This window comes from Balearica regulorum, chromosome W, assembly GCF_011004875.1.
Source record: "Balearica regulorum gibbericeps isolate bBalReg1 chromosome W, bBalReg1.pri, whole genome shotgun sequence".
NCBI classification, from domain to species: domain Eukaryota; kingdom Metazoa; phylum Chordata; class Aves; order Gruiformes; family Gruidae; genus Balearica; species Balearica regulorum.
Genome location: NC_046219.1, coordinates 8808338 through 9048578, shown reverse-complemented (window position 1 = coordinate 9048578; position 240241 = coordinate 8808338). Strand labels below are relative to the sequence as shown.

General features: G+C 44.0%; 2 protein-coding genes, 1 non-coding gene and 1 pseudogene across 8 annotated transcripts; 2 read left to right on the top strand and 2 right to left on the bottom strand.

Moving 5' to 3' along the window:
- Positions 1-20314: 20314 nt before the first annotated feature.
- Positions 20315-36326, top strand: LOC142599127 (kinesin-like protein KIF2A). The gene is made up of 8 exons (XM_075738796.1): positions 20315-20455; positions 20891-20945; positions 24377-24499; positions 25084-25184; positions 28147-28242; positions 31208-31262; positions 32201-32353; positions 36022-36326. Exons 1-7 carry the CDS (start codon positions 20450-20452, stop codon positions 32284-32286), a joined length of 522 nt encoding a protein of 173 aa, XP_075594911.1. The 5' UTR covers positions 20315-20449; the 3' UTR covers positions 32287-32353; positions 36022-36326.
- Positions 36327-79990: 43664 nt separating this feature from the next.
- Positions 79991-176871, top strand: LOC142599167 (kinesin-like protein KIF2A). 6 transcript variants are annotated; one of them, XM_075738937.1, is made up of 21 exons: positions 79991-80285; positions 109005-109099; positions 113182-113301; positions 113737-113791; positions 117223-117288; positions 117930-118030; positions 120993-121088; positions 124054-124108; positions 128867-129029; positions 136378-136468; positions 136627-136690; positions 137111-137202; positions 137436-137578; positions 138203-138407; positions 141609-141719; positions 160887-160954; positions 162494-162607; positions 163738-163888; positions 165500-165601; positions 167582-167717; positions 174144-175880. In XM_075738937.1, the coding sequence occupies exons 1-21, from the start codon at positions 80222-80224 to the stop codon at positions 174227-174229; spliced, it is 2178 nt and encodes a 725-aa protein (XP_075595052.1). In that variant the 5' UTR covers positions 79991-80221; the 3' UTR covers positions 174230-175880. The 6 variants fall into 6 exon arrangements, with proteins under 6 accessions (XP_075595052.1, XP_075595056.1, XP_075595054.1 ...); XM_075738936.1 differs by having other exon boundaries at positions 80031-80285; positions 117223-117345; XM_075738941.1 differs by lacking the exon at positions 162494-162607.
- Positions 176872-179277: 2406 nt separating this feature from the next.
- On the bottom strand, positions 179278-194163 carry LOC142599347 (dimethyladenosine transferase-like; annotated as a pseudogene).
- Positions 194164-217242: 23079 nt separating this feature from the next.
- LOC142599361 (U1 spliceosomal RNA) lies at positions 217243-217406 on the bottom strand. Its single transcript, XR_012832911.1, has one exon. It is a non-coding gene; the product is annotated as a U1 spliceosomal RNA (small nuclear RNA).
- Between the last annotated feature and the right edge of the window lie 22835 nt (positions 217407-240241).

The window sequence follows — 240241 nt, the reverse complement described above, 5'->3', positions numbered from 1 at the left end:
GTAGCAGTGGATAGTAGTCTGTGCTCTTGACAAGCTGTGGCACCCTCTCCGCAACATCTCGGATCTTGGCTCCCGGAAGGCAGCATACCTCTCAGACCTCCCTGTCAGGTCAGCAGATGAGTGCCTCGGTGCCCCTTAACAGAGGGTCACCCACTATGAGCACTCATCGTTTCTTTTTACGGTGTGTTGGTTTTGCATGGCAAGGTTTTGGTAGCGGGGGGGGCTACAGGGGTGGCTTCTGTCAGAAGCTGCTAGAAGCTACCCCTGTGTCTGATAGAGCCAATGCCAGCCGGCTCCAAGACGGACCCGCCGCTGGCCAAGGCCAAGCCAATCAGCGCCTCTGTGATAACATATTTAGGAAAGAGAAAAAACAGTTAGAGAGCGCTTTTGCAGCCAGAGAGAGGAGTGAGAAGATGTAAGAACATCTGCAGCCACCAAGGTCAGTGAAGAAGGAGGGGGAGGAGGTGCTCCAGGCGCCGGAGCAAGATCCCCCTGCAGCCCCTGGAGAAGACCATGGTGAAGCAGGCTGTCCCCCTGCAGCCCATGGAGGGAGGATGAGGGGGTGTAGAGATTCCACCTGCAGCCCGTGGAGGACCCCATGCTGGAGCAGGTGGAGGCACCCAAAGGAGGCTGTGACCCTGTGGGATGCCCCTGCTGGAGCAAGCTCCTGGCAGGACCTGTGGAGAGAGGACCCCATGTTGGAGCAGGTTTGCTGGCAGGACTTGTGACCCCGTGGGGGACCCACGCTGGAGCAGTTTGCTCCTGAAGGTCTGCACCCCGTGGAGGAGACTCACGTTGGAGAAGGTCGTGAAGGACTGTCTCCCGTGAGAGGGACCCCACGCTGGAGCAGGGGAACGATGAGAGGAGTCCTCCCCCTGAGGATGAAGAAGCGGCAGAAACACCGCGTGATGAACTGACCGTAACCCCCACTCCCCGTCCCCCTGTGCCGCTGAAGGGGGGCGGAGGTTGAAGCCAGGAGTGAAGTTGAGCCCGGGAAGATGGGAGGGGTGGGGGGAGGTGTTTTTAAGATTTGGTTTTATTTCTCATTCCTCTACTCTGTTTTGCTTAGTAATAAATAAGATGAATTCCCTCTCTAAGTTTGGTCTGTTTTGCTCGTGATGATAATTAGAGAATGATCTCTCCCTGTCCTTATCTCGACCCGTAAGTTTTTTTTCCATCATACCTTTTCTCCCCTGTCTAATGAAAGAGGGGAGTGATAGAGCGGCTCTGGTGGGCACCTGGCCCTCAGCCAGGGTCAACGCACTACATACGGTATCTACTGTGTGCTGCTGGTACAATTTCTCCTTGCACATCTTGCTCATGGGTGTCTACAGCTGTTAAGGCTTCATATCTGGTTTTGGTTGTGAAGCTGGAGGGTGAAGACTGAAGCAGAGCCCTACATTTGTGGGTCACCAGGGTCCAAGGTGCCTCATTCTCTGTGGTGCCCACTACAGGTACTTGGTTATGAAACCACCTGTCTGTGTCTCGGCCCCCCTAATATTACACAGCCTTTTGACTGTTTCCTGCAACTCAGCCACCTGATGTAGCAGATCATCAACCTGTGCACACCTTTTCACCAGAAAAAGGTTCTGGGCACTCGCTGCAGCCTACCACCTGTACTGAAGTCTCCTTTCTTACCACTTCCATCTGGATGAATGCATCAGACATTTCAGGGGAGATGTTCTCTGTAGGAACACTGGCTTTAGCTCTGAGGCAAATGCCCACCATTTTGGTGGAGACCTAGAGCACTTCCCTGGGCTGTGGGCCTACAAGCAGATTACAGGGTGCAAACTGCCGCACAAACTGCCACGCAAACTGCTGCACCCTGACTGACGTGCCCCGCCCTGTTCACAGTGCTCCGAGTCGCTAGTGCTCCCTAGGGCCAATTAAATCTCCCACAGTTGCTCTTGGTAAGGCCCAAGCCACATCAGCCTCACGCAGGCCACGTCAGCCTTCCTCGCAAGAGCTACCAGTCCCTGGCGGGTCTCTCCACTCTTCCTCAGGTTTCCCTGGCTCCAGGAATCCCCTATCTGCCTTAATCTAGCGCTCGGCCACAGGACTTACCGTTGCCACCGCTGCGTTCCTCACCGACTGAGGAACTTACTTCCTCACTTCTTTATATTTTCCACTTGCTTGCATTGCTTCCACAAATAAAATCTTTTCACCTGAAGCAGTCTTCCTTCTCCCATATTTTGATAAGGAGGTGCTCTCCCATCCATGTAACATTATCTGTCATCAGTTCCACAGGTCTGATTCAGTCCCTCTGAATCCCCGCAGTGAAAGCATCAGGCACTGTTCAGCCAAATCTTCTTGCAACTCCTTTGGTTCTAAATTAGGTTTCCTCTCATTCTTTCTATCTCTTGTCTATTATCCTTTCTGCAATCCTTAATGGCAGTTAAGAGAAGCTGTAACTGTAACTGAGATTCAGCACAAAAAAAAATCTTCCTGTTTTTCTCCTGTTCTTGTGACCTCTGCTTGGAGAGGTCAGGTGACATCTGCAGGTTTTATGGTGTGACTCTGGAGTAGCTCAGTCAATGCCAGTGAATTTACAGTGTTGTGTTGTAATATTATAGTAAAGTGAGAGACTGATCTGTGTCAAGTATCCTCTGTTAGATTTTATTCTACTTCCAGTTCTGCTGATATTCTGTCTTCAATATCTTTATAGATTTTATCCAGCTGCGAGTCATGCAAGAAAACATGAGGGAAAGCCTGCTCTCTCCTAAAGCAACGTAAGCTTGGTAAAATCTGGGGAGTTTTCAAAGGTTAACTGAGAACAGAGTTTTGACCATTACTTGAAATGACAGAAGATAGACTTAGTCATTACAAATTAGCTATAGTGATTAAACCTGAGTGTCAGTACTTCTTAAAGAAAATATGACTACTTTTTCCCATGTGAGTTTTTGAAATTCATAATCAAGAAAAAGCAGTGGCAGCCAAGCGTCCATTAGTGACAAGTGCGTACCTGCATGTTTGTACCCTCAGGAATAATTAGATTAAGCTGGAACTGTAAACATCAAGAGTGGGGAGAGATGTACAGAATTCAAGTTGGAAATCCTAAGAAAAAAAATCTGCTTGTTACCGTGAAATAGATTTTTAATGCCCCGAAGGCTTCATAATCACAATGCCCATTTGAAGTGCCTAAAATACAAAAGAAACAAAAACTTACATTTTAAAGTGCAAGAAAATAAGGTGAGGGATAAGATATATAATTCTCAAGAAGCACTGAGTCTCAAGGTCGAAAAATTACATTAAGAAGTAGCAACTGATACGAAACTAGGAGGAGTGGCCGACACACCAGAAGGCTGTGCTGCCATTCAGCGAGACCTGGACAGACTAGAGAGTTGGGTGGAGAGGAACCATATGAAATTCAATAAGGGCAAGCGTAGGGTCCTGCACCTAGGGAGGAATAACCCCAAGCACCAGTACAGGTTAGGGGTTGACCTGCTGGGAAGCAGCACTGAGGAGAAGGACCTGGGAGTCCTGGTGGACAAGAAGTTAAGCATAAGCCAGCAGTGTGCCCTTGTGGCCAAGAAGGCCAATGGTATCCTGGGGCGCATTCAGAAGAGTGTGGCCAGCAGGTCGAGGGAGGTTATCCTCCCCCTCTACTCTGCCCTGGTGAGGCCACATCTGGAGTACTGTGTCCATTTCTGGGCTCCCCAGCTCAAGAAAGACAGGGAACTACTGGAGAGAGTCCAGCAGAGGGCTATGAGGATGATTAGGGGACTTGAACATCTCTCGTATGAGGAAAGGCTGAGAGAGCTGGGTCTGTTTACCCTGGAGAAGAGAAGACTGAGAGGGGATCTTATCAATACTTATAAATGTTAGAAAGATCAATACTTAGATGTTAGAAAGAAATTCTTTACTGTTAGAGTGGTGAGGTACTGGAACAGGTTGCCCAAAGAGGTTGTGGAGGCCCCATCCCTGGAAGTGTTTAAGACCAGGTTGGATGAGGCTTTGGGCAACGTGGTCTAGTGGAGGGTGTTCCTGCCCGCAGCAGGGTGGGTTGGAACTAGATGATCTTGAAGGTCCCTTCCAGCCCAAACCATTCTATGATTCTATGATTCTATGAAATATCTAAAGGGTGGATGTCTAGAGGAAGGGGCCAGACTCTTCTCAATGGTGCCCAGTGACAGGACAAGGGGCAACGGGCACAAACTGGAACACCAGAATTTCCATCTGCATATGTGAAAAAAACTTCTTTACTCTGAGGGTGACCAAGCACTGGAACAGGTTGCCCAGAGAGGCTGTGGAGTCTCCTTTTCTGGAGATATTCAAAACCCACCCGGACATGATTCTGTGCAACATGCTCTAGGTGATCCTGCTCTAGCAGGGGGGTTGGACTAGATGATCTCTAGAGGTCCCCTCCAGCTCCTGTGAATCTGTGAATCTGTGAATCTCTGAACTCTGCTCTGGGTTTCCTTCCCACAGGCTGGAGCAGTGGTCCCACAGAGGAGCTGTCCTAGAGACACCCAGAACAAGGGAGCATGGCTCACCCCATGCAATGCTCTGTGCTGGAGGCACTCACAACAGCTCACAGCTGGCAGGTAAGTGATTTTTTTATTCATTATGTATTATTTTTAAGAATAAAAGTGAGGACTTCTTTTCTAGCCATCGGGAGGATATTTGAGCAAAAGTTTTTGAAAGGCAGTGTTAAAAAAGAGAGGAGGAAGCAGTAAGCAAAATGTTGGCTTCTCCCATGCTGAATGCCCTTTCACAGCATCTTTCTTTTATTTCTCTACCAATGGAGAAGTAGTTACAGCACTAATGCAAACAGTAATTGGAGTAGTAAGGGGAGCACAAACCTGACCTAATTAGATATTATCCCCAAAATGTTAAACCCTAGAAAATCAGACATCCCACAGGTATAAAAGGGCTAAATCTCCACATCAAATCACTACCAAATATGGTGTGTGCACATGGGATTAGCAAGTGGCAAAGGAAGGGAAGACTCCCAACGCTCCCAGTTGCAGAACTCAAGAGCAAAATCAGGAAGAGGAAAAAGAAGGCTAGAAAGGCACCAGCCACCATGTATCTGAGCGTGCACTAAAAGACCCTCCTGGCCAATCTCAGTTATTTGACTCAACACTTAGTGTCCAGAGACACCAAAAGGCTATTTAGTTTTTGATATAAGTGATAGTCTGTTCACCTCCAAAGACATGGCTGGTGTGATGTTCGGGATGAAATACTGACAACTCACCAAGCATGGCAGTAACGCTGTGGTGTGTGGGAGGAATTGTCTAATAACAATAACATAGCATGTTCCATCAGCTTATACACCCTATAGACACAGTTCAGCTTTTGACTGGTGATGTTTGTGTGCATTGCCTGACAGTCAGCTGCAGTTCTCTGCCCTTCAAAAAGGAGCCTTCAACTCTTATTCAGCAATGATGAACCAGAAATCCTAGAAATTAAGAGAAAGGAGGGGGGATAAAAATCAGAGGAATTCAGGTAGTCACCCAAGTGGTAAGACGAAGCAAACGAGAGTCCTTTGTGAATATATAAATGCAACATTTTTTTCTTGTGCACTTAGTGAACATCTAATATGATGATCTAGGTTTGAAACGATCTCTATTTAAAGGTACATGTATTAATTTGGACTAATGAGTGGAAAACCTACCGGGAATTATAGAATTTGTAAATAACGTGGCAGCAAAAGAAACAAATAGGGTTTTGGGGCTTTTTTATCATAGAATCATAGAATGGTTTGGGCTGGAAGGGACCTTCAAGATCATCTAGTTCCAACCCCCTCTGCTGCGGGCAGGGACACCCTCCACTAGACCAGGTTGCCCAAAGCCTCATCCAACCTGGCCTTAAACACTTCCAGGGAGGGGGCCTCCACAACCTCTCTGGGCAACCTGTTCCAGTGCCTCACCACCCTCACAGTAAAGAATTTCTTTCTAACATCTAATCTAAATCGACCCTCCTTCAGCTTGAACCCATTACCCCTTGTCCTGTCACTACATTCCCTGATAAACAGTCCCTCCCCAGCTTTCCTGTAGGCCCCCTTCAGGTACTGGAAGGCTGCAATTAGATCTCCCCAGAGCCGCCTTTTCTCCAGGCTGAACCATCCCAACTCTCTCAGCCTGTCCTCATAGGAGAGGTGCTCCAGCCCTCTGATCAGCTTCGTGGCCCTCCTCTGGACTCTCTCCAACAGCTCCATGTCTCTCCTGTACTGGGGTCCCCAGAGCTGGATGCAGTACTCCAGGTGGGGGTCTCACCAGATCGGAGTAGAGGAGCAGGATCACCTCCCTCGACCTGCTGGTCACACTTCTTTTGATGCAGCCCAGGATGTGGTTGGCTTTCTGGGCTGCAAGTGCACATTGCCGGCTCATGTTGAGCTTTTCATCAATCAATCAATACCCCCAAGTCCTTCTCCTCAGGGCATTTTTTCATAGAATCTTTAAAGTTAGAAAAAGTTAATACCTGTTTGCAGTAATCTTTCTCACTAACAGTGAAGGTGGGATTGTTTGTTACTGAGGCACCAAAGGGTGTCAATAACAGACTGGTTTACATTGGATTTCCAGTATATCCTGACAGAGACTACTTAATAATACTGCATGTTCATGAGGGTAGGGGTCTTTTTAATATTAGCCCAACTTCTGGTTCTGATTGCTATCCATCACTCCCTATTTATATGCATGCAACATGCAAAACTATTCTCAGTATTCCCAGTGACTGTATTTTTCATGTTTTTTCATTTGTAATGGCCCCCTAAGCAAACCATACATAGCTCTATTCATCTTGCCTGAAAATCTCTACCACCCTTGCCTTTATTTCTTTGCTTCTCAGGTTAGCTCTAATGATTTAAACTATTTGAAAGCATACAGTAATATTCTACAACACATTTCTGGCTGTGGGAGTCCTAGTAATATAAAACCTCTTTACAGTCTGTTTCTACTCTGCTTTCTGCAGATTGAGAGATATTTCTCTCGATATATTTCTTTACATGTACCATGCAAAAGTGGATGCTATAGTCCAGCTGAGGCCTTGCCAGTGCTCAACAGAAGGGAAGGATTGCTTTACACACTTTACATAGCCCTGGTTTTATACATCCCACCTTTTACAGCATTATGACACTTTTAATTTCTGTTCAGTTTGTGACCTGCTAAAAGCTGCAGATCCTTATCTGTGGTACTGTTGCCTGTCTAATTGCCTCCTCCCCTCACAGCACTGCAGTTTATTTCTTCAGTCAATGAGTAGAGACTTCCACTTATCCTCATTGAATGGCGGCCTATATATTTCAGACCATTTATCTCGATTCATTGAGATCCTTTTGAATTCTAGCCCTGCCATCTAAAATATTTGCAATCCTTCCCAGCTTAGACTTAAATGAAAATACAGCAGGCATCCTCTCTCATTTTTTAACCAAGTCTTTATTCAATAATATCCAACACAAGACTGATCCCAGTGCAATCCCACTTGATACATGCAGACAAACTTATGGTGAACCGTTGATCACTGTTCTTTAAGGATGTTTTTTTTTTTTCAAGACCTGTGTCCTGGCTTTCAGTAGTTTCCCATGGACAATGTTGACTAGCCTGCTTATGAGCATGCCATGGGAGAAAGTGCAAAAAGACACACTAAATTCAAGATATATCACATCTCTGTTTTCTCCCTTTACCACAAAGCCACTGTCCTGGTTTCAGCTAAGAGAGAGTTAATTTTCTTCATAGTAGCTAGTATGGGGATATGTTTTGGATTTGTGCTGGAAACAGTGTTGATAATATAGAAATGCTTTTGTTATATAGAGATGTTTTTATTGTTGTTGAGCAGTGTTTACACAGAGCCAAGGCCTTTTCTGCTTCTCACATCACCCTGCCAGCGGGATGGCTGGGGGTGCACAAGAAGTTGGGAGGGGACACAGGACAGCTGACCCAAACTGACCAAAGGGACATTCCATACCATATGACGTCATGCTCGGTTTGTAAGAGGCTTGGGGAAGAGGAAGGCGGGGGGGCAGTGGTGTTCGGAGTGATGGCGTTTGTCTTTCCAAGTAACCATTATGCGTGATGGAGCCCTGCTTTCCTGGAGATGGCTGAACACCTGCCTGCCCATGGGAAATGATGAATGAATTCCTTGTTTGGCTTTGCTTGTGTGTGTGTCTTTTGCTTTACTTATTAAACTGTCTTTATCTCAATCCATGAGTTTTCTCACTTTCACTCTTCTGATTCTCTCCTCCATCCTGATGGGGGGAGGAGTGAGCAAACAGCTACATGGTGCTCAGCTGCCCGTTGGGGTAAAACCATGACAGCCACTTATATTGTCATTGAAAGAAATTAGACTGGTTTGACATGATCTGTTCTTGACAAATCCACATTGGCATTTACTTACCACCTTGTGGACTTCTAGGCACTTTCCTAGAGTGCATACATTAGCAAAATGCAGATTTGACTGTATCTCAATGGTAGTGAGTTGAGGAAGGACTTCCGGGATCCTTCTGTTTTCCTGCATTTATCTTCTCCACTAATATCACCACTCAAAAAGGCCCTTTGCTGCATCCCTCTTCTCTGTTTGAAGAGGACCAAAGTGATGTGGCTGAAATTCATAGTGCAACTCCCTGCTTCTCTTAGCTGAATGTGCTTATCCACACCAGGGGCGCTTTTGCTGCTAAGTGCATCACTATTCTGTATGGAGAGACCTTTGTGTGTCACTGCTTCAGAAAAATTGCAGATCACACTCTGATCCTTTACAACATTAATAGTTTGACTGACAACTTGTGGTGGGTTGACCCTGGTTGAGGGCCAGGTGCCCACCAGAGCCGCTCTATCACTCCCCTCTTTCATTAGACAGGGGAGAAAAGGTACAATGAAAGAAAACTTACGGGTCGAGATAAGGACAGGGAGAGATCATTCTCTAATTATCATCACGAGCAAAACAGACCGAACTTAGAGAGGGAATTCATCTTATTTATTACTAAGCAAAACAGAGTAGAGGAATGAGAAATAAAACCAAATCTTAAAAACACCTCCCCCCACCCCTCCCATCTTCCCAGGCTCAACTTCACTCCTGGCTTCAACCTCCGCCCCCCTCAGTGGCACAGGGGGACGGGGAGTGGGGGTTATGGTCAGTTCATCACGCGGTGTTTCTGCCACTTCTTCATCCTCAGGGGGAGGACTCCTCTCATCGTTCCCCCGCTCCAGCGTGGGGTCCCTCTCACGGGAGACAGTCCTTCACGACCTTCTCCAACGTGAGTCTCCTCCACGGGGTGCAGACCTTCAGGAGCAAACTGCTCCAGCGTGGGTCCCCCATGGGGTCACAAGTCCTGCCAGCAAACCTGCTCTGGCGTGGGCTCCTCTCTCCACGGATCCACAGGTCCTGCCAGGAGCTTGCTCCAGCGCGGGCTTCCCACGGGGCCACAGCCTCCTTCAGGTGCCTCCACCTGCTCCGGCGTGGGGTCCTCCACAGGCTGCAGGTGGAATCTCTACACCCCCTCATCCTCCCTCCATGGGCTGCAGGGGGACAGCCTGCTTCACCATGGTCTTCACCACGGGCTGCAGGGAGATCTCTGCTCCGGCGCCTGGAGCACCTCCTCCCCCTCCTTCTTCACTGACCTTGGTGGCTGCAGATGTTCTTACATCTTCTCACTCCTCTCTCTGGCTGCAAAAGCGCTCTCTAACTGTTTTTCTCTTTCTTAAATATGTTATCACAGAGGCGCTGATTGGCTTGGCCTTGGCCAGCGGCGGGTCCGTCTTGGAGCCGGCTGGCATTGGCTCTATCAGACACAGGGGAAGCTTCTAGCAGCTTCTGACAGAAGCCACCCCGTAGCCCCCCTGCTACCAAAACCTTGCCATGCAAAACCAACACACAACTTTATTTCACTTTATGTATGTTGTGATTGAACCAGTTGTGCAAACCTTTTTCTGATGGCCTAGCGATACAGATGGGAATGAGGGAACATGAGGAGAAAGGACAGAGTAATAAAATGCTTAGGCACATGAATGTAACAGCAAAACACGTGGGTAATGTTGTGCATCATTAACAGAGATATCACAAATATCTATGGAGGGCATATGAGAAGATAAAATGGCCAGATCTGTATGAAATGAAGAAGTACAGTGACTGCACACAGCCATAACTCACACTCTTATACTTATGTTCATTTCTTTGTCTATTCGAAAAGAGTTGGCCCCAAATATCTGGCCTTTATCCTTCTGAAGAAAAGAGAAACGATTCCATCTGAACCCTTGTGGTCTTGTGATTTAACTGTAATGGCAGACAAACCTAAGCGTGTCTGTTGTTGCTTGATCTGCCTTCTTCATTAAACAGAGTTCTGATCCCAATAGCATAAATGCCAACATGTCAATGGTTTTACATCAGATTGTATTTACGCTGCAACTAGTCAGCCAAAGGCTGTGGGCATAATTTGCAGGGTTGTGAGCTTCTCAGGCATGCCTGGTGTCTTCTGGCACCAGAGTGACTGTGGGTACCAGCATATCAACAAGAATAAAACAGTATTGCCTCATCCCCACTGTCATTCCCCTCTATAAAACTTGAAAGACCTTGAAAGAGGTCATTTAAATGTGATCCGACTCCCTTAAATGACTGTTCAGTCTCTTTTTGTTTTCATACTACAGTGCTTTCAACTTCTTCCCATCATTAAGCCATTTGAGTGAAATAATGAACTGATTAATGTGGTGTTTTCCACTAAACTGTTTCAGGAAATGCTGCACCTTACCAGTGGGATGCTTTTGAATAATGTCATCTCCTTAGTATAATTAAAACTAAGTCCTGAAGTTAGTATCCTTTTTCCCTGGAAACACTCATCAAAATGTCAAGTGGTCCTTCTAGTGGAACTGCAATCACATAGTACAAATAAATATATTTATCCACTGTTCCTTGCAACCAGAAGACCTTTGCCTCTATTCTTTGTCACTTCATTTTTTAACATGAGTAAATAGTGCATAAAATAATAAACAGTGTCTATGCACAGAATGACAGAGTATTTAAAAAAGCTTGAAGAAAAGAAATTAGGTACCATAGTGTCCTGGTTTCATCTGGGACAGAATTAATTTTTCTTTCTAGTAGCTGGTATAGTGCTGTGTTTTGGATTTAGTATGAGAATAATGTTGATAAGACACTGATGGTTTTAGTTGTTGCTAGGTAGTTGTTGTGGCTACACTAAGTCAAGGACTTTTCAATTTCTCACGCCCTGCCAGGTGCACAAGAGGCTGGGAGAGCATAGCCAGGACAGCTGACCCAGACTGGCCAAAGGGATATTCCCTACCATATAATGTCATGCTCCATATATAAATGGGGAAGCTAGCCGGGAGGCAGAATCGCTGCTCAGAAACAGACATGGCAGCAAATTGTTTTATTTTCCTTTCACATGTGATGAGCAATTGCATTCGTTCATCACTTGTTTTATATCATTACTATTACTATTATTCTCTTCCTTTGTTATCCTATTAAACTGTCTTTATCTCAACCCACAAGTTTTTTTTTTCCATTCTCTTCCCCATTCCCTTAGGTGGGGAGGGGTGAGCAGCTGCATGGTGCTTTGTTACCAGCTGGGGTTAAACCATGACACATAGGTAATAATAGTAAGAAATCCTTGTTTTGTTTTACTAATGGTTCCTTTCAAGTGTGACTCTTCAAATACAGTTTAAATGCTTATTTACAAATGGAACAAATGATATGAAATAAAAACATTTGCTTCCCCTAGACTTAGGACACTTTTTTGCCTTAGAGAAAAACAAGGCTGGGGTGCCACCACCTGGAGAGCTGCAGCAATATTATTCACAGATTTCAAGTTTCTGAGAGTTACTGGGACTCCACAGATTTACAGCTGAATCTTGGGCAAAACTCCAGTTAAAAGGGTGGAAAATCAGTTCAAATTCTGTTTGAGAAACTCCACACATAGGGACATACATTCTTAAAATTGATCACATGTACTGTTACATTCACCCCAAAAAATCCTTACTATGTGCATCATATGCATAGTAGGTCAATGTATTTGATTGTATTGGGTTTGCATGGCAAGATTTTGGTAGCAGGGGGGCTACAGGGGCGGCTTCTGCAAGAAGCTGCTAGAAGCTTCCCCTATGTTAGATAGAGACAATGCCAGTCGACTCCAAGATGGACTTGCCGCTGGCCAAGCCTAAGCCAATCAGCGATGGTGGTAGCATCTCTGTGATAACATATTTAAGAAGGAAAAAAAAAAAACAAAAACCAACTAGTGGCAGCTTTTGCAGCCATAGAGAGGAGTGAGAAAGCAAGGACTGGCCTGTTGCTGTAACCCACAGTTCTGAGCTACATGATTATAATAACCTGTCCCAAAATCAGAAAGTACCAGGTACACTGTAAGTTCACAACCACATTACTTTGCACCGTCTACCAGATTTTACAGAACCTATTTGAGATTTTTTGTACTTTTTTTATTTGCTTGTCTTAATTTAAATGAAATCCCAGCTAGAACTTTCGGTATGCATTGAGGAAACTGAATAAATTCCAGCTAAAACCCACACTGCAGATGTAGGATTGGCTTCTTTCTAGCATTTTATTATTATTTATAATTACTCTTCTTATTGAAGTTGGATGTATTCTGTACACTGTTAACTAGAGATAGAGATAGGACGGTTAAATATATGTTGTTAATTAGCTTCCTCCTCCTAAACTGCCATATATGTCATTGAAGTTATTATAGGAAACTATGCTTGTGCAATAAGCACAAGAAGATCAAAGCTTAATATTCTCCTATCTAATTTAGGCCATCTGGGAAGTAGACATCTAGTTTAAGATAGTTGGGTAAGATCCCTCCATGATTACTGGGAGCAGAGAGACCGTCCTGGGGTCCTTCCCCTCTGCAACAATTTCCTAAATCTGGTACAACAGACTACCTTTTGGAAAAGCCCATCTGTCCCCACCAACTCTAAAGACAGCCTGGACATCCAGCTCACAGTAGATACCTCAACTTGTAGGTGGCCAAATGCCTGGGAGTTGCACCTCGCCCTGTTTCTGACATCATAAAAGGACTCATACAAGCATACTGAAAGTAATATCTGGCTTATATGCTGCTTAACAGAAACTAAATGAATGAGACATATCAGTTAAATCTCTGGAGGAAAACAGTTCTCCAACCAAATCCGTAAACATGTTGCCTTTATCCCCAGTGGTGGCATTTACATACACATGTATTAGCCGCAACTGCTCTGTACTTCCTACAGCTAATCCTACTGTTTGCCACTTTATTTGCAACGCTCCTATGGTATAAGATCACCGGATACTGGGGGAATGAATGTCTGACAACAATGATTAGCTTAAAGCATAACATAAATTCATTAGTGTCTTGTAAGGACACTTGATGTTGAAACAGTCCCATTTCTTAGTTTACAAACATTTCAAACCTAGCACATCAATGCCATAGAAGGTTAATTGCTCTTACTAATCCACTAATGGAAACCCATTGCTTTTGTATATGATAAAAAACCACCATAAACTTATTTCTTTCATTTATTGGACCATTATCCCAAGTGTGCATAGTCTTAAATCTGTTAAGAAAATTTTAAGCTGAGTCTCCTTAAACCCTAATTGCTCTTAGTTTGTATATGTCCATTATCTATTAAGACTAAAAGCCATAGCATTCAGCAGTTGCATATGCACAGGCAGACAGCAATGCTGCCACCCAGTCATCCCAAGGCTACCTTTGGGAGACTGGGCCACCAACATGCACAAGCTTTCTGTTTTCTGGTAAAGCCAAAATTGTCAAGGATCAGTTTGTTGGGGCTTTTTTCCCCTTTCCCTGTCTAGAAAATAAATTTCTATTTTTTAAATTGTTTAGATAATCTCAAGGGTGTCAGTCACCATGTCATGGACCATCATGATGTCTAAGTGCCTATAGATGGGACAGTTCTGTGAGATATGTGTTTATGTCTGAATTCAGAAGTACCACAAAACATCCCCAAAAGTGGAACATGATCATTTGCAGTGATGAACTGTTACAAGAACCCCCAGTGCGCTTCTGGCCTGGACCAGCCTGCACCTTCCTAGAGGGCTCCTGGGCAGGTTCAGGAGCCAGGGCCGTGCCCTCGCAGCCACCCCACTGAGCCCTTCAATTGCTCCTGCCCACCAGCACCTGAGCCAGTCCAGGGAGTCAGCATTGGCTTGGGCATCACTGCCCCACACCTCTTCCCACACAGAGTGGGTGTTTGGGATGGCATGGTCCTTCAGGACCAGCCAAGCCAACCTGCCACCATGGGCAGGTCATGAGAGAACAGTAAAAGTGGGGTAGTCCACTGAAATGCAGACAAATGCAGAAGAAGAGGCTCTTAATAGTGATTCATTTCATTACCCAGCTTCATCAGATGACTAATTTAATCACTTGATAGCATTTTCTTCAGCTGTAAAATGAGGATTACAATATGTCATACTTAGACAGCTCGTGTGGAGAGCTGAGATGATTAAATAGTGGACATTTGTAAAGGTATGGCGCTTGCTCACTCCTTCCCCCCCCCCAATGGGGTGTGGAGGAGAATCGGAAGAAAAAGGTAAAACTCGTGACTCGGGATAAGGACAGTTTACTAGGACAGCAAAGGAAGAGGAAAATAATAACAACAACAGTACTAATAAAAGAATATACAAAGCAGGTGATACACAATGCAATTTGCTCACCCCCTGAGCTCTCCTCCCTGGCCAGTCCCCTTTATATACTGAGCATGATGTCATATGGTATGGAATACCCCATTTGGCTAGTTTGAGTCACCTGTCCTGGCTGTGTCGCCTCCCAGCTTCTTGTGAAAATTAACTCTATCCCAGCCAAACACCAGGACATTATCCACCTCTTATTCTGTACCATCTACCTCATGCCCGGATCCTACACTGTCCAATTAATCACCACCACTCTTCCTGACACGCAGATATAATTTCTTTAGTCTATGGGCCATCCCTCTAAAATGTCCATTGAGTTCATTTAGTCCATGACTTTGGGCTCCATCTGTCATCAGTCTTTCAGGGCCGGAGAGATGGTGTGTGGTGCTGGATTGTTGCATGCTGCATCCGGAGCTCGTGGCTGGTATATCTGGCGCAGCCCATGCCCACGGTCTGCAGGTTGAAGAGGTCGATTTCAAGGAAGTTGCTGGGTGCCAATTGCTGAACTCAGTTCTAGTTCCATCGTTGCTGCACTTTGCTCGGTTTCATCAAAGTTCATCTGTCCTAGTTTCAGCTGAGATGATAATTTTCTTCATAGTAGCCAGTATGAGGCTATGTTTTGGATTTGTGCTGGAAACAGTGTTGATGATATAGGGATGGTTTTGTTATTGTTGAGCAGTGCTTACACAGAGTCAAGGCCTTTTCTGCTTCTCACATCACCCTGCCAGCGGGATGGCTGGGGTTGCACAACAAGTTGGGAGGGGACACAGGACAGCTGACCCAAACTGACCAAAGGGACATTCCATACCATATGACGTCATGCTCAGTTTGTAAGGGACTGGAGGAAGAGAAAGGGGGGAGACATGTTCAGAGTGATGGCGTTTGTCTTTCCAAGTAACCATTATGCGTGACGGAGCCCTGCTTTCCCGGAGATGGCTGAACACCTGCCTGCCCATGGGAAGTGGTGAAGGAATTCCTTGTCTTGCTTTGCTTATGCACGCGGCTTTTGCTTTACTTATTAAACTGTCTTTATCTCAACCCATGAATTTTCTCACTTTCACTCTTCCAATTCTCTCCCCCATCCTGACAGGGGGGAGTGAACGAGCAGCTACGTGGTGCTTACCGGCTGGGGTAAAACCATGACAGTCCTTTTTGGCGCCCAACGTGGGGTTCAAAGGGTTTGAGATAACGACAGATTTGATTGGAATATGCTCGACTGAATTTATAGCTGTTATTACTGTTTAGCTAGTAATTGGCAGGCTCCTGTGCTTGCCATGGGGCTGGCTTGCCTTACTGTATAGTAAAGTCCAGTGCTCGTTAGTCACTGCTTTCTGCTTTCGCTGCTTGCTGTACTGCTGTACTGCTTATCATCTTACTGTGCTGTGCCTGGGAACATTTTGATAACAACAATGGCGATGTGCCTGGGCTGGCAGATGGCCAGGGCATCTCTGCTGTTTCTGTGCTGCTGTACTGAACAGGCTGGAGCTCCTGTGTGCACTGGAGTCGAAGGGACTGTGACCTGTGTATGAGTCCACGTGGGAGCAGGACACCCCGAAGCATCTGTGGCTGAGAATAAGTCCACACCAGACCAGGTATATCTTGAAGTGTCTGTGGCCATGGTTATGTCTGTGCTGCAGCAGGTATACCCCTGGAGAGATAGATAAGGCTCCACTTGGAGCAGGTACACCCCTAAGGGACTGCAGTCAGTGGATAAGTCCAAGCTGGAGTAGTAGCAAGGGGAGGAGTTCATTGCAATGTTAAACCTGATGGTCTGACTTGAAGGGACCACGGCTGGAGATTGTAATGGAAATACCTTTAAATTGTTGTAACCCATGATTTGAGTTGCATGTTATAGGAATTACTGTAGCAGGAACCACCTAAACTGCTAGGGTTAAACCATGACACCGACAAAGATGTTAAACGATGTTGGACCCAATATCGACCCCTGAGGAACGCCACTTGTCACTGTCAATCCTGTCAAGGTCCTCTGGATGACATCCCTTCCCTCCAGCATGTCGACCGTAACACAGCTTGGTGTCATCAGCAAACTTGCTGAGGGTGCAATCGATCTCTGTGCATGGTCTCTTACACAGAATCAGAGAATTACATAATGGTAGGGGTTGGAAGGGACACCATTCCTAGAATTACTCCTATGTATGTTTAGGAATGCATACTGTATGAATAGTATTTATATGCAAGTTTAAGCAATATAGCATTAGGAAAGTTAAGCTGAATGAACTGAAGGTGCAAAAATTTGAAATTAATTAATTATGCTACATTAAATCATGTGGACACACAGAATCTGTACAGTAGCGAGATCTTTGAAAGGTCCAGCCAGAGGAAATGGCAGTTTATAGAGACCAAAGCCATTTTAATATTTTAGGAAACTAAGTTGCAATAGATCTGAAGACAGCTATTTTTAAGATCCTCCCCCCCTTACATTTTACAGCATTTTGAATGAGGAACACTTACAAGGAAAAAAAATAACATGATAAATTTAACATGGTTTCAACTGCGCTTTTATTTTTTGGGTGGTTGTAATTTGTCTGTTTCTTTTGCACTGTCTGGGAAATTTCAAATAATTGAGATCTCTTTCTTTTTATGTTACAGAATGTCTTTCGTATTCTGCAGTAATTGTCAAATTACCACAGTATAACTAGCTACTTCTGTTTTAATTTAATCACTTTATAAAATTATGAATATCTATTGATAATTTTTAATTAATTCCTTTTCTGAAGGGCATGTTTTCAACTAATATGAAGACCAAAGCATACACTGTTTTTAGTGAACATAAAATAAGATCCTTCAGGTTATAGAATTAACAAATTGTGGGGTAAAAACACTAAATATATTTCTTGTTTATTCTCAAACATAACAGGAGAAATGGAGAGGGTGAATATTACTGAGGAGCTGGAGACGTGTGTGCGCCTGCAAGGCTATGACCTTATTGGCATTACAGAGACGTGGTGGGACAGCTCCTATGACTGGAGTGTTGGGATGGAAGGGTACAGGCTCTTTAGGAAGGACAGGCAGGGCAGGCGAGGAGGGGGTGTCGCCCTCTATGTCAATGACCAGCTGGAGTGCATGGAGCTCCACCTGGGGATGGATGAGGAGCTGACTGAGAGCCTATGGGTCAGGATTAAAGGGAGGGCTGGGTGGGGACATCATAGTGGGGGTCTGCTACAGGCCACCTGACCAGGGAGACCGAGAAGATGAAGCCCTCTATAGGCAGATAAGAGCAGCCTCACGCTCACAAGCCCTGGTCCTCATGGGGGACTTCAACCACCCTGACATCTGCTGGAGGGACAACGCAGCTGAGTGCAAGCAGTCCAGGAAGTTCCTGCAATGTGTCGATGACAACTTTCTCCTCCAACTGATAGAGGAGCCCACGAGGAGAGGTGCCATGCTGGACCTTATTCTCACCAATAAGGAGGGCCTAGTAGGGGATGTCAAGCTCAAGGGTAGCCTTGGCTGCAGTGACCATGAAATGGTGGAATTCAAGATCCTCAGGGCAGCGAGGAGGGCACGCAGCAAGCTCACTGCCCTGGACTTGAGGAGAGCAGACTTTGGCCTCTTCAGGGACCTGCTTGGTAGAATACCATGGGACAAAGCCCTGGAAGGAAGAGAGGCCCAAAGACAGCTGGCTAATGTTCAAGGGTCACCTCCTCCAAGCTCAGGAGCGATGCATCCCAACCAAGAGGAAGTCAAGCAAAAACACCAAGAGGCCCCTGTGGATGAACAAGGAGCTCCTGGGCAAAGTTAAACAAAAAAAGGAAGCCTACAGAGGCTGGAGGCAAGGGCAGGTAGCCTGGGAGGAATACAAAGAAACTGTCCGAGTAGCCAGGGATCAGGTTAGGAAAGCCAAAGCCCTGATAGAATTAAATCTGGCCAGGGATGTCAAGGACAACAAGAAAAGTTTCTATAGGTATGTTAATGATAAGAGGAGGACAAGGGAAAATGTGGGTCCCCTCCAGAATGAAACAGGTGACCTGGTTACCCAGGATATGGAGAAGGCTGAGGTACTCAACGACTTCTTTGCCTCAGTCTTCACTGGCAAGTGCTTGAGCCACACTGCCCAGGTCGCAGAAGGCAGGGACTGGGAGAATGCAGAACCGCCCACTGTAGGAGAAGATCAGGTTCAAGAATATCTAAGGAACCTGAAGATGCACAACTCCATGGGACCTGATGAGTTGCATCTACAGGTCTTGAGGGAACTGGCGGATGAAGTTGCTAATCCACTCTCCATCATCTTTGAGAAGTCCGGGCAGTCCAGCGAAGTTCCCACTGACTGGAAAAGGGGAAACATAACCCCCATTTTTAAGAAGGGAAAAAAGGAAGACCCAGGGAACTACAGGCCAGTCAGTCTCACCTCCGTGCCTGGCAAGATTATGGAGCAGACCCTCCTGGAGACTATGCTCAGGCACATGGAAGATAAGGAGGTGATTGGTGACAGCCAACATGGCTTCACTAAGGGCAAATCGTGCCTGACAAACTTGGTGGCCTTCTAGGATGGGGTGACAGTGTTGGTGGACAAGGGAAGGGCAACTGACGTCATCTACCTGGACTTGTGCAAGGCATCTGACACTGTCCTGCATGACATCCTTGTCTCTAAATTGGAGAGACATGGACTTGATGGATGGACCACTCGGTGGATAAGGAATTGGCTGGATGGTCGCACTCAGAGAGTTGTGGTCAACTGTTCAATGTCCAAGTGGAGAATGGTGACGAGTGGTGTCCCTCAGGGGTCGGTACTGGGACCGGCACTGTTCAACATCTTTGTCGGCAACATGGACAGTGGGATCGAGTGCACCCTCAGCAAGTTTGCCAACGACACCAAGCTGTGTGGTGTGGTCGACACCCTGGAGGGAAGGGATGCCATCCAGAGGGACCTTGACAGGCTGGAGAGGTGGGCCCGTGCGAACCGCATGAAGTTCAACAAGGCCAAGTGCAAGGTCCTGCACATGGGTCGGCGCAATCCCAAGCACAACTACAGGCTGGGCGTGGAATGGATTGAGAGCAGCCCTGAGGAGAAGGACTTGGGGGTATTGATTGATGAGAAGCTCAACATGAGCCAGCAGTGTGCACTTGCAGCCCAGAAAGCCAACCGTGTCCTGGGCTGCATCAAAAGAAGTGTGACCAGCATGTCAAGGGAGGTGATCCTGCCCCTCTAGTCCACTCTTGTGAGACCCCACCTGGAGTACTGTGTCCAGCTCTGGGGGCCCCAGTACAAGAGGGGACATGGAGCTGTTGGAGTGAGTCCAGAGGAGGGCCACGAAGCTGATCAGAGGGCTGGAGCACCTCTCCTATGAGGACAGGCTGAGAGAGTTGGGGTTGTTCAGCCTGGAGAGGAGAAGGCTCTGGGGAGATCTAATTGCAGCTTACCAGTACCTGAAGGGGGCCTACAGGAAAGCTGGAGAGGGACTGTTTATCAGGGAATGTAGTGACAGGACAAGGGGTAATGGGTTCAAGCTGAAGGAGGGTCGATTTAGATTAGATGTTAGGAAGAAATTCTTTACTGTGAGGGTGGTGAGGCACTGGAACAGGTTTCCCAGAGAGGTTGTGGAGGCCCCCTCCCTGGGAGTGTTAAAGACCAGGTTGGATGAGGCTTTGGGCAACCTGGTCTAGTGGAGGGTGTTCCTGCCCGCAGCAGGGGTATTGGAACAAAATGATCTTTGAGGTCCCTTCCAATCCAAACCATTCTATGATTCTATGTTCTATGATTCATAAATGTGCTTTATATTCTTTTACACAGATTGACTTGGAGAGCATATTTTCACTTAACCCAGATCTTGCACCTGATGAAGATATTGAACCTAGTCCAGAGACACAACCACCACCTACTCCAGCAGCCAAATTAAACAAAATCATGAAGGTTGGTAATACCTATGCAACATGTTCATATTAAGTTTACAGTACTCCTATAGCATGCTGTTATGCTTGAATTTTATATCTAACTTTTGTGTCTGTTGAGCTACTTGATAACTGTGTTCCTTTCTTTTTCCTATGGTGAATGGGGATTCTAAAAATTTTCTAAGAACAGATTTGGCAGAGAGGGAGTTAGGGACTAAGATTTGTATAACTAAATATATCTCAGGGATAGAAAAGATTTTGGAGGTTGTTTTGAAACAGTACGTACAGTTCAAGCAGCCTTCACCCTAGGCTCTTCAGGGAAGGATTTGGCAGCAATCACCTCTCTGTATTGCTGACATCGTGTTATTTTTATTCACTGGAAAGAAGCAGAGGTGGGGCTGCAGTTTATGTTTTCAGTAATAAGGTGATCAAATAACAGAGATTTCTTTCTTTATAGAGTCGACGAACTGTAGCATCTATTAAGAATGACACTCCTGCCAAAGAAAACAGAGGTAAATGTTTTCTCTTTCCATTTCAAGGAAGTAAAAAATATGGGAACATTTTAATCTCCTGGTCAATCATTCCTTAATAGTTCTGCATTTCTAATTTGGTATGTGAGCATGTGACGCCCATCTACAAGAAGGGCCCAAAAGAGGATCTGGGAAACTACAGGCCTGTCAGCCTGACTTCGGTGCCGGGGAAGGTTATGGAACAGTTCATCTTGGGTGCACTCACCAAGCGTGTGCAAGACAACCAGGGGATCAGGCCCAGTCAGCATAGGTTCATGAAAGGCAGGTCCTGCCTGACCAACCTGATCTCCTTCTATGACCTGGTGACCCGCCTAGTGGATGAAGGAAAGGCTGTGGATGTTGTCTACCTGGACTTCAGTAAAGCCTTCAACACGGTCTCCCACAGCATTCTCCTAGAGAAGCTGGTGGCTTATGGCTTAGACAGGTGCACTCTTTGCTGGGTAAAAAACTGGCTGGAAGGCCAAGCCCAGAGAGTAGTGGTGAACCGAGTTAAATGCAGTTGGCGGCCGGTCACAAGCGGTGTTCCCCAGGGCTCAGTCTTGGGGCCGGTCTTGTTTAATATCTTTATCAATGATCTGGATGAGGGGATCGAGTGCACCCTCAGTAAGTTTGCAGATGACACCAAGTTGGGTGGGAGTGTCGATCTGCTCGAGGGTAGGAAGGCTCTGCAGAGGGATCTGGACAGGCTGGCTGGATGGGACGAGGCCAATTGTATGAGGTTTAACAAGGCCAAGTGCTGGGTCCTACACTTGGGTCACAACAACCCTAGGCAATGCTGCAGTCTTGAGGAAGAGTGGCTGGAAAGCTGCCTGGAGGAAAAGGACCTGGGGGTGCTGGTTGACAGCCAGCTGAACATGAGCCAGCAGTGTGCCCAGGTGGCCAAGGCGGCCAACAGCATCCTGGCTTGTATCAGAAATAGTGTGGCCAGCAGGACTAGGGAAGTGATTGTGCCCCTGTACTCGTCACTGGTGAGGCTGCACCTCAGATACTGTGTTCCCTTTTGGGCCCCTTGCTACAAGAAGGACACTGAGGTGCTGGAGCGTGTCCAAAGAAGGGCAACAGAGCTGGTGAAGGGTCTGGAGCACAAGTCTTATGAGGAGCAGCTGAGGGAACTGGGGTTGTTTAGCCTGGAGAAAAGGAGGCTGAGGGGAGACCTTATTGCTCTCTGCAACTACCTGAAAGGAGGTTGTGGTGAGGTGGATGTTGGTCTCTTCTCCCAAGCAACAAGCGATAGGACAAGAGGAAACGGCCCCAAATTGCTCCAGGGGATGTTTAGGTTGGATATTAGGAAAAATTTCTTCACTGAAAGGGTGGTCGGACATTGGAACAGGCTCCCCAGAGAGGTGGTGGAGTCACCATCCCTGGAGGTATTCAAAAAGTGTGTAGACATGGCACTTCGGGACATGGTTTAGTAGACATGGTGGTGTTGGGTTGATGGTTGGACTTGATGATCCTAGAGGTCTTTTCCAACCTTAAAGATTCTATGATTCTATGATAAAAGACATGGTACATCATTCCTAGAATTTCTCCTATGTATGTTTAGGAATACATACTGTATGAATAGTATTTATATGCAAGTTTAAGCAATATAGCATTAGGAAAGTTAAGCTGAATGAACTGAAGGTGCAAAAATTTGAAATTAATTAATTATGCTACATTAAATCATGTGTGGACTTTTCCAAGTTAAAGCATCCTCAATTTGCTTCAACTGAATTGAGTGTTTCCATATATATTAAGTAAGTAGTGCACTTAAAATTCTTACGCTTTCAATTGTTTAGCTTAGTTTTCTAACAGTCTGTATGTAAACATTCATTCAAAGAGTACTTAAACCCTATGGGTTATTTCTCACTCTATGGTTAATAGCGAAAAATCTACAAAAATGCTGAAATAGCACAGGAGGATCGATGAAAAGTGTGTATTGGATGAATATAGATGTAATGCTTCTAATAACATGAGAAAGAATAGTTATTGCTTATTGTTTTCATTTTCTCTCTTGCATTAAAGTTAACTTGTACTGATGGTGGTGATGATTCTTCTTTGAAACATTAATCTACTGTCATTAATTCAGACTAGATTCCATTCCATCTGTTTAAACTTGAAAAACAAGTAGGCTTGCATATCTTTGCAAGTGTTCAGACTCTTCCGGTGGATGATTGGGATCACTTTCTCCCTTCTGCCATTTGCCTCTGGGGGTGTTAAATCAGAAATCTCATGAGGAGGGGATAATTTTTTTCAAACTAATATGGTTTAAATTTGAGACATCTTATTGATGGGCTCTCCTCACATCCATACACGTTGTCATTTGTAGCAAATGGTCTGTTTGGTATGGAATAATTCTGTAGCTTGTATTTTAATAGGTCCTGCGCATCTTACTATTCACAGTCGGCCTAAGTATTTGTTCTTTGTTGGCCTTGTAATTAAACTTTTCTCAGCACGCTCTCTTGTTTAGTGTAGTTAATTCATGCTGTAAACTAGATTTCCTATCGTATTTGGAATGATCTGGGGGTTTGTATTGTCTATCCCATTTGATACCTGTTTCCATAGTTGTCTCCATGTTGCACAGTGTGCTGGCCTTCATTTGGACTGTCATCTCTAGGCTACTAATCAAAGTTGTTACCTTTACTTTCATAGTCTTCTGGCAGACCTCGTTAGGAATGCATACAGGAAAGTGGCCAGCTGAAGCAGAGCTGCTTGAAGTGACTCTGAAAAACAACTTAAAACATTCAGCTCTACCAAAGAGGCTTGCATGCACACCACTCCCACTGCATTCACTGGGAACAGACATCACTCTGCATCTTCAGAAATTGGTGTCCTTATCACATATCAAATCAATAAGTTTAGGTAAACATATTGATTGTATCCATATCCCTTTCAGTATAGTGTCAAAAAGGTTTGTTCCTTCCACTCATAGATTGAGCCGCACTTTGCTGCCTTTCATGTGTATCCCTCTACTTGCCCACAGATTGTAGGTTCAATGGAGTGGGACTATTTTGTAACATCTAGAGAATGTGAAACAGTGGGTCCTTTTTTCTTACTGGGTTTTTTGGGTATAATTACAATATAAATACATTTTCAACACTTTAAACTTCAAAACTGCATATCTCCAAGTACATACTTCATTCTATGCACGTAAGAAGTTCTACTAATTCTGTAGTGGAATATTTAAAAATATGCACGTACAGCATTGGTACTTAATAATTATGCTGTGTTGGTGTATAACACGAGGATAAAAAAAGCTGCATACCAAATGTCTTATTAATAGACTTTCTACGTGTATGGCTCCCCCCCGACCCCCAAAAATTGTTGTGTCTTGAAAAGGGCCTCATTTTATCTTGTCATAATAAAGTATTTCAGAATCGGATAGAAACATTACTCTTCCATATCTAGATGAGCTTTGTGCTTTTCTTTTGCAGTGGTTGGTTCTGCACGCGCACGACCTACTCAGCTTCCTGAACAGTCTTCCTCCTCACAGCAGAATGGTAGTGTTTCAGATATATCTCCAGTTCAAGCTGCAAAAAAGGAATTTGGACCCCCTTGTATGTAAACCATGTATCAAGGATTCATTCATTTTGGACATTGCACATACATTCTCTTGAATTATGTTGTTGTCCATAAATGACAAATGGTCTATATATGCAGTTGCCTGTAGGCTTCCTCAAGAAGCTTTTTCAGAGTGCTGCGGCTAAACAAATGTTCACTTTTGTCATAGTTGTTCTAGTATTTGGAATTTGGTTTTCCTTTTTCTTTTTTTAACCATGATGGTGTTTGGTTTTTTTTAATTTGCCTGGGCTTTCTTTTAATTCAAACCAAGAGATCACATGTATCCAAATATCATCACATGTCCAAATATTTTTCGAGGGTCATTGTCCTTATATTTTCAGTTATGTAATTATTGTCCCATTCCCATGATTTTTTCTAATTCATTTATTCTATAAATTTTAGAAATTAAATTGTCGTAATTATTCTGTACTAATACTGATTTGCCTGAAAAGATAAAAGATAGTTGATATAAATAAATGCATTCTAATTATTCATAAATTAGTAGAATTGAAATGTTATAGTGTAAATTCTAAATTCATGCAACACTAAAATATTTTAAAATTATATCATTTTCTTTAAGCACGTAGAAAATCTAATTGTGTAAAAGAGGTTGAAAAATTGCAAGAGAAACGTGAAAAAAGAAGGTTACAGCAGCAGGAACTTAGAGAAAAAAGAGCTCAGGTTAGTATTTTTAGCTCAGATGGAAAATGTATGTCAGGAAGAGAAGATGTTTGCAAAATTATTGTGTTTTTTTCAGTCTTCAATAATTTTTATGAACTGTAATAATCTTGAAACTAAATGTTTTCATCCTGTATACAATTTTGATAAATTTTTTGGTGCATGGTTGCATTGCTCTGATAACTATTTCTTTAGACAGTTTTCCCCCCTCTTTTTATTCCTTCAGAAATAATTGCTTACAATTGCTTATCTTTCTGTGTGTTATTTAAAAATCTGATGTACTGATGACAGCTATTTCTTAGGGATAATATATTGATGAAAATAATCAAATCTTTGGCTTTTAGTTAGGACTGTTATTCTACAGGAAGTATTACAACATTATGATAAATTGTTCTTTATGATCTTTGATGTTTCGTAGAAGATCTAATTGAGGCTCAAGTTTGAACAGTGATATGTTGGGGGTTTTTCCTGTACACCTGTCTATGCATTTATAATTTAGCTTTGCATCATGCAAACAGCTTGGCAGCAAGTTCTTAGAAACTTGTGTGAAAGAAATGAAGTTGTTAATCCTTTAAGAAAATCTCTTAATATTAAATGACTTTCTGTCACAGTAGTGTAAAAACTTTAGCAAAACTAGTAGCGTAATCTTGTTGGCACGCCTGTGTGTATGTGTTAATCTCTCTAAAGAGATACTACCAATCTGTGACTGACATGAGAAGTACCACCACCAAGTAAATAATTCAGGCAATTTACTTCATGGTTTAATGATGTTTCTAAGTTGACCTAAAATCACTTATGTTGAATTCACGTTCTCTAATTTCTATCCACTTAAACAAAGGCAAAACACTACTATGGCTTTGTGTGCGAGGAGCAAATAATTTTTGTTTTATATATTAAAATTCTTTGATGTGGTACTACACCTAAAAATCTCTCCCTTTACATCCGAGTCTTAAACTTCTGTATGAGAAAGTTCTGTCTTTCTTGGTGACTTGTATGTATCCATGCTTCGTGTTGCTTTGTGTATTCTGTTGTTTTTGTGAAATGCAGCAATGATTAGCCAAGCACCGGCTTCTGGTGGCAAGATCTTTAAACCTGGTTTGAAGGATATTAGGCAAATATCTTTTCCATAATAAGCAATACCCCTTTCTGAATGTTAGAATGGCTCCATTTCAGCTTATTAACCCCAATGCAGTGCTTTCTGAAAGTGCCTACGCTATTTCCACAGTCAGCTGTGAGCCAGAAGGAGTTTTAGCTCACTTGTGGGAAGCCATGCAAAGCTTAATAAGTTCTGAGCACCAGAGCTGGCTATGCATGGTAACAGCAGCATGTCCTGAAATGGGGTAAAAACTGACAGTCACAGGGAGAAATGACAGGAAGGACATTTGAGCGATTCTGCAGAGAACCAGCTCAGCTCACAGTAGGTTCAATAGCTGAGGCTTTGAAAGGTTTAGAGGGGCTCTGTGCATGACCTCTTACACAGAATCACAGAATCGCAGAATGGTAGGGGTTGGAAGGGACCTCTGGAGATCATCAAGTCCAATCCCCCTGCTAGAGCAGGATCACCTAGAGCAGGTTGCACAGGACCACATCCAGGAGGGTTTTGAATATCTCCAGAGAAGGATGCTCCACAGCCTCTCTGGGCAACCTGGTCCAGTGCTTGGTCACCCTCAAAGTGAAGTAGTTTTTCCTCATGTTCAGATGGAACTTCCTGTGTTCCAGTTTGTGCCCATTGCCCCTTGTCCTGTCGCTGGGCACCACTGAAAAGAGTCTGGCCCCTTCCTCTTGACATCCACCCTTTAGATATTTATGAGCGTTGATAAGACCCCCTCTCAGTCTTCTCTTCTCCAGGGTAAACAGACCCAGCTCTCTCAGCCTTTCCTCATACGAGAGATGTTCAAGTCCCCTAATCATCTTTGTAGCCCTCCACTGGACTCTCTCCTGTAGTTCCCTGTCTTTCTTGAGCTGGGGAGCCCAGAAATGGACACAGTACTCCAGATGTGGCCTCACCAGGGCAGAGTAGAGGGGGAGGATAACCTCCCTCGACCTGCTGGCCACACTCTTCTGAACGCACCCCAGGATACCATTGGCCTTCTTGGCCACGAGGGCACATTGCTGGCTCGTGGAGAGCTTGTTGTCCACCAGGACTCCCAGGTCCTTCTCCGCAGAGCTGCTTCCCAGCAGGTCAACCCCTAACCTGTGCTGGCGCCTGGGGTTATTCCTCCCTAGGTGCAGAACCCTACACTTGCATGTCAGTTCGCTCTGATACTGATGGTTCCAGGTTTAGGGACAGGAGGTCTTGTGAGCCTGGATGTAGCCTATTGTGTATCATTGAGATGGCTTCAGCTTTTTGGGGGGTCTAGGAGTGTTAGAAGAGTTTCCAATGCATCCAAGTAACTGTAGGAGTTAACTCAGGACTGGCAAGTAGGATCAACCTCCTTTAACCAACTTGGATCCAGCAGGGTTGTGTTTAGAGTAGCTGGGGCATCTGCACTATGCTCTGCAGTGTGTTTTGTACTGGTATAATAGAGTGTCTCCATTTGTCTGTCATTGGACCGCCTTATCTCAGATTAAGAAGCGTTGACTGTATATGCTCTCTATTGTGCAGTTGTTCAGCTGTGTTTCTTTAATGTGAAGATTCTGGCAAAAGGCAGGATTCATTTCTTTCTTGAGTAGACTTTTAATGAGTCCTCAATTAAAAAGTATTTTCTATTAACATGCCAACCAAAAATATGAAATAGAAGGCATATAATTGTTTTGCTTTACGACCAGTAAATTAGCTACATCACAATGGAAAAAGGCATTAAACATGCAGTCGAGGCATTAAACTTGCAGTCGAGGCATTTTGGAGAAAAAATAACATTTCAGTTAATGTGTATTTTTTTACAAGTAATTTTAGAAGATATTGTAATTAGTTCCTTCCAGGAAAAAAAAAGTATATTAGAAATTCTGTTGCTTACTTCCCTAGGATGTTGATGCTACAAACCCAAATTATGAAATTATGTGTATGATAAGAGATTTCAGGGGAAGTTTGGATTATAGACCACTGACAACTGCAGATCCTGTAAGTACCCTACTGATGTGGAAATTTTTTATCCTTCTGAATTTTGCTCTGTGTTTCCAGTTTTTTCAATGTATGAATATACTTCTATCTGTAAACATCAAAAATAAGTAATTTAATATATATTAGTATTCTTTATAACATGGGTTTATTTCAGTCATTTTATGTCATTTAAATATCTTTTGACCATAAAACAACACCAACATGTTCTAAGTAGTCAGTCAGCCTCTATATTGTAGATTTTCCTGGGATGCTAAGGGATGTGCACACAAAACCATTAAGCTTCTCTGAAAAACCCCACTGAGTATAAACATTAATACTTGATCTTTGAAGGTGATGATGGCCTTTGATTTGCAGAGAAGTCAGAGGAGCAGAATCCTTAAACGATGAAGATTATCAGATCTCTGTGGATATCATAAAATCATAGAATGGATTGGACTGGAAAAGAGCTTTAAGATCATCTAGTTCCAACCCCCCTGTCATGGGCAGGGATACCTTCCACTAGATTAGGTTGCTCAAAGCCACGTCCAACCTGGCCTTGAACACTTCCAGGGATGGGGCATCTAAAACCTCTCTGCGCAATCTGTTCCAGTGTCTCACCATCCTCACAGTAAAGAATTTCTCCCTAATATGTAATGTAAATCTACCCTCTTTTAGTTTAAAACCATTACCCCTTGTCCTGTCACTACATGCCCTTGTAAAAAGTCCCTCTCCAGCTTTCTTGTAGACCCCCTTTAGGTACTGGAAGGCTGCCATAAGGTCTCCCCAGAGCCTTCTCTTCTCCAGGCTGAACAATCCCAACTCTCTCTGCCTGTCCTCATGGGAGAGGTGCTCCAGCCCTCTGATCAGCTCTGTGGCCTTCCTCTGGACTCGCTCCAACAGCTCCATGTCCTTCTTATGTTGGGGCCTCCAGAGCTGGATGCAGTACTCCAGGTGGGGTCTCACAAGAGTGGAGTAGAGGGGCAGAATCACCTCCCTCGACCTGCTGGTCACGCCTCTTTTGATGCAGCCCAGGACATGGTTGGCTTTCTGGGCTGCAAGTGCACACTGCCGGCTCATGTTGAGCTTCTCATCAATCAATACCCCCAAGTCCTTCTCCTCAGGGCTGCTCTCAATCCATTCCTCGCCCAGCCTGTAGCTGTGCTTGGGATTGCCCCGACCCACGTGCAGGACCTTGCACTTGGCCTTGTTGAACTTCATGAGGTTCACACGGGCCCACCTCTCCAGCCTGTCAAGGTCCCTCTGGATGGCATCCCTTCCCTCCAGCGTGTCGACCACACCACACAGCTTGGTGTCGTCAGCAAACTTGCTGAGGGTGCACTCGATCCCACTGTCCATGTCGCCGACAAAGATGTTGAACAGTGCCGGTCCCAGTACTGATCCCTGAGGAACACCCCTTGTCACTGGTCTCCACTTGGACATTGAGCCATTGACCACAACTCTTTGAGGGCGACCATCCAGCCAATTCCTTATCCACCGAGTGGTCCATCCGTCGAATCCGTGTCTCTCCAATTTAGAGACAAGGATGTCGTGCGGGACAGTGTCAAATGCCTTGCACAAGTCCAGGTAGATGATGTCAGTTGCCCTTCCCTTATCCACCAACGCTGTAACCCCATCACAGAAGGCCAGGAAGTTTGTCAGGCACGATTTGCCCTTAGTGAAGCCGTGTTGGCTGTCACCAATCACCTCCTTATCTTCCATGTGCCTGAGCATAGTCTCCAGGAGGGTCTGCTCCATGATCTTGCCAGGCACGGAGGTGAGACTGACTGGCCTGTAGTTCCCTGGGTCTTCCTTTTTTCCCTTCTTAAAAATGGGGGTTATATTTCCCCTTTTCCAATTGGTGGGAACTTCGCTGGACTGCCCGGACTTCTCAAAGATGATGGCGAGTGGCCTGGCCACTTCATCCGCCAGTTCCCTAAGGAACTCCGGATGCATCTCATCAGGTCCCATGGAGTTGTGCACCTTCAGGTTCCTTAGATGGTCTCAAACCTGATCTTCTCCTACAGTGGGCAGTTCTTCATTCTCCCAGTCCCTGACTTTGGATTATGTGAGTTGGGTGACGTGGCTAGAACACTTGCCGGTGAAGATCGAGGCAAAAAAAGTTGTTGAGTACCCCAGCGTTCTCCATGTCAGTTATAGCCAGGTCTCCCCTTCTGCTCATTGGGGGAGTATAGTTTCTTTCATCTTCCTTTGTTGTCCTGTTTTCCTGAAAAAAACCCTTCTTGTTATTTTTCATGTCCCTAGCCATGTTCAGCTCCAGCTGTGCCTTGGCTTTCCTGATCCCCTCCCTGCACTCCCGGGCCATATCCCTATAATCTCCCCAGGATGTATATCCCTGCCTCCACTGCCTATGCATTTTGGTTTTGTGTTTTAGTTTGGCTAAGAGGTGTTGACTTAGCCAAGTTGGCCTCCTGCATCCCCTGCCCGTCGTCTTGTACGTCGGGATTGAGAGCTTTTGTACCCTAAGAAAAATGTGTTTTAAATATCTCCCAGCTCTTGTTTGCTCCTTTACCTCTGAGGGCAGTTTCCCAAAGGATCCCACGCACTAGTGCCCTAAACAGCCAAAAGTTTGCCTTTCTGAGGTTTAGGGTCCTGACTCTACTTTTTACCCATCCTGTACCCCTCAAGATTGAGAATTCTACCAGGGCATGATCAAAGAGATTGTGATGATTTCTGTCAATAGCATATCTACCCTGTTACAGCTGGATTTGCTTGCAATGTTCCAAGATGTACCTGGTACTCTGCAGGATCAGATCACTGTCTGCAGGGAGTTTTATTAATGTATGGTTCTCCCTTTTGGGTTCTTTGTTATTGTGCAAACACAAGGGGCTTTTACATGTTCAGATGACTCACTGTCTTGGAAATTTCTCTTTGTTTAAATGATTGGTTAATTAATTCAGGAATAGAAGTAAAATATCGTATAACTGGAGTTGGGATATAGTTCACTGAAATATTGTTTCCTTTGTAGATTGATGAGCACAGGATATGTGTTTGTGTACGAAAACGACCACTCAATAAAAAAGGTATGGCCATTTAAGATTTTGCAGAATTTTTTCTCTGAAAAGCTGCTTCTGATAGTAATATTATTTGTATTAATGAGATCTAGAAATACTGATCAAAGGTGAAACTCTGTTATACTAGACAACATGTGTGAGGGACCCAGAAAATTCATAGACGTATCATAACCCGGATAAAGACAGGGAGAAAAGTAGTTTAACTGTCACCATTTTATGGACTGGGAGCTGAGGCACAGAGAGACTGTAATTTTTTCCCAAGGTCATCTAGGATGTATTTAGTTGATCTGGGAATTAATTCTACTGTAATTTCTTCAGTATTCTTGCACTGTGTTAGGATCACCATTCTTTTAAACTATCCTTTAAGTGATCTCCTGATCAGTGAGCTGCCCAATGAAAACTTTTCTGCACTTTTTTTTTTTTTATACATGTATATTTATACTTTCAAGTGGTCTTGAATCGGACATCAAGGGAGCAATTCAGGTGCCTGAATGTTGGTGTCTTCTGACACATAAGGTGCCCAAGGGTGTCCAAGACATCCTCGCAGGGCTAGCGGGTTACAGACAAACTGGAGACTTGTATCTCCTGGAGTTGCTGCTCAGGGCTGGGCAGGATACCCTAGGGCATATGAAATAGCACTAAAGAACTATTTTTAGGTACTGGAATCACTCCCTAGTGACTTCTTTTTATGTACGATTAGTATTACAACTTTTTTTCTTACTGCCTGCTGATCAGACTGGAGTCCATAATCCAAAAAAACCCCAAAACATTTAGGTTTTCAACTCCAGCTAAATCCCAGTCTTTCTATGAAGTTCTTTGCTTTCAGCAGGAATTTAAGAACCGCAAATGCTTCTGGATTGCAGCCTGTCTGAATCCAGCACTAAAGTAAGCTGACTTTCATATTGAAAGATGTTTCTTTCCTTCTCTTTTTGTTATATTTTGTTTAGCTAAAGGACTCAAAGAACATCACTCTGACTCTGAAACAACATGGGATGCATTTATTATTTTTTGTACTGTCAGAACTACACACTGAGGATTATCTGGAGCATATCCAGAGGAAAATGGGAGAATTGTATGAGAAAGGGAAAACATATGCTAATGTCAGTATATAGTTAGTTTCCTTTTGTCTTAATATTTCCCTCCGTGTTGCTGCTTCACTTTTACCTTTTTTTATCTTTATTTTTACTTTTACTGTTTTCTTATTCCCTGTATTATTTCTTTTATTGATCTGAAAGGAATGCATAATCTCAAAAATTGGTTAATTGAAACTATTTTGCACAACCTAAGTAATAAGGGCATTCAATATACAAGTCTGGTAGCAGTTCAATTTCTGTTTTAGCATTGGAGGTTATCTTTAATAAAATATGACTTAGAAATGTGATACATTTGGGGGGAATGTTACCTCCTACCTGCACTGAAGGTGGACAAAGTGAAATTACAGTAAATGACAGCAAGTTGTCATGAGGCATGAGTTGGTATTCAGAAGTAGGATTTGATTCTGTGCAAGTTGCATATCTTCAGTATTAGTGGTTTGGAGCTATTAAGAAAAATAGTTCTGAGGTAGAATCATAGAATTGTTTTGGTTGGAAAAGACCTTTAAGATCAAGTCCAACCGTTAACCTAGCACTGTCAAGTCCACCACTAAACCATGTCCCTAAGCACTACATCTACGCGTGTTTTAAATACCTCCAGGGATGGTGACTCAGCCACTTCCCTAGGCAGCCTGTTCCAATGATTGACAACCCTTTTGGTAAGGAAACTTTTTCCTAATATCCAATCTAAACCTCCCTTGGCGCAACTTGACGCCGTTTCCTCTTGTCCTATCGCTTGTTGCTTGGGAGAAGAGACCGACATCCACCTCGCTACAACCTCCTTTCAGGTAGTTGTAGAGAGCAATAAGGTCTCCCCTCAGCCTCCTTTTCTCCAGGCTAAACAACCCCAGTTCCCTCAGCCGCTCCTCATAAGACCTGTTCTCTAGACCCTTCATCAGCTCTGTTGCCCTTCTTTGGACACGCTCCAGCACCTCAGTGTCCTTCTTGTAGTGAGGGGCCCAAAAGGGAACACAGTATCTGAGGTGCGGCCTCACCAGAGCCGAGTACAGGGGCACAATCACTTCCCTAGTCCTGCTGGCCACACTATTCCTGATACAAGCCAGGATGCTGTTGGCCGCCTTGGCCACCTGGGCACACTGTTGGCTTATATTCAGCTGACTATCGACCAATACCCCCAGGTCCTTTTCTGCCAGGCAGCTTTCCAGCCACTCTTCCCCAAGACTGCAGCATTGCATGGGGTTGTTGTGACCCAAGTGCAGGACCCGGCACTTAGCCTTGTTGAACCTCATACAGTTGGCCTCAGCCCATCGATCCAGCCTGTCCAGATCCCTCTGCAGAGCCTTCCTACCCTCAAGCAGATCAACACTTCTACCCAACTTGGTGTCATCTGCAAACTTACTGAGGGTGCACTCGATCCCCTCGTCCAGATCATTGATAAAGATATTAAAGAGAACTGGCCCCAATACTGAGCCCTTGGGAACACCACTTGTGACTGGCTACCAACTGGATTTAACTCCATTCATCACAGCTCTTTTGGGCCTGGCCATCCAGCCAGTTTTTTACCCAGCAATGCATATGCCCGTCCAAGCCATGACCTTGGAGAATGCTATGGGAAATGGTGTCAAAGGCTTTACTGAAGTCCAGGTAGACAACATCCACAGCCTTTCCCTCATCCACTAAGCGGGTCACCTTGTCATAGAAGGAGATCGGGTTAGTCAAGCAGGACCTGCCTTTCATGAACCCATGCTGACTGGGTCTGATCACCTGGCTGTCCTGTACGTGCTGTGTGATGGCATTCAAGATGAACTGCTCCATAACCTTCCCTGGCACCGAGGTCAGACTGACAGGCCTGTAGTTCCCCGGATCCTCCTTCCAGCCCTTCTTGTGGATGGGCATCACATTGGCTAACCTCCAGTCAGCTGGGACCTCCCAAGTTAGCCAGCTCCCTCAGTACCCTTGGGTGGATCCCATCCTGCCTCATAGACTTCTGTGTGTCTAAGTGGTGTAGCAGGTGTTGGTAGGAAGATGAGTGTCTAAGTAAAAATGAAGTTGGCACTAAAGTTATTTTGCATTTTTAAGACTAAGCTGTAATAATGAAGTAATCTATGCTGGGGAGAAACCATAGAGATAATCTAGTACCCACATAATACAGTCTTCTGAGAACGTGCACTTTCATTTTGAAAGTTCATAAGAAACAATATTTAAATTCAATTTTAAAATTGGAGAGTAGAAAGGAATGGAAGATATTAGTGTGTAATCCCCTGAAGAGAAAAAATAGTTTTTCCTTTATTATTGCAATAACAACACATCAAAAATATTATCTTTCCCCTTTCGTGTTCTGTATTTTGAAATTTTGTAAGATGTTCAAATAATTTAATAGAAATCAAGTGTACAAATCAATTTCTGTCAGTCTCACAAACACAGAATTATCACCAAAGTTTTCAGGTGTCCTCAGCACCAATCATTCTGTGGATTGACTTTGCAGGAAGTAGGTCTTCAGATTGACATTTTAAGATTTTATTTCAGTGGCATATATTTATAATTGCGAAATTATATAATTGTGCAGTGGGTTTCAGAGACACTATTTCAAAATTTCATCAGCAAGGAATACAGGTTGTCATAACAAATAGCTGGGAGCAGGTAAATGTCTTACTCCAAACAATCGCTTAAGAAAAAACAGCTTTTGACTGCTTTAACTAAAAAGCTTTTGCTGCAAATAATTGACCTTTATATATATCTTTTCACCACTATTCCTTATTTCTTCTCTGTGATTACTGCAGAATAATTGCATTGCATTTTATTGCGGTGCAGTTGAAAAAACTGATTATATAGTGACTTGAATGTATATTTCTGTTGGTGTGTAATGTCATGCAATGGTAACCATTGTACTGTTTGATCAGTATGTTAACTGATGAAAAGATTTCTATCTGATTGTATAAAGCCACATCAAATTCTTGAACTGCATGCCTTAAGAAATTTTATATAGAAATGCAAGTAGGACATATTAGTGATCCCAACTGTACACAGAAAGGATCTTTATTTTTGTGCATATCATGGATCATTGGGTTCTCTGCTTTGCTGAGTCATATCTGATACAACAATTAGCAATAAACTGTAGTGCTGTGTAGTAATTATAACCTGGGAACTCACTGCTGAAATTGCATCTAGATGGCTTTTGTTCATTCCCAGTGATAGGAAGCATCATTAGCATTTTCAGCTTTATCTGCTTACAAGATAATTTTTAGAAAGGATTTTACTTTAGAGTAATTATTTATATATATTAAAGATGTATACTTTAGATTCCAGGAGGAATACACAAATGAAAATGTCTGTGTAGAATGAAAACATTTTTTCTTCTTTTTGAAAACTGTGAATGTATGACTATAACTTTAAGGATTTAGGGAAAAGAAAAAGACAAAATTTTAAAATGAAGCTATAATGGTAGTGTTATAATTAATGATCTGAGTCTTTCTAATCAACTTTGTACAACCTCTCTTTACTTTCTAGCACTTGGTAGGGTAGGATGACTAGACTTCCAAAATGAAATCTCTTACTTAGCAGATTACTATCTCAGTATCAGAAGCCCAAATCCATTGCAGTATTGTTACTTGGAGGAGCTGTGTAATCTGAGATGTTATAAGAATGTAAACAATGAAAAAATGTAAAAAATAGTGATGTGTTGCTACTTAAATATATATATTTCATTTATTTTTTAGAAACTTTAATGAAAGACCTTGATGTAATAACAATTCCTAGTAAAGATGTTGTGATGGTACATGAACCAAAACAAAAGGTGGATTTAACAAGGTACCTAGAAAACCAAACTTTTCGTTTTGATTATGCCTTTGATGACACGGCTCCTAATGAAATGGTTTACAGGTATGTGTATATGCTTTTTTTTTTGGTGAATCTTTTTTCTCATGTATCTCCCATGTTAATAAGTATAGGCTTACCTTGGTCATGGACTTTACTTCTATTCTCTGTGTTATCAGATATGTATATTGTTACCTCCATTCTTTTGCCTGTTTACTTTTAGTTTAGCTCTGTTTATCCCAAATTTTTCATATCATCTCCACTTCTGTTGACCTCAGTCCTGCTCTCAGTCCTCCTCCAAGCCCTGCCTTTCCAGGCTCTAGCGTTTATTGCCTCCTCAGGAGGCAAACAAATCAGGAGAGGATGGGGAAAGAATACAAAGAGACAGAGAGAGAGAAAGAGAGAGGTTATATTTGCTTTGTTGCTGAGATACCTGAGCTAGTTTGGCTGTTGGAAGCAATCTAGCTGATGTAACATGGAGGTACATAGAGATAATTTATCTTGCTCTAAATGCTGAATTTTTCTGATTTAATAAAAAACAGCAACAAAGACACACACACAGGTATTTGGATCTCCATTGTCTCCTTTATTCTTCTGTTTCACTTCCAGAGTTGGAAGAGAATAATGCACGCAGCGCTTTTAAAAACTTGTTTAGAAGTATCTGTGTACCTTGTACAAGTGGCTAAATGGATTAGATACAGTAGCAGGCAAGGTTAGACACTGTGACAGGTGTTGTGGTTTAATCCCAGCTGGTAACTAAGCACCATGCAGCCACTCGCTCACCCCTCCCCAACAAAGGGGATGGGGAGGAGAATGGAAAAGAAAAACTTATGGGTTGAGATAAAGACAGTTTAATAGGATAACGAAGGAAGAGAATAGGAATAGGAATAGCAATAGGAATAATAATTATTAAACACAAGCGATGCACAAATGCAACTGCTCGCCACATGCGGAAAAAACCCAAACCCAATGCCCAGTCTGTTTCCGAGCAGCGATTCCGCTCCCGGCTAGCCTCCCCATTTATATATGGAGCATGATATTATATGGTAGGGAATATCCCTTTGGCCAGTCTGGGTCAGCCGTCCTGGCTATGCTCTCCCAGCCTCTTGTGCACCTGGCAGGGGGTGAGAAATTGAAAAGTCCTTGACTTAGTGTAGACACTACAACTACCTAGCTGTGGTGGGTTGACCCTGGCTGGAGGCCAGGTGCCCACCAGAGCCGCTCTATCACTCCCCCTCATTCACTAGACAGGGGAGAAAAAGTATAACAAAAAGCTTGTGGGTCGAGATAAGGACAGGGAGAGATCACTCACTAATTATCGTCACGAGCAAAACAGACTGAACTTAGAGAGAAAATTCATCTAATTCATTACCAAGCAACACAGAGTAGAGGAATGAGAAATAAAATCAAATCTTAAAACACCTCCCCCCACCCCTCCCTTCTTCCCAGGCTTAACTTCACTCCCGGCTTCAACCTCCTCCTCCCTCAGCGGCACAGGGGGACGGGGAATGGGGGTTATGGTCAGTTCATCACACGTTGTTTCTGCCACTCCTTCCTCCTCAGGGGGAGGACTCCTCTCATTCTTCCCCTGCTCCAGTGTGGGGTCCCTCTCACGGGAGACAGTCCTTCACGAACTTCTCCAACGTGGGGTCCTCCACGGGCTGCAGGTGGAATCTCTACACCCCCTCATCCTTCCTCCATGGGCTGCAGGGGGACAGCCTGCCTCACCATGGTCTTCTCCATGGGCTGCAGGGGAATCTCTGCTCCGGCGCCTGGAGCACCTCCTCCCCCTCCTTCTTCACTGACCTTGGTGTCTGCAGATGTTCTTACATCTTCTCACTTCTCTCTCTGGCTGCAAAAGCTCCCTCTAAGTTGTTTTTTTCCCTTCTTAAATATGTTATCACAGAGGCACTGATTGGCTCGGCCTTGGCCAGCGACGTCTTGAAGCCGGCTGGCATTGGCTCTATCAGACACAGGGGAAGCTTCTAGCAGCTTCTCACAGAAGCCACCCCTGTAGCCCCCCCGCTACCAAAAAGCTTGCCACACAAACCCAATACACTAGCAATAACTAAAAACATCAGTGTGGTATCAGCATTATTCTCATCCTAAATCCAAAACACAGCACTATACCAGCTACTAGAAAGAAAATTAACTCTATCTCAGCCGAAACCAGGAAAACAGATGATAATCTTGGAATGCAGTTGTTATTTACCCTGGCAGGCAGCTAAAACAACCACACAGCTGTTTGCTCACTCCCCCCACCACCAGTGGGATGGGGGAGAGTATCGAAAAGAAAAAGGGAAAGCTTGTGGACTGAGACTGGCAGATGCTCTAGCATTGACTAACCAGAGAGCCTTTGCTAAATGTCTATCCCAATGTTAGAAGGTCCCACCACCCATTGCTCTCAGTGTAGTCTTTAGCAGTCCATTGTATCTTTCAATTTTCCCAGAGGCTGGTGCGTGACAGGGGATGTGATACACACACTGAATGCCATGCTCCTTGGCCCACGTGTCTATGAGGTTTTTTTGGAAATGATTCCCATTGTCTGACTCAATTCTTTCTGGGGTGCTATGTCACCACAAGACTTGCTTTTCAAGGCCCAGGATAGTGTTCTGGGTGGTGGCATGGGGCACGGGATATACTTCCAGCCAACTGGTGGTTGTTTCCACGATTGTAAGTACATAGAGCTTGCCTTGGCGGGTTTGTGGGAGTGTGATATAATCAATCTATATTTCAGCCATTGTCCTGCATACCAGAGAGGCTTTAACCTCTTGGCTTGTTTAAATGCAGCGAATATTTCACACGCATGGATGAGCTGTGAGATGGCATCCATGGTCAAGTCCACCCCTCGATCATGAGCCCATCTATATGTTCCATCTCTTCCTTGATGGCCTGAACCGTCATGGTCCCACTGAGCTATAAATAATTCACCCTTATGTTGCCAGTCCAAATCCACCTGAGCCACTTCAATCTTGGCAGCCTGATCCACCTGCTGGTTGTTTTGATGTTCCTCAGTGGCCCGACTCTTGGGTACGTGGGCGTCTACGTGACATACCTTTACAATTAGGTTCTCTAGCCGAGCAGCAGTATCTTGCCACAATGGGGCAGCCCGGATGGGTTTGCCTCTGAGCTGCCAGTTGCTCTGCTTCCATTGCTGCAACCACCCCCACAGGGCATTGGCCACCATCCATGAGTCAGTATAGAGGTAGAGCATCGGCCACTTTTCTCCTTCAGCAATGTCTACAGCTAGCTGGATGACTTTCACCTCTGCAAACTGGCTCGATTCACCTTCTCCTTCAGCAGCTTCTGTGACTCGCCGTGTAGGACTCCATACAGCAGCCTTCCACCTCCGATGCTTTCCCACAATGCGACAGGACCCATCAGTGAACAGGGCATATGGCTTCTCATTTTCTGGCAGTTTATTATACGGTGGGGCCTCTTCAGCACACCTCACCTCCTCCTCTGGCAGTATTCCAAAATCTTCTGGCCAGTCTGTGATCACTTCCAAGATCCCTGGGCGACTGGGGTTTCCTATGTGAGCCCGCTGTGTGATCAGTGCAACCCACTTACTCCACGTAGCATCAGTTGCATGATGTGTAGAGGAGGCCCTCTCTCTGAACATCCAGCCCAGCACTGGCAGTTGTGGTGCCAGGAGGAGCTGTGCTTCAGTGCCAATCACCTCTGAAGCAGCTCGAACCCCTTCGTAGGCTGCCAATATCTCCTTTTCAGTTGGAGTGTAGCAGGCCTGGATCCTCTGTATTCCCGACTCCAAAACCCCAGGGGTCGACCTCGAGTCTCCCCTGGTGCTTTCTGCCAGAGACTCCAGGTAGGGCCATTCTCCTCGGCTGCAGTGTAGAGCACATTTTTCACATCTGGTTGTGCCCGGACTGGCCCAAGGGCTACTGCATGGACAATTTCCTGTTTAATTTGTTCAAAGGCTTGTCGTTGCTCAGGGCCCCGTTCTCCATAAACCCACAACACCTAAGAAAGCTTGTGTTTCATTTTTGCTAGTTGGTGGAGACATGGCTGCGATTTTGTTGATTACATCCATTGAGATCTGACGGTGTCCATCTTGCCATCTTATTCCTAAAAACTGCATCTCCTGTGCAGGCCCCTTGACCTTACTTTGTTTTATGGTGAAATGATCTTTCAGCAGGATTTCGACTATTTTCTTCCCTTTCACAGAAGCAACTTCTCCTGAGTTGCCCCATACGATGATGTCATCAATGTATTGCAGGTACTCTGGGGCTTCACCCTTTTCCAGTGCAGCCTGGATCAGTCCATGGCAAATGGTGGGGCTGTGTTTCCACCCCTGGGGCAGTCGATTCCAGGTGTACTGGATACCCCTCCAAGTGAAAGGAAACTGTGGCCTGCACTCTGCCGCCAAAGGGATTGAGAAAAATGCATTAGCCATATCAATTGTGGCATACCACTTGGCTGCCTTTGACTCCAGTTCATAGTGAAGTTCCAGGATGTCTGGCATGGCAGCACTCATGGGCGGTGTGACTTCATTCAGGCAACGACAGTCTACTGTCAGCCTCCACTCTCCATTGGACTGGCCATATGGTGAGCGAGTTCTGCTGATCACTCCCTGACCCTCCAGTTGATGAATTAGCTTGTGGATGGGAACCAGGGAGTCTCTGTTGGCGCGATATTGCCGCCGGTGCACAGTTGTGGTAGCGATTGGCACCTGTTGCTCTTCAACCCTCAGCAACCCCACAACAGAAGGGTCCTCCGAGAGACCGGGCAGACTAGACAACGGTTCAATTTCCTCCGCTTCCAAGGCAGCTATTCCAAAAGCCCACCGGTAGCCTTTTGGGTCTTTGAAATACCCTCTCCGGAGGTAGTCTATGCCCAGGATGCGCGGAGCCTCTGGGCCAGTCACAATGGGGTGCTTTTCCCACTCATCTCCAGTTAGACTTACTTCAGCCTCCAACAGAGTCAACTGTTGGGATCCCCCTGTCACTCCAGAAATACAGATGGGTTCCACCCCTTCATAGCTCGATGGCATTAGGGTACACTGTGCATCGGTGTCCACTAGGGCCTTGTACTCCTGTGGATTTGATGTGCCAGGCCATCGGATCCACACAGTCCAATACACCCTATTGTCCCTCTCCTCCGCCTGGCTGGAGGCAGGCCCCCTCTACTCCTAGTTATAGTATTTGTTACTCCTTGTGAATACAAGTCCCTTTATTATGATTGGAAGTTAGACCAGCCCTTCTGCTCTCTCTGGGGAACTGCTCACTGGAAACTGGAGCAGCCATTTTCCTATAAGAACCTCATTTTGTGGTTGTTTCTCTTTGCAGCTCACGTATTTGTACCTGTATGGTTGAGGTATGTTTTCCATCCCACTTCCTCATGTCCTCTCCATGGTCACGCAGGTAAAACCACAGGGTGGCCCGAGTTGTGTAGCCCCTATATACTCTCTTTTGAGTAGACATGCACCTTCTCCTAATAGCTGAGATACTGTTCCATACAAGTGTGGAGTAGAACATATCCTCTTTGAGTTGCTGGAAATCCCGGGACAGTTTCTTAAACAGTTTTTTTTGACTTTTCAGACAGTTTTTCCACAGCTGCAGGCCCATAGGGAGGAAGAGAGATTTTGTTCATATTGCCAGATTTGGCCAGTCATTTCATCCACTGTTGGTCCCTCTTCATCTTTCCAGGTCAGTACTGCCAATGATTTGGCATATGGTGATGGTGCACTCCGTATAAACGTCCACTACATGGGTCACGTGTATTGAACTTCATCTGGATCTGTGGATAACTGCTTGTTGTTCGAGTCATTATAAATCAGCTCCAGCATGGCTAATTCCCTCAGGTACTGGATACCTTTCTCCATGGTGGTCCACTTGCCTGGATGACATACATCTTCACTGAAGGGATACCTTTCCCTCATGCTTGACAAGAGTCACCTCCAGAGGCTGAGGGCTTGTGTCCCTTTTCCAATTGCCTTGTCAATGTCCCCTTCCCTAGACAGGGATCCCAGCTTCTTGGCTTCCCTACCCTCTAATTCCCAGCTACTGACCCTGTTATCCCAGCATCAAAGCAGACAGGTGAAATGTTGCTTGTGTAATCGATGACTGAAATCTTTTCGCATATCTCACAGCTCACTCAGGGATAGGGATTATGTGGTTACCTCTAGTTCTGCCTCTTCCTCCTCCTGTTCTCATGATGGCCCTGCTTCATCATCCTTTATTAAATGAGCTGAGTTTCGTGTCCATTTCTTCTTGTGTATAGGGATGACTGATACTAGCACATTTCTTCTCCCTGAGGTCACTGCCTAATATTGAGCAGTGTTTGGTAGATACTGGCCAGGGCCCAGCACAAGGCAGTAAGTTGTGCCTCCTTGGAATAGCCACAGCATTTTTTTTTTCAGATGTTCTTTCACTTCATTAGCGTCCTGTAGCAGTTCGGGAGTGAAGTTCCAGATCATTGGAAGTAAGTATTTCTCTAGGTACCTGATTCTCCCACATGCCATGCCACCCCTGACTATCCAGCCTCAGAGCAGATGTCTGGATGGTATTCTTAAACAGTTGTTTAACCCTAAACAAGACTTGAAACACAGTCAGGAGTCATAGCAATAGTAAAATGCTAGTTTGAACATCCCAAGGATATTCAAAATTCTCAAATGCTATTGTAACTGGCCTGGAGGAGAAGGGGAAGGTGAAGGAGTGGGGGAAAGTGTCCTCCCTTGTCTCCCCCCATAGATTGGCTCTCCAAGGAGAAAAGGTAAAGAGTATAATTATTAACAGTTTCCGTGAGATGGCTCCCAAGGTACAGAGATGACAGCAATGTCGAGTACAAATACCAGATTAGTCTCACAAACAGTAATTTTGTCATATCATAACCTAGTGTTACACAATACAACAAAACAGTAACCTTGATCCAGGTGTTGATAAACAGCACTGTAGGGAATATATACAGCAAGCTAGGCATTACATAACACAACCCTGAGAACAAATAATGCAACACTGTGACCAGCAACTATTAAACTAATATAATGGATGCTGTCGTGGTTTAACCCATCCAGCAGCTAAAACAACCACGCAGTTGTTCTCTCACGCTCCCCTCCCCCAGTAGGATGGGGGAGAGAATTGAAAATGAAAAAAAAATAAAAATTGTGGGTTGAGATAAAGACAGTTTAATAGGACAGAAAAGGAAGGTGATAATAATAATAATATACAAAACAAGTGATGAACAGCACAATTTCTCACCACCCGAAGCTGATGCTCCCCAAGACCCTGAGCTGCCCCTCCTCCCAACAAACCCCCCCAGTTATATACAGAGCATGACGTCATACGGTATGGAATATCCCTTTGGTCAGTTTGGGTCAGCTGTCCTGGCTGTGTCCCCTCCCAGCTTCTTGGGCGCCCCCCGCCTTCTCATTGGCAGGTTAGTATGAGAAGCTGAAAAGTCCTTGACTGCTAACTGACTAAAAACATTAGTGTGTTATCAACATTATTCTCATTCTAAATCCAAAAAACAGCACTATAAAAGCAAATAGCAAGAAAATTAACTCTATCCCTGCCGAAAGCAGGACAGATGCTTATAACAAATTTGTTTTAACACACTCTGGTCAGATCTGTCGTTATGTCAAACCCTTTGTGTCCCACATTGGGCGCCAAAAGGACTGTTGTGGTTTAACCTGGCAGGCAGCAAAACAACCACACAGCTGTCCGCTCACTTGCCCTCCCACCAGTGGGATGGAGGAGAGAACTGAAAAATATAAAACTTGTGAGTTGAGATAAAAACAGTTTAATAAGACAGAAAAGGAAGATAATAGTAATAATAATGATAAAAGAATATGCAAAACAAGTGATGCACAGCATAATTGCTCACCACCCACTGACCAATGCCCAGATAGTTCCCAAGCCACAGCGCTCCCTGGCCAACTCCCCCAGCTTATATACTGAGCATGACATCATATGGTATGGAATATCCCTTTGGTCACTTTGGGTCAGCTGTCCTGGCTGTGCCCCCTCCCATTCCCAAATGATTTTGGAATAATTTCCAAAAAAACCTCATAGACACGTGGGCCAAGTTCCCACTGTGTTGTTTTTTTGAGATGTAGCTAAAGAAATGCTTTAAACTGTCTATAAATCTAGCCTTCCAAATGTTGAATTTAGGTGTTAAAAATTACTTTTCCTAAAAGGATAATGGAAGAGTTTCTGAAAGCTGAAATGGGTACCTCTTGGCTCCAAGCATAGAGCACATGCTTGCTTGAGTGAGTGCTTAAAGACAGCAATCTCATTCCAAATATAAAACTGAAGTGAGAGAGATCTGACACTTGCTTTGACAATGGGTTCTATACAAAGCGACTCAAACAGCTCTGCAATACACCAGTTTCGACTCACGGGAATTTTCACTGATTAGCCATGGCTGTACATCACTGTAACCAAAAATAGATCTTAGCCTAATAAAGTCTATTTTGATTGCAAGTATCGTCCTATAAGAGGAAACAACTTGAAGTGACTTTTGAACCAAATCTTTTGCTCTACTTATGAAAAGATTGTCAGATCTTGAGTTTAATTGGTATCATGTAATCTTTCTACAGCCCTATAACTCATTGGCTTAGAATACATTAACTGAGGAAAAAAAAAGACCAAAAGGGCTTATACAACTAGTTCCTGGAAAAATTAATGTATTGGGTTTGTGTGGCAAGTTTTAGTAGCGGGGGGGGCTACAGGGGTGACTTCTGTGAGAAGCTGCTAGAAGCTTCCCCTGTGTCTGATAGAGCCAATGCCAGCAGGCTCCAAGATGGACCCGCCACTGGCCAAGGCCGAGCCAATCAGCGCCTCTTTGATAACATCTTTAAGAAGGGAAAAAAACAACTTAGAGGGAGCTTTTGCAGCCAGAGAGAGAAGTGAGAAGATGTAAGAACATCTGCAGACACCAAGGTCAGTGAAGAAGGAGGGGGAGGAGGTGCTCCAGGCGCCGGAGCAGAGATTCCCCTGCAGCCCATGGTGAAGACCATGGTGAGGCAGGCTGTCCCCCTGCAGCCCATGGAGGAAGGATGAGGGGGTGTAGAGATTCCACCTGCAGCCCGTGGAGGACCCCACGTCAGAGCAGATGGATGCGCCCGACGGAGGCTGTGACCCCGTGGGAAGCCCACGCTGGAGCAAGCTCCTGGCAGGACCTGTGGACCTGTGGAGAGAGGAGCCCATGCGGGAGCAGGTTTGCTGGCAGGACTTGTGACCCCATGGGGGACCCATGCTGGAGCAGTCTGCTCCTGAAGGCCTGCACCCCGTGGGAGAGACCCATGATGGAGCAGTTTGTGAAGAACTGTAGCTCGTGGGAAGGACTCACGTTGGAGAAGTTCGTGAAGGACTGTCTCCCGTGAGAGGGACCCCACACTGGAGCAGGGGAGTCCTCCCCCTGAGGAGGAAGGAGTGGCAGAAACAATGTGTGATGAACTGACCATAACCCCCATTCCCCGTCCCCCTGTGCCGCTGAGGGAGGAGGAGGTTGAAGCCGGGAGTGAAGTTAAGCCTGGGAAGAAGGGAGGGGTGGGGGGAGGTGTTTTAAGATTTGGTTTTATTTCTCATTCCTCTACTCTGTGTTGCTTGGTAATAAATTAGATGAATTTTCTCTCTAAGTTCAGTCTGTTTTGCTCGTGACGATAATTAGTGAGTGATCTCTCCCTGTCCTTATCTTGACCCACAAGCTTTTTGTTATACTTTTTCTCCCCTGTCTAGTGAATGAGGGGGAGTGATAGAGCGGCTCTGGTGGGCACCTGGCCTCCAGCCAGGGTCACCCCTCCACAATTATTTCAAGAAACACAAGAGGAAAACTGCTTAACATATCAATCCTGGGCTTCGTTTATATCAGAAAGTAACAGATGATTACAGAAATAAAAAAGGTTTGTCTTAGTATATTGTCTTTTTAACCACAAATAGGAGTTACAGAAGTTATACTAATAAAGACTAATGAATGTCAGAATAAAAAACTATTAATAATGTTGAAAACAAGACATATAGGTGAATTCTGATATAGGGGCCGCCTTTTTAGCCTGGTCCAGATCAATGCCATCTTCCTTCTCACAAAGAGGAACCTACACAGTTGGTGACATTACAAACCAGGTACCAGTTTGGCCATGTGCTTCTGCTCACCCACTGCCAGCCCTCATTTGTTACCCATCTAGCTCCTGCAGGGTGGGTGTGGAGCACTTAGACACACACACAGATCTAGAGACTGCCTGCCTGTCAGCATCCCTAGCGCTGTGTGCATCATCACAACCTGTCACAGGCTGTACAATTTCTTTGATGCTGGTGAGAAATCATGTCACTAGGACAGAGTGCTCAGGACCTCATGAATCCATCTTGAAACCATCACTACAGATGTCAGGGTTTCTGTGAGGGAAGACCATGCTTGGGACTAGCTGTATTTCCACTGTCCAGTGGCAAAGTGCATGATTTCTGAACATACACGGCACAAACATCATTCCTCTGGATGGGTCTGCTCCAGCCCTCATGCACTTCCCTCTCCCACAGCCCATCCTTTTCCCTAGCCTACTTTCAAAAGCCTCTTCAAAGGATCCTTCTCCTTTTTACTCCTCCCTGATAAGATTTGGCCTAACATGATGCTGGACTGTGCAATCTCACAAATCCACAAGCAGTTTCTCTTCTTCCCCATACCTCATGCCACCTATGTGCTTTTCTACTGTACCTCCTGCCTCTGGGGTTCTTCTTCTATAGAATGGCAAGACTGATGGTGGGGGAAATGGCAAAGTTAAGGCCCCAGTAAGGTCTTGAGGGGCAAGAGGTAACAGATGATTCTGACAGGACAAATTTATTAATTCCTTCAGGAACATTACAAAACTGACCAGTTTTGGCCTACAAGAGACAAGCAATAAAGAAACCTTAAGGCAACACGCACATTACAAGCCGTCACGGCAAAGTAACAGTAACAAGATAAGAGGCAAACATGCCAGTCTCCCATAACTAAAGGAGCTCCCCCCATATACCAGGCAAGGTGACAGAATTTCCCTCCTATGAGAAGACTGTACTACAAAATAGTAAGATTTTGAGCCCTGAAGGGTGGTTAGTATAGGGGCATATGGGGAAGAGAGGGAGGCTAGGATGCTTTTGAATGACTCCAGATGAGTTAGCTGCCTGGAAATTCAGATGCCAACGGTAGTCCTACTGCCTGTAACAGCAGAGAGAAAGCCAGTCCCCTGCTACATCCAAGTTTCCTCACTGAAGGAGTCAGTTGGCTCATGCCAGATGAGCTAAAATTGCAGGCATGTAAAACAATCAGCGATTATGGACTAAAGCAGGACTTCGATGCAAGCAAAGATGTGTTAATTGAAGATGTGATCTCCTCCAAGCGCAGCTCTGCATGCCAGACGTAGCAACAGGAGCATTTCCCAAGAACCAAGAGGGCTATTTCACAGTTGAACGTTCAAGCAGGTCTTGTCACAGCCTCTGAGTGCCCAGCCATGGATCCCTGGGTCAGGGATAGAAAAGTGTTTATTCTCCTTCTCAGAAGGAAATAAATAGCTTCATTTCTTTTAAGATCTGCTGCTGTAAATGGGGTCTCATCATGTTACTCCTAAACCGTAGATGTGACACAGAAGAAAGGAGTGATCTTCTTGGTCATTCTCAGAAGACACATGTCACTATGTCAAGGATGGGTTCTCCAAGCAGGAGCAATTCATAAATGGTAGAGTTGCTTTAGAGTATCCATCAGTGATCCACCTTCCTTCTCACTTAATTGTACTATTCACTGTAATTCACAGATTGTTTTTTCCCAGCAGCATTAGAGAGTGGATTTAAAGCACTAGAGCTTCTCTTCAAAGCAAAGGAATACATTTGGATGATGTGGTACATGTTATTAAAAAGTTTAAATTAAAATAGAATGGTACATTTGATTTCAAAGTGTATGACTTGGAGAAAACTTATTCTAGGAGGTGATTTTATTTGACATTTGTCTCTGTATTGGATTTGCATGGCAAGGTTTTGGTAGCGGGGGGGCTACAGGGGTGGCTTCTGTGAGAAGCTGCTAGAAGCTTCCCCGATGTCTGATAGAGCCAATGCCAGCAGGCTCCAAGGCGGACCCACTGCTTGCCAAGGCCAAGTTAATCAGCGATGGTGGTAACATATTTAAGAAGGGAAAAGAAAGCAAAACACAAAGAGCAATTGCAATTAGAGAGAGGAGTGAGAAGATTTGAGAGAAACAACTTTGCAGACACCAAGGCCAGTGAAGAAGGAAGGGGAGGAGATGCTCCAGGCACCAGAGCAGACATTCCCCTGCAGCCTGTGGAGAAGACCATGGTGAGGCAGGCTGTCCTCCTGCAGCCCGTGGAGGACCACATGCCGGAGCAAGTGGAGACACCTGAAGGAGGCTGTGACCCTGTGGGAAGCCCATGCTGGAGCAGACTCCTGCCAGGACCTGTAGACCTGTGGAGAGAGGAGCCCACGCTGAAGCAGGTTTGCTGGCAGGACTTGTGACCCCATGGGGGACCCACGCTGGAGCAGTCTCGTCCTGAATGTCTGCACGCCGTGGAAGGGACCCACGCTGGAGCAGTTCATGAAGAACTGTAGCCTGTGGGAAGGACTCACGTTGGAGAAGTTCATGGAGGACTGTCTCCCGTGAGAGCCACCTCACGCAGGAGCAGAAGAGTGTGAGGAGTCCTCCCCCTGAGGAGGAAGGAGCGGCAGAGACAATGTGTGATGAACTGACCACAATCCCCATTCCCTGTCCCCCTGCGCCACGCAGGGGGAGGAGGTAGAGAAAATCGGGAGTGAAGTTAAGCCCAGGAAGAAGGGAGGGGTGGGGGGAGGTGTTTTAAGATTTGGTTTTATTTCTCATTACTCGACTCTGATTTGATTGGTAATAAATTAATTTTCCTGAGTTAAGTCTGTTTTGCCTGTGATGGTAATTGCTGAGTGATCTCCCTGTCCTTATCTCGACTCATAACTCTTTTGTTATATTTTCTCTCCCCTGTCCAGCTGAGGAGGGGGAGTGATAGAGCAGCTTTGGTGGGCACCTGGCGTTCAGCCAGGGTCAACCCACCACAGTCTCATACAGAATGAAAATATTTTGAAAACGTCTGCAGTTCCCACAAAATACAGACATTCCAGGGTCAGACTTTCTGATCCCAGAGCTGCTGCGGTCTCTGCTCACCATGAGATGGGAGTGGAGAGTCCCTGAAACAGCATCAGTCTGGGAGGCTTATGTACTGAATGCTTAAATGTAAACAATACTTTTTCTGAATCCCTTTCTAACATCTCTCTGATGAATATGTGCAATAAAATTTCTAGCTTGCCCTATCCAGAATTACAGATGTTTTCTTGATGCTGAACAAAGAACATCCCCTAGGAATGAACCTGATCCTGTGTACTTTATTTAAGCAAATTCCCACTAACCCAGTTCAGTTAATAAGCTGATGTCTATTATTAAGTGACACTTGAATAAAATCTTTTTGTTGTAATCACCAGCTCTTTTGAATTAATACTTTGTAAGTGTTTCTCTTCTGGAAAGATCTTTCCTTGTTTATTTAAAAATATTTGTTTAAATCAAAAGACAAATTAATCCAGGATTTTTAGACAGCAGCAGCCACCACTACAGGTCCCATGAAAACACCTTAAAAAGCAACAGAGAACAACAGGGATGATAGCTGTATTAACAGCTCAGTGAAATTATTAATGTTTCCTTGTGGAAGGAATACAAATCTAGTAATAGAGTCAGTTATTTCTTGGAAGTAGGCTTGTCCAAAAAACGCTAGCCTGAATGTATCACTGAAAACAGAAAGTGCTGCTTTCTGAAGGGCTCCGTCACCAAGCTAATTTTACAGAAGTGACTATCAGTTTGAACTAAGCAAGCTACCTATACCTGGATCCAAGAAGAGAAAAGTCTTAGGTTCTAGGTTTTGCTGGTTTTAAATCCTTCAGACCAGTGATTTCCAGTCTCTCTCAAGCTATGGAGCACTGCCAAAACTCAACATTTCTCAGAGAGCTTCAAGACAGTCACAGGAGTCTGCTGAATTTGAAAAATGAACTCATAACGATTTAAATAGATGAGTTGTAGACCATTTTGTATGACCTTGTCGTGGTTTTACCCCAGCCGGCAGCTGAGTACCACGCAGCCGCTCGTTCACTCCCCCCCATCAGGATGGGGAAGAGAATTGGAAGAGTTAAAGTGAGAAAACTCATGGGTTGAGATAAAAACAGTTTAATAGGTAAAGCAAAAGCCGCGCGCACAAGCAAAGCAAAGCAAGGAATTCATTCACCACTTCCCATGGGCAGGCAGGTGTTCAGCCATCCCCAGGAAAGCAGGGCTCCGTCACGCATAATGGTTACTTGGGAAGACAAACGCCATTGCTCCGAACGCCGCCGCCCCCCCTCTCTCTTCCCCCAAGCTCCTTATAAACTGAGCATGACATCATATAGTATGGAATATCCCTTTGGTCAGTTTGGGTCACCTGTCCTGTCTGTGTCTCCTCCCAACTTCTTGTCCACCCCCAGCCATCCCGCTGGCAGGGCAGTGCAAGAAGCAGAAAAGGCCTTGGCCCCGTGTAAACACTGCTCAACAATAAGTCCATAGAACAAAAACATCTCTATATTATCAATGCTGTCTCCAGCACAAATCCAAAATGTATCCCCACACTAGCTACTATGAAGAAAATCAATCCTCTCAGCTGAAACCAGGACATTATCCACCCCTTATTCCATACTATTTACGTCATGCTCAGGTCCCACACAATTCAATACATCCTCATTAAGCACCACCACCCTTCTCATCCCTTGATATAATATGCTGATATCATTCCCTTAGTCTGTGGACCACCCTTTTAAAATGTCCATAAATGTCTGCAAAATGTCCATTGGGTTCACTTGGTCCACAACCTTGGGCTCCATCCACCATGGTGGTCACTCAGGACAGGAGAGGTGGTTGACGTGGAGTTACTGGGCACCAAAAGCAGCTCAGGTCAGGTCCACTGCTGCACTTGCGCTGCTTCCTGTAAGGCTTGTTCTCCATTGGTTCAGGTGATTTCTGCTACAGTAATTCCTGTAACATGCAACTCAAATCATGGGTTACAACAATTTAAAGGTATTTCCATTACAATCTCCACCCCGGTCCCTTCGAGTCAGACCATCAAGTTTACCATTGCAATGAACACCTCCCCTTGCCCCTGCTCCGGCTTGAACTTATCCTCAGACTGCAGTCCCTTAGGGGTGTACCTGCTCCAAGTGGAGCCTTATCCATGAGCCACAGTTCCTCCAGGGGTACACCTGCTGTGGCATAGACTTATCCACAGCCACAGTCACTTCGAGGTGTACCTGTTCCAGCATGGCCTTCTCCATGGGCCACAATGCCTTCATAGATACACTTGCTCCAGCGTGGCCTTGCCCACAGTCACAGTCGCTTCAGTCCTCTCAGAAATAAACCTGCCCTATCATGGGCTCGTCCATGGCCACACACTTTGAAATGTTCCAGCATGACCCATGCACAGCCACTGATGCTCCAAGGTGTACCTGCTGTAGCATGGACTTATCCTTGCCACAGATGGAGGTGTACCCTCTCCAGCATGGACTCATCCTTGGCTCACAGTCCTTCCAGAGGTATACCTGCTGCGGCACTGACGCAACCACGGCCCCAGACACTTCGAGATATACCTGCTGCGGCACAGACGCAACCACGGCCCCAGACACTTCGAGATATACCTGCTGCGGCACAGACGCAACCACGGCCCCAGACACTTCGAGATATACCTGCTGCGGCACTGACGCAACCACGGCCCCAGACACTTCGAGATATACCTGCTGCGGTACAGACGCAACCACGGCCCCAGACACTTCGAGATATACCTGCTGCGGTACAGACGCAACCACGGCCCCAGACACTTCGAGATATACCTGCTGCGGCACAGACGCAACCACGGCCCCAGACACTTCGAGATATACCTGCTGCGGCACAGACGCAACCATGGCCCCAGACACTTCGAGATATACCTGCTGCGGCACAGATGCAACCACAGCCACAGACGCTTTGGGGTGTCCTGCTCCGACGTGGAATCATCCACAGGTCACAGTCCCTTCGACTCGAGTGCACATAGGAGTTCCAGCCTGTCCAGGACAGCAGCACAAAAACAGCAGCAATGCCCTGGCCACCTGCCAGCCCAGGCGCATCACCATTGCTGTTATCAACATGTTCCCAGGCACAGCACAGTAAAATGATAAGCAGTACAGGAGTACAGCGAGCAGCGAAAGCACAAAGCAGCCACTAACGAGCACTAGACTCTAATAGATAGTAAGGCAAGCAAGCCCCATGGCAAGCACAGGAGCCTGCCAATTAATAGCTAAACAAACAGCTAATACTAAATAGCTAATAGCAGCTATAAATTCAGTGTAGCACATTCCGATCAAATCTGTCATTATCTCGAACCCTTCGAGCCCCACGTTGGGCGCCAAAAAGACTGTCGTGGTTTTACCTCAGCCGGCAGCTGAGTACCACGCAGCCGCTCGTTCACTCCCCCCCATCAGGATGGGGAAGAGAATTGGAAGAGTTAAAGTGAGAAAACTCATGGGTTGAGATAAAAACAGTTTAATAGGTAAAGCAAAAGCCGCGCGCACAAGCAAAGCAAAGCAAGGAATTCATTCACCACTTCCCATGGACAGGCAGGTGTTCAGCCATCTCCAGGAAAGCAGGGCTCCGTCACGCGTAACGGTTACTTGGGAAGACGAACGCCATTGCTCCGAATGCCGCCGCCCCCCCTCTCTCTTCCCCCAAGCTCCTTATAAACTGAGCATGACGTCATATGGCATGGAATACCCCTTTGGTCAGTTTGGGTCACCTGTCCTGTCTGTGTCTCCTCCCAACTTCTTGTCCACCCCCAGCCATCCCGCTGGCAGGGCAGTGCAAGAAGCAGAAAAGGCCTTGGCCCCGTGTAAACACTGCTCAACAATAAGTCCATAGAACAAAAACATCTCTATATTATCAATGCTGTCTCCAGCACAAATCCAAAACGTATCCCCACACTAGCTACTATGAAGAAAAATCAATCCTCTCAGCTGAAACCAGGACAGACCTCCTGCCTGTCACGCTGTAGCCACCACTCTGAACTCTTGATATCTGTTATAAAAGTGCAGAGAGAAGTGTTGGCTTTCTGTCAAGCTAGCCAAGATGACATCTATGTCTATAAGGGTTCACAAATGAATAAAGGATGAAGTTAAACAACAAAAAGGCATTCTCACAGATGTATGAAAGGATAACGTATGCTGGCTGAGAGTAAAGTCCTGAGGTAACATTTTCTGAAAAACCTCTTGCTCTTCTTAATTCACAAAAATCTTGGACTCATCTCAGCAAGATGTAGCAGAAAATTTCATTTATTTTAAAAAATGAGTTTAATTGCAAAAAAAATTTATATGGATCTATATTTGCCCCAGTGAGTGTGCGAGGAAAACAATGGGCATGTTTAAAAGCAATGAAGAGGAAACTGAGCTTGCAGGATTTTCCTGTTAGTCATGCATCTGTTTTCACCAATCACATGATGTTTCCAGGTCTTTGGCTGAGTTGTTTGCTTGGCCATATGGATTTCAAGAAACTTGATTATGCTTCTTTTAGGAATCCTGCCTGCAGAGCCATGCGCAGCTCGTCATGCCCTGCTGCTGCTACATGAGATTACAAACAGCTCTTTATTATCATAGATCATAGAATCATGCAATGGTTTGGGTTGGAAGGGACCTTAAAGATCATCTAGTTCCAACCCCCCTGCTGTGGGCAGGGACACCTTCCACTAGACCACGTTGCCCAAAGACTCATCCAACCTGGTCTTCAACACTTCCAGGGAGGGGGCCTCCACAACCTCTCTGGGCAACCTGTTCCAGTACCTCACCACCCTCACAGTAAAGAATTTCTTCCTAATATCTAATCTAAATCAACCCTCCTTCAGCTTAGACCCATTACCCCTTGTCCTGTCACTACACTCCCTGATAAACAGTCCCTCTCCAGCTTTCCTGTCGGCCCCCTTCAGGTACTGGGAGGCCACAATTAGATCTCCCCAGAGCCTTCTCTTCTCCAGGCTGAACAACCCCAACTCTCTCAGCCTGTCCTCATAGGAGAGGTGCTCCAGCCATCTGATCAGCTTCGTGGCCCTCCCCTGGACTCGCTCCAACAGCTCCATGTCTCTCCTGTACTGGGGCCCCCAGAGCTGGATGCAGTACTCCAGGTGGGGGGGGTCTCACAAGAGCGGAGCAGAGGGGCAGGATCACCTCCCTCGACCTGTTGGTCACACTTCTTGTGATGCAGCCCAGGACACGGTTGGCTTTCCGGGCTGCAAGTGCACACTGCTGGCTCACGTTGAGCTTCTCATCAATCAATACCCCCAAGTCCTTCTCCTCGGGGCTGCTCTCAATCCATTCCTCGCCCAGCCTGTAGCTGTGCTTGGGATTGCGCCGACCCATGTGCAGGACCTTGCCCTTGGCCTTGTTGAACTTCATGCGGTTCGCACGGGCCCACCTCTCCAGCCTCTCAAGGTCCCTCTGGATGGCATCCCTTCCCTCCAGCGTGTTGACCACACCACACAGCTTGGTGTCGTTGGCAAACTTGCTGAGGGTGCACTCGATCCCACTGTCCATGTCGCCGACAAAGATGTTAAACAGTGACGGTCCCTGTACCGACCCCTGAGGGATGCCACTCATCACTGGTCTCCACTTGGACATTGAACAGTTGACCACAACTCTTTGAGTGCGACCATCAGGAAAAGAAAATAAAAGAAATAAGCAAATAATCAGTTTCATTAAAAATAAAAAAAAGAACTGAGGCAAGCTGGAAATAAAACTGTGTGCTTGACTATATTATTTTAAAAGTCCTAATAATGCAAAAATTGTTAAATTGGCAGCAAATCTCAGTGAATCTGAACAGTAAATAAGCTTTAGATAACACTAATTACAAAGATGCTTCAAATGATACTGCTGCAGCTGCCAAAACATTCTATAGCTCTATTGTGTGACATTTTTATCAAGCATTTGAAATGAATAGCATCATTTCAGCAGGCTGACTTCAATGTTCATGTGGCTATATTTAAACAGATTTTGTCAAGCTTCGTTTCTATACAAAGTCAAGAATACTACAGATGTCTGAGTAAAAAAAAAGGGAACACAACAAAAATCATAATCATGGTGGAAAATAAAGACCTTTTTATTAAAAGATACTTGGTCAACAAAGATACACTGACATATGAGCACACAGGCATATTTTTGTAATTCTTGGCCTAAAGAATATATATGCCAGGTTAAAATATTCTAACTGAATGTACATGAAACAGAAAGGTCATTAAAAAAATCTGTCTGGGCAATTGGAGGCAATTCTATACTCCATCCATCCATCGGTTAAATCACCTCTTTATGCAGGTGCTTAACAGCAAAGCATGCATGCAAATCTGTACTTAGAATTTAATGTCCACTCTTTATATAGAATACTAACATCTGTGGTTTCTTCCAGTACTCTTTTTCTTGCCATGTACCAGGTAATTCAGAAATCATATGTATTGAGAACAATAAAAGTGAATTCCAAGTTCTTCCTGTCTCATCAGTATTTCAGCAGCTGCAGGGAGGTCCTACTTCCTTTGTGCAGAAGTTTTGAAGGTTTTAGATTTGATATTTTTAAATAATAAAATAGTAATTCCAAAGTTGAAAGTGTTACAGTAGTATTTTTCAAAAAATGAATGAATTTTCAAAAGTTATGTGTTACTGACACTAATCTGTCACTGTAATTTCTTTCACTAAGCAGTTACTTGCATCAAAACACATTGGGATAACTCAGTGGCCTCTGCCATTTACTACATGGACTCCTGTCATGGTCTAAAGAGAACACTCTCACTCCAAAAGGCTCCTGAGTAATGGCATCACATCCACAGGAGTCTCTCTTTTTCCAACCACTCATCCCTGGATATTTCAAAATCTATGGACTGACATTGTGTAACTGCTAATTAGCTCTGACAAGAGTAAACATTATGTATTTTTTTTCATATCCTACCAAAAAAATGGGTTTTGACTAATATTAAACTTCTTATAACATAGGAAAAACAACTCAACCACAATGACGTTTTTATTAGACTGATAGTTGCTTTCGGTATTTTTTTTAACTTACTGTGAAATTGCTGTGCCCACTGAGTTGTTATCTATGAGGCTTTAGAAAAAGGATTGGGAAGTTTTCAAAGTGTTCTTCCTCTTCTTTTAAAGGCTCCTTGATAATTTTTCCTTGTTTACTCTAAGCAAAGACAGTAATCATAGAATCAGAATCATAAAATCATACAATATTTTGAGTTGGAAGGGACACAAAAGGATCATCGAGTCCAACTCCCTGGTCCTTGCAGGACTACCTAAAAATAAACCATATGATGAAGAGCATTGTCCAGATGCTCCTTGAACTCTGGCAGGCTTGGTGCCTGTATTGGATTTTTGTAGCAAGATTTTGGTAGTGGGAGGGGCTACAGGGGTGGCTTCTGCAAGAAGCTGCTAGAAGCTTCCCCTGTGTCTGATTGATAGAGCCAATGTCAGTCAGCTCCAAGACAGACCCACTGATGGCCAAGGCCAAACCAATCAGTGACAGTGGTAGCGTCTCTGTGATAACATATTTAAGAAGGGAAAAAAACAACTTAGAGTGAGCTTTTGCAGCCAGAGAGAGAAATGAGAAGATGTGAGAAACTTTGCAGACACCAAGGTCAGTGCAGAAGGAGGGGGAGGAGGTGCTCCAGGCGCCGGAGCAGAGATTCCCCTGCAGCCCATGGTGAAGAACACGGTGAAGCAGGCTGTCCCCCTGCAGCCCATGGAGGAAGGATGAGGGGGTGTAGAGATTCCACCTGCAGCCTGTGGAGGACCCCACGCCGGAGCAGGTGGAGGCACCTGAAGGAGGCTGTGGCCCCATGGGGGACCCACACTAGAGCAGTCTGCTCCTGAAGGTCTACACCCTGTGGGAGAGACCCACACTGGAGCAGTTCATGAAGAACTGTGACTCTGTGGGAAGGACTCACGTTGGAGAAGTTCATGGAAGACTGTCTCCCGTGAGAGGGACCCCACGCTGGAGCAGGGGTCTCCTGCTGGAGATCCCTGCTCCTCACTGGAGTGTGAGGAGTCCTCCCCCTGAGGAGGAAGGAGCGGCAGAAATAACGTGTGATGAACTGACCATAACCCCCATTCCCCATCCCCCTGTGCCGCTGCAGGGGGAGGAGGTAGAAACCAGGAATGAAGTTAAGCCCAGGAAGATGGGAGGGTTTGGGGAATGTGTTTTAAGATTTGGTTTTATTTCTCATTCCTCTACTCTGTGTTGCTTGATAATAAATTAGATGAATTTTCTCTCTAAGTTCAGTCTGTTTTGCACGTGACGATAATTGGTGAGTGATCTCTCCCTGTTCTTATCTTGACACACGAGCCTTTTGTTATACTTTTTCTCCCCTGTCTAGTGAATGAGGGGGAGTGATAGAGTGGCTCTGGTGGGCACGTGGCCTCCAGCCAGGGTCAACCCACCACAGGTTGCTATATCCAAGAGTCTATTTCTGTTTCTGGTTGTTAGAATGAAGCTAATTTATTTTGTAGAATATTAGGAGAAAAATCTCCAAAGTGAAGTCTGGAAAGTTCCATTTCCTGCTTTCCGCCCTTGGTTAGCTGTCTCATAATAATTAATAAAACTTGTTGTTAAATAACTAGCTCCCCAATATACCATGAATTTACATTCCAGAAATTATGTTTTATTTAAGTATAATAAAGATCTTTTTGATAAGTTTGGTTGCTTCTCTTGAGGTGCTGATCTCCTGTCTCTGGTGACCAGCGATAGGACATGTGGAAATGGTATGAAGCTCTATCGGGGAAGTTCAGATTGGACATTAGGAAAAGGTTCTTCACTGAGAGGGCGGTCAGTCACTGGAACAGTCTCCTCAGGGAAGTGGTCATGGTACTGTGGTGGGTTGACCCTGGCTGAAGGCCAGGTGCCCACCAGAGGCGCTCTATCACTCCCCCTCATTCACTAGACAGGGGAGAAAAAGTATAACAAAAAGCTTGTGGGTCGAGATAAGGACAGGGAGAGATCACTCACTAATTATCGTCACAGGCAAAAAAGACTGAACTTAAAGAAAAAAAATCATCTAATTTATTACCAAGCAAAGCAGAGTAGAGGAATGAGAAATAAAATCAAATCTTAAAACACCTCCCCCCACCCCTCCCTTCTTCCCAGGCTTAACTTCACTCTCGGCTTCAACCTCCTCCCCCTGCAGCGGCACAGGGGGACGGGGAATGGGGGTTATGGTCAGTTGATCACACATTGTTTCTGCCACTCCTTCCTCCTCAAGGGGAGGATTCCTCTCATTCTTCCCCTGCCCCAACATGGAGTCCCTCTCATGGGAGACAGTCCTTCATGAACTTCTCCAACGTGAGTCCTTCCCACAGGGTCACAGTTCTTCATGAGCTGCTCCAGTGTGGGTCTCTTCCATGGGGTGCAGACCTTCAGGAGCAGACTGGTCCAGGGTGGGTCCCCCATGGGGTCACAAGTCCTGTCAGCAAACCTGCTCCCGCATGGGCTCCTCTCTCCACAGATCCACAGGTCCTGCCAGGAGCTTGCTCCAGCGCGGGCTTCCCACGGGGCCACAGCCTCCTTCAGGTGCCTCCACCTGCTCCGGCGTGGGGTCCTCCACAGGCTGCAGGTGGAATCTCTACACCCCCTCATCCTTCCTCCATGGGCTGCAGGGGGACAGCCTGCTTCACCATGATCTTCACCATGGGCTGCAGGGGAATCTTGCTCCGGCGCCTGGAGCACCTCCTCCCCCTCCTTCTGCACTGACCTTGGTGTCTGCAGATGTTCTTACATCTTCTCACTCCTCTCTCTGGCTGCAAAAGCGCTCTCTAACTGTTTTTCTCTTTCTTATATATGTTATCACAGAGGCGCTGATTGGCTTGGCCTTGGCCAGCGGCGGGTCCGTCTTGGAGCCGGCTGGCATTGGCTCTATCAGACACAGGGGAAGCTTCTAGCAGCTTCTCGCAGAAGCCACCCCTGTAGCCCCCCCCTCCCCCCGCTACCAAACCTTGCCATGCAAACCCAATACACAACCTCATTGTGCTGTGCTTTCAGGGAAGCTTGCCAGCAGCTGTCTGATCAACTCTGATCTTGCTTCCCCCTGTAAACATCAAAGATGTTTTTTGTGGCTTGCCACAAAAATAAGCGTCAGACTCCAGCATGGACTCTTTTTGATTCTTTTCTTCTGAGGACAACAAACTGCAGAAATGCTGTCTGTGGAAGTGCTAGAAGAGATCCAAACAGTTTCTGCAGTTTCTGTTTACCCTGTTCCAACAACTCTTCTTTGCCCCTCATGTTACTTTTACTAATGTTGTACCATTTAGTCTTTTACACAGGCAAATTTATCTCAAAATTTGTATAGTGTCTTGAGTGCCAAACTTGAAAAGTTTAATATTAGACATGTCAGCATCAGTCCACCTTTGTTTTTACATACACTAGATCAGATCTTCAACAGACTCCAACAGTGCAATCACTCTACTGATTTTGTGTCAAATTCTGTACTCAGTTACACTGGTAATGTTCACGATGTTAATCCATCAACATTAGAGTAAGGTTTGCAGTGATGAGAACAGAATACTTTCCACATCAAACCACCATTTTTAGAATTTCTGAAAGCCTCACAGCTTCCTTGAGTTTCTCTTTAGCAAAGAATAATTTTACTCCTATGCTTGATTTAAGCAATAGTCCCAATCCCTGCTGTTGGCATTCAGTTCAGCTCCCAGAGAAGTCAATTAGAAACCTACTTTAGCTACAGTAGAATCATATCTCTGTTGAAAGGTCTATCTGCAAATAATTGACTAGGATGTGACTCTCCCTCTCTGCAGGCACCATGAGGACATCAAGGCCAATTATCTATGTGCAGAACCTTTAGAACAATACATAATTAAATATCATTAGGTTGTTCTCAAAGTAATAGAAAAGCTGTCAGTGTTGTAGAACATCAAAAGCTTTTTAAAAAGATTAATGCTATGTATACTCCAAAGACCTGCTCCAAACATATTAAAGGCCAGTAAAAAGGAATTTAAGAAGGGATTATCCTTTTTTATGTGAACTTATGTGTAATTGATCTATTGTTGCAATATAATTGTCACATGGATTAAAGAATCACATTCTGTGCTAAACAAATGAAATATTATATATTATATATTTTTGTGCTAAATTGCTGAAAAAGTAGTGACTGGCACTTGGCTGGCATTTGGTGAGTTGTGACAGTGACATATGAATATGAGTGCCTTTTACACACACAGTGAGTTTGCCAAGTTCATTTGTATACTTATAAAACATTTATAATTAAGATCCATAAATAAAAGGCATATATATTAGGTACTAGTGAACATAAAGACCTTTAAAATAGACAGAATTCACATGTCAAGTGGAAAGATTATTCAGTGCTGGTTTCAGTTGATTAAAAGTCAATACATCTTTTTGGTACTGTGATAATTTTAGATAAAGTGATCCAGATACTCATGATGTCCCAAAAATGTAGATCCTCTGAGGGATTCTATGAATAAGTGTCTCTCTAAAAAAACTTGCATTAAGATCAGTCTTGCACTGCAGTGAGGGAGCATTTTAAACATACTCCCTCTGTCCTGAACAGGATGGCTGTGAATTTGGCTCACTGCTAAACCCCAGAATAACGGGGTGCTCTCTGGCGTGTCTGCCAGAAGCACTGCTAGCATAATCACCTAGCCCAGGAGGTGGTGAGTATATATGCTGTCCTGAGCTGGAAACCTTGTGATGACTTTCTGAGGTAGGCAGGAAAAATGAGTGCCTAGCATAGGAGTCTAGGTGTCACTGTTGGGCCAAGTTCCTCAAAGACTGATATGGCGACAACTAATTTCCAGGTACCAAAAATTAGCCTCGTATATGCATGCCACACTTGTAGGGAAGTAAACAAAACAAACCCTGTGCAGTCCATCATCAGGAAAAATAATAAGGCAAAATGCAAAGGGAAGAAAAGAATCTTCTTTACCCTTCATTTTTTTGGGTTTTTTTTTTCCCTATGCTTTTTAATAGTTTTTTTGTTGTTTGGAGATCCAAAGTACTGCCGAAACTAGTACAATTACATTGTATGAAGCTACTGCAGTTACATTCATTATTTTTGATTATTAAAGAGAACAATTTTAATCTCAAAACATGTACTGAGTGTTCAGGAAAAATCTAGGGCTCAAGAATATTCAGAATAAGTTTTATCTATGAGACAATGACAGTTTCTTCTTCATCTATTTTCATGTATCCAAGATGATACCATACTGTTAAGCTTTAAAATTCAACAACTTTTTCTTCTCAAAAAAGAATAAAACCTTCAAATCCTTCTCTAAAATATTTACTAGTAAGTGGACTGTCTTAAGGTTCTCTTAATCATCTCTTGGGAGATGCCAAGCCTCACTGCAGCAGCTCCGCTGCTTCCAAATATATTTGCCAAGTGAAAGGGGAACTGGTACCCACACTCAGTAGTGGCATTTCATCAAAATTTATCACAGCAGCAGTAAATATTATCACTTTGGTCAAGTTTAAATATTTCAAACTTTTAAAATATTAAAAATAAGTAATTTTTGAACATGTTGAATTTTTATTTAATTCCTTAAACTACTGTCTTAGAAATACATTCTATTAACTTTTCTTGTACATCTCTCACCTATTTAGGTCTCTTATATTAAAGTCATCCCAATACCACCTCTCTACTAAACAAAATTACCCTTGCCATAAATTGTATGAACAAGGACCCTAATCTGCTGTACTTCCTATGAATTTTCTTCTTCTTCCAGCTGTTGCCATCTTCCTTTCATGATTCTTGCTTGTTAATGACACAAAAATGGTATGCAACACAGAGATAAATTGTCCTCAGTGACAGATTCTATAGTATTCAGAAGTCAAATCTAAATGCTTCATTGTAAAAAGATGATGCTTAAGGAATGATGATTACGAATATGTTACTGTTTTAAATTGGGCATGTGGAGAACTGCACCAATTTATCCTTCATTTCTCCTTATGCATGGAAATCACTGTTGATTTTAAACATGAAACTATTGGTATGGTTTGAGTTTAACTCCATACTGGAGTAAAAAGATGCTATTCAGCTTGCCAAAATTACTGTTATATTAAAGGATATGTTTTCCTTTTTAAATTCAGATAGGTTTTTTGCTTTAATAGTGCTTAAACTTTGCTTTGCAAGTACTATAAAATTCTTTAAAAGACAGAAATAGTACACTTCAAGGATTAAGTTTGAACTTAAATATTTAGCAATTCTCATAAAGACAACCCAGTTTCAAAAATATTATCAGCATATTTGAGGATTTGGCAAATCACCGTGTTTCCTTAATTAATGCAAAATTGCCTGGAGAAGACAATAATTTGGTGATATGGTATGTTATTGAAAGGACAGGTTGCAGGATCTTTTTCAGGAAGGGAGTCACATGAAATAGTGACAGACTATAAGGAGGGTAAAATGAATACATAGAGTTGCTCCTGGTGGGTGTCACAGAAAAGGATTGGGATGTGTTCTTGACAGGGCACCTTCAGGACATTAGGGCAAGGGTGAGTCTGCCACACTTCACACTGCAGAGGCACTTGTAAACTGAAAGAAGTGGAGCTAAGAGCTGAGAAGTCATATGTACTGAATCTCTGATTGCTTACTTTCATCTGTTAGAAACATATGGTTAATCTCTATATTTTCCAGTTTTATTACTGGTATTTGATAGATCGTTTGTTCTACTATCCAATATCAGTGGTTTTCTAAGGGTCAATAAATGTTTGCACTGTACTTTGGATACTTATCTTCCTATAAAAATACTAAATACTAGTATAAATATAAAACCAGGGAAGAAACATGTTATTTTAAAGTTATTTTTCCTTTAACTATGTAAGCCCAGGAAATGAGTTGATAAGGAAAATCCTATATATGATAGGAGTCACTAAAATACCCCCAAAACCACAAACCAACAAAGAGTTGGCAGCCCTGAAGTTACTGATTTACCTTTGAGATTGTTTCAATGGAAAACATAAAGAAAGATGTGAGGACAAAGATAGAGTTCCTTTAAGACTGTTTCAGAACATTTCCTAGAAAAGGATACAGTCCATTTTAGGAATAAACCAGGTACATATAAAGACTGAGTAGTGTCAAAGATAATACCATTTTGATAAGTCCCTTCTTTTTCCTTGGGAAAAAATCAAGTTTGTGATTCTTCACATGACAATAGCTCCTTTTGTTATCTTCCCTGCAGTGCTCTTATGTACTTCTGTGCAATTTTCTCAGTGATTTTTACAAATCTGTTTCTGAGTCAGTTGTTCAGGTAAGTTCCAGTCCTTTTCATGCTTCCTGTTAGTTAGGAACTGAGCTATGGGATAAAGGAGAGGCTTGTAGAGCAAGACCAGAGAGCTTTCAATGGAGGATTTACATTTTTTTTCTGGCTGGTTGAAATCTACATTTTCTACAGAAAAGTGCAATCATTTGGAAATGCATTTCTGCTGATGCACTTCTAGTAGCAGTGAAAAAAATGAAATCCACACAGGAAAAGCTCAAATGAGGATCAAGCTAAAGGTTTATATGCACAGAGACTAAGAAAGAATGTCAGAAAATGCAATTGGTCTGACAGAAATTCATTTTTCAGTGAAATCTTTGAAATGTTGACAGAATTTCAATTAAAAGGAAGAATCCTGTCCTAAATGATATAATATGGCAATGCTCAGTACAAACTGCTGAGCTTTGAAAGTGGAATCTCTTGATAAGGAAAAGATGGAAAATGTGAAAAACCTCTCAGGTAATAAATCTCAGCCTTGAACCAACAGAGGTGCTACATTTATCAACTGGGACTAGTGAGATTCCTTAGTAAAACACAAGACTATGATATGTGATTATTTATCTTGGCAAACAGTGCTGCACTGTACTATTTCTATTACTGACTGTGCAGCAATAGCAGGTTATATCATCACTGGGATGACCACAGTCTTGAACATAAAATTTTATATGTAACAACAATTCCACACCAAAGGACATATCAACTGGTAGATGAAATTCTATGGATGCTCAACCCTTGGGACAAACCCACATACCATAAGGAATATGTGAAATACTGGCCTTCTGCAAGTGCTTGTGCTTTCTTCTTATTTGGTATATTTAGATTGGAAGACTCCTCATGCCTCAATTTTCCTGGGATACTGTAAGGCCCTGATAACAAGTGAATGTTGCAAACACCCATCTTGACATGGACAGGGATGGGCTGATGATGACCAGGGAGTGTTGACCAAGAATGGAGCCTGCGGAGGCAGGATAACGTCTTGTGAGATCACTCCTCTATTCCCGAAACACGTAAACAATGACCATCTGTGCCCTGTGTGCCATGTGCCTGTGAAAGATCACCACTCCCTCGGTCAGCCCTGAAAGGGGGGGGCAGTGAGACTCCCAGGACCCCCACAACCCACCGACTCATTTCTAGAACATTTCTGAACATTTCTGAGCACATACTGCGCCTGCTCAGTGATGACAGACCCCCGCCTATGGGGAGGGCACATCAGGTTATAAAAAGGGAAAACATAAGTTTTCGGCGCGCGCCCACCACCTGAAGACTACAGCTACGAGCAGAGAACATCGCTGGATCCAAGGGTGGTGATATCTTTTCTCTCTCTCTCTCTCTCTTCTTTCTCTCTTTCTTGTCCTCTCTATCACTCTCTTTGTCTCTAACTTCATTTTCGGCACATTAGGGTAATATCGCCACATGTTTTGCTAAACCCTTACCTTTCATAGTTCTGCTAAGTTTTGAGCATTGTTATGACTTTTGCCAAGCCTCTATCTTTTGTAGTTCCACTGAGTTTTAAGTAAATTTATGATTGGTTTGAACCTCTAAAGTAATTGTCGTTACTCCTGATTATCACACAGAGAATTTAAAAGTTAACCTCACCCTAACCCCCTGAGTGGGACAGGACAGATACAAGAAACAAATTTGGATCATAGAAACAAATTTAATAATTAGCTTAATTTTTCCAAGTGCCAGTTTAGGTTAGAAAGGCAAGTTTCTCCCAGCAGATATAGGACAGGAGAGACAACAGTAGCATTAATGGTCTTGTGTTGTCTGGCTCCATGGAGGTCTGTTGAATGCTGATCTTATAGTTGGGGCCATAACTCTGCAGAGTCTTGCCTGCCGTTTCTCATTTCCTTAGTGTCCTGGTTTCGATAGGATAGAGTTAATTTTCACCAGAAGCTGAGACAGGACACAGCCAGGACAGGTAGACCCAAACTAGCCAAAGGGGTATTCCATACCATATGATGTCATGCTCAGCATAAAAGGGGGCTAGCCAGGGAGGGAGGGTGTGGCTTTGGACCAGCTCCAGGGTGGTCTGAGTGTGAGCTGAGTGTCCGGTCAGTTGTCAGGTGAGAAACTGCATTGTGTTATCACCCATTTTGTATATTCTGTTATAAGTATTGTTGTTGTTGTTTTCCTTTTCCTTTTGCTGTCCCAGTAAACTGTCCTTATCCCAACCCACGAGTTTTACCTTTGTCTTCTGATTCTCCTCCCCATCCTGCTGGGGTGGGGAGGAGTGAGCAAGTGGCCATGAGGTGCTCAGCTGCCGGCTGGGGCTAAACCACTTAGTTGAGGTTATAACCTCAGAATTAGAAATGAAAAATTATAGTAACTGTAACAACCTCAGTAATTACTAAGTAACTTCATTTCAATGCCCCCGAAGAGCCCTTCAGTGGTTTTGTATATAATTATTCACAAAAAAAGCCACCTCTTCTGCCAACATACTGAAAGGCAGGGATTCTTTCTTCAGATGCCTTAGTATAGGCATGCCCAAATTATCAGGTAAATCATATGGGTGGTGGTTGAACACACAGTATTAAACTCATCACTAAAATTAGAACAGCCATGAAGTTCAAATGAAATCCGTTAATCCAGGTGGGGGAGAGGGTTTAGACTGGAGGAAAAGGATTTGTCATAAATACAACAGAAATGCAAAGCTGCGAGGATCTGAAAGAGGTCATCTAGTCCATCCACCTGCTCAGAGACAGGGTATATAACATCTCTAAGAGATATTTAATGTCTTCTTGAATCATCTTCACCAGACAATTATAACAAATTCCCTGTATAATCTGATCCAGTGCTTAACTATGCTGAAACTGTGCTTAAACAGAAAGTTTTTTTCCTATAATGTACCCTGAACTGATTACTGGTCCAGATCTTCACAGACACAGACAGCAATCTCAACTGCTACGTCAACCCTTTCACATACAGGAAGATCATTAGGCTATCCAGTCTTTCTGGACTGAACAAACCCAGTTTTTCCAACCTCTTCTCAGAAATCATTATCTTTCAAATGACTGATCATTTTATGTCTCTCTCTTATGAACTCTCTTTCATTTGCCTCTGCCTTTTCTTAATGCCTGCTATATACAACTGGAAGCAGTATTCCAGCTGAGGCCTCGATACTCCTGTGAAAAGCAAAGCAGCTACCTTCAGTTCTCCCCACAGTACTCTTCATGAACACATCCAGCTTTCACCAGCTGCTTCTTTTGCAAGGCCATGACACTGGATTGTATTCAGCATGGTTACAGTATAAACCAGGGGAATTTTCAAAGCACTGTTATCATGTCCTAGAGTAGTACATTTGAATATTTGACTTCTCATTTGTGAGTTTAATATTGTCATTATCACATTTAATCTTGTTGATGTATTAATTCTTGGGAATTGTAACTTCCTTCCACATGCCCACTATAGCAACAGGCTGCTTGTGCTAGACCAGCCGATGTCTTCCAAGTATTCTCTTTTCAGCTCCTGTAAGAAGCAGTATAGGACAAAGTTTGGACAGAGCTGCTCTTTGAGGTTACATTTTTGAGGTAATCACAATACTATTTACACTTCTGTGTCTCTTTGGACTGCTCCCTCTTTTGTAACATCATGTTAAGAAGAAGAAAGAATGTAACTTTTAAGAAGAATCAGGCTTAGAAACAAAATATGTCTTGTGGATAGGCTCTTCAAGGCACTCTACAGAGTATTGTTATGAGCAAGTCCAAAGGGGATAAAATGAAACTTGCTTATATTTCACAAGACTTTCTACCATTTACCATCAATGCTGCATTAAAAATGAGAAATTTAGTTATACCTTTGCCAGAGGAAATAAGAAAAAGAAATTATCTTCCTTAGGGAAGGCTCTGGGACTCAGATGATACTCTACAGCACTCCACAAGTATAGATCCAGAAGTTTAGTAACCAGAAATTAATATGAATGCATTTCTTTAAACTGAAAGAAGAGAATAACCTCAAAACATTGTCTACCCACTTTCAGAACTAAACATAAAAAGCAGTTTTCTCCCCAATATACTTTCACTATGTGTGTACTACTTTGTACAAGTGTAAAAAGTTTAAATATATTCCAGTATTTGGATCCAAAATATTCTAGTCTCATTTCTTCCTTCATGCACTTGATCTAGTGAACTTGGAAACATTTGAATTCAATTATGAACATTTAGGTGTAAGAACTTTACACTGGATTCACAGTGTATTGAGGCATGCTGATATTTCCAAAGAATTCCTCCCCTTTGACACCAGCAGCTGTCTCTGACCATAGCCATGCCATGTCTTTCAGCCAGGTACTGCATCTTCTTCAAAGGCACCTCTATCCACAACTCAATATGACAGCTTTTGTGCCTCCAGCTTCAGAGAGACTCAGAACTCCTGCCACCTCCTCTGAGCAAAAAAGGACTTGCCCAAGCACTGATGCCTGCTGGATCCCTTCTACACTGAAGGGAAATCTTATTCCATTTATACTTTTGCCCTGACTGATGTCTGTGCCATGGAATCCATTCCAATGCAGCTTATTTCATAGAAATGAGTAGGATTTCAGTGTTTATCCATGTCACTTGCCATAAAGAGCCCAGGTTCTTTCAGTGAGTTGCCTTGATACTCATCAAATGTAAAGGAATCCTTCATTTCAAATAAAGTAACAGTTCCGCTGTAACTGTACTGAGGCTAACATCTACTTTGACAGGGAAGTTACTGCAGCAATTTCTTCCAATCATCTCATTGCACTACCAAAGTATGAAGCAGTAAGACATTTGCCTAGGAACTGGAAGACAGTAGGGTTATTCAATTTTATAAGTTTCACTGTTTCTGAAACCCGGGAAAAAGGAACACAGTTTGACTATATCCTTTTATTTATTATATAGCAAAATAACATATGGGCTGGCTTACAGTAGAAGATAGGGAATTAATAACTTAGCTTTTTTGGTTATTACAAGAAGTATAATTTTTTTTTTTTTACTTTAAGGACAAAACTTTAGGTTTGCTGTGGTCATAAATCATAAGAGTTCCCTGAACATAAATAGTCTTTGTTATGATATTTTAAAAATTCTTTATTATGATAAATGCAAGCAACTTAATTTGTCAAATGCACAACTGATCAGAACAGTCTGCTTATATAATTTCTGTCTAGTTTCCAAGGTGAATGGATAGGATATGCAGTCAGATTTGCAAGGGTATAAAAACTGATGAATCTTTTCAATTTTTTTCTTTTATGTTAATGAAGATAAAAACATGCATGCATCCATTTGCAAGCAAACTTCTTAATTTTTCCAAGGAATCTGTTAAGCAAAAGAACATCTATTTTAATTAAATTGCATTTTAATCAAATTGATCATAAATATAACAGTTACACAGAGACCAAGCAATGGCTATCCAAGTCTGACATAGGTACTTCTCCAAAACAAAGCTGAATTATAAAAGGTATGTCTACGAGGTAGAATTTGTGTAAAAAGAACATTATAAAATGTTCGGTCCCAATCATTGAAATGCTGTGGAATTATAGTGGGTAAAAAAACCTTTTTTTTTTAAATTCAAAGTTAGTCCCTGCCTAATTTTTATGTAAGTCTAAAACATTTGTTGCATGTTAGTTTTATTTCAAAAACACCTATAGGTTAAAAAGAGCATATCTTTAACTCTGTTATAATTAGAAGATGCCTTCTTAAAGGCACTGGACTCTTTGTGGTATTACTTGTATCAGATCTTTTTCAAAGAGATATTTCTTCCCAGTGTTTTTTAATAGTCTATATTAAATGTATAGTGACTAAACTAGAAAGCCAAACTAGTTTTGCTGGACATATCTTGCTACCTTTAATATCATAATTCCACCATAACCATAGTAAGGAACGTCTTCATGAATAATGTGATTCAGACCAAAATTTCTGATGTAAAAAATGAAGCTGGGCAAGGATAAGAGAGTAAGACCCAGTTTTTGGAATTAAACAAGCGTTAACTTTTCATTCTTCTTTTAATTTTTCCTTAGCAATTCATCAAAAGGGTGATTTACACCAGTTAGAGCCAATATAAGTAGCAACCAAGTTGTGTAAAAAACTTGGTACTGTTTAACTTTTTGTCAGTTCCTCTTCTGGCTCTTTTGTGTGTGTGTGTATATAGAATCATAGAACGGTTTGGGTTGGAAGGGACCTTAAAGATCATCTAGTTCCAACCCCCCCTGCTGTGGGCAGGGATGCCTTCCACTAGATCAGATAGCTCAAAGCTCCATCCAACCTGGCCTCCTCTTCCAGGGAGGAGGCATCCACAACCTCTCTGGGCAACCTGTTCCAGTGCCTCACCACCCTCACAGTAAATATTTTTTTCCTTATATTTGATCTAAATCTACCCTCTTTTAGTTTAAAGCCATTACCCCTCTTCCTATTACTACATGCCTTTGTAAAAAGTCCCTCTCCAGATTTCTTGTAGGCTCCCTTTAGGTACTGGAAGGCTGCAATAAGGTCCCCCCAGAACCTTCTCTTCTCCAGGCTGAACAACCCCAACTCTCTCAGCCTGTCCTCATAGGAGAGGTGCTCCAGCCCTCTGATCAACTTCGTGGTCTTCCTCTGGACTCTCTCCAACAGGTCCATGTCTGTCTTGTACTGGAGACGCCAGAGCTGAACACAGTACTCCAGGTGGTATCTCACAAGAGCAGAGTAGAGGGGCAGAATCACCTCCCTCGACTTGCTAGCCACAGTTCTTTTGATGTAGCCCAGGATGCAATTGGCTTTCTGGGCTGTGAGCACACATTGCTAGATCATATCCAAATTTTTAATCCACCAGTATCCCGAAGTCCTTCTCTGCAGGGCTGCTTTCTCTATATGTACATATATATAGATATAGAAAGCCTGTAGGAATTGGGACCCATAATTTCTTGACTCTGACTTGCTGGGTATCATACTGATTTCAGTATGAAAATGAAAGTGGAGGCAAGATGTGAGGCAAGGAGAGTGACAGGCTGGGTGAGAGCATGCAGCTCTTAGGGGGGGCGGCGCAGTGTCAGTTGTCATTATATATTACCAGTTGAAGCATGGATTGGGGGATTATTTTTAATAAGACTGGCTTTGCTGGGCAATAAGAGGTTGTGTGTTTAGGTGTATTTATTGCGATGCTGCTCAAGGTCACATGGAAACTGTACAGGAAGGTCAATTTTAAATCCATGGTGGCTTCATCATGTTAGGAACTGTCCTCAGAGGAGAAACCCAAGGGACAATGTTTAAGGAAGTGGCTTGCCTGAGGTACAGGAATCATTATAGGGAAACGAGGAACATGAAGTGTATTTTGTTGTTTAAGTTGTATAAAGGCAGTCATGAGGTAATGATGTGCGGAAAATCAGACTCCACAACTGGGAAAGTTGTAAAGTAGGTATGTTTATTCAGCGCTGGGCAGCACGGGGGGTCATCCCACCAAAATCGTGCGCACCTTGCGGCAATTCCCTTTGAATTTTATACAACAAAATGTTACATATTCAAAAAGCACCTATACATATTCATGATCTGTCCGTGGAAAGGCGGTCTTATTACAATGAGTTCATTTCCATTGTCTCCGCCTTTAACTCCTCTCAGCTGCGCACACGCAGTGCCTCTTGGTGGTCGTGGGCCGGGGTCTTGGGGATGAAGGCCGTATGTCTTCCTCACTGTGCACTTTTCACCTTCACCATAAAACTTACTCAGACCGGTTCCTAATTAGCAGAGAATCCTCCGTGTTCATTCCATTCTGATTTACTACCTCCTTATCTTGTGATTGGTTGCAAAAATGCAAGCAGAATGAAGGGTCATCTTGACCCTTCCTTACGCTAGTTCTTGTTAAAACATCTTACGTAAGGGTTAAGATTACTAGATATGTGGCTTAAGCTAGTTAATGGTCCTGCTATTTCCCTTAAGTGTTAGTTCCCTCTATCAATCCCCCCTTTTCAAAAAGGTTAGTAAATTCGTTTACTATAGCTAATACAATGACTCTTTATCTAATATTTTCTCAAAATACTTATTTGATTCTAACCTTTGCCTTAGCTGATATTTCTTCCATTCGCTGTAAGAATTCCCCGTGTTTTGACAACACCCTAAAGCACATCGAACCACTACACACAGAGCTATAAACAGGATTATAACCATAATTGTCATAACAAACAATTGTTTCAACCATGTCAAATTTGGTAACCAGGATGTTAATCTTTCCACTAAGTCACTAAACCCCCAAGATGTGTTATCTTGGGCCACTTCATGCAAGATTTTGGTTTTTTCCCAAATTTGAGATAAATCCTTTTCAATCCTTTTGTCTTGGTTGACATAGGTACAGCAATGTTCACCAATAACCGTACATAAACCTCCTTCTTTAGCAAAAAGCAAATCCAGCCCCAGCCTGTTTTGGAGTGTCACCTGTTCTAGAGAAGAGATTTCTTTTTGTAGAGCTGTGAGCGCATCAGCTGTAGCATTATTAATAATTTCCATTGTAGCCGAAATGTTGACTAAGGCCTTTTCTAATTCACTAACCCCCAACCATGGGATAAACCACCTCGCAAAGCTATGAAAGCTGGTTGGTCTTTCTACTAAAGGGTTCCGTTTTCCCCGGGTTTGATGGGCCACGGGTTTCATATAAGTTCGTAATAAACCGAGCGTGCCTGAACTAGTTAAGTTTTGTACAATAGTAATGTTAGGAACTATAGTCCCTATAGCGCATTGACCTTTCCACCCTAAGGGCAATACTTTGTACCCCCACTTCCCACAGATCCAGTACCATCCCTGACCCACAGGGGTGGGCCAGCCTTTGGGGGTACTGCTGACGTGTCTTCGAGTCTGGTTGCTATTCCACATATTTGCACCTCCATACTTGATATAACTTGTGCAATTAGGGTAAGCCCCAACAAAACTTGTACTTCCACATTTTTTATCTGTGCTATTCCCTCCCGTACTCTTTGTGGTGTTTTCCAGGTAGCACCTCTGGACACAAGGTACTTCCGTGGTCTCGTTCCAGAGTGTGCTTAAATCTATCTGCCACTCGAGATTCCTTTTTGGTATCTCCATGTATTCTGTGAGGGATATATTACTAAAGGCCTTGGCTATCTCCGAAGAGTTGGGAAAACTGGTGGCGACCACCGGGTGGCCCTGTCCTACGTTTGTGGGCAATCGTGAGCAAATCCAGCAATCAGACCAGTTCATGGCATTAGCAATTTTGTCATGTAGCTGCAAAAAGGCATTATTCTCCCATGCCTCAAGTCCCCCTATTAGGCTTACAGTCAGTGTCGTGACAAGGTAAGCTTTCCTTGCTGTACTTGCGTGACTCTCCATGGAGATTTAGGTTCCTTCTTCACACGGGAGTGGTGAATCCAGGCATTCTGTTCCTTAATCTTTATTGCTGTGAAGGATGTGAGGAGTACCTGGAACGGTCCTTCCCATTGTGGTTCCAGGGTCTTTTCTGTAAGAGACTTCACATATACATAATCTCCAGGTTTTATGTTATGTACAGGTCCATCCAAACCCCTGCTTCGAGTCCCAACCACATGTTTTTCAATTCTGCTGAGTTGTTTGCCTAATGCCACCATGTATGAAGACATAATTTCCTCCCCTGCTTGTGCGGACATCCCTTTCTGTATTCCATAGGGTCGTCCATACAAAATTTCAAAAGGGCTCAGCCCCTCCTTTGCTCTTGGCCTGGTTCATATGCGCAAAAGAGCCAAAGGAAGAGACTGAGGCCAGGCCAAGTTAGTTTCCTGTCCCAATTTCACAATCTGCTGTTTGATTAAGTGGTTCATTTTTTCTACTTGGCCACTCGACTGAGGGCGATATGGGGTATGAAGCTGCCAATCTATACCCAAATGGCAGCTAATTTGTTGTACTACTTTTGAGATGAAATGTGGTCCTCTGTCAGAGGATATGGTTGCCGGAACCCCAAAGCGTGGTATTATTTCTTGTATTAATGTTCTGGTTACCTCCCGAGCCTTGGCTGTCCTGGTAGGAAATGCCTCTGGCCAACCTGAAAAGGTATCAGTTAATACCAATAAATATCGATACCCCCCTTTTCTTGGGAGTTCTGAGAAATCAATCTGCCATTGTTGTCCAGGCCCGTTGCCTTTCCCAATTTGGCCCATTTCTGGTTTGGGGGTATTCTTAGGATTAGTCTGGAGGCAAATATCGCACTGTTGAGTTACTTGCCTCACGGTGGTGTATAGATTCCTAGCTACAATCTCTCTAATCAGGTGTTTATATAGAGCTTCTGCCCCCCAATGCCTCTTCCTGTGTTCTTCCCTTATCAGAGACCATGTTAGATAAGAGGGAATGATTAGTTTCCCTTGTGGGGTGAGAGCCCACCCCTCGTTATTATACGACCCTTCTAGGTCGATGATAAGCTTCTGATCTTCCTTAGTATATTTTGGCTTACCTTCTAGGGAGATTTGCCCGTCAGGGACCAAAGCCCCTTCTGTTTTTACCTTTGTTTTGGCTACCTGTTTTGCCTCTCTGTCCGCCAGCTCATTTCCTCTTTCCAACTCCGAGTTCACTTTCTGGTGCGCCTTAATGTGCATGATTGCCACTTTCTCAGGGAGTTGGACTGCCTCCAACAGCTTCAGGATCTCCTCCGCATGCTTGATGTTTTTGCCTTGTGAGTTCAATAATCCTCTCTCCTTCCAGATTGCTCCATGCGCATGCACGACTCCAAAGGCATATTTTGAGTCTGTATAGATATTTACAGCTTTGCCTCGGGCCAATTCCAAGGCGCGGGTCAGAGCAATTATTTCTGCCTTCTGCGCAGAGGTATTCATGGGCAAGGGCCCTGACTCTATTACTTCCTGGCTGGTGGTAATGGCATATCCAGCATGTCTTTTACCGCTTAGGACATAGCTGCTTCCATCCGTGAACCAGTTTTCCGTGTTTTCCATAGGACTGTCTCTCAGGTCCGAGCGGCTCGAATACGTTGCCTTGATGGTCTCCAGACAGTCATGATGCACTGGTTCTCCTGTGTTTCCACTGAGGAAAGAGGCTGGATTGACAATGTTAGTGACTACAATCTCCACATCATCTTGTTCTACCATTATAGCCTGATATTTCAAGAATCTTTGTGGGGAAAGCCAGTGTCCACCTTTTGCTTCCAGTACTGCAGACACTGTATGGGACACTAACACAGTCATTTTCTGGCCCAGGGTGAATTTTCGGGCTTCCTGGATGTTTAGTACTACAGCCGCGACCGCTCACAAGCATCCAGGCCAGCCCTTTGCAGTTGCATCCAATTGTTTGGAAAAGTAGGCAACTGCTCGTCGGTACGGGCCCAAATCTTGCGCTAATATTTCTAGGGCAATCCCCTGCTTCTCGTGGGAAAAAAGGAAAAATGGTTTACTCGCATCTGGGAGTCCTAAGGCTGGGGCCGACATCAGGGCCTTCTTTAGCAGCTCAAAGGCCTGTATGGTCTCTTTGCTCCATTTAAGGGGTTTCTGCTCAGTGGTGGTTAGTGCATACAGGGGTTTAACAAGCAGTCCATAATTATAGATCCATAGTCGGCACCACCCAGTCATCCCCAGGAAAGTTCATAACTCTTTCACTGTTTGTGGTCTCGTGGTTTGGCATATTGTCTCTTTTCGGGCCTGTCCCAAAGTCCTTTGTCCAGCACTAATTTCATAGCCCAGATAAATGACTTTGCGCTGCATTACTTGGGCCTTTTTCTTGGATACCCGGTATCCCTGGAGCCCCAAAAAATTTAGCAGACTCACCGTCCAGGCCATACAAGCGTCCTTTGTCTTGGTGGCAATCAGGATGTCATCCACATATTGCAACAGCTTCCCTTCCTCAGGCGGGGCTTCCCAAGACTCAAGATCTTTTGCAAGTTGATTACCAAATATAGTAGGGCTGTTTTTGAACCCTTGTGGTAACACCGTCCAAGTAAGCTGAGTTTTACGACCGCTTTTAGGATTTTCCCATTCAAATGCAAATATTTTCTGGCTGGCTTTATGGAGAGGGAGGCAAAAGAAGGCATCCTTCAGGTCTAAAACAGTAAACCAGGTTAGCTCAGGGGTCAGCACAGTTAACAAGGTGTATGGATTCACCACTACTGGGTAGAGGTCTTCAGTTATCTTATTTACAGCCCATAAGTCCTGGACTACCCGGTATGATCCGTCGGGCTTATGGACAGGTAATATGGGAGTGTTAAAGTCGGACTCACATTCCTTTAGTAATCCTAGTTGTAGAAAATTTTCCATCACTGGCCGGATTCCTTCCTTGTCCTCCTTCCTCAGGGGATATTGTTTAATTCTTACCGGCTGCCTTCCTTCTTTGAGCCTGACCTCAACAGGTGGGGCATTCTTTGCTCTTCCGGGTATATCAGTGGCCCATACCCCAGGGTATACCTGGTTCGTGATTTCCTCCCCGATTTTTCCTTCTGTGGGAACACTAGCTAGTGATAAACTCATTATTTGGATATACTGCTGATCATTTACCTCCAGAGTAATCTCTCCCTTTTCGAATTTAATTATTGCACCCAATTGCTCCAATAAATCTCTTCCCAAAAGTGCCTTCGGGGAGTTGGGCATATACAGAAATCTGTGAACGCCCCATTGTTTTCCCAGTTTATATCTCAGAGGCTCACAAAAATATGCCTTTTCACTTTGGCCAGTTGCCCCTTTTACCATGATATAGTCATTTCCCAGGGGCATCAAAGCTTGGTTTAAAACCGAATACGTTGCCCCTGTGTCGATCAGAAATTCTATCTTCTTTTGTTCTTTCCCTAGCTTCATTATAACCAGTGGATCCGCTAGGGTAGATTCCCCAGGTCCCCGTCAGTCCTCCTTCACATGGGCCACTATCCCTCTTTTCTGATTGCTTCGTCCCTTCCCCTTATTTCCTTGCCTTTCTGGACACTCATTCTTCCAGTGACCAAATCTTTTGCATAACGCACATTGATCCCTGTCTAATCGAGGCAGTCCTCGTCTGGGTTTTCTCTCTTCCCTGATGACCGCTACCACCCTTCTCTGTCCCCATTTGTAATCTTCCTCTCTATTGCTGAACACTCTCCATGCCTCTTCCAACAATACTTCCAGGTTCCTGCCCTCTGTGGGACGCAGCTTTTGAAGCTTTCGCCTAATATCCCCTGTAGACTGGCCCAAAAATAAAGAAACTAGTTGTTGTATTCCTACCTCTGACCCAGGGTCCAGCGGTGTATTACGGCGCATTACGTCCCTCAGTCGATCCAGGAATTCGGATGGTGACTCGGAAGGCCCTTGCTTAATTGCATATAGTGCTGACCAATTTATGGTCTGGGGAATGGCTCTTTCCATTCCTTTTGCAATCCATCCCTGATACGCCCGCAATTTCTCCATATGGGCGGACCTATTCGCATCCCACTTTGGGTCCTGAAGGAGGAGGTATTCTTTAATGTCTCCTCCCGAGACTTTATAATGGTCCTCAGCCAGATCCCCTGCAGTTTTAAAAATCAATTGTTTTTCCGTCTCGGTCATACATTCTAACAATAATTGTATGTCATTCCAATCGGGGTTGTGTTGCTTTACGATAAACTGAAAATGTTTGGTCACACTCACCGGATCGTTCCTGTAATCCTTAGCAACTCTTTTCCATGCCTCTAAATCAATTGTGGAAAAAGGTACCTTGATCAGCATTGTCCCACCATCAGGTCCTACTGCTTCCCGGAGAGGTGCCTGCAGGACCGTCAGGCCGGGCTTCCGCCTAGTACGGGAGGATACAGGGCTAGTCGGGGGAGTGGAGGTTCCGTCCGAGTCCACATCCTGCTCCTGCGATCGAGGGGGAGGCTTAAACAAATCAGTTAGATCTTGTTCTAGTGCCTGGCGGTTTTTGTTTGCGTTTGTACATCTTTGTCCAATACTACATGCCGAGCAGCACCGCTTCAGCTTGCCTTTAAGTTCCTTGTTACTCTCTCTTTCAAGGGCAAGTACCATAGGGTCCTGTGGTGGCACCATCCCACAGTCCCTTTGCCACTCCGGATGATTTCGGAGGGTGAAAAACATATCTGCATATGATACTTCATCCCATTTTCCTTCCCTTCTTAAAAACAGCATTAATTGCAAGATAGTGTTATAATCAATTGACCCATTCAATGGCCATTTGGCTCCATCTTCTAGTTTGTACAGCGGCCACCACTGATTACAGTACTTAATAAGGGTCTTCCTGCTCTCTGTGCCTCCAGTCCCAGCAATTTCCTTCCAGTGAGCAAGTACACAGCCTAGGGGACTCTTTTTTAGAATGCCTCCCTGGGTATTGCCCATCCTAATAATTTCTTTTTCCTTTTTCACAAACTCTTTCCTGCTACCTTCTCTATCCCGTTTTAATTTCCACGCAAACCTCCTCTTACAAATCCCCACGGTTCTCTTTCAATCCTTTTTCCCAAACGTCCCCAAATTTCTGGGATTAGGTCTTTTGGGTTTTTGGGTGGGTTTGTTTTTGTTTTTGTTTTTTTTTACACGCAAACTTTCCTATTTTGGATTCTTGGTAAGTCCTTTCCCAATCACAAAGCTGGGGATTTTGGGAAAGCACTTAGGACGTTCAGCTTTCTGCCTTCCAGATAAACAATACCACCTTTCCTTGCAAAATGAACACTCTAACAAGACCCAGGCCGAATGCCAATTTTCGCATAATTTGTTAGTAATCCCACACACAAAACAAGGAATCACCCTCCATCAATATGAGGGTTTAAAAAAGGTATCTGGGACAGGTTGTTCCCAATTTAGGGCTACTATCTGTCCAATTGGTGTTAAATACGCTCTTCTTAATAAAATCCGCTCCGCTCCCCTCCTTATCCAGTTCCCTCCTTCATTTAAATACTCCCAAGGTTCGAGCCCAAACCACTGAAGGAGTGACTCTCTCCGTCCTGCCACTTTGATGATCAGCCAGGCCTCCGATACTTAGGAGATTGACTAAACACCGCAGCAGCCCAACTTACATATATCAAAAACATTTACAGATCTTACAAACGTTTCAGACACTTTGTCCGTCTCTGGCCATGTTCCTCGCGGAATCACGGAACCGCAAATCAGGACTCCCACTCGCTTCACAGCGGCGCTGTCTCTCAAACACACACACACAGACACTCGTGCTTTTAACATAAAATACCCGGGCGTTTCATAGATAAATCATACAGTTCACGCTCTAGTTGTTATCCCTTCAGCAGCTGCACACTTTGAGGCTCGCTTACCCTTCTCCTGCTTCTTATACAGTCATTAGCAGGTCCGTCCTGGCTCCCGATGCCAGGATGCAGCAATAACCTCGGATTCACTCGATCTACTCCCAAGATCGCTAGCGGCCGCTCTATCGGTCAGCGAATCCCCCCTTTCCTTAGGGTACCCTCCTCCCATACGGGGACTATGCTGTACGCCAGACGTCTCTGCGCGATTTACCAGCGGCCCCGGCCAAGCGTGGGCGTCCCCTACGACTTACTGGCCCCCTTGTTAAACATACCATTTATCCACAGCTTCAGGAGGTTGTTGTCTACTCCTGCCGTGAGCGGCTGGAAGTGGAGGCTCCTCCGAGAGAAGTGCTCGGGGCGCGCCTAGGAGCGTCCGCTCCGCAGTCGATCCCGCAGCCGAGCAGAGTGTCTCCTGGCTGGCTCGCCAAAATGATGTGCGGAAAATCAGACTCCACAACTGGGAAAGTTGTAAAGTAGGTATGTTTATTCAGCGCTGGGCAGCACGGGGGGTCATCCCACCAAAATCGTGCGCACCTTGCAGCAATTCCCTTTGAATTTTATACAACAAAATGTTACATATTCAAAAAGCGCCTATACATATTCATGATCTGTCCGTGGAAAGGCGGTCTTATTACAATGAGTTCATTTCCATTGTCTCCGCCTTTAACTCCTCTCAGCTGCGCACACGCAGTGCCTCTTGGTGGTCGTGGGCCGGGGTCTTGGGGATGAAGGCCGTATGTCTTCCTCACTGTGCACTTTTCACCTTCACCATAAAACTTACTCAGACCGGTTCCTAATTAGCAGAGAATCCTCCGTGTTCATTCCATTCTGATTTACTACCTCCTTATCTTGTGATTGGTTGCAAAAATGCAAGCAGAATGAAGGGTCATCTTGACCCTTCCTTACGCTAGTTCTTGTTAAAACATCTTACGTAAGGGTTAAGATTACTAGATATGTGGCTTAAGCTAGTTAATGGTCCTGCTATTTCCCTTAAGTGTTAGTTCCCTCTATCAGTAAGGATAGATGGATGCTGTTGACAGTGTGGCCTTACTTGGACTGAAGAGCTGCTGGCAGGTTGGGGAGCAAGTACGAAGCATGCTTCTAAGCTGGTCTACTTGGCACACAGGAGTCTTATGAGCAAATATTAGGTAGATAAAGCTATTACATTAAAACTTCAAGGCAGCTCAGTCAAATAGGCGCATGCGTTTCTAAGTCAGGGACAGGGCCAAGAAGAGAGGTTCGCACAGGCGGCCCGCAGCTGGGAGGAGCCTCTCCCGGCCCAGGCCCGAGCGAGCGGGGAGGTGGCCCCAGGGTAGCGCCCATCTTGTGCCAGACACGCCGAGGTGTCGCGAAGGGCGGAGGACGAGGACGACCGCGGCAGCGCTTCTGCCCCCGCCTCCCCCGTGAGCCAGGCCTGCCGTGACGCCACGGCAAGCCGCACAGGCGCAGCAGCTTCCAGCGTCTGTTGTATCCGGCCGGCGCCTGCTCTCTCTCGGCGCCTTCTCTCTCTCTCTCTCTCTCTCTCTCTCTCTCTCTCTTCCTTCCTCCCTCCCTCCCTCCCAGAGCCGCCGTGGTCGGGGCTGCCACCTCCGCCGCTGCTGCTGTGCGCGTCTTCCCTGCTCCTGTGCGGCCCGGCCGGCAGCGCCTCCGATCTCCCCGGCTGCCCCATGAAGCGATGGCAGCGGCCAACTTCGGCAAGATCCAGATAGGGATCTATGTGGAGATCAAGCGCAGCGATGGTCAGTGGGGCAGGGGCGGCGGGAGGGGTCGGCCCGGCTGAGCGGCCGCAGCCCCTAGCCAGGCGCTGCCATCGCCCCGGTGCGCGGCGCGGGGGGGTGGGGAGGGGACTGCGCGCGGGGCCTTTTGTGTGCGCGGAGCTCATTGTGTGCGCGGGGCCGGGGAGTGGCCGGGCCTGGCGCGCGCTGCGGTTGTCAGTGGAGCGTTCGCGCTTGGAAGCGGAGGGCGGTTGCGCGGAGCGCTAGCGGCGGCGGCGGCCGCTGCTGGGGCCGGGGAGGCTGCAGCAGGGCGGGGAGGCGGTGGGGAAGGGCAGAGGCCGGGTGGAGGAATGAAATGGGGGGAGAGAAGGGTGAGGTGTGTTCGAGGAGGATGAAGTAGGGATGGGATGGGATCATGGAGGAGGGGAAAACGGGACAAGTGTGGGGTGAGCAATGAGACGTGAGAGGAGGCTGTGGATGGGGGTGATTAGGTGATTTGCGGGGGGAGAGCGGTATGGGTGGGGAGGAAAGCCTGGGGAGGTTTTGGTGGGGAGGTGGGAGGGCCTTAGGAGAGCGGATGAGGTGATGGAGGGAGGAAAGACCTTCAATAACTTCTTGTTTGCTTTGGCATATGAGCCGTGTTCTGAAAAAAATGACACAACAGTATGCTCTGACAAAAATGCCTTTGGACACTTCTATCATTTGACAAAAAAGCTTCAGATGTTCCTTACAATTAAAATATAAGAAGAATGCTTGCCCATGAGTTGTTATTTCTCCATTGGGGCTCCAGTGTTTCTCATCTTGCCCAGCATCTCTTGGTGGGAGGATGTATGGTGCTGTCTAGAAATACACGTGAATAAAGGAAGCATGTATGTTAGGTTTAGGGTACTAACTCTTCATATTTGTCTGGAAGGAGAGAACTGAAATGAGAAGTTCACTGACCGAATCAATGGCAAGTCACTCGTGACTTCAGCTCTTCAGTTTGAGTGGGATTATGTCATCTGTTCTCAGCCTCTGAGATATCTATGAAGCCTACTAAACAGGGTGGGGTTCTGCTGGGATTTTCTGGAAAGTTTTATTTTTGTTTTTCTCCAGAGTTCAGGAGCCTGCTAAAGAATAAGCAGATGTTTTTAAGGGAAGAAAGACCTGGAGGTCAAAGGCACTGAAGTTAGTGTGGTTTTGTCATGAGGCAGGAAACAAGTGGCCAACAGACTTTATGCAGCTTGTCTTCTCATGTCCCATACTGCAGTTCAACCCTACAATAAAATAATGGTCAGTGTTGGTTGGACACTATATTAAACCTAACCCCTCAATTTGTGCTTAATGGCTTGTGTGTCACGTGAAGAATCTGATAGGTCTGGCAGTTATATGCATAACTCCTGCAGATCTCTGTCTGAGGTTTCAGAAAACCTCACCATAGCAACTTGTAAAACTTTTTTCTGAGGCCTGTGTGAACTTCTAATAAATGTTACTGTTTGTTTTGTATGCCTTTGGAAAATAAGGCATGAGAGTGCTTTGCATCTTCCCCCCCCCCCCCCCCCCCCGGGTTCTGCTCACTTCTAATGTCAGAAGTGAGGGCAGTAACTCTTGAACATAATACTTATTTTCATTACTGTTAATGTTTTACATATTTTGCTGTATCACTTACATATGTGATGCAGCATATTAAATATATTGCACATCAGTAATATACTAGGGGGATGGCTTCACAGCAGTTGCTCGAACTATAGGGTTTTGAGCATTTGTCTTAACTTGGTCCTTGTGTGAGCAACTACACTGCAGTGTCATACCAGAATTAGTGGGTCCTGGTTATTGTGAGGTTTGCTTGTTTTTCATTGAGACTGGAGGAGGAGATGCCCCATTATGGCTCAAGCTACTGCAGTGTTCTGTCATTCTCTTCCCAGTAAACTGTAGGAGGCACTGTCCTAGGTATGTGGAAGGGAGCATTTTGAGAATATCGAAGGACAGCCAGCACTAGATTGCATTTAGATTGCATTGCCTTTCAGAAGGTAGGTTTCCAACCTGAGCTGTGGTTGCACAGGCAATTGAGATTGATCTAGCTGCTTCTAACAAAGGGAGGTCTTGCTGCCTGTGCTTATTAGCTGTGTTGTTCCTCCAAACTCTCTCTCCCATCCAGTGTGGCCAATGATTTTTTTTTTCTCTGTTGATTTAATACATTAATTGATGATTTGATTCACTAAACAGTAGAAAACTTTTGGATGTACTAGTTTTCTGCAGGATTAGTGAGTTCAGATGACTCAGAGGGATCTGTGACCCTAACAGTATCAGTGTATAGGAAATGCATGGCCAGGATGAAGTGGAGGTGAGAAGTATGATCTTCTGGTTCAGTAATAGTGAGCTACCTGGATATGCTCTACCCAGAACTATATCTTAGGTAGAATTAGGGCTGTGTATCATACCAGTTACCCTAGGCTGAAAGCATTATTAAAACCATTTAAGAAACTTTTGGAGAAAGTGGTGTGTTGTTCTGGGCTTTTTTCATATGTTGTTTTGTCTGTAGTAAGTCCTTTTTTAAAACTAAATATTGTTTTGAGAAGTAAGTATAATAATTCTTTAAAATTTCCTTATTTACCTGTTTATTTGATGAATCCAGAGAAGAATAAAGTTTTAGCTTGTTAATTGGGTCATTTGAAAAAGTATGCATTTTTTCCCATCTGTCCACCAGTTATGTGAAACACTTTTCTGAACACAGAGCTTTATTAATTCCAGATAACTCTATTTTTCTTTAAATAAAAAGAAAAACTAACAGAATAGCATTTTTGGTGAAACATCACTGTTAAACGTCATACTGTTACAGTAAAACCAAATGTAAAATGAATCAAGTTGTCATGCTGCTGCAAAAGTCCATTGTGTAGCCCTACCCCTGCTGGTCTAAGGCCAGACAAGAAATATCTAAATAATGTACCTTTGATAAGTAGGTTGTGATTGTTAAAAGCTGAAGTTTAACTGATATATTACTAGTTCAGTCAGTAAACCATGAAGAACCATTTGGACTTGCCAAAAGTACCGGGAAACTAGGGGAAAGGTAATTCCGGCAAGGGGAATTGCGACCACTGACCCCAATTATACCACCTACTCAAAAGATAAAGGCGGAGAAAAGAACTGAGCATGCTAGTTTGCATGCTAGATGAAGAAATCTAAACCAATCATTTCATAGAATAGCAATGCATATGTATTAGAAAGATGAATATGTTAATGTTTAATGTATAAATTGGGGACAGACACCCATATCTGCACAAATATACAATAAAATACCTCTGCTCTGTGTGTATATTGGCATGTTGCACACCAGGTAAATGAACCCCAAGTTTTGGGACAACAATACTTGTTCATTACAACAAAATTGCAAAGACATGTAGAACACAATAAATGTGAGAATGTGACTAGAACATTCTGGAAAAAAATTACATATTTTGTCATTTTGACAAATTCTAATTAGGTTTAAGTGTTTCATGAGAGATTTCTTATAAGACTGAATAGAAAATAGATGTTGTACAAATGAAAGGCATTATTAGAACTTGTGGCCAAAACCAAAAAAAAACAGTGTTTGGATAAACCCCAACATTTTCAAGGACTGATGCTGCAGAGCTGCTTGCTGTGTATCTGTTTTTTCTCAGTGGGTAAACATTGGTATAAATGTTGTCAAGAGTTGCAGATAATATTTCCAGTTATAATTGGAATAAGTAGTTATGTTCAAGTAATGTAAGAGCATCTTAAGTCAGCTAGTTTGGCTTTTTATAATCATTTCTGATACTGAAATTTGCTACTTATTTCAGTATAATTTATGTATGTTGCTTGAAATATGCCTTGGTAATCTATCTTGGAAATGGGAAAGAACTCGTTCATTTTAGGTTGTGAATTGTTAAGAATGAACTGCATTTCCAGTCTTGAAAAATGTGGCTTATCACACGGAAGCTTAGGGAAGTAAAGAGGTGGCCAGAAGGTACCTGCGAGACCTGCTGTAATGGTGTTTCCTCCTGTCCAGAAGATGCTCCTTGTTGAGGTCTAAATATGGGCATTTGTCTGTTGAAGAATTCCCTTTACTCAAATAATAATAGCTCACTGCTTTACGTGTGAACTTACACCTGTATCTCCACTTATTGTGCATTATCCAGTTAATGATGACAAAGACCTATATAACTACTTGGAGAAAGAATATCTCACAATTTTTTTCCATAAATTTAGTCTTTTTCTGAAATAGGGTAAATCTCATATGCCCTGCAACTCTTTAGTAGGCTGATTAGTGTTTTTCCTTTCCTTTTTCAGTCCAATTGTGTTCCATCCAGGAACTGTTCCTATTCCCTCTGTCTTTGCAGATCTGAAATACTACCTAGAAGGACAGAGAAATTAATTATATTTTGCTCATTTGGAAAGCGAGGGGGGATACAGTTGTCCTGGTTCTGGGTAGGATAGAGTTAATTTTCACAAGGACCCAGAACAGGTGAGCCAAGCTGGCCAGGGGGCTATTCTATACCATGTGACTCTGCTCACCATAAAAGGGGGCTAGTTGGGGAGGGGTGGGGTCAGTGCAGATCTGGGACTGTCTGAGTGTGGGCTGAGCTTTCAGTTGGTCAGTAGTCAGATCGGTAAATTGCTTTCTGTTATCACCCATTGTGAATATTCCGTTATCAGTACTGTTGTTGTTGTTTCCCTCTCCCTTGCTGTCCCAGTAAAGTGTCCTTATCCCAACCCAGGAGGTTTTGCCTTTGTCTTTCCCATTCTCCTCCCCATTCCATCGGGGGAGAGGTGACCCAGTGGCTGAACCACATCAGTCCTTTTTGGTGCCCAACGTAAGAAGGGCTGTGATAATGACAGATCTGAACCAAGCGTGTTAAAACAAAGTTGTTATAAGCATTTATAATGTTATTTAAACAGTCACTGGTCACAGTGATGTTTTGTTTGGTCACATGGCTCTGGTTTGTAAACCTGTGTTTAATCTATGTAATCCCTGGGTGTGGTGGGTTGACCCTGGCTGGAGGCCAGGTGCCCACCAGAGCCGCTCTATCACTCCCCCTCATTCACTAGACAGGGGAGAAAAAGTATAACGAAAAGCTTATGGGTTGAGATAAGGACAGGGAGAGATCACTCACTAATTATCATCACAGGCAGAACAGACTGAACTTCGAGAGAAAATTCATCTAATTTATTACTAAGCAAAACAGAGTAGAGGAATGAGAAATAAAATCAAATCTTAAAACACCCCTCCCATCTTCCCAGTTTCAACCTCCGCCCCCCGTCAGCAGCACAGGGGGACGGGGAATGGGGGTTATGGTCAGTTCATCACACGGTGTTTCTGCCACTTCTTCTTCCTCAGGGGGAGGACTCCTCTCATTCTTCCCCTGCCCCAACATGGAGTCCCTCTCACAGGAGACAGTCCTTCACGAACTTCTCCAGTGTGAGTCTCTTCCATGGGGTGCAGACATTCAGGAGCAAACTGCTCCAGCGTGGGTCCCCCACAGGTTCACAAGTCCTGCCAGCAAACCTGCTCCGGCGTGGGATCCTCTCTCCACAGGTCCACAGGTCCTGCCAGGAGCTTGCTCCAGCGAGGGCTTCCCACGGGGCCACAGCCTCCTTCAGGTGTCTCCACCTGCTCCGGTGTGGGGTCCTCCACAGGCTGCAGGTGGAATCTCTACACCCCCTCATCCTTCCTCCATGGGCTGCAGGGGGACAGCCTGCCTCACCATGGTCGTCTTCACGGGCTGCAGGGGGATCTCTGCTCCAGTGCCTGGAGCACCTCCTCCCCCTCCTTCTGCACTGACCTTGGTGTCTGCAGAGTTTCTTACATCTTCTCACTTCTCTCTCTGGCTGCAAAAGCTCTCCCTCTAACTGTTATTTTTCCCTTCTTATATATGTTATCACAGAGGCGCTGATTGGCTTGGCCTTGGCCAGCGGCGGGTCCATCTTGGAGCCGGCTGGCATTGGCTCTATCAGACACAGAGGAAGCTTCTAGCATCTTCTCACAGAAGCCACTCCTGTAGCCCCCCACTACCAAAATCTTGCCACGCAAACCCAGTACACTGGGGCACTGTTTATCACCTCTGGGAGAGGGGTTCGTATTCTCATGTTGTTGTATTGTGTGATAACGACTTATGATAAGATATCATTGACAGTCATGAGTCTGAGCTGGTACTTGTATGTAGCATTTCTGTCATGCCCATACCTTGGTCAACATCTGTTAGAATTGATTAATAATGACACCCAATCTATGGGGAAGATGGGGGGAAACCTTATCCCGCTCTTTCACCTCCCCTTTTCCTGTTTCGTTGGTTACAACAATTTTTGAGAATTTTGAATACCCTTGGAATGTTCAGGCCAGTATATTCCTATTGCTAGGTCTCCTGCATGCTTTCCAAGTCCTGTTCAGGGTTAGCAAAAATTGTTTCAAGAATACCACCCAGGGATCTTCCCCAAGGCTGAATGGTCAGGGCTGGCATGGCATGTGGGAGAGTATGGGCGGGTATCTAGAGACCTTTTCACTTCCAATGGTTAGGAGCTTCACTCCCGAACAACTGCAAGACCCTGATAAAATGGTAGAATATTTGAAAGGGAAATGCTGTGGCTGTTCCAAGGAGACACAACTGACTGCGCTGTGCTGGGCCCTGGCCACTATCTATACCACACATTGCTCGATAGTAGGCAGTGCCATCAGGGGGAAGAGAGGCAGAACAGACCCACAGGCACTGTGGATACCCAAGCCCCCGCAACAGGCACTGCAGCTACCCAAACCACCGCAACAGGCAGTGTGGCTACTCAAACCCCGGTCACAGACACTGTAGCTGAGCCAAAAGATCAACCTGTACTGGTATCAGTTGCCCCTATACACAAGAAGAAATACACCAAGAAATCAAATTGCTTAGTGAAGGATGATGATGAACCGGGACCATCACGAGAACAGGAAGAAGAGCCAGAACCAGAGATAATCACCTGATCCCTGTCCCTGAGTGACCTGCAAGATATGAGAAAAGATTTCAGCCGCCTTCCAGGGGAGCACATGATTACCTGGCTGCTCTGCTGCTGGGATAATGGGGCCAGTAGCCTGGAATTAGAGGGCAGGGAGGCCAAGCAGCTGGGATCCCTGTCTAGGGAAGGGGGCATTGACGAGGTGATCAGGAAGAAGGCACAAGCCCTCAGCCTCTGGAGGCGACTCCTGTCAAGTGTGAGGGAAAGGTATCCTTTCAGTGAAGATGTCATATGTTGGCCAGGCAAGTGGACCACCATGGAGAGAGGTATCCAATATCTGAGGGAATTACCTGTGCGGGAGATGGTTTATTATGACCCAGACAACGCGCAGTTACCCACAGACCCTGATGAAGTCCAATATACCTGACTCATGTGGCGGAAGTTTGTAGGGAGCACATCATTGTCGTATACCAACTCACTGGCAGTAATCGACTGGAAAAGTGAAGAGGCACCTACAGTGGATGAAGTGGCTGGCCGACTCTGGCAATATGAAGAGACCCTTTCTTCCTCCCTAGTCTCGGCTGTGGAGAAACTGTCCCAGGATGTCCGGCAACTACAGACCCGTATTTCAGCTGTTAGGACTAAGTGTTCCTCTGCTCTGGAGAGGGGATATAGAGAATACACACCACGAGGTATCCTGTGGTTTTGCTTGTGTGACCAGGGAGAAGACATGAGGAAATGGGATGGGAAGCCCACCTCAACCCTGCGAGCACATGTACATGAGCGGCAAGGCAAGACAGTCATAAAAAGGGACTCTTCCAGGAAAAGTGCTGCTCCAGTTTCTAGCAGGCAGCCCCCCAGACCGAGTGGAAGGCCTGATTGCACTTATGATCGTCTTGAAGGGAGTTCTAAGTCCTTTTTGCAAGAAGTGAGTCGTGACTATGATGAGCAGGATTAGAGGGGCCCTGCCTCCAACCAGGCTGAGGAGAAGGAGAACCGGGTTTATTGGACTGTGTGGATCCGATGGCCTGGCACATTGGACCCACAGGAGTGTAAGGCCCTAGTGGACACGGGTGCACAGTGTACTTTAATGCCATTAAGCTATGAAGGGGTGGAACCCATCTGTATTTCTGGAGTGACAGGGGGATCCCAACAGTTGACTCTACTGGAGGCTGAAGTGAGTCTGACTGGGAATGAGTGGCAAAAGCACCCCATTGTGACTGGCCCAGAGGCTCCGCGCATCCTGGGCATAGACTACCTCAGGAGAGGGTATTTCAAAGACCCAAAAGGGTACCAATGGGCTTTTGGAATAGCTGCCTTGGAAGCGGAGGAAATTGAACCGTTGTCTAGTCTGCCCGGTCTCTCGGAGGACCCTTCTGTTGTGGGGTTGCTGAGGGTTGAAGAACAATAGGTGCCAATCGCTACCACAACTGTGCACCGGCGGCAATACTGCACAAACAGAGACTCCCTGGTTCCCATCCACAAGCCAATTCATCAACTGGAGGGTCAGGGAGTGATCAGCAGAACCCACTCACCCTTTAACAGTCCCATATGGCCAGTGCGGAACTCTAATGGAGAGTGGAGGCTGACAGTAGACTATCGTGGCGTGAATGAAGTCACACCGCCCATGAGTGCTGCCGTGCCAGACATGCTAGAACTTCACTATGAACTGGAGTCAAAGGCAGCCAAGTGGTACGCCACAATTGATATAGCTAATGCATTTTTCTCGATCCCTTTGGTGGCAGAGTACAGGCCTTCACGTGGAGGGGTGTCCAGTACACCTGGAATCGACTGCCCCAGGGGTGGAAACACAGCCCCACCATTTGCCATGGACTGATCCAGGCTGCACTGGAAAAGGGTGAAGCCCCAGAGTACCTGCAATACATTGATGACATCATTGTATGGGGCAACTCAGCAGAGGAAGTTTCTGAGAAAGGGAAGAAAATAGTCGAAATCCTGCTGAAAGATCGTTTCACCATAAAACAAAGTAAGGTCAAGGGGCCTGCACAGGAGATGCAGTTTTTAGGAATAAGATGGCATGATGGGCATCATCAGATCCCAATGGATGTTATCAACAAAATAGCAGCTATGTCTCCACCAACCAACCAAAAGGAAACACAGGCTTTCTTAGGTGTTGTGGGTTTCTGCTAAATGCATGTAACCGTGGGATAGGGGTCCTGAAACAGAAACTATAGAATCAGGTTGAGATAATTAGCTTGTAACCAAGGTAATAGGTAATGAAGCTAACTGACTGTGGCAAGGTACAATGCTGCTATGTTCCATGTACAGTCCCTACCCAACCGGACAATAGGTTTGGGAATATTAATCTTATGAAGTAAGTTGTTATGGACAGGTGCACCTACAACAATGATACTGCGCATGCCTGCAAGAAGAGGGTCACCCAGCGGACACAGGTGCACGACCACTGACGACCACCAGAGACGCCTTGAGGACCACAGACTCAAATCACTGAGCATGCGTGACGGGGAGGAGAATATGGAAATGGATTCCAAGAAATGATTATCATAGGACTGCCTTTTCTGAGAAAGATGATGAATATGTATGTTTTGATCCTACATAACCTGTGTGTTGGTGATCACCTGGCATGCACGTTGGGTGGAGCTATCCCCCGTGCATCCAGCGCTGCAATAAAGAATGCCTGCCTTTTAACACTACATTGGTGTTACGAGGTTTATTCCCGGATTTTGGTGACATGCACATTCCAAATTACAGTGTGATTGTAAGCCCTCTTCATCAAGTGACCTGGAAGAAGAACAATTTCAAATGGGGCCCTGAGCAATGAGAAGCCTTTGAACAAATTAAACAAGAAATTGTCCATGCAGTAGCCCTTGGGCCAGTCCGGGCAGGACCAGATGTGAAAAATGTGCTCTACACTGCAGCTGGGGAGAATGGCCCTCTTGGAGTCTCTGGCAGAAAGCACCAGGGGAGACTCGAGGTCGACCCCTGGGGTTTTGGAGTCAGGGATACAGAGGATCTGAGACCCACTACACTCCAACTGAAAAAGATATATTGGCAGCATATGAAGGGGTTCGATGTGCTTCGGAAGTGATTGGTACTGAAGCACAGCTCCTCCTGGCACCACAACTGCCAGTGCTGGGCTGGATGTTCAAAGAGAGGGCCCTCTCCACACATCATGGAACTGATGCTACGTGGAGTAAGTGGGTTGCACTGATTATGCAACAGGCTCAAATAGGAAGCCCCAATCGCCCAGGAATTCTGGAAGTGATCACGGACTGGCCAGAAGGCAAAGAGTTCAGAATGTCACCAGAGGAGGAGGTGACACATGCTGAAGAAGCCCCACCGTATAATAAACTAACAGAAAATGAGAAGCCATATGCCCTCTTCACTGATGGGTTCTGTCGCATTGTGGGAAAACATTGGAGGTGGATGATCGCTGTATGGAGTCCTACACGGCGAGTCACAGAAGCTGCTGAAGGAGAAGGTGAATTGAGCCAGTTTGCAGAGGTGAAAGCCATCCAGTTGGCTTTAGATATTGCTGAAAGAGAGAAGCGGCCAGCACTCTACCTCTACACTGACTCATGGATGGTGGCCAATGCCCTGTGGGGGTGGTTACAGCAATGGAAGCGGAGCAACTGGCAGCGTAGAGGCAAACCCATCTGGGCTGCCCCATTGTGACAAGATACTGCTGCCCGGCTAGAGAAGCTGGTTGTAAAAGTACGTCATGTAGATGCCCATGTACCCAAGAGTCAGGCCACTGAGGAACATCAGAACAACCAGCAGGTAGATCAGGCTGCCAAGATTGAAGTGGCTCAGGTGGATTTGGACTGGCAGCATAAGGGTGAATTATTTATAGCTCGGTGGGCCCATGAGGCCTCAGGCCATCAAGGAAGAGATGCGACATATAGATGGGCCCATGGACTTGACTGTGGACGCCTTCTCACAGCTCATCCATGCATGTGAAATATTCCGTGCATTTAAACGAGCCAAGAGGTTAAAGACTCTCTAGTGTGGAGGACAATGGCTGAAATATAAATATCGATAGGCATGGCAGATTGACTGCATCACACTCCCACAAACCCGCCAAGGGAAGCGCTATGTACTTACAATGGTGGAAGCAACCACTGGGTGGCTGGAAACATATCCTGTGCCCCATGCCACCACCCGGAACACTATCCTGGGCCTTGAAAAGCAAGTCCTGTGGCGACATGGCACCCCAGAGAGAATTGAGTCAGACAACAGGACTCATTTCCAAAACAACCTCATAGACACCTGGGCCAAAGAGCATGGCATTGAGTGGGTGTATCACATCCCCTACCATGCACCAGCCTCCGGGAAGATCGAAAGGTACAATGGACTGCTAAAGACTACCCTGAGAGCAATGGGTGGTGAGACCCTCAAACACTGGGACACACATTTAGCAAAGGCCACCTGGTTAGTTAACACGAGGGGATCTGCCAATCGAGCTGGCCCTGCCCAATCAAAACTTCCATGCCTTGTAGAAAGGGATAAAGTTCCTGTAGTGCACATGAAAAATATGTTGGAGAAGACCATTTGGGCTATCCCTTCTTCAGGCAAAGGCAAGCCCATCTGCGGGACTGCTTTTGCTCAGGGACCAGGGTGCACTTGGTGGGTGATGAGAAAGGATGGGGAAGTTTGGTGTGTACCCCAAGGGGATTTGATTTGGGGTGAAAATAGCCAATAAATTAAATTGCATGATGTTAATAGCAATATACTGTATCAATGGTATGACCATAAGAATCACCCAAATTGATGAAGGATGAACTCTGATGAAACTGAGCCAAGTGCCGCGATGATGGAACTAGAACTGACTTCAGCAACTGGTGCCCAGGAACTTCATCGAAAATCACAACTTTGACATACAGACTGTGAGCATGGACCATACCAGATACACCGGCTGTGAAAACTCCGGGTGCAGTGTGCAACAATCCAGCAGCATGCACCATTGCTTCTGCCCTGAGAGACTGTAATGGCAGATGGAGCTCAATGTCATGGACTAAATGAACTCAACGGACATTTTAGAGGGATGGCCCATAGAGTAAGGGAATAATATATGTGACTAATCTGGGCATAACGTAGATGGTATAGAATAAGGGGTGGATAATGTCCTGGTTTTGGCTAGGATAGAGTTAATTTTCACAAGGAGCCAGGACAGGTGAGCCGAGCTGGCCAGGGGGCTATTCCATACCATGTGATGTCATGCTCACCATAAAAGGGGGCTAGTCGGGGAAGGGGCGGGTTCGGCACAGCTCTGGGACTGTCTGAGTGTGGGCTGAGCGTTCGGGTGGTTGGTCATCAGATCGGTAAATTGCTTTCTGTTATCACCCATTGTGAATATTCCGTTATCAGTATTGTTGTTGTTTCCCTCTCCCTTGCTGTCCTGGTAAATTGTCCTTATCCCAACCCAGGAAGTTTTGCCTTTGTTTTTCCCATTCTCCTCCCCATTCCGTCAGGGGAGGGGTGAGTGAGCGGCTGCGTTGTGCTCAGATGCCAACTTGGGCTGAACCACAACAACAGTTCTGGTCTCACTGTGTCAGAAATAATGTAACAGGCATGAGGAGAAGGCATGTTCTTCTAATTGGAAAAGTAACTGAAGATTTCACAGAATTTCCAGGAAAGGGAAAATGGTTAATTTTTAAGGATTAACTATCAAATAATTTAAAAAGGAAAGATTATGATCTTGTACCCTTTTTTTTTTTCACAATACAAGAACAGGAGAGCTGTCAGTGTTTGAAAGAGAAAATTTAAAATGATAAAGGAGAATAAACTAGGTACAGTTATCACGTGGAGCTTTTTACCAGAGGAAATGGAGACTAGAAGCATAGCAAAATTTTAAGGATATTGATGTGGATGGTAGGAATATCCACTTTTACTCTAAAATTTAAAAAAATGCACCAGCAACTGCAAAAGGTAGTTTCTGTTCTACTTAAGTCTTTAGTTTAAATAACCTCCAAGTGATGGGAGGTAGGAAAAAATCTTGCCTATGGCTGTGTTATTTTGTAATTGCCTACTTAAGAATTTTCATCACTTGGCTCTGAAGCAACTGGAATAGGTCAGTCAAAGATAATCCATCTAGTCCATAGCTGGCAGCTCCTCTCTCCTTAGGCTTGCCAAAACATCATTTTAACTGTTTCACCTTCAAACACAAACAAGACTAAATTTTTGTAACGGTAAGGGCTGTCATTTTTTTCTTTAAAGCACAACTTCCGTGAAATTGGTGTTTCTCAGAGTTGAGAGGTCTGTACCATCCTCTGTCTTCTGGGTAATCCTGTATGATGATCTTGATCTTTATGTACAACTCCCAATAGCAACAATAATTTTATAGCAAGGTAGAAGGTATAATGACGCTATAAAAATTCTTTTCAGGTTTGGGTAGTCACCCTTTTTTACAAGCTCTTGAGAGTAGATTTAAATGGTAATGTGCTTTTACTCTTTCCTTCTGTGACATGCATTTATTCCTTCCTTGTGATTAAGACTTTTTTTGTTACCACATTTAAATCATTTGAGTCAATTACCTAATCCCTATGTAAGCCATACATACACAATGTGTCTTTGTCCTTCCATAGTGGCCAAATCACAGGCAGGGTTTCAAGCCTGCTATTGCTTGTCAAGATAATGGATTTAAGGTTACTTATCCAGAGTAGGTTCTCATATTGTTACATCCAGAGTTTCTGGGGATTGTTGGTCAACACAGAGGTGTTGACCAGGAGGATGTGTTAAATTTTCTCTGTCCTTTTTCAAATCACTTTTTAAGTGTTCAGCTTTTGTTATGCAGTAAGTGTATTTTCACTGTAGCTTGCAGATTCTCAGATATTTATGTAGACCTTCTGTATTTCGTATAAATAGCTTTTGAATGACAAGAGTTGAAGTCCTGATCTTCAGAGAATCTTCTCATCTTTGTTCCATAAGTGTGTTTAATACAGCATTACATACTGGCAGTAATGTCTTTAGAGCTCTAGAATCATAGAATGGTTTGGGTTGGAAGGAACCTTAAAGATCATCTAGTTCCAACCCCCCCTGCTGCGGGCAGGGACACCCTCCACTAGACCAGGTTGCCCAAGGCCTCATCCAACCTGGTCTTAAACACTTCCAGGGAGGGGGCCTCCACAACCTCTCTGGGCAACCTGTTCCAGTGCCTCACCACCCTCACAGTGAAGAATTTCTTCCTAACATCTAATCTAAATCGACCCTCCTTCAACTTAAACCCATTACCCCTTGTCCTGTCACTACACTCCCTCATAAACAGTCCCTCCCCAGCTTTCCTGTAGGCCCCCTTCAGGTACTGGAAGGCTGCAATTAGATCTCCCCAGAGCCTTCTCTTCTCCAGGCTGAACAATCCCAACTCTCTCAGCCTGTCCTCATAGGAGAGGTGCTCCAGCCCTCTCATCAGCTTCATGGCCCTCCTCTGGGCTCTCTCCAACAGCTCCATGTCTCTCCTGTACTGGGGCCTCCAGAGCTGGATGCAGTACTCCAGGTGGGGTCTCACGAGAGCAGAGTAGAGGGGCAGGATCACCTCCCTCAACCTGCTGGTCACAATATGGCTATCAATATGGCCTCTGATTACCTATATATGGCTACTAGGTTTACACAGCTTGTATTACAATTTTTTCCCCTCTCATCATGTTATGGGGGAATCTATCCTTTATTTCTGTTCAGTAGGTAAAGTTATTGCTCTTTCCACCCACTCTATATAATGGCCTGTTGCCTGGGCTCAGTTTTACTTGTGTTTTCTTCTGATGGCTTTATGAACTGAAGAGTTTGCCATGCTGCTGCTTGGCAGCATAGCACCAAGCATAGGTTCCCACCTTGCTGAGATGGGAAGAGTCAATAACTTGTTGGGAAGAGATCATGCCTGACTGAAGAGTAATGTCATTGCAAAAGTATATCTTTCTATTTGCTCCAGAATATAAATTAGTCTTTTGAGTTCAATACATCCACTTACTGTAGGACAATGTAGAGAAACGAGTGAACAGTATGAAGTATTTAGCAGGTGAGCTCCTTTCCTGGAATGCAAAATCTGTAGCATTTTTGTTGGCTTGACCTGTGGAATGAGCCACCGTGATTTTTTTTGTGCTTGACAAATAAGTAACAGAATGGAGTAAATTCACTTAATTGTGGTGGTGTTAACTTCTTCCTTTGTAAACATTTACTGCTTATAAATTTTGATTTTTCTTTTTAAACTCTTATCTTATTGTGTGTTGGGTTTGCATGGCAAGGTTTTGGTAGCAGGGGAGACTACAGGGGTGGCTTCTGTCAGAAGCTGCTAGGAGCTTCCTCTGTGTCTGATAGAGCCAATGCCAGCCGGCTCCAAGATGGACCCGCCGCTGGCCAAGGCCAAGCCAATCAGCGCCTCTGTGATAACATATATAAGAAAGAGAAAAACAGTCAGAGAGCGCTTTTGCAGCCAGAGAGAGGAGTGAGAAGATGTAAGAAACTCTGCAGACACCAAGGTCAGTGCAGAAGGAGGGGGAGGAGGTGCTCCAGGCGCCAGAGCAGAGATTCCACTGTAGCCCATGGTGAGGCAGGCTGTCCCCCTGCAGCCCATGGAGGAAGGATGAGGGGGTGTAGCGATTCCACCTGCAGCCCATGGAGGACCCCACGTCAGAGTAGGTGGAGGCACCTGAAGGAGGCTGTGGCCCCGTGGGAAGCCCAGGCTGGAGCAAGTTCCTGGCAGGACCGGTAGACCCATGGAGAGAGGAGCCCACGCCAGGGCAGGTTTGCTGGCAGGACTTGTGACCCCGTGGGGGACCCATGCTGGAGCAGTCTGTTCCTGAAGGTCTGCACCCCATGGAAGAGACCACGCTGGAGCAGTTCGTGAAGGACTGTCTCCCGTGAGAAGGACTCCATGTTGGAGCAGGGGAAGAATGAGAGGAGTCCTCCCCCTGAGGATGAAGGAGTGGCAGAAACAACGTGTGATGAACTGATCCCCCCCCCCATGCTGCTGATGGGAAGCCCGGGAAGAAGGGAGGGGTGGGGGGAGGTGTTTTAAGACTTGATTTTATTTCTCATTCCTCTACTCTGTTTTGTTTAGTAATAAATTAGATGAATCTCCTCTCTAAGTTCAGTCTGTTTTGCTCGTGACGATAATTAGTGAATGATCTCTCCCTGTCCTTATCTCGACCCACAAGCTTTTTGTTATACTTCTCCCCATCACGCTGGGGGAGGGGTGAGCGAGCGGCTGCGTGGTGCCCTGCTGCCAGCTGGGCCTAAACCACGACAAAAAATTAAAGGTTTATGTTAACTTTTCAGTGTTCAGTTAAGTTAAATTTCTAATGTAATGCAAAAAGTACGCTACAGAAGTCCAAAGTAAGGACTCCCAAGCAGTCTTTGTCCAGCAGTGAGAATGTGTAGTAAACAAAATATATGGTCAAGCATGATGGTGTTTGTAATTTAAAATTAAAGCATTTTCAAGAGGACATTGTCTTATAATAATCAATTTCTCATAATGCCTCTGTAGCATAGAGTTATTTGGAAGCCTAGATGCTTTCAGTGTGTATTTCCAGATGTAGGGTAGAAGGTTTTTATGGAACTGTAATACATTTTTTGTTATTTCTGTTCATCTATTTCAAAAACATGAATAAGTTTTTAGTTATATGAACAATTCTTTTTTCTTGCTTGAAAGCTTATCTATGTTTTCCAGTTTTACCACTTGTGTTTTTTCATAAGTGAATGTTTCCTTTCATTTCTTTTTAGGTTTTTGGAGGGTATAGTTACAGTTCCTTCTAATGCCATTTTTTTTAAACTTGCTTGCAGTCGTATATTCCAAACCTTTGGGATTTATTGTGACTTGGTATTTGGGGTTTTATTTAAATTGTTCTCAGTACTGAACTGAACGTAGACACTAAAAGAAATGGTCCGAGCTACAGACTAGTTTTTCCTGGGTTTTGGTAGAGATTTTGATACTTACTTAAGACTATTACACACTCATCATAATTAAATTAGCTACAGTAATTTTGACTATTGGTGTGATTCCACAGCTGTTTAAGATGTTTAACTCTGGGCTGCTTTTGTCTGTTGTCACAGAACCACACAAACTAGGCCAGTCCAGTTAACAAACAATCAAACAAAAAAGTATTTATTTTATAAGATGGAATGGGAAAAACTAAGTTTTGTTCTAACTGAAACCACTTTGGCTCCAACAGACATTAACAATTCACAGGTTCAGGATGTCGGTCAGGACATTAGTACTACACCGCTGACTTAAGAGCTCCTAAGGCTTATGGTTGATGACCCAAAATGCACAAAATCACTCAACTGTGTAAGATGAGGTCTCTCAATCTGTACAGAAGATGTACCGCAGGTGGCATCCCAACCCATGGGGGGAGCCTCTGACCACAGACCTGCTGCCCTGAGGGAGACCGACTCAAGATGGCCCCCTCGTGGGACTCCATTTATACCCAATTTGAATCTGGCCTGTGGTCATATATGTTCACGTAGGTCCCTATTGGCCAAAGACCTCAACTTTGTCTCCTGTCAACTGAAACTGCCAATGCCCTGCAGGCACAATTCAAACTGTGGCGGGAAGTGGGTGGGTGCACCTGCCACATCTGTCCACTGCATCAGTGCTATTTTTTAGTTAAATGTGTTGGAGGGAAGTGAGGGAGGGAGGATAAGGAACTAAAACTATGGTAATCCATATGTAGATTGTCCTAAACTGCTGTTAGTTATATCTACGAACCTGTTCATATTGTGCATGCACAGGCATACACATTGTTTCTTCTTTTAATGTCCTCATTCCTCTCCTTAAAATGGTCACAATTGTTATACTGCTGTTTGAGTACTATTTTTTTTCACTTGAAGAATTAAAAAGCCTATAGCTTGCTACAGTGTTCCCAATAGATAGACAGACAGGTGGTTGACATGATTTTCGTACAACTTTGACCTCTGTAAAGGGACACTTTGAATTCTTTAGTGTTTAGCTATGAGACAGTACTGACTGTGTCTGATACCCTGGAAATGTGTTTTGTGCATAACCCCAGAAAGTATCATGATAAACAGGTAAGTTGTGGCTTAGAACATCCATAAACCATTGACTTACTAGAAGATGATGAAGTACTCCTGCCACGTTAAATGCTTTTCTCAAGTGGAACCACAGTTGAAGGCAGAATACAGGGCTAGATCTTCTTGTCTTGTGCCACTCTTCTCTGTGCCTTGTAATCGCTCCTGGGAAATAAAGCAGCCACAGGTAGTTCTCTGGGAGGGTGTTACGAAGATGGCATTGCCATTTCTTTGTTGAAGAGTGTTCTGTGGAGCTAATTTTACTGTCTTTGAATTTGCTTATTGCTAAATATGTTAAACTAGATTTTATATCTGTTAGACAAAAGGTAATAAAGCTGTATGAAAAATTACATTAGAATTACCTTTCCTGGAAAAGGGAACGAATTTATCAGACTTATGCTTTTTTTTTAATGTCTATAGTGCACTGAATCATTTACATGACCAGAACATACCTAGAAGACACTTGATAACTCTATTACAGTCTAAATTCAGTTGTTCTTTTAATTTGCTAGGAACCCAAGTTAATTTTAGAATTGCTTAGTTAAAACAAGTAAGTAGAGGTTCTTGAAGATAACTCTGTATAACTGTGTGATATAACCAAAACTTCATGGCATTTTAAAAAATGCGAATTATCAGTTAGATTTAGTAATTAAGTCACTTGATCAGCTTTTGTGTTTTTTTTTTTTTAAATGGAGTCCTGTTCAGCAACACTGAATCTGATCTTATATTTGACTCTTGAAAAAGAAGAATGAGGGATTTTGCTGCTTAAAGGCTTAAATGTGGCAGTGGAGGTTTTTATTTTGCTTTATTCAAATAATACAGCTTTCAGTATAGCTTATTGTTTTTACCTAGTGGCAGTTCTGGTTGCATCAGGCATAAGCTGCTTTCAAGTTTCCCAGATTTGTAAAGGGACAAGTCTGCTGCATTCCTGCAATTATCCAATCCCAAGCAGTAACAAAGTGACTTCAAGTAACTTGCATATAACAATAAATCTTTGATTGCATTTTTATTGGTAGGTGGTCATGATTTTCACATAGGGGAACGTTATTTGCTTTCAAGTTATCAATAATCCCATTAACGCTTTCTCAAGTGCAAGTTTGAGTTTCTCATGGCTCCCATCAGGCACTGAAAGCTCTGTGTAATCCCAGGTATCAGAAGTGTGAGTGTTTTCAGTCTCTTCTGTTACTTACAAGGTAGTATGTTATGAATTGCCTTCAATGGATGAACACACTGAATGTGTGAGTGGAGGGAGGAAGAGCACAAGCTTTGTTTAAAGCTTTCTCTTCAGAAGCAAGGTATGTAGCATACTTGTGCCCTTGCAGAGTTTGGATCTAGAATTTTTGTTGCACAGTGTTGCACATCTTGCAATCACTAAAATGTGTTACTTTCCCCTTGTGGCTGAACTGCATAAGGAGTTTGAGGTGTATTTCTGACTGATCTATAAAAGTGTTTGCTAGAGATGCAGACATACATAATGATGTGGTGATGACAATCTCTGCCTCTAGGAAAAGGGCAGTGTAAATGAATTAAGTTTGAAAAGCACATGTGCATTTAGATTTTGGAATATTCCAAGTTTCTGATTCAATTTTGGGTTATGTTTGCATGTTTTTCTATACTGCATTTATGAATTGAACTTCCCAATAGGATAGGAATTCAGGTGGTGATGAATGAAGTAAATATAAATCACAACCTGATGATTTTCAAGTTACAATAAGCTTTCATCAAACCACAGAGAACTCTGGTGGTGATTGGTGTCTTGGTCACAGTGACCATGAAGTAGTTGAGTTTCAAATCATTGGTGATAGGAGAAAAACTGGCAGCGAAACTTCGTCCCTGGATATAGGGAGAGAAGACTTCAGGCGGCTGAAGGAGCTAGTTGACTCAGTGGATGAGGGAAAGGCTGTGGATGTTCTTTACCTGGACTTTAGTAAAGCCTTTTACACCGTTTCCCATGCATAGCATTCTCTTGGAGAAACTGGCTGCTCATGGATGGGCACACTCTTTGCTAGGTAAAAAACTGACTGGATGGCTAGGCCCAAAGAGTGGTGGTGAATGGCACTGGTGAGACCACACCTCAAATACTGTGTTCAGTTTTGGGCTCCTCACTACAAGAAAGACATTGAGGTGCATGTCCAAAGAAGAGCAACGAAGCTGGTGAAGGGTCTAGAGAGGTCTAATGAGGAGCAGCTGAGGGAACTGGGGGTGTTTAGCCTGGAGAAAAGGAGGCTGAGGGGAGACCTTATTGCTCTCTACAACTACCTGAAAGGAGGTTGTAGCCAGGTGAGTGTCAATCTCTTCTCCCAAGTAACAAGTGATAGGACAAGAGGAAATGGCCTCAAGTTGTGGCAGGGGAGGTTTAGATTGGATATTAGGAAAAATTTCTTCACCAAAAGGGTTATCAATCCTTGGAGCAGGCTGCCCAGGGAAGTGGTTGAGTCACCATTCGTGCATGTGTTTAAAAGATGTGTAGGCATGGTGCTTAGGGACTTGGCAGCATTAGATTAACAGTTGTACTCGATGATAAAGGTCTTTTCCAACCTAAATGATTCTATGATTCTAGTTAGTAAGGTCCCCTGGGAATCTGCTTTTGAAGGTATTGGGGTTTACGAATTCCAGTCACTTCTTAAGAGCCATCTCTTAAGAGTGCAAGAGCTGGCAATTCCCGTGTCAGAAGTCAAGCAAGCAGAGCAGAAGGCTGGCTAGGCTGAGCAGGGTTCTTCTAGAACTTAGGCAGAAGAGAAAAGTGTACGGACATTGGAAGCAAGGACAGGCAACACAGGAGGACTACAGAGATGCTGTTCGCCACTGTAGGGAGAAAATCCCTGTGTGCAAAGCTCAATTAGAGTTCAAGCTGACCAGCACTGTGAAGAACAACAAAAAGGGTGTTTTTAAATATGTTAATAGCAAAAGGAGGATCAGAGATAACATTTGTCTGTTACTTGATGAGGTCGGTCACCTCACAAATAGGGACATAGATGAAGCAGAGATGTTTAATGCCGCCTTCACCTCTGTCTTCAACACCAATGATGGGCCCTGGGACCTCCAGAGCCCTGTGTTGGAAGACCGTGACTAGGGGGATGATAAACTCCCAGCCAACTCAACTTGTTTGAGACTTGCTGCTCCAGATGGATGCACAGAAGTCTATGAGGCCTGATGGGATTCATCCCAGGTTACTGAAGGAGCTGGCTGATGTTATCGTGAGACCTCTCTCCATTATTTTTCAGTGATCTCGGGAGCAGGGAGCTGGACTCAATGATCCTTATGGGTCCCTTCCAACTCGAGATATTCTATGATTCTAACTAAAATATTACTTAAAGTTTATTTATTGGTTTGAGCTTGAGCTTTTAGAACCTTGTTAAGATAATGGAAAAATACAGGCTTTAAACTTGTATGAAACTAAAGGCTTCTGACTTTTAACCAGGAGCAGCAGTTGGCAGCACTGTAATAAATTAATGGTAAATATTCTTACTAAATGTAATACTGTAAAGTAAGGGAAATTAAAAAAACACAACGAAACAAAAAAACCCATATTTGACAGGATAGGTCATAAAAGGCAAATGGTACCAGTCAAAAACATCTTTAAAAGGGGCTGGTAGAAATGTTCTATGTGATGCAAGAAGCTATTGTTTCTAGGCAGCTACTGTCAGCTTCAGAGAAAATCGTGAAAATGACGTCTCTGCCATTTATTCAAAAAACAAACAAAATGAGAAAGGGGAAGGGAGGGAGAAAACTGGCCAAGTCATCTCAATCTTTTAGCAGAAGGTATTCACCACACAGCTTGAATCCACCACAATCTTAAATCTTCTTGTAGAACAGCTAAGAAAATTTCAACAACCACTAAATCCCAATGCTCTTTGAAAGAGATACTTGACTGAATCTCCCTTTGCTCCTACAAGCCATAACTATATTGAAATTTATACTGAACACAGAGGTCTTAGAGCTGTAAGAATATATAACAAAGGATTCTGGAGAGGAACTTTCAGAAACAGTTTTAAAAGATTTTAAAGAAGCTGCCTGCAAAATTGTCTTAAAGGACTCCAACAAACTGCTGACTAAATGTGCAATAAGATGTCATAGAACCATAGAATGGTTTGGGTTGGAAGGGACCTTAAAGATCATCTAGTTCCAACCCTTCTGCCATGGGCAGGGACACCTTCCACTGGACCAGGTTGCTCAAAGCCTCATCCAACCTGGCCTTGAACACTTCCAGGGACGGGGCATCCACAACCTCTCTGGGCAACCTGTTCCAGTGTTTCACCACCCTCACAGTGAAGAATTTTTTCCTAATATCTAATCTAAATCGACCCTCCTTCAGCTTAAAGCCATTACCCCTTGTCCTGTCACTACACGCCCTGATAAACAGTCCCTCACGAGCTTTCCTGTAGGTCCCCTTCAGGTACTGGTAAGCTGCCATAAGGTCTCCCCGGAGCCTTCTCTTCTCCAGGCTGAACAACCCCAACTCTCTCAGTCTGTCTTCATAGGTGTCCTGGTTTTGGCTGGGATAGAGTTAATTTTCTTCATAATAGCTGCTTAGTGCTATGTTTTGGGTTTAGAATGAGAATAATATTGATAACACATTGATGTTTTTAGTTGTTGCCAAGCAGTCAAGGACTTTTCAGCTTCTCATACTGGCCTGCCAATGAGAAGGCAGGGGGTGCCCAAGAAGCTAGGAGGGGACACAGCCAGGACGGCTGACCCAAACTGACCAAAGGGATAGTCCATACCATATGACGCCCTGCTCCATATATAACTGGGGGTTGTCCAGGAGGCAGGGCAGCTCGGGAACTACCTGAGCATCAGCTTTGGGTGGTGAGAAATTGTGCTGTTCATCACTTGTTGACTGAGGCAAAAAGTCATTGAGCACCTCAGCCTTCTCCATATCCTGGGTAACTAGGTCTCCCGTTTCATTCTGGAGGGGGCCCACATTTTCCCTCATCTTCCTTTTATCACTGATGTAGCTATAGAAGCTTTTCTTATTGCCCTTGATATCCCTGGACAGATTTAATTGTCTCAGGGCTTTAGCTTTCCTAACCTGATCCCTGGCTGCTCAGACAATTTCTCTGTATTCCTCCGCGGCTACCTGCCCTTGCTTCCACCCTCTGTAGGCTTCCTTTTTGTGTTTGACTTTGCCCAGGAGCTCCTTGTTCATCCATGGGGGCCTCCTGGCATTTTTGCCTGACTTCCTCTTTGTTGGGATGCATCACTCCTGAGCTTGGAGGAGGTGACCCTTGAATATTAGCCAGCTGTCTTGGGCCCCTCTTCCTTCCAGGGCTTTGTCCCATGGTATTCTACCAAGCAGGTCCCTGAAGAGGCCAAAGTCTGCTCTCCTGAAGTCCAGGGTAGTGAGCTTGCTGTGTGCCCTCCTCGCTGCCCTGAGGATCTTGAATTCCACCATTTCGTGGTCACTGCAGCCGAGGCTGCCCTTGAGCTTGACATCCCCTACCAGGCCCTCCTTGTTGGCGAGAACAAGATCCAGCATGACACCTCTCCTCGTGGGCTCCTCTATCACCTGGAGGAGGAAGTTATCATTAATGTGTTCCAGAAACTTCCTGGATTACTTATGCCCTGCTGTGTTGTCCCTCCAATAGATAACAGGGTGGCGTGCAGGTGTGTGCACGTCTCCAGCTCCTCTTGTTTATTCCCCATGCTATGTGCATTTGCATAGAGGCATTTAAGTTTGGCCCCCGATGAGGCTGACTTACTGGCTGGAGTGGCTGGAATTCCTTTGTGCCACACTGCAGGTGCTCTCCTGCTGACCTGTGATCCTTCTCCAGGCTCTGGGTATGTATTGCTGGCACTGGCATCAAACTGGTAGGAGTGGGATGGACTGAGGTTCCTCTCCCTTGGCAACTTTAGTTTAAAGCCTTCTTCACCAGACAGGTTACTAGGACAGGAAAGGAAGAGTAAACCACCAACAACAATACCTAGAATATACAAAGCAGGTGATACACAATGCAATTTGCTCACCAGACCAGATGCCTAGCTCATCCCCGAGCAGCTGCCCCTCCTCCCCAGCCAGCCCCCTTTATATGCTGAGCATGACAATTTGAAATTGTTCTTTTTCTGCATCACTTGATAGAGAGGGTTTACAATTAGACTGTGATTTGGAATATGCATCCTCCAAAACCCCACAATGCCTAAGAAAGCTTGTGTCTCCTTTTTGTTAGTTGGTGGAGACATGGCTGTGATTTTGTTGATCACATCCATTGGGATCTGACAATGCCCGTCTTGCCATTTTATTCCTAAAAACTGGATCTCCTGTGCAAGTCCCTTGACCTTGCTTTGTTTTGTGGGAAAACTTGCCTTCAGAAGGATATGGACTATTTTCTTCCCTTTCTCAATAAATTCTGCTGCTGAGTTGCCCCATATGATGATGTCATCAATGTATTGCAGGTGCTCTGGGGCTTCACCCTTTTCCAGTGCAGTCTGGATCAGTCCATGGCAAATGGTGGGGCTGTGTTTCCACCCCTGGGGCAGAGAATTCCAGGTATACTGGACGTCCCTCCAAGTGAAGGCAAACTGTGGCCTGCACTCGGCTACCAAAGGGATTGAGAAAAACGCATTAGCTATATCAATTGTGGCATACCACTTGGCTGCCTTTGACTCCAATTCGTATTGAAGTTCCAGGATGTCTGGCATGGCAGCACTCATGGGCGGTGTGACTTCATTCAGGCCACGATAGTCTACTGTCAGCCTCCACTCTCCATTGGACTTCCGCACTGGCCATATGGGACTGTTAAAGGGTGAGTGGGTTCTGCTGATCACTCCCTGACCCTCCAGTTGACGAATCAGCTTATGGATGGGAATCAGGGAGTCTCATTTGGTGGGATTATTAATCAATTCCGAGACATGTTGTCCAAGGTATGGGCATGACAGTAATGCCACATACAAATACCAGCTTAACCTCATTACCAGTTATGTTATCATATCATCAGTCGATATTACACAGTACAGCAAAATGAAAATCCTCATCCCTCTCCCAGAGGTGATAAACAGTGCCACAGTGAATACATACAGCAAGTAAGGATTTACATGACACAACCATGCGAACAAACACATCACCATTGTGACCAGTGACTATTTAACTAATATAATAAATGCATATAACAAATTTGTTTTAACACGCTCTGGTCAGACCTGTTGTTACCTCAACCCTTCGTGCCCCACGTTGGATGCCAAAAAGGTCATGGTTTAGCCTCAGCCAGCAGCTAAGCACCACGCAACCGCTTGCTCACTCCTCCTCCCTTGGTGGGATGGAGAAGAGAATCGGAAGAAAAAGGTAAAACTCATGGGTTGGGATAAGGACAGTTTTCTGGGACAACAAAGGAAGAGGAAAATATCAACAACAATACTAATACAAGAATATACAAAGTGGGTGATAATACAATGCAATTTGCTCACTACCTGGAACAGGATGCATCCTGAGTAGTGACCCCTCCTCCCTCCCTTTTATGCTGAGCATGACCTCATATGGTATGGAATACCCCTTTGGCTAGTTTCGGTCACCTCTCCTGGCTGTGTTCCCTCCCAGCTTCCTGTGAAAATTAACTCTATCCTAGCCAAAAAACCAAGACACGTATGTTTCTCTAAATTTACATTTTTCATATATCAGTTTTCTATTGATTCTGGATTGACAGCTGGGCTAAGCCTCTAAACAGTAGCAGAAGATTATACCAATGTAAGCTTGAAGAGTCTTCCACTTCCCACAATGCTGAAAAGTTTTTGTGTCCTCGCGTCCCAGCATGCTGTTTGTAAGAAGTGGCAGAGGTGGCACTGCTAGATGAAGAAAGTGGCTTCTGTTACTATTTTCTTAACAAACCGGATAGCTAATTGAAACATTTCTACAACAGAGTGTTCTTGCACCAAATTAAGTCACTAGAGATTATTAAATGCAGAAAAAATAATGAAGAGTTGTACTGAGGACCTTGCACAATGAAAACTTACACAAAAATTCTCGTCCAAGGAAATGAGGTGTGGGAACGTCATGCTCAGTGAGTCTGCTTCAGCCCAGCCACCAGCAGAATTTGGGCACGGTCCTGAGGGCAGGATGTGTGCCTGTACAATGTTGTTTGGATGAGGGGAAATGGAGGAATGCTTGTGCGCGGAGGAGAGGGCAGGGCTGTGATCCCTGCCTGCACATCTTCTGGCAGTGCTTCAGTGAGGAATCCAGACTGTCACTGTAGTGCACACAGCTGGGGTGCTGTTGTGGTTTAGCCCCAGCCGGCAGCTAAGTACCACGTGGCCGCTCACTCACCCCTCCCCCCCTCCCCCGCCGCCGTGGGATGGGGAGGAGAATCGTAAGACAAAGGTAAAACTCATGGGTTGGGATAAGGACAGTTTACTGGACAGCAAAGGAAGAGGAAAATAACAACAGTACTTAGAATATACAAAATGGGTGATACACAATTCAGTTTCTCACCCGACGTCCGGACACTCAAACTGGACACTCAGACCCATCCTGGAGCTGCCCCGCCCCTCCTCAACTAGCCCCCTTTTATACTGAGCATGACTGTTGTATGGTATGGAATACCCCTTTTGGCTAGTTTTGGTCAGCTGTCCTGGCTGTGTCCTCTCCCAGCTTCTTGTGAAAATTAACTCTATCCCAGCCGAAAACCAGGACAAAGTCCTGGGGAAATGATGCCCAGGAAGCACAAATGGAAGTGTTTATTCAGACAAAATACAGTTTGGGGAAATAAAAACTAGCAAATACTAGAGGAAAGGAACTAAGTGAAGCAAAGGGGGAAGTTTTTTATGTGTTTTTTTTTTTAAAGTAAACCTTCTTGAGTGGTGGACTGAATCTTATGCTTTAGGCAAGGAGAAGTGTGGAGGTTAGAAATGTGTATGCAATGTACTGTTGCCAGTGAGGTAAGCACCACAGATGCTAAAGCAGTACTGCCCAGGGGTGTCGACAGCTCTGCAAGTCCCCCCATGTGCTATGCTTTGCCTGAGTTTCAGTTAGTTTCTTCCTCTGTATGTTAGAGTACGCAGATTTGCTGTTACCTTCCATGACGCTTCCCTGTAGCCTCTCTTTTTGCATGTGAATGTTTAGGCAGCCTTCGCAATAAAAGATATATTAACAATATACATCTGTTACTTGTGCTGTTAGGTAAGATAATTTGGGATGCCAGTTAACGTTTTTCTTCCTTTCTGTCCCTCAGTAGGCCCTAAGAGGCTTAGACTGTATAAAAACATTAACTTTGGAAAACTGTTAAATTGTGACTGAAATGGCTGAAACAGAAGTTTAAAACAATCGATGGAGGAGAAAACTGGGAGGTTAGGATATTTAGGAAAGGAAAAGAGAAGATGCAAGGTGGAGACCCAGACAAGAGCAGATGTGTAAGGACCGTGTTGTGTTTTGCCCCTAAGCAGATGCCCAGCAGCAGCAGTGTATGCACGGACTGTCCAGGACAACTGGTTTGTGCTTTTGGAGCTACACATGGCCCTTGGGCTCCTGGGGGGTGGCTCAGGGTAGGTGCTGAAGTGTGGTCTCTGGGGGGTGGCTCATGGGCAACAGGCAGGTGGGACATGCTGGCTGGCGTTGGAGTAGTGGATTTGTCTGACGGTGCTGCAGGAGCAGGTGCACACTGTGGTGTGTGGATATGAGAATTACCAGACTCCGCTCATCCTGCATAGCTGTTGGGGAGCTGTGTTGGTGCATGGGCATGCACCCAGGTGAGGTTGGTGGGACTGAGGGTGGCCTGGTAGAGACACCTGCAGGGGATGCTGTGGGTTTGTGTGGGTTGCAGGCTGCAAACAAGTTAAAATTGTGTGGTTTTCAGGGAATTCATGGAACGATTAAGTACAGTTGCAATGAAAATACTTCTTGCCAGGTGTATAAAGCTTTACATTTCCATTTTTTTCCTTTGGGGAGATAACAAAACATTATTTAGGTTTCCTTTTTTACTGTATCACCTGTGTTTCCCTCTCAAATGTGATGGAGTACGGGGTTGCTTGTTAAATGCTATGGCTCATTAAAGGAGGATGTTAGAGGAGTAGTTGCATTGGACTCGTGTTCTTCAGAAACCCCAATTCTTGGTACTCTTAGGGCAAAGCACAGATGTGAAATCAATGTGACATGCACTTTTGCTGCTCTTCCAATTGCTCCTCACTACCACGTGTAGGAAATAGGAGAAAGTATGACACATGACATTAAAAAAATGTGGTACATAGAAGGAAAATCCTTATTCCTACTGAAAGTTTACTGGTTTTATTGTACTTTATGGAGACTTGTTGGCTTTGGATCTTTCACTGGAGAAGTCATAGCAATGGCACCTTAACTCCAGCTTAACAGTCTGTTAACAATTGTTTTTAAAATGATGATTTGTATTAAATTGCAGGCAATTTAATTTTAGTTGAATTACCAACTGATTGAATGCCCATAAGAAATGGATAGCAGAATACAATTTCAGGGGGCTTCCCTCCTATGTCAGGATATTTAATGTTGCATCAGCCTAGAAGGGAGACACACAAGCCTTTGTGGAGTGCACCTCAGGAAACATTCCCACCTGTGGGAGACTCTCAGAAAAGAGAATATAAGTGATGTGGCTTTCACATGCTATTTTGTTTACTTACCACTCAGTTTTCTGTTCATTGAGTTTTTCACTTGTACACTGATTGTCTCGTTAGAGCCTCTGCTAGTGAATCAAATCTGAGCCAGTTTACAGTATGTGGCCAGGAATCATCTTCTATTTATCACTCTTTTTTTTTTTTTTCCCCTAAACTCTCTTCTTCCTGCCTCTATCTGCATTTCTCAGTGCGGGGATTAAAATAACTCCTGGAAAAAATTTCCCATCTGTTAATTGATCATTTGTGTTTCCTTTCTAGGCCGAATTCACCAAGCTATGGTAACATCCCTAAATGAAGATAATGAAAGTGTAACTGTTGAATGGATTGAAAATGGAGATACTAAAGGCAAAGAGGTAAACCTAATTACTTTAGAACTTTTCTCTTTTAAAAATTGTGTAATCTGCATTAATATTACTTTGTAATTTGCACTGGAAACAAAAAGAAAATATAAATCTTAATTTAGGTGATGATTTTTTGTCTACAGACTGTTCTGGTTTCTGTTGTATTAAATTTGACTTCCTGAGCTTTGTGTCATAGCTTTTAAATAGTGCTTTTCATCTTTTTATTTTGAACCAGATTACAAAGGCTGACCTTGTTACCCCTTTTTACAAGTAGAAAAATCAAATTTTTAGAGAGGGAGAATGATTTGCAGTTCAGACAGGAGACTAGTGGGAGATCTGGATTAGAAATCTTTTTGTGATTGTATTATTGAAGGATTGAATGGATTGATTGTTTATTTATTTTAGGCAATAATTTTCGAGCCTTGCTTTCCTTAAGAAACTGTGTCTGTGTGTGTCCCAGTTATGATTTGCTGTCCCCTCTTCCTGTAAATTTTGAACCATGTTTGCCAGTTTCAGCTGAGATTTGGAGAAGTAGCTCAGAAATAATTACACTTCACCAGTTTTGTGAAAACACAGGAAAAAGGAAAAAAACGTTGTGAGAATGTCCTGGTGATCTCATCAGCTGAGCTCATCCCTCTGGACACACAGAATCTGTACAGTAGCGAGATCTTTGAAAGGTCCAGCCAGAGGAAATGGCAGTTTATAGAGACCAAAGCCATTTTAATATTTTAGGAAACTAAGTTGCAATAGATCTGAAGACAGCTATTTTTAAGATCCTCCCCCCCTTACATTTTACAGCATTTTGAATGAGGAACACTTACAAGGAAAAAAAATAACATGATAAATTTAACATGGTTTCAACTGTGCTTTTATTTTTTGGGTGGTTGTAATTTGTCTGTTTCTTTTGCACTGTCTGGGAAATTTCAAATAATTGAGATCTCTTTCTTTTTATGTTACAGAATGTCTTTCGTATTCTGCAGTAATTGTCAAATTACCACAGTATAACTAGCTACTTCTGTTTTAATTTAATCACTTTATAAAATTATGAATATCTATTGATAATTTTTAATTAATTCCTTTTCTGAAGGGCATGTTTTCAACTAATATGAAGACCAAAGCATACACTGTTTTTAGTGAACATAAAATAAGATCCTTCAGGTTATAGAATTAACAAATTGTGGGGTAAAAACACTAAATATATTTCTTGTTTATTCTCAAACATAACAGGAGAAATGGAGAGGGTGAATATTACTGAGGAGCTGGAGACGTGTGTGCGCCTGCAAGGCTATGACCTTATTGGCATTACAGAGACGTGGTGGGACAGCTCCTATGACTGGAGTGTTGGGATGGAAGGGTACAGGCTCTTTAGGAAGGACAGGCAGGGCAGGCGAGGAGGGGGTGTCGCCCTCTATGTCAATGACCAGCTGGAGTGCATGGAGCTCCACCTGGGGATGGATGAGGAGCTGACTGAGAGCCTATGGGTCAGGATTAAAGGGAGGGCTGGGTGGGGACATCATAGTGGGGGTCTGCTACAGGCCACCTGACCAGGGAGACCGAGAAGATGAAGCCCTCTATAGGCAGATAAGAGCAGCCTCACGCTCACAAGCCCTGGTCCTCATGGGGGACTTCAACCACCCTGACATCTGCTGGAGGGACAACGCAGCTGAGTGCAAGCAGTCCAGGAAGTTCCTGCAATGTGTCGATGACAACTTTCTCCTTCAGGTGATAGAGGAGCCCACGAGGAGAGGTGCCATGCTGGACCTTATTCTCACCAATAAGGAGGGCCTAGTAGGGGATGTCAAGCTCAAGGGTAGCCTTGGCTGCAGTGACCATGAAATGGTGGAATTCAAGATCCTCAGGGCAGCGAGGAGGGTACGCAGCAAGCTCACTACCCTGGACTTCAGGAGAGCAGACTTTGGCCTCTTCAGGGACCTGCTTGGTAGAATACCATGGGACAAAGCCCTGGAAGGAAGAGGGGCCCAAAGACAGCTGGCTAATGTTCAAGGGTCACCTCCTCCAAGCTCAGGAGCGATGCATCCCAACCAAGAGGAAGTCAGGCAAAAACACCAAGAGGCCCCTGTGGATGAACAAGGAGCTCCTGGGCAAAGTCAAACAAATAAAGGAAGCCCACAGAGGCTGGAGGCAAGGGCAGGTAGCCTGGGAGGAATACAGAGAAACTGTCCGAGTAGCCAGGGATCAGGTTAGGAAAGCCAAAGCCCTGATAGAATTAAATCTGGCCAGGGATGTCAAGGACAACAAGAAAAGTTTCTATAGGTATGTTAATGATAAGAGGAGGACAAGGGAAAATGTGGGTCCCCTCCAGAATGAAACGGGTGACCTGGTTACCCAGGATATGGAGAAGGCTGAGGTACTCAACGACTTCTTTGCCTCAGTCTTCACTGGCAAGTGCTTGAGCCACACTGCCCAGGTCACAGAAGGCAGGGACTGGGAGAATGCAGAACCGCCCACTGTAGGAGAAGATCAGGTTCAAGAATATCTAAGGAACCTGAAGATGCACAAGTCCATGGGACCTGATGAGTTGCATCCGCAGGTCTTGAGGGAACTGGCGGATGAAGTTGCTAATCCACTCTCCATCATCTTTGAGAAGTCCGGGCAGTCCAGCGAAGTTCCCACTGACTGGAAAAGGGGAAACATAACCCCCATTTTTAAGAAGGGAAAAAAGGAAGACCCAGGGAACTACAGGCCAGTCAGTCTCACCTCCGTGCCTGGCAAGATCATGGAGCAGACGCTCCTGGAGACTATGCTCAGGCACATGGAAGATAAGGAGGTGATTGGTGACAGCCAACACGGCTTCACTAAGGGCAAATCGTGCCTGACAAACTTGGTGGCCTTCTAGGATGGGGTGACAGTGTTGGTGGACAAGGGAAGGGCAACTGACGTCATCTACCTGGACTTGTGCAAGGCATCTGACACTGTCCTGCATGACATCCTTGTCTCTAAATTGGAGAGACATGGACTTGATGGATGGACCACTCAGTGGATAAGGAATTGGCTGGATGGTCGCACTCAAAGAGTCAACTGTTCAATGTCCAAGTGGAGAATGGTGACGAGTGGTGTCCCTCAGGGGTCGGTACTGGGACCGGCACTGTTCAACATCTTTGTCGGCGACATGGACAGTGGGATCGAGTGCACCCTCAGCAAGTTTGCCAACGACACCAAGCTGTGTGGTGTGGTCGACACCCTGGAGGGAAGGGATGCCATCCAGAGGGACCTTGACAGGCTTGAGAGGTGGGCCCGTGCGAACGGCATGAAGTTCAACAAGGCCAAGTGCAAGGTCCTGCACATGGGTCGGCGCAATCCCAAGCACAACTACAGGCTGGGCGTGGAATGGATTGAGAGCAGCCCTGAGGAGAAGGACTTGGGGGTATTGATTGATGAGAAGCTCAACATGAGCCAGCAGTGTGCACTTGCAGCCCAGAAAGCCAACCGTGTCCTGGACTGCATCAAAAGAAGTGTGACCAGCACGTCAAGGGAGGTGATCCTGCCCCTCTACTCCACTCTTGTGAGACCCCACCTGGAGTACTGCGTCCAGCTCTGGGGGCCCCAGTACAGGAGAGACATGGAGCTGTTGGAGTGAGTCCAGAGGAGGGACACGAAGCTGATCAGAGGGCTGGAGCACCTCTCCCATGAGGACAGGCTGAGAGAGTTGGGGTTGTTCAGCCTGGAGAGGAGAAGGCTCTGGGGAGATCTAATTGCAGCTTACCAGTACCTGAAGGGGGCCTACAGGAAAGCTGGGGAGGGACTGTTTATCAGGGAGTGTAGTGACAGGACAAGGGGTAATGGGTTCAAGCTGAAGGAGGGTCGATTTAGATTAGATGTTAGGAAGAAATTCTTTACTGTGAGGGTGGTGAGGCACTGGAACAGGTTTCCCAGAGAGGTTGTGGAGGCCCCCTCCCTGGGAGTGTTAAAGACCAGGTTGGATGAGGCTTTGGGCAACCTGGTCTAGTGGAGGGTGTTCCTGCCCGCAGCAGGGGTATTGGAACAAAATGATCTTTGAGGTCCCTTCCAATCCAAACCATTCTATGATTCTATGTTCTATGATTCATAAATGTGCTTTATATTCTTTTACACAGATTGACTTGGAGAGCATATTTTCACTTAACCCAGATCTTGCACCTGATGAAGATATTGAACCTAGTCCAGAGACACAACCACCACCTACTCCAGCAGCCAAATTAAACAAAATCATGAAGGTTGGTAATACCTATGCAACATGTTCATATTAAGTTTACAGTACTCCTATAGCATGCTGTTATGCTTGAATTTTATATCTAACTTTTGTGTCTGTTGAGCTACTTGATAACTGTGTTCCTTTCTTTTTCCTATGGTGAATGGGGATTCTAAAAATTTTCTAAGAACAGATTTGGCAGAGAGGGAGTTAGGGACTAAGATTTGTATAACTAAATATATCTCAGGGATAGAAAAGATTTTGGAGGTTGTTTTGAAACAGTACGTACAGTTCAAGCAGCCTTCACCCTAGGCTCTTCAGGGAAGGATTTGGCAGCAATCACCTCTCTGTATTGCTGACATCGTGTTATTTTTATTCACTGGAAAGAAGCAGAGGTGGGGCTGCAGTTTATGTTTTCAGTAATAAGGTGATCAAATAACAGAGATTTCTTTCTTTATAGAGTCGACGAACTGTAGCATCTATTAAGAATGACACTCCTGCCAAAGAAAACAGAGGTAAATGTTTTCTCTTTCCATTTCAAGGAAGTAAAAAATATGGGAACATTTTAATCTCCTGGTCAATCATTCCTTAATAGTTCTGCATTTCTAATTTGGTATGTGAGCATGTGACGCCCATCTACAAGAAGGGCCCAAAAGAGGATCTGGGAAACTACAGGCCTGTCAGCCTGACTTCGGTGCCGGGGAAGGTTATGGAACAGTTCATCTTGGGTGCACTCACCAAGCGTGTGCAAGACAACCAGGGGATCAGGCCCAGTCAGCATAGGTTCATGAAAGGCAGGTCCTGCCTGACCAACCTGATCTCCTTCTATGACCTGGTGACCCGCCTAGTGGATGAAGGAAAGGCTGTGGATGTTGTCTACCTGGACTTCAGTAAAGCCTTCAACACGGTCTCCCACAGCATTCTCCTAGAGAAGCTGGTGGCTTATGGCTTAGACAGGTGCACTCTTTGCTGGGTAAAAAACTGGCTGGAAGGCCAAGCCCAGAGAGTAGTGGTGAACCGAGTTAAATGCAGTTGGCGGCCGGTCACAAGCGGTGTTCCCCAGGGCTCAGTCTTGGGGCCGGTCTTGTTTAATATCTTTATCAATGATCTGGATGAGGGGATCGAGTGCACCCTCAGTAAGTTTGCAGATGACACCAAGTTGGGTGGGAGTGTCGATCTGCTCGAGGGTAGGAAGGCTCTGCAGAGGGATCTGGACAGGCTGGCTGGATGGGACGAGGCCAATTGTATGAGGTTTAACAAGGCCAAGTGCTGGGTCCTACACTTGGGTCACAACAACCCTAGGCAATGCTGCAGTCTTGAGGAAGAGTGGCTGGAAAGCTGCCTGGAGGAAAAGGACCTGGGGGTGCTGGTTGACAGCCAGCTGAACATGAGCCAGCAGTGTGCCCAGGTGGCCAAGGCGGCCAACAGCATCCTGGCTTGTATCAGAAATAGTGTGGCCAGCAGGACTAGGGAAGTGATTGTGCCCCTGTACTCGTCACTGGTGAGGCTGCACCTCAGATACTGTGTTCCCTTTTGGGCCCCTTGCTACAAGAAGGACACTGAGGTGCTGGAGCGTGTCCAAAGAAGGGCAACAGAGCTGGTGAAGGGTCTGGAGCACAAGTCTTATGAGGAGCAGCTGAGGGAACTGGGGTTGTTTAGCCTGGAGAAAAGGAGGCTGAGGGGAGACCTTATTGCTCTCTGCAACTACCTGAAAGGAGGTTGTGGTGAGGTGGATGTTGGTCTCTTCTCCCAAGCAACAAGCGATAGGACAAGAGGAAACGGCCCCAAATTGCTCCAGGGGATGTTTAGGTTGGATATTAGGAAAAATTTCTTCACTGAAAGGGTGGTCGGACATTGGAACAGGCTCCCCAGAGAGGTGGTGGAGTCACCATCCCTGGAGGTATTCAAAAAGTGTGTAGACATGGCACTTCGGGACATGGTTTAGTAGACATGGTGGTGTTGGGTTGATGGTTGGACTTGATGATCCTAGAGGTCTTTTCCAACCTTAAAGATTCTATGATTCTATGATAAAAGACATGGTACATCATTCCTAGAATTTCTCCTATGTATGTTTAGGAATACATACTGTATGAATAGTATTTATATGCAAGTTTAAGCAATATAGCATTAGGAAAGTTAAGCTGAATGAACTGAAGGTGCAAAAATTTGAAATTAATTAATTATGCTACATTAAATCATGTGTGGACTTTTCCAAGTTAAAGCATCCTCAATTTGCTTCAACTGAATTGAGTGTTTCCATATATATTAAGTAAGTAGTGCACTTAAAATTCTTACGCTTTCAATTGTTTAGCTTAGTTTTCTAACAGTCTGTATGTAAACATTCATTCAAAGAGTACTTAAACCCTATGGGTTATTTCTCACTCTATGGTTAATAGCGAAAAATCTACAAAAATGCTGAAATAGCACAGGAGGATCGATGAAAAGTGTGTATTGGATGAATATAGATGTAATGCTTCTAATAACATGAGAAAGAATAGTTATTGCTTATTGTTTTCATTTTCTCTCTTGCATTAAAGTTAACTTGTACTGATGGTGGTGATGATTCTTCTTTGAAACATTAATCTACTGTCATTAATTCAGACTAGATTCCATTCCATCTGTTTAAACTTGAAAAACAAGTAGGCTTGCATATCTTTGCAAGTGTTCAGACTCTTCCGGTGGATGATTGGGATCACTTTCTCCCTTCTGCCATTTGCCTCTGGGGGTGTTAAATCAGAAATCTCATGAGGAGGGGATAATTTTTTTCAAACTAATATGGTTTAAATTTGAGACATCTTATTGATGGGCTCTCCTCACATCCATACACGTTGTCATTTGTAGCAAATGGTCTGTTTGGTATGGAATAATTCTGTAGCTTGTATTTTAATAGGTCCTGCGCATCTTACTATTCACAGTCGGCCTAAGTATTTGTTCTTTGTTGGCCTTGTAATTAAACTTTTCTCAGCACGCTCTCTTGTTTAGTGTAGTTAATTCATGCTGTAAACTAGATTTCCTATCGTATTTGGAATGATCTGGGGGTTTGTATTGTCTATCCCATTTGATACCTGTTTCCATAGTTGTCTCCATGTTGCACAGTGTGCTGGCCTTCATTTGGACTGTCATCTCTAGGCTACTAATCAAAGTTGTTACCTTTACTTTCATAGTCTTCTGGCAGACCTCGTTAGGAATGCATACAGGAAAGTGGCCAGCTGAAGCAGAGCTGCTTGAAGTGACTCTGAAAAACAACTTAAAACATTCAGCTCTACCAAAGAGGCTTGCATGCACACCACTCCCACTGCATTCACTGGGAACAGACATCACTCTGCATCTTCAGAAATTGGTGTCCTTATCACATATCAAATCAATAAGTTTAGGTAAACATATTGATTGTATCCATATCCCTTTCAGTATAGTGTCAAAAAGGTTTGTTCCTTCCACTCATAGATTGAGCCGCACTTTGCTGCCTTTCATGTGTATCCCTCTACTTGCCCACAGATTGTAGGTTCAATGGAGTGGGACTATTTTGTAACATCTAGAGAATGTGAAACAGTGGGTCCTTTTTTCTTACTGGGTTTTTTGGGTATAATTACAATATAAATACATTTTCAACACTTTAAACTTCAAAACTGCATATCTCCAAGTACATACTTCATTCTATGCACGTAAGAAGTTCTACTAATTCTGTAGTGGAATATTTAAAAATATGCACGTACAGCATTGGTACTTAATAATTATGCTGTGTTGGTGTATAACACGAGGATAAAAAAAGCTGCATACCAAATGTCTTATTAATAGACTTTCTACGTGTATGGCTCCCCCCCGACCCCCAAAAATTGTTGTGTCTTGAAAAGGGCCTCATTTTATCTTGTCATAATAAAGTATTTCAGAATCGGATAGAAACATTACTCTTCCATATCTAGATGAGCTTTGTGCTTTTCTTTTGCAGTGGTTGGTTCTGCACGCGCACGACCTACTCAGCTTCCTGAACAGTCTTCCTCCTCACAGCAGAATGGTAGTGTTTCAGATATATCTCCAGTTCAAGCTGCAAAAAAGGAATTTGGACCCCCTTGTATGTAAACCATGTATCAAGGATTCATTCATTTTGGACATTGCACATACATTCTCTTGAATTATGTTGTTGTCCATAAATGACAAATGGTCTATATATGCAGTTGCCTGTAGGCTTCCTCAAGAAGCTTTTTCAGAGTGCTGCGGCTAAACAAATGTTCACTTTTGTCATAGTTGTTCTAGTATTTGGAATTTGGTTTTCCTTTTTCTTTTTTTAACCATGATGGTGTTTGGTTTTTTTTAATTTGCCTGGGCTTTCTTTTAATTCAAACCAAGAGATCACATGTATCCAAATATCATCACATGTCCAAATATTTTTCGAGGGTCATTGTCCTTATATTTTCAGTTATGTAATTATTGTCCCATTCCCATGATTTTTTCTAATTCATTTATTCTATAAATTTTAGAAATTAAATTGTCGTAATTATTCTGTACTAATACTGATTTGCCTGAAAAGATAAAAGATAGTTGATATAAATAAATGCATTCTAATTATTCATAAATTAGTAGAATTGAAATGTTATAGTGTAAATTCTAAATTCATGCAACACTAAAATATTTTAAAATTATATCATTTTCTTTAAGCACGTAGAAAATCTAATTGTGTAAAAGAGGTTGAAAAATTGCAAGAGAAACGTGAAAAAAGAAGGTTACAGCAGCAGGAACTTAGAGAAAAAAGAGCTCAGGTTAGTATTTTTAGCTCAGATGGAAAATGTATGTCAGGAAGAGAAGATGTTTGCAAAATTATTGTGTTTTTTTCAGTCTTCAATAATTTTTATGAACTGTAATAATCTTGAAACTAAATGTTTTCATCCTGTATACAATTTTGATAAATTTTTTGGTGCATGGTTGCATTGCTCTGATAACTATTTCTTTAGACAGTTTTCCCCCCTCTTTTTATTCCTTCAGAAATAATTGCTTACAATTGCTTATCTTTCTGTGTGTTATTTAAAAATCTGATGTACTGATGACAGCTATTTCTTAGGGATAATATATTGATGAAAATAATCAAATCTTTGGCTTTTAGTTAGGACTGTTATTCTACAGGAAGTATTACAACATTATGATAAATTGTTCTTTATGATCTTTGATGTTTCGTAGAAGATCTAATTGAGGCTCAAGTTTGAACAGTGATATGTTGGGGGTTTTTCCTGTACACCTGTCTATGCATTTATAATTTAGCTTTGCATCATGCAAACAGCTTGGCAGCAAGTTCTTAGAAACTTGTGTGAAAGAAATGAAGTTGTTAATCCTTTAAGAAAATCTCTTAATATTAAATGACTTTCTGTCACAGTAGTGTAAAAACTTTAGCAAAACTAGTAGCGTAATCTTGTTGGCACGCCTGTGTGTATGTGTTAATCTCTCTAAAGAGATACTACCAATCTGTGACTGACATGAGAAGTACCACCACCAAGTAAATAATTCAGGCAATTTACTTCATGGTTTAATGATGTTTCTAAGTTGACCTAAAATCACTTATGTTGAATTCACGTTCTCTAATTTCTATCCACTTAAACAAAGGCAAAACACTACTATGGCTTTGTGTGCGAGGAGCAAATAATTTTTGTTTTATATATTAAAATTCTTTGATGTGGTACTACACCTAAAAATCTCTCCCTTTACATCCGAGTCTTAAACTTCTGTATGAGAAAGTTCTGTCTTTCTTGGTGACTTGTATGTATCCATGCTTCGTGTTGCTTTGTGTATTCTGTTGTTTTTGTGAAATGCAGCAATGATTAGCCAAGCACCGGCTTCTGGTGGCAAGATCTTTAAACCTGGTTTGAAGGATATTAGGCAAATATCTTTTCCATAATAAGCAATACCCCTTTCTGAATGTTAGAATGGCTCCATTTCAGCTTATTAACCCCAATGCAGTGCTTTCTGAAAGTGCCTACGCTATTTCCACAGTCAGCTGTGAGCCAGAAGGAGTTTTAGCTCACTTGTGGGAAGCCATGCAAAGCTTAATAAGTTCTGAGCACCGGAGCTGGCTATGCATGGTAACAGCAGCATGTCCTGAAATGGGGTAAAAACTGACAGTCACAGGGAGAAATGACAGGAAGGACATTTGAGCGATTCTGCAGAGAACCAGCTCAGCTCACAGTAGGTTCAATAGCTGAGGCTTTGAAAGGTTTAGAGGGGCTCTGTGCATGACCTCTTACACAGAATCACAGAATCGCAGAATGGTAGGGGTTGGAAGGGACCTCTGGAGATCATCAAGTCCAATCCCCCTGCTAGAGCAGGATCACCTAGAGCAGGTTGCACAGGACCACATCCAGGAGGGTTTTGAATATCTCCAGAGAAGGATGCTCCACAGCCTCTCTGGGCAACCTGGTCCAGTGCTTGGTCACCCTCAAAGTGAAGTAGTTTTTCCTCATGTTCAGATGGAACTTCCTGTGTTCCAGTTTGTGCCCATTGCCCCTTGTCCTGTCGCTGGGCACCACTGAAAAGAGTCTGGCCCCTTCCTCTTGACATCCACCCTTTAGATATTTATGAGCGTTGATAAGACCCCCTCTCAGTCTTCTCTTCTCCAGGGTAAACAGACCCAGCTCTCTCAGCCTTTCCTCATACGAGAGATGTTCAAGTCCCCTAATCATCTTTGTAGCCCTCCACTGGACTCTCTCCTGTAGTTCCCTGTCTTTCTTGAGCTGGGGAGCCCAGAAATGGACACAGTACTCCAGATGTGGCCTCACCAGGGCAGAGTAGAGGGGGAGGATAACCTCCCTCGACCTGCTGGCCACACTCTTCTGAACGCACCCCAGGATACCATTGGCCTTCTTGGCCACGAGGGCACATTGCTGGCTCGTGGAGAGCTTGTTGTCCACCAGGACTCCCAGGTCCTTCTCCGCAGAGCTGCTTCCCAGCAGGTCAACCCCTAACCTGTGCTGGCGCCTGGGGTTATTCCTCCCTAGGTGCAGAACCCTACACTTGCATGTCAGTTCGCTCTGATACTGATGGTTCCAGGTTTAGGGACAGGAGGTCTTGTGAGCCTGGATGTAGCCTATTGTGTATCATTGAGATGGCTTCAGCTTTTTGGGGGGTCTAGGAGTGTTAGAAGAGTTTCCAATGCATCCAAGTAACTGTAGGAGTTAACTCAGGACTGGCAAGTAGGATCAACCTCCTTTAACCAACTTGGATCCAGCAGGGTTGTGTTTAGAGTAGCTGGGGCATCTGCACTATGCTCTGCAGTGTGTTTTGTACTGGTATAATAGAGTGTCTCCATTTGTCTGTCATTGGACCGCCTTATCTCAGATTAAGAAGCGTTGACTGTATATGCTCTCTATTGTGCAGTTGTTCAGCTGTGTTTCTTTAATGTGAAGATTCTGGCAAAAGGCAGGATTCATTTCTTTCTTGAGTAGACTTTTAATGAGTCCTCAATTAAAAAGTATTTTCTATTAACATGCCAACCAAAAATATGAAATAGAAGGCATATAATTGTTTTGCTTTACGACCAGTAAATTAGCTACATCACAATGGAAAAAGGCATTAAACATGCAGTCGAGGCATTAAACTTGCAGTCGAGGCATTTTGGAGAAAAAATAACATTTCAGTTAATGTGTATTTTTTTACAAGTAATTTTAGAAGATATTGTAATTAGTTCCTTCCAGGAAAAAAAAAGTATATTAGAAATTCTGTTGCTTACTTCCCTAGGATGTTGATGCTACAAACCCAAATTATGAAATTATGTGTATGATAAGAGATTTCAGGGGAAGTTTGGATTATAGACCACTGACAACTGCAGATCCTGTAAGTACCCTACTGATGTGGAAATTTTTTATCCTTCTGAATTTTGCTCTGTGTTTCCAGTTTTTTCAATGTATGAATATACTTCTATCTGTAAACATCAAAAATAAGTAATTTAATATATATTAGTATTCTTTATAACATGGGTTTATTTCAGTCATTTTATGTCATTTAAATATCTTTTGACCATAAAACAACACCAACATGTTCTAAGTAGTCAGTCAGCCTCTATATTGTAGATTTTCCTGGGATGCTAAGGGATGTGCACACAAAACCATTAAGCTTCTCTGAAAAACCCCACTGAGTATAAACATTAATACTTGATCTTTGAAGGTGATGATGGCCTTTGATTTGCAGAGAAGTCAGAGGAGCAGAATCCTTAAACGATGAAGATTATCAGATCTCTGTGGATATCATAAAATCATAGAATGGATTGGACTGGAAAAGAGCTTTAAGATCATCTAGTTCCAACCCCCCTGTCATGGGCAGGGATACCTTCCACTAGATTAGGTTGCTCAAAGCCACGTCCAACCTGGCCTTGAACACTTCCAGGGATGGGGCATCTAAAACCTCTCTGCGCAATCTGTTCCAGTGTCTCACCATCCTCACAGTAAAGAATTTCTCCCTAATATGTAATGTAAATCTACCCTCTTTTAGTTTAAAACCATTACCCCTTGTCCTGTCACTACATGCCCTTGTAAAAAGTCCCTCTCCAGCTTTCTTGTAGACCCCCTTTAGGTACTGGAAGGCTGCCATAAGGTCTCCCCAGAGCCTTCTCTTCTCCAGGCTGAACAATCCCAACTCTCTCTGCCTGTCCTCATGGGAGAGGTGCTCCAGCCCTCTGATCAGCTCTGTGGCCTTCCTCTGGACTCGCTCCAACAGCTCCATGTCCTTCTTATGTTGGGGCCTCCAGAGCTGGATGCAGTACTCCAGGTGGGGTCTCACAAGAGTGGAGTAGAGGGGCAGAATCACCTCCCTCGACCTGCTGGTCACGCCTCTTTTGATGCAGCCCAGGACATGGTTGGCTTTCTGGGCTGCAAGTGCACACTGCCGGCTCATGTTGAGCTTCTCATCAATCAATACCCCCAAGTCCTTCTCCTCAGGGCTGCTCTCAATCCATTCCTCGCCCAGCCTGTAGCTGTGCTTGGGATTGCCCCGACCCACGTGCAGGACCTTGCACTTGGCCTTGTTGAACTTCATGAGGTTCACACGGGCCCACCTCTCCAGCCTGTCAAGGTCCCTCTGGATGGCATCCCTTCCCTCCAGCGTGTCGACCACACCACACAGCTTGGTGTCGTCAGCAAACTTGCTGAGGGTGCACTCGATCCCACTGTCCATGTCGCCGACAAAGATGTTGAACAGTGCCGGTCCCAGTACTGATCCCTGAGGAACGCCCCTTGTCACTGGTCTCCACTTGGACATTGAGCCGTTGACCACAACTCTTTGAGTGCGACCATCCAGCCAATTCCTTATCCACCGAGTGGTCCATCCGTCGAATCCGTGTCTCTCCAATTTAGAGACAAGGATGTCGTGCGGGACAGTGTCAAATGCCTTGCACAAGTCCAGGTAGATGATGTCAGTTGCCCTTCCCTTATCCACCAACGCTGTAACCCCATCACAGAAGGCCAGGAAGTTTGTCAGGCACGATTTGCCCTTAGTGAAGCCGTGTTGGCTGTCACCAATCACCTCCTTATTTTCCATGTGCCTGAGCATAGTCTCCAGGAGGGTCTGCTCCATGATCTTGCCAGGCACGGAGGTGAGACTGACTGGCCTGTAGTTCCCTGGGTCTTCCTTTTTTCCCTTCTTAAAAATGGGGGTTATATTTCCCCTTTTCCAATTGGTGGGAACTTCGCTGGACTGCCCGGACTTCTCAAAGATGATGGCGAGTGGCCTGGCCACTTCATCCGCCAGTTCCCTAAGGAACTCCGGATGCATCTCATCAGGTCCCATGGAGTTGTGCACCTTCAGGTTCCTTAGATGGTCTCAAACCTGATCTTCTCCTACAGTGGGCAGTTCTTCATTCTCCCAGTCCCTGACTTTGGATTATGTGAGTTGGGTGACGTGGCTAGAACACTTGCCGGTGAAGATCGAGGCAAAAAAAGTTGTTGAGTACCCCAGCGTTCTCCATGTCAGTTATAGCCAGGTCTCCCCTTCTGCTCATTGGGGGAGTATAGTTTCTTTCATCTTCCTTTGTTGTCCTGTTTTCCTGAAAAAAACCCTTCTTGTTATTTTTCATGTCTCTAGCCATGTTCAGCTCCAGCTGTGCCTTGGCTTTCCTGATCCCCTCCCTGCACTCCCGGGCCATATCCCTATAATCTCCCCAGGATGTATATCCCTGCCTCCACTGCCTATGCATTTTGGTTTTGTGTTTTAGTTTGGCTAAGAGGTGTTGACTTAGCCAAGTTGGCCTCCTGCATCCCCTGCCCGTCGTCTTGTACGTCGGGATTGAGAGCTTTTGTACCCTAAGAAAAATGTGTTTTAAATATCTCCCAGCTCTTGTTTGCTCCTTTACCTCTGAGGGCAGTTTCCCAAAGGATCCCACGCACTAGTGCCCTAAACAGCCAAAAGTTTGCCTTTCTGAGGTTTAGGGTCCTGACTCTACTTTTTACCCATCCTGTACCCCTCAAGATTGAGAATTCTACCAGGGCATGATCAAAGAGATTGTGATGATTTCTGTCAATAGCATATCTACCCTGTTACAGCTGGATTTGCTTGCAATGTTCCAAGATGTACCTGGTACTCTGCAGGATCAGATCACTGTCTGCAGGGAGTTTTATTAATGTATGGTTCTCCCTTTTGGGTTCTTTGTTATTGTGCAAACACAAGGGGCTTTTACATGTTCAGATGACTCACTGTCTTGGAAATTTCTCTTTGTTTAAATGATTGGTTAATTAATTCAGGAATAGAAGTAAAATATCGTATAACTGGAGTTGGGATATAGTTCACTGAAATATTGTTTCCTTTGTAGATTGATGAGCACAGGATATGTGTTTGTGTACGAAAACGACCACTCAATAAAAAAGGTATGGCCATTTAAGATTTTGCAGAATTTTTTCTCTGAAAAGCTGCTTCTGATAGTAATATTATTTGTATTAATGAGATCTAGAAATACTGATCAAAGGTGAAACTCTGTTATACTAGACAACATGTGTGAGGGACCCAGAAAATTCATAGACGTATCATAACCCGGATAAAGACAGGGAGAAAAGTAGTTTAACTGTCACCATTTTATGGACTGGGAGCTGAGGCACAGAGAGACTGTAATTTTTTCCCAAGGTCATCTAGGATGTATTTAGTTGATCTGGGAATTAATTCTACTGTAATTTCTTCAGTATTCTTGCACTGTGTTAGGATCACCATTCTTTTAAACTATCCTTTAAGTGATCTCCTGATCAGTGAGCTGCCCAATGAAAACTTTTCTGCACTTTTTTTTTTTTATACATGTATATTTATACTTTCAAGTGGTCTTGAATCGGACATCAAGGGAGCAATTCAGGTGCCTGAATGTTGGTGTCTTCTGACACATAAGGTGCCCAAGGGTGTCCAAGACATCCTCGCAGGGCTAGCGGGTTACAGACAAACTGGAGACTTGTATCTCCTGGAGTTGCTGCTCAGGGCTGGGCAGGATACCCTAGGGCATATGAAATAGCACTAAAGAACTATTTTTAGGTACTGGAATCACTCCCTAGTGACTTCTTTTTATGTACGATTAGTATTACAACTTTTTTTCTTACTGCCTGCTGATCAGACTGGAGTCCATAATCCAAAAAAACCCCAAAACATTTAGGTTTTCAACTCCAGCTAAATCCCAGTCTTTCTATGAAGTTCTTTGCTTTCAGCAGGAATTTAAGAACCGCAAATGCTTCTGGATTGCAGCCTGTCTGAATCCAGCACTAAAGTAAGCTGACTTTCATATTGAAAGATGTTTCTTTCCTTCTCTTTTTGTTATATTTTGTTTAGCTAAAGGACTCAAAGAACATCACTCTGACTCTGAAACAACATGGGATGCATTTATTATTTTTTGTACTGTCAGAACTACACACTGAGGATTATCTGGAGCATATCCAGAGGAAAATGGGAGAATTGTATGAGAAAGGGAAAACATATGCTAATGTCAGTATATAGTTAGTTTCCTTTTGTCTTAATATTTCCCTCCGTGTTGCTGCTTCACTTTTACCTTTTTTTATCTTTATTTTTACTTTTACTGTTTTCTTATTCCCTGTATTATTTCTTTTATTGATCTGAAAGGAATGCATAATCTCAAAAATTGGTTAATTGAAACTATTTTGCACAACCTAAGTAATAAGGGCATTCAATATACAAGTCTGGTAGCAGTTCAATTTCTGTTTTAGCATTGGAGGTTATCTTTAATAAAATATGACTTAGAAATGTGATACATTTGGGGGGAATGTTACCTCCTACCTGCACTGAAGGTGGACAAAGTGAAATTACAGTAAATGACAGCAAGTTGTCATGAGGCATGAGTTGGTATTCAGAAGTAGGATTTGATTCTGTGCAAGTTGCATATCTTCAGTATTAGTGGTTTGGAGCTATTAAGAAAAATAGTTCTGAGGTAGAATCATAGAATTGTTTTGGTTGGAAAAGACCTTTAAGATCAAGTCCAACCGTTAACCTAGCACTGTCAAGTCCACCACTAAACCATGTCCCTAAGCACTACATCTACGCGTGTTTTAAATACCTCCAGGGATGGTGACTCAGCCACTTCCCTAGGCAGCCTGTTCCAATGATTGACAACCCTTTTGGTAAGGAAACTTTTTCCTAATATCCAATCTAAACCTCCCTTGGCGCAACTTGACGCCGTTTCCTCTTGTCCTATCGCTTGTTGCTTGGGAGAAGAGACCGACATCCACCTCGCTACAACCTCCTTTCAGGTAGTTGTAGAGAGCAATAAGGTCTCCCCTCAGCCTCCTTTTCTCCAGGCTAAACAACCCCAGTTCCCTCAGCCGCTCCTCATAAGACCTGTTCTCTAGACCCTTCATCAGCTCTGTTGCCCTTCTTTGGACACGCTCCAGCACCTCAGTGTCCTTCTTGTAGTGAGGGGCCCAAAAGGGAACACAGTATCTGAGGTGCGGCCTCACCAGAGCCGAGTACAGGGGCACAATCACTTCCCTAGTCCTGCTGGCCACACTATTCCTGATACAAGCCAGGATGCTGTTGGCCGCCTTGGCCACCTGGGCACACTGTTGGCTTATATTCAGCTGACTATCGACCAATACCCCCAGGTCCTTTTCTGCCAGGCAGCTTTCCAGCCACTCTTCCCCAAGACTGCAGCATTGCATGGGGTTGTTGTGACCCAAGTGCAGGACCCGGCACTTAGCCTTGTTGAACCTCATACAGTTGGCCTCAGCCCATCGATCCAGCCTGTCCAGATCCCTCTGCAGAGCCTTCCTACCCTCAAGCAGATCAACACTTCTACCCAACTTGGTGTCATCTGCAAACTTACTGAGGGTGCACTCGATCCCCTCGTCCAGATCATTGATAAAGATATTAAAGAGAACTGGCCCCAATACTGAGCCCTTGGGAACACCACTTGTGACTGGCTACCAACTGGATTTAACTCCATTCATCACAGCTCTTTTGGGCCTGGCCATCCAGCCAGTTTTTTACCCAGCAATGCATATGCCCGTCCAAGCCATGACCTTGGAGAATGCTATGGGAAATGGTGTCAAAGGCTTTACTGAAGTCCAGGTAGACAACATCCACAGCCTTTCCCTCATCCACTAAGCGGGTCACCTTGTCATAGAAGGAGATCGGGTTAGTCAAGCAGGACCTGCCTTTCATGAACCCATGCTGACTGGGTCTGATCACCTGGCTGTCCTGTACGTGCTGTGTGATGGCATTCAAGATGAACTGCTCCATAACCTTCCCTGGCACCGAGGTCAGACTGACAGGCCTGTAGTTCCCCGGATCCTCCTTCCAGCCCTTCTTGTGGATGGGCATCACATTGGCTAACCTCCAGTCAGCTGGGACCTCCCAAGTTAGCCAGCTCCCTCAGTACCCTTGGGTGGATCCCATCCTGCCTCATAGACTTCTGTGTGTCTAAGTGGTGTAGCAGGTGTTGGTAGGAAGATGAGTGTCTAAGTAAAAATGAAGTTGGCACTAAAGTTATTTTGCATTTTTAAGACTAAGCTGTAATAATGAAGTAATCTATGCTGGGGAGAAACCATAGAGATAATCTAGTACCCACATAATACAGTCTTCTGAGAACGTGCACTTTCATTTTGAAAGTTCATAAGAAACAATATTTAAATTCAATTTTAAAATTGGAGAGTAGAAAGGAATGGAAGATATTAGTGTGTAATCCCCTGAAGAGAAAAAATAGTTTTTCCTTTATTATTGCAATAACAACACATCAAAAATATTATCTTTCCCCTTTCGTGTTCTGTATTTTGAAATTTTGTAAGATGTTCAAATAATTTAATAGAAATCAAGTGTACAAATCAATTTCTGTCAGTCTCACAAACACAGAATTATCACCAAAGTTTTCAGGTGTCCTCAGCACCAATCATTCTGTGGATTGACTTTGCAGGAAGTAGGTCTTCAGATTGACATTTTAAGATTTTATTTCAGTGGCATATATTTATAATTGTGAAATTATATAATTGTGCAGTGGGTTTCAGAGACACTATTTCAAAATTTCATCAGCAAGGAATACAGGTTGTCATAACAAATAGCTGGGAGCAGGTAAATGTCTTACTCCAAACAATCGCTTAAGAAAAAACAGCTTTTGACTGCTTTAACTAAAAAGCTTTTGCTGCAAATAATTGACCTTTATATATATCTTTTCACCACTATTCCTTATTTCTTCTCTGTGATTACTGCAGAATAATTGCATTGCATTTTATTGCGGTGCAGTTGAAAAAACTGATTATATAGTGACTTGAATGTATATTTCTGTTGGTGTGTAATGTCATGCAATGGTAACCATTGTACTGTTTGATCAGTATGTTAACTGATGAAAAGATTTCTATCTGATTGTATAAAGCCACATCAAATTCTTGAACTGCATGCCTTAAGAAATTTTATATAGAAATGCAAGTAGGACATATTAGTGATCCCAACTGTACACAGAAAGGATCTTTATTTTTGTGCATATCATGGATCATTGGGTTCTCTGCTTTGCTGAGTCATATCTGATACAACAATTAGCAATAAACTGTAGTGCTGTGTAGTAATTATAACCTGGGAACTCACTGCTGAAATTGCATCTAGATGGCTTTTGTTCATTCCCAGTGATAGGAAGCATCATTAGCATTTTCAGCTTTATCTGCTTACAAGATAATTTTTAGAAAGGATTTTACTTTAGAGTAATTATTTATATATATTAAAGATGTATACTTTAGATTCCAGGAGGAATACACAAATGAAAATGTCTGTGTAGAATGAAAACATTTTTTCTTCTTTTTGAAAACTGTGAATGTATGACTATAACTTTAAGGATTTAGGGAAAAGAAAAAGACAAAATTTTAAAATGAAGCTATAATGGTAGTGTTATAATTAATGATCTGAGTCTTTCTAATCAACTTTGTACAACCTCTCTTTACTTTCTAGCACTTGGTAGGGTAGGATGACTAGACTTCCAAAATGAAATCTCTTACTTAGCAGATTACTATCTCAGTATCAGAAGCCCAAATCCATTGCAGTATTGTTACTTGGAGGAGCTGTGTAATCTGAGATGTTATAAGAATGTAAACAATGAAAAAATGTAAAAAATAGTGATGTGTTGCTACTTAAATATATATATTTCATTTATTTTTTAGAAACTTTAATGAAAGACCTTGATGTAATAACAATTCCTAGTAAAGATGTTGTGATGGTACATGAACCAAAACAAAAGGTGGATTTAACAAGGTACCTAGAAAACCAAACTTTTCGTTTTGATTATGCCTTTGATGACACGGCTCCTAATGAAATGGTTTACAGGTATGTGTATATGCTTTTTTTTTTGGTGAATCTTTTTTCTCATGTATCTCCCATGTTAATAAGTATAGGCTTACCTTGGTCATGGACTTTACTTCTATTCTCTGTGTTATCAGATATGTATATTGTTACCTCCATTCTTTTGCCTGTTTACTTTTAGTTTAGCTCTGTTTATCCCAAATTTTTCATATCATCTCCACTTCTGTTGACCTCAGTCCTGCTCTCAGTCCTCCTCCAAGCCCTGCCTTTCCAGGCTCTAGCGTTTATTGCCTCCTCAGGAGGCAAACAAATCAGGAGAGGATGGGGAAAGAATACAAAGAGACAGAGAGAGAGAAAGAGAGAGGTTATATTTGCTTTGTTGCTGAGATACCTGAGCTAGTTTGGCTGTTGGAAGCAATCTAGCTGATGTAACATGGAGGTACATAGAGATAATTTATCTTGCTCTAAATGCTGAATTTTTCTGATTTAATAAAAAACAGCAACAAAGACACACACACAGGTATTTGGATCTCCATTGTCTCCTTTATTCTTCTGTTTCACTTCCAGAGTTGGAAGAGAATAATGCACGCAGCGCTTTTAAAAACTTGTTTAGAAGTATCTGTGTACCTTGTACAAGTGGCTAAATGGATTAGATACAGTAGCAGGCAAGGTTAGACACTGTGACAGGTGTTGTGGTTTAATCCCAGCTGGTAACTAAGCACCATGCAGCCACTCGCTCACCCCTCCCCAACAAAGGGGATGGGGAGGAGAATGGAAAAGAAAAACTTATGGGTTGAGATAAAGACAGTTTAATAGGATAACGAAGGAAGAGAATAGGAATAGGAATAGCAATAGGAATAATAATTATTAAACACAAGCGATGCACAAATGCAACTGCTCGCCACATGCGGAAAAAACCCAAACCCAATGCCCAGTCTGTTTCCGAGCAGCGATTCCGCTCCCGGCTAGCCTCCCCATTTATATATGGAGCATGATATTATATGGTAGGGAATATCCCTTTGGCCAGTCTGGGTCAGCCGTCCTGGCTATGCTCTCCCAGCCTCTTGTGCACCTGGCAGGGGGTGAGAAATTGAAAAGTCCTTGACTTAGTGTAGACACTACAACTACCTAGCTGTGGTGGGTTGACCCTGGCTGGAGGCCAGGTGCCCACCAGAGCCGCTCTATCACTCCCCCTCATTCACTAGACAGGGGAGAAAAAGTATAACAAAAAGCTTGTGGGTCGAGATAAGGACAGGGAGAGATCACTCACTAATTATCATCACGAGCAAAACAGACTGAACTTAGAGAGAAAATTCATCTAATTCATTACCAAGCAACACAGAGTAGAGGAATGAGAAATAAAATCAAATCTTAAAACACCTCCCCCCACCCCTCCCTTCTTCCCAGGCTTAACTTCACTCCCGGCTTCAACCTCCTCCTCCCTCAGCGGCACAGGGGGACGGGGAATGGGGGTTATGGTCAGTTGATCACACATTGTTTCTGCCACTCCTTCCTCCTCAGGGGGAGGACTCCTCTCATTCTTCCCCTGCTCCAGTGTGGGGTCCCTCTCACGGGAGACAGTCCTTCACGAACTTCTCCAACGTGAGTCCTTCCCACGAGCTACAGTTCTTCACAAACTGCTCCATCATGGGTCTCTCCCACGGGGTGCAGGCCTTCAGGAGCAGACTGCTCCAGCATGGGTCCCCCATGGGGTCACAAGTCCTGCCAGCAAACCTGCTCCCGTGTGGGCTCCTCTCTCCACAGGTCCACAGGTCCTGCCAGGAGCTTGCTCCAGCGTGGGCTTCCCATGGGGTCACAGCCTCCGTTGGGCGCATCCATCTGCTCTGACGTGGGGTCCTCCACGGGCTGCAGGTGGAATCTCTACACCCCCTCATCCTTCCTCCATGGGCTGCAGGGGGACAGCCTGCCTCACCATGGTCTTCTCCATGGGCTGCAGGGGAATCTCTGCTCCGGCGCCTGGAGCACCTCCTCCCCCTCCTTCTTCACTGACCTTGGTGTCTGCAGATGTTCTTACATCTTCTCACTTCTCTCTCTGGCTGCAAAAGCTCCCTCTAAGTTGTTTTTTTCCCTTCTTAAATATGTTATCACAGAGGCACTGATTGGCTCGGCCTTGGCCAGCGACGTCTTGAAGCCGGCTGGCATTGGCTCTATCAGACACAGGGGAAGCTTCTAGCAGCTTCTCACAGAAGCCACCCCTGTAGCCCCCCCGCTACCAAAAAGCTTGCCACACAAACCCAATACACTAGCAATAACTAAAAACATCAGTGTGGTATCAGCATTATTCTCATCCTAAATCCAAAACACAGCACTATACCAGCTACTAGAAAGAAAATTAACTCTATCTCAGCCGAAACCAGGAAAACAGATGATAATCTTGGAATGCAGTTGTTATTTACCCTGGCAGGCAGCTAAAACAACCACACAGCTGTTTGCTCACTCCCCCCACCACCAGTGGGATGGGGGAGAGTATCGAAAAGAAAAAGGGAAAGCTTGTGGACTGAGACTGGCAGATGCTCTAGCATTGACTAACCAGAGAGCCTTTGCTAAATGTCTATCCCAATGTTAGAAGGTCCCACCACCCATTGCTCTCAGTGTAGTCTTTAGCAGTCCATTGTATCTTTCAATTTTCCCAGAGGCTGGTGCGTGACAGGGGATGTGATACACCCACTGAATGCCATGCTCCTTGGCCCACGTGTCTATGAGGTTTTTTTGGAAATGATTCCCATTGTCTGACTCAATTCTTTCTGGGGTGCTATGTCACCACAAGACTTGCTTTTCAAGGCCCAGGATAGTGTTCTGGGTGGTGGCATGGGGCACGGGATATACTTCCAGCCAACTGGTGGTTGTTTCCACGATTGTAAGTACATAGAGCTTGCCTTGGCGGGTTTGTGGGAGTGTGATATAATCAATCTATATTTCAGCCATTGTCCTGCATACCAGAGAGGCTTTAACCTCTTGGCTTGTTTAAATGCAGCGAATATTTCACACGCATGGATGAGCTGTGAGATGGCATCCATGGTCAAGTCCACCCCTCGATCATGAGCCCATCTATATGTTCCATCTCTTCCTTGATGGCCTGAACCGTCATGGTCCCACTGAGCTATAAATAATTCACCCTTATGTTGCCAGTCCAAATCCACCTGAGCCACTTCAATCTTGGCAGCCTGATCCACCTGCTGGTTGTTTTGATGTTCCTCAGTGGCCCGACTCTTGGGTACGTGGGCGTCTACGTGACATACCTTTACAATTAGGTTCTCTAGCCGAGCAGCAGTATCTTGCCACAATGGGGCAGCCCGGATGGGTTTGCCTCTGAGCTGCCAGTTGCTCTGCTTCCATTGCTGCAACCACCCCCACAGGGCATTGGCCACCATCCATGAGTCAGTATAGAGGTAGAGCATCGGCCACTTTTCTCCTTCAGCAATGTCTACAGCTAGCTGGATGACTTTCACCTCTGCAAACTGGCTCGATTCACCTTCTCCTTCAGCAGCTTCTGTGACTCGCCGTGTAGGACTCCATACAGCAGCCTTCCACCTCCGATGCTTTCCCACAATGCGACAGGACCCATCAGTGAACAGGGCATATGGCTTCTCATTTTCTGGCAGTTTATTATACGGTGGGGCCTCTTCAGCACACCTCACCTCCTCCTCTGGCAGTATTCCAAAATCTTCTGGCCAGTCTGTGATCACTTCCAAGATCCCTGGGCGACTGGGGTTTCCTATGTGAGCCCGCTGTGTGATCAGTGCAACCCACTTACTCCACGTAGCATCAGTTGCATGGTGTGTAGAGGAGGCCCTCTCTCTGAACATCCAGCCCAGCACTGGCAGTTGTGGTGCCAGGAGGAGCTGTGCTTCAGTGCCAATCACCTCTGAAGCAGCTCGAACCCCTTCGTAGGCTGCCAATATCTCCTTTTCAGTTGGAGTGTAGCAGGCCTGGATCCTCTGTATTCCCGACTCCAAAACCCCAGGGGTCGACCTCGAGTCTCCCCTGGTGCTTTCTGCCAGAGACTCCAGGTAGGGCCATTCTCCTCGGCTGCAGTGTAGAGCACATTTTTTACATCTGGTTGTGCCCGGACTGGCCCAAGGGCTACTGCATGGACAATTTCCTGTTTAATTTGTTCAAAGGCTTGTCGTTGCTCAGGGCCCCGTTCTCCATAAACCCACAACACCTAAGAAAGCTTGTGTTTCATTTTTGCTAGTTGGTGGAGACATGGCTGCGATTTTGTTGATTACATCCATTGAGATCTGACGGATCTGCATCTTGATATGCAGTTGTTATTTAACCTGGGAGGCAGCTAAACCTACCACATAGCCATTTGCTCACTCCCCCAGAGTATCGAAAAGAAAAAGGGAAAGCTTGTGATTTGAGAGAAAGACAGTTTAATAGGATAGCAAAGGAATATAGTAGTAGTAATAATAATAATAATGATGATCATGATCATGATAAGAGAACTTACAAAACAAGTGATGCACAGCACACTTGCTTATTACCCAGAACCAATGGCCAGCTAGTTCCTGAGCCGTGTGCCCCCCCCCCCGGCCAGCTCCCCCAGGTATATACTGAACATGACATCATATGGTATGGAGTATCCCTTTGTGCAGTTTGAGTCAGCAGTTCTGGCTGTGTCCCCTCCCAGCTTCCTGGGCGCCTCCCACCTTCCTGTTGGCAGGCTAGTATGAGAAGCTGCAAAGTCCTTGACTGCTTAGTAACAACTAAAATATTAGTGTGTTATCAACATTATTCTCATCCTAAATCCAAAATGTAGCAGTATACCAGCTTCTAGGAAGAAAATCTATCTCTCTCTATCCCAGAAAATCTATCTCTAGAAAATCTCTAGAAAATCTGTCTCTAACTCTATCCCAGTTGAAATCAGGACAGCAGTCTAAATATTGTGAAGTTTTTTGCGCGGAATATTGATATTAGAAAGGAATTTGATTAAGACAATTTTCCTTATGCTTAAAAAGTTCTTCCCATAGCCTTAAGGAGTAGTGACAGAGAAATATCTTAATTCTCTTTTTTAATCCAACAGCTAGGAAGTGAACACTGGCATTGTATCCTGATTGATGTTACATGTTAACTTCCTGTTGGTAGATAAAAGAAAATTCATAGTAAAAGAATTATTAAAAGGCCTGGAAAATGAAAACTTGTGTCTTATGCTTGATATAAGTAAGAGAAGTGTAGCAAAGTAAAATCTTTTTAGTCTGTTAGTTTACACTTATGAAAGACTTCTAAACAGGAAATATGTGCCCTTGAAATTTCTGTCTCTAATGATTGGCTACTGGTAGCATCTTTTCTTACGTTATACTGAAGAGGTGTGTGAGTGATGTAGCTGGTGAAATGTGCCTCTTGCAATAGTTTTCCTCCTGCTTAACAACCAGTTCTTGTAATCTCCCTCCTTCCTGTTATTTGTCTTTGTGAGCATAGTGTTTAAATGTGAGGGCTGGTTTTGACATACAGTGTTATTATGTCTTTGTACTGAGTTTCTTCTGGACAATTTTTATTAGTTACATAATAAATTAATAGTAATATGGAAAAATATTGAAAGATGCTTGTATTCATACTGAAACAGTAAATCTCTAGTCTATGTAACAGTACAGGCTTTTTCCTTCTCCCTCTTATGGAACAATGATGTTTATTACATGAAGGATAATCTGCTTCAAGGCCTTCTGTAATAACACACTGAAGAGAAAGATAAGTATCGTCTGCTCTCACCAGAACTATCAGGGTCACAGTGGGGAAGAAAAAAAAAGTATAACAAATTACTTCTGTTTTCTTCAGTATGCTAAAATTACTCACTCTATTTCTGTACTGAAAAACATTCTTGAGAAATGTACTACTCTTTTTTTAATTGTTATTTTGCTTAAGCTGTATTTTAAGTATTTTTGAACCCATTAGCTGCAATACTGAGTTGCAAGTTTTCTTTAGTACTTTAGTATTAAAAAATGGGTATGCCTTTTGAATTTTAAAGGAGAACTAGAGTTTATATTTTTGAAGGATCAAGACTGCAAATAAAGGTTCTACTAGAAAGAAGGTTGGACTGTTTTGGCATGGTACCATTTGAAATTCTATAATGCTTTACAAAAAACTTTTTCTAGATATGTTTTTGCCTTATTTTAAAATACATATAATTAAGTCCCTTTTTTATAAATCGGCAAAATAAATAATTTTAAACTCAGTTAAACAGAGATAATGGAACATGCTTTTTAGGTGGATAGGTTTCTTGAAATTTATATTTTAAATGTAAAAAGAACAAACACTGAAATATGGTAATATCCTCTTGAGGACAAAAGAAGTATGTTTTGAGGAAGTAAAAAAGTAAGAGTAAGGCTGATCAGGAATCATTGGTACATTTTTGATGAAAATTGATGATTCAGTTAAACTTAGATTTTTGCATAACCCTTGGTTCCTGAATGGCTCAATCATACCCATATTATTTTTATAAGTGATCTGGTGTTTGTTCCAAAGTGAAATGAAAGGAGGGTGTAACAGCTCAGTGTTTCTGTAAACAATCGTTCTTGTTTCTGTCACTAAACATACTTTATGTGTAAACACCTGGAAAAAGTTTAAAGAGACTGTTGCAGAGAGAATCTTACCTCCATCACCTAGTGGAGGTAAGCCTCCATAAGGTTACCCTTTGCTTTTGGAATTTTTAATGAAGTTATGGTAATAAGCAGCTGAAGTAAGAGCAATAACTCTACATTTTTTTAAAGTAAAAAAATAATTCTCTAAAATAGAAAAATGATACTTTGGAGAATATTTTTGACACATCAAATAATACTTAAGGGATAACTGGATTTTTCCATTCTGATGAGCTGGGGTATATGTTTTCTTGAGCCTTTTCTCAGCGTAACTATGTTCTCAAAGTATTAAGACGTGCAATGTTGTTTTGGCCACCTGTCTTCTAAATTTAACCTTGGAAGCTGATTTAGGGGAAAAAAAACCAAAACCAAAACTATAGTGGAATTTTTGTATTGGCAAAATCTAAGTATCTGCTGCACTTTCCTATTTTCGTATCTTCTAATGCTGTCTTCTTTAGGGAGCTCTGAACTCCATGTAGTAAGCTGTGCTGTGTTACATCATTAAAAAAAAGAATTATTTTTTTCTCAGGGTTTGAAGGAGGATAATATTGTAAAATAAATGGGAGACACCTTGTAGCTTTTGTTTAATTGTTATTTTAATGTGTTAGAGCTGGTAGCCTCTTTAGTTCAGGAATTAATGTGGAGATGTCCTTTGGCCTCTCAAAGTACAGAACCAGTTTTGTCACTTCTGGCCTTAAAATTTATAGTGTCCTTGTGGTAGTGTGGTATCTTAAAGTAATTAAGTTTCTTAAGTACTGAGGTTTTTTGTATTTAAGATTTACAGCTCGACCATTAGTGGAGACCATATTTGAAAGGGGAATGGCCACTTGTTTTGCATATGGACAAACAGGCAGTGGAAAAACCCATGTAAGTATTTCTTCTACATGTCAGCAATACGCTTCTTTTTATATACTGTACACTTTGATAAATTCTAATAAGTAACAAATATGTAAGTTACAGTTCTGTGATCTTTATAGTGTGTTTTTGGTCTTTTTTGGTTTTTTTGTTTTATTTTTTTAATTTAGACTATGGGTGGTGACTTTTCAGGAAAGAACCAAGATTGTTCTAAAGGAATATATGCACTTGCAGGTGAGACTTTATTGTTCTGTTGGCTTTTTGCAAATTAGTTGAGGTCAAAACATTTCTACTCTCTGTCATACAAACATAAGGGTCTACATATTTTGCATTACAGTGGAGCTTTGGTAACAAAAAATAGTTCCTATGTGTGTAGTCTTTACACAGTAAATATATATATAGATAACTTCAAACATGTAAGAAATAGAATGATTAATAATGATTAATTGAGTTTACAATTTTGGGGTCTTCTGCATCTTCCAATGTAATGTGTCAGTTTAAACTGCAGTGTTTTTTACTTGATTGACTGACTATCATCTGTTACACTTGCAAAATACGAGAGATGCTGTAAAATAGACTGTTATGCATTAATGAGTTTTCATTCAATGAAAATACATAACTAGATTTCTTTTTATTTTGGAAATATATTCACAGCTCGAGATGTCTTTTTAATGCTAAGGAAGCCAAACTACAAGAAGTTAGAACTTCAAGTATATGCAACATTTTTTGAGATCTACAGTGGTAAGGTAAGTACCTGATCTTTTTCTGAGGAAGGTGGAATTTCTCTTTCACAAACAAGATTGTGAGCTTGTCACATAAAAGATTTTTTTCCTTTTTGTACTGAAAGCTTTATTTCAAATAATTCTTTACACTTCCAATCATGTTTGTGCATGGAATGCTTTGTATATTTTAATATGAGATTTGAAGCAAAAATGTCTTTTAAAGCTCCTCTTTAACTGTTCTGTCCCCCCCTCCCAAGGTTTTTGACTTGTTGAACAGGAAGACAAAATTAAGAGTGTTAGAAGATGGTAAACAGCAAGTCCAGGTGGTGGGATTACAGGAACGGGAAGTCAACTGTGTTGAAGATGTTCTTAAGCTTATTGAAATAGGCAACAGCTGCAGGTATGTCCCATAGCTTCCATCAATTTTTCATTGTAAATAAAAGAATCAGAATAAGATTTTTTTTTTGTGTCTCTTCATAGTGATGGCTTTTTAATATGCGGTGGTATTTTTGATAATGTTGACTGATTTTTCTACAGGATGTGAACTGCATGCATTATATAACCAGATAACTGACTTAAATTCATTTAATTTATGATCTGGAATACTGCTAGATTCTTCAGTTCTAAAAGGTCTTGATATGTAGTGACAGAAGTTAAGTATAAAATTTTTATTTTTTTTAAAGATCCAGCTTTATTGTTTTTAAAATTAGCCTTGTGCATAGACTGCTGCCTGATCAGATAAAAATACCATTGGCAGCATTTTACATGTAAGCTCTCTGATAGTCTGAAATCTTTGGAGATCTGATTATTCTTGGTTTTAAGAGGGAGGTAAAATGTTACTAATCTTCCATTTCTGTTTGAAGAATTGGAAAAAGAGGTATAGTTATACTATGTACATCGAATTATTAGGGTAAATACAGGACTCTGCCCTGAAAAAACTAACATTCTGAGGGTAGTGTGTTTAACATGTATGGTCCTTTGCTTGTTCATATGTCCTTCCTTTCTTTCTTTCCTTTTGTTAAAGGACATCTGGCCAGACATCTGCAAATGCACACTCATCTCGAAGCCATGCAGTGTTTCAGATTATTCTCAGAAGGAAAGGGAAATTGCATGGTAAATTTTCTCTGATTGATTTGGCTGGCAATGAAAGAGGAGCTGATACTTCCAGTGCAGATAGGCAGACACGACTGGAAGGTGCAGAAATTAACAAGAGCCTTTTAGCACTCAAGGTAACTGAAATGTTTCCATTACCTTTGATTGTGTGGAAGCCTTCTACATATAATAGCAACGACTATTAAAATGAGTGTTTTCGCAGACTTTGCTTGTCTACATTGTCTACTGATGTGACAGGTAAAATAATGTATTGATTTTTCCTTTAAATGCCTGAAACAACACTTTGTAATTACCAAGTAGAAACATTGCAGAAACATTGTGCCAAAATCCCCAGTAGTAGAACTTGAACATTTTTCTGATATACACCTAAAATGCGAGGAGAGATGACTTTTTGGTACTCAAGGTCTGAAATGCTAACTGGAAATATTCTTACTGATCTCAATATATATATATTTTTAAGAAAAGATAAAAAATAAAGTTACCTTTATGACAGATTTATTTGCCACTGTTAATTAATTAACTAAAGAAGAAACAACACAACAGCACTATATCCAGAAAGAATTATCAAATTGATTAAAATAACCCTTGAAAGTTGGAATCCATTTTTGAACAGTCTTTATGACAAATTGCCTGATGCAATCACTTTACAGATTTTGATACATTAATCCAGAACAAATAAAGAGAGCTAAGAAATATTATTTAAATATTCAAATTATTTTTTTGTTTCTTTTATAATGCTCAAAAGACGTTCAGTCTAAATAGGGAAAGTAACTTTTTGGTCTCAGTTGGGGAAACAGTAGTTTTGAATGGCCCAGAACTTACAGAATCATAGAATCATAGAATGGTTTGGGTTGGAAGAGACCTCAAAGATCATCCAGTTCCAACCCCCTCTGCAATGGGCAGGGACACCCTCCACTAGACCACATTGCCCAAAGCCTCATCCAACCTGGCCTTAAACACTTCCAGGGAGGGGGCCTCCACAACCTCTCTGGGCAACCTGTTCCAGTGCCTCACCACCCTCACAGTGAAGAATTTCTTTCTAATATCTAATCTAAATCGACCCTCCTTCAGCTTAAACCCATTACCCTTTCTCCTGTCACTACACTCCCTGATAAACAGTCCCTCCCCATCTTTCCTGTAGGCCCCCTTCAGGTACTGGAAGGCTGCCATAAGGTCTCCCCGGAGCCTTCTTTTCTCCAGGCTGAACAACCCCAACTCTCTCAGCCTGTCCTCATAGGAGAAGTGCTCCAGCCCTCCAATCAGCTTCGTGGCCCTCCTCTGGACTCACTCCAACAGCTCCATGTCTTTCTTGTACTGGGGTCCCCAGAGCTGGATGCAGTACTCCAGGTGGGGTCTCACCAGAGCAGAGTAGAGGGGCAGGATCACCTCCCTCGACCTGCTGGTCATGCTGGTTTTGATGCAGCCCAGGACACGGTTGGCTTTCTGGGCTGCAAGCGCACACTGCCAGCTCATGTAGAGGTTCTCATCAATCAATACCCCCAAGTCCTTCTCCTCAGGGCTGCTTTCAATCCATTCCTCGCCCAGCCTGTAGCTGTGCTTGGGATTGCGCTGACCCACGTGCAGGACCTTGCCCTTGGCCTTGTTGAACTTCATGCGGTTTGCACGGGCCCACCTCTCCAGCCTGTCAAGGTCCCTCTGGATGGCATCCCTTCCCTCCAGCGTGTCGACCACACCACACATCTTGGTGTCGTCAGCAAACTTGCTGAGGGTGCACTCGATCCCACTGTCCATGTTGCTGACAAAGATGTTGAACAGTGCCGGTCCCAGTACCGACCCCTGAGGAACACCACTCATCACTGTTCTCCGCTCGGACATTGAGCCGTTGACCACAACTCTTTGAGGGCGACCATCCAGCCAATTCCTTATCCACCAAGTGGTCCATCCATCGAATCCATGTCTCTCCAATTTAGAGACAAGGATGTCGTGCGGGACAGTGTCAAATGCCTTGCACAAGTCCAGGTAGATGACGTCAGCTGCCCTTCCCTTATCCACCGACGCTGTCACCCCATCATAAAGGCCAGCAAGTTTGTCAGGCATGATTTGCCCCTAGTGAAGCCATGTTGGCTGTCACCAATCACCTCCTTATCTTCCATGTGCCTGAGCATAGTCTCCAGGAGGGTCTGCTCCATAATCTTGCCAGGCACGGAGGTGAGACTGACTGGCCTGTAGTTCCCTGGGTCTTCCTTTTTTCCCTTCTTAAAAATGGGGGCTGTTTCCCCTCTTCCAGTCAGTGGGAACTTCACTGGACTGCCAGGACTTCTCAAATATGATGGAGAGTGGCCTGGCCACTTCATCCGCCAGTTCCCTCAAGACCTGCGGATGCAACTCATCAGGTCCCATGGACTTGTGCACCTTCAGGTTCCTTAGATATTCTCGAACCTGATCTTCTCCTACAGTGGGCAGTTCATTCTCCCAGTCCCTGCCTTTGCCTTCTGTGACCTGGGCAGTGTGGCTTGAGCACTTCCCCATGAAGACTGAGGCAAAGAAGTCGTTGAGTACCTCATCCTTCTCCATATCCTGGGTAACCAGGCTGCCCATTTCATTCTGGAGGGGACCCATGTTTTCCCTCATCCTCCTTTTATCATTGACATACCTATAGAAACTTTTCTTGTTTTCCTTAACATCCCTGGCCAGATTTAATTCTTATATCTCTGTTGTTGGTTAGCTTTGCTTAGGTTTACAACTCTCTGCACCGGCACTGCGGTTTTAGATAAAGTATCTAAACCCAAAAATCATTGTGCTTATTTTTATCCCAGTACATCAATACAGAGCTGTGCTTACTAGGTTTGTGACCTGTGGAAGCTTTCAGAAAATTTGAGCACCACTGTTTTCTGTAAAGAAAGTCAGTAGTAGAACCAGAATCAAAGCTACTGCTTTTAACTGATAGTGTCAATTTGAGTCACTGTCCACGCTTCTTCTGCTGGCAGAGGCTGTAGCTCATTCAGACTTTTGCAGCTCATAATCAGAAATAAGTGTTAGTCTGGAGATTTATCATCAGCACCGATTATTTGTTGTTGGATACAATATAGGTAAACATTTTGGATGAAATTCAGAAAGTTTTTAGGCTCCTAAGTCATTTTTAAGTTCCTACCTTTCTGCTGAATTTAATGAGAGGTAAAAGTCTAACACTTCTTGAAATCAAGCTTTAATAGTAAATTTTAATGATAATTTTTAATGTCTTAGAGGACAGTAGCATAACTAAGGCATATATTTTCTGATTTTGAATTTAATTTGTATTATGTGTTTTTCATTAACATGGATCGAATAAATATAAACCTGTTTGTTTGTTCTTTCAGGAATGCATTAGAGCCTTAGGCCGAAACAAACCTCATACACCATTCAGAGCAAGTAAACTTACTCAGGTGCTAAGAGATTCATTCATAGGAGAAAACTCCCGTACCTGTATGGTAAGTTTGTTTAGTTAACTGTATGTTTTAACAATTACAAAGAGAAAAGAAGGTGGGAATTTAGGAAGTTATGTTTAGAACTGGTCACTTGGTACTGGCAATGTGTTACACTTAAGTTTGTACATTAACCAACATGATATTTGGAGTGAGTCTTTCAGGAGAGACATTTCAGATAACTTGCTCCCTTCTCACTTTATATTGGCCTTTCTTATTCCTTGTTCTTGTTTTCTAGCTAGGAACCTAACTAGAAGCGCTTCTAGCTTGAGGGCTTTTTTGTTTGTTTATAATAATGTCTTAATTATATGAGAGTATTGTTTGTTGAATCAGAATTTAGGAAAAGGTGGTGTAGACTGGAAGTATACTGGCGAGTTATGATCTTTAAATGACAAAGGCAAATTTAGAATTGGTATGAAAGGCATCAGAATATGCTCTAGGCTGTTAAGAGGACAAGCAGTTGGGATAGATGGGATGAATAGTAGTGTACTGTATAAATGTGCATTTCTGTCAATCTGAAAAACAGAATTCTTCTGTCAGATGGTGAAAAGGACAGATAAAAGCACAGATGTCCAATGGTTTTATTTGTGCATCTATAACGTTTCTTCTTATGGAAATGCAAACCCTCTGCAGTAGACACTGACTGTTAGGCTTGTTTGCTGTGGTGGTATTTTGGGTTTGCGTGGCAAGGTTTTGGTAGTGAAGGGGCTACATGGGTGGCTTCTGCGAGAAGCTGCTAGGAGCTTCCCCTAGGTTCAACATAGCCAATACCAGCTGGCTCCAAGACGGACCCACCACTGGCCAAGGCCAAGCCAATCAGCGACAGGGGTAGCGCCTCTGTGATAACATATTCAAGAAGGAAAAAAAAAAAGGAGTGGTAGCTTTTGCAGCCAGAGAGAGGAGTGAGAAGATGTGAGAAACTCTGCAGACACCAAGGTCAGTGAAGAAGGAGGGGGAGGAGGTGCTCCAGGCATCAGAGCAGAGATCCCCCTGCAGCCTGTGGAGAAGACCATGGTGAAGCAGGTGGAGGCACCTGAAGGAGGCTGTGGCCCTGTGGGAAGCCCACGCTGGAGCAAGCTCCTGGCAGGACCTGTGGACCCGTGGAGAGAGGAGCCCACGTTGGAGCAGGTTTGCTGGCAGGACTTGTGACCCCGTGGGGGACCCATGCTGGAGCACTCTGCTCCTGAAGGTCTGCACCCCGTGGGAGAGACCCATGATGGAGCAGTTTGTGAAGAACTGTAGCCCATGGGAAGGACTCATGTTGGAGAAGTTCATGGAGGACTGTCTCCCGTGAGAGGGACCTCATAGTGGAGCAGGGGAAGAATGTGAGGAGTCCTCCCCCTGACGACGAAGGAGCAGCAGAGACAATGTGTGATGAGCTGACCATAACCCCCATTCCCCGTCCCCCTGTGCCGCTGAGGGGGAGGCATTAGAGAATTCTGCAGTGAAGTTAAGCCTGGGAAGAAGGGAGGGGTGGGGGGAGGTGTTTTAAGATTTGGGTTTATTTCTCATTACTATACTCTGTTTTGCTTGGTAATAAATTAGATTAATTTTTTCTAAGTTGCATCTGTTTTGCCGGTGATGATAATTAGTGAATGATCTCTCCCTGTCCTTATCTCGACCCACAAGCCTTTCATTATATTTTCTCTCCCCTGTGCAGTTAAGGAAGGGGAATGATAGAATGGCTCTGGTGGGCACCTGGCCTCCAGCCAGGGTCAAATCACCACAGGTGGGTTGACCTTGACTGGCCACCAGGTACCCCTCTCCTCAGCAGGATAGGGGGGAGAAAATAAGATGGAAAAGAACTTGTGGGTCAAGATAAAGGCAGTTTAATAAAGCAAAAGCAAAGGCACTCACGGAAGCAAAGGAAAGAAATCAAAATATTTATTCTGATGTCCAGCCACTTCCTGGGAAGTAGGGCTTCAGTACGTGTAGCAATTGCTCCGGAAGACAAACATCATAATTAATGAATGACCCCCCCCTCCTCCTCCTTTCCTTTGCTGAGCAGACATCATATGGTATGGAATATCCCTTTGGTCAGTGTGGGTCAGCTGTCCTGGTTGTGTCCCTTCCCAAGCTCTTGCCCGCCCCCAGCCTACTGACCTTTTGGGGGTCAGGTGGGCGAATGTTGGAGAGACAGCCTTGATGTGTGCCAGCACTGCTCAGTAGTAGCCAAAACACTGGTGTGTTATCAACACCTTGCTAGCTACCAAGACACAGCGCAGCACTGAGGGCTGCTATGGAGAAAATTAACTCCATCCCAACCAGACCGAATACATTTGTGTTGGTTACTTTTCACAGTGTCCTGGTTTCTGCTGGGATAGAGTTAATTTTCTTCCTAGTAGCTGGTATAGTGCTGTGGTTTAGATTTAGGATGAGAATAATGTTAATAATACATTGATGTTTTAGTTATTACTGAGCAGTGTTGTGACTAAGTCAAGGACTTTTCAGCTTCTCATACTGCCCTGCCAGGGAGGAGGCTGGGGTTGCACAAGAAGCTGGGAGGGGACACAGCCAGGACAGCTGACCCAGACTGGCCAAAGGGATATTCCATACCATATGATGTCATGGTCAGCATATGAACTAGGGGGAAATCTGACCCGGGTCTGCTGCTCGGGGACTGGCTGGGCATCAGTCAGCGAGTGATGAGCAATTGCACCGTGCATAACTTGTTTTGTATATTCTTTTACCATCATTAGTAGTAGTAGTAGTGGCATTTTCCCTTCTTTTTCTGTCCTATTAAACTGTCTTTATCTCGACCCACGTGTTTTATCTTTTTTTTGATTCTCTCCCCCATCCTACTGTGGGGAGGGAGTGAGCAAACAGCTGTGTGGTGTTTAGCTGCCTACTGGGTTAAACCACGACAGTCCTTTCTGGCGCCCAACATGGGGCACGAAGGTTTGAGATAACAAAAGATCTGACCAAAATGTGTTAAAACAAATTTGCTATAAGCATTCATTATATTAGTTTAAGAGTCGCTGGTCAGAATGTTGATTTTTTTTTCTCTCAGAGTTGTTGTGCTTGTTCTCAGAGTTCTGTTATGTAACACCTTACTTGTATATATTTCCTGTGGTGCTGTTTATCATAGAATCATAGAATGGTTTGAGTTGGAAGGGACCTTAAAGATCATCTATTTCCAACCCCTCTGCCATGGGCAGGGACACCCTCCACTAGACCAGGTTGCTCAAAGCCCCATCCAACCTGGCCTTGAACACTTCCAGGGAGGGGGCCTCCACAACCTCTCTGGGCAACCTTTCTAGAGTCTCACCACCTTCACAGTAAAGAGTTTCTTCCTAATATCATCTCTAGGAGCAGGAATAAGGGTATCATTGCGCTGTACTATGTAACACTGGCTTATGATATGATAAAATTACTGGTTATGAGACTAATTTCGTATTTGTACTCAGCATTGCCATCATCTCCATACTTCATGAACCATCTCTCAGAAACTATTAATAATTACACTTTTTAATTTTTCTCCTCGGAGGGCCAATATGTGGGGGAGACAAGGGGGGACACTTTCCCCGCCTCCTTCACCTTCCCCTTCTCCTCCAGGCTAGTTACAATAGCTCTTGAGAATTTCAGATATCCTTGGGATGTTCATGCCAGCATGTTCCTATTGCTGTGCCTCCTGAATGTGTTTCAGTTCTTGTTTAGGGTTAAACAACTATTTAAGAATACCACCCAGAGATCTGCCCCAAGGCTGGATAGTTATGAGTGGCAGGGTGTGTGGGATAGTATGGGCAAGTACCTAGGATAGGGAGAACTTCCAATGTTTTGGAACTTCACCCATGAACAAGTGCAGAATCCTGAAAAACTAGTGCAATATTTGGAAAAAGTGTACTGTCACCCTGGCAATTCCAGAGACACACAAATCACTGCAATGTGCTGGGGTCTGACCCATGCCTATTGAGCCCTGTTCAACACTATTCAGTACCCTCAAGGGGAAGAGAAGGTCTCTGGATCTGACCACAATATGACAGGCACTGCAGCTACTCCAACCCTGGCAACAGGCACTGTGGCTACTACAATCTCCACGACAGGCACTACGGTTACTCCAACCCCGGTGACAGGAACTGCAGCTAAACCAGAGAACCAACCCATGCGGTATCAGTCACCCCTATACTCAAGAAGAAATACTGGATACAAAAGTCAGATCGTTTAGTGAGGGATGAAGATGAAGAAGCAGGGCCATCACGAGAACAGGAGGAAGAGGCATAATCCTTAAACGAGACAGTAATCACCTGATCCCTATCCCTGAGTGAGCTGTGAGATATGTGAAAAGATTTCAGCTGTCATCCAGGTGAGCACATTATCATCTGTCTGCTCCGATGCTGGGATAATGGGGCCAGTAGCCTGGAATTAGGGGTAGGGAAGCCAAGAAGCTGGGATGCCTTTCTGGAGAAGGGGGCATTGACAAAGCAGTCAGAAAAGGGACACAAGCCTTCAGCCTCTGGAGGCGCCTCTTGTCAGGCATGAGGGAAAGGTATCCCTTCAGTGAAGATGATGTATGTCATCCAGGCAAGTGGACCACCATGGAGAGAGATATCCAGTACTTTTGAGGGAATTAGCTGTGCTGGAGGTAATTTAAAATGACCTGGACAATGAGCAGTTATCCATGGATGCAGATGAAGTCAAGTGCACATGACCCATGTGGCAGAAGTTTGTACGGAGTGTACCATCACTGTATGCCAACTCATTGTCAGTAATGACCTGGAAAGACAGAGAGGGACAAACGGTGGATGAATTGGCTGGCCAACTGTGGCAATACGAAGAAAGTCTCTCTTCCTCCCTATGGGCCTGTGTCTTGGCTGTGGAAAGACTGTCTGAAAAATCTGAAAACCTGTTTGAGAAACTGTCCTGGGAGGTCCTGAAAATCAAAGAGGATATGTCCAATTCCCCACTTGTACGCACCAGTATCTCAGCTATTAGGGGTAAGCATTCCTCTGCTCAAGAGACAGGGTATAGTGGGGACACGCCACGGGCCACCCTGTGGCTTTACCTGGGTGACCATGGAGAGGACATGAGGAAGTTGGATGGAAAACCTACCTTGACCCTACAGGCACAGGTACGTGAGCTGCAAGGAAAAAAAAAATCACAAAAGGGTATTCTTCCAGGAAAATTGCTATTCCAGTTTCCAGTGGGCAGTTCCCCAGACAGAGTAGAAGGGCTGATGTTTCTCCCGATCTTAATAAAGGGACTTCTGATTCGTATTTACAAGAAGTGAGTAATGAATATTATGACCAGGATTAGAGGTGCCCTGCCTCCAGCCAGGTGGAGGAAAGGGACAGCTGGGTTTATTGGACTGTGTGGATCAGATGGCCTGGAACATCAGATCCCCAGGAGTATAAGGCTCTAGTGGACACCGGTGAACAGTGTACCCTAATGCCATTAAGCCATGAAGGGGCAGAACCCACCTGTATTTCTGGAGTGACAGGGGGATCCCAACAACTAACAGTATTGGAAGCTGAAGTAAGCCTACCTGAGAATGAGTGGCAAAAGCACCCCATTGTGACTGGGCCAGAGGCTCCGTGCATCCTCAGCGTAGACTACCTCAGGAGAGAGCATTTCAAGGACCCAAAAAGGTACAAATGAGCTTTTGGTATAGCTGCCTTAGAGTCTGAGGAAATTAAATAGCTCTCTACCTTGCCTGGTCTCTCGGAGGACCCTTCTGTTGTGGGGTTGCTGAGGGTCGAAGAACAACAGGTGCCAATCGCCACCACAACAGTGCATTGCTGGCAATATCACACCAACCAAGATTCCCCAGTTCCCATCCACAAGCTGATTTGTCAACTGGAGAGCCAAGGAGTGATCAGCAGAACCCTCTCACCCTTTAACGGTCCCATATGGCCAGTGGGAAAGTCTAATGGAGAGTGGAGGCTGACGGTAGACTATCGTGGCCTGAATGAAATCACACCGCTGCTGAGTGCTGCTGTGCTGGACATGCTAGAACTTCAATATGAACTGGAGTCAAAGGCAGTCAAGTGACATGCCACAACTGATATGGCATATGCATTTTTCTCGATCCCTTTGGCAGCAGAGTGCAGGCCACAGTTTGCTTTCACTTGGAGGGGTGTCTGGTATACCTGGAATCGAGAGCCCCAGGGGTAGAAACACAGCCCCACCGTTTGCTATGGACTGATCCAGACTGCACTGGAACAGGGTGAAGCTCCGGAACACCTGCAATATGTCGATGACATCATTGTATGGGGCAACACAGCAGAAGTTTTTCAGAAAGGGAAAAAAAAAGTCCAAATCCTGCTGCAGGCCAGTTTTGCCATAAAACAAAGCAAGGTCAAGGGCCCTGCACAGGAGAACCAGTTTTTAGGAATAAAATGGCAAGATGGACACCATCAGATCCCAATGGATGTGATCAACAAAATAGCAGCTATGTCTCCACCAACTAACAAAAAGGAGACACAAGCTTTCTTAGGCATTGTGGGGTTTTGGAGGATGCATATTCCAAATTACAGTCTAATTGTAAACCCTCTCTATCAAGTGATGCAGAAGAAGAATGAATTCAAATTGGGCCCTGAGCAACTTAGCAGAAAAAGTTTCTGAGAAAGGAAAGAAAATAATCCAAATTCTGCTGCAGGCTGGCTTTGCCATAAAGCGAAGTAAGGTCAAGGGGCCTGTGCGGGAAATCCATTTTCCAGGAATAAGATGGTAAGACAGATGCCGTCAGATCCCAATGGATATTATCAACAAAATCGCAGCCATGTCTCCACCAACCAACAAAAAGGAAACACAGGCTTTCTTAGGTGTTGTGGGTTTCTGGAGAATGCACATTCCGAATTCCGAGTCTGATAGTAAGCCCTGTCTATCATGTAACCCGGAAGAAGAATGATTTCAAATGGAGCCCTGAGCAGTGACAAGCTTTTGAACAAATTAACCAAGAAATAGTTCATGCCGTAGCTCAGTCTGGGCAGGACCAGATGTGAAAAATGTGCTCTACACCGCAGCCAGTGAGAATGACACCATGCAACTGATGCTAAGTGGATTAAGTGGGTTGCACTGATCACACGATGAGCTCAAATAGGAAACTGCAGTCACCCAGGAATCTTGGAAGTGATCACAGACTGGCCAGAAGGCAAAAATTTTGGAATGTTGCCAGAGGAGGCGGTGACGCATGCTTAAGAGGCCCCACTGTATAATAAACAGCAGTATGCCCTGTTCACTGATGGGTCCTGTCATATTGTCAGAAAGCATTGGAGGTGGAAAGCTGCTGTATGGAGTCCTACACAATGAGTCACAGAAGCTGCTGAAGGAGAAGGTGAATCGAGCCAGTTTGCAGAGGTGAAAGCCATCCAGCTGGCTTTAGACATTGCTGAAAGAGAAAAGTGGCTGATGCTCTACCTCTATACTGACTCATGGATGGTGGCCAATGCCCTGTTGGGGTGGTTACAGCAGTGGAAGCAGAGCAACTGGCAGCGCAGAGGCAAATCAGTCTGGGCTGACACACTCCGATGAAGTGGCCAGGCCATTCTCCATCATATTTGAGAAGTTCTGGCAGTCCGGTGAAGTTCCCACTGACTGGAAAAGGGGAAACATAACCCCCATTTTTAAGAAGGGAAAAAAGGAAGACCCAGGGAACTAGAGGCCAGTCAGTCTCACCTCCGTGCCTGGCAAGATCATGGAGCAAACCCTCCTGGAGACTATGCTCAGGCACATGGAAAATAAGGAGGTGATTGGTGACAGCCAACACAGCTTCCCTAAGGGCAAAGCATGCCTGACAAATTTGGTGGCCTTCTAGGATGGGGTTACAGCGTCAGTGGATAAGGGAAGAGTAACTGACATCATCTACCTGGACTTTGACACTGTCCCGCATGACATCCTTGTCTCTAAATTGGAGAGACATGGATTCGATGGATGGACCACTCAGTGGACAAGGAATTGGCTGGATGGTTGCACTCAAAGTATTGTGGTCAATGGCTCAATGTCTGACGTGGTTTAGGCCCAGCCGGCAGCTAGGCGCCACGCGCCGCTTGCTCACCCCTCCCCTGGTGGGATGGGGAGGAGAATGGAAAAACAACGGCAAAGCCTCGAGGGTTGGGATAAGGGCAGTTTACTGGGACAGCAAGGGAGAGGGAAAACAATCAACAACAGTGCTGATAACAGATATTCACAATGGGTGATAACAGAGAACAATTTACCGATCCAACGATTGACCCACCGGACGCTCAGCCCGTCCCGGAACCTCGCCGAAACCGCGCTGCCTCCGCCCCTTCCCGACTAGCCCCTCTTTTATGGTGAGCATGATGTCACATGGTATGGAATAGCCCCCAGCCAGCTTGGGTCACCTGTTCCGACTCATTGTGAAATTCACTCTATCCTTGCCAGAACCAGGACAATATCCAAGTGGAGAACAGTGACGAGTTGCGGTCCTCAGGGGTCAGTACTGGGACCAGCGCCGTTTAACATCTTTGTTGGCAACATGGACAGTGGGATCGAGCGCACCCTCAGCAAGTTTGCCAACGACACCAAGCTGTGTGGTGTGGTCGACACCCTGGAGGGAAAGGATGCCATCCAGAGGGACCTTGACAGGCTGTAGAGGCGGGCCCGTGCAAACCGCATGAAGTTCAACAAGGCCAAGGGCAAGGTCCTGCACGTGGGTCGGCACAATCCCAAGCACGACTATAGGCTGGGTGAGGAATGGATTGAGAGCAGCCCTGAGGAGAAGGACTTGGGGGTATTGATTGATGAGAAGCTCAACATGAGCCGGCAGTGTGCTCTTGCAGCCCAGAAAGCCAACCATGTCCTGGGCTGTATCAAAAGAGGTGTGACCAGCAGGTCGAGGGAGGTGATCCTGCCCCTCTACTCCACTCTTGTGAGACCCCACCTGGAGGACTGCACCCAGCTCTCTGGGGGCCCCAGTACAAGAGAGACATGGAGCTGTTGGAGCGAGTCCAGAGGCGGGCCACAAAGTTCATAAGAGGGCTGGAGCACCTCTCCTATGAGGACAGGCTGAGAGAGTTGGGATTGTTCAGCCTGGAGAAGAGAAGGCTCCGGGGAGACCTTATGGCAGCTTTCCAGTACCTGAAGGGGGCCTACAGGAAAGCTGGAGAGGGACTGTTTATCAGGGAATGTAGTGACAGGACGAGGGGTAATGGGTTTAAGCTGAAGGAGGGTGGATTTAGGTTAGATGTTAGGAAGAAATTCTTCACTGTGAGAGTGGTGAGGTACTGGAACAGGTTGCCCAGAGAGGTTGTGGAGGCCCCCTCCCTGGGAGTGTTAAAGACCAGGTTGGATGAGGCTTTGGGCAACCTGGTCTAGTGGAGGGTGTCCCTGCCTGTGGCAGGGGGGGTTGGAACTAGATGATCTTTGAGGTCCCTTCCAACCCAAACCATTCTATGATTCTTAATTCATTCTATGAAGATATTTCTGCCCAGCTAGAGAATCTAATTGTAAAAGTATGTCACATACGCCTCATAGGCACCTGGGCCAAAGATCATGGCATTGGGTGAGTGTCTCACATCCCCTATCATGCTCCAGCCTCTGGGAAAATCAAACGATACAATGGACTGCTAAAGAATACACTGAGAGCAACGAGTGGTGAGACCCTCAAACACTGGGACACACATTTAGCAAAGGCCACCTGGTTAGTCCACACTAGGGATCTGCTAATCAAGTTGGCCCTGCCCCATCAAAACTTTTACGTACTGTAGAAAGGGATAAAGTCCCTGTCATGCACATGAAGAATATATTAGTGAAGACAGCATGGGTTATTCCTGCCTCAGGCAAAGGCAAACCCATCCATGGGATTTTTTTTTTTGTCAAGGACCTGGGTGCATTTGGTGGGCAATGCAGAAAGATGCGGAAGTTATGTGTACCTCAAGGGGTTCTGATTTTGATTTGGAATAGCCAATGATTTGAATTGTATCATGTTAATTGTTATATAATGCTGTATGTCATCATTACTATGGTTGCTATATGGCATATCAACGGTATAACAGTAACAATCACCCAGATTAATGAGTAATGAATTTTGATGAAAGTGAGTAAAGTTCAGTGATGAACTAGACAAGCACAGCAGTGATGGAACAGAACTGGCTTCAGCATGTAGCAGTCCAACACTACACACCATCTCTCCGGCCCTGATGGACTGTTATGACAGATGGAGCCCAAAGTCATGGAATAAATTATCTCAACAGACATTTTAGAGGGATGGCCCATAGAGTAAGGGAATGATATCTTTGTGTATATATATATTTAAAGACAGGAAAGGTGGTGGTGATTAATTGGGATGTGTCGGAAAGTGTGGGACTTGGGCATGATGTAGATGGTATTGAATAAGGGGTGGATAGTGTCCTGGTTTCGGCTGAGAGAGAGTTCATTTTCTTCCTAGTAGCTGGTATGGTATAGTTCTGTGTTTTAGATTTAAGATGAGAATAATACTGATAATACATTGATGTTTCAGCTGTTGTTGAGCAGTGTTTTCACTATGTCAAGGACAGGTTCTCATACTGCCCTGCCAGCGAGTAGGCTGGGGGTATACAAGAAGTTGGGAGGGGATGCAGCCAGGACAGCTGACCCAAACTGACCAAAGGGATGTGCCATACCATATGACATCATGCCTAGCATATAAACTAGGGGAAATCTGGTCAGGGGCTGCTGCTTGGGGACTGGCTGGGCTTCGGTCAGTGGGTGGTCAGTAACTGTGCTGTGCATCACTGATTTTGTATATTATTATTATTGTTGTTGTTGTTATTATTATTATCCCTTCCTTTTATGTCCTATTAAACTGTTTTTATTTCAACCCACGATTTTAATTTTTTTTTTTTAATTCTCTCTTGTTCCACTGTGGGATGGGAGTGAGCAAACAGCTGTGTGGTATTTAGTTGCCTGCCAAGTTAAACCAGAACACATAGGTTCCTTAGAATTATTCTACAGGACACAGAAATCTGCAGACCACAACATGAAAACCATGATGTTAGGGCAGCCTAGTCTTCTCTTTAGATGTTAAGTATGGTTCTAACAATAGCATTTTTTATTAATCTTTTATTCTTCTTCATTTTTTAATATAAACACAAGATTGTTGTCTTTCCACTGAGACATATCTTCATAAATCCTATTCAGGATCAGAAAGCTAAACTGTGCATCTCTAGCTGATGTATCCACACTGCTGAAGAAGGTTTGGAAAGTTAGCCTGTGTGGAATTGCTCTCTGTACATAGAAGGATTAACATTTCTGAATGTTTCATGAAATTCTCACCATCACCCTTACCACTCCTTAAAGTGGTAACAAGCTGTCTTCGTTTTGGTGAAGCTTTTTTATTTATTCTCATAGAATTGACCTAACACTTTTTCCTGTTATAATGCATGAGAATGCCATCGAGAATAATCCATGATCTATGGATGTTTTAATTTGTGATAAAGGTTGCATTCCTTCCTTTTACATTCAATATAGTTCTAAATCACGTAAAAACTCACCTCTTAAAGTGAGTGGAAATATGCTTGAATTCTTTTTTTATTTTCTTATTCACATAACTGCAATCACTTTATAATTAAGAATAAGAAAATCCTTTCATGATGAGATACTGCTTTCAAACTCATTCTTCCTGTTACTTTTTGATGTAGTTTCTCAGTACTAGGACCATTTGTGACATTCTGGTTTTAGTGTTTCTTTACATGTAATTTTTATCAAGAATTTAATCAGCAATGTTTTTTCTTAAGATACTGATGTGGGAAGAAGAGCACTTGGGTGGTTATGACTTACTCTGAATTACAGTTGAAAGGAAGGAGGGAAAGACAAAAAAATCTTCAGTGCATCTTTATGATTGTTTGAATTGAGCTCTCGCATTTGCTTCGCTTGTTCCTGTGTGTGGTGGGTTGACCCTGGCTGAGGGCCAGGTGCCCACCAGAGCCGCTCTATCACTCCCCTCTTTCATTAGACAGGGGAGAAAAGGTAAAACTTACGGGTCGAGATAAGGACAGGGAGAGATCATTCTCTAATTATCATCACGAGCAAACCAGACCGAACTTAGAGAGGGAATTCATCTTATTTATTACTAAGCAAAACAGAGTAGAGGAATGAGAAATAAAACCAAAATCTTAAAACACCTCCCCCCACCCCTCCCATCTTCCCGGGCTCAACTTCACTCCTGGCTTCAACCTCCGCCCCCCTCAGCGGCACAGGGGGACGGGGAGTGGGGGTTACGGTCAGTTCATCACGCGGTGTTTCTGCCGCTTCTTCATCCTCAGGGGAAGGACTCATTGTTCCCCCGCTCCAGCGTGGGGTCCCTCTCACGGGAGACAGTCCTTCACGGCCTTCTCCAACGTGAGTCTCCTCCACGGGGTGCAGACCTTCGGGAGCAAACTGCTCCAGCGTGGGTCCCCCACGGGGTCACAAGTCCTGCCAGCAAACCTGCTCTGGCGTGGGCTCCTCTCTCCATGGATCCACAGGTCCTGCCAGGAGCTTGCTCCAGCGCGGGCTTCCCACGGGGCCACAGCCTCCTTCAGGTGTCTCCACCTGCTCCAGCATGGGGTTCTCCACAGGCTGCAGGTGGAATCGCTACACCCCTTCATCCTCCCTCCATGGGCTGCAGGGGGACAGCCTGCTTCACCATGGTCTTCACCACGGGCTGCAGGGGAATCTTGCTCCGGCGCCTGGAGCACCTCCTCCCCCTCCTTCTTCACTGACCTTGGTGTCTGCAGATGTTCTTACATCTTCTCACTCCTCTCTCTGGCTGCAAAAGCGCTCTCTAACTGTTTTTTTCTCTTTCTTAAATATGTTATCACAGAGGCGCTGATTGGCTTGGCCTTGGCCAGCGGCGGGTCCGTCTTGGAGCCGGCTGGCATTGGCTCTGTCAGACACAGGGGAAGCTTCTAGCAGCTTCTCACAGAAGCCACCCCTGTAGCCCCCCCGCTACCAAAACCTTGCCATGCAAAACCAACACACTGTGATAAGTAGATGTATGCAGAAAAAAGCTGTCTGTCTAGAGATCTGACAGGTTTCTGAACAGCATATATTGAATCGAGGGAGATGTAGGAGACACCTTAGCCTGGAATTACCTCCCGTCCTCCCCAGTTCCCTGAAAAGAGGAGAGGATATTTGCACACTGGTGGCCAAGTGGTGAGAAGAGTGGATAATGGTCTGCAGCTTTACCGCTCTTCTGGGTCTTCCTTTGCCTCTTTCATCAAGAAAATGTATTCAGCCTTCTAGCGTGGTATTTACATTTGGCTCTTTGGCAGGGTGTGTCTGGTTTGTAAGGATGTTGATGTTTAGATTTTATATCATACACAGGGAAAATGTTACTGATGAAAAATACAGGGAAAGAAAAGGGCAAGTCATTATGGTTTATAATAGCTAAAGTTGAAGAGTATTTTATTAAACTAAAAGAGTACTTATCCTACAGGTACACTGACTACTTGTTTGCAGCAGAGCCATGTAATTAACTGTGGTCCTTCGAACTTCTAAAAATTAATGCAAAAGTAATTTAATAATGAATAGTTTCATTTCGGGTTTCTGCAATTGACTGTAGAGATCTCTGCTATGTTCTCCAGAAGAGTGTCTACTTTATGTGAAGAAAATTAAAGCATAAAAGAACTTTTTAGATACAATATGTTATACCATAGAATCATAGAATCATAGAATGGGTTGGGTTGGAAGGGACCTTAAAGATCATCTAGTTCCAACCCTTCTGCCATGGGCAGGGACACCTTCCACTGGACCAGGTTGCTCAAAGCCTCATCCAACCTGGCCTTGAACACTTCCAGGGACGGGGCATCCACAACCTCTCTGGGCAACCTGTTCCAGTGTTTCACCACCCTCACAGTGAAGAATTTTTTCCTAACATCTAATCTAAATCGACCCTCCTTCAGCTTAAAGCCATTACCCCTTGTCCTGTCACTACACGCCCTGATAAACAGTCCCTCACGAGCTTTCCTGTAGGTCCCCTTCAGGTACTGGTAAGCTGCCATAAGGTCTCCCCGGAGCCTTCTCTTCTCCAGGCTGAACAACCCCAACTCTCTCAGTCTGTCTTCATAGGTGTCCTGGTTTTGGCTGGGATAGAGTTAATTTTCTTCATAATAGCTGCTTAGTGCTATGTTTTGGGTTTAGAATGAGAATAATATTGATAACACATTGATGTTTTTAGTTGTTGCCAAGCAGTCAAGGACTTTTCAGCTTCTCATACTGGCCTGCCAATGAGAAGGCAGGGGGTGCCCAAGAAGCTAGGAGGGGACACAGCCAGGACGGCTGACCCAAACTGACCAAAGGGATAGTCCATACCATATGACGCCCTGCTCCATATATAACTGGGGGTTGTCCAGGAGGCAGGGCAGCTCGGGAACTACCTGAGCATCAGCTTTGGGTGGTGAGAAATTGTGCTGTTCATCACTTGTTGACTGAGGCAAAAAGTCATTGAGCACCTCAGCCTTCTCCATATCCTGGGTAACTAGGTCTCCCATTTCATTCCGGAGGGGGCCCACATTTTCCCTCATCTTCCTTTTATCACTGATGTAGCTATAGAAGCTTTTCTTATTGCCCTTGATATCCCTGGACAGATTTAATTGTCTCAGGGCTTTAGCTTTCCTAACCTGATCCCTGGCTGCTCAGACAATTTCTCTGTATTCCTCCGCGGCTACCTGCCCTTGCTTCCACCCTCTGTAGGCTTCCTTTTTGTGTTTGACTTTGCCCAGGAGCTCCTTGTTCATCCATGGGGGCCTCCTGGCATTTTTGCCTGACTTCTTTGTTGGGATGCATCGCTCCTGAGCTTGGAGGAGGTGTACAATACTGTTATAACAAGGTAACATGTAGATAATGATAGCATTTCCTCCAAAATATTTTAGCTTATTACAGGCCAAATAAATTAAAGAGATTGCAACATAGAAGTATTATTCAGTTGGAGAATATTATTTATTGAACACGTAAGACAATCAAAATTTGACTTCGTTTAAGATGTTGTTTTTGCTTGTCAGTGAGCACGTATTTACTGTAAAAGGATTCCTCAACAATACAAAGATTTGATCCAGTGTTCTAATGTGCTATGTCATGGTTTAACCCCAGTCAGCAGCTAAGGACCACACAGCCCCTCTCTCACTCCCCCCGTGTCAGGACGGGGGAAAGAATTGAAGAGTAAAAATGAGAAAACTCATGGGTTGAGATAAAGACAGTTTATTGGGTAAAAGAAAAGCTGCGCATGCAAGCAAAGCAAGACAAGGAATTCATTCACCACTTCCCATGGGCAGGCAGGTGTTCAGCCATCTCCAGGAAAGCAGGGCTCCATCACGCATAACCATTACTTGGAAAGACACCATAACTCCGAATGTCCCCCTCTTCTTCTTCCCCCAGCTCCTTATATGCTGAGCATGACGTCCTATGGTATTGAATATCCCTTTGGTCAATTTGTGTCAGCTGTCCTGTCTGCCCCCCCTCCCAACTTCTTGTGCACCCCCAGCCTACTTGCTGGTTGGGTGGTGTGAGAAGCCCTTGACTTACACAGAGCCCTTGACTCTGTATAAGCACTTCTCAGCAATAACAAAACCAACCCTGTATTATCAACACTGTTTCCAGCACAAATCCAAAACATAGCCTCATACTAGCTGCTATGAAGAAAATTAACTATCCCAGCCAAAACCAGCACACGCTATTAGAGAGTAAGACATTTTGCAAATATGTGATACTTTTTAATATGGAAAGCTTATAAAATGATTTAGTAAAAACTTGTGATTTTAACTTTCTGAGAGATTCTTGAAATATCCTGGTATAAAATACCTACTGGGCTTTTTCCACTTCCTTTCTGATATACTAATCTTTAAATGGGATGTTTGAGTCAAATTTCTTTTGGTAATTTGTACACTTAATATTTATTCAACTTTGCCTTTTATCATTTACAGAATTTCTTGTTGCAATTTTAAAGGTTACATCTTTAGGGATGGAGCATCTCATCTGTATATAAGGTTAAAATATGATTCAGAAACTTATTCTTTTCAAATTTAAAAAAAAATTCAAAAAATTGTTTTGAAAATAATTTCCCCATAGACAGTTATGACTAGGATCTGCATCGCATCATTCTAAAGAAATCCAAAGACATACAATCAGCATAAATAGGTTATTAGTCATTGCAATTTTAATGAATATCTTCTCCTTAAATAGTTTCAAAAAACATTTCATAGAATCATAGAATCATTTAGGTTGGAAAAGACCTTTAAGATCGAGCCCAGTCATTAAGCTAACACTACCAAGTCCCTAAGAGCCATGCCTACATGTCTTTTAAACACATGCATGAATGGTGACTCAACCACTTCCCTGGGCAGCCTGTTCCAATGATTGACAACGCTTTCGGTGAAGAAATTTTTCCTAATATCCAATCTAAACCTCCCCTGGCGCAACTTGAGGCCATTTCCTCTCGTCCTGCCTCTTGTTACTTGGGAGAAGAGAAACCAACACCCACCTGGCTACAACCTCCTTTCAGGTAGTTGTAGAGAGCGATAAGGTCTCTCCTGAGCCTCCTTTTCTCCAGGCTAAAAACTCCCAGTTCCCTCAACCGCTCCTCATAAGACTTGTTCTCTAGACCCTTCATCAGCTTCGTTGCTCTTCTTTGGACATGCTCCAGCACCTCAATATCTTTCTTGTAGCAAGGGGCCCAAATCTGAACACAGTATTTCAAGTTGCTTTTGAAGAGTTACATATTAGGATAACATATCATAATTTGAAATTTGTAAGGTAGCTACATAGAATAGTCTAATTTTTTTGACCAGTACTGCATCTTCGACGTGCTGTATCCTTGATATGCTGCAGTTATAGCTGAAGTGCCAGACCCCTCAGCTCTCCAGGGGGCTGGGAGTGTAGGAACTTGGTGACTTCAATGTCCCCATCACTGTGATGGCTTATAAGCATTGTAGACACATTCAAAATAGGAAGAATGATAATTACAGGTCTTAAGGATATTTCTGTCCATAAATAATGCTGCTTTTTCCATCCTCATTTGGAATTACGAATGAGGAAGCGAGTGATGGAGTGGTCGGAGTCCTCCTGTCCTGCCTGGACTGGACTCGTTGAGTCATGAGGACATATGATGTAGCGTACGTTTCTATTCAACAGACCGCATGGGTTCTTGTGCCCTGAAGGAGGTATCGGCATGTCTGACTACCTACAGTGGCACTTCCCTATAGCAGCTGTACCTTATATGCTTCAAAAAGTTGGAGCAGTCCCCTGGCGTTATGACAGTTGCTGTGTGTGGTGTACTCTGAACATTAAACTGATAGGAGAGATGCATGCACCTTTCACATTAAATAACTTTGGAAGGATTTTAGGAACTTGTAAGTTTTTGTTAATTAGCACCCAGATTATCTAATCTTCATCAGTTTCAGTATCCTGATGCTGTGCTGCCAGAAAAAATGTTAATGTGTAGGATCGTAGAGGTGTTTGTCCTGGGTAGTGCCTTTATGGCTCTCCTGAAAGGAGTACAGATGAAAAAATTGGATGACTGAAAGAAGCTAGGACAAATAATGATGCCACTGATATCTGATCACAGTTATTATTTTTGCTGAGTGCTGAAAAGAAGGTGAGATCTTCAGAGTATTTTATTTGACTGGAAAAGGAAAGAATTATAGATTCCAGATATGTTTGATAATAAATTATCTGTCAAGTATTATTTGCAGATAACATCCACTTTAGGAAAAAAAAAATTACTTACACATGCTTATCTTTAATAATGTTAAGTACAGTTTTGGACTGTGGCCAAAATAGATCTCTCAAATAAGTATATAGTCTGCTTGAATTTACTAGTTGGAAGCCTGTAGCTGGCGGTGTGCCCTAAGGTCAGTTCTTGGTCCAGTCTTAACATGTTCATCAATGACATGGATGAAGGGACAGAGTGTATCCTCAGCAAATTTGCTGATGATGCAAAACTGGGAGGAGTGGCCGACATACCAGAAGGCTGTGCTGTCATTCAACGAGACCTGGACAGAATAGAGAATTGGGTGGAGAGGAACCTAATGAAATTCAATAAGGGCAACTATAGGGTCCTGCACCTAGGGAAGAATAACCCCAAGCACCAGTACAGGTTAGGGGTTGACCTGCTGGGAAGCAGCTCTGCAGAGAAGGACCTGGGAGTCCTGGTGGACAACAACCTCCCCATGAGCCAGCAGTGTGCCCTCGTGGCCAAGAAGGCCAATGGTATCCTGGGGTGCGTTCAGAAGAGTGTGGCCAGCAGGTCGAGGGAGGTTATCCTCCCCCTCTACTCTGCCCTGGTGAGGCCACATCTGGAGTACTGTGTCCATTTCTGGGCTCCCCAGTTCAAGAAAGACAGGGAACTACTGGAGAGAGTCCAGTGGAGGGCTACAAAGATGATTAGGGGACTTGAACATCTCTTGTATGAGGAAAGGCTGAGAGAGCTGGGTCTGTTTACCCTGGAGAAGAGAAGACTGAGAGGGGGTCTTATCAATACTTATACATATCTAAAGGGCAGATTGTAAAAGGAAGGGGCTGGATTCTTCTCAATGGTGCCCAGCAACAGGACAAGGGACAATGGGCACAAACTGGAACACAGGAAGTTCCATCTGAATATGAGGGAAAAACTACTTCACTTTGAGGGTGACCGAGCACTGGACCAGGCTGCCCAGAGAGATTGTGGAGCATCCTTCTCTGGAGATATTCAAAACCCACCTGGACGGAATCCTGTGCAACCTGCTCTAGGTGATCCTGCTCTAGCATGGGGGTTGGACTAGATGATCTCCAGAGGTCCTATCCAACCCCTACTAATCTGTGAATCTGTGAATCTGTGAATGGAGAACAGCCTACAAATATATATATCTATAGATAGATAGATAGATTAGATAGATATTAAAAAATAGTCTAGTAATTGTTTGGAGGATACATTAGACTTACTTTCTACTGAGTTGCATATTTCCCTTTTTGAGAAGTCTTATTTTTTCAATTAGAGTTTTGCATTTACATATAATGTTACGAAGACTGCGCGATGGGGGAAATTAACTTAAAGTTCTATGAATTCTTAATGTTTCAGATATGATTGAAAAAATTAAATTGAAGCTTTGACTCCACATCTCTCTTCTTGAGATGTCATTGTATTAGGACAGTTGTACATAGTAGATATAGCTTTTGTAGAACATCTTAAATGAAAGTGGAGATAAAAAAATAAAGTTAATTTGAATTCATCTACCCTTTCATCTGTACAAAGCAATTTATTAATGCGTGGCTTGTTTTCTCCAGATCGCTACAATTTCTCCAGGGATGACATCATGTGAAAACACTCTAAATACATTGAGATATGCAAATAGGTATGGAAAATGTTAATGCTTATAACTATACTGGCTGTTGATCGCTCATGTGTTGAATACTGCTGTTCCATGATGAGTAATTATTTTAAGTACTTGAATAATTTTAGCATACTTGCATTTCTTAATAAGATTAAAACCAAAATATTGATTTAGACTCATTTAATTTAATTTGTCACTTTTTACAGCCATTACAAGAGAATCAATAGAAACTGCATTTAAGTCATTACCCAGAGATGGCTATAGTGTGGATTGCAAGGAATGTGGGAGATGCCCTTATTAGTTTTGCCCCTGCTCTGGAGGCATCACCTCTTGCATTAGGGGTAGTTGGTTTTCATGATTTCCTGGGGTGTTAGCTGAAAAACCTTTCTGCAATGTGATTTTTTTCATCCCCTTGGTGGAATTGCAGTCTGTTGCCAGCCTGTTTCTTTTATATATATGATATATCATATATATATATCATATCATATTTATCTCAACTAGTTTATTCTTATGAAAACTGTACAGTTACTGTGGCCCAAATTTTATATTTCTCAACTTCAGGTAAATATCTGAGACCCCTCAGTAAAGAGTCAGTTAATCCAACAGTGATGTTATAATCAGCGTAGAGAAATTAGTGTCTTCAGAGGCTAATGCAGCACCTCTGAGACCTGTACTGCCAGAAGAGGCTACCACCTAGTGGCCTGCTTGCTCTGTCCAGTCCCAGCTGCTAGGGAAGCTTACCACCTGCTCCTCTCCATATTCAAATGTCTTTGTGTTTGGATCAAGGGACTTAGCAGCAAATCTGCCTGGCTTGGACTAGTCTATGTGATTTCCTTCCTGGTGAGAAGGGGGCATCTACTCCCTTGCTTACAGTAACATAACTAAGGATGTTGCGCATTCATCAAGACTCATTTATGTTTCTATCCCTTATAGAATACACGTTGCTGAAGTGACTCCAGAAAAAGACACTGCAAAACAAATTAAATATCTATTTCTAGTATACTAAATTGTTGTGATGAAACTGTTTCTTCCTCTTCATGTTAAATTTGTATGTTGTTATGGAGTAAATGCCTATCACTGTAAAGTTGCTTCATGTGTGTTGTGTAATATTTTAATTTTTTCTAGCAATATATCATTTTCATAATGCAATTAGTTTTTAGGTGCTGAACACTAGTGTCTGTGCAGTGTAAGAAAGACAGGGGCCAGTATAGAATTTAAAGTATTTTAGTGGTTTGATATGTTAAAAGGAGTAGTTTAATGGAATATTGAATGTAGAGCAAATTTTATTAACTGCGTGAACTGAAATCTGGAATTACTCTTCTGAAAGCATTGCTATTATATTCTCCTGCAAATTAGCAGCACTGGTTTTGTTCAATTTTGTTAGTGATCTGTAACTCTATTTGCAGAAAGTTTAAATATGTTTGCACTTATTTGTGTTTTAATATAAAAATAATTTTATTGTTAAACTATTAAAGAGGAATGCTAAACAAAGAGTTGTAATTTTAACTGTGTTTATGAGAACATTTTCTTTTAATTTGCTGCTGTATTTTGATGCTGCAGAGTAAAGGAATTTGGAATTAGTCCTTCGGACATTCCCTTCTCACAGGGTAGTGGCAGTCGCTCTGATCTCTCTCCTTCCTATGAGTATGACGACTTTTCTCCTTCAGTCACCAGGTCCACTTCATTCTTTACATGGAATCTTTATTTTTAAGTTTTCTTTTTGGCAATGTCATTTTACAGACCAACCTTTCATTAGTCCCCTTGCCTTGAGTCACACATACTTTGTTTTAATTTTGTTTGGCAGGTGATGGTTCTGCATGATCTGCAATCATCTTCCCAGTATTTTGTTCACCCTCCTTAAACATCCACACTCTATATCCAAGCTTGCTAGTTTCCTGCATACATTTTAAAAAAAAAAAGGTGATGTCATCTTTGTACATTTAGTGGACCAAATATGACAAGTCTGTGTTTAGGGCAATTTGAATATATCTAATTAAAAGAAAACAATTTTAATACATATATATTTTTAAAACTTTTCATTACTTCAAAAATGAATGAAATACAGTTTCCATTGTAGTAAATATGTACTACTTGAAAAAAAAATTCCCCTTAAAAAATGAAGAATTTGTTCTAAAACTTGCTATACTTGTAGACTTTGATGTGTCTGTTTCATAAGCATTCTTTTAAATGGGCTTTTTTTGGACAGAATCATTATCAATCTTTTAAACTATTTTCATGCTGCAGGAGTCTAACATTTTAATAAGATATTTTCACCTTTGAAATTATTTTAATTAAAGGATCTATTCATTCTCTGGGTTAATTGGTTGCAAATTATTATTTTCTTTAGAATTCTTGGTGGATTTGCTTATAACAGCTAGTGGGGTACTGATTGACTTAATTTTTTTAAAGCACAATTGTGTGCACAGAAAAAAGAAAGATGGTCAGGTTTAAGGTGCTGAATGAACTTTTCTTTCAAATATTATTCATTGTTAAGGAATTAAAATCAAGGGTTTGGAGATTTTTGCCCTCTTAACAGTTAATGAGTAGTAAGATTTCAAGCAAAAAATGCCTCTTTCTAGAAGATGGACTGTAATCCACCTGCAAATAGTTGAAATTCAATGGTCCATGCTTTTTAGGAGTTGGACTAACATCTTTTTGTCACTGAAAGTACATTAAATTTGTGAAGCTGACATCATCATCCTTATGAATTAAATTGCACATAAATGCATAGAGCTTTATTTTTGGTTGTAACTCTTTTACACAGGAAGTTATTAATTTGTAAATTAAATATTTTCTGATTGTAGGGTGAAGGAGCTGATGGTTGATCCTAGTGGTGCAGGAGATATCCGTCCCATTATACACCATGCTCCCAATCAGATCGATGACTTAGAGACACAGTGGGGTGTGGGGAGCTCTCCTCAGAGAGATGATCTCAAACTGCTTTGTGAACAAAATGTGAGTGGTTTACAGCATTACATGGAAAGACATGATGATAAATACAGTGGCAGAACAAAATCTAGAGTAATGCGTATTTATAGCCTGTTAGCAATATCAAGTAGATACAGCATGCCTCATCACCATTTCACTTTATGGTATTATGTTCATTCCCATAAACAAACAAAAAAAAAAGGTTTCTTGAAGGGTGAGGAGAATATTTTATTTATCTCCTTACTGATTAGGGCTTTTAATGTCTAAGCAGCAGGGTCTGCTCTAGGCTCTCGCGTTTTTTAGTGTGCATTTTTTCCAGTATAGCTTCATCTCTTATTAGGTAGTTAGAAGTAGCCTGGGAAATGCGTCCATTTTATTTAACACTCCTGTGTTTTTGACCATTACTTTCCCTGCATGCAACACCTGTTTCAAGTGAGTTTGCCTTTCTCTGTGTTTAGAAATGTGACTACCCATCATTCCTCTTCCCAACATCCTGATTTTCATAGAGTGAAACCCCAGAGCAATGTTTGGGAGAAAGTCACATCATGTTCCCAGGATGTCTCCCTGGGCTGCATGAGTGGAGATCAGGGACTGAGGGGCATCTTCTAAAGGGCATTTTTCCTTCACTGCCGATTATCAGCTCTAGTCCTGGTTTCTTAAATGCTCAACAGGGATTAAAACTTGGTTTGTGAAAATGCTGATGAAAGACAGAAAAGAAAAATCCTTACTACCCTAACTTATTTTTCTCAAGATTCTCTGCCTTCTCAAACACCTCTACAGTCTTTGCTGTATTTCTCATTTTAGTAACTGGCTCTTCTTCAAGGGCTCTATTTTATAAGAACAAGCTAGAGCTTCCCACTGGACAGTCCTTCCAGCCAGATATCCTTTCATATCATACTTTTTTGTTGTTCATGTGTTAAGCTTTACAATGTGTTTTTAAAAAAGATTTTAAAGGCATTCTATAAGGAACCATACTGTCTTGTTAAAACATTAATAGCAGCCTACCTAGCACTTTCCCCTTTAATTGTTAACTATTTATGTCTAAAGAAGTCCTGTTTGTCCCAGTTTGTAAATCCATGTTGTACATTCTTCTAATGTATTAATCACTACATACTTTTTAGATTTTTCACTTTACATTTATTCCAGTTTTTTTCCCAAAGGATTAATTTAATTTTGATTTCCTGAAATGTATTGAATGTAATTGTTTTCTTTTTTGAAAATTGTTGTCTGTCTATTGCAGTATGCGCAACAAAAAGCCCTGATGGAAAATGAGTTTTCTGTAGGTGTTAAAACCTACTAGAAATTAGTATTCTTCCCTTGTGACTTCCTCCTCCCACTACTTCAACTTTTTTTTTTTTTTTTCCATGTGGAATATTCTGTTTTCCGGTATTCACTAGGATTAGTGGCTGGAAATTTTTAATGAATATGAATTAAATTTAACTCTGTAAACATTTTGAATTTATTGCCCTCTCCACTCATTTCTGGAAATTTTCTTGTTAGAAGTATTAAGTTCTATTTTTGACAGGTTCTGCTTTCTGCGTATTTCTTTTCATGTTCTGTGATGGGATGGATCACATTCAATATATCTCCTGTAGCCACAGTTCTTTCCAGACTAACAGGCTTAACTATTGTTTTTAGGAAGAGGAAGTTTCTCCGCAGTTGTTTACTTTCCATGAAGCTGTGTCACAAATGGTAGAAATGGAAGAGCAAGTAGTAGAAGACCACAGGGCTGTCTTCCAGGTAAAAGATGGAGCTCTACTTTGTTTTATCCTAATCAAGGTTTTCCCAATGAAAGTGCATACTTTTGAAGATGTAGGATATCATCTGGTCATTCTGCTACTGTCAGAGATTTCTAAATTGTTTTATTATGCTAAGCCCATTGTAGCAAACAAATAGGAACAGATGTTTAGATCCCATAACCATTAATCTTTGTCCCCATGATGAAAGAGAAGCATATTTTTCTACCATCCCAGAAATTTATTAAAATTTTCCTTTTCTTCTCAACAAACATTCCTAAATAGACTGCGTTCATCATAAGAAAAGTTGCTATTTTCTTTTTACTGTTTTAACTATTTACTATATTTTCTGTGTTAGTCCTTTTCCAGCATTAGTGACTGTTTTTTCTAATTGCAGGGAGCTTACTCAGATTGGTCTTGAAATTTTCAATTTCACTGTCTAATCTATGCCAATATTCCTATGCCAAAGCTGGCAATTAATAGTAATGTTTCTATATCAGCACCATTTCTGTTTGGTCATGTCCTGCAAGAAAACAGCAAAACATTAAACCTGTAGGGAATACACACATCTCCTCAATTTAGGTATCTAACTTAGTGGAACACTGATGTGTGTTCATGTAATATAGTAGGATGCTAAATAGCACATTTTACAACAGATGTAAAGATTTAGTTATTATGAAACATTAGCCCTGAGGTAAAACATGCAGAAGTGTGAAAGTCTTATACTATATGCCGTAGCTGTGTCCTAATGCTTGCGACTTCTGGAGACACAAGCTGCATTAGTTTAAGATGTTACTGCCTCTGTGTGTCCATCTGGCATTATGCTGGAGATTACTGCTCCTCACAGTAGTCATTAGAAGGAAATGTGACCCAGCCTGAGCTCCCTTCCTTCGCAGCATGGCTTGTTAGTTTATGCCGTGGGTGGAGATGGGCTGCACCAATACAAAATCTACAAGCTGTAACATGCAGAAGTTGTCTTCTGTCAGCTTTCTCCTGAAAGTTGTTGATTCTGGGATACAAAACATCCTATCCTAAGAAAAATGTCTAAAATAGATCAACTGAATGAATTGTGCTCTAGAGGTGTTGGTCTTTCTTTGTTTCTTGGATATAAGAGCTTACATTAGATGAGATGAATCCTATCCCAATCTGAGCTCCATCTGCTCTGAAAGCTAACAAAACATACATGGAGTTTGGACTATGCTTTCAATATTACTTGGACTACTGAGCACAGAGGGAAAGACTTAATTTTAGTATTTCAGCATGCCTAGAACTGTCAACTGCTTGCTTTTTTTAAAAATCAAAGCATTTCCAATGGGATCAGTTCTCCTGATCACAGCTTTGCATGGTTCTGTAAGCTTTAAGCTCCTGGTTGCATTCTTCTTTGCTGCAAGACTTTGTTTCTTTTTTTCCCCCTCTTTTTTTTTTTTTTTTTTTGGTAATATTTGGAGCGCAAAGATGCCTAAGAGCTGTTATGTCTGGGGAGTTAGCTCATGCTATAGAGAGCTTAAAATAGCTCTTCTTTTATACAGCTTCTCTCAAAACTGGTTTTGACTATGGACAGAATTATCTTGGCTCCTTGACTGGAGTAATGACACTATGATTATAATGAGTGGCAACCAGCCCATACTTAAAATTGAAGCCTGGCTTCAAAGTTTGATAGCTGCCTAGGGGGACATAACCATGACATAAAGTTCTGAGTTTCTTAGCTTTATAACCACCTAATGTTCTGAATTTGAAGAGAACTGGAGTGCCTGAGGTTTATCTGTTGCTGGTATGACCACTGGAGTTAAGAAACTATGTAGAAAACATACAATTTTGCTGAATTAGGAATAAGGATTCATTTCAGGATCGAAATCTTATAGTGAGGTGACTAGACAGTAAAAGTGTGGTCATCTTGAGAAAAGGAGTAATTCAGCTCTTTGTCTTGAAACTTTGCTAATGTATTTAGCTGTTTTGTTTTTTGTTTTTTTTAACTTTTATCTAGGAATCTATTAGATGGCTGGAAGATGAAAAAGCTCTTCTTGAGATGACAGAAGAAGTAGACTATGATGTGGATTCTTACGCTACCCAACTTGAAGCAATTCTAGAGCAAAAAATTGATATTCTGACTGAACTTAGAGGTAGATTGCTTTTAATCACTTTCGTGTACATTTTCATATGCCATGGAAACTTGCAGTAATAGTGAGGAGAAAAAAAAGAATGTGGTTATGCTTTGGGGTCTTTTTTCACCTTATGCTGTCCTGTAATGTTCTGTGGAAGGAACATTTATTCTGCTGCCTAAGAACAAGTTCATATGTGTGTTCAGTTCATGCTAGTTTAAAGGAAAAGTCTCTGCTTTACCTCCAGGAAGTATAAACCTGGGAAACACCACTTATGACTGGCTACCAACTGGATTTAACTCCATTCACCACAGCTCTTTCCGCCCGACCATCCAGCCAGTTTATTACCCAGCAAAGAGTACTCCCATCAAAGCGACGAGCAGCCACTTTCTCCAGGAGAATGCTGTGGGAAACAGTGTCAAAGGCTTTACTGAAGTCCAGGTAGACAACATCCACAGCCTTTCCCTCATCCACTAAGCAGGATACCTTGTCATAGAAGGAGATCAGGTTAGTCAAGCAGGACCTGCCTTTCATGAACCCATGCTGACTGGGTCTGACCGCCTGGTTATCCTGTATGTGCCATGTGATGGCACTCAAGATGATCTGCTCCATAACCTTCCCCAGCACTGAGGTCAGACTGACAGGTCTGTAGATCCTCCTTCCAGCCTTTCTTGTGGATGGGCATCACATTAGCTAACCTCCAGTCAACTGGGACCTCCTTGCTTAACCAGGACTGCTGATAAATGATGGAAAGTGGCTTGGTGAGCATTTCCACCAGCTCCCTCAGTACCCTTGGGTGGATCCCATCTGGCCCCATAGTCTTGTGTGTGTCTAAGTGGTGTAGCAGGTCACTAATCATTTCCCTTGAATTATGGGGGCTTCATTCTGCTCCTCTTCCCTGTCTTCCAGGTCAGGGGGCTGGGTACCCAGAGAAAAACTCATCTTACTATTAAAGACTGAGGCAAAGGCGGCATTAAGTACCTCAGCCTTTTCCTCAGCCTTTGTCACTGTGTTTCCCCCTGCATCCAGTAAAGGATGGAGATTATCCTTAGTCCTCCTTTTGTTGTAAATGTATTTATAGAAAAAATTTTTATTGTCTTTTATGGCAGTAGTCAGATTAAGTTCTAGTTGGGCTTTGGCCCTTCTAATTTTCTCCCTGCATAGCCTAATGACATCCTTGTAGTCCTCCTGAGTTACCTGCCCCTTCTTCCAAAGGCCAGAAACTTCTTTTTTTCCTGAGTTCCAGTCAAAGCTCTCTTTTCAGCCAGGCCAGTCTTCCCTGCCGGTTCATCTTTTAGCACATGGGGATGGCCTGCTCCTCCGCCTTTAAGATTTCCTTCTTGAAGAGTGTCCAGTCTTCCTGGAAAGAATTAGATGTACATTCCTTTGCTTCTTATGGATGATGGCTTCCTCTTCAGGAAAAGACAATTTGAGACACCAGCAGTGAAAAAACAGTTTAGGTGACTCCCTGTTCTTCCAAAACTTATTGGATACTGCTTTTGAAACAAGATACTGGAGATAAAGGATATCTAAGAGATCCTTGCATCTTTACAGGCAGCATGATACATGTATAGCTTTACAGGAGGGAAGAACTGTTAAGTCAAAGATTCTTTCTCCCAGTAACTCTGATGTTATACTCATGACACATAATGGTCACTGAATATTTCAGCTTTTATTCCTGTCACTTTGTGACTGACTTTTTTATGCTATCATTTTGGTTTCCTTCTTCCTATTCTTGGGCATGTTACTGGGGAATGGGGAGGGGGGGAATAGAAATATGAAAGGATGCCATAGTTCCTTTCTCAGATTTCTCCCATTCTCATGCTAGTTATGATAAAACAAACGAATTATGCATTTATCTATTTGCTTCCAAAGTTTAATCACAAATACTTTTCACATTCATAGAAAAGTTGTCCCGCACAACATACTTGTCTCTAAAATGGAGACACATGGATTTGATGGGTGGACCACACAGTGGATAAAGAATTGGCTGGATGGTTGCACACAAAGAGTTGTGCTCAAGGGCTTGATGTCCGGATGGAGATCAATGATGAGTGGTGTCCATCAGGGGTCCATATTGGGACCAGTATTATTTAACATCTTTGTTGGGGACAGGGACAGTGGGATTGAGTGCACTCTCAGCAAGTTTGCCCACAACACCAAGCTGTGTGGTGTGGTCGACACGCTGGAGGGAAGGGATGCCATCCAGAGGGACCTTGAGAGGCTGGAGAGGTGGGCCCGTGTGAACCCCATGAAGTTCAACAAGGCCAAGGGCAAGGTCCTGCAAATGAGTCGGGGAAATCCCAAGCACAGCTATAGGCTGGGCGAGGAATGCATTGAAAGCAGCCCTGAGGAGAAGGACTTGGGGGTATTGATTGATGAGAAGCTCAACATGAGCCAGCAGTGTGCGCTTGCAGCCCAGAAAGCCAACTGTGTCCTGGGCTGCATCAAAAGAGGTGTGACCAGCAGGTCGAGGGAGGTGATCCTGCCCCTCTACTCCGCTCTGGTGAGACCCCACCTGGAGTACTGCACCCAGCTCTCTGGGGGCCCCAGTACAAGAGAGACATGGAGCTGTTGGAGCGAGTCCAGAGGCGGGCCACAAAGTTCATAAGAGGGCTGGAGCACCTCTCCTATGAGGACAGGCTGAGAGAGTTCGGATGGTTCAGCCTGGAGAAGAGAAGGCTCTGGGGAGACCTAATTGTGGCCTTCCAGTACCTGAAGGGGACCTACAGGAAAGCTGGAGAGGGACTGTTTATCAGGGAATGTAGTGACAGGACAAGGGGTAATGGGTTTAAGCTGAAGGAGGGTCGATTTAGATTAGATGTTAGGAAGAAATTCTTTACTGTGAGGGTGGTGAGGCACTGGAACAGGTTGCCCAGAGAGGTTGTGGATGCCTCATCCCTCTAAGTGTTTAAGGGCATGTTGGATGGGGCTTTGGGCAACCTGGTCTAGTGGAGGGTTTCCCTGCCCATGGCAGAGGGGCTCGTATTAGATAGGTCCCTTTAAGATCCCTTCCAAACCAGGCCAGTCTATCATTCTATGAATTGAATCGAATCAAATCAAATAGAATAGTTGCAGTTGGAAGGGACCTACAATGATCATCTAGTCCATCCACCTGACCAATTCACAGCTGACCAAATGTTAAAGCACATTATTAATGGCATTATGAAGGTGCCTCTTAAACACTGACAAGCTCTCTAGGAAGCCTGTTCCAGTGTTTGACCACCCTCTCAGTAAAGAAATGCTTCCTAATGTCCAGTCTAAACCTCCTCAAGTGCAGCTTTGAATCATTACCACACATTCTGTCACTGGATACCAGGGAAAAGAGATCAGCATCTCCTTGTCCACTTCCCCTCCTCAGGAAGTTGCGGAGAGCAATGAGGTTGCCCCTCAGACTCCTTTTCTCCAAACTAGAGAACCCCAGAGTCCTTAGCTGCTCCTCTTAGGACATTCCTTCCATCCCTTTCACCAGCTTTCTTGCCTTCCTCTGAATGCATTCAAGAACCTGAACATCCTTCTGAAATTGTGGGGCCCAGAACTGCACACAGTACTCAAGATGAGATGACACCAACACTAAATACAGAGGGATAATCACCTCTTTTGACTGGCTGATTATACTGTGTTTTATGCACCCCAGGATGTGATTTGCCCTCTTGGCTGCTCAGGCACACTGCTGACTTTCTGCAGGGCTGTTCTCCAGCCATTCCTCTCCCAATTTATGCTTGTGCCTAGGCGTTATTCCATCCCAGGTGCAGAATCCAGCATTTGTTCTTGTTAAATTTCATGCCATTGATGATTGACCAATGCTCCAATCTATCTATATCCCTCTGCAGGGCCTCTTGTCCATCAAGAGAGTCAACAGCACCTCCCAGTTGGGTAGCATCAGCAAATTTGCTAATGATGCATTCAACTCCTGCATCCAGATCATTGATAAAAATATTGAACTGGCCTTAGAATTGAGCCCCAAGGGACACCACTGGTGACTGGTCACCAGCCAGATGTAGCCCCATTCACTACAACCCTTTGAGCCCTGCAGCTCAGTTCTTCACCCAGCACATTGTGTACCTGCTCATCATCCCTTGGTGCTGGGGAAGGTTATGGAGCAGATCATCTTGAGTGCCATCACATGGCACCTACAGGACAACCAGGTGATCAGGCCCAGTCAGCATGGGTTCATGAAAGGCAGGTCCTGCTTGACTAACCTGATCTCCTTCTATGACCAGGTGACCTGCTTAGTGGATGAGGGAAAGGCTGTGGATGTTGTCTACCTGGACTTCAGTAAAGCCTTTGACACTGTTTCCCACAGCATTCTCCTGGAGAAAGTGGCTGCTCGTCGCTTTGATGGGAGAACTCTTTGCTGGGTAAAAAAACTGGCTGGATGGCTGAGCCCAGAGAGTTGTGGTGAATGGAGTTAAAGCCAGTTGGTGGCCGGTCACAAATGCTGTTCCCCAGGGCTCACTTTAATTAGTTAAACAGGACGTTCCCTTTGTGAACCTATTTTGACTGTGATTGATGACTGCATCATCCTTGAAATGCCTTTCAATGGCACCCAGTATGATCTTCATAATTTTTCCAGGCTCTGAGATTAGACTAACAGGTCTGTAGTTTCCTGGGTCTTATCTCATGCTCTTAAAAATTGGAGTAAGTGTCTAGCTTCCAGTCAGCAGGGACCTCCCCAGAGTGCCAAGACCTTTGGTAGATGGTTGAGAGGGGTCCTGCCATAACATCCACTAGCTCCTTCAGTACTCTGGGATTAATCCCATCAGGCCTCATGGACTTGTGAACATTCAGCTGATACAGCTGGTCCCTTACAACTTCAGTGTCCACAAATGGAAAGTCACTGTTCCCACAGTCATGATCCCCCGACTCAGGAGACCAGGCAGCCCAAGGTCTATCAGTATTATTAAAGACTGAGGCAAAGAAAGCATTGAATCATAGAATGATAAAATGGTTTGGGTTGGAAGGGACCTCAAAGATCATTTAGTTCCAATCCCCCTGCAACGGGCAGGGACACCCTCCACTAGACCAGGTTGCCCAAAGCCCCATCCAACCTGGCCTTAAACACTTCCAGGGAGGAGGCATCCACAACCTCTCTGGGCAACCTGTTCCAGTGCCTCACCACCCTCACAGTAAAGAATTTCTTCCTCACATCTAATCTAAATCGACCCTCCTTCAGCTTAAACCCATTACCCCTTGTCCTGTCACTACACTCCCTGATAAACAGTCCCTCTCCAGCTTTCCTGTAGGCCCCCTTCAGGTACTGGAAAGCTGCAATTAGATCTCCCCGGAGCCTTCTCTTCTCCAGGCTGAACAATCCCAACTCTCTCAGCCTGTCCTCATAGGAGAGGTGCTCCAGCCCTCTTATGAACTTTGTGGCCCTCCTCTGGACTCACTCCAACAGCTCGATGTCTCTCCTGTACTGGGGCCCCCAGAGCTGGATGCAGTACTCCAGGTGGGGTCTCACAAGAGCGGAGTAGAGGGGCAGGATCACCTCCCTCGACCTGCTGGTCATGCCTCTTTTGATACAGCCCAGGACACAGTTGGCTTTCTGGGCTGCAAGCGCACACTGCTGGCTCATGTTGAGCTTCTCATCAATCAATCAATACCCCCAAGTCCTTCTCCTCAGGGCTGCTTTCAATCCATTCCTCGCCCAGCCTATAGTCGTGCTTGGGATTGCGCCGACCCATGTGCAGGACCTTGCCCTTGGCCTTGTTGAACTTCATGTGGTTTGCATGGGCCCACCTCTCCAGCCTCTCAAGGTCCCTCTGGATGGCATCCCTTCCCTCCAGCGTGTCGACCACACCACACAGCTTGGTGTCATTGACAAACTTGCTGAGGGTGCACTCGATCCCACTGTCCATATCGCTGACAAAGATGTTGAGCAGTGCCAGTCCCAATACCGACTCCTGAGGAACGCAAAAAAGCTTCCTGCTTTTTCTTCATCCCTATTAGTGAGATGACCATCTTCAACAAGTATCAGTGCAATGTTTTCTTTAGACTTCCTCTTGCTATTAATGTAATTAAAAAAGCCCTTGTTGTCTGAAACAACACTGGCCAGTTTCAACTCTAATTGAGCTCTGGCCTTTTGTGTCTTCTCCCTGCATATATGAACCATGACTCCATAATCTTCCTGAGAAGTCTGACCTTTCTTCCAGAGATTGTACAATTTCTTTTTCCTCTTGAGCTGCACAATGCAGTTGAACAGTTTCCAAACCTAGATACAGGGGTAGTCCCTTTTAGATGCTAAGTTGCCAAGAAACTTGTTTGTATGGTGAGTATTGAATTTAAGCTTATCTCAGTCTTCTTGTAGTTTGTAGCATCAGCTATTTTTGTGGAGGAATGTTCTTTGTTGTGCATTAGGACCAGCATGTGGAGCATCAGGGCTTAGTTTCAAGGTCTGTGTTGAGCACAGGCACGTCAGTACTCATTCTCTCTTTTTTATTAAAGATAAAGTGAAATCTTTCCGCGCAGCTCTACAAGAGGAAGAACAGGCCAGTAAACAGATCAACCCGAAAAGACCACGTGCCCTTTGAAATGAGCCTTTGCTGCTAAAGGAATCCATGAACCCATACTGCTGTAGCACACATTTGTTACAAAACCCAGTGGCTGTAAGAACTCAACTACTTGAAAGTGTAAAAATATTAGAAATGTCTGTGGAAATGTACTGTTTCTTATTCACCTGAATGACATTTTCAGTTTTGTGTGAAATGCTCCTATGATGTCTACAAAATGCTTCTAAACCAGACAGTACAGCCATGCAGGGTTCAGATCTGTGAAGCACTTTGTTTAAAATATTTGCCATGTTTTTAATAATGAAGTAAAGCTGTGGCCATTAAAGTCACGGTATTTCCTTTTAACTATGTTCAGTTTTGTTACAAAGACCAGCTGTGCAGTTTTAAATTGTGTTTGCGTGCATGCATACCTCACTAGTGGTCTTACATAACTTATCTTCTACAGACAGCTGTGCTTACCTCTTCCCATTCTGTGTCTTGATGAAGGCTACTTAACCCTAAACATCCTATTTCTGAAGCACAGCCTTAATAAACAACATTCCTTATTTGTCAATATAAATTACTTTTAGTGTGTGCACATTTTTAATGTGTTTTGAGATTTTTTATTTTTTTTGGTGGCTAGTGCATTTCACAGCATGTGCCATATCCTTTGAACAGGAACTGCAAGAGCTGTGAGAATGGACAAACAGCTGGACGTTCCATCCTCATTGTAAAAAAATCTGGAATCTAGCTTTATTTGAATACCATAAAGAATAGTTATATAATTCTAACATTTTCTCTGTAATAAAAAAAACAAACCACAAAACAACAAAAAACCCGAAAATATAAATTAGTTGATGTATTGTTTAAGTACTGAGGAGAGTTGTATCTTAGGATAATGCAGATATACAGTATGTGGTATGGTGTGATAATGCTGTCAGAATAAAGGTACAATCTGACCTCTGCATATGGATAGACTAACTTAAAATTCAGGGATCCTGTCAAAGAAATACATATTGGCATTTCACATATTGTTAAAATTTGGCTTTTGATGCATGACAACCTTACATGTACATTAACTGTAGTTTGCAAGTAGTTTAAGTAGCTCTGATGCTTTAAAAAAGTAGCTAATACTTATTTTTCCCTTTGTACAGTGCCAGCAGCTGAAAAGTGAGGTGAAATTGCATCATTTGAGGATTTGCACAATACCTCTACTTAGCGCTAATAGAAATCCTACAAGTACCTGAATTCTCACAAATGGCACCATGTGTATCAGCACTTTTTAGGTGGTGGCACTCAAGTTATTTTTACAAGTTATTATCCAAAAAAGATTGACCTTTCATGTAAGAACTTCTTGTCAAATGAAGAATTATAGACCTCTCTAGAAGTTCTCCCTGTTTCCAGGAGTTCATATCAGCAGACTTTCCCTTGGAACTGTTTAAAAATTACTTTTGTAATACAAGCTTGTTTGTTTGTGCCAGGCCTGAAGGGAAATAAAGAGAAGGCAATGAAAAGAGTTAAATGAGCCAGGAATTCTCTTAGTGTTTAATATTTTTATCTCCCATAGGAAGGTAGGCTATGGGTAGCTCTTGTCACATTATGGTTAAAAATTTTTAAAAACTCCTCTTGTGTGTAAACATGAAAACTGAAACAACAATGTAATTTTACATACTGTGTTTAATAAATTAAGCTATTAAATGAATTACAGATGAGAATATACTTCTATGAAAGTTCTGTTCTGCTTTGGGAAGGGTTTCATTTTGTAAACACATTTGAGTTACATTTTTCAAAAGGCCTCTGATTTCAGAATGAATATCTACTTCTGGAACTAACTATTCTGTACAATTTGTCATATAGGAAGAAGTTCCCCAGAAGACTATCCTGACAAGTTTTGCAACAGGTCTTAAAAGAAACATCACACATCTTTCTGAACATTTAAGAATGTCTTCCATCACAGTTAAAAGAAAAAACCCTAGTGAAATAGAAGGCAGCAGCTTTTGTTAGTAAGGTGATAGTACAGGTTATTGTATAATACCAGAGGGTTTCTTTGAAGTTGCTCTAGAGAAATCTTACTTTCTCAAAAGCCTCTGAAGATTGAGACATCCTACATGAGAAACAGTGGCTTCCCTACTATTCCTCCATGCAACCCTAGAGCCACAAGCAGGATGCTGTTTATAAGGGTACCAAGGAGGACAGGAAGGACAGAGGCAGATTTAAGCAACTTCTTACTAAGCCTTGTAAATTATGTGTCCTGTCAGGTAGCAGATACAAGTTGAAATTGCATCTACTGGAGGGGGAAGAACGTTAGAGACAGCCTTTACAATAGAGCCTGCTTTAAAGATCAGATCTACACTGATACTGAATCAGTGAGAATCGAGATTAAAAAAACTGATACAGCTGGTTACAGCACTTGAATTCCTGTAGCCCATTACTATGATGGACAGGAATTACTTGAATAGGACTCAGACAAGCTTATCTTGATTTCTGTCCTGTAAAACTAAAGCATTTAAGATGCGTGACAAATCTCCAACACTTGTTCCTTCTGTATTAGTCTGTGCATATTGCTGTGGCTACTTATACTCACTCATAAATTGGTTCTATATGCAGTGAAGCACCACTAGAATAATTAAATTATAAAATAAATGAGCAATTCATTTTTCCAAGACAATCTCTCAGGATGCCTGCAAAGTCAAGTACATGTTTCTGTACTTTTTTTTTTCCAATGACTTTTAAAATACTGACATTCACATGTATAAAATGAAGTTATATCTTAGAGGATTTCTTGCTAATTTGCTTCTTCTCCACTTACTGTGGTCTGATGAAAAGAGATATGCTATACATGAAAAAATGACTTATGGTAATTAATACATAGAGTCAGGCCTTCACTCCTACATGATGCTACAGAGTTAACAGTTATTGTTTTCCTGAATCATAAGACAGACCAAAGTGGATTTTTCTTTTGACAGCTGCTATGCAGAGTTAATGCAAACTTAGGAAAAAACCCCTCTGCCTTGTCCTTAATAATATATATAATCCAAACTATATTAAGACACTTCAGTAAGTCTTTCTGTCAGGACACAGGCATGAATTGCTCTAAGACTCACTGAAAGCTTTGATCTATGCTAAAACTCCTCGTTGCCTTGAAGGGTGAAGTAGTTTTCTTATAAAAATAGCTGCCTGAATTTACAGTTGACACCCCCCCCCAAAAAAAAAAAAACCCGCAACAACAACAAAATGTTTAAATATATTTTAAAACAAACAAAAAAAAATCCCATACAAATGGAATGACTTCAAATCTGGTTTTGTTCCCAGACCAGACTTAGAGGTTGTACTGTTGAATATGGCACAAGAATATACTGCGATGAAGCCCATGATCAGGGAACACAGATTTCAATTATGGCAGCATCAATCCATATGTCATTTGGTATATTTAAAAATATGCCATCATATGAAAGTCCAGCACCTCACTTCAGTCCTGAAAGAATTTAATGTTTTTAAAATATAGAGCGGCAGCTTCTTGTCTATTATCTGTGATAAAATTGCATGTTCTCAATAAAAAAAAAAAAGAGTGTGTACACTGTATTCTGTTCATTGCTTTTGTCAGAAGAGCTTGTCCCATTGCAGTCACTCTGGTAAGACTTTGGTGACAAAATACAGAACAACTTTCATTCTTCCAGTAGAATCTATGAGAAATGAATGCCTTCTGAATTGAAGCCATGCAGCAGTCTGAAAAAGTGAAATATTCATGTTCTAATTTCTACTAACTTATATTTCAGATTAAGTCATTTCCAAGACATGCTGGCTGGCAAAGAACATATGAAAATAGCATGAAAGCAGCCATCATTGTTCAACCGCCATAAAGAATTGTTACAAATTTTACACTAGAAGTTATTAGCGAATTTGCTGCTTTAGAGATGCAGGTATATTTCCAGTGCAGTTATTTATATTGCATCCTACCAGGTTTACTATGTTTCTTTAAAGAGAGCAGTAGCTGTGTTAATTGTTACTCTGAGAAACAGCTAAGAAATTTTATCTTAAATTAGGAGAGGATTCCTCTTGCCACTTAAATTAACTGACCAGAAGTAAGAGCAGAATATAGCAGTTAATTACTAAAATTTCCAAATTATGCTACAGATTAAGGCTTAATCCTCAAGACAGACAGACAGGGAATGGCTGTGTAAATCTCCAGGGAAATTATAATATCCAATTCTGTTATTAGAGACATTTTTAGAGGAGACATAGAAGGATCTAGTACACAAATACCAGAAGTAGGGATCTTTAGCTAGTTGCTTCTCAATACTGTAAGTAGTAGTTAAAATACATATAGGGTTTAAGTGTTTCTTCATGTTCAGGACTGGAAGCAAGGAGTGTTTGGTATTGAGAGGAAAACAGGGCTAGTACTATTCCTATGTAACCCAATACTAATCTGTGCTACATAGGTACAGATGCAGATAGAATTTGAAGAAGCTTAAAAGGAAGGCATAAAGAGAAAAAATACCTAATGAAATCATCTACATCCATTGAATGGGCTCATTTTTCCAAGTAACCTCTATTTTTTTAGGACTGTCTGTATTTTCTCTGCAATTTTGAAGTTTTTGGGTATTTCATGTCAATGGAAAATAGGATACAAATCTGCTTTCTATTAATAGCACAGAAAAAAAGGTTAATTTAAATACTCTATTCTTTTCCTGGTTTTATAAGGGTTCTTGTTTCAAGTGATTTAAGTTGTGTTTTTTTTTCTTGTATGGATTATTTTATTCTTGTGTCTGAATTTTTATACCTCCGCTCATTCACTATAAATGAATCACCAACAGTATTGCTAAGCAAATACAAAAAGTTTTCTTACTAGATTTTGGTAAAAGCCAGTCCTTGAGACATATACAATCAATATATTACCAATACATTCAGTTTTCATTTTTCCCCGCTGTAATTTAGTGATCCTTTTTGATTTTTCTTTAAGAAAAGAGTTAGGTTCCTCCCTCCCTCAAACTCTCTTGGAAAACCTTTGACATGTTAAGCTAAGCTTTTCAATGCTAATTTTTTACTCTTACAAACATTAGTGTTTAGGTCACAGCACACAGAAGTAGAATTTAATATATTAAAAAGGAACTTACTGTATTACGTAAGGAACAATGAATTTGGTAATTAAGATCCGGCAACTGCTCTACAGCACTTGACCTGAAAAAAGAAAACAAGACAGAAGTTTAGAATGAAAATGGAGCTTTAACTAGTTTTGGGGTTTCGTTGGGGTTTTTTTGTTGTTTGGGTTTTTGTTTGTTTTTTTTTTTTCTTCCTTGAGTGGTTGTTAATCTTTAATAAAAAAACTCCCCACAAATAAAATAACCCAACCTGTAATGACTACACAGAGCTGTTGTTCTGTTCTTTTTAAACAGATGCCTAGTTTTCTTCTAAAAAGCTTCACTTCAGAAGAGCTTGTGACATCAGCATCAATTCTCCATCATGTTTTATCCCAGACTGTGCTGGCATGCATATAACACTGCTACACAATTGCATAAAAGAAAGGGTTAACTGGATGGACTTTTGACATGGTTTAGCCCCAGCCAGCAGCTGAGCACCACGCCACTGCTCACTCACCCCTCGCCCCTGCCAGGATGAGGAGGAGAATGGAAAAACAACGGCAAAGCCTCATGGGTTGGGATAAGGACAGATTACTGGGACAGCAAGGGAGAGGCAAACAATCAACAGCAGCACTGATAACAGATATTCACAATGGGTAATAACAGAAAGCAATTTACCCATCCGAGGACTGACCCACCGGATGCTCAGCTCATCCCGGAGACACGCTGAACCCGCCCCTCCCCGACTAGCACCCTTTTATGGTAAGCATGACATCACATGGTATGGAATAGCCCCCTGGCCAGCTTGGCTCAACTGTCCTGGCTCCTGGTGAAAATTAACTCTACCCTAGCCAAAACCAGGACATTATCCACCCCTTATTCTATACCATCTACATCATACCTCCATGCCTAGCAAGATACCTCCGTGACTGGCAAGATTATGGAGCAGACACTCCTGGAGACTATGCTCAGGCACATGGAAGATAAGGAGGTGATTGGTGACAGCCAACATGGCTTCACTAGGGGCAAATCGTGCCTGACAAATTTGGTGGCCTTCTATGATGGGGTTACAGCACTGGTGGACAAGGGAAGGGCAACTGACGTCATCTACCTGGACTTGTGCAAGGCATTTGACACTGTCCCGCACGACATCCTTGTCTCTAAATTGGAGAGACATGGATTCGATGGATGGACCACTCGGTGGATAAGGAATTGGCTGGATGGTCGCACTCAAAGAGTTGTGGTCAACGGCTCAATGTCCAAGTGGAGAACAGTGACAAGGGGCGTTCCTCTGGGGTCGGTATTGGGACCGGCACTGTTCAACATCTTTGTCAGCAACATGGACAGTGGGATCGAGTGCACCCTCAGCAAGTTTGTCAATGACACCAAGCTGTGTGGTGCGGTCCACACGCTGGAGGGAAGGGATGCCATCCAGAGGGACCTTGACAGGCTGGAGAGGTGGGCCCGTGTGAACCCCATGAAGTTCAACAAGGCCAAGTGCAAGGTCCTGCACATGGGTCAGGGCAATCCCAAACACAACTACAGCCTGGGCGAGGAATGGATTGAAAGCAGCCTCGAGGAGAAGGACTTGGGAGTATTGCTTGATTGATGAGAAGCTCAACATGAGCCAGCAGCGTGCGCTTGCAGCCCAGAAAGCCAACATGTCCTGGGCTGCATCAAAAGAAGTGTGACCAGCAGGTCGAGGGAGGTGATCCTGCCCCTCTACTCCGCTCTTGCGAGACCCCACCTGGAGTACTGCATCCAGCTCTGGGGTCCCCAGTACAGGAGAGACATGGAGCTGTTGGAGCAAGTCCAGAGGAGGGCCACGAAGCTGATCAGAGGGCTGGAGCACCTCTCCTATGAGGACAGGCTGAGAGAGTTGGGGTTGTTCAGCCTGGAGAAAAGGCGGCTCTGGGGAGATCTAATTGTGGCCTCCCAGTACCTGAAGGGGGCCTACAGGAAAGCTGGAGAGGGACTGTTTATCAGGGAGTGTAGTGACAGGAGAAAGGGTAATGGGTTTAAGCTGAAGGAGGGTCGATTTAGATTAGATGTGAGGAAGAAATTCTTTACTGTGAGGGTGGTGAGGCACTGGAACAGGTTGCCCAGAGAGGTTGTGGAGGCCCCCTCCCTGGGAGTGTTTAAGACCAGTTTGGATGAGGCTTTGGGCAACGTGGTCTAGTGGAGGGTTTCCCTGCCCACAGCAGGGGGGGTTGGAACTAGATGATCTTTAAGGTCCCTTCCAACCCAAACCATTCTATGGTTCTATGCCCAGATTATTCATGAGTAAGGGACCGGACGCTCAGCCTGTCCTGGAGGCACACCCAACCTGCCCCTCCCTGACTAGTCCCCTTTCATGGTGAGGATGACGTCACATGGTATGGAATAGCCCCTGGCCAGCTTGGCTCACCTGTCCTGGCTCCTTGGGAAATTAACTCTATCCTAGCCAGAACCAGGACATTATCCACCCCTTATTCTATATCATCTACACCATTCCCAGATTATTTCACAGATCTCATTCCCTTAGTCTATGGGCTATCGCTCTAAAATATCTGTCGAGTTCATTTAGTCCATGTCTTTGAGTTCCATCTGCCATTACAGTCTCTCAGGGCAGGAGCAATGGTGCGTGCTGCTGGATTGTTGCACGCTGCACCCGGAGTTTTCACAGCCGGTGTATCTGGTATGGTCCATGCTCACAGTCTGGGCATCGAAGATGTGATTTTCAAGGAAGATCCTGGGCACCAGTTGCTGAAGTCAGTTCTAGTTCCATCATCGTGGCACTTGGCTCAGTTTCATCAGAATCCATCCTTCATTAGTTTTGGGCGATTCTTATGGTCATACCATTGATACAGTATATTGCTATTAACATCATGCAACTTAATTTATTGGCTATTTTCACCCAAAATCAAATCCCCTTGGGGTACACACCGGACTTCCCCATCTTTTCTCATCACCCACCAAGTGCACCCTGGTCCCTGAGCAAAAGCAATCCCGCAGATGGGCTTGCCTTTGCCTGAAGAAGGGATAGCCCAAACTGTCTTCCCCAACATATTTTTCATGTGCACTACAGGAACTTTATCCCTTTGTACAGGGCGTGGAAATTTTGACTGGGCAGGGCCAGCTCGATTGGCAGATCTCATGGTGTTAACTAACCAGGTGGCCTTTGCTAAATGTGTGTCCCAGTGTTTGAGGGTCCCACCACCCATTGCTCTCAGGGTAGTCTTTAGCAGTCCATTGTACCTTTCGATTTTCCCAGAGGCTGGTGCATGATAGGGGATGTGATACACCCACTCAATGCCATGCTCTTTGGCCCAGGTGTCTATGAGGTTGTTTTGGAAATGAGTCCTGTTGTCTGACTCAATTCTCTCTGGGGTGCCATGTCGCCACAGGACTTGCTTTTCAAGGCCCAGGATAGTGTTCCGGGTGGTGGCATGGGGCACAGGATATGTTTCCAGCCACCCAGTGGTTGCTTCCACCATTGTAAGGACATAGCGCTTGCCTTGGCGGGTTTGTGGGAGCGTGATGTAGTCGATTTGCCATGCTTCCCCATATTTATATTTCAGCCATCATCTTCCATACCAGAGAGGCTTTACCCGCTTGGCTTGCTTGATTGCAGCGCACGTTTCACATTGATGGATGACCTGTGAGATGGCATCCATGGTCAAGTCCACCCCTCGATCACGGGCCCATCTATATGTTCCATCTCTTCCTTGATGGCCTGAGGTGTCATGGGCCCACCGAGCTAGAAATAATTCACTCTTACGCTGCCAGTCCAAATCCACCTGAGCCACTTCAATCTTGGCAGCCTGATCTACCTGCTGGTTGTTCTGATGTTCCTCAGTGGTCCGACTCTTGGGTACGTGGGCATCTACATGACGTACCTTTACAACTAGCTTCTCTAGCTGTGCAGCAATATCTTGCCACAATGGGGCAGCCCAGATGGGTTTGCCTCTGGGCTGCCAGTTGCTCTGCTTCCACTGCTGTAACCACCCCCACAGGGCATTGGCCACCATCCATGAGTCAGTGTAGAGGTAGAGCATCGGCCACTTTTCTCCTTCAGCAATGTCTAAAGCCAACTGGATGGCTTTCACCTCTGCAAACTGGCTCGATTCACCTTCTCCTTCAGCAGCTTCTACAACTCGCCGTGTAGGACTCCATACAGCAGCCTTCCACCTCCGATGCTTTCCCACAATGCGGCAGGACCCATCAGTGAACAGGGCATATTGCGTCTCATCTTCTCTTAGTTTATTATACGGTGGGGCCTCTTCAGCACATGTCACCTCCTCCTCTGGCAACATTCCAAAATCTTTGCCTTCTGGCCAGTCCGTGATCACTTCCAGAATTCCTGGACGACTGGGGCTTCCTATTCGAGCCCGTTGTGTGATCAGTGCAACCCACTTACTCCACGTAGCATTGGTTGCACGATGTGTAGAAGGAGCCCTCTCTTTGAACATCCAACCCAGCACTGGCAGTCGGGGTGCCAAGAGGAGCTGTGCTTCAGTGCCAATCACCTCTGAAGGAGGTCGAACCCCTTCACAGGCTGCCAATATCTCCTTTTCCATTGGAGTGTAGCGGGCCTCGGATCCTCTGTATCCCCGACTCCAAAACCCCAGGGGTCGGCCTCGAGTCTCCCCTGGTGCTTTCTGCCAGAGACTCCAGGTAGGGCCATTCTCCTTGGCTGCGGCGTAGAGCACATTTTTCACATCTGGTCCTGCCCAGACTGGCCCAAAAGCTACGGCATGAACTGTTTCTTGTTTAATTTGTTCAAAAGCTTGTCGTTGCTCAGGGCCCCATTTGAAATCATTCTTCTTCTGGGTTACGTGATAGACAGGGTTTACTATCAGACTCGGAGAATTCAGAATGTGCATTCACCAGAAACCCACAACACATAAAAAAGCTTGTGTTTCCTTTTTCTTGGTTAGTGGAAACATGGCTGCAATTTTGTTGATAATATCCACTGGGATCTGATGGTATCTGTCTTACCATCTTATTCCTGAATACTGGATTTCCTGTGCAGGCCCCTCGACCTTACTTTGTTTTATGGCAAAGCCAGCCTGCAGCAGGATTTGGATTATTTTCTTCCCTTTCTCAAAAACTTCCTCTGCTGAGTTGCCCCATACAATGATGTCATCAATGTATTGCAGGTGCTCTGGGGCTTCACCCCATTCCAGTGCAGCCTGGATCAGTCAATGGCAAATGGTGGGGCTGTGTTTCCACCCCTGGGGCAGTCGATTCCAGGTGTACTGGACACCCCTCCACGTGAAAGCAAACTGTGGCCTGCACTCTGCTGCCAAAGGGATCGAGAAAAATGCATTAGCTATATCAGTTGTGGCGTACCACTTGGCTGCCTTTGACTCCAGTTCATATTGAAGCTCCAGCACATCTGGCACGGCAGCACTCATGGGAGGTGTGACTTCCTTCAGGCAATGACAGCCTACTGTCAGCCTCCACTCTCCATTAGAGTTCCACACTGGCCATATGGGACTGTTAAAGGGTGAGTGGGTTCTGCTGATCACTCCCTGACCCTCCAGTTGATGAATTAGCTTGTGGATGGGAACCAGGGAGTCTCTGTTTGTGCAGTATTGCCGCCGGTGCACAGTTGTGGTAGCGATTGGCACCTGTTGCTCTTCAACCCTCAGCAACCCCACAACAGAAGGGTCCTCCGAGAGACCGGGCAGACTAGACAACGGTTCAATTTCCTCCGCTTCCAAGGCAGCTATTCCAAAAGCCCACCGGTAACCTTTTGGATCTTTGAAATACCCTCTCCGGAGGTAGTCTATGCCCAGGATGCACGGAGCCTCTGGGCCAGTCACAATGGGGTGCTTTTGCCACTCATTCCCAGTTAGACTCACTTCAGCCTCCAACAGAGTCAACTGTTGGGATCCCCCCGTCACACCAGAAATAGATATTGGTTCCATCCCTTCGTAGTTCGATGGCATTAGGGTACACTGTGCACCCGTGTCCACTAGGGCCTTACACTCCTGTGGGTTCAATGTGCCAGGCCATCGGATCCACACAGTCCAATAAACCCTATTGTCCCTTTCCTCCACCTGGCTGGAGGCAGGGCCCCTCTAGTCCTGCTCGTCATAGTCACTACTTACCTCTTGCAAAAAGGACTTAGAAGTCCCTTCAAGAGGATCATAGCTGTGATCTGGCCTTTCACTTGGTCTGGGGGGCTGCCTGGTGGAAACTGGAGCAGCATTCTTTCTGGAAGAGTCCCTTTTTACAGCTGTCTTGCCTTGTAGCTCATGTACGCGTGCCCGCAGGGTTGAGGTGGGCTTCCCATCCCATTTCCTCATGTCTTCTCCGTGGTCACGCAGATAGAACCACAGGATACCTCGTGGTGTGTATGCTCTATATCCCCTCTCCGGAGCAGAAAAACGCTTACTCCTCACAGCTGAAATGCAGGTCTGTGCAGGTGGGGAGTAAGACATATCCTCTTTGAGTTGCCGGATGTCCTGGGACAGTTTCTCCACAGCCGAGACGAGGGAGGAAGAGAGACTCTCTTCATATTGCCAGAGTCGGACAGACACTTCGTCCACTGTAGGTGCCTCTTCACTTTTCCAGTCGATTACTGCCAGTGAGTTGGTGTACGAAGATGGTGCGCTCCGTACAAATTTTCGCCACATGGTTTGGGTACATTGGACTTCATCGGGGTCTGTGGGTGTCGTGGTTTTACCCCAGCCGGCAGCTGAGCACCACACGGCCGCTCGTTCACTCCCCCCTCATCGGGATGGGGAAGAGAATTGGAAGAGTGAAAGTGAGAAAACCCGTGGGTTGAGATAAAAACAGTTTAATAGGTAAAGCAAAAGCCGCGCGCACAAGCAAAGCAAAGCAAGGAATTCATTCACCACTTCCCATGGGCAGGCAGGTGTTCAGCCATCTCCAGGAAAGCAGGGCTCCGTCACCCGTAACAGTTACTTGGGAAGACAAACGCCATTGCTCCAAATGCTGCCGCCCCCCCTCTCTCTTCCCCCAAGCTCCTTATAAACTGAGCATGACATCATATAGTATGGAATATCCCTTTGGTCAGTTTGGGTCACCTGTCCTGTCTGTGTCTCCTCCCAACTTCTTGTCCACCCCCAGCCATCCCGCTGGCAGGGCAGTGCAAGAAGCAGAAAAGGCCTTGGCCCCGTGTAAACACTGCTCAACAATAAGTCCATAGAACAAAAACATCTCTATATTATCAACACTGTCTCCAGCACAAATCCAAAACGTATCCCCACACTAGCTACTATGAAGAAAAATCAATCCTCTCAGCTGAAACCAGGACAGTGGGTAACTGGGCATTGTCCGGATCATAATAAACCATCTCCCGCACAGCTAATTCCCTCAGATATTGAATACCTCTCTCCATAGTGGTCCACTTGCCTGGCCAACATACATCTTCACTGAAGGGATACCTTTCCCTCACACTTGACAGGAGTCGCCTCCAGAGGCTGAGGGCCTGTGCCTTTTTCTCCAATCGCCTTGTCAATGCCCCCTTCCCTAGACAGGGATCCTAGCTGCTTGGCCTCCCTGCCCTCCAATTCCAGGCTGCTGGCCCCGTTATCCCAGCATCGGAGCAGCCAGGTAATAATGTGCTCCCCTGGAAGGTGGCTGAAATCCTTCCGCATATCTCGCAGCTCACTCAGGGACAGGGATCGGGCGATCACTTCTGGTTCTGGCTCTTCTTCCTGTTCTCGTGATGGTCCCGGTTCATCATCATCCTTCACTAAGCGAACCGATTTCCTTGTGTATTTCTTTTTGTGTATAGGGGCAACTGATACTGGTATGGGTTGATCTTTTGGCTCAGCTACAGTGCCTGTTGCAGGGGTTGGGGTATCCGTAGTGCCTGTGGGTCTGTTCTCTCTCTCTCCTCCCTGATGGTGCTGTCTACTGTCAAGCAGTGTTTGATAGATTGTGGCCAGGGCCCAGCACAACGCAGTAAGTTGTGTCTCTTTAGAATACCCACAGCATTTTTCTTTCAAATATTCTACCACTTTATCAGGGTCTTGCAGTTGTTCAGGAGTGAAGCTCCTAACCATCGGAGGTGAAAAGGTCTCTAGATACCCACCCATATTCTCCCACATGCCATGCCAGCCCTGACTATTCAGCCTCAGGGAAGATCCCTGGGTGGTATTCTTGAAACAATTTTTGGTAACCCTGAACAGGACTTGAAACACATTCAGGAGACCTAGCAATAGGAATATACTGGCCTGAACATTCCAAGAGCATTCAAAATTCTCAAAAATTGTTGTAACCAACGAAAAGGGAAAAGGGGAGGTGAAAGAGTGGGAGAAGGTATCCCCCCCTGTCTTCCCCATAGATTGGGTCCAATTATTAATCAATTCTGAAAGACATTGACCGAGGTACAGGCATGACAGAAATGCTACATACAAGTACCAGCTCAGACTCATGACCGTCAATGATATCATAAGTCGATATCACACAATACAACAACATGAGAACACAAACCCCTCTCCCAGAGGTGATAAACAGCACCACAGGGATTGCATAGAGTAAACACGGGTTTACAAACCAGAGCCATGTGACCAAACAGAACATCATTATGACCAGCGACTGTTTCAATGACATTATAAATGCTTATAACAACTTTGATTTAACACACTTGGGTCAGACTTGTCGTTATCACAACCCCTCGAGCCCCACGTTTGGCGCCAAAAAGGACTGATGTGGTTTAGCCCCAGCCGGCAGCTGAGCACCATGCCACTGCTCGCTCACCCCTCGCCCCTGCCAGGATGGGGAGGAGAATGGGAAAACAAAGGCAAAGCCTCATGGGTTGGGATAAGGACAGTTTACTGGGACAGCAAGGGAGAGAGAAACAATCAACAGCAGCACTGATAACAGATATTCACAATTGGTGATAACAGAAAGCAATTTACCCATCCGAGGACTGACCCACCGGATGCTCAGCCTGTCCCGGAGACACGCCAAACCCACCCCTCCCCGACTAGCACCCTTTTATGGTGAGCATGATGTCACATGGTATGGAATAGCCCCCTGGCCAGCTTGGCTCACCTGTCCTGGCTCCTGGTGAAAATTAACTCTATCCTAGCCAGAACCAGGACAACTTTCAAACTTTGAAAATATTTCCTCCTATAGAAGTTACTTACTTAAATGCTGTGCAGAGTGCCTTGTTTTTCCTAACAAAGGCTATCCTTACAAGACCATCCCACTCCTGAAATTAAAAATTGTACAGTATTTATAGAAAGGAACATACAGCTGCTACAAACAAAAACAAACACTACTGACAATTTCATAACAATACTGAACACAAAGAAAAACCTTTTTAGGGAAATATATTTCTAAACAATACAAAACCAGTCCTGTCTTAGACAAAGCAATACAAATAGAGGAGAAAATACTGCACCCACAAAAATGACTGAATTGTTCTTTTTTGTGCCCAGGCACTATTGGGCAGATATTATGTACTGAGAAGGCAGATACTTGAAGAAAATCTGGCTAACCTTGGGCAAGGCTGAAATGGTCTTGAAGATCAAAGCATTTTAAAAAATAACTTTAAGAATACTATCCTGTAACATTTGTCTTCTGAGATTATACACACTCATCTGAAGATAAGAGTTCTCATAGATACTCCTTTGATCATAAGCAACAAAGTCATCAGCCAGAAAAGTCTCTGGGAGATATGAAGTACTGTGAAAGGGACATTATTAGTAACAAATATCCAACTGGCATGGAGATGGTACCTCAGTCTTGTCAGAAATACTGTAAACAAAGCAGCACCCGAATTAACGGTGGCACATTCAGGTAATGTCCTAATGCAACCCTGATGAAGAGAGGAATATGCATTTTGGAATTCTGTAAATGCCAATGAATAGCTGGTACTTAGTAGTGAAAGTGGCATATAGAACTGTTTAACAAGTGAAAAGTGAAATTAAGTATTATGACTATTATGTTTTGTTGTTGTTAGAGTATACTGTGCTCACCTGGAAGTTGATAGGTGGTGGTGGGTTCTTAGGCTCTATTTTGATAACACTGGATTCAACTTTGGGACGAGGCCCGGAGTTGTTCTTTCCAATCTGTTAGTCAGGAGAAGGCAGGCAGCTATATGAATAAGCAGCAAATCCTCACATTCCTAGAAACGTTCTTTTCTGTTTGACAGCTTTGTTTGCTAACACAGAACGACATACCTTCATCAGACAGTACACTTGAGCTAATAACTGAGTATTAATAGAGAGTCTACAGTATAGTTTAGTTGCTGGTTTTGCAAAAAAATGAAGTGCAAATTCCCTTTGAAAGATAAGTATTACACACCCGAGAATAACAGAAATGAGAAAAAGAATTTGAAGTCTAATCAGCTTTTAAGTCAAAAGCCAACTAATAGACTTGGAAAACACAGGCTTTCCCTCAGCATTTAGAATCAACAGAAGTCTGCCATAAATACACTCTGCCTTAATTATCTCAGAGTGTGTTAAAAAAAACCAAAACCAAACTTCCACAAAACCATCTAAATCTCCTTAAAGCTACAATAGAATTTGATTCTGTATACTGCTAAATGGATGAAGATCAGAGAGGCAGAGGCTATCTCAGAGTTTTGTGCATGACTGTAACAAATCATTTTGAATAATTTTAGAGTCCTTCAAACCTAAACTCTCTAGCTCCAAAAATTGACTAGTAATGTCACAGGTTAGGAAAGCCAAAGCCCTGATAGAAATTAGTCTGGCCAGGGATGTCAAGGACAACAAGAAAAGCTTCTATAGGTATGGTAGTGATAAGAGGAGGATGAGGGAAAATGTGGGTCCCCTGCAGAATGAAACTGGCGACCTGGTTACCCAGGATAGACAGAAGGATGAGGTACTCAACAACTTCTTTGCCTCAGTCTTCATGGGGAAGTGCTCAAGCCACACTGCCCAGGTCACAGAAGGCAGGGACTGGGAGAATGCAGAACTGCCCACTGTAGGAGAAGATCAGGTTCGAGAATATCTAAGGAACCTGAAGGTGCACAAGTCCATGGGACCTGATGAGATGCATCCGTGGGTCCTGAAGGAACTGGCAGATGAAGTGGCCAGGCCACCCTCCATCACATTTGAGAAGTCCTGGCAGTCCAGCAAAGTTCCCGCTGACTGGAAAAGGGGAAACATAACCCCCATTTTTAAGAAGGGAAAAAAGGAAGACCCAGGGAACTACAGGCCGGTCAGTCTCACCTCCGTGCCTGGCAAGATCATGGAGCAGACCCTCCTGGAGACTATGCTCAGGCACATGGAAAATAAGGAGGTGATTGGTGACAGCCAACATGGCTTCACTAAGGGCAAATCGTGCCTGACAAACTTGGTGGCCTTCTAGGATGGGGTTACAGCATCAGTGGATAAGGGAAGGGCAACTGACATCATCTACCTGGACTTGTGCAAGGCATTTGACACTGTCCCACACGACTTCCTTGTCTCTAAATTGGAGAGACATGGATTCGATGGATGGACCACTCGGTGGATAAGGAATTGGCTGGATGGTCGCACTCAAAGAGTTGTGGTCAACGGCTCAATGTCCAAGTGGAGAACAGTGATGAGTGGCATTCCTCAGGGGTCGGTACTGGGACCGGCACTGTTCAACATCTTTGTCAGCAACATGGACAGTGGGATCGAATGCACCCTCAGCAAGTTTGCCGACGATACCAAGCTGTGTGGTGTGGTCGACACCCTGGAGGGAAGGGATGCCATCCAGAAGGACCTTGACAGGCTGGAGAGGTGGGCCCATGCGAACCTCATGAAGTTCAACAAGGCCAAGGGCAAGGTCCTGCACGTGGGTCGGGGCAATCCCAAGCACAACTACAGGCTGGGCGAGGAATGGATTGAGAGCAGCCCTGAGGAAAAGGACTTGGGGGTATTGATTGATTGATGAGAAGCTCAACAGGAGCAGGCAGTGTGCTCTTGCAGCCCAGAAAGCCAACCGTGTCCTGGGCTGCATCAAAAGAGGTGTGACCAGCAGGTCGAGGGAGGTGATTCTGCCCCTCTACTCCGCTCTTGTGAGACCCCACCTGGAGTACTGCATCCAGCTCTGGGGTCCCCAGTACAGGAGAGACATGGAGCTGTTGGAGCAAGTCCAGGGGAGGGCCACGAAGCTGATCAGAGGGCTGGAGCACCTCTCCTATGAAAACAGGCTGAGAGAGTTCGGATGGTTGAGCCTGGAGAAAAGGCGGCTCTGGGGAGATCTAATTGTGGCCTCCCAGTACCTGAAGGGGGCCTACAGGAAAGATGGGGAGGGACTGTTTATCAGGGAGTATAGTGACAGGACAAGGGGTAATGGGTTCAAGCTGAAGGAGGGTCGATTTAGATTAGATGTGAGGAAGAAATTCTTTACTGTGAGGGTGGTGAGGTACTGGAATAGGTTTCCCAGAGAGGTTGTGGAGGCCCCCTCCCTGGAAGTGTTTAAGACCAGTTTGGATGAGGCAACGTGGTCTAGTGGAGGGTTTCCCTGCCCGCAGCAGGGGGGTTGGAACTAGATGATCTTTGAGGTCCCTTCCAACCCAAACCATTCTATGATTCTATGATAATATTAGCACTTCAGTGAAAGGAATCAAAAACTGCTGAAATATTGAACCACACACAGAAGTACCTAAGGCAGTCATATTTTTAGACCAGACAATAGGAAATGGCTTGGCTTCGATCCCACCCTTACCATTCTTCCTTCCTAAGGTAGGAAGGCATTTGAAATGTTACAATGCCCTGCTTATCCCTGGAATAACAATTAGCTATAATACTACTGCAAACAGATGCAACTACTGTTTTCATCAGCTGGACAATCACTGATGCCAAGACTAAATTTTCTCCTCATGCTTAATACATCGATATAAACTAATTTCCAGGCACTGGCAGTTTTCATATTATAGAAAAATGTTGGTGCGGCTCTGATCCACCAAACTGATACTTTAAGAACTTTAAAAAAAAAAAAAAAGTATTTGGGAATATTTTTTAAACTATTTTTTTTTATCAGGTAATCCAGAGCTCCATTCTTCCACATACCTGAAAAAAGGTCTGTGAAGCAACAACTGAAAACAAAAGGTGAAGAAATCTGAGGAAAAGAATAATAGTATAACTTCTGGGATATTATCATTAAAAAAAAAAAATTCGCTATGTTATTTAGCCCATACCTGTAAGGCAAGTTAGCTACACATGCATCAAAGAATGGTAAGTCTGTTTTCAAGATATCACCAACCTTGATTTCAAGTTTGTTTGCCAGACACCTAGGGGAAAATGCGCTTCAGAGAAGCATGTTGCTGAAGTTGTTGCTAAAGCAACTCCACTGTTCTAAGTGCTCGGTATTTCCACAGTTGATACTTACATGCCCTGGACTCTCTTCTGAAGTTCGCCAACAAGTCAAGGGTCAATTTCACAGGCAATAACCTGAAAACAAAGTATATATTTGCAACTTTATATAAAAAAAACCCACCTGTAGCTATTGCTAAAGTATTAAATAATTCTTAAATATTTCCTATTATGCTATGCACCTCCCCCCCTCCCAAACATGCAAGACATCACATAAATGGATAACAGCAATATAGTTTGATAAAACCATACAAGATTTACATGACCAGCTAAAAACTCAATGGAATTATGAAATTGTTAAGAAAAATATCCATAGTGTAATTCTACTTATTTGAATCAGATAACTGAAGATCCTTCTGTTTGCCATAGTCTAAGCCACAATGTAGTTTGAGCTTGGGGGGGGAATTCACACTTACTTTTTTAACTTTCTCTAAAATCTTTACTGTCAGGTTACTGGTTCCCGGGCCTACTTCCGGAATGACATCTGTACATCATAAGGCAGCCTAAGAACAAACAGCATTTCAGTATTTTTCTAGAACCAATTTAAAGCAATCATTCAATGATTTAATTTTAAAATGAAAGGTACATGCAGCTTAATAAAAAGCTGAAATCAGCTAACAGAGGAGTGTGAATGTAATTTAGAAAGGGATGAGAGGGAAACGGTGAAAATTAATTTATGAGAGATCCTTGACCAAGTATAGAAAAGTAAGCAAGCACCCAGCTCAACCCCGAGAGCAGCTCTGGTCAATCACCTCCTTCACCTGATTCCTTAATGGCATGTTCAAAAAAACTCCCCATCCCTGGGGATGGCAGCTGTTGGGCACCACAGGCATGGAGGGCACAGGCTTTTCCCCATCCATAGGGAACCCACATTAGCCTGTCTGAACGCCTCAGCACTATTTTTTAAACTCAAAGTCTGCTGTCAGGCAACACAGACTGAAAAGACTAACCGTTTGGGTTCTTCAGTACAAATAACTGTAAACCTGCCTAGCAAGTATATAAAATGACCTGTTCCTGAAGCTTTAAGTCACAGTTGAGACCACAGAGGAGTGTTTACTCTAAAATCGAAGTGCAGAGCCATCCTGCTCCGTGGCCACAGTCCATTGGGCAGCCATCACCCACCTTCTCAATGATGCTATTGACAACAAGGAGGTTTTTCAAGATATGTTGGCCAGCTCCAGTGTTAAACAGGATACCTACAGTACAGTGCAGCCAGAGCAGCCAAGTTACTCAAAATGAAAACATATCCAGTGGAAACCCAAGAAACCTTTACTTAAGAAATAGGTCTTTATCTGCAGCAGGCATTCACGCTTCTTTCAGATCAAACCACGTTCCCTACCGAGAGCAGCCCTCACCTGAGTCTCCTACAGGGCCGCTTCCAGCACCAAGGCATCCCCTGATCAAAGGCGGCGGTGAGGAAGGGAAGAGCGCAGGCCACGCCCAGGCGGTAGGCCCCAGCCCCATAGCTGCTCAGCCCGGCCTGCACTCCTACCGCAGCCACTTCCCCGCCCACACCTTGGGCACGGCAGCACCCGATCCAGCTCTGCGCCGCGCGGAGGCTACAAGTAACGCCGAGCACTGCGGCTGGGGACGCCGCCCGCCCGGTCCGGCGGGGCATCGGGTTCTTGCCGCTGTTCCTCGCAAGGGTCGAGTCCCCCCCCGCACAGGGCAGGTAGCTTGTAGGCGAGACCGCGCAGCAGCTGCACCGGGTTCTCTTGCTTCTGCTGCTTCGGGTTCTGCTGGTAGATTTAGCTTAAGAATCGCAGTTTTTACGAGCAGAGCACGATCTTCCCAACAAAAGTAAGACCTCTGCGCCCAAAACAAGCTCCTGCAGAAGGTGCAAGTGTGCTTTGCAGCAGTGTTACACTGTTCAGTTAAAAAAAAAAAAAAAAGCTCAGCTGCAAGGCTACAAATATAGCACATAGCATGAGATCTCTTTTATTCTAAGTTGTCTGGAGAACAGACTCTTCAGGATGAGTTACTTAGGAAGAGCACTTAAATTTGGGAATATACACAGCCCTAACATCATAAAGAATAACAGCACATTTTCTTAACTAAATATGTGTTATTTAATAAACAGTAAGTGGGAAGTCAATTGCATTGATAATTTAGGCTTTGTTTTATTGCCATGTGGTGAGGAGTGATACTGAGAGGTAAATAACCCATAATACCTATTCCAGGTAAGTGTGGATGAGTAGAAGGCAGGAAAAACCTGAGGGAAAACAGATAACAAAGGGAAAGAGAAAAAGAAACATTTTTAAGATTTCTCTGGGTCAGAGTACTCAGCATTATGCTGTTGTATGTAAACAGCTAGAATTCTTTCTTCTTTCATCAGTCCTGGAGGGATCTCCCTCATTCCAGTACCTATGTAATGCAAACCTTATGTTTCAACCTTGAAAAAATTATTTAAGAGGTGATTCTCAGCAATTTCTGTTGATAAAGCAACAGGATACTTTAACTTACTGACTCCATATGACATAAATGGTTTATTAGTTTATAATCTGAAACTGTGATTTATAATTAAATAAACCTCTATTGTTGGTACACAGTATGAGCAGGTGGTTTGTTGTTGTTACAGAGTGCAAGTGCTGTTACACAGGAGGAAACAGACTAAGTTGTGGGGCTACACTTGCACACAGTAAATCCTTATCCAGTTATACCTAGAGATATCCAAGAGTCCAGCCTATGGATTTCATCAAGTATTTCTTCAATATTTGGTATTCCTCAAAATAAACAAACAAAAATCAAGTAACTAAACATTACATGCCTGACTCAGTGTAAAATTATGTGAACATAAATATCATACATTTCTACTACAGCCCCTTCACACCATTCTTCCATATCATTATAACTGTTCAGAATAATCACACAATACATAAGTAAAACTGTCAAAAGTTTACATTTTTTCAATTATTTTCAATCATTTACACACCAAACTCACCAGGAGAAAGCCATTATCCTGATTTGATGTGAAATACAGAAATGAAGCAGTGAATGGTTGTGAGGGAAGACCAATAGCCCTATTATTTTAAAATAAGGAACTGCAATTAATTCAGCCACAGTTTAACAGCAATCCAGGTTTGCAGGCCACTTCCCCGCACGAAGGCCGCACGCCGGTAACGTCTTTAGCAGGCCTGAGACGAGCAGCACTGGCGCACCCCATGGGCTGTTATTCAGCAGCCATGAACCCCAGCCTACTATGCCACAGGCTTGAGCTTGCTCCTCCAGGATGGCTGAAGAACAGGACCATCCCTAACAGAGATAAAAAGACACCAGGTACAGAGCTCCATCTGCCACAAGGGCCGGTAGCAGCCCCACCACTTCTTATGGAGAAGCCCTCCCCCACCTTTCCACCTGTTGAAGCTACTGACGTCAGGCAGCACCGCGCGCTAAGCACCCTACCCACACCACCTCGAGTCTCCGCTTCCAGCGGTGAGGCACGTGTGAACCAGAGGCTGCGACAATCCCTCTCACCCGCTGTCCGACAGCATCCGCATGCGCCGCAGGGAGAGTTGGTCACGTGTCGCTGGACAATGATGTCAGCAGCGGCGCGCTGGGGGAGGTGAGGTGTTGTAGTGGTAGCAGCTGGTCTTGGTTTGTGATGCGAGCTTCTGAACAGGTGAGACCTCGCGTGGTAGGCCTGCTTTGCATGCAGTGCTGCTAGCTGCTACGGTGAGCTGTGCTAGTGAGGCCGCAGCTGCCCAGGGACTTCCTCGCTATTGTGGGCCACCCTTTTAGGACCGAGGGGGTGGCGGCAGTGCGGGCCTGGGAGGCTGCGAGTTACCGCCCCAGTGTGGCTGGGCGGGTGGGCGGCTTCCCGTGTTCTTCGGCATGGAGGGCAGGCGGCGGCGCAGCGACGTGGAGCCGGTCGATGCTGGGTTCGGGTGGGTGCCGCGCAGGCAGGCGGTAGGCTGGGGAGAGGGAAAGGGAGGGAAAAGTGGTTTCGGCTTAGAGCAAGGCACAGCTCAGAGGAAGGAGCCCTAAAGTTGGAGTGCACCGAGCAGTGCTCTTCCCGGCAGCTTTTCACCCGTATATATAGGCTGTTTACAATCTTCTGTATTTTTATTTGAGCTACCAGATGCTGCCTGTGCTAGCGCAGTGTTGCTTTTATGCTGTGTGTCATTTTCTGTGCTGACTTCTGTTGACCACCAAGGATAAGACAACTCAGCTTTGCATTTTATATTGTTTGGCAATGGCAAAGTGCTTTCTCTGAGTCAGAAGAAAAGAAAAACTATTACCTAATGCCAAGGAACTATCTCCTAGTTTCAAATTGAAACAGTTTTCAGTCTGGGTAGAATCAATGGGAGGACATCAGAAGAATATGAAGCATTAAGCTGCATGGTTTGTTGATAAAAGTTTGGTGGTTTTGTTTTGGGGTTTTTTTTGTAGGAAAGGGCAAGTATTGGTTCACTAAAGATGGTTATTTTCTTTATACAGGTTTTTGAAGAACAGCAGTTGAAGTCTTACTGGAAAACAGATCCTTCTCTAAGTCAAGGGCAGGGTCAGTGCAGTAGTAGTGAGTTATTTCTCCAGTTTATGTTACCTTAGAAGACAATGTGTGTACAATGTAAGAATGTAGCCCTGCATCCAGTACTGATATAGCTTCCAACTTCTGCTACTATGTGCCTTGCTTCCCTTGTCTCATAGATCAAGTGATGTCTGTAGTGTATTTGCTGTGGCTTTCAAATTGGCATTGTCACCCAACAGTAAGGGGACAGACAGGTTCTTTTTGGGATCCTTAGCAGAATGATGACAGCACTAAATGGCAGTTATAACTAAAGCTTTTTCTTAACAGGGTATTATGATTAGAATGGCACTGGATTTCTACAAGTAGAATCAATATAGTATAATCTATAAGTAGCATAGAACAGAATTTATAATACAATTTATAATTTCTAATCATCTGGACCCTCTGCAGATCAGGTCAAATATTAATACATGGTTTGCTGTATCAATATAGCAATCATAATCATATAAAAGAATGTCACTCAATCCTCAGAGGAAGCAGATGACAGTGGAGGCATCCCTAGCCACCAGGAGGGTCACAGGTCTCACTGTGCAGCAGCAGTTCCAGTCCAAATTCCTCTCTTAGAACTTGTAACTGCTTGATTTTATAGACAGTGCTCTGTGTGCTGTTATGCTTCCCTGTTCTGTGATGGGATCATCAACAACACCTGGTTGGCTGTGTACCTGGGACCTTCAAGGCCGGTAAGGGAGTAATTGGCCTGGCACCCAGGAATCTCGAGACCGGTAGGGAGGAGAAGAAGAAATCTGTTTGGTTTGTCTACTTGGTTCATAGGACCTTCAGGGACTGATAATGAGGGAAAGGGAATGAATATAGGACTCTAATTGTGAATCTCTATAATTCATCCTCTTTTAAATTGATATAAAATGTCTAGATAAATTTGAATTGTAGAATTTAACTATCTGAAATGGGTCAGTTTCTCTTTTGGGGAAAAACTATTCATAAAATAAAAAAATGTTAATACTCTGCATTTTTGCCTCTTTCAGATAGCTTCATGGTTTGCTCTGCCTACAGCTGAAGTTATTACTACTTGTGGTTTTGTTCTTAGTTTTCTGTACTTCACAGGAGAGCTAACTAGTTTAAAATCAATATATTTTCTGTAATTCCTCAAATCTCATAAATGTGCTTGTAATGATAAACTTAATGCTTATTTTTTCTGCTGAGAAATTTCTGAAAGCAAAATAGTTTAATCACCGTACTTTAACACTGCCTGCGAGTGGGTGTAATACTATCTTATACAGTGTAGTCTAATGAAAAATTAGTGTGGAGTGTTTAGATAATATGAATGGAAGATACCTGTGTATACTTGCTGTCTTTTTTTTCTGAATTATTTTTCTTCCTTTTAAAATATTCTCAGATTTTCATGGATCTCAATAGTGTTAGCACTATTGTTTTGTGAGTCTTGACCCAAGCTACTAGTCAAGATACTGCAGTGTTGAAACCAGCTGAGGAACAACTGAAGCAGTGGGAGACACAGCCAGGCTTTTATTCAGTCTTGTTGGTAAGATACAGTAGAAAAGTGCTATTATGTATTTTTTTTTTTGAGTAATCTTGAATATGGCTTTCTAGAATACTGTTGAACCATGACCTCTGGCTGAGAGGAGCTTTGAGCATGTATATACCAAGGAAGTAACCACCTTTTCTTTATTGTGGAGGTGATGCATTCTGACACTTTTTCTGTAGAAGAAAAAGTTTCCCTATGCTTTTCATTGTACTAAGTTTGATACACACTTGGGATTGCTTTCCTTCTTGACAGCAGAGAGATTCCCAGGGAGCTTAGCTGACTAGGCTGGTAGTAAGGTTCCTGAAATGGGAAAGGTTGAATACTTCTAAAGGTACTTGTGGTGGTTTAACCTCAGCTAGACACCAGGTGCCCACCAAGCTGCTCTATCACTCCCCTCCTCAGCAGGACAGGGAGGGGAGAAAAATAAGATGGGGATAAAAGCAACCCCAAGCTCGTGGGTCAAGATAAAGGCAGTTTAATGTAGCAAAAGCAAAAGGCTGTGTGCAGAAGCAAAGAAAAAAGCAAAAGATTATTCTCTACTCCCCATCAGCAGGTGATGTCCAGCCACTTCCTGGGAAGCAGGGATTCAGTACGCAAAGCAGTTGCTCCGGAAGACAAAACGTAAAAAAATGAATGCCCCCCCATTCCTCCCCCTATCTATCAGCTTTTTATTGCTGAGCAGACGTCATATGTTATAGAATATCCCTTTGGTCAGTTTGGGTCAGCTGTCCTGGCTTTGTCCCCTCCCAAGATCTAGCCCACCTCCAGCCTACTGGTGAGGAGGGGAGGAATGTTGGAGAGACAGCCTTGATGCTGTGCCAGCACTGCTCAGTAGTAGCCAAAACACTGGTGTGTTATCAACACCTTGGTAGCTACCAATATACAGCACAGCACTATGAGGGAAAATTAACTCCATCTCAGCCAGACCCAATACAGTACTGCTACTGTTGGTGAAATAGATGCATTAATATGGTGCAAGGTGATAAAAACAGTCATAGAATCATTTTGGTTGGAAAAGACCTTTAAGATCATCAAGTCCAACTGTTAACCTACCACTGCCAAGCCCACCACTAAACCATGTCCCTAAGCACCTCATCTATGCATGTTTTAAATACCTCCAGGGATGGTGACTCAACTACTTCCCTGGGCAGCCTGTTCCAATGCTTGACAACCCTTTCAGTGAAGAAATTTTTCCTAATGTCCAGTTTAAACCTCCCCTGGTGCAACTTGAGGCCGTTTCCTCTTGTCCTATCTCTTGTTACTTGGGAGAAGAGAAACCAACACCCACTTCACTTCAACCTCCTTTCAGGTAGTTGTAGACAGCAATAAGGTCTCCCCTGAGCCTCTTTTTCTCCAGGCTAAACAACCCCAGTTCCCTCAGCTGCTCCTCATAAGACTTGTGCTCCAGACCCTTCACCAGCTTTGTTGCCCTTCTTTGGACACGCTCCAGCACCTCAGTGTCCTTCTTGTAGCAAGGGGCCCAAAAGGGAACACAGTATCTGAGGTGCAGCCTCACCAGTGACGAGTACAGGGGCACAATCACTTCCCTAGTCCTGCTGGCCACGCTATTTCTGATACAAGCCAGGATGCTGTTGGCCTTCTTGGCCAGCTGGGCACACTGCTGACTCATGTTCAGCTGACTATTGACCAATACCCCCAGGTCCTTTCTGCCAGGCAGCTTTCCAGCCACTCTTCCCCAAGCCTGTAGTGTTACATGGGGTTGTTGTGACCTGGCACTTAGCCTTGTTGAACCTCATACAGTTGGCCTCAGCCCATCGATCCAGCCTGTCCAGATCCCTCTGCAGAGCCTTCCTACCCTCAAGTAGATCGACACTCCCACCCAACTTGGTGTCATCTACAAACTTACTGAAAGTGCACTCAATCCCTTTGTCTAGATCATTGATAAAGATATTAAGGAGAACTGGCCCCAATACTGAGCCCTTGGGAACACCACTTGTGACTGGCCGCCAACTGGATTTAACTCCATTCATCACAGCTCTTTTGGGCCTGGCCATCCAGCCAGCTTTTTACCTAGCGAACTGTATGCCCGTCCAAGCCATGAGCAGCCACTTTCTCCAGGAGAATGCTGTGGGTAACAGTGTCAAAGGCTTTGCTAAAGTTCAGGTAGACAACATTCAAAGCCTTTCCCTCATCCACTATGTGGGTCACCTTGTTGTAGAAGGAGATCAGGTTAGTCAAGCAAAGAAGGAGACCCAGTGGTTTCGGAGAAGATGCTCGGAAGTTAACGGTATTGTTACACTCTGATTCCTATGTGTATATAATATAATAGTCTTAAAAACATAGAGATAAAGTACTTTTCCTACAAACATCTGTCTTCAATGCACAGGATGAATGACTCAGAGTTGTGGAGTGAAATATTCTGTTCTCTTTAGACCTCCTGATTATTATTATTTTTTTTTTAAAAAAGTTGAAGGTGAGTCAGGATTTAGGGGAAGGGAAAAATATCTGACTTCAAAGCAGTCTAATTGTGTTTTACTCACTGCCTTTGTCATAGTGTTTCTGTGGTGATAAACATTCTTGATAAAAAACAGCAGAAATAGTCACTGACTGGGCATTCTTTGTTCTGGATGTTCGCTGTGAGACCTTACAGCTCAGATTGTAGGTAAGTTGAGCACTGACAGCTGTAACTGAAGTTGATCTGAGTTAGTTTTAATTTTAAGGGCTAAAAATGCAGGGATTAAAAGGAACAAAAGATGTTGATGCTATTAATGTGGTTAAGTAGACCTGTTCAGGGACACATCAGACTTTCTACAGGTGTGAAATATAAATAGTAATCTTCCAAACTAAATAGAAGTAAAGAATCTCATTGAATCATAGAATGGTTTGAGTTCAAAGGGACCTTAAACATCATCTAGCTCTAACCCCCATGCCATGGGCAGGGACACCCTCCACTAGACCAGGTTGTCCAAAGCCCCAACCAATCTGACCGTGAACACTTCCAGGGAGGGGGCATCCACAAGTTCTCTGAGCAACCTGTTCCAGTGCCTGATCACCCTCACAGTAAAGAATTTCTTCCTAATATCTAATCTAAATCTACCCTCTTTCAGTTTAAAGCCATTACCCCTTTGTCCTATCACTACATGCCCTTGTAAACAGTCCCTCTCCAGCTTTCTTGTAGGCCCCCTTTAGGTACTCCAAGGCTGCCATAAGGTCTCCCGGGAGCCTTCTCTTCTCCAGGCTGAACAACCCCAACTCTCTCAGCCTGTTTTCATAGGAGAGGTGCTCCAGCCCTCTGATCAGCTTTGTGGCCCTCCTCTGGACACTCCAAGAGGTCCATGTCTGGGGACCCCAGAGCTGGATGCAGTACTCCAGGTGGGGTCTCACCAGAGCAGAGCAGAGGGGCAGAATCTTGACCTGCTGGTCACTCTTCTTTTGATGCAGCCCAGGGCACGGTTGGCTTTCTGGGCTGCAAGCGCACGCTGCCGGCTCATGTTGAGCTTTTCATCAACCAACACCCCCAAGTCCTTTTCCTCAGGGCTGCTTTCAATCCATTCCTCGCCCAGCCTGTAGTTGTGCTTGGGATTGCCCTGACCCATGTGCAGGACCTTGCCCTTGGCCTTGTTGAACTTCATGCGGTTTGCACGGGTCCACCTCTCCAGCCTGTCAAGGTCCCTCTGGATGGCATCCCTTCCCTCCAGCGTGTTGACCACACCACACAGCTTGGTGTCGTCAGCAAACTTGTTGAGGGTGCATTCATTCCCATGCTCCATGTCACTGACAAAGATGTTGAACAGTGCCGGTCCCAATACCGATTCTTGAGGAACACCATTCATCGCTTACCTCTGTGGTGTATGACAGGCACGGACTCGGTAGGGTGCAAGTACAGAATCAACTTTATTACAGAATTTTCTGATTATATGGTATTTCTTGTTAAAAGGGGAGGCTCTTTTATTCCCCAATCATCACCTGATTCGTGTTCCCTGCAAGATCTGCTATTCTGTTTTTCTCTTGCACCTGGCAGGTGCCTGGCTGTCTCTTCTCAGCTCCTTATCTCCTGGATTCGGCCAGTCACATGTTATTTACGAGCTACTGAAGAATGCAAGGCCTGTTTTGTGCATATCTTTTCTTTAAACCGTTGTTTTTTGCTGCTTTAGCGCACAGGTCGAAATTGCACATTTCCCACGCCGTCTTTATTAGCTAAAGCATTGTTCTCCACATACCTCCACTTGGACATTGAGCCATTGACTGCAACTCTTTGAGGGCGACCATCCAGCCAATTCCTTATCCACTGAGTGGTCTATCCCTCAAATCCATGCCTTTCCAATTTAGAGACAAGGATGTCATGTGGGACAGTGTCAAATGCCTTGCACAAGTCCAGGTAGATGATGTTGGTCGTTCTTCCCTTGTCCACCAACGCTGTAACCCCATCCTAGAAGGCCACCAAGTTTGTCAGGCACAATTTGCCCCTAGTGAAGCCATGTTGGCTGTCACCAATCACCTCCTTATCTTCCATGTGCCTGAGCATAGTCTCCAGGAGGGTCTGCTCCATGATCTTGCCAGGCACGGAGGTGAGACTGACTGGCCTCTAGTTCCCTGGGTCTTCCTTTTTTCCCTTCTTAAAAATGGGGGTTATGTTTCCCCTTTTCCAGTCAGCGGGAACTTCACTGGACTGCCAGGACTTCTCAAATGTGATGGAGAGTGCCTTGGCCACTTCATCTGCCAGTTCCCTCAAGACTCACAGATGCATCTCATCAGGTCCCATGGACTTGTGCATCTTATACACACTTCTGCATCTCTGCTTCTTTGTTTACAGATTCACAGGTTGGTAGGGGTTGGAAGGGACCTCTAGAGATCATCTAGTCCAACCCCCATGCTAAAGCAGGATCACCTAGAGCAGGTTGCACAGAATTGCATCCAGGTGGGTTTTGAATATCTCCAGAGAAGGAGACTCCACAACCTCTCTGGGCAACCTGTTTTAGTGCTCGGTCACCCTCAAAGTGAAGAATTTTTTCCCTCATATTCAGATGGACCTCCCTGTGTTCCAGTTTGTGCCTGTTGCCCCTTGTCCTGTCACTCGGCACCACTGAAATGAGTCTGGCCCCTTCCTCTAGGCATCCACCCTTTAGATATGTATAAGCATTAATTAGATCCCCTCTCAGTCTTCTCTTCTCCAGGGTAAACAGACCCAGCTCTCTCAGCCTTTCCTCATACAAGAGATGTTCAAGTCCCCTAATCGTTTTTGTAGCCCTCTGCTGGACTCTCTCCAGTAGTTCCTTGTCTTTCTTGAACTGGGGAGCCCAGAAATGGACACAGTACTCAAGATGTGGCCTCACCAGGGCAGAGTAGAGGGGGAGGATAACCTCCCTCGACCTGCTGGCCACACTCTTCTGAACGCACCCCAGGATACCACTGGCCGCCTTGGCCACGAGGGCACACTGCTGGCTCATGGAGAGCTTGTTGTCCACCAGGACTCCCAGGTCCTTCTCTGCAGAGCTGCTTCCCAGCAGGTCAACCCCTAACCTGTGCTGGTGCTTGGGGTTATTCCTCTCTAGGTGCAGGACCCTACGCTTAACCTTATTGAATTTCATATGGTTCCTCTTTGCCCAACTCTCTAGCCTGTCCAGGTCTTGTTGAATGGCAGCGCAGCCTTCTGGTGTATCAGCCACTCCTCCCAGTTTTGTATCATCAGCAAACTTGCTGAGGGTACACTCTGTCCCTTCATCCAGGTCATTGATGAATATGTTGAACAAGACTGGACCCAGTACTGACCCCTGGGGCACACTACTAGCTACAGGCCTCCACCTAGACTCTGTGCCACTTATCACAACCCTCTGGGCCCTGCCATTCAGCCAGTTCTCAACCCACCTCCCTGTCTACTCATCCAACCCATGCTTCCTAAGCTTGCGAACGAGGGTGTTAAGAGAGATGGTGTCAAAATCCTCGCTGGACTCAAGGTATACAACAAGGTTTAACTTGATTATGTCAGGTGGACTGCCTTGGAGAGCAGAGAGTTGGTACCTTCTTGGTGGAGCAGAAAAGGGTAAAAGGGTAGGGGGAAGCACATTGTGGTGCTTTGACCCTGGCTAGATGCAGGGGGAGCTTCTAGTAGCTCCTCATAGAGGCCACCTCTGCAGCCTCCACGCTACCAAAACCTTGCCACGCAAACCAAATACACAGATGATTGTTAAGTTGGTAAGATGGTTGATCTCTGTGGGATAGGGAAAGTAATATAATTACTTATTGTTAGATACATTTGCCTCTCCTGGAATGATCAGGATAGAGAAAGTTGTAATGCACCATGAAATGTGTCTTTGAATCTACAGTTTTTAATACCTAGTGGAGTTATTAATGTTAGTTTTTTTGCTTCTCTTTTGAAGATGGTTACTGCTCTTTTGAAGAACAGAACTGAAAAGTCAGAGATAGAATGGTTGTTTTTGAAAAACAACCTCTGTCTATTACCATTTGTATCAGTTCATGTATTGTTTAGCTTCATTTCTGTAGTTTCTACACCACCATTAGTGTATTAAATTCTCTTTGTTTTGGGAAGTTCATATATGGATACAGAACATATAGAGAGGTTTCACTGATTCTTGTGTAGATACTTTGGTGTATTGGGTTTGCATGGCAAGGTTTTGTAGTGGGGGGGCTGCAGGAGTGGCTTCTGTGAGAAGCTGCTAGAAGCTTCCCTTATGTCCAATGGAGCTAGTTCCAGCTGGCTCCAGTATGGACTCACTGCTGGCCAAGGCTGAGCCAGTCGGCAACAGTAGTAGCACCTCTGTGATACCATATTTAAGAAGGGGGAAAAAACTGCTGCACAGCTGCAGCTGGATGAGAGAGTCAGAAAATGTGAGAGAAACAACTCTGCAGACACCAAGGTCAGTGCAGAAGGAGGGGGAGGAGGTGCTCCAGGTGCCAGAGCAGAGATTCCCCTGCAGCCCGTGGTGAAGACCGTGGTGAGGCAGGCTGTCCCCCCTGCAGCCCATGGAGGAAGGATGAGGGGGTGTAGAGATTCCACCTGCAGCCCATGGGGGACCCCATGCCGGAGCAGGTGGAGGCACCGGAAGGAGGCTGTGGCCCTGTGGGAAACCTGCGCTGGAGCAAGCTCCTGGCAGGACCTGTGGAGAGAGGACCCCATGCCAGAGCAGGTTTGCTGGTAGGACTTGTGACCCCGTGGGGGACCCCACGTTGGAGCAGTTTGCTCCTGAATGTCTGCACCCCGTGGGAGAGGCCCACGCTGGAGCAGTTCGTGAAGGACTGTAGCTTGTGGGAGAGACTCACGTTGGAGAAGTTTGTGAAGGACTGTCTCCCGTGAGAGGGACCCCACGCTGGAGCAGGGGAACGATGAGAGGAGTCCTCCCCCTGAGGAGGAAGGAGCAGCAGAAACAAAGTGTGCTGAACTGACCGTAACCCCCATTCCCTGTCCCCCTGTGATAGAGGGAACTAACGCTTAAGGGAAATAGCAGGACCATTAACTAGCTTAAGCCACATATCTAGTAATCTTAACCCTTACGTAAGATGTTTTAACAAGAACTAGCGTAAGGAAGGGTCAAGATGACCCTTCATTCTGCTTGCATTTTTGTAACCAATCACAAGATAAGGAGGTAGTAAATCAGAATGGAATGAACACGGAGGATTCTCTGCTAATTAGGAACCGGTCTGAGTAAGTTTTGTGGTGAAGGTGAAAAGTGCACAGTGAGGAAGACATACGGCCTTCATCCCTAAGACCCCGGCCCATGACCACCAAGAGGCACTGCGTGTGCGCAGCTGAGAGGAGTTAAAGGCGGAGACAATGGAAATGAACTCATTGTAATAAGACCGCCTTTCCATGGAAAGATCATAAATATGTATAGGCGCTTTTTGAATATGTAACATTTTGTTGTATAAAATTCAAAGGGAATTGCTGCAAGGTGCGCACGATTTTGGTGGGATGACCCCCTGTGCTGCCCAGCGCTGAATAAACATACCTACTTTACAACTTTCCCAGTTGTGGAGTCCGATTTTCTGCACATCATTTTGGTGAGCCAGCCAGGAGACACTCTGCTCGGCTGCGGGATCGACTGCGGAGCGGATGCTCCTAGGCGCGCCCCGAGCACTTCTCTCGGAGGAGCCTCCACTTCCAGCCGCTCACGGCAGGAGTAGACAACAACCTCCTGAAGCTGTGGATAAACGGTATGTTTAACAAGGGGGCCAGTAAGTCGTAGGGGACGCCCACGCTTGGCCGGGGCCGCTGGTAAATCGCGCAGAGACGTCTGGCGTACAGCACAGTCCCCGTATGGGAGGAGGGTACCCTAAGGAAAGGGGGGATTCGCTGACCGATAGAGCGGCCGCTAGCGATCTTGGGAGTAGATCGAGTGAATCCGAGGTTATCGCTGCATCCTGGCATCGGGAGCCAGGATGGACCTGCTAATGACTGTATAAGAAGCAGGAGAAGGGTAAACGAGCCTCAAAGTGTGCAGCTGCTGAAGGGATAACAACTAGAGCGTGAACTGTATGATTTATCTATGAAACGCCCAGGTATTTTATGTTAAAAGCACGAGTGTCTGTGTGTGTGTGTGTGTGTGAGAGACAGCGCTGCTGTGAAGCGAGTGGGAGTCCTGATTTGCGGTTCCGTGATTCCGTGAGGAACACAGCCAGAGACGGACAAAGTGTCTGAAACGTTTGTAAGATCTGTAAATGTTTTTGATATATGTAAGTTGGGCTGCTGCGGTGTTTAGTCAATCTCCTAAGTATCGGAGGCCTGGCTGATCATCAAAGTGGCAGGACGGAGAGAGTCACTCCTTCAGTGGTTTGGGCTCGAACCTTGGGAGTATTTAAACAAAGGAGGGAACTGGATAAGGAGGGGAGAGGAGCGGATTTTATTAAGAAGAGCGTATTTAACACCAACTGGACAGATAGTAGCCCTAAATTGGGAACAACCTGTCCCAGATACCTTTTTTAAACCCCCATATTGATGGAGGGTGATTCCTTGTTTTGTGTGTGGGCTTACTAACAAATTATGCGAAAATTGGCATTCGGCCTGGGTCTTGTTAGAGTGTTCATTTTGTAAGGAAAGGTGGTATTGTTTATCTGGAAGGCAGAAAGCTGAATGTCCTGAGTACTTTCCCAAAATCCCCAGCTTTGTGATTGGGAAAGGACTTATCAAGAATCCAAAATAGGAAAGTTTGCGTGTAAAAAAAAAAAAAAAAAAAAAAAAACAAAAACAAAACCCAAAAAAACCCAAAAACCCAAAAGACCTAATCCCAGAAATTTGGGGACGTTTGGGAAAAAGGATTGAAAGAGAACCGTGGGGATTTGTAAGAGGAGGTTTGCGTGGAAATTAAAACGGGATAGAGAAGGTAGCAGGAAAGAGTTTGTGAAAAAGGAAAAAGAAATTATTAGGATGGGCAATACCCAGGGAGGCATTCTAAAAAAGAGTCCCCTAGGCTGTGTACTTGCTCACTGGAAGGAAATTGCTGGGACTGGAGGCACAGAGAGCAGGAAGACCCTTATTAAGTACTGTAATCAGTGGTGGCCGCTGTACAAACTAGAAGATGGAGCCAAATGGCCATTGAATGGGTCAATTGATTATAACACTATCTTGCAATTAATGCTGTTTTTAAGAAGGGAAGGAAAACGGGATGAAGTATCATATGCAGATATGTTTTTCACCCTCCGAAATCATCTGGCGTGGCAAAGGGACTGTGGGATGGTGCCACCACAGGACCCTATGGTACTTGCCCTTGAAAGAGAGAGTAACAAGGAACTTAAAGGCAAGCTGAAGCGGTGCTGCTCGGCATGTAGTATTGGACAAAGATGTACAAACGCAAACAAAAACCGCCAGGCACTAGAACAAGATCTAACTGATTTGTTTAAGCCTCCCCCTCGATCGCAGGAGCAGGATGTGGACTTGGACGGAACCTCCACTCCCCCGACTAGCCCTGTATCCTCCCGTACTAGGCGGAAGCCCGGCCTGACGGTCCTGCAGGCACCTCTCCGGGAAGCAGTAGGACCTGATGGTGGGACAATGCTGATCAAGGTACCTTTTTCCACAATTGATTTAGAGGCATGGAAAAGAGTTGCTAAGGATTACAGGAACGATCCGGTGAGTGTGACCAAACATTTTCAGTTTATCGTAAAGCAACACAACCCCGATTGGAATGACATACAATTATTGTTAGAATGTATGACCGAGACGGAAAAACAATTGATTTTTAAAACTGCAGGGGATCTGGCTGAGGACCATTATAAAGTCTCGGGAGGAGACATTAAAGAATACCTCCTCCTTCAGGACCCAAAGTGGGATGCGAATAGGTCCGCCCATATGGAGAAATTGCGGGCGTATCAGGGATGGATTGCAAAAGGAATGGAAAGAGCCATTCCCCAGACCATAAATTGGTCAGCACTATATGCAATTAAGCAAGGGCCTTCCGAGTCACCATCCGAATTCCTGGATCGACTGAGGGACGTAATGCGCCGTAATACACCGCTGGACCCTGGGTCAGAGGTAGGAATACAACAACTAGTTTCTTTATTTTTGGGCCAGTCTACAGGGGATATTAGGCGAAAGCTTCAAAAGCTGCGTCCCACAGAGGGCAGGAACCTGGAAGTATTGTTGGAAGAGGCATGGAGAGTGTTCAGCAATAGAGAGGAAGATTACAAATGGGGACAGAGAAGGGTGGTAGCGGTCATCAGGGAAGAGAGAAAACCCAGACGAGGACTGCCTCGATTAGACAGGGATCAATGTGCGTTATGCAAAAGATTTGGTCACTGGAAGAATGAGTGTCCAGAAAGGCAAGGAAATAAGGGGAAGGGACGAAGCAATCAGAAAAGAGGGATAGTGGCCCATGTGAAGGAGGACTGACGGGGACCTGGGGAATCTACCCTAGCGGATCCACTGGTTATAATGAAGCTAGGGAAAGAACAAAAGAAGATAGAATTTCTGATCGACACAGGGGCAACGTATTCGGTTTTAAACCAAGCTTTGATGCCCCTGGGAAATGACTATATCATGGTAAAAGGGGCAACTGGCCAAAGTGAAAAGGCATATTTTTGTGAGCCTCTGAGATATAAACTGGGAAAACAATGGGGCGTTCACAGATTTCTGTATATGCCCAACTCCCCGAAGGCACTTTTGGGAAGAGATTTATTGGAGCAATTGGGTGCAATAATTAAATTCGAAAAGGGAGAGATTACTCTGGAGGTAAATGATCAGCAGTATATCCAAATAATGAGTTTATCACTAGCTAGTGTTCCCACAGAAGGAAAAATCGGGGAGGAAATCACGAACCAGGTATACCCTGGGGTATGGGCCACTGATATACCCGGAAGAGCAAAGAATGCCCCACCTGTTGAGGTCAGGCTCAAAGAAGGAAGGCAGCCGGTAAGAATTAAACAATATCCCCTGAGGAAGGAGGACAAGGAAGGAATCCGGCCAGTGATGGAAAATTTTCTACAACTAGGATTACTAAAGGAATGTGAGTCCGACTTTAACACTCCCATATTACCTGTCCATAAGCCCGACGGATCATACCGGGTAGTCCAGGACTTATGGGCTGTAAATAAGATAACTGAAGACCTCTACCCAGTAGTGGTGAATCCATACACCTTGTTAACTGTGCTGACCCCTGAGCTAACCTGGTTTACTGTTTTAGACCTGAAGGATGCCTTCTTTTGCCTCCCTCTCCATAAAGCCAGCCAGAAAATATTTGCATTTGAATGGGAAAATCCTAAAAGCGGTCGTAAAACTCAGCTTACTTGGACGGTGTTACCACAAGGGTTCAAAAACAGCCCTACTATATTTGGTAATCAACTTGCAAAAGATCTTGAGTCTTGGGAAGCCCCGCCTGAGGAAGGGAAGCTGTTGCAATATGTGGATGACATCCTGATTGCCACCAAGACAAAGGACGCTTGTATGGCCTGGACGGTGAGTCTGCTAAATTTTTTGGGGCTCCAGGGATACCGGGTATCCAAGAAAAAGGCCCAAGTAATGCAGCGCAAAGTCATTTATCTGGGCTATGAAATTAGTGCTGGACAAAGGACTTTGGGACAGGCCCGAAAAGAGACAATATGCCAAACCACGAGACCACAAACAGTGAAAGAGTTATGAACTTTCCTGGGGATGACTGGGTGGTGCCGACTATGGATCTATAATTATGGACTGCTTGTTAAACCCCTGTATGCACTAACCACCACTGAGCAGAAACCCCTTAAATGGAGCAAAGAGACCATACAGGCCTTTGAGCTGCTAAAGAAGGCCCTGATGTCGGCCCCAGCCTTAGGACTCCCAGATGCGAGTAAACCATTTTTCCTTTTTTCCCACGAGAAGCAGGGGATTGCCCTAGAAATATTAGCGCAAGATTTGGGCCCGTACCGACGAGCAGTTGCCTACTTTTCCAAACAATTGGATGCAACTGCAAAGGGCTGGCCTGGATGCTTGTGAGCGGTCGCGGCTGTAGTACTAAACATCCAGGAAGCCCGAAAATTCACCCTGGGCCAGAAAATGACTGTGTTAGTGTCCCATACAGTGTCTGCAGTACTGGAAGCAAAAGGTGGACACTGGCTTTCCCCACAAAGATTCTTGAAATATCAGGCTATAATGGTAGAACAAGATGATGTGGAGATTGTAGTCACTAACATTGTCAATCCAGCCTCTTTCCTCAGTGGAAACACAGGAGAACCAGTGCATCATGACTGTCTGGAGACCATCAAGGCAACGTATTCGAGCCGCTCGGACCTGAGAGACAGTCCTATGGAAAACACGGAAAACTGGTTCACGGATGGAAGCAGCTATGTCCTAAGCGGTAAAAGACATGCTGGATATGCCATTACCACCAGCCAGGAAGTAATAGAGTCAGGGCCCTTGCCCATGAATACCTCTGCGCAGAAGGCAGAAATAATTGCTCTGACCCGCGCCTTGGAATTGGCCCGAGGCAAAGCTGTAAATATCTATACAGACTCAAAATATGCCTTTGGAGTCGTGCATGCGCATGGAGCAATCTGGAAGGAGAGAGGATTATTGAACTCACAAGGCAAAAACATCAAGCATGCGGAGGAGATCCTGAAGCTGTTGGAGGCAGTCCAACTCCCTGAGAAAGTGGCAATCATGCACATTAAGGCGCACCAGAAAGTGAACTCGGAGTTGGAAAGAGGAAATGAGCTGGCGGACAGAGAGGCAAAACAGGTAGCCAAAACAAAGGTAAAAACAGAAGGGGCTTTGGTCCCTGACGGGCAAATCTCCCTAGAAGGTAAGCCAAAATATACTAAAGAAGATCAGAAGCTTATCATCGACCTAGAAGGGTCGTATAATAACGAGGGGTGGGCTCTCACCCCACAAGGGAAACTAATCATTCCCTCTTATCTAACATGGTCTCTGATAAGGGAAGAACACAGGAAGAGGCATTGGGGGGCAGAAGCTCTATATAAACACCTGATTAGAGAGATTGTAGCTAGGAATCTATACACCACCGTGAGGCAAGTAACTCAACAGTGCGATATTTGCCTCCAGACTAATCCTAAGAATACCCCCAAACCAGAAATGGGCCAAATTGGGAAAGGCAACGGGCCTGGGCAACAATGGCAGATTGATTTCTCAGAACTCCCAAGAAGAGGGGGGTATCGATATTTATTGGTATTAACTGATACTTTTTCAGGTTGGCCAGAGGCATTTCCTACCAGGACAGCCAAGGCTCGGGAGGTAACCAGAACATTAATACAAGAAATAATACCACGCTTTGGGGTTCTGGCAACCATATCCTCTGACAGAGGACCACATTTCATCTCAAAAGTAGTACAACAAATTAGCCGCCATTTGGGTATAGATTGGCAGCTTCATACCCCATATCGCCCTCAGTCGAGTGGCCAAGTAGAAAAAATGAACCACTTAATCAAACAGCAGATTGTGAAATTGGGACAGGAAACTAACTTGGCCTGGCCTCAGTCTCTTCCTTTGGCTCTTTTGCGCATACGAACCAGGCCAGGAACAAAGGAGGGGCTGAGCCCTTTTGAAATTTTGTATGGACGACCCTATGGAATACAGAAAGGGATGTCCGCACAAGCAGGGGAGGAAATTATGTCTTCATACATGGTGGCATTAGGCAAACAACTCAGCAGAATTGAAAAACATGTGGTTGGGACTCGAAGCAGGGGTTTGGATGGACCTGTACATAACATAAAACCTGGAGATTATGTATATGTGAAGTCTCTTACAGAAAAGACCCTGGAACCACAATGGGAAGGACCGTTCCAGGTACTCCTCACATCCTTCACAGCAATAAAGATTAAGGAACAGAATGCCTGGATTCACCACTCCCGTGTGAAGAAGGCACCTAAAATCTCCATGGAGAGTCACGCAAGTACAGCAAGGAAAGGTTACCTTGTCACGACGCTGACTGTAAGCCTAATAGGGGGACTTGAGGCATGGGAGAATAATGCCTTTTTGCAGCTACATGACAAAATTGCTAATGCCATGAACTGGTCTGATTGATTGCTGGATTTGCTCACGATTGCCCACAAACGTAGGACAGGGCCACCCGGTGGTCGCCACCAGTTTTCCCAACTCTTCGGAGATAGCCAAGGCCTTTAGTAATATATCCCTCACAGAATACACGGAGATACCAAAAAGGAATCTCGAGTGGCAGATAGATTTAAGCACACTCTGGAACGAGACCACGGAAGTACCTTGTGTCCAGAGGTGCTACCTGGAAAACACCACAAAGAGTACGGGAGGGAATAGAACAGATAAAAAATGTGGAAGTACAAGTTTTGTTGGGGCTTACCCTAATTGCACAAGTTATATCAAGTATGGAGGTGCAAATATGTGGAATAGCAACCAGACTCGAAGACACGTCAGCAGTACCCCCAAAGGCTGGCCCACCCCTGTGGGTCAGGGATGGTACTGGATCTGTGGGAAATGGGGGTACAAAGTATTGCCCTTAGGGTGGAAAGGTCAATGCGCTATAGGGACTATAGTTCCTAACATTACTATTGTACAAAACTTAACTAGTTCAGGCATGCTCGGTTTATTACGAACTTATATGAAACCCGTGGCCCATCAAACCCGGGGAAAACGGAACCCTTTAGTAGAAAGACCAACCAGCTTTCATAGCTTTGCGAGGTGGTTTATCCCATGGTTGGGGGTTAGTGAATTAGAAAAGGCCTTAGTCAACATTTCGGCTACAATGGAAATTATTAATAATGCTACAGCTGATGCGCTCACGGCTCTACAAAAAGAAATCTCTTCTCTAGAACAGGTGACACTCCAAAACAGGCTGGGGCTGGATTTGCTTTTTGCTAAAGAAGGAGGTTTATGTACGGTTATTGGTGAACATTGCTGTACCTATGTCAACCAAGACAAAAGGATTGAAAAGGATTTATCTCAAATTTGGGAAAAAACCAAAATCTTGCATGAAGTGGCCCAAGATAACACATCTTGGGGGTTTAGTGACTTAGTGGAAAGATTAACATCCTGGTTACCAAATTTGACATGGTTGAAACAATTGTTTGTTATGACAATTATGGTTATAATCCTGTTTATAGCTCTGTGTGTAGTGGTTCGATGTGCTTTAGGGTGTTGTCAAAACATGGGGAATTCTTACAGCGAATGGAAGAAATATCAACTAAGGCAAAGGTTAGAATCAAATAAATATTTTGAGAAAGTATTAGATAAAGAGTCATTGTATTAGCTGTAGTAAAAGAATTTACTAACCTTTTTGAAAAGGGGGGATTGATAGAGAGAACTAACACTTAAGGGAAATGGCAGGACCATTAACTAGCTTAAGCCACATATCTAGTAATCTTAACCCTTACGTAAGATGTTTTAACAAGAACTAGCGTAAGGAAGGGTCAAGATGACCCTTCATTCTGCTTGCATTTTTGTAACCAATCACAAGATAAGGAGGTAGTAAATCAGAATGGAATGAACACGGAGGATTCTCTGCTAATTAGGAACCGGTCTGAGTAAGTTTTGTGGTGAAGGTGAAAAGTGCACAGTGAGGAAGACATACGGCCTTCATCCCCAAGACCCCGGCCCATGACCACCAAGAGGCACTGCGTGTGCGCAGCTGAGAGGAGTTAAAGGCGGAGACAATGGAAATGAACTCATTGTAATAAGACCGCCTTTCCATGGAAAGATCATGAATATGTATAGGCGCTTTTTGAATATGTAACATTTTGTTGTATAAAATTCAAAGGGAATTGCTGCAAGGTGCGCACGATTTTGGTGGGATGACCCCCCGTGCTGCCCAGCACTGAATAAACATACCTACTTTACAACTTTCCCAGTTGTGGAGTCCGATTTTCTGCACATCACTGTGGCGCTGAGGGGGGGCGGAGGTTGAAGCTGGGAGTGAAGTTGAGCCTGGGAAGATGGGAGGGGTGGGGGGAGGTGTTTTAAGATTTGATTTTATTTCTCATTCCTCTACTCTGTTTTGCCTAGTAATGAATTAGAAGAATTCCCTCTCTCAGTTCAGTCTGTTTTGCTCGTGACGATAATTAGTGAGTGATCTCTCCCTGTCCTTATCTTGACCCACAAGCTTTTTGTTATAGCTTTTCTCCCCTGTCTAATGAAGGAGGGGAGTGATAGAGTGGCTCTGGTGGGCACCTGGACTCTGGCCAGGGTCAACCCACTACACCAAGGTCAACCCTCCATACTTGGCCTTTTTCTGCATTTCTTGTTCTGGCCCAGTCTAGCTTTATGTTATTTTTATCTTAGGAAGCTTTGCTTCTGATGAATTTCAGCAAGGAAGGGAATGGTAATTTGAAGGCTCAATGTGAGTTTCAGAACAAGTAGTTTTCTTTTTCCATGTTTCATTTGTTTTGCAATGCTTTGCGTGAATGTGAGGCTAAAACGATATGACAATATTTTCCTCTTTGTGTTCTAAAATGCTTAAGCTGCATTTGGGAAAGGTAAAGTCTTTCAAAGATTCAGTTCCTTTTCCTAAATGAGCTTTGGGAAAGGAAGGCTTATTACATAAAGTTTACCTTTTCATGTTGTATTGTGTGTATTGGTGGGCTACAACCTTTTTTATGTTTTTCTGAAAGTTGCTATTTTTGAGTCAATAGCTTTCTTGGCATGTAAGTCTTTGTTTGCTTTGTAGTGATTGGAGTTTGTGAGGTTTTTTTTGTGTTGGGCATTTTATCTAAAAAGCTGTTGTTATTATGGAAATATAGTTTGAGAGAAGGTTAAGCTTTGAATTTATAGTGAAAATGCTTGATGAGGTCCTAGGTTTCTATAGTGCTGAGTTCTTTGAAGGGTTTATTTATAGTTTCTTCAAACATGGCACCCAAAAATAGCAGATACTCTTGACCTGAATCCCTGTGTTTTTCATGTCCTTTCTTAGTGGGCTTCTAAAAGCAACTGATACAAGTGGTATACTCTTCCCCCCACCCCCCAGTGCACTGTAGAAAAAAAACCTACTGAGGTCATGCCTTTTTGCTCCCTAAAAGAGGGAGTGTATTGGGTCTGGCTGAGATGGAGTTAATTCTCCCCATAGCAGTCCTCCTAGTGCTGTGTCTTGGTAGCTAGCAAGGTGTTGATAACACACCAGTGTTTTGGCTATTACTGAGCAGTGCGAGCACAGCATCAAGGCTGTCTCTTCAATGTTTCTCCCCCCCTCCCCGCCCCATCCTCAGTAGCAGGCTGGAGATGGGCAAGATCTTGGGAGGGAACACAGCCAGGACAGCTGACCCCAACTGACCAAAGGGATATTCCCTACCATGTGACATCTGCTCAGCGATAAGAAACAGAGATAGGGGGAGGAATGGGGTGGGGGCATTTGGTTTTTTGGGGTTTTTTTACAATGTTTGTCTTCCAGATTAACCAGTACACGGACTGAAGCCCTGCTTTCCAGGAAGTGGTCAGACATCACCTGCTGATGGGGAGTAGAGAATAATCTTTTGCTTTTTGCTTTGCTTCCATATGTGGCCTTTTGCTACATTAAATTGCCTTTATCTTGACCCACGAGTTTGGGGTTGTTTTTTCTATCTTAATTTTCTCCTCTCCCTGCCCTGCTGAGGAGGGGAGTGATAGAGCAGCTTGGTGGGCACCTGGCATCCAGCCAAGGTTAAACCACCACAGGGAGTGATAGAGAGAACTAACTGACATGGTTTAGCCCCAGCCGGTAGCTAAGTGCCACGCACCGCTCGCTCACCCCTCCCCCGGCGGGATGTGGAGGAGAATGGAAAAACAACAGCAAAGCCTCGAGGGTTGGGATAAGGGCAGTTTACTGGGACAGCAAGGGAGAGGGAAAACAATCAACAACAGTGCTGATAACAGATAGTAACAATGGTGATAACAGAGAACGATTTTACCGATCCAACGACCGGACGCTCGACCCGTCCCGGAGCCACACCGACACGCCGAACCCGCCCCTGCCCGACTAGCCCCCTTTTATGGTGAGCATGATGTCACATGGTATGGAATAGCCCCCGGCCAGCTTGGCTCACCTGTCCTGGCTCCTTGGGAAATTAACTCTATCCTTGCCAGAACCAGGACATTATCCACCCCTTATTCCATACCATCTACGTCATGCCCAGATTATTTTACAGAACTCATTGCCTTACTCTATGGGCTATCGCTCTAAAATGTCTGTCGAGTTCATTTAGTCCATGGCTTTGGGTTCCATCTGCCATTACAGTCTCTCAGAGCAGGAGCAATGGTGCATGCAGCTGGATTGTTGCATGCTGCATCCGGAGTCTTCACAGCCGGTGTATCTGGTATAGTCCATGCTCTTTAGGGGAGAGCGCGAACGCAGTCCCCCACTACCACAAATTATGCAGTCGAGTTTCGCGCATTTGGGGAAATCGCAGGAGTCAGCACACCCGGAGTGCAAGGGATGAGCCTCGCCCTGGGAAAACCACCTGCCTGATCATGGTGTCTCCCCCGCCAGGTAAGTATTCAATGCTCACAGTCTGGGTGTCAAAGATGTGATTTTTCGATGAAGTTTCTGGGCACCAGTTGAAGTCAGTTCTAGTTCCATCATCGTGGCACTTTGTTCAGTTTCAAAGTCCATCCTTCATTAGTTTTGGGTGATTCTTATGGTCATACCATTGATACAGTATATCGCTATTAATGTCATGCAATTTAATTTATTGGCTATTTTCACCCAAAATCAGATCCCCTTGGGGTACACATCGGCATTCCCCATCTTTTCTCATCACCCACCAAGTGCACCCTGGTCCCTGAGCAAAAGCAGTCCCGCAGATGGGCTTGCCTTTGCCTGAAGCAGGGATAACCCAAACTGTTTTACCCAACATATTTTTCATGTGCACTACAGGAACTTTATCCCCTTCTACTGGGCGTGGGAATTTTGACTGGGCAGGGCCAGCTCGATTGGCAGACCCCCTAGTGTTAACTAACCAGGTGGCCTTTGCTAAATGCCTATCCCAGTGTTTGAGAGTCCCACCACCCATTGCCCTCAGGGTGGTTTTTAGCAGCCCATTACACCTTTCAACTTTCCCAGAGGCTGGTGCATGATAGGGGATGTGATACACCCACTCAATACCATGCTCTTTGGCCCAGGTGTCTATGAGGTTGTTCCGAAAATGAGTCCCATTGTCTGACTCAATTCTCTCTGGGGTCCCATGTGGACTTGCTTTTCAAGACCCAGGATAGTGTTCCGGGCAGTGGCATGGGGCACAGGATATGTTTCCAGCCACCCAGTGGTTGCTTCCACCATTGTAAGAACATAGCGCTTGCCTTGGTGGGTTTGTGGGAGCGTGATGTAGTCAATTTGCCATGCTTCCCCATATTTATATTTCAACCATCAGCCTCCATACCACAGAGGCTTTACCCACTTGGCTTGCTTGATTGCAGCGCATGTTTCACATTGATGGATGACCTGTGAGATGGCGTCCATGCTCAAGTCCACCCCTCAATCATGGGCCCATCTATATGTCACATCTCTTCCTTGATGACCTGAAGTGTCATGGGCCCACCGAGCTAGAAATAATTCACCCTTATGTTGCTAGTCCAAATCCACCTGAGCCACTTGAATCTTGGCAGCCTGATCTACCTGCTGGTTGTTCTGATGTTCCTCAGTGGCCCGACTCTTGGGTATGTGGGCATCTACATGACGTACCTTTACAACTAGCTTCTCTAGCTGTGCAGCAATATCTTGCCACAATGGGGCAGCCCAGATGGGTTTGCCTCTGGGCTGCCAGTTGCTCTGCTTCCACTGCTGTAACCACCCCCACAGGGCATTGGCCACCATCCATGAGTCAGTGTAGAGGTAGAGCATCGGCCACTTTTCTCCTTCAGCAATATCTAAAGCCAGCTGGATGGCTTTCACCTCTGCAAACTGGCTCGATTCACCTTCTCCTTCAGCAGCTTCTGCAACTCGCCGTGTAGGACTCCATACAGCGGCCTTCCACCTTCGATGCTTTCCCACAATGCGACAGGACCCATCAGTGAAGAGGGCATATGGCTTCTCATCTTCTGGCAGTTTATTATACGGTGGGGCTTCTTCAGCACGTGTCACCTCCTCCTCTGGCGACATTCTGAAATCTTTCCCTTCTGGCCAGTCTGTGATCACTTCCAGAATCCCTGGACGACTGGGGCTTCCTATTCGAGCCCGTTGTGTGATCAGCGCAACCCACTTACTCCACGTAGCATCGGTTGCATGATGTATAGAAGGAGCCCTCTCTTTGAACATCCAACCCAGCACTGGCAGTTGTGGTGCCAGGAGGAGCTCTGCTTCAGTGCCAATCACCTCTGAAGCAGCTCGAACCCCTTCATAGGCTGCCAATATCTCCTTTTCTGTTGGAGTGTAGCAGGCCTCGGATCCTCTGTATCCCCGACTCCAAAACCCCAGGGGTCGGCCTCGAGTCTCCCCTGGTGCTTTCTGCCAGAGACTCCAGGTAGGGCCATTCTCCCCAGCTGCGGTGTACAGCACATTTTTTACATCTGGTCCTGCCCGGACTGGCCCAAGGACTACTGCATGAACTGTTTCTTGTTTAATTTGTTCGAAAGCTTGTCGTTGCTCAGGGCCCCATTTGAAATCATTCTTCTTCCGGGTTACATGGTAGAGAGGGCTTACTATCAGACTGTAATTCAGAATGTGCATTCGCCAGAAACCCACAACGCCTAAGAAGGCCTGTGTCTCCTTTTTGTTGGTTGGTGGGGACATGGCTGCTATTTTGTTGATAATATCCATAGGGATCTGACGCCGCCCATCATGCCACCTTATTCCTAAAAACTGGATTTCCTGCGCAGGCCCCTCGACCTTACTTCGCTTTATGGCAAAGCCAGCCTGCAGCAGGATTTGGATTATTTTCTTCCCTTTCTCAGAAACTTCCTCTGCTGAGTTGCCCCATACAATGATGTCATCAATGTATTGCAGGTGCTCTGGGGCTTCACCCTTTTCCAGTGCAGTCTGGATCAGTCCATGGCAAATGGTGGGGCTGTGTTTCCACCCCTGGGGCAGTCGATTCCAGGTGTACTGGACACCCCTCCAAAGTGAAAGCAAACTGTGGCCTGCACTCTGCTGCCAAAGGGATTGAGAAAAAGGCATTAGCAATATCAGTTGTGGCATACCACTTGGCTGCCTTTGACTCCAGTTCATATTGAAGTTCCAGCATATCCAGCACGGCAGCACTCATGGGAGGTGTGACTTCATTCAGGCCACGATAGACTACGGTCAGCCTCCACTCTCCATTAGAGTTCCACACTGGCCATATGGGACTGTTAAAGGGTGAGTGGGTTCTGCTGATCACTCCCTGACCCTCCAGTTGATGAATTAGCTTGTGGATGGGAACCAGGGAGTCTCTGTTTGTGCAGTATTGCCGCCGGTGCACAGTTGTAGTAGCAATCGGCACCTGTTGCTCTTCAACCTTCAGCAGCCCTACAACAGAAGGGTCCTCCGAGAGACCGGGCAAACTAGACAACGGTTCAATTTCCTCCGCTTCCAAGGGAGCTATTCCAAAAGCCCACCGGAAGCCTTTTGGGTCTTTGAAATACCCTCTCTGGAGGTAGTCTATGCCCAGGATGCACGGAGCCTCTGGCCCAGTCACAATGGGGTGCTTTTGCCACTCATTCCCAGTTAGACTTACTTCAGCCTCCAACAGAGTCAACTGTTGGGATCCCCCCGTCACACCAGAAATAGATATTGGTTCCACCCCTTCATAGTTCGATGGCATTAGGGTACACTGTGCACCCGTGTCCACTAGGGCCTTGTACTCTTGTGGGTTCAATGTGCCAGGCCATCGGATCCACACAGTCCAATAAACCCTATTGTCCCTTTCCTCCACCTGGCTGGAGGCAGGGCCCCTCTAGTCCTGCTCGTCATAGTCACTACTTACCTCTTGCAAAAAGGACTTAGAAGTCCCTTCAAGAGGATCAGAAGTGCGATCTGGCCTTTCACTTGGTCTGGGGGGCTGCCTGGTGGAAACTGGAGCAGCATTCTTTCTGGAAGAGTCCCTTCTTACAGCTGTCTTGCCTTGTAGCTCATGTACGCGTGCCCGCAGGGTTGAGGTGGGCTTCCCATCCCATTTCCTCATGTCTTCTCCGTGGTCACGCAGGAAAAACCACAGGATACCTCGTGGTGTGTATGCTCTATATCCCCTCTCCGGAGCAGAAAAACGCTTACTCCTAACAGCTGAAATGCGGGTCTGTACAGGTGGGGAGTAAGATATATCCTCTTTGAGTTGCCGGACATCCTGAGACAGTTTCTCCACAGCCGACACTAGGGAGGAGGAAAGGCTCTCTTCATACTGCCGGAGTCGGCCAGCCACTTCATCCACTGTTGGTGTCTCTTCACTTTTCCAGTCGATTACTGCCAGTGAGTTGGCGTACGATGATGGTGCACTTCGCACAAATTTTCGCCACATGGGTCGGGTACACTGGACTTCATCGGGGTCTGTGGGCAACTGTGCATTGTCCGGATCATAATAAACCATCTCCCGCACAGCTAATTCCCTCAGATATTGAATACCTCTCTCCATAGTGGTCCACTTGCCTGGCCAACATACGACATCTTCGCTGAAAGGATACCTTTCCCTCACACTTGACAGGAGGCGCCTCCAGAGGATAAGGGCCTGTGCCTTCTTCCCAATTGCTTTGTCAATGCCCCCTTCCCTAGACAAGGATCCTAGCTGCTTGGCCTCCCTGCCCTCCAATTCCAGGCTACTGACCCCGTTATCCCAGCAGCGGAGCAGCCAGGTAATAATGTGCTCCCCTGGAAGGCAGCTGAAATCTTTCCGCATATCTCGCAACTCACTCAGGGACAGGGATCGAGTAATCACTTCTGGTTCTGGCTCTTCTTCTTGTTCTCGTGATGGCCCCGGTTCATCATCATCTTTCACTAAGCGAACCGATTTCCTTGTGTATTTCTTTTTGTGTATAGGGGCAACTGATACTGGTGTGGGTTGATCTTTTGGCTCGGCTACAGTGCCTGTTGCGGGGGTTTGGGTAGCTGCAGTGCCTGTTGTGGGGGCCTGGGCAGCTGCAGTGCCTGTTGGTCCACTCTCTCCCTCTGGATGGTGCTGTCTACTATCAAGCAGTGTTTGATAGATTGTGGCCAGGGCCCAGCACAGCGCAGTAAGTTGTGTCTCCTTAGAATCCCCACAGCATTTTCCTTTCAAATATTCTACCATTTTATCAGGGTCTTGCAATTGTTTGGGAGTGAAGCTCCAAACCATTGGGGGTAAAAAGGTCTCTAGATACCCACCCATACTCTCCCACATGCCATGCCAGCCCTGACCATTCAGCCTTGGGGAAGATCCCTGGGTGGTACTCTTGAAAAGATTTTTGCTAACCCTGAACAAGAGTGGGAAAGCATTCAGGAGACCTAGCAATAGGAATATACTGGCCTGAACATTCCAAGGGTATTCAAAATTCTCAAAAACTGTTGTAACCAACCAAAAGGGAAAAGAGGAGGTTAAAGAGTGGGAGAAGGTATCCCCCCCTGTCTTCCCCATAGATTGGGTCCAATTATTAATCAATTCTGAAAGATATTGACCGAGGTACAGGCCTGACCTAAATGCTACATACACATACCAGCTCAGACCCATGACTGTCAATGATATCTTATCATAAGTCATTATCACACAATACAACAACATGAGAACACGAACCCCTCTCCCAGAGGTGATAAACAGCACCACAGGGATTGCATAGAGTAAACACGGGTTTACAAACCAGAGCCATGTGACCAAACAGAACATCATTATGACCAGTGACTGTTTCAGTAACATTTTAAATGCTTATAACAACTTTGTTTTAACACACTTGGGTCAGACTTGTTGTTATCACAACCCCTCGAGCCCCACGTTGGGCGCCAAAAAGGACTGACATGGTTTAGCCCCAGCCGGTAGCTAAGTGCCACGCGCCACTCGCTCACCCCTCCCCCGGCGGGATGTGGAGGAGAATGGAAAAACAACGGCAAAGCCTCGAGGGTTGGGATAAGGGCAGTTTACTGGGACAGCAAGGGAGAGGGAAAACAATCAACAACAGTGCTGATAACAGATAGTAACAATGGGTGATAACAGAGAACGATTTTACCGATCCAACGACCGGACGCTCGACCCGTCCCGGAGCCACACCGACACGCCGAACCGCCCCTGCCCGACTAGCCCCCTTTTATGGTGAGCATGATGTCACATGGTATGGAATAGCCCCCGGCCAGCTTGGCTCACCTGTCCTGGCTCCTTGGGAAATTAACTCTATCCTTGCCAGAACCAGGACACTAACACTTAAGGGAAATGGCAGGACCATTAACTAGCTTAAGCCACATATCTAGTAATCTTAACCCTTACGTAAGATGTTTTAACAAGAACTAGCGTAAGGAAGGGTCAAGATGAACCTTCGCTCTGCTTGCATTTTTGCAACCAATCACAAGATAAGGAGGTAGTAAATCAGAATGGAATGAACACGGAGGATTCTCTGCTAATTAGGAACCGGTCTGAGTAAGTTTTGTGGTGAAGGTGAAAAGTGCACAGTGAGGAAGACATACGGCCTTCATCCCTAAGACCCTGGCCCACGACCACCAAGAGGCACTGCGCGTGCGCAGCTGAGAGGAGTTAAAGGTGGAGACAATGGAAATGAACTCATTGTAATAAGACCACCTTTCCATGGAAAGATCATAAATATGTATAGGCGCTTTTTGAATATGTAACATTTTGTTGTATAAAATTCAAAGGGAATTGCCGCAAGGTGCGCACGATTTTGGTGGGATGACCCCCTGTGCTGCCCAGCGCTGAATAAACATACCTACTTTACAACTTTCCCAGTTGTGGAGTCTGCTTTCCGCATGTCAGGAGTAATGTCTCACCTCTCTCAAGGAGGATGACTGCATCAGATCGATCTTTCATGTGGAAAACAGGAGGAGAGCTACTGTCCAGAGTAGCACGTGTATTAAGATTCAGTAGCCTACATTTTATTTTAGCTTTTCCTGATTGGTTAATTTTACAATGGTACTATATAAAATAATTCCTCTGTGTGTGCATATATATATACACAATATGTACATGAAAGTGTGTACAGATAGATACAGATATATGTATAGATATCTCTTTAGTAATAGAAACTAATTTTCAAGAATAAGCATAGGCAAGTTTGAGAATTGCTGTCTTGCCATGAGATGGGGAACTGGGAACTGTGAATTTCGTTTCTACTGGCTAGCTTGCAATTGTATAATACAAAAGGGAGCAAGTAAACAAGGGTAAATTGCTTGCTAAGGATAGTCCTTGATAGACAAAGGAAACATCCTTAGGAAACCGGCTGAAACCAACTCTGCAGTTTGGACCTGAGCCAAGAGGTAACTGAGCCTGCGTAGAAGGTAGGGTCAGAAGTTCATTTCATCCTCGAGACCCCAGCCCGCGACCACCAAGAAGTACTGCGCAAGCGCCGGAAGGAGGAGTTAAGCTGGGATAGGTCATGCATATGTATAGGCATATTGTGAAACGTCGTGAATATGTAATTACAGTGACGTATAAATTCAGCGCGAGCTGCCGCACCGGGGGTGCACGATTGTGGTGGGGCGACTCCCATGCTGCCCAGTGCTGAATAAACATATCTACTCTACAAGTTGTGCAGTCTTTTCCGCGCGTCAGCCAGATCGCTGTTTTGCAGTCAACGTTGATAGTCAGGACAGTTCTTGGCACATGTCAAGATAACGAAGAAACCTCCTGAAATATTTCAGAAGTCTGTGGCATTGCACAATAAAGAATAACTTTTCATTCTAGTCAGCATCCAGCTCTGTCATTAAAGATTGTATCAACTGGCTGGTGCTAGTAATTATTACCCTTTTATTCCCTGCTCAGCCAGATGAGATTAGAAGTACATTTGCCCTTTATGTTTGGTTTATTTTTTACAAATCAAGTATTAGGGCTGGTGATAAGCATTTTTGTAATCTTTTAAAATTAATGTTTAACACATAGTTTCACTTGTCTGTTAAATGCTAATACATTTTTTTTTATACACACCTGTACATAGAAGTGTGTGTATTTATACATGTGCCAGTGCATGTGTTGATACAACTTCTATCCTGTCTGTGGCATGTTGAGCAGTTTTTAACTAAATCTTTTTTGTTAACAGAATATCTTTACAAATCATACCCTGGGTGTGAATGTAAGATGGTTAGCTGTGCTATACTTTAAAAATGGAATTGATTGCTACTGGAGATGGGTCGCCCCACAGTAAGTTCTAATTTTCTTCTACTTAACTTTCAACGGTAGGTTTTGTTACGGTTGCCAAACTGGAAGACAGCAAATTCTTTGGTTGATAGAAGTTACTTTAGATTTTATGGTGAAACTGATAAAACGTTTCAACATTAGGACTCATTAATGAACCAGTCTGTTTTCATAATACTTCTTACAACTCTGTTCATGTTTTACTTTTTAAAACTGAGTTAGAAGTCTTTTTTATAGATACCAGATTTTGAAGTGACGTGATAAGCTTGATAAAGTTAACACCTGGACCTTCTGATAGTGGCAGACATGAAAGGTAGGAAGTCTCTTGGAGAGATTATTAAGGAGACATTTCATTTAACTTGATTCAGAATTTGTATTGAATATATATGTGAGAGGTAGTATCTATCACAATGGGAAGTTCTGATCTTCATTTTTTTGTTGTTCTGATATGTGGGTTCTGATAATGCATGACAAAAAGCTCTCCAAACAAGCTAAAAATCTAGCCAGTATTCTTGAGCACCAAATAATTTACTTATAAGTTACAAACAGTGGAAATTCCAGGACAAACTGGAATTTTGGGTCCAATTTCTATGGATCATGACTAAGCTAGATCAGAAGGTATGGTATGATTTTCTTTGTGTTGTTAGTTTGAGATAGCTTAATGTATTTTGCCTTACATTGTAAGCTTTTTCAAAGATCCACTGAATTTATGTGGCAAAAAGAGGGAAAAGTGATGAAATTCTGCATCTACAGGACATTTCAAATAGCTTAGCGCTCCTTCATTATTATGTGAAGCACTGGAATTTTTGTATATGTGGATTAGTATACAATTGCAAAATATCTACAAGCATTCAGACTCTCTTTTGCAAAAGGAAAATAACATCTTGCGAATTGAAGATGGCATATATCTTTGACGTTTCTGGTTAAAGTGATGAGATAATGCTGTTTACGTTACTGGTACTTGGTAAGCATTAGTTGAAGCAATTAAAATATATTGTTCCAATTTGCTAATTTTTTTAGGTAGATATTAGTAGCACTTCTGGTGAAAAAATCTATTGTTCATTTCCTGCAGAAGTAATGACTACAATTTTATTGTTCGAACCAAGGTAAAAATTGAATAACAGTCTTTCAATGTATTTTTCTTGTTGCAAATTTAATGTGATTAAAAAAAATAAAATAAAAACCCCCAAACATTGGCTGCTATTAAAGATCCTATGGGGTAAATCTATATCAAATTTCCACTGCAAGTCCAGTTTTTCCTCATTTCTAACTTTTCTAGCACAAATTTAATGCGATTAAAATAGGAAATAAATTTTAAAAAATCATTGGCTGCTGTTAGATTCCATGGGGTAAATGTGTATTAAATTTCCACTCTCTGTCCAATTTTTTTCTCCCCATTTCTAATTTTCTTTCTAAATTTCTCATATATGACATCTTGTCAGTATTTTTTGCTCACCCAGATCACTTTTCTCGTAGTAGAATATGTTAAGAGCATTTTGAGAAACGCTGCTTTTAAGCTGTAATTTCTCAGGTGATTGTTTTGTGAACCGATTGTGTTTTGGATACCGTGATTTTTTGAAGGTTACATTGTACAGGCTGTATTTTTGTTGTCATTGCAAAATTCTTGTCTTTTATTTCATCTCATCTCTCACATCAGCAACTGTCCCATGTCCATCCATGGTAGTACTTCAAAGCTTGTTCTGATCTACCCAGCCTGTTTGGTAGTGCAGATGTTGGATTTAAAGGTGACTGGTTTCTGCTGCCTCTAGAAGGAAAGGACTGATTTTATAACTGTGTTTTTTCTCAGTGGGATGTAAACTCAGGTCTATTTGCTTTACTCAGCTGTTGATTTTCACAAAATTAAGGAAAAATCCATTGACATTTCTGCTCTTTGCCAAATTTAGTTGAAATTTGACAGGTAGTTTGAAAAATTATGAGAATTGGAGGAGAGTTCTTACAGACAGATGTTCATATAGCCTTGCAGACATTCATGTAGCCTTAATTCCTTAGTAAATAAGAGATAAAGATGATTTCTTTTAGAACTATTTGTCTTGAATACTTATGTACTTGTGGAGAATGTTCAATCTCCAAGAACTTTCCCAATAAGTTAAATGCCTCTGTTGTACAATTGCGCTGAAGTTAATTTCAGTTGAACCAAGCAGGGCTAGCTTTACCCTTCTTCTGCTGAGCATTTGTGGTTTCTCAGCTGATGATACTACTACAAAGCAGGAAAATGTTGAGATCATAAATTCTTTGGGGAGTAGTTGAGTTTCATTCTTCTAAAATACATAGCTACAGAACATACAGAACAGTGAATACAAACAACTTCCCCCCACCCCCCTCCCCCCTTTGAGAAAGCGATCTTTGTGAAATATTTTGCTTTTTGCACATGTTCACCAATTATGTCTTTCCAATTCATGCTACTTGTTCTCTTCCTGTCTTGGACTTAAAGCAGCATTTTCCAGTGAGAGTGATTTTGGAGATGGGCCTATGAACTTTCTCTCTCCTGTTTTCTCAGGCAGCTTTCCAGATTGCTGTGGAGAAGAGTCTAGGGTTGTCATAGCCTCTTTTCAGGCACGGTTTGACTTTTTTTTTCTTTTTTTTTTTTTTCTTTTCTTTTATCAGCCTTCTCAAAAGGTGATCTCACTTTATGATTTTGCACGTGCTTTTGGTTTCTTCAGAAATTACTTCTCTTGAGTTTGAGTGCTATTAAGAGTTCCTTTTCCTGAACGTGTTTTTAATTTTATAGAGAATTACTGTTAATTCCTCTCTCTTGTGGACTTTGTTCTTTGTTTACTGTTTTAGCAACTTTAATAATACTTCTCAAGTCCGTGTGTGTGTTTATAACTATACATAACTCTTCAGATTTGGATTTCTGTTTTATAAAATAGTAGATTAAAAAAACCAAACAAAACAGCTATAAAATAATTTTTTAAACCTTTGGATACAAGTTTCCCCATACCACAAACACAGAAAAAGATCAGAAACTTTGAAATTGCAAATTGTGAAAGACTGCAACATAAAGATTTGGAAGTTCTCTAGAAGAACTTGTTTTCATTTTTTATTCGGTGTAACTCAGTGCTGAAGAGAAATAATTTATTGAATGATATGCATTCTTCCTAACTTTTGGTCTGGCTATATAACTTTTGTATGGAGTTGTGGGCCTTAGAACGTATTAAAGGAGGGTAAAGATACCATTGTCTCTGGCTATGTCTATGAATTCTGGAGTGGGTAAGCATGTAGCTGAGGATTTGGTTTCCAGCAGATGTCACTATCGTATTATCTAAATAGTAAATTCCTCCATCTTGTGGTGGTTAGAGATTCTTCAATACATGTCACATAAATGCAGTATACCACTTGCATCCTCATTAATGTCTCCTTTTTATTATTATTATTTTTTGCTAACTTTGCTTATCATAAGCTTCTGTATTTGAAGAGTTCATCCTCATGAATCTGTTTTCTTTTTCTTCCTTTGTTTTGTTTGTAATGACAAAAACTTAATTAGAACATTTTTATTTATAATAAGTAATGAATTGAGTGTTTGCTGCTCTTGGAATATGTATATCATATGATTGAGGAAAATATAATTAAGGGAAAAGCCCTCATGAGCCTACAATGTAAATGAAATAATGTAGTTGAACAGTTGGATTTTTTTTTCTTTACAGAACAAGTTTTTAGGTGCTTTCTGTTCTCTCAAAGTGAGTGATTGTACAGGTTACGATTAATTGATATTAGATTTATTTTTTTTTTAATACTAGCTTGCAAGTTTTAGAAGCGATTCAGAGTATGCATGTATACTGCATTTGTATATTTAAAAAAGCCAGACATCATAGAAATTTATTTTCTTAAAAATGTCATCTAGTGGCTTCAGATTAAGAACTGAAATAGTTCCCTACAGAAAAACTTTTACTATTGCAGAACTCTTTATAAACTTTACCTGAAATGTTTTTAGGCATAATTTAATTTCATGTAAAAATATCTTAGAGCCTAAATCTTGGTAAAAAGTCATTCAGATTTGGTTCCTGAATGCTGTAAATTACCTTTGAAAATAAGACTTAGTGTGCAGTTCTGAGTCACCAATGAAACAATAAATCGGCCCCCTTGTGTACTGTACTCTAGAATGTTAAGTCTTTGATTTGGGATATAGTGAGTACTTGTCTTATATGGGGGGGGAAGTAAAAACTAGGAAATAGTTGCAAATGTTTGATCTTAGGATAAATCCTACCTCTGTTTTTTATTATTTTGAGATGAATATTTAGTATTTGTGTAGATTAGTCTAAAAGCTGTGTTGTAGGGAACTTTAGGCATTATTTTAAATCTCACTATATAAAACTAGTAGGTTAGTGTCTGTAACTGGCAGTGGAGATCAGACAACAGGAAGTGTTGTACCAGTGTGTTTATTCTTAAATCCCAGCTACTAGACTTTGTTTGAGATGTGATGATTGCATGCATGCTTCTAAATCATTGCAGTGTTAGGTGAAACAGTTTAATCTAAACAACCTTGAGTGATAATTTAAGTGTTTCTGGGTGCTATCAGTAAATGGAAGTGTTTGGACTTTTTTCCTGATTGTATAATCTATAAATACCAACAAAGCATTTTTAAAAGCAGATAGTTATGTTTCCTGCCCAGAACTTTAAAGAAAATTATATGGGTCATATAAAGTCTGAAGTAGTACAGGAGTGATATGATACTGTAACTTCTAGTTTTAAACTGATAGAGATCACTTAAAAGGAAGTATAAAGATAGCGTAAAGTTTCACTTGAATGAAAATTAACCTTTATAGCTTAGAATTTATCCTTCTTATTACTTTTTCTTGCATTTTTTGGAGACTGTATCAATACATTTTTTTCACTCAAAGGTATAATTTTCAAAGATCTGGATTTTTAAGTGTAGCTATATGACTTCCTTGTTAGTAAGTAGAAAAGGATTATTGCTTTTGTAAAATGAGCTATTATCTGATACCATGATTGCCTTATACTGGGCACCTTGTCGTTATCCATTAGTATATATGAGCAAAGTCATGCTCGAGTCAGCAGTCGTCATGGTAATAACTGTATAATAAATGACTAATAACAATAAGTTTATAGGTTGTATAGTTTTTCCCTTATTTTCATAATTTATCTGTGTAACCCTATCTGTGAACTTTTTCTTTTGCCATTTGTGTTTACAAAGGTCGCATCAAAACCTGATGTTAAAAGGCCTCATATTTGTCTGTTTCACTATTCCCTCTCTTTTCAAATATCTTTGAGATAGTGGAAAAACAAGGGATGTTCTCTTGATAGTTTATCAAACTGAAATATATTAATTTCAAGAAAATGATGTGTAAAAGTAAACATCTAGTCAAACACAGATGGAAATTTAACTTCTGTGTCTAGTAGTAGTTGCAAAATAATTCTAAAAATTAATAGTTGGGTTTTATTGAAAATGAAATTATATTTTAATAAATATATCTTGACGGTGCTCTTTCTGAAGAAGAAAAAACTACATCGTGTGCTGGACTTATCACCAACTTCAATGAGCCAGTGAATCAGGTTAGTGATGAATGATTAATTATTGCTCTCCTAGCAAATACTTGTATTGGTATATAATTTGTTTTTTCTCTTTACAAAGTGTTTTGCAATTTGTCAACTTTATTATTATTATTATTATTATTAACATTTTGCCTTTCGAACAAATCTCTATGTTGAAGTGAGAACCTGTCTTGCAATCCTTTTCCATAGATCATAATTCAACATGCTTTGTCTATTTAGTTTGTTTTTGTTGCAGTGTCATTTTATATTGTCCCTTGCTGTTATGCAATCATTTGGTGAAATGTTTCAGGGAATGGATGTAGCAGGAATGAGCTGTTGAGAATGCTGCTGTATGAGTCCACCTAAAGCAGTATTGCTGTCAAGTGTCTAATCACAGCATTAATGAATTTAAATAGGCATAATAAATATAAGAAAGCTTCAGCATGATAGCATCTTGTCTTAATATATTTAAACTAATTTTAAGCTACTGTTTTGAGTAGAATATGGATTTATTGTTAAATTGAGTTCAGAGCTAATGTTAGGGGCTCAGACTATGCCTAGTCTAGATGAATCAGTCTTCCTTCTGCTAACTTATTCTTGCTAGTATGAGATTCTGAAAGGAATTATTTGCTAATATTTTAAGCTAGGTATTAAAGAACATTGAAGAAAATATAGAAATGATTTGCATAAGGTAAAGCTTAAAAGGAAAAGGTATAGCAAACAAAATTCCATTCTGCAGGCAGTTTGGTTTCAACTTTTCAAGATTCATAGATAGGATTAATGTTATTTGTAGAATTAGAGCAATATATCAAAATTAGGATAACTTATTCTTTTTAGAAGTGATTTGTGCAATGATAATTTTGACTAGAATTAAAAGTTTTTATTTCAAATGCAATTTTAAAAAATGCAGGTAGGCATATAAAATTATCTTTAAATTTGTAGTGTAGGTATAGTTTCAATGTAAAAAATATGACCAAAGATTGCTTATGGTTTTATTTCAACCAAAAAGAACTACGAAGTATGTCATGTTGGATCATAAAGTGTGTTTCATTTATCCTACTACTAGGTAGTACAAAACTTATCAAATATTTAATTTTGAAGTGATTGCATGATATTTACATTTTGAAAAACCTCATGCTAACTGCATTGTATGTGAAACAATTCAAACTTTTTATCAATAATTTCTCTATATTTCCATTAGCAGTTAAACAGCTTGCCTTCTAATACAATAGTATTGTATATTTTATAAATTCCATTGCTGATGAACAGTTAGACAATTCTGAGACTACAGTTACAGGCTGAGATTGGGCATTAAAACTAGTGGCTTCATGTATTTATTTCTGTGTCCTAATGACATATTTGGGATGTAGTCTTTTAAATGTGGATGATTGTTTGTTTTATTTTATGCCAGCAGCCTGCTCCTAATTTTTTGCCCAAACAGTTGTGATGTTGAAGTGTGTTGACAGAGATTTATTGATGCTCATTTAAATTCTGTAGCATGATTTATGAACCACAAATGAGCAGCACAAAAGCTTATGCCATTGTGGTGGGTTGACCCTGGCTGGATGCCAGGTGCCCACCAAGCTGCTCTATCACTCCCCTTCCTCAGCTGGACAGGGGGAGAAAAATACGATGAAAGGCTCATGGGTCAAGATGAGGACAGGGAGAGGTCACTCACCAATTACTGTCACGGACAAAACAGACTCAACTCAGGGAAATGAATTTAATTCATTGCCAGTCAAAATCAGAGTAGGATAATGAGAAATAAAACCAAATCTTAAAACACCTTCTCCCCACCCCTCCCTTCTTCCTGGGCTCAACTTCACTCCTGATTTCTCTACCTCCCGTAGTTCATCACATGTTGTCTCTGCCGCTCCTGCCTCCTCACACTCTTCCCCTGCTCCAGCGTGGGGTCTCTCCCATGGGAGATGGCCCTCCATGAACTTCTCCAACATGGGTCCTTCCCATGGGCTGCAGTTCTTCATGAACTGCTCCAGCATGAGTCCTTTCCATGGGATGCAGTCCTTCAGGAACAGACTGCTCCAGTGTGGGTCCCCCACAGGGTCACAAGTCCTGCTAGAAAACCTGCTCCGACATGAGGTCCTCTCTCCACAGGTCCACAGGTCCTTCCAGGAGTCTGCTCCAGTGCGGGCTCTCCACGAGGTCACATCCTCCTTTGAGCCCCTCTACCTGCTCCGGCGTGGGGTCCTCCATGGGCTCCAGGTGGATATGTGCTCCACCATCATCCTCCATGGGCTGCAGGGGATAGCCTGCTTCACCATGGTCTTCACCCCGGGCTGCAGGGGAATCTCTGCTCTGGCACCTGGAGCACCTCCTCCCCCTCCTTCTGCACTGACCTTGGTGTCTGCAGAGTTGTTTCTCACACATATTCTCACTCCTCTCTTCCACCTGCTGTTGCACAGCAAGTTTCCCCCCCCCCCCCCCCTTCTTAAATATGTTATCACAGAGGCGCTACCATCATTGCTGACTGGCTCAGCCCTTGACCAGTGGTGGGTCCGTCTTGGAACTGGCTGGCATTGGCTCTATCAGACACAGGGGAAGCTTCTAGCAGCTTCTCACAGAAGCCACCCCTGTAGCTCCCCTGCTACCAAAACCTTGCCACACAAACCCAATACATATATAGAGCACAAATACATGGAAAATACTTGCATGCATCCTTTATTTATTTTACTAAATTGGAAATTATATATTGTAATTTAAAAGCCTCTAAGAACACAGGACTGAGTGAGCAGTCATTACCAGAGTTTCTCAATTCTTACAATAGGAAAACTATGGCAATCTCAAAGTCAGTTTCTCCCACAAACAGCCAAAACAGCTTGCAAAGTGATTTTACTGTACATTTAAAAACCTGCAGCCTAAGGAATAAACAATATATTGTACGGTTAAAAAATTACTTTCAAAGTTGACTGTGGTTCAAAATTACTGTTTACAATTTTAGTAACATTAAAAAGTGCTTATTGCTTCTGAAGTTGTTGTTACTTATTTCTCTGAGAGAAGCTATACTACATTTGCCAAAAACTAATTTGCAAGTGTCTCAAAATTAACTGGATACAGTAATAAGCTCATTAGTTTATGATCTTTTGTTATTATTTTTAATTTTAAAAGAAGTTACAGTTTTCTTTTTATTAAACCCAGCATCTACCAATATACTAGTAAGTATTTTGTAGAATTGCCTATTTGGAAATCAAAATGCCAACATTTACCTGGAAACGTTAACCCAGACTAATACTTTTTGAATAGGGGGCAATGAATTTATTACAGTCTTAAATCAGAAGTCATTTTAATAATCCACTCTCCAGTTTTGTGTCTTTCCTTCAACTGCAAGTTGTTCAAACAAACTATCTTTTTTTGTGTTCTGTACAGCAAAAGTACATTATTTCATTTAATGTTGGAAATATCTTCGTTAACTGAATAATAATAATGGGAGCCAAATGTTGATATCTGAAAGTCTTTTTCATGGTTTAACCCATTCGGCAGCTAAAACAACCAAATGGCCGTTCATTCACTTCTTTCCCCCTCCCCCCCCGCAATGGTGGAGGAGAAAATAGAAAGGAAAAAAAAAAAGGTAAAAATCATGGGTTGAGATAAAGACAGTTTAATAGGACAGAAAAAGATAATGATGATTATGATAAAAGAATATACAAACCAAGTGATGCACATCACAATTTCTCACCAACCGAAGCCAATGCTCAGCTAATTCCTGAGCTGTGATCTTGCCTCCCAGCTAGCTTCCCCAGTTATATAGAGAGCATGATGTTATTTGGTAGGGAATATCCTTTTGGCTGGTCTGGGTCAGCTGTCCTAGCTGTGTCCCATCCCAGCTTCTTGTGCACCCCCAGCCTACTCACTGGTGGGGTGGTGTGAGAAGCAGAAAAGGCCTTGACTCTGTGTAAGCACTGCTCAACAATAATGAAAACATCCCTGTGTTATCAACACTGTTTTCAGCACAAATCCTAAACATAGCCCCATACTAGCTACTATGAAGAAAATTAACTCTATCCCAGTCAAAACCAGCGCAGTCTTCAACTCTGGTGTCTGCATAGTTGTTTCTCTCTCTTCTAGTTCAGTTGTGCAGCAGTTTTTCCCCCACTACCACCCTTCTTAAATATGTTATCACAGAGATGCTACCACTGTCTCACATTGGCTCAGCCTTGGCCAGGGGTGGGTTCATCTTGGAGCTGGCACTGGCTCTGTTGGACCTGGGAGGACCTTCTAGGAGCTTCTCACTGAAGCAACCCTTGTAGGCCCCCCCTGCTACCAAAACCTTGTCATGCAAACCCAATACAGCCATGTATCCTGCACTTTGCCAACATGATTTGGTGGTAAGTTTCTTTGGGCACTGACAGCTGGCAACTTCAGAAAGGTATTTTCAGTCCATCTCTCCTCCTTTCTCCCTAATCCATGTTGTAGGTATCTTGATGTTTCCTTTCAGAGGCAGCTTTCATTTAGTCCCCAGTCTGCTTAATGTGCCTGAAGTTTGATATTTTGTGTTTCTGATAAGTGTTCTTTTCCAGTTCCAGATACTTCATAACACAGTTGTTTGTGCTTTCTGCATCAGTGAAGATAGAAAAATTTATGACCCATTGTATATATAAAAAGAAAAAAACAACCCAAACCCGTAAGAATTAGACATACTATTGCAATGTGATGATTCAAGCTGAGCTCTAGGGAGGGGGAGAAGAAAAACAGAACATAGCATATGTTGGGAGCATAATTTCCATGCCCTCTGAAGGGCATATGGAGAGAACAGAGAGGAACAAAATACTCCTTGAAATATATGACAACAGATTTAATTTTTTTTCCACTTAAAAAGCCAGTTCTCAAAAAAAAAACCTACTCTTAGAATCCCTGTAGAGGTTGCTTCTTGTATCACATATGAAAAAGAGTTTATTTGGTCAGGCTTCAAATGAAATAGCTAATGAAGCAATAAAGGAGGGCATGGTTAATCCCTCTTATGCCTGTAAGTTACTTGGATTCCCTTTGCATGTGGTAGGTTGACCTTGGCTAGACACCAGGTGTCCACGAAGCTGCTCTATCACTCCTCTCCTCAGCAGGACAGGGAGGGGAGAAAAATAAGATGGAAAAAACCCTCATGGGTCAAGATAAAGACAGTTTAATAAAGCAAAAGGCTGTCTGTGGAAGCAAAGGAAAAAATCAAAAGATTTATTCTCTACTTCCCATCAGAAGGCAATGTCCAGCCACTTCCTGGGAAGCAGGGTTTCAATATGCATAGCAATTGCTCCAGAAGACAAAATGTTGTAAATAACGAATGCCCCCACTTCCTCCTCACTTCTCTCAGCTATTTATTGCTGAGCAGAGGTCATAAGGTATGGAATATCCCTTTGGTCAGTTTGGGTCAGCTGTCCTGGCTATGTCCTGGCTATGTCCCATCCCAAGCTCTTGCCCACCCCCAGCCTACTGGTGATGGGGAAATGTTGGAGAGACAGCCTTGATGCTGTGCCAGCACTGCTCAGTAGTAGCCAAAACACTGGTGTGTTATGACCACCTTGCTAGCTACCAATACACAGCACAGCACTATGAGGACTGGTATGGGGAAAATTAACTCCATCCTAGCCAGACCCAATACATATCATCAAAACGTAATTTCTTCCCTTGGACTGAAGAATGTGGTTGTTGTAAGGGTATATGTGTGTCCTGGTTCTGGCTAGGATGGAGTTAATTTTCACAAGGAGCCAGGACAGGTGAGCCAAGCTGGCTGGGGGCTATTCCATACCATGTGATGTCATGCTCACCATAAAAGGGGGCTAGTCGGGGAGGGGTGGGTTTGGCGTTTCTCTGGACGGGCTGAGTGTCCGGTGGGTCAGTCCTCAGATCAGTAAATTGCTTTCTGTTATCACCCATTGTGAATATCTTATCAGTACTGTTGTTGATTGTTTCCCTCTCCCTTGCCATCCCAGTAAATTGTCCTTATCCCAACCCATGAGGCTTTGCCTTTGTTTTTCCATTCTCCTCCCCATCCCGCTAGGGGAGGGGTGAGTGAGCAGCAGTGTGGTGCTCATCTGCTGGCTCGGGCTAAACCACGTCAATGTGGAAGATGAGAGCATCTGCTTCACTAAGGGTATCCAAAGACTTTTTCAATGTGAACAGTAGAAGAACAGGGGAAAACAAGAAAAATGTGAGGTTTTTGTATATTTGAGGTGGGATTGTGTGGAATTATAGAAAATTTGTTAAGGAATATTTAGAAGGGAGTTGTGGAGGAGCAAAGTGGGGGAATACACAGAAAGGTATAAAAAGGGCTAGTCATGTATAAACCATTCCTGATCAGTATCTGTGTCTGAACAAGTCCTATGCCTGCTCATGGCAGTCTGTCCTATTTTCTGGTTAAATCCCTTAAGTATCTTTCTATGTAATCTCACTCTGGTGTGTGTGCGTGCTGCAAGGAGTAGGTGTCAGCTAATGCCAAGACTGGTATGAGTGGGATTTGCTGCCAGCAACTGAAGTCAGACAGGTGGTGGGGTGATAGTGGTGGTGTAGATGTCTTTGACCTATTAGTGTGAGGATCTGGAGCAAGTGAGAGTCTCGGCTTCAGCCACTGGGATGGGACTGCAGCTCACAGGCCAGTATGCTTGGGGGGAAGGAACATCTCTGTCTAAAAGCTCAGACTCAGGTATAGCAGAAATAAGGGCGATATATATTCAGCAGTCTATGTATTTTCTTGTAGAAAGCAATAGAAAATATCACTAAGTAAAAAGCAGTTCTCAAATATCTGTTTCTTCATTTATGTGATTTCTAGAACAAATAACTTTAGTGGTCTTTATGTAAAATTTAAACAAAGTAGCCAGGTTAGCATTTTTATGTAAATATATACTGTAAATATATACTATAAATATAAAATGGAAAAAATATTTTTTTCTCCACTTTTATTTACATTCAGCAAACTTTAAAGTATTTTAGGAAAAAACCCCACACAAAACACTAGCAATCCATACTAGGGTTTTTTAATTCTGGTTTTATTTGGCTGTTAATTTCTGCAGTGTACATTTCCTAAATGATCTTCGACTTTTTGGTACCTTTGTTTTTGTTTTGCTTTTTTGCAGATAGCAACTCAGATCTCTATACTGATTGCTAAAGTTGCTAGAGTGGACTGCCTAAGGCAATGGGCAGAACTTATACCCACTCTTCTAGAATCTATGAAAGTCCAGGACGATCTTTGACAACACAGAGCATTACTTACTTTTTATCATGTTACAAAGACCCTGGCATCCAAAAGACTTGCTGCAGATAGGAAACTTTTCTGTGATGTAAGTAATGCAGTATTGCAGAGCGTGCAAACAACTGATTTTATATGCTTGCCACTGCCCGTGGTTAGTTGGCAGTGCATTAAAGGTAGATATGTTGACCTTAATGCCTGCCTTGGAAACAGAAATGCTCTTATTTTGGTGAGTATATGTACAATATGAAATAATTTGAAGTCAGTTTCTAGATGAAATGCTTGAGATCTTTATTAATGTTGCATGCAACTTGAGTGTTATTGTAATAACTTGTGTTAAGAAGCAGAGCTTCATCTATAGCACAGTATATGCATATGTTGTGGTTCAACCGGGCAGACAGCTAAAACAACCACACAGCTGTTTGCTCACTCCCCCCCGCAGTGGGATGGGGGAGAGAATCAAAAATAAAAAGGTAAAACTCATGGGTTGAGGCAAAGATAATTTAGTAGGACAGAACAGGAAGACAATAATAATAATGGTAAAAGAATATACAAAACAAGTGATGCACAGCACAATTGCTCACCACCCAGAACCAATGCTCAGCACTGCCTCCGCCAGTTGGCCTCTCGGCCAACTACCCCAGTTATATACTGACTATGACATCATATGGTATACAATATCATCTATATAGATATATAGAACGTCATCTACCTGGACTTTTGCAAAGCATTTGACACTGTCCCGCACGACATCCTTCTCTCTAAATTGGAGAGACATGGATTCGATGGATGGACCACTTGGTGGATAAGGAATTGGCTGGATGATCGCACTCAAAGAGTTGTGGTCAACGGCTCAATGTCCAAGTGGAGAACAGTGACGAGTGGCGTCCCTCAGGGATCAGTACTGGGACCAGCACTGTTCAACATCTTTGTCGGCGACATGGACAGTGGGATCGAGTGCACCCTCAGCAAGTTTGCCGACGACACCAAGCTGTGTGGTGTGGTCGACACGCTGGAGGGAAGGGATGCCATCCAGAGGGACCTTGACAGGCTTGAGAGGTGGGCCCGTGCGAACCCCATGAAGTTCAACAAGGCCAAGTGCAAGGTCCTGCACGTAGGTCAGCACAATCCCAAGCACGACTATAGGCTGGGCGAGGAATGGATTGAGAGCAGCCCCAAGGAGAAGGACTTGGGGGTATTGCTTATGAGAAGCTCAACATGAGCTGGCAGTGTGCGCTTGCAGCCCAGAAAGCCAGCCGTGTCCGCCTGACCAGGTAGACTGAGCAGATGAAGCCCTCTATAGGCAGATAGGAGCAGCCTCATGCTTACAAGCCCTGGTCCTTATGGGGGACTTCAACCACCCTGACATCTGCTGGAGGGACAACGCAGCTGAGTGCAAGCAATCCAGGATGTTCCTGGAATGTGTCGATGATAACTTTCTCTTCCAAGTGATAGAGGAGCCCACGAGGAGAAGTGCCATGCTGGACCTTATTCTCACCAACAAGGAGGGCCTGGTAGGGGACGTGAAGCTCAAGGGTAGCCTTGGCTGCAGTGACCACGAAATGGTGGAATTCAGGATCCTCAGGGCAGCAAGGAGGGCACACAACAAGCTCACTACCCTGGACTTGAGGAGAGCAGACTTTGGCCTCTTCAGGGACCTGCTTGGTAGAATACCATGGGACAAAGCCCTGGAAGGAAGAGGGGCCCAAGACAGCTGGCTAATATTCAAGGGTCACCTCCTCCAAGCTCAGGAGCGATGCATCCCAACCAAGAGGAAGTCAACCAAAAACACCAAGAGCCCCCCGTGGATGAACAAGGAGCTCCTGGGCAAAGTCAAACAAAAAAAGGAAGCCCACAGAGGGTGGAAGCAAGGGCAGGTAGCCTGGGAGGAATACAGAGAAACTGTCCGAGCAGCCAGGGATCAGGTTAGGAAAGCCAAAGCCCTGATAGAATTAAATCTGGCCAGGGATGTCAAGGACAACCAGAAAAGCTTCTATAGGTATGTTAGTGATAAAAGGAGGATGAGGGAAAATGTGGGTTGCCTCAGGAATGAAAAGGGTGACCTGGTTACCCAGGATATGGAGAAGGCTGAGGTACTCAACGACTTCTTTGCCTCAGTCTTCACTGGCAAGTGCTTGAGCCACACTGCCCAGGTCGCAGAAGGCAGGGACTGGGAGAATGCAGAACCGCCCACTGTAGGAGAAGACCAGGTTCGAGAATATCTAAGGAACCTGAAGGTGCACAAGTCCACAGGGTGTGGTCGACACACTGGAGGGAAGGGATGCCATCCAGAGGGACCTTGACAGGCTTGAGAGGTGGGCCCGTGCGAACCGCGTGAAGTTCAACAAGGCCAAGTGCAAGGTCCTGCACGTAGGTCGGCACAATCCCAAGCACGACTATAG

Excerpts from the sequence above, each read along its gene's own strand:
- LOC142599127 (XM_075738796.1), top strand. Across the intron at positions 20,946-24,376 it reads TCCTGCCAAAGAAAACAGAG|TGGTTGGTTCTGCACGCGCA; the intron begins GTAAATGTTTTC and ends TTTCTTTTGCAG. Across the intron at positions 28,243-31,207 it reads CACTGACAACTGCAGATCCT|ATTGATGAGCACAGGATATG; the intron begins GTAAGTACCCTA and ends TTTCCTTTGTAG.
- LOC142599167 (XM_075738936.1), top strand. The coding sequence starts at position 80,222 with ATGGCAGCGGCCAACTTCGGCAAGATCCAGATAGGGATCTATGTGGAG. Across the intron at positions 117,346-117,929 it reads AAAGGAATTTGGACCCCCTT|CACGTAGAAAATCTAATTGT; the intron begins GTATGTAAACCA and ends ATTTTCTTTAAG. Across the intron at positions 136,691-137,110 it reads AGGAATATATGCACTTGCAG|CTCGAGATGTCTTTTTAATG; the intron begins GTGAGACTTTAT and ends ATATATTCACAG.